The 222,286-nt window shown below is 46.6% G+C and overlaps 5 protein-coding genes and 2 long non-coding RNA genes across 26 annotated transcripts in view; 2 read left to right on the top strand and 5 right to left on the bottom strand.

Moving 5' to 3' along the window:
- Positions 1–12,132, bottom strand: part of Gm39238 — a 12,458-nt gene extending 326 nt beyond the window's left edge. Inside the window, exons 1-2 of the long non-coding RNA XR_879147.2 lie at positions 12,010–12,132; positions 5,632–5,763 (exon numbers count right to left, since the gene is read on the bottom strand). This is a non-coding gene — a long non-coding RNA (predicted gene, 39238). The remainder of the gene's footprint in view (positions 1–5,631; positions 5,764–12,009) is intronic.
- Positions 12,133–32,282: 20,150 nt separating this feature from the next.
- On the top strand, positions 32,283–117,700 carry Smpd3 (sphingomyelin phosphodiesterase 3, neutral). Of its 5 annotated transcripts, none has more exons than NM_021491.4 (9): positions 32,283–32,436; positions 82,029–82,115; positions 104,124–105,645; positions 110,309–110,384; positions 110,473–110,628; positions 112,573–112,662; positions 112,802–112,865; positions 114,481–114,643; positions 114,888–117,700. In NM_021491.4, exons 3-9 carry the CDS (start codon positions 104,329–104,331, stop codon positions 114,987–114,989), a joined length of 1,968 nt encoding a protein of 655 aa, NP_067466.1. In that variant the 5' UTR covers positions 32,283–32,436; positions 82,029–82,115; positions 104,124–104,328; the 3' UTR covers positions 114,990–117,700. The 5 variants fall into 5 exon arrangements, with proteins under 5 accessions (NP_067466.1, XP_030099562.1, XP_006531304.1 ...); XM_030243702.1 differs by lacking the exon at positions 32,283–32,436 and adding an exon at positions 89,288–89,353 and having other exon boundaries at positions 82,034–82,115; XM_011248462.1 differs by lacking the exons at positions 32,283–32,436; positions 82,029–82,115 and adding exons at positions 88,593–88,653; positions 89,288–89,353.
- On the bottom strand, positions 34,494–88,019 carry 4930506A18Rik (RIKEN cDNA 4930506A18 gene). Of its 2 annotated transcripts, NR_126090.1 has the most exons (4): positions 87,825–88,019; positions 47,392–47,422; positions 35,901–36,019; positions 34,494–35,176 (listed from the first exon to the last, which is right to left on the bottom strand). It is a non-coding gene; the product is annotated as an RIKEN cDNA 4930506A18 gene (long non-coding RNA). The 2 variants fall into 2 exon arrangements; NR_126091.1 differs by lacking the exon at positions 47,392–47,422.
- An 853-nt stretch (positions 117,701–118,553) lies between the features above and the next one.
- Positions 118,554–159,194, bottom strand: Prmt7 (protein arginine N-methyltransferase 7). Of its 2 annotated transcripts, NM_145404.1 has the most exons (18): positions 159,166–159,194; positions 157,677–157,872; positions 152,968–153,004; positions 150,179–150,328; positions 142,929–143,037; positions 135,288–135,400; positions 133,213–133,454; positions 132,846–133,026; positions 128,935–129,062; positions 128,002–128,137; positions 126,870–126,953; positions 126,399–126,446; positions 125,502–125,591; positions 123,024–123,185; positions 121,825–121,899; positions 119,780–119,940; positions 118,955–119,051; positions 118,554–118,769 (listed from the first exon to the last, which is right to left on the bottom strand). In NM_145404.1, the coding sequence occupies exons 2-18, from the start codon at positions 157,769–157,771 to the stop codon at positions 118,599–118,601; spliced, it is 2,079 nt and encodes a 692-aa protein (NP_663379.1). In that variant the 5' UTR covers positions 157,772–157,872; positions 159,166–159,194; the 3' UTR covers positions 118,554–118,598. The 2 variants fall into 2 exon arrangements, with proteins under 2 accessions (NP_663379.1, XP_006530891.1); XM_006530828.4 differs by lacking the exons at positions 132,846–133,026; positions 133,213–133,454; positions 135,288–135,400; ... (3 more) ...; positions 157,677–157,872; positions 159,166–159,194 and adding an exon at positions 132,291–132,798.
- Positions 159,195–159,314: 120 nt separating this feature from the next.
- Positions 159,315–169,810, top strand: Slc7a6os (solute carrier family 7, member 6 opposite strand). 2 transcript variants are annotated; one of them, NR_152744.1, is made up of 5 exons: positions 159,315–159,529; positions 159,617–159,883; positions 165,708–165,917; positions 167,889–168,017; positions 169,099–169,810. NR_152744.1 is itself a non-coding variant. In NM_001007567.2 (5 exons), the coding sequence occupies exons 1-5, from the start codon at positions 159,335–159,337 to the stop codon at positions 169,224–169,226; spliced, it is 921 nt and encodes a 306-aa protein (NP_001007568.1). In that variant the 5' UTR covers positions 159,315–159,334; the 3' UTR covers positions 169,227–169,810. The 2 variants fall into 2 exon arrangements, 1 of the variants encoding a protein (NP_001007568.1); NM_001007567.2 differs by having other exon boundaries at positions 167,897–168,017.
- A 1,723-nt stretch (positions 169,811–171,533) lies between these two features.
- On the bottom strand, positions 171,534–202,029 carry Slc7a6 (solute carrier family 7 (cationic amino acid transporter, y+ system), member 6). Of its 12 annotated transcripts, none has more exons than NM_001357382.1 (11): positions 201,294–201,394; positions 190,961–191,146; positions 190,588–190,761; positions 180,506–180,631; positions 177,765–177,909; positions 176,974–177,097; positions 176,652–176,755; positions 175,731–175,827; positions 174,737–174,886; positions 174,212–174,395; positions 171,534–173,704 (listed from the first exon to the last, which is right to left on the bottom strand). In NM_001357382.1, the coding sequence occupies exons 4-11, from the start codon at positions 180,528–180,530 to the stop codon at positions 173,610–173,612; spliced, it is 924 nt and encodes a 307-aa protein (NP_001344311.1). In that variant the 5' UTR covers positions 180,531–180,631; positions 190,588–190,761; positions 190,961–191,146; positions 201,294–201,394; the 3' UTR covers positions 171,534–173,609. The 12 variants fall into 12 exon arrangements, 10 of the variants coding, with proteins under 10 accessions (NP_001344311.1, XP_030099495.1, XP_017168357.1 ...); XM_030243635.1 differs by lacking the exon at positions 201,294–201,394 and adding exons at positions 200,409–200,488; positions 201,048–201,108 and having other exon boundaries at positions 190,588–191,146; XM_017312868.2 differs by lacking the exon at positions 201,294–201,394 and adding exons at positions 200,409–200,488; positions 200,581–201,078 and having other exon boundaries at positions 190,588–191,146.
- Positions 202,030–205,529: 3,500 nt separating this feature from the next.
- Positions 205,530–219,894, bottom strand: Pla2g15 (phospholipase A2, group XV). 2 transcript variants are annotated; one of them, NM_133792.3, is made up of 6 exons: positions 219,635–219,894; positions 215,224–215,380; positions 209,967–210,085; positions 209,569–209,667; positions 208,940–209,164; positions 205,530–207,423 (listed from the first exon to the last, which is right to left on the bottom strand). In NM_133792.3, exons 1-6 carry the CDS (start codon positions 219,759–219,761, stop codon positions 206,912–206,914), a joined length of 1,239 nt encoding a protein of 412 aa, NP_598553.1. In that variant the 5' UTR covers positions 219,762–219,894; the 3' UTR covers positions 205,530–206,911. The 2 variants fall into 2 exon arrangements, with proteins under 2 accessions (NP_598553.1, NP_001344248.1); NM_001357319.1 differs by having other exon boundaries at positions 208,940–209,039.
- Between the last annotated feature and the right edge of the window lie 2,392 nt (positions 219,895–222,286).

Below are 222,286 nucleotides of genomic sequence, written 5' to 3'. Positions count from 1 at the left end.
TAGTTCGTAGGGAGTGTGGGGGAGGGAGAAAAGAAGAAAGGAAGGAAGAAAAGGAAAAAAAATAATTCCAAGGAATTATAAGTAGTATTCTAAAAACTTGAATCTTATTTGGTGTGTGTCTGTGTGTGTGTGTGTGTCTATACAGGGAGAGAGAGAGAGAGAGAGAGAGAGAGAGAGAGAGAGAGAGAGAGAGAGAGAGAGAGAAAGAGAGAGAGACCATGAGAGACCATGAGAGACCATGAGAGAGCAATGGACCATGCTTCCAGCTCCGTGTGAGTTTAGAAACCTCCACCTCCATTCCCCAGTTCTGCAGCTGCCTCCTGACAAGGCCCCAGACTTGCCATGGCGCCTGTCTGAGTGTGGCCAGTCTTCTCTTCCCAACACCTCATGCTCTGAGCTGAGCTCCCTTCATGGTGGATTTCCTGACACTCAGCCTGTGGTGGAGATCACAAGTGGCGGTCTTCAGGTACCTCTCCCTCCATGGTCCCCCCAGCCTGCCGACCTTATCTTGAGTTTATTCCTCCTTGCCCTAATTCTGCCCATGTCTGTATTAACTTCACCCTCAAGCCTTTGTAACCAGGACCTCCCTGCCCCACCTCCAGTTCTTGTTGTCACCTGATTCTCCTAACCCCTCCTTTGAGGCCACGAAGGAGGCTTAATACCTCCTACCCATCCTTTCTGGAAGCCTACAGTGAACAGCTAACGCTAACACTATGCATTTGTTCAGTGCTGGCTGGATACAGGAGCATCGCTGTCTACATTCCAAACCTTCCCTTCATTTGCTCCTCCCGGCCACTTCATCCCGGGGTTATGATGAGGAAACTGAGGCTCTGAGAGATCAAATAACTTGCCCACGGTTCCCAGCTATGAAGCAGCAAAGCCAGGCCTACTTGTCTGACTCAGATGTCGTGTCTATAAGGCTGGCTTTCAAGGATGTTTATGAATTAGTCCCAAGCTGTTGTCAGCGCAAGCTCATCTATCTTCCTTGCAATCCCCGCCCCCCCGCCACACACACACACAGGCAATGCTGCCTGTTCATTGGCCTCTGAACACTGGCTGCATAGTCCCAACCTCATGCCTCAGCTCACACACACACTCTTCTCCTGAAACTCATTTCTCCAGTTCCTGCTCTCAGAAAGTTTCATCCAGAATGGCTTCTTACCATGAAGAATCCCCTTCCTTTAGCAATCAGCCCAGACTTGCTTTATTTTTGCATGTGGCTCGCCTGTCAACATTTCTAATAGGCAGCAAGTTCACTAACAGCTGAGACAATGCCCAGTTTATACTTGAGTCTCTTGGAAGTATCCCACATGGAGCCTGACATTCTTGCTTACAGAATTGTTTTTGTTTTGTCTTTTTTTTCAGTGTCGGGCATTGTACATGCTGGGCATGTGGACTATTTATGGCTGAGCTACATTCACAGTCAGTGCTTTTGTTTCTTTTTAAAGATATATTTATTTATTATATGTATGAGTGCTTTGCCTGCCTGTATATTATGTGCACCATGTGGATGCAGTGCCTGTAAAGGCCAGAAGAGGGCGCCAGATGCCCTGGAACTGGAGTTACATACAGGTAGTTGTGAAGGACCATTTAGGTGCTGGGAGCCGAACCTGGGTCTTCTGAAAAAGCAGCAAGTGCTCTTAACTGCTGAGCCATCTCTGCAGCTTTGTTTTAGAATTCTTATGTTCAAGAGGATGAGGAGAAGCTTCAGAGAGCAGGTTCCTTCCTGAGCAGGACAGCTTGGAGGGTGAGGCACATTCCCCTGGAGACTGGCATGTGCAGTATGGGCGGGTGCACCATGGAGACACCCCTGCCTCAGGCCATCCTGTGTGTGAAGCAATGGAGACGTTTCTGTGGGCAGGAGTATTCCAGGGTGGGGTAGGGACCTGCTCTGAGCCCTGGGCCTCTCTGGGTGCTTGCCTCTCTTACCTTTGAAGCTGAATGCCAGCTGTTATCCATCCCAGCCTCTGGCTCTGACCATGGCTTGCCTAACTGCACTCACCCTCACCCCTTTCCTTTCTAGGACTCAGAGGAAAACGACAGAGTGCAGTCTGCAAACTTGTCCACTTCCTAACAAAAGTCAACCTTGGGAAAAATCTGATGACTGAGACCCATTGGGACTTGGCAAGTGGATGATGTCCGTGCTGAACACAATGACACAATGGTATGAAGCAGGGATAGACCCTTCTCTGCTGAAGACACATGGGAAAGCTATGCAGAGGGGAATGCATGAGGCCCAAGGATCAGTTCTGGGCCACAGGGGAAGAGGTTCCACAAGACTGAGTTCCGGAGACAGGCTTGCCACATGTCAAAGTGGCCGTGTGGTCTAGAGTGCCAGGGCAGGAAACATGCCTGTTTCCTGGGTGACAGACAGTGGGACCCATGTTGGCTTTTCGCCTCCTTAGCAGAAGGCAAAAGATGGATGCTAAGTTGAGCAGTATGAGGACCAGATAAAGGGTGTGTTCGTCTTTAAATCGCTAGCTCAACCAGGCAGACAGAGGCCCAAGGAATAGCTGGTAACTTGGCCAGGCTGAGGAACATGGGCTGTGATGGGGATAATGAAGCTCTTTAGAAGGCCTGTAGTGGGTAGGGCTGGGGAAAGATATGTCAGACAGCCCCTCCTTGCCCTCGCCTCCCTCTTTCTCTTTCCCTCTCTCCCTTCCCTCCTTTGTTCCTTCTCCTCTATCCCTCCTCCCTTCTCTCCCCCCTTCCTTCTCTTCCTCCTTCCTACACAGCCTCAGTGCTGTGAACTGACCCCTCAGCCCTACAGGAGCACCTCCTTTCCGGACCCAACAAAAGGCAAAAGAAAACAAGCCCAGTCCTTCTAAAAGGGGGAGAGCCACCCTCTGCCGAATCCAATCCTTTGACTTACACTCACAGCCTTAAATACACGCTTTGAAGACTTATAGCCAAGACCTTAAACACAGTCTTTGAAGTCCCTTGTCCATTGAAGTTGCCTTTCTTTGAAACCATAAAAGAACGTGGGGCTTTTCTTGGGAGCAGGAAAATCCACCCCCCCCATGCAATTTGCAACATTTAAAAAGCAAGAACGGCTAGCCAGGGGAATGAGAGGTCTAAGCTCAGTCTGTTTTCGGTGGTGACAGCCAGGTGGTTGGCAGTGTAGCCCAGGGGTTAGGACACTCTCTAGAGGGTGGCCCTCTGTGGATGACTTGAACCAGGTCACCCAGTCTTGTGAAGCCTTCGTTTTCCTCACTCCTGAAGGGAAGAGATCAATCCCACCCTCTGAAGACTGCTTCCTTTCATGACTTATGGGTGTCCTTATGTGCCAACAAGGGTACCAGGCTAATTGATACCCAGTTGAGTTTTCTCTCCCAGTGAAGAGCCCCAGTTCCTCACTGCAAAAGATGGATGTCTAGGAACGCAATTTAGCACCGGAAATAAAAACTCAGACCTTGAGAGTGGGGGGCGCGGGGAGCTGAGGCCATAACACAGTTGGTCAGTTGCTTGTCTAGCACACTGGAACACATGGAATCAATCTCCAGGACCAGGTGTGGTGGCACTTACTATAATACTAGCATAAAGGAAGATGATAGCAAGGCAACTTCTCAGCTACAAATTGAGTTTGAAGCCAGCCTGGGCTACAGGAGGATCAGTCTAAAGGGGTTGGGGGAGAAAGAGAAAAAGAAAACTGGGATCACCTGAGAGAAATGCAGTTTGCTCCCACGCCCCACCCCCACCCCCACGCTCAATGTCACGAGATGCTCCAGAGGAGTCAGGAGTTGGGTGAGGATGAATCTTGGTCTTCTCAACGTTCTCGGGGATGCAGAGAAAAGTCAGATGGTGGATGAAGGAGCCATCTGAGATTAGAGTGGGTCATAGCTCCACAAAGAAGTGCAACTGGAAGTTTTTCGAGGGACAACACTGACTCAGAGCACCAGGAATTTTAAGATAACTGAACCGAATTTGTATGTATTTTGTGAAGAAATCCCCCCCCCCAATAAACTCAAAATGGATCATTGACTAAAATGACTGGATTGAAAGTTTGAGTTAGAAGAAGCCCTTGTAGTATTGGATTTGGCAGAGATTTCCTAAGCTGCACAGAAAAACATTAGATAGACTACATCAGTTCACTGATCTAAATAGCACCAAGATTTAAAACCCGAGCCAAGTTTGGTGGTGCAGGCCTTTAATCCCAGCACTCAGGAAAGATAGAGGTACGTTAGTCTTCATGAGTTCAAGACCGTTCTGGTCTACATAGCTAGTTCAAGACCATCCAGGGCTACAAAGTGAAACCCTGCCTACAGTTTAAAATTGGGCTGGTAAGATGGCTTATCGGGTCAGGGTACTTGCTGCCAATCCTGATGACCTGAGTTCAACCACTGAATCCTACCTACATGGAGAGAAAATTTACTTCTAAGTATTGTCCTTTGGCTTACCTATGCACAATGTGGCACACATGTCCACATACATACTCACTTGCCCAAACACAGGTACACACATAAAATTTAATGCTGTTATTTATTTATTTATTTATTTTTAAGAGAAGTTCTCACAATGTAGTTTAAAACTTACTATGTAGATCAAACTGTCCTTGAACTCACAGAGATCCACCTACATTTGTCTCTGAAGTGCTGGGATTAAAGTCAGCACCAAATAGGAAGGAAGCAATAGTCCTGGTCCCTTAGTGAAGACCAGTCGTTCCACAGCAATTCCAGGCAGATGTGGGTGTGGGGTCTGATGACACAGATTCCATCTGCTATTCTGTCTGTGAGTGAATTACTAATTCATCTTCAAGTGTGTGTGTGTGTGTACACGCCACGCGCACGCATATGTGTATACATATATATAGTGTAAGTGTGTGTATGTGTGTATGTGTGTGAGTGTGTGTGCAGTGTGTGTGTATAGTGTGTGTGATGTGTGTGTAAAACACAATCACAGAAACTATCCTACTAGTGGCTGAAGCAGGAGAATTATGAGTTTGAGTTCAGCCTGAATTATATACATCTTTAAGGCCAATTAAAGCTATATAGGGAGGGCCTGTCTCAGAAAATAATTGTGAAAATAAAACACCTCAATTACTGAAGACAAATAACTCAATTTGGAGATGTAAACTATTCAGAGAGTGTCACCAAAGAAGATATATAGATAGCACGGGAAAAGATGTTCAAGGTCATTAATCACAGAGGGTGGAGGGATGCAAACGAAAACCACAATGAGATATTATGATACCCACTTGCCTAAAATTAAAACCACTGAACACATCAAATGCTGATAAGGCCTTGGGGCAACTGGGACTCCCATAATCAGCCGTTGGAGTCGTAAAGTTGTTTAATCACGTTGGAAGACAGTTTGACAACTTCTTTAAAAGTTAAAGACAGACTTGTTACACAGGCAAGCCATCCCACCCCTGGGTGCTTACTAACAATATAAAAGCATATGTTCACATAAACACTTGTCTTTGGGCTCATGAGGCAGCTCAGTGGTGCTCACTGGCTTAGCATGAGACCCTGGTCCTCCCCAACCACCCCAACCAAACAAGACTATGTAAATAAGACTATGTCAAATAAGACTATGTAAATTCATAGTCTTAGCTGTTCTAGTCATAACCATCTCCAGACTAAAGACCACTCAAAGGCCCCTCAACATGTGAATAAATACGTTGGTGCGTACCTGCTAATGTACCTCGACTTTACCAATAAGAAGGGACAATGGGTGTGCGGGCTTTCAAATAATGCTGTGCTGTAGGATGAAGAGGACAGACAAAAGCCTGGGCGTGCCATGTGATTCCATTCGCAAACAACCCTAGAAAAGGGAAGGAAGTCGGGTGAGTGGCAGCAGATGAGCGCTAGGCTGGGTGTGAGGTGGGAGGGGCAGGAAGAAGGGGATTTCAAATGGACACAAGGGATTAAGGGAGAATGAAGTCAAGAGATGGGTGTAGTCATGGTCTTGACCATGTTTTACAAGGCAGACATATATGAAAGCTCATCAGATCACAGTCTTTAAGCATGTGCAATTTATTGAAGCTGTTTAAAAGGAGGTGGATGGGCCAGCTATCGTGAATCATGTCTATAATCCCAGTCCTTGGAAAGCTAAGGCAGGGGGATTGCTGTGAATCTGAGGCTAGATTGGGCTATCGTATGATTCTCTCTCTCTCTTCTCTCTCTTCTCTCTAGATAGATAGATAGATAGATAGATAGATAGATAGAGTGTATGTATGTGTGTGAGTGTGTGTGTGAGTGTGTGTATGTGTGTGAGTGTGTGAGTGTGTGTGTGAGTGTGTGTGTGTGTGGTGTGTGGTGTGTGGTGTGTGGTGTGTGGTGTGTGGTGTGTGGTGTGTGGTGTGTGGTGTGTGGTGTGTGGTGTGTGGTGTGTGGTGTGTGTGTGTGTAGTCTTGCTCCCTTAATGAAAACCAGTCACTCCCCAGCAGTTCCAGTCAGATGTAGGCGTGGGGTCTGATGACACAGCCTAAAGATTCCATCTTCTCTGCTATCTGTAGGTTTATTACTAACCCAGTTAAACCTTCTCAACTCCTGGAGGGCAGAGACTGGGTCTTCTGTATCAAGTCTGTCCTGCTGAGGAGGGTATCGGATAATGACAACGATGAAGTGGCACACTTCACAAGTGGCAGCAGCAGGGATGGTTATCACCAGGATCTTGGAGCGTCACCTAAACGTGGGCCAGTAACATCCCTATCATTCCTGTTTTGTTCATGGAATGTGAGTAACTCACTCTGGGAAGACTCCCAGCATAGCCGAGGAACTGGCTAAGGCAGAGCAAGATGCTGAGTCAGGTCAGCTCCTAGACGAACTGGATCACTGGGGCTCACTCTTCAGGTCTGGGCTGTCCCATAAGACAGTTCTTACATAATCTACAGCAAACTATGATATTCCGGAGCCAGGAAGTCAATGCTGTAGACGGGGTCCTCCTCTCTGACAGCTGAACCCAGATTCCAACCTTTCCCACAGTGACCTGATTAGTGTCTCTGTGACCTTGTGGTCAGACTTGTTCTGCAAGACATACATGAAGGCTGGCAACTGCAGGGACCCAGAGCTGAAGTTCTCTACCTTGGAGAAGCCAGGCTAACAAACCTAAAGCCAATACCTGTTACATTCAAGCTCCACGAGAGCCAGCCAGGGTGATGGGCACCCTGGGCTTATGTAAGTCAAAGTATAGATGAGACTAAGAATGCAGCCTTGTATCCTTTCAATAACCTATCCTCCTCTGCTTGGGAGTACTGACTTTGCTAGAGGAAAGCTTGATTCGAAAACCCAGCCTCAGAATAGAAATGAGTGTTAGGTTTACTGCTTCCACAACAAAAGAATTAGCCAGTTAGCTGTTGGTTAAATGTCCTAAGAGCACTCTCTCTCTCTCTTTCTCTCTCTCTCACTCTTCTCAGTCTCTCTCTCTATGTCTGTGAGAGAGAATAAGAGAGAGAGAGAGAAAAGGAGAGAAAAAAGATCAAGAAGAGACACAAACACACACGGGGTGGGGGGTTGTCTTGAAGGTCAGGCTGTCCTCAAACTCACAGAGATCTGCCTGCCTCTGTCTCCTATGTGTTGGGATTAAAGGTGTGCACCACTGAAGTGGTAGTAAATTAATCTGTAGCATATGCTCCTTACTACCCCCCCCAAATGTTTTGGATGTAGAAATGAAAGACACACACACACATACACACGAGAGAGAGAGAGAGAGAGAGAGAGAGAGAGAGAGAGAGCCTTGTCTTTTAATATGCCTTAAACATTTAATATGCCTTAAACAGTGCAATGACTGGGGACTTCCAAATCTCCCCGTGGCTAATTCTCCCCTCCAATATTCCTGAATTATTACTTACTAAAACCTATTCGCCATCCTGGCTGTCATGGACCCAGGCATATAGCCTTCGTGGGCTAAGACGCCCGACTCTTAGATCTTGGCAGTGTCTCTGTCTCTCTCTCCTACACTTTTCAGGCTGTGACCTTCTCCTCCTCAGCAAAGGCGATTCTCTTCTTCCCTTGTGTTCCTTGTCTGGGAACCTCAAAGTCCCACCTCTGTCTCCCTGCCCAGCTATTGGCCGCTGACAACTTCATTTACCAATTAGAACCAGATGGGGGCATGGCCCATAAGCATCTCATATGTAGACCTGTAAATTCTCGTGACTTTGGGAACTCAATTAACATCATATAAATAATAAACCAAAGCCACAACACACCACCATGCTCATCTCCAGGATGTCCTTTAAATACCATACTCCTTTCCTGGGCATCCACAGAATAATCTGGTTTTCAGATATCACCTGCAGGTAGGTGATCAGGCATGCCCGGGGAGAAGCAAGATGATCCTTCTAGCCAAGTTTCTCCTCTCTAAAGTTTTCTTGGGTTTTTTTGATTTCTGATTGTTTGTTATTTGTTTTATTTTTGTTTTTTTGGCTTTTGGCTTTTGGCTTTTTGCCCTCAGAATGTTTACCCCAACTTTGAGAAAGGCCTGGTTGCAGAGCATGGTGTAGGGTATGTGTGGCAGACTGCACTTCTCTACGTCATTGTCTGTACCCTGCTGGCTTCCAGGGACACCACAGGCCTTACTGTATCCCCACATTCCCAGGCATCTATGCTTTGAGTTCAGCTCTACACTAGTGGAAAATGCAAACCTTCTAGATACCTTTCCCAGGAGACCTCACCGAGTCAGGGAGCTTCCTTAGGGAGTTCTCCAGATGAACTGAAATGTTAACTATGTTCCTGGAATGACCATCACCCTGTGCTCAAGGCAAGACAGAATTAATTCTCCCCAGACCAAGAGCATGGACTGTTGCTCCAGAATGTGTGTCCCCACTACATTGTACTTGTATTTCATCAGCATGCCATCTCCCTAGGAGAACCGTTGGTGGCCACTGAGATAAATGAGGGTATGAACAAGCAAGGTAGGAAAGCCATCTGTAGAGTTGGAGAAGGATGGGGTGGGATCCAAAGAGAACTGATTGATCTAACTTCAGTTCTGTGCAAAACACCTGGTGATTGATGTTCCTCTTTTATGCACAGCTTTGTACCCTAGCAGTGGGGTGAAGGGTAATCCAAGACCAGAGGCTGCTTAGGAGGTGCATGTAGAAGAGTCCTGTGGTGGTTTGAATGCTTGGGCCAGGGAGTAGCTCTATTAGGAGGTGTAGCCTTGTTGGATTAGGTTGTTAGAGGAAGTGTGTCACTGTGGTGTGGGCTTTGAGACCCTTCTCCTAGCTGCCTGAAAACAGTCTGCTCCTGGCTCCCTTTGAATGAAGATGTAGAACTCTTGGCTCCTCCAGCACCATGCCTGTCTGGACACTGCCATGTTCCCACCTTGATGATAATGAACTGGACCTCTGAACCCATAAGCCAGTCTCAATTAAATGTTGTCCTTTATAAGAGTTGCCTTAGTCATGGTGTCTGTTCACAGCTGTAAAACCCTTAATTAAGACAGGTCCCAAGACCACCTGGCAGGCATGAGCTGGGGACAGGCTCGGCCCCAGATTAAAGAGACAAAGTTGTGGGAAAAGGCTTCCTGGAGACTGTAAAGGTTGATCTGGGAAGAACTGAGCATAGATAAAGTACACTTGAGACCCAGCATCTGAGAGACTGCAGGACATCATGACAGCTGCTAAGATAACTGGCAAAATTGTCATCTCTTTTAACCCACTGAACCCACTATTGTTGTCTTTTTCCTCCTCCTATATTTTATTTGTTTGTTTAATTAATTAGTTAATTAATTAAGTGTGGGTGTGTGTATGTGTACATGTGTGTGTTCAAGTGAGTGCATGCCACAGCATGTGTGAGGTCAGAGATCAAATAGTCAATGAGGGAGAGTTGATCCCCTCCTTCTACCAAGTAGGTCCTAACAATCAAATTTCAGTCACCAGACTTGGTGGCAAGCACCTTTGCCTACTGAGCCACCTCATCAGCTCCATCATTGGTGTTCATGGCTCAAGTTCCCTTTGGGCTCCTGAAGGGTCAGAACAAAGCACAGTTAGGTGAGAGAAGTGTCCCTGTGACCTAGACAGCTAGGACAGTGACTGATAACTGAAGGCTCTAAAGACAGAGGGCATTTGCTGACCTTGTAGTCAGAGCCAGATCTTCCTCGGGGCAGGACACTCCATGAACATGGCATTTCAGAAAAAAAAAAAAAAATTTTTTTTTTTTTTAGCTCCCACAGGCCACAAAGATGCAGTTACTAAATTTGCCCAGAGGGGCTTCCCCACAACTGTCCCCACCTATTCATCATGCCAAATCTGAAGCAAAACTGTGGTGAGACACGAAGCAAGCCCTTATTCATGGTTCCAAGAGCCCAAACTTCAAAGAGTTAACTCCATTTTGCAAACATATAATCAACTCCCAAGGAGAATGTGGCTTTGAGGTCTTAATTAAATGAAAAGGATGCTGAGATGCCTACAGCCACCAGTCCTACAAGTGTTATCTCTTGCTATCTGCAGCTGCATGGCACATGCTGACTGATGCAATTGACCATGAAAAGCCCCAATCCTGGGGCTGGACCGTGCCACAGTTTGCTGTGTAATTCTTGGAGGATGCTTGTCCCCTGGAATCAGGGTCCTGCTTAGTAAAATCTTCAGCACTTGTGCTTGTTGGGGACCATTCCTCTCCCCTGCCAGAGAAGCAATTCTTCCCCGAAGCTCTTTGGCTGGTATTCAGACAGAGAGCACTAAGAGCCCCCCTCCCCTTTTTTTTTTAACAACAACGAGTTCTCTCCCCATGGCCCAGATAAGCACTTAAAAGAACAGAGAAATTAGAGGCAAGCCATGCCAAAGAACACTCGGCTTCCTCCCTCCCCACAAGGATGTTTCCCTGCCGTTCTTCAAAAGAGATGTGTGGCCAGAGGGATCTATGGCTTCTGGACTCCATTGCCATGGTCAAGTAGCTACTCTACTTTAAGCCTCAGGTTTCCCATCATAAAATGACCATGATTGTGATATTAAACAGGAATGTGCGTTTGATGGGAGTCTCAAGCATGAACCCCACCAGTGAAACCATTGCCAGTCTCTCGAAAGACAAAGGAAGAACCTGCCTGTTGTACAACAATTCCCTCTGAGATTGAAGCAGGAACAGAAACACAACAAAAGAGCTTCACAAAGTCCCTGAAACTGATTGGATTCACTGAACTTATCCCTGCCAGAGTAACCAGTAAAAGCAAAGAATCCCATTCGGAAGAAGTACAGCTGAGCTGCGTAGACCATTCTGAGACCAGACCAGATGCCTAGGACCTTTGCAGAAACCAGCAAAGCTGCCTGGAAGGGGTGTAGACCAACTGGGGGACCCGGAAAGGACACTTTCCAGTCTGTTAAGCTGCCTGCTTGACACACAGGCAGGAACTCCAGGTTTCCCGCTTTGCGAGCTTTCTCCTGTGCTGAGGTGGCCTTTGGTGATGCAGCTGTTTTTCAGTCAGCTCTGCTCCTGTAACTCCTCACCCTCACCCATATTTCTTTAAGTAATCCCAATAAAACCCATTGGCTTACCAAACTGGACTTTGGTGGTATCTATTCTTTAGTCTGTTGTGGGTTATCTCACTGGGGGTGAGTATATGTATGTTGTGTCTCCCCAAATATGTGTGTTATGTCTCCCCAAGAAATGTTTTGTCACACAACACTGTCTCCCGAGCTAGCTGGGTGAAATGGGGTAATTGTGAAAATATGCAAACACACATGAGCACTTGCACCCATTTGCAGGGACGCACCACTCTTTCTGGCCTCACAGTATTTCTTACCGATTACTTAGGCTGGGGATTAGTTTTGGCAGCCATTGTACTGTTACTGCCGTTTATCCCATTGATTTCACTAGATCAGACAAGGATTAACCAGAGTTTGCGGGTTTGGTCTGTCATGGGAGTTTCTATACTTCGCCACTGTGTGGTTCATTATTATTGTTACAGTTGTTCCTATTATTATTGCTAGGCATTGAACCCAGAGCCTCAAACGCCAGGCAAGCACTCTGTCACTGGGCTAGATCCCCCACCCTGGAGCTAGTTTTAAGCATTATTTCCGTACCTGAAGCCTTAGTGACTATAACAGTAATGAACAAAATACACTGTCCCACTTACCAGAAATGAAGAGGGCCAGGAGAAGGATTAAGTTCCATGGCTGTGGCCATTGAGGGAGAAAGGGACTCATACAAATTCCAAATAGGCACAGACTTGATGGCTTGGGAATCTTTTTGCGGAAATCATGATCACCATGCTAATGAAACTCAACGCGCTCACAGAGAATCCAAGACTGAGAAGGAGAGAGAGCAGAAGGCATTGGATCTTAGGGGGTAGCAGGCAAGGTACCAGAGCACTGAGCCTGAGTCTAGATACCTTGGAGTCTTTACCTGGAAATAAATCCTTAGTATTTTATCTTTGTGTGTATTGTTTGTTTGTTTGTTTGTTGAGACAGAGTCTTACATAGCCCAGGCTGGTCTTCAACTCCTCACCTTCCTGCCTCTATCTCCTAAGTGGTAGGCTTAAGGGCATGTGCCCTTTGTGTTTTATGAGTAATGTCTGCTATTGGAACAACACAAAATGCAGCAGAGACTAGAGGTCTCTATTCATTTGTGTTCTTGCCTCTGGCCTCTTCTCCTCTTCTCTTACCCGCCTACAGCTACCACCGAGCAGCAAGGGCATCCACCTTGGTAGGGGGTCTAGACCTAGGCACAGAAAGTTTGGCCTTTGTGCCAAACTATGGGGTAGCCCACAGGCATTGTGTGGGTCTATAGCTCAGCTCCGAGTATTGAGGAAGTGTGATGTTGAATAGCAAACGTTAACTGCCTGTTGCAGGTGAAGGAGACTGGGGAAATGTTTCTCTTACTTTGTGAACTAGGCTACTCAATCTTTTAACTGGTGCTCAGTCTCACCAATTATGTGGCTGGTCCTTGCATCAGGCACTATGGAGGCGAGAGTCCCAGGACCAACAAAGCTGGAAAGAGCTTACTGTGGAGCATGGTGACATCACCCAGCTTGGCTGTAACAGGAAGCCTGAGATGGTGACAATCTCCTCAAACACCAGAGAGCATAGCAGCTTTTATCCAGCTACATAGGACATTTCTGCAGCATACAACAGCCTGACAGTAAAGAATTGGATGACTGGGTGTGTCTTCTGCTTATGTTGAGAGCATTGGGGACTATGGCACGTGCTTGTAAGAATATACATTGGGGCAGACAGTCATGGAACATGCCTTTAATCACAGCACTTAGGAAGCAGATGCAGGCAGATCTCTGAGTTCAAGACCAGCCTGGTCTATGTAGTGAGTTCCAGGATAGCTAGGGCTACATAGTGAGATCCTGTCTTGAAAAAAATAAAAGGGAGGGGTAAAGGGAGGGGAGAGGGGGAGGGGATGGGGAGAGGGAGAGGGAATGTACATTGGTACAGTCTTTGGAAAGCACACTTTATTAGTAAAGTCCAAGAGACACATAGGCTTAAAGGAATTCCTGCACATGTGCACAAGGAGACAGGATTAAGAGTAGTACCATGGACAACATTCCCAAATCAGGAGCCTTCTTTATAGAGCCTGGATATGGTGGTGTGTCCTTACAGTGAGCTCACACAGAGCAGCAAACACCAATGGATCATAGCTACATGTGGCCACAGGTAAGACACTGGAATAAAACATGGGGCAGGCATGTGGATGCACAGTCTTTATGAACCATGGTTCTATGGCATTCAGTTGTCTGAGTTCTTAAACAGGGAAGGAGTGAGCCACTGTTAAGAGTCCTCTCCACTCAATGCTCCAAGGGTCCCGATGCCTGGACTTCTCCAACTAGAAATGGATTCCTCTGAGCCAAGACCAGGGGCTGTTGGAAATCCAAGAGTTCTGATGGTTTCTGGTTCTGTAGTGAAGTCTTGGGCCCCACTGGTCATATTACACACCCCTCCCAGAAAAAAGTAGCTGAGAGGAAACTGATGGTCAGGAGGCTGAGTAGCAAAACCCCAGGCACACCGAAATGAGGGATGGACTATGTAGTGAGAAGACATAGGAGACCAGGAAAGCCAACGAAATGACAAGTTTTAAAGAATAGTTACTGAAAGTGGTTATGTACTAGGAGGTCAATCAAAACCACCAAAGAACAAACATCTGTCAATTAATAATTTGACAGTTAAGAAAATATTTTGTGGGGCTGGTGAGATGGCTCAGTGGGTAAGAGCATCCAACTGTTCTTCCGAAGGTCCAGAGTTCAAATCCCAGCAACCACATGGTGGCTCACAACCATCCGTAACGAGATCTGACTCCCTCTTCTGGAGTGTCTGAAGACAGCTACAGTATACTTACATATAATAAATAAATCTTTTTAAAAAAAAAGAAAATATTTTGTGGTTAGAGATGGAGTTCAGTCGTGGTAGATTATTTGTGCAGCTTGCTTAGAGTCCTGGATGGGTTCAGTTTCCAGTAGGGAAAGGAGGAAGGCATTATTGCCTGTGCTATAGCTGTAGCTTAGAGATAGAGTACTTGTTTAACTAGGTTCAACTCTCTGGGAGGAGGAGATGGAGAAGGGAGAGGTAGAGGTCATAGTTGGTGACCTTAGCAAAGGCAGTTTGGGCAGACTCATGGAAGGAAGTCTTGGTGGGAAGGAAAAAACACTGAAGACTTTGGAAGCACAGCACATGGGCTCATTTCAAGAAGTTGGTGAAGAGTGGGGTAAAAGCTCCAATAAGGGGTGGGGGGAATATGATTTTCTAGGATAGGGAAGAATTATGTTTATAGAGTGAAGGAAGGAACCAGGCATGGGGAAGGGATAGGACGGTCAGGGAACCAAATGGAAGGGTAACTTGCTGACTTGGATCCTAGAAGAGGCAGGAGAGTGTGGAAAATGGACCCCTGGAAAAGAGCGGGTCTTATAGATGCCAGGTGGAGCTAGGTGCCTATAATCCCAGCATTTGGGGGACTGGAGCAGGAGAATTAGAGATGAGGTACATTGTGGGACTTTCGTCACACAGGGCAGAAGTTTAGATCATTAGAAACAGGTGGGGAGAACAATTGAGCTTTGGATGAGCAGGAAACCCAGGATGGAATCAGAGTACTGAGGAAGGACTAGCAAAGAGCCCTTCCCACATTACTACCACTTTTTCTTTATCCCACGACAGCCCCGAACCTCTACAGAGAAAATGGAAGCAGGTTTATTTCAGGTTGGGGTAGGCTGAGAAGGTTCAGCCAGCCATGGAGCATCACAGACACTTAGAGCTGCTTTGCCAATGGTGGCTCTGAAATAGCCGGAGTTGGCAAACTAAAGGGGTCACTTCCAGTTTCTTTTATGAATGGAAGCCCGGAACTATGAACTATTGTAAGTCTCAAAGATAGTAAATAGGAAAGCCATCGGGATGGCTGGAGTTGACATTTTTTTCAGCATCACAACAGCCAGGGCATTCCACCTGGCTGAGTAACAAGCAGGGTCAAGTGATTTCTATGAGCACATGACCTCTGCCTCTCTCCCTTGTGTGTCTGTCCCATACACACAGAGGTAATAACAGGATGCGTTTCCCATCTTCATTCTCCACTGGACCACTGCGGTGCTTAAGAAGAGAAGTGTGCACGCTTCTGCGCGGTCTATTTCTGATCAACCTGGTGACATACTGAGAAGCTGACTGCACTGAAAACCAGCACACTCAGCCATTGTATTTCTGAATGAGGACCAAGTTTTTAAGCTGTGCAGCAGTGCCTACCCGTCACGGCAACTCCTAAGTATCTCTGGGCAAATTCGTCTGTTGTTCCGGGATGAGGTAGGTAGGGGTGTGTGTGTGTGTGTGTGTGTGTGTGTGTGTGTGTGTGTAGGTATACACGTGGAGGGCAAAGGATAATATTCAGGAGTCAGCTCTTCTTCCACTGTGGGTTCTAGGGATTGAACTCGGGCTGTCAGGCTTCTAGGCAGCAAGCCACTGAGCTATCTCACCAGCCCATAATTTTAAAGTCATTTTCAGCCTTTTCTCTCCCTGTCCCTGTTCCTCTCTCCTTGTCCCTGACGCCCACCCCCCACCTCACCCCCTGCCACTTCCCTCCCTTTCTTTCTAACAGGGTGGCCCAGTGTACTGGCTGGTTTTGTGTCAACTTGACACAGGCTGGAGTTATCACAGAGAAAGGAGCTTCAGGTGAGGAAATGCCTCCATGAGATCCAACTGTAAAGCATTTTCTCTATTAGTGATCAAGTGGGGAGGACCCCTTCTGGGTGGCGCCTTCACTGAGCTGGTAATCTTGGGTTCTGTAAGAAAGCAAGCTGAGCAAGCCAGGGGAAGCAAACCAGTAAGAAACATCCCTCCATGGCCTTTGCAATCATCTCCTGCTTCCTGACCTGCTTGAGTTCCAGTCCTGACTTCCTTTGGTGATGAACAGCAATGTGGAAGTGTAAGCTGAATAAACCCTTTCCTCACCAGCTTGTTTCTTGGTCATGTTTGTGCAGGAATAGAAACCCTGACTAGGACACCCAGGCTAGCCCTTAAATTCCATATGTAGCTGAAGAGGGCTCCTGATTATCCAACCTCTATACTGAGATTATATTATATTCCACCGCGCCTGGTAAACTCTATATGAAGGCCTTAAAGGCAACTCCCTATTTTACAGATTTACCTTTTTTTTTTCATACTGAGGTTTGAACTCTGAGTCTTAACGTATATTAAGCCACATATTCCTGAGCTATACCCTTAGCCCACGTAACTTCTTTAATGCAGAGAAACAGAAAGTTATAAATAAACATTATCATTAAATATTTAAGTATCTTGAACATTTTAGGAGCATAAATAGTGAAAAGCAGAAATAATTAGCTGAGGGTGTAACTCATTTGATAAAGTACCTGCTAGGATTCAATCCCCAGGATTCCCAGGAATGCATAAACTGGGCATGGTGAATCACATCTGTAATTCCAGTAATGGGAGTTTATGCAGAAAAAAATGTAAATGCACATAAGTGAAATGATAACTGAAGGATGTGCGTGCTTCCTCTTAGAGGGGCCACTGTTACTTGTCACCTAGGAGCACCACTTCAGAGGCACCTGTAAACCTGTAGTCGGTGAGTTTACACTAGACTTGCCTTTGTCCACCTCTTATAATTAATTGCCTTATGAAATTCAGCTCTCCAGGGTTCAAGGCCCATGGCTCGGTTGTGCCCCGTTCCCACTATACACATCCCTACTCTCTCTGTGCTCTAAGGAAAGAGTAGCAGAAGGCATTGAGGATGTTGTGTGGCTAACTTAAGGAGGAAGGAAAAGACATCATGGGCACCCCTGGGAAGGTTAAGTGACCCCTTCATTGAATAATCACGCCCACAACCGGTCTCAGACATCTGTGAATAATCTCGAGCCTTGTAATTTGTGCCTTTTTAGAGTTCCACAAAATTTAAAAGATTAAACAAGCTAAGAATGATGACATCTCTCTGACTGCTTGTTGTCCTAAAATAACATGGTATGGCTATTCATTCTTCATGGATCATCTGACCATACCCCGGCAGTAATGATGTGGGTGGCCGTCTGCTCCTGGGGTGTCTAAATAAAGAGCTAGGCAAAGCTACTCTGACCTGAGGGTCCTGAGGCCTGGAGAGAACAGATTCTGAAAAAAAAAAAAACCCACAACAAAACAAAACAAAACAAAACAATAATATGAAACAAAACTGCCTTCTATACAAGACCCTATCAGCAGTAAGGGAAGGATTACAGTATACCTTGCATAACTGTAGGTACAAATTTAGCTGCAAGGTCTTCTAGAAAAAAAAGGGGGGCTTCTAGAAAGTTCTTCAGAGGTTAAAGAGAGTAGAGGCTAGACATTCAAGGACTAGAATGGAGTATGCAAACTGCACATACTGCTTATGTGTGTCAACTTGACACAGGCTGGAGTTATCACAGAGAAAGGAGCTTCAGTTGGGGAAGTGCCTCCATGAGATCCAGCTGTGGGGCATTTTCTCAGTTGGTGATCAAGGGAGGAGGGCCCATTGTGGGTGGTGCCATCCCTGGGCTGGTAGTCTTGGGTTCTATAGGAAAGCAAGCTGAGCAAGCCAGGGGAAGCAAGCCAGTAAGTAACATCCCTCCATATCCTCTGCATCAGCTCCTGCTTCCGGACCTGCTTGAGTTCCAGTCCTGACTTCCTTTGGTGATGAACAGCAGTATGGAATTGTAAGCTGAATAAACCCTTTCCTCCCCAACTTGCTTCTTGGTCATGGTGTTTGTCCAGGAATAGAAACCCTGACTAAGACATTGCAGAACCACATGTTGAGCCTTCTCCTGTGTTCTGGGAGACAGGTTAGCACTGATGACAGGAAACACTGATAACATTGTAAGAGGTTGGCAGGAGCCATGAGTCTTCCAAAGAATTCACAAATGGGCAGAAAAGGATGAGACTGTGAACTGGCAGGACTGAGGGGAGAACAACGCCCACCTCTAGTCATCCCCTATTCCAGGAGACAAAGAAATCCATCACCTAAGAGATCTAGGGAATTTGAGGCCCAGTGAACCCCCCAGAAAGAGGCATTAAACAGCAGTAAAGAGATATCATTGTTAGGGCCAAAATCTCTCTTCAATAGGCAAATTAAACAAATGAGTTATAAGGAAAAGATCAAAATGAAATGTATTCAAAATGGCCACACAGGAAAGAGGAATAAAAAGGTCCAGTATGTGACCCAAGTCTATCTTCCTGGTCCTGACATGAGGTTCATGTCTAAATAGAGACAAAGAAACACGCATAAGCAATTCTAGTCAAAGTGTGGTTCTGCCCACCATTCACTCCTAGGTGTTTATCAGCTCCAAGTCTCTCCTATATGGTGGTCTAAGAAGCTGTCAGAAATGTGTCGAGTTCCTCCACTGGCTGGAGCCAGCTTTAAGCCTTTTCTTTTTTCCAGCACCAGATTCCTGGAAAAATTCCAATTTCACTTGTCTGATAACCAAAGGGACAGTCTAATCATCTCTTGGGATAGCTTCACTCCTGTCAAGAGGATTACAGGGAGAGAGGTCCAGCTTTGCCAGGTTGTGCGTTTGCTGGCACTTCTGTAATACAGTGTACTGTGGTGATGACAAGATCTGGTCCTCAGGGTAGGAGCTGGGCTCTGTTCCATTGCTGGCCCAATGGAGGTCTTTAGGAGGTCAAGCTGCTCGAGGGCTGACTCCATTATCCCAGGAGCCAGGGCTGAACCCAAGCAGGAGAGTTTCAGCCTTTATACCAGCTTCACTCAAGGGTTCAGACCCCTGGCATAGGCTCCAGGTTCCGTGCATGTGGCCACCTGCCTAAGATGGTGGCAAGTTCACTCGACTGCCACCAATGTTTGCCCTCTGCAGCTCCATCTTTCCCCACTGCTCATTTTTCTCAGGAATGAGAAATGTGTTTTATCTCTTAGACCCCCTAGAGAGGTTGCCTTCCTATGCCCATAGGCAGGACGTGTGATCTCTGCCCTTTTCTGCCCTGGCAGAGGAAGATGGAGGTGGGAAGTTTCTTTCATGACCCCAGGAGGCTACACTGCTTACTCAGAAAATTAGGAAACCCAGTCTCAGGCAACATGTCATGTGTGAAACAAGCAAAGCTTCAGGCATACCTGCATTCTGTCCTTCTCCAGACCTTAATAAAGTCACTCTGTGGCTTTGACTTTACAATTTACTTTTTAATTACATTTACTTTGTGTGTGTGTGTGCATGCATTGTGTGTGTGTGTGGCATTGTGTGTGCATAAAGGTCAATTCCTTTCTTCTACCACGTGGTACCAGGGATTGAACTCAAGTGATCAGTGGTGGCAAGCACCTTTACCCACAGAGCCATGTCACCAGTCCCTTGGATGTTCTTTTGTAAAATAAGTCTCATGGCAGCAGAATTATAAAGACCACACTGATGCCTTGTAGTCTAAAGAATGTTAGCTTCCTTATCTCCCAATCCAGTGAGCTCAGCATGCCCGTGGACCCAGGTCCCTTGCCATGACCCGATTAAGAACACCCTGGAAATGGGCAGGAATAACATTCATCCAACCAGCATTTGCACAAAATGTCTTATGCTGAGTACCCAGGAACACCAGTGTCACATGAAGACTTGGGGGGGGGGGGGGAGGGAATGCTTTCATGGTGAGAGATAACATGCCAACTGTGGTAACACACCTGGGTGGCAGAGGCAGGTGGGTCTCTGCACGTTAGGGGCTAGCTTAGTCTACAGAGTAAGTTCCTAGGTAGCCAGACCGTGAGCAGCACAGTGAGCAACCATTTCAAAGAGGAAAAAACAGGGACAAGGATGCAAACTTTGTACTAATTTGAAAGAAAAACATGACCTGTTTGGCCCATGCCTTGAGTTTCTCAGAGATCCCATCGAGGGGAGCTCAGGTCAGAAAATTACCTAATTTTCTGAGTTAGCAGTGTAGCCTCCTGGGGTCATGAAAGAAACTTCCCACCTCCATCTTCCTCTGCCAGGGCAAAAAGGGCAGAGATCACACGCCCTGCCTGTGGGCATAGGAAGGCAACCTCTCTGGGGGGTCTAAGAGATAAAATGCATCTCTCATCCAGGACTCTGCTACAGGGGAGCTGACACTGCTACAGAGGAGCTTACAGACGCTGATGCTCAAGGCCATGGCCTCAGGTCACATCACACGGATCCCCATCTTTTCCTACTGCAAGTCACGACCCCGTGAAATCATTTCGTAGCAGGAGAGGTGCATCATAAGGACAATGGAGAGCCCACGGTGGCCCCATGCCTGATGCTCTCACTCTCCCCAGAGCCCGGCTCGCACAGCCTGCGCCTTTCTAACTTGTGAGTCATCGTAGAGCACAATTGTTCAAGACTGTCACTTTGGATTCTCAGGAACAGGCACTCCCGTTTCTAGGAACACTCCATGAGGTTGGCTTTGTGTCAAACCTAGGATGTTCAGCCAGGCCCAAGTGATTTTTCTCACACCCATCCCTGTCTCTTGCCACTGCTGGGGTCACCCTGGAAGGTCAGATGCCTAGATATGACCTGGAGGCGACCCTCTCCCTTCACTTGGACTGTCTGTGTCCTGCTCAGATCCATAGGCCTGGGCTGGCACAGTTCTCACCGTGTACTTCCTGGAACTCTCTTAACTAATGTAATACATAAACAGAAAAACGGTGTTAGCGACTAAATGGTGGGAGTGTAGTGATTTTTATTTTTATTGCCTGTGTTTTGTCAGTGAAATATCATGAAAATGTATTACTTATGTACATGATATATTATTGTGATAGAAAAAAAAAAAAGGAAGGCCAACATTGCTTTCTCTTAGCTGCTTCCTGGCAATTTTGCATTCTGAATTTGAACTAAAATTTTATCTAATTGAAATAACTTTATTTATTTAATTTATTTTGAGATAGAGTCTGACCATATAGCTCATGAAATGTACCAAAGCTGGCCCTGAAATTATGATTTTTTTTCCTGCTCAACCTCCCAAGCACAGAGAGTATAGGAAGGTACCACCACAGTGACTTAAGTTAAATTTTTGTTTGTTTGTTTGTTTGATGTTTGCTTGTTTTTGGAAACAGGGTTTCTCTATATAGCCCTTGGCTGTCTGGAACTCACCCTGTACACCAAGGTTGTCTTGAACTCACAGAGATCCTCCTGTGTCTGCATCCTGAGTGCTAGGATTAAAGGCCTGCACCACTACTACCCTGCTTAAGTTCAAATTTTAAAGTAGAAAGACACAGGGACAGAAAGAACTAGAACAACAGTTCCTACATACTTAATGGAGCTGATATAAATAGTATTTATTCACTAGGCTTATTAAAGTTATCTTCTTATGAATCAAAATTATATAAACACAAAATAATTGGAAAACTGTTGGTGGAGTAAAAGAATACAGATTTTAAAGCTATGGACTTGGGAAGTCACACTTTCCCCCCAGGAAAAAAATACTGACCAGGGCAGTAATAGCAGATATAAAAATGTAGTCTTAACTTACCCAATGACGACTGTGATTTTCACCACGCTTTAGGCACAATTGTAAGAATGATAACAGTGGACAAATTTGCAAATGTTCCTGCCCTCGATAAGCCACATTACAGTCCGAAGATCAGAGACTCCTCATCCAGCAGCAGCAGGCATTCTCCACACAGTGCTGTTGCTGCTGCTGCTGCTGCTGCTGCCGCCGCACCTGCCATTTCTCCTCAGGAAGGAGAACTCTCCACCAGCCCCTTCTCAGGACGTCTGCGCATCTACGGTTTCTTGCCAGCATAAGACAGGGAGGTGACTGGTCCATCTGGGGTCAAAGTGACTAGAGAAGGTGTTTCTCCTTATGCTTTGTGACATAGACTGGTTCAGTCATGTTCAACCCTTTGACATTGCAATGAGATGCTATCACCTACAAAGCTCATGTTCAAGAGAGGTGCAATGGAGTTACGGAAGCAAAATGCAGTGCATTCCTTTCATGATTTTCTTTTCTTTACTTTTGAAATTATAATTTCAAGTTTTCTCCTTTCCCCTTCTTCTCTCCAAACCCTCCCATATCACACACACACACACACACACACACACACACACACACACACACACACACCCGCTCTCCTTCAAATCCATGGCTTCCTTTTTCACTAATTGCTAATGCATGCATATACATATATACGTATATATTCCTAAATATAATACATTCAGCCCATATAATGTTACCCTAATGTTTTAAGCAAACTCAGGCTTCTGTGTTATGCCTCATTCTTAGCTCTCCTTGGTCCCATGGAGCCACAGGTTAGATGTGCCTGAATTTTTCCAGAAAGAGAAATGGAAATGTCCTTGCCATGATGGAGGCACATCATCACAACTGAGCCAGAAGACTGGGAGCCCAGGACTGCCTCAGTGAGCTTCCAGGAGAAGCAGAAACGGGAACAGCATTGTCTTCGGGAGACAGATTTAGTTGCATGTAAAGGACATCTCTGGAGGCTGAGGCCCACTTGAGTCAGAAGTTCCAACCTGAGCCACATTGTAAGACCCCAACCCTGAAAGGGGGAGGTGTGTGTGTGTGTGGGGGGGGTTTCACTGCTCCTGCATTGTTAGCCTGGCTCTGCTGCTTCCTGATGAAGCCCATGATAGGAGAAGCAGAGTCAGAGTGTCGAGAGAGAAAAGAGCTTTCCCATCAAGAAGATGGGGATGTCCATCTTTTAAAAAAGGTCATCTTGGGCCAATGAGATAGCTCGGCATACCAAATCGCACGCCACACAAGCCTGAAAACTTGAGTTTGATACCCAGAAGCCCCAGTGAAAAGAAACCAACTCTTGGAAAAAAATTCTGACTTCCACACACATGCTGTGGCCCATGAACACATGGTCGCGCACACACAAGAAGATCTAAAAAAAATTAAATGGCACGGCTGGAGAGACGCCTCAACAGTTAGGAGCACTAACTGCTCTTCCAGAGGTCCTGAGTTCAATTCCCAGCAACCACATGTTGGCTCACAACCATCTGTAATGGGGTCTGGTGCCCTTTTCTGGAGTGTCTGAAAACAGCTACAGTGTACTCATATAAATAATAATAATAAAAAAATTAAATGGCCATCTTACAGGTTTTGGGTTGCATGGACTGCTGTTTTCCACAAGTCACCAAATATTCCGAGTTCTTGTAGATCTAAGGAAAATTTACTTTTCACAAAATCTCGAGCTGAGGATGTAGCTCAGAGGTTCATGAACCTCTGGGTGCATCCCCACCTAGCCCCAAAAGTGAAAAAGTTTTATGAATCATGTGTTGGTTTTTTTTTTTTTTTAGTTCCTTTTCCCAGGTACAGCTAGCTCTGCAGTCAATGCTTAAGATATGAAAGGTACCTTTCCCTTGGAGAATGAGGGACAGTAAGAGGTTGTGCTGCCCTGGAGGGCTAGGAGAGCTACAGAAAGACGGTTTTCCTCCAGAGGACAAGGGGAGGTAACATTTGCTGGAGAGCAGTTTTAAAGCTCAGTTCAAAACACAAGTGTGGGCGGGGACAGGGATGAACCTGGAGGAGCCAGGGCTTCAGGCCTACGGCCACATTCTAGCTCCTAAGGAAGTTGTCTCTGTCCCATGAGACAGAGTTAATTCCTCGAACACATGGAGGAGGTTCAGATGCCAAGCAACAGGAGTGACAAACGTCTACTCTTGCATCCAATTTCATCATTATACCAACACATGCCAGAAATGACTTCTATCTCTGTCCCTCTGTTTTGACACAATTGTGACCAGGAGCTGTTCTTCCATCAGGGCGAATGACTTGGGAAAACAAAGCCTTTCTCTCGGGTCTACAAAGACCAACTGCAGAAGTACTGGGGAAGAGGGACCAGAGTTGGCTGCGGGACACATGCAGAAGAGTGGGGACTGTCAGCTGATCAGACACTTCACATGAACCAGCTGAAGGATCTCCATTCAGCACTTCGCAGAAACAGACGTAAAAGGCAGATGTGCTGTGGGCCAGCCAAACTTTTCCAGCAGTTGGATATTCTAGCCTGACCATGTACTTGCAGAGATGGCTGGTTAAGGTGGGAGGTGCAAAACTAACCTACATAGCCTATAGGTTATCTACACATGATATATGCTGAATGTAGATCCTGCTCATTTGAAGGAGGAGCCAGGGCTACATGAGAGCCACAGGGGGCTGATGCCGGCTCAATACTTGTAGAGCTCGGAAGTCTCCATTAGCATGGACATGCAAGCAGAGGCTGTTAAAAATTTTAGTTGGTGTAAATGATTAATGCAATCTCTCCCTACTCTAAGACGCTTTGTGAAGCTTTTGTGGTGTGCCAAACAGCGGCCACGATCTTTAAGAACCCTCCAAGAAGTATCTGGGGAACTGAACTAACTGCTGACGAGAAATTTTAAAATGGGCATCGTGGGAATTAGGGAGATGGCTCAGTGGGCAAGCATGTGCAAGCATGAGGAACTAAGTCGGGATCCTTAGCACCCATGTAAACGCCAAGTATAGGGGTGCATGTTCCTAACTCCAGTGCATTAGGGTGGGGGTAGTTGATGGTGAAGGGCAGGCTCTCAGGCCAGCCAGTCTAGCTCTAACAGTGAAATCCAAGTACAGTGAGTGTCAGGAGTCCTAAGCCTGTTTCTCCGAAGCCTCAAGAGAGAGGAGAGGAGAGAGAGAGAGGGAGAGAGAGAGAGAGAGAGAAAGGGAGAGAGAGAGAGAGAAAAGACAAGCCTGCCTGCTAGGCATAGTCAAGGTAGATCACTGTCTATTGGCAAATTTTTCAGCCTGCAGATGCAGGGAAAGATAAGAGAAGGTGCCCTGGAGGCTCAAGGTTGAAGGATCTATTGATCTTGGTAGAAGGAATAGGGAGACTTTTGAATGGGAACAGATGTTTTCTGTGTATATTTCAGCAGATTTCTCTGTTAGCTTGTGGCTTTACTCCCCATGACACTGAGAGGTATAAAAAAGCTATGAAAAATAAACTCACTGCTGGCGTGGTATTGACCTGCAGCCCTCCTATATCTGTCTCTTGCGTATTCTTTCCCCCTTTCCTATCTTTAATTCTTGCCCTCCTCCTCCAGAGGAATGTTGCTGGTGCCAGTGAGAACTCCCGTCTCAACAAAAAGGAAGGTGGAGAGTGACAGAGGGAATCTCTGACACTTGTCTCTAGCCTCTGTGCACATGCACATGTATACACGAACCACACAAATGCACCAAATAGAAATGTGCATGCTTGTTGGATATAAATTGCATGCAAAGATAAAAAGGACTGTTTTATTCTGTGTATTATAGCAAAAGTATGAGATATGCATAATGTGGGCTAGAAGAGACAGCATTCATGCTGCTGTCTGGTTAAGTTGGTGCCACCTTAAAAAAACAACAACAAAAAACAAAAAACAAAAAACAAAAAAAAAACCCAACAGCACCAAAAAGCCCAGCCCGCCTTTAGCCCACCTTTAGTTCTTTGACTCAATGACTCTCTCTTTAGGTATTTTATTTGCCATGAAGAATGATTTGGGGGAAAGTCATGCTATGAGCTTGTAGGTGTTTATTAATAAAAATAAGTTATTAATAACATTATTGATAATAGAAAAAAAGTCTTAAGGCAGAAGTATAGGAAGATACAGATGATGAACCCTTAGGCCATCATTACAAATAATGTGTGTAAAAAAACTGTTCCTCAAGGCAGTCCTGCACTGTCCAGGGCACAAGGACATCTCTTTGAACACTTGTTGGATGCCTGAGTGAACACATAAACAACTCAAGTGAATTCAAGCAATGGGGAAAAAAATGCTTACATAACAAAATACCAGCACTAATACTAGGTGTAGCCATGATTCTCAGAATATGAAAGGCTGTAGATGAGTTTTAGATGTGGACTCTAATTTGGAAGAATTAAAAACAGATGCTAGTATCATGTATTAGGATACTGTATGGTATTCTTAGTCATGCAGTGTGTTTTGCCCAGCACCTATTACACACTTGGTACTGTTTTATATAGTACGTGCATCAGGGGGCAAGGGTAGATGAAGTGTGCTCATTCTAGTGGGTCACCAGAAGGTTAAGATTGGAGAAAAGACAGGATTACAAAATTATACATATAATACACACACACTCACATGGCACGGCACCTGTGGGCGCCTGCACACATGTAACATATGTGTAAAAACTATAAATCTTTAGCCATTTAAAAATAACGTTTAAAGAAGATTCTTCAAAGCAGCTAACTGAGCTCTCTCATTTCTGTAGACATTATAGGAACATGTTTCTCAATTCACATTCAGATGCACGTTTTATAGGCTGTATCAGGTCACATGACTTCAGACCGAGCTGCTGTTGGGGAAATCCTGAAGTTGGCTACTTCTTAGACTGCTCTTAGAAACCCCACACAAAGGACATCTGCAGCATCATCCCTCACAGATCAACATCACTGAAGGAGACCTGGTGGGAAGTTTGAATAGGCTGGCAAGATTATTTGAAAAACTAATAAAGTCCTTGTAGTCCCTCTCAAGGATGCAGAGAGAAAAATGGCTGCATTTCAAATTCGTGGCATTTCAAAGGCATGAATTAAGCTCTCAGCTCTGTATTTGGGGGTAAAAAATCAACATAAGTTCTCTAATTTATGTTCTAAACTGAGAAAACAAATCGTTGCTAAGAAATGAAATTCGAAAAAAAATTTAAATTTGTTTCTTAAACACATTTTCTAGTTCATATGCACATACTTAAATCTACAAACTACCCTGAAACGTAAATTATAGGAATCACTATCCCTGAACGTGGTTGATACAGCACCACCATGAAGCCTAGAACTGAATTTTCATCTGGCTAATTTTACTCCTAGGCGTTCTGCCTTTTAGGTGTGCCTAAAATGGCCTCGTGTGCAGATGATGTTGACACAATGGTTCTGTGAAATGTCTTAGAAAGCTCACTGCTTCTCTTTTCTCCACACTCCCAAATGTTAGATAAGAGGACTTCCTCTTACTGTCACTTGGACTCTCTGAGGCTCACATCAAAGGGATCTGCACTCCATCAACGCTCTTTGTTAGCATACGTTGTACAGTTAGGATTAGAGATATCCCCTCCAAAGCAATTCTCTTGACACAAGCTTGCAGTAACCAGGCAAACTTGGTTTTCGATCCCAGTCACTTCTGCCCACGCTAATCTCCCTGCTCTTCTTCCTGCCCAGAGCTACCCCACATTGGACCAACATCACAGGCTCTACTCATAACCACATCGGTGCCCCAGCTCACCAAAGACACCATTGCCCCATGTCCGCTCCATCCTGCTTTGCTTCCGCTAGTGACCTGCAGCTTCCACCTCTCTTTTTTTTCTCTAAATCTCTTGATTCTCTTTACTGTCTCAGAAAGTCAAGCTCTAGATCAGACTTGTTTATGCCTTTCCCAGCACTAGTGGAAGTTTGGAGAAAGGTCCTGTTTTCAGACATTCCCACATGCCTGTGATCTCCAAACTCTTTCTGCCTGGAAGCCTCTGGAGATCTTTTAGGTTCTCTTATCTTTTCCACAGCAGCTACCTTTAGTATTTTCTTCACTTCAGATTTTCCATTCTTCTCATCCTCCTCCCATGGGGCTCCTAGACTCCAGTATTGAAGCAGAAACAATGGCCAAGCTACCTACTACACAGGGCTACCTCCAGTTCCCCTCTCCTCCCCTCCCATGTGCTAGGAAAGTGTTTTTCTTCCGGCTTGCTAGGATGTACTGTCTCCTACCATGTGGTTCCCAGAGACTGAGCTCATATCAAGTTACTCTTTCCGAGGCCACCAGTGACCCTGTTGCTACACTGGGGATAGGGACAGTTCAGAGCTTGGCTTTGCTAATCCTGTGTGGCATCACCCCACTCCCAGCTTTGGCTTCTGTGGCCACAGCATTTTCTGATTTTCTCCAAATCTTTCTGTTCTCACCTTTCCATTTGGAATCTCCTTCCTCAGCTTGTTTTTTAGTTGTAGATAACCCACAAGGAATTTGGGCCTTCTCTTTGGCCTCCTCTAGTGAAGAATTCAGTTCATTTCCATAACTTGAATGATGACCTGACCTCTAATAAGTCGATAATTTATTATTCTATCTCACTAGATCTCATAAGTTACAGACCACCTCCTGAAGAGCTCACCTGGACATACCACATGCAACTCAAATTTACCTCCTTGGTTTTATTTATTTATTGGTTTTTTGAGACAGGGTTTCTCTGTATAGCCCTGGTTGTCCTGGAACTCACTCTGTAGATCAGGCTGGCCTCGAACTCAGAAATCAACCTGCCTCTGCCTCCCAAGTGCTGGGATTAAAGGCCTTCACCACCACTGCCCAGCTTGGTTTTATTTTTTAATTCATTTTGAATGACTTTATTTTATGAGCATTGTTTGGTGTTTTGCCTGCATGTCTGTCTGTATGAGGATGTCAGATCCCCTGGAACTGGAGTTACAGAGAGTTGTAAGCTGCCATGGGCTTAGAATTGAACCCTGGTTCTCTAGAAGAACAGCTAAAGTTCTTAATGGTTGAACCATCTCTCCACCACTATCCCTTATTTTTATTTATTCCTCTAGGTTTTCTGGAAAGGTTTTGTATAGCCTTGGCTGTCCTCAAACTAGCTCTATAGACCAGGCTGGCCTCAAACAGAGAGATCCATCGGCCTCTGCCTCCTAAGTACTAGGACTAAAGTCATGTGCCACCATTGCCTGTTGCCTTTTTATTTTTAAAGACTTACAAAAATTATTCATATTTATTTAGTTATGTGTAGGAATATTTTGCCTGCAAGTATAATTGTGTACCACATGCTTGCCTGGTGCCCAGGGAGGCCAGAAGAGGATGTTAGGCTGCCTGGAATTACTGCCTGGATGGTTTTGAGATACCAGGTTGGTACTGTAATACCAGGTCCTCTGCAAGAGCAACAAGTGTTCTTAACTACTGAGCCATCCCTCTAGCCCCCTCTGTTTTCCTCTGTAAGCAGGAGGAAACTAGCATGACATTCTTCTGGAATCTTCTACAACGCTAGCTGCTAGGCACCCGGAATTCCATTCCATTGGGAATTCTAAAATTGCCCCTAAAATGAGAAACTAAATCTACTGACCATTTTTTCATGTGTCGGGCACTATAACTCATCCAGGTCATCCTCTCAGCTCTGAGGTATCATCACCTCCATTTCTCGGATGAGAACACTGGGATGCAAGAGATTAAAGCTTAAATAACCTGAGCGAGTCATGCAAGTACGAAGAGAGGGGAGAGAGTCAAACCCTAATTGCCCTGGGTATCATCATCCCCTGTTTCCTCAGTCGAACGGATATCTGATGACAAGACAAAAAAACCCAAAAATCTAAAAGTAGAAAAGCGTTTGCTGAGTCCTAATGTGTGTGAAATGCTTCACACAAGGCAGCTTTATCTATCCCTTGCAACTCTTTCAAATAAGCAAACTATAAACCCCAGAAGGCAGTTTCTGTAAGCCAGCAAATGGGTTTGAATTTCCCCACCTGTACCCTTATTAGCTTCTTCCTAACACCAGTAAACAGCATTTTATAGCTGAAGAAACAGGTCCAGCCCAGGGTCACACATCTAATCAGAGATAAAAATCAGGATTAGGACCTGGCTTCTCGACTCTAGCAGATTTTATTTAAGTACCCACGGGGGTTCTGGGAGAATCCAGGAACCTTAACTTTTTTCCTGTTTGGTACCATTTCCTGAAAATTAGCATAACTTTTGTGGGAGGGGCAATACTCGGAGTCAGACAAAAGGCCGTGTACAGGTAGGTAGGTGCTCTGTCAATCTAATTTCCTGCCCTAGCGATACTTTCAAAGGGCTCAACTGACCTCCAAGGGCTTCACCTCCGGCTTTTGGTGGGTTTCTTCGCTAGGCTTCTGTGGATGTCCACTGTATGGCATAGTTCTGTTCTCCCAACAGCCTTTGCTCTCACTGTATCCACAGACTTGGATACTGAGCTTCAACACATCCCATTTCCCTGTGCTCCTGGCAGTAATGAGTAACTCATCCTTAGTAATGAGGCTGTGTCTATTAAGTCAGCCCCAGTGGCCTTCCTCCATGATTTAGCCAAGATCAAAGCCCCTCTGCGAGGCTTACTCGAGGTCCTGTTAGGGAAGAACTAACATTTTATTCATCCTCTGCCCTAGCCTTTGTTCTGTACCGGGATAGCAGGCTTCCTTTCTTTCAGGCTCTGTTTGGAATAGTAGTCTTTCCAGTTACTTCCTTTCCCAGTGTGAATCAACTATGCACATGAAGGCATTCTTTCCAGAATGGTTGTGTTTTCATACACCCTAAACTTCTAGGACGATGACAAACAAACTATGGATGGAATTAATGAGACATCTAGTCAGTATCAGAATCTTTCCTGGGGATTCAGGAGGAAAAAATGCTACCTAGCAAGGCAGGAAATCACTGTGGAGTCCTATGATGCTGAGCAGAAGGTTTAAAGGCCAGCCAGCATCTTATTTCATGACTGACAGGTGAGAGAAGATCTTCCCAGAAAGGGAGTGGGAGGCAGGCATTTAGACATAGAAAGTAGGGCCAACAGCTAAAATAGAGGAACTGGTGACATTTAGTGGGGGAATTGACAGGAATAGCAGGCACAAATATATTTCTCTAGAACCACAGTAGTAGAAAGACCCTGGGACATTCAGACAAAATCCCAACCAATCCTAAAAGTATGAATGGCATTTAAACTTTTTTTTTTCAACCAGTAGCATCCTTCTAGTGAACATCTTTAGGAGTGGGAAACACCTTAGAAAATAAACATTTTTTGAAGGTGTATGCTGAAATCAGATAAACCGCTGTTCATTTTCAATAACTATAGGTAAATCTCAGCATTTGTTGAGTGCCTCCTGTATGTCAGAGGTTGTAGACACGGAACTATAAATATGAATAATACAGGACTTGCCTCTGCTTTATAAGTTTAGTTTCATGAGGAAGCTGGGTGTGTAAACATGCAAATCAAATAGGGGAAGTAGAGGCTGACAGACACAGAAGATGTGCAACACTCGGCAGAACATCAAGGAAGTCGTCACACATCAAGGCAACATTTAAACTGGGGCTTAAAGGATGTTGAGGAGTTGGAGGACGGCATGATGGAGGGGATCAGAGGAAGAGAGAAAAATCAGTACTCAAGGCTTGCCAGTTTCCAAAGTTCAGAACGATGCAAACGAGAGTGGAGTCCAATTCTCAAGGGACTTTCCAGCTTTGCTGTGAAAAGTGGATTTGATCCCAGAGGCCCGAGGAAGCCTGTGAAAGGTTTTAGGCAGAAGCAGCTCACTCTACCAGAAAGTACTGAAGGAGAGACTGCAAAAATGTGGGGACAAGAAGGAAAGGTCCTAGTGGCGCAAGGAATGTGGCCAGAAGAAAAAAAACAAAAAAAAAAAAACAAAAAAACAAAACAAAACAAAAAAAACAAACAAACCTTCAGTGTCAGAATTAAGGAAAAAATATAAAAGTTCAGATTGAGGTGTGAAGGTCTCCTCCAGTATCCTTTATCTCTGGTGGGGAGGAACCAAAGCGTCTCGCTCTCGATTGGCTCCACCGAGTGTTGCAGCGAGGCCGTCTCGTTACCTTTCTTCCTAGACAGGGAAACTGAGGCCCAGGGTCCTCAAGTAGAAACAGAGAGAAAAAGATAACCGAATCCGTCTTCCAAGACGCTAACCACAGATCACATGTGGTCTTGCAAGGGTCCCAAGGCCTGCCCCACTTCCCCATCCCCCATTCCCCAAGGGGCTGAGTTTGCTATGGAAACAGTCCTCCCACCCTCCTCCGCGCCTAGGGCTCCTCAATGCACTCTGGGAAATGTAGTCCATTTGTTTACAAGCCCGCGGCACGAGCCCACTCCACAGCCCTAAGAGACTACATGTTCCAGCAGGCAGAGCAAACACTTGGGCGGTCTCTGGGGGCGAGGTCCCAACGGAGGGACCGGAACCTCCCAATAGGCAACCTCCTGGGCGGATCCTGCGTCTCCATTGGCCAGAGCAGCTCGCGGGAGGCGGGGTCAGCGGAATGAGGCGCGGAGCTGTTCGCCGCTCCAGGTGCTGAGTCCGAGGGAGGCTCCGGATGCCAGAGCCGCGGTCGCTGTAACCATCGCCGCCGCGAGAGCCGTCTCTAGGAAGCCCCGGTCGCGAGGAGCTGGGAGGCGCCGCGTGCGCTGCCCCGCACCGAGCGCCCTCCTGTGCGCCACCTGAGGTGGGTGCTAAGGACTTGCTTTTGTTTTATTGAGGAGAGGGGGGCCTGGGGAGTTGATGGGACGTGTCCTCGCCGCACTTAACACCATCTGTCCGTGGAGCTGGAGGGACTGACTGCGGGCCTCTTCGTGGCCCAGGGCCTGAGGTCGGAGCAACCTCGGCTGGGTTTTGTCGTATGGTGAAAGAGCTTCTTGAGTGTAAGGGATGAAGGGCTGGAAGACCCTCTCTGGTCTCTCGTAGGAGAGCGTGAAAAAGGCTTGGAGTCTCCCTTTTCCTGCGCCTAAAGTCAAGGCTGCTTGGGTTGTTGAGGATGGAGGGACTGTTCTGGGATGAGAGGTTTGGAGATAGAGGGACCCTTCCTTACAACACCCCAGCTCGAGGCTGCAAACAGGCTGCAAACAGGGATTGGGATGTGACTGATGAGACACCTCCCCTCCTCTTAGACTCTCCTAGGTTTCGAGTTGTTAGGGAGACCCTTCCCTTTGCCCTCCTTTACATCCAGGCTCTCCCCTTATGACTTGCTCACAGTTGGGTTCTTTGTGGGATATTTGTTTTTGGGAATGGAGAAAGTGAAGGGCTGCAGGACTCCTCCCCACCCTGCTCCAAGCACTGATGGATGCTTGGGTCTTCTGTGATGGAGCCGCACCTAAGGTCTGAATAGCCTGGGTGTGGGAGGTGGGTAGAAGTGAGAGTCTGAGGTACCCCTCCCTACCTGGATCTTATTTCCCAGGCCCTCTCCACCTAGATCCAGGTCCCAGGCAGTAGAGAGTGGAGATCATCTCTCTTGCTCCGCCACACCCCGGGAATTAGAGCTCCAGCACCACGGCTAAGAGTCTAGATGGGCACCTGAGGGAAAGGACCCAGTGGTCTCCCTCTCCAGCAACCCGCAGCTCCTCCGCGTTCGCGGATCCTGGAGGGATGCTCCGCTGCATGCCGAGCGCGCTCCAGATCTGGACGCCGAGATCTGGTACCCTGCGAGCAGGGGTTGCTCTCAGGTGCCCGGCTTTCGCGCTCTGCCCAGGCATCCACGGGAGGACAAAGCGGCGGTGGCGGCACTGGCAGGCGTGCAGGGCTGGACTGCGCGAGGGGCGCGGCTGAGGAAGGGGGGCTTCGGGCGCGGCACGGGTAGCTTCCACGGAAACGTGCTAGGAGAAGAGAGAGCGAGAGAGACAAAGCGCGCTCGCTCCTCGCGGGCCCGCGCGAGCCGGGATGGAAAATCCCGAGGGAGGAGGTGGCTGTGCTGTGCTGGGTCCTGTGCCATACACTCTTCTCTGTCCCCACCTTCCAACCCCACTGCCAGTCCTGCCCCAAGAATGCGATGGGATTGATGGTTACTAGAGGCAGGACTTGTGACCACGAGGACAGGGATGACCAGGGACTCTACCTTGCAGTTGAGGGGATCTGAAGAAGCATGCTGACTAAACCCATTCAACCTCATGCCCTATCAGCTATATTAGGACAAATTTGGTTTTGTGGCTAGATGTGATTTTTATTGATAGTGGTGTGTGGGGCAGAGCGTGAGTGAAAATGTGACTGGATGAATGTGTCTGTCCATGCTCCAGTATTCACGCGTGTGCCTTGCTGTGGTGAGGCTATGCATATGGCTGGGGGAGGGGTGGGAAGAAGGAGGAGGAAGAGGAACCAAGCTTAGATGTAGAAGGTAGCAAGACAGTTATCCTTTTAACTCTCAAGTCACAGTTGCTGACCTAAGGTTCAACTTCAGGATGAAGGCAGCTTTAAACTGCCTCGGGTCCAACCTGAAGGACTGGCTATATTCCAGTCAGTGAAACTTCACAAGAATGTGACACCCTCTTTAGCCCTTTGGGCACCCAAATCTGACCCTGAAATCTTTATCAGTCCTCATTCCCTGGAGCACCTTATCATGCTGTAGGGGGCTGCCCTAATGACCAAAACCTACCTTATCACAACCACTGGCTGCCAAGGAAGATTTGGGAAGTCTGTCAATAGAGGCTGGAAGGGGTATATGAGCAGAGCTGGTAGAGCTACAGGGATATTACCAGTAATTGGTCACAAATGGAGACTCAGAAACACCAGGTACAAGCCAGTAATGGTGGCCACAAGCCTATAATCCCGCACTTGAAAGGTTGAGGCAGGAGGATTGCCACGAGTTAGAGGTCAGCCTGAACTATATAATGAGACTCTGTCTTAATATTCCTAGAAGATGAATGCAGCCCTCTCAGCCTTATTAGTCCCAGCCACTGACCTAAGTTTCCCTACCACCATCGCTTTTACCACAAAGTTTTTTCAGGTCGCTTCAAGATTATCTCCTTCACATAAATTAAGGGGATAGATTATGGACTGTGAAAGAACCAGGCAGTGGAAACTCCAGTCAGCCAAGCCTACCTGATCCTTTTCCCTAAAGTGTCCACTGCCAGCATCCACAGTGACCTCTGCTGGAAGGAAGTCAAGCCAAAGCACAAATTGACAACCACTACTCCCCTGTAGGCTCGGAGCTGCTGTGGACATTGTTGAACCACACACCTTTCTGTTGGGGCGAATTTCCTGTCTACCTTTGGAGTAGGTGTCCTTGTTTTGTGTTTGGTTGCTTGTCTCATAGTGCTGAGGATGGAAAACAGGACTGGGATGCCTATTAAGGAAGCACTTTCCCACTGAGACACCTTCCTTCTGCAAGATGCCGCTCTTGTCTAGGCTTCTTTCAAACGGCACCGAGAAGTAAAACTGCTGCTGTCTTCAGTCGCATGGAAAAGTGGGTCTGAAGCCTACAGTTGAGAAAGGGCAGCAAAAACATTTATTAGGACATTGTCTCCAGTTGTGACCAATTACTCCTAATAGCCCTATAACTCTACCAGCTCTGCCTCTGATGATCAAGTTCAGGGAAGTTCTGTTACCTTTCTAGGCTCTCTCCCTTACCTTTCTTCACTCTTCCCTTCCTCTCACATTCCACTTTTCATCTCTGCCTCTTCCTCGTTATTAAAGCAGTCAGCAACATTTTCAGAACCAAGCCTCATCTTCCTCCCTGACATTGTGGCTTAGAACCTTCAGACATCTGGAATTACTAAACAAAAAGGTCCCTGAGGCCTGGCTCTTCCTAAGGACTGGAGTTGGGGAGATGGAAGAGACATGCTCAGTCCTAAGTGCCCACCTGGAGACATGTGTCTCTTCTGGAGTCGCTCTGAAAGGATCTCACACTGTCACAAAATTGTGAGAGCTCCTCAGAGGGAAGGAGGTATTTAAATACCTGGCATTGTTCTTACTTTGGCATCCATGTGATTTGCATCGAACTATGTGACTCAGTATCATAAAGTAAAAATAGGACTTAATTTCTTCCTCGCCTGTTCAGAAGGTGACTGCATATAGTGTGTTATGTTCTGCATCGGCGAGTGAAAAGCTAAATCACCTCATAAATTGAACCACCTGATTATCCCTATCAGAGAAGAGTGTTTAGCATCACCCAAGGCGATAACATTATTTTATCTTTCTTACCTGAATCTCTGTCTTGTGAAACATTTCCTCATGGTTACACGTTATTGCTTTTACTTAAGGTTAATCAAGAATGTTTAATCCAGTTGGGTAATGGTGACCCATGCCTTTAATTCCAGCACCTGGGAAGAAGAGGCAGGTGGATCTCTGTTTTGTTTTGTTTTTTAAGATTTATTTATTTATTATATGTAAATACACTGTAGCTGACTTCAGACACACCAGAAGAGGGCATCAGATCTCATTACGGATGGTTGTGAGCCACCATGTGGTTGCTGGGATTTGAACTCAGAACCTTTGGAAGAGCAGTCAGTGCTCTTACCCACTGAGCCATCTCACCAGCCCAGATCTGTTTTTTGAGGCCAACTTGGTCTACAGAGTGAATTCCAGACAGCCAGAGCTACACAACACAACAAAACAAACAAGAATACCCTTGTACAAGAAATTAAGTATCTGCAGATAACAGAAACATGTGAGTGGTGTTTTGTTCTTTGGGGGTTCAAGAAAATTCTTGAAACTCATAGGAAAGAAGTAAAGAACTCTAAGTTTGAAAATCTTGTGGGTAGAGTTACGGCTTGCTGAGAAGAGGCTCCTTAAAAATATGCAGGAGGTCGGGTAGGCTATGTTGAAGGACTGAGCATGAATGACAGTGTCAGTGTGCTCTCGCGTGGCGGCATTCATGGTGGGAGCATCTCTGCTTTAACACAGCCTTTCCTGGAAAACAGTGTGCCAGGTTGGGGTATCTCCTTCTCCAACTAGCAGCTCATGAGTAGCAGATTGGCTGAGCAGGGAAGGCTTGGATCTATCCAAGGTTCTGGAATACAGGCCTCTGCCTGCCAGCTGCAAAGAGGAAGGACTAGAACAGAGCGGAGGGCTGCAGCATCTTAGGGGATTTCCCTAATGTTGATCACAGAAGAGAATGGGAGAAAACAGAGATGTAAACGTTTTTGCTGCGTCGTTTTTTGAATAAGCCCATCAGCAATCCCTATTTAAAGAATTACAAGCTAATAATAAATTTTCTAAATCAGGCTGTTTGCATGCAAGAGTGCATTTAATCCTGACAGTCCTCTGAGGTAGGTGCTGGTGTTATTCCCACTTTCAAGATGAACGAAGCTTTAACAGCAAAGGGGCTTACCCGAGGTCATACAGAAAAGGCAGAGTTTAGGTTCTATTGGTTCTATTGAACTCCCAATCTATCCTTTTTCCTACTGCAGAAGCAAAAATTGAAGTATTAGACTGTCCTATGGAAAGATATCTCTAAATGTAGAGGAATGAAGTTAGGGATCTAACTAGCATTCAAACACAAGCCACAGAGTGCTTTCCAGTTCAGCAAGTATGTGGCCAATCGTTGTCTTATTCTGGTAAGGTTTGTTGCTTGAACCTGGTTACCAAAGAAGACAGGGTAATAACACAAGGTTTTCTTTCTAGGATGGAAAATTTTCACAGGAATTTAAGTCTGGTTAGCAATAAAGTGGATTTTTTTTTAAGAAAGAAAGGAGGGAAAAGGAGCATATTTGCTGGTTTTTTTTAAACACCAAGTGCATTCAGAGCTGAGGGATATTGTTAGGAGACTCCTTTCATCTATTCCCGTTCTCGGATTTTCACATCAAAGTTCTTAACACCTACATAAAACTTCTCACTGTTGTGGACCTCGCTCAGCCAGTCGTGGGGAAACACCATGTTCCTGTTCTCACACCATCACAGCCCATGCTCTGCCTTCATATGTGGCTGCAGGACTCCTGGAGATGGGCAGTTTGGAATGGTGAACTTCCTGCCACATGCTCTGGTTTTCTTAGGGTGACAGTCTCAACTGCCCCCATCTTTCTACACTCATAGGGCCTTGTGCCCAGGAACTCTCCATTTGGTAGCTATAGCATTAGATGTTTAAAGTGGGTAAAAAGGAATAGACTTGTCCTTTCTCTTCTCCCTAGGCTTTGAATTGCATATCACTCAGAAATAGCAGGCGTATTCTCTTAATAAAACGCTTTTCATCAAGCTAGGTCTCCATCCCATTTCTAAGTGATTCCTTTTCGCTACATGCTGGGGCTTTACAGAGCTCTGACATGAAATGTGGTTCCTGAGGGCATTTGGAGGCCACAGATTTGGCTTCCCATCTGGGTCTGCTCTGATTCATAGGACCACAGACAGATTTGATTGTTTTCTTATTTAGAATCTTAGTTCTCCCCAGCATCAGAACAGCATGTAATAAGGAGCCATTTGTGGACGTCTCTGGGCAGCCATGCCTAGGACTGAGCACCACCCTCTTTGCTAACAGGATCAGGAAACAGATTTAAATCCCAGGCATATCCTCTAAAAAGCATATACTATGAAGACTTTTATCCAATATAAAAAGGAAACAAATATAATTAATTCCTAAGACTATTATAATTATTCTGGTAATAACTCAAAGCTCCCTCAAAGGAAGACTAGGAATATAATCATTCTATGAATATGAATATTTCTCTGCCTGTAATGTACCAGGTACTTATCTGGGCTCATGGAACCCAACTCCCAACTTGGCACAAGTCCAGACATAAAGAAATATTGAGTGGATGCCGATGGTGACCTCCTCAAAAGAGTGTTGTGATAAGCAGGACTTTGTAAAGATGGGAAGTAAGCTTAAGTATCATAAACTATCCTGTTGCTTTATCATGAAGACAGAAGCTAAAGGAATTTGAAGGATTCTCTGACCACATCCCCTGGTTGGTGGCAAAGATGGGTCTTAAAACATACGTTTCCTGACACCTAATGCATATTTTTTCCATAGTATTAAACTACGGCTCTGTTATCCAAAGGGTATATTTCCATCAGCATAGCCATATTTGATCCAATTTTAAAGCAAAACCCAACTTTAAAGTTGAAACAGGAAAAAAAAAGATAGAAAATATACAAAGTCTGCTTTTATCTGTGTCACTCAATGGTAACTATTGGCTGGATACTGAACGGGTTGTGACCAGTTTGAAATATTTTGATATTTTCATATATTGAATTAAATAAAAGATACTATAAAAATCAATTCTATTTGACTTCTTTTTACATCTTCAAATGCAACTTTTAGAAGAGACAGCTCAACAATTAAGAGCACTTGTTGCTTTTTGCAGAGATCTCAGGTTTGATTCCCAGCACCCACATGATGGTTCATGACCACCTGTAACCCAATTTCAAGGGAGTCAACCATACATGTATGCAGGCCAAACATTAATACACATACATTAAAAGTAAGTAAATCTAAATTTTATTTTATGTATATGAGTACACTGCAGCTGTCTTCAGACACACCAGAAGAGGACATCAGATCCCATTACAGATAATTGTGAGCCACCATGTGGTTGCTTGAAATTGAACTCAGGACCTCTAGAAGAGCAATCAGTGCTCTAACACTCTGAGCCATCTCTCCAACACCCTAAGTTTTTAAAATTATAACTATATATTTGAGTGTTGGCATATAGCTCAGTCTGGGTTCAGTGCTTAGCACTGTAAAAATTTATATGTATCTATATATTTGTGTGTATACATGTGAATATAATTATGTATTATTTACATTCATTACTGTGCTATATTTGTACTGGATTAGTGCTATGCTAATTATGGGAGGGAAATTTTCCTTATAAATGAATATTTAGCAAAGTAATTTCTATAACCAATCGGGCTGACTTTGAATCCTGACTATCATTTCAGCTATGTGTCCTTAAACTTCTCTATGCTCATTTATAAAATTAAAGACTAACAGCCTGCCTCCTTGATTATGAATTAAATTACTTAGAACAGTAAGTTCTGGTCCACAGTTAACATTAACTAAATACTAAGACATATAGAATATTAAAAACCAGGAACAGCAGGAGAAAAGCAAGCAGGAGATTTTTTTCAGATAGATCAAACAAGATTTATTGGTCATTAGAACAAGATTGAGGACATTTGCAAGTATAACTCATGAGTTGCTGAGGTTTGGCCCTGTTTTCTGGTGGCTGATGATGCTGAGGAAAATTTTCAAGCACACAGTAAATAAACAGATTAGCTAACCACATTACGTGCGTGTCTTGACTTCGTTAATGAGTTGAGGAAGAGGATGATTAGGATGCCTGTACCAGATGACTCTAACTCTCCTGGTCTCGAGGGTTCCTCTGGGGAATAAGAGCCTTGTGCCGGCGGGGGGGGGGGGGGTGATTCCTGGACGGGAATCAAATACACCCAAGATCAAGGCTGTTCTGTTTTGCTCTTGGCCTTGGCAAGAGTCTTGATTCCTCTTCTGTAAAATGGAGATAGTTGCAGCTCTCTTGGAAGTTGTGCTGAGGAGAAAATTAGACAATATAAATGAAACCCCAGGTGCACAGAGGCACTCCACAGTGGTAGCTATTGCTGAGTGGGACTTCTGCTGTTCTTGATGGCAAACTCGTTGTTCTTAGAGCAGCTTCTACTCCGAATCTCCAGAGCCTTTGCAACAATTGCATTGCTTTATTCCCCATCCTTATTCTGTCTCTGAGAGGCCTGAGAAGACAGGCTCACCAGAGAATGTGTGCCAAAACATAGGATCTTGGTATCTTCGAACACACACTACCCAATTTTATGTTCTTTGGTCCAATGAGGTTTTTCTCTGAGATGATGAGGGAGAAGCAACAGGCAGGGAAAACAAAACAAACAAACAAACAAACAAACAAACGAACGAACAAAAACACTTGATTCCAGAGCTCCAGAACTAGGTCCTTTCGCCCTGGAGCAAGATACATCTCCATTCACTACTTGTTAATGTCCTTGACCATTTTGTCTTCTGAAAATTCACCTGGATCAAATAAATGACAAGTGATCCTGTTGTGGTGGCCCACACCTGTAAAACACAGAACTTGATACTTGAAGATGGCTATGAGTTCATCTACAGTGCTACATCTACTGTGAGCTGCCGTGTGAAACTATCTAAAAAAGAAAAAAAAAACAGAAAGAAACAAAGAAAGAGAGAGGGGGGATGGAGGAAGGGAGGGGAAAGAAAGAGAGAGAGAGAGGAAGGAAGGGAGGGAGGGAGGAAGACAGACATGGGGGTGTATTAGGGAAGGGGGGAAGGGAGGGAGGAAAGGAATGAATATATCTGAAAATTATGTTAAGAACGTTGGACTATAGAGGAAGTTTTCAGACTGGTCTCACAGAAAGTATGTGGATGTCAGAGTTCATAGGTTAGCATGTGATTGGTTGATTCAGGTAGAAGAACCCAGGGACAAGCTGTTCTGTGGTTCTGTTGGGAGTCTCTGACTTACAGGGACCAAATGATGCTGATGCTAAATTTAGCAGACAGCCAAGTCTTAAAAGGCATGTTTTCTGAATGAGAAGGAGAAGGGCCCACATACAAAGTAGACTAAGGAACAAAAACTGAAGTAACCACAAGGCTACATTAATGCAGGTTGGCTATAGCAGTAAAAAAGATGTGGATTCCATTACAGACTTCATCTTAAATCTAATTTTTATCACCAAATATGTGGCCTCATGCAAATTGCAAATGTATTTTAACTCTGTGTGTGTGTGTGTGTGTGTGTGTGTGTGTGTGTGTGTAAGAGAGAGAGAGAGAGAGAGAGGTAAGAGAGAGAGAATGTGTGCAGAGGTCAAAGGACCACCTTAGCTATCAGATGCTGTCCATCTTGGTTTTTAATATAGCTTCTCACATTGGCCTGGTACTTGCCTAGTAAGCTAGACTGACTAGCCATTGTTTTCACCCCAACCTGAGTTTTAACCTTTCTACCTCATTTTTCTCATCTAGTACAATAAAACAAAGTTTCCCTGCGCTACCATGGCAATTATGGCAACATATAAAAAAAATACTTTAGGATAATACTATCCCTCCTTTATCGAGATTTACAGTGGCTCAGGCATTGTGTGCAAAACAGCCATTATATCTGTATTTTAAGCTAAGGAAAGCAATGTTCATGGATTTTTAAGTAACTTGCCCAAGGTCATGCAGTCAGTAAGAGACATAACCAGGACCCCACCCAGACCATCACACTGCAAAACTTGCTCTTTTTTTTTTAAAGATATTTTTAATTTATTTTATGTGAATACACTGTCCCTCTCTTCAGATACACCAGAAGAGTGCATTGGATCCCATTACAGATGGCTGTGAGCCACCATGTGGTTGCTGGGAATTGAACTCATGACCTTTGGAAGAGCAGTCAGTGCTCCTAACCGCTGAGCTATCTCTCCAGCCCCAAAACGTGCTCTTAACCAGTGATCACGGCCTCTCTAGTTCAATGTCAGAGGAACCAAAAACTGTTTGAGGGAGGGAGAAATTCTTTGTGGTTAGTTTGTAGAGAGGTCTTTTGTTTGGTTATCATGGATTAGTGTCATAGGAAAGGCTGGGTTGGGGACAGAAAAGCTGTGATCAAATAGACAATAATAGGAATGCCAACCATGGGCTCCAGGGTCACTGGAGAGGAGATTCTATAGGAAATAAATGTTTGAGAAACTTGGAACATCTGTATGATGAGTGTTAGAGAACCATTGTGATTAATATTGTGAACATGACAGAAACTAGAAATTCCTAGGAGGCAAGCCTTGGATATACCTGTGAGGGACTGTTTAACTAGATTAGTTTAAAAGAAGGGGAAATACCCTCTTAACTACAGGACACACCATCCGTGGGCCAGGATCCTGAACTTGATAGAAAGGGAAAACGAGCTGAACATTATATTCCTTTCTCTCTGCTTCTTAACTCCTAATAGATGCATGTGCCCAACTACTGTAAGCTCCTGCAGCCATGGCTTCCTACATGATAGGCTGTACATTCAGCTTCAAGCCAAAATAGGCCCTTCCCTAATTGTTTTAATATATAAAACCTACTTTTAAGTACATTTTAAAATGTGGGGTGTGTGTGTGTGTGTGTGTGTGTGTGTGTGTGTGTGTGTGTGCATGTCCGTCCATCCGTCTGTCCTTCCAAGCTATAGCTGGCAAATGGAAATCAAAGGACAGCTTTTGAGAGTTGATCTTCCTCTGCTTTGTGGTGCCTGCAGACTACAATTACATTTTCAGGAGTCTTTACTCAGTGAACCATCTTGCAGACCCCTTTCTTAAGTTGTTTCTTGTTGGGTACTTTGTCACAGCAACAAGAAAAGTAGCTAGGGAAGAACCAAACATATCACTAGGCAAAGGAACATAACCACTGGCTTGGAGCATCCCACTGGATGTAATCATTCTGTGGCAGTTTTGAGTGCAGGAATCCAAGGCCAGAACTTGTGCAAGGTATAAGCAGATACATCCAACATTCCTTCCAGCGTTCTTCAATTGCCAAAGAATTCACATGGCCTCTTTCTTTCCTTTTTTCCCCATCTCTCTTTTTCTTCTTTTGAGACAGGGTCTCAGGTACATATCCAAGGCTGGCTCTGAACTCTTCATCCCACTTCCCAAATGCTAGGATTCCAGGCATATTCTACCAAATGCAGTTTATGCTACCTCATTTGGTCTTCACAAAAGCTCCAGGCAGGATAGGTGGTCTGCTGCAAGGGCTACTGGCTGTGTCATGTGGCAGGCAGCAGAGGCTGCCAAAAAGCACAGATGCCTCGAACAGCTGTGGTACCCAACCTCAAACATAAAGCTTAGGAGAGGCCTTCTCTGTGAGGCAGAAGGCAGAAGGTCTGTGTCCTGGACTGAGGCCTTTGCTTCCGCTCAAGAAGACAGGCAGTTTTGTCATTCGCTTCATGATTCCCCAGTGACATCTCCAAATGATTACCTCCCGGAGTGGTTGCTGTGAGGACCTAAGGCAAGGTCACTGCAAATCCCAGAGCCCTTTCTGAGTGAGTGCCCATCATCAGCAAACCCCTTCTGTGCAGAGAGCTTGTTTCACAAAAGGAGATTTTTCAGGACTTGCCATCTCAAATTTATTCTGCTCATTTTTCTGTAGGCAACAGGGTTGAAAACCAAATCTTATCCTCTTTTGGCTGGCTAGAAGAAAAATAAGACATGGTTGCAGTCACAATCTGCACCAGATTTCTCTCTTGCTGACTGTGCTTCTAATGGCAATGAAAAATAAAGGCAGGAAAGGAGAGGGAAGGGAAGGGAAGGGAAGGGAAGGGAAGGGAAGGGAAGGGAAGGGAAGGGAAGGGAAGGGATAGGAACATGACATGCAGATCTGTGGAGGATACATGAAGTGGAGTGGGGGAGCAGCTTCTGCAGCCATGAGGGAACCCCTGAGTCGAAGAGGAGTTTGATGTACAAGATGATAGACACTGAAAGAGATCATGGTGTCTCACTGTATTTTCTTTGATAAGTCATGCTAGGCTTCCAGACACCCTCTACATTACTAAAAGGCTAAATACAGGATGGGCGAGGCCACAAAGATTTTGCCAAGTTGTCCATTGACAGGACCACTAGCATTTACAAATGTTTCACTCATGAGAAATGACAAACACTGAATGATAGAACGTTATGTATGGGTCTGTCAGGGCATTGACTCCAGCAACGATGTCTACCAAGATACGCTGACCACCACGAGGTTGAATGACAACTTCTGATGAAGAAAATCAGACTGAGAAATCATCTGAATAGCAAAGGCATGGCATTTGCAATGGCTGGGCATTGGAAGGTTGGGTTTATAGTGACTTCATGGCTGCAACAGCAGCAGCCTTTTTCCTCTTCGTTCTGAAACCAAGGCTCTGATATGCTGAGTCTTAGAGGTTCCTATGATCAGCCTTGAGCATACAGACTGGCACACAGTAGATGCTCTCAGCAAATGTTCAGTTTACTCACATACCTGGTTCCTATTGTGTTTCTCTTCTAATGCCAGAAACAGAAGAAATAGAAATAAATGAGACAGTCTCTAGCTTTATGTGAGTTAGTCAATTCTTTTTTATTTTTTTGAGACATGTGCCTCATTGTATAGCCCTGGCTAGAACTTGCTATATAGAACAAGCCAGCATAGAACTCAAAGATGTCTACCTGCCTCTAAATCCTGAGTTCTGGGGAAAACCTGTGTACCCTGAAGACTCTTTGCCCTACAATTAAAGCATTTGTCGCAAGGGGCAGCACAAAACAAAGGAATCTGAGCAACCATAGTTTTCTAGTTTGGAAGCCTACAAAGTACATAATTTTAGTGGCTGGAGAGATGGTTCAACAGTTAAGAGCTCTGGCTGCTCTTCCAGGGAACCCAGATTCAATTCCCAGTGGCTCAAAGCCATCCATAGCTCTAGTTCCAGGGCATCTGATGCCATTTTCTGGCCTCTATGGACACCAGGCATGCACAGACAAACACAGGCAAAACATCTATACATATACAAATAAATAAATTTTTAAAAAAGAACATAATTTCCAAATAATTGATTTTTAAAAAGCATTATCATTATTTTAATTGACACATATACATATTTATGAGGTACAGTATGATAATTTGATACATGCTTATAATTTATAATAATCAAATAAAAGCAATTAGCATTCCCATTTAAAGAGGCTACATATTTAATAGGAACAAACCATGGTAATCTATTCATGAGTGCTTTTTTTTTTTTTAAGACAGTTTCTCAGTGTAGCCCTGGATGTCCTAAAACTCACTCTGTAGGCAAGGCTGCCTCAAATTTACAGAGATCTGCCTGCCTCTGACTACTGAGCTCTGGGATTAAAGACGTGCACCACCACCTCCTGGCTTAATTCACCAACTTTTTAAGAGCAAAATCCACTGTGTGGATGACTGTGTATGGAGCACAGCCCAACAGTTCTGCTCTTAGGTACTCAGTCCTGCAGCAGCAGACAGAGACAATTATACTGTGGCAAGATGAGAGATGAGCAGAAAGCAGAAAGTGGCAGCTAATTCTGCCGGGGGCAGGGGGGGTGGGGAACGCATATACACATACTCACGTGTTGGGTCTAGATATTAAAGCCTGCGTTAGTGAGTTCACACCAGCACATTGAAATACTTTGAGATAGGGTAAGACATTTGGGTGGACTTATTGAGTGACTTCGGATATCTCTTTAGACCTCAGTTTCCTAATCTGGTGTTCTAAGGGCTTGACAATGGTCATCCTGACCATGTAGGCTGGAGTATAATGAAACCTGGCTTTGTCCCAGCCCCCAAACTTCCTTGACTCCTGCTTGTCTAGACCCTGGTGATATTACCCCTTAATTTTGGCTAAAATATTCCAACGGATCCTAGACAAGATTCTGGTTCCAGAGACACTCAGTATTATGAGACATTGACTTGTAGGGTCTAGTGGAAGCACATCCACTCTCCTGGGGTGCTATTTGACTTTGTCATCCCTGTCAGAAAGTCACACTGGCCTACTACAGCACCAACTACCCATGGGCTATCCTCTCTTCTCACCAGCAGATCTTGGGCATGTTGCCTGTCTCTGAGAACATTCTTGGGAAAAACTTGGCCCAGTCAAACAAGATCAATAATGACAGGTCAGTCCCAAGCCCTGCTGCTCAGGGTCCCTAGAAGTCAGAGCTGCCTCATTTGTATTTCCTCTAAAGACCTTCTAGGGCACAAAGCAGGTTGTTCTAACTCAGCTAGCCTGCTTGCTTTTGTAGACCTCAGCCCTCCTTGTCTGTAGGTGCGGCAGTGGCCTCCCCACAATCAACACTGTGATAGGGAATACAAAAGAGCAACCATTTGAATAAATTAAACAGTGCCAGTGTTGAAATTAAAACAAACCACTTAAGGCTGGCAGTTGCACTAGAGAGTTTTAATATACGTACATCAGAGAGTACTACCTTGCAAAGACAAAAGACAAATGGAAATACCAGAAAATCTCTCACTGAAATTCCATTTACAAGTCATTAAGAGGACTTTAAAAAATAATTTATGTGCCCAGGAAATGCCATACCTGACACTGATATGTCCTGCATTGCCTATCTAGGATAAAGCCATCAGGTCCCCTACATAACCTCCCTCTGATCCTCTGGCCTGGGACCCTCTTCCTGACAGAGCTCATCTCTGTCAGCTGAGGTCAGAACTACTTGGGCTACTTTTTCCACTCCAGGGCCAGAAGAGCCCGCAGGAAGGGCTCCCACACACAAGGTGCTAAAGGACACTTTCTGCCTTGCCAGTGCCCACTGTTAAGATGCATAGACCCTCTGGAGAAGGTTTGGTGTCCCACATCTCTCAAGAAGCAATGAGGGTACTGGAAGTGACCTGTTCTATCCTGCCCCAGACACACAACTCCTTCCTGGAGTTGGTAAACAAAACTCAGCATCAAGCCTTTAGGACCTTTCTGTCCAGATAAGAAGGCAGACTGAAATAAGTCGAGCTGCTTAGAAACTGAACAGAGACAAATTAAAACACTCATTGGAGGCAACAGAAGGCAGAATCAGTGGAGTGAAAAACAAGATGTCTCCCTTCCACATCACTGCTGAAAAGAAAAGAAGAAATCACCAGCTATGGCTCAAAAGTCACGAAAGAAAGGAAATGCAGGAAACACAAAGCACGCTGTCAGGGAGCCATGCAGAGCGGTTACAACAATCAGTATAAGTATTTGACACTTCCACGGCGGAAGACAAAGGTCCCTATATTAAATTAACACAAGAGACTCACCTGAAGTCAAACGGCTGCGGGGTAGGCAGAGCTATAGCAAGTAAATGCAAACAAAAGAAAAGCGTGAGTGGCTGGATCAGACAAAGCACAATTTAAGGCAATACGCAACGTCAAGCAGGATAAAAGGGTAATTTCATATTCATAGAAGCAATTGTGAAGGCATTGCTGTTCTGAACATTTGTACACTCAGTACCTTAACATCAAAATATGTGAGGCAAAAATCTGTCACAAGAAATACAAGAAGCTGGCCAACAGACAGTTGTGGGTATAAATTTACATACTACTCTGAGAGTCTGACATCAAGTAGCCAAAACATACATGAAAATAGAAAGCAGTGGTATAATTAAGAGTGAATTAAAAGGTGGTACAGAGTTTGATGTGGTAGGAATGATGTTTGCCATGTTTCAAGAGATTGATGCTTGTAATCTGAAGGTTAAATTTAGTGCACATTTTTACATAGAGTGTAATTATAACTGCATTTAAAAACCCTAAACCACTAAAGAGCCCCTGAAAGAAAATATACCAAAATTAACATCTGGTGTGTTTGGAAGATTAGAATTGAGATATTTATATCTTCCCACATTTTCTTTCAGTGTTCCTTAATGATCACACAACATTCTCTGACTTTAAAAATTAACTAAAAAGAATATACAAAAATGGAAGAAAACTTACTCTCATAGCATAAGGTTATAATTTTCAATATTTAAGGGAGTATATTCATGGAAGATTTGGTAAAATGTAACAAACAGGGTATCAGATAGAAGTCTGGGCAGGCTAATATTCCTAACAGTCTAGGCAGGAGCAGGCCCTCTGAGGTCACTCTCTGTTTGGAATGCTGTTTCCTTTGCCCTGAATGCTTCATTTCCCCAACTTTGTTCTTAGGCCTCCCAGCATAGCTTTGGCACCCTGCACCCTGCACCCTGCACAGTAGTAGCTCAAGTATCACCCGTCTAAGGTAAGACATGTCTATGCTCCAGATGACCTCACCTATCCTTGTACAGGGATGTAGCGTCTCTCTCTATACTAAAGAATCCTGATTTCATTACAGCCCCAACCTCATCACAGAACTTGACAGGTGTATTACACATCAGCCCGTAGACTGAACAATACCGGCAGGTGGTCAGGGTTGGACATGCCTGCAGACAGGCCTCCTTGAGAACCTGATGGTGAGGAAAGGGGAAGGACTGCGTGTGAGACAGGGATGCCCCCGTGGGTGGTGATGAGAACATTTAGGCATTCCCAGTCAGATGGAAAAGAAAGTTCCCACGAATGAATCAGAATAAATCATCGCCCACTCTGTGCCATCCAAAAATGAAACCTATGGCTCTCTCTCTCTAACTCGCATGATTATATGAACTAGGTTATTGAAGTAATCAAGAAAAGCAGCAGAGCTAAATTTTAAATGCTGCCCCCAGTCCTGGGAGAGACTCTGCCGACCATACTCATCCAGCTGACAGTTCAAAAGATCGACTGCCTCACCGCTGAGATTCCATGGCCTGTGGTTTCTGGTCTGGCCTCCTGACTTTCCAGGGCAGAACACTAAGTCTGTAAATACTCTAAGGGTTTTTTCATCTACCGGTAAAATGAGAGAGGATTTAGTCCAACTGATGCGGCATGTTAATTCAAAGGCTTTTATAACTAAAAGGTCCAGTCCCTCTTGAAAAGGCAAAAATAAACTTTACTAATGCTAAACATATAGTCTTATGAATTTCAGCGCAAAGTACATACTCTTATTGGAACGCAAATTATTTTGAGAGCTTTCTAAAATTATCATATATAATTTCTCTTTCCTAGGTCTGGATTATTATCCAGTTAAGCATTTTATTTTGAAAGACAAAACGTTCATGAGACCACTTTATGGGAAAATGGTTTCATGAAATCCTATACAGCTATCTGGTTTCAGGGAAGAGATGTTGCTAAGAAACCTCTAGCAAGTAGCTTGACTTTTCTAATTCACAGCCTCCTCCTTAAACATGGAGAAAACAGTACCAACCATAAAAGACTCAACACAAAAGTCAGATTTCTCAGTAAAGTGCCCGCTACCGTGGCTGTCTTGCTGCAGGAGCTCAGTAAACAGTGGGTATTATTCTTACATCAAGCAGTGGTTTCTGGTCTCCCCACCCTAGCCTCTCTCTGTATGTGATGATTGAGAATCTGTGTGGAGAAAGGTCCAGGTTTTATACAAAGCCCCGCCAGGGCAGCTCCAAGTCCCTCCCCTCTCAGGAAGCATCCAAAAGACACTGATTTTGATTATGATCAATGTAGCTGTAGGAAAAATCCCAAGAATCTGCTTATTAATTTTAATTAAATTACTCTCAAACTTTATTGCTTTATCATCAGTAACAAATAAATGTCTAATGTCTAAAAGATAAGCCCCAATTACCCAAGAGCCTATTTTCATTAAAAAACAAAAAACAGGTCTGCAATAACTTCCCTGGGAATCAGCAGGCCTGTCCATCCCTGCATTAGGTGAGACCTGGGGCCTGCCTCCTTGCCACAGGGCAGCCATTCAAGGGACGGAGTACTACGGACACATTTCTTACTTACTCCCTCAAACCCATCTTCTCACTGGTGCAGTGCTTTGCTTTTGGCTGACAGTTAGTGAATGTTCTATGAATAAATGCTCCCTCCCTGGATTGGGATTGGCAAATGTGCATTATGAGCCAAAATCGGGTCAGATGGCCTGGCTTCCAACAATAATGTGCACAGAAGGCAAATGATTAAATAATGCATGTCTATCCACTCGACACGGCATTCTGCAGTCACTGGAAATGATGCTTTCCAAGACTCAAAGGCCGAGTGGAGACACAGCTAACATTAATTGAGTAAATAGACCATAAAGAGTGTCCTGGTATAGCCATTACACACATGAAGCAAACTGAAGGGGAAGGCCAAACAGTTTGCACTATGAGAAGGATGTGGGTTCTGTAGGACATATTTCCAAACTCTCTTCTGCATTGTTTTTACAGTAATATAAGAACGGGGTGGGGGAACAAAACTGAAGGTTAGCTTAGGGCTTCCTCATAGGCACATGCCCAAATTCAAAGTCCGGAACTCAGAATGAAGGCTGAGGAGCGAGATGGGGGAAGCCCATTCAGGAATAAAATAGCTGCCATGCTCAGTTTTGGTGTCTGAATTAATCCTCCTCTTAATTTCTTGACACCTATGAAATTGATTCTCACCACAGAATCACAACCCGTGCACTGCCCCAGCACTGCCATCAATAAAAAGCGTGAGTAGGAAGCAGAGAAAACCATCTGCACCAAATATTCACAGAGAGGAACCACACTAGCTTTTATGGGAATTTATGTATTACCCCTGAAAAATGTTCCTACGAATTATTAGAGATGAAGAGAAATTACGATTAGCATGGGGGTGGGGTCTTAATGCCTTCAATGAATGGTACTATATACCAGAGTTCTCTGGTACTGAATACCAGTAATTTATGAAAGCTAAAGGGTCATTTGGCTTCTGGTTCTGAAGATGGTGAGGTTCAAGATCAGCTGGTCACATCTGGTGAAGTCCTTGCTTGGGGCACTCTCTGCAGAGTCCCAGGGCAGCATAAGCTATCATACGGCAGGATGGACAATTCTAGTTTAGGCTGTTTCTCTTCTTAGAAAGCCATAGTCTGTTGGATTAGGGCCCCACCCTTATGGCCTCATTTAATCTTAATTGTCTCCCAAAGGTTTGTCTCATTTAGATCAAGTTTCCACCCTTCACACTGGGGGTTACATTTCAAATGAGTGTTGGTGGAGGTGTTCAAACCGCAGCAGAGAGTGAATATTGGTAGCAGAGAGTGGGAAAGGACGGACAGCTTCTGCAGCTGTCAGATCAAAGCTGACCTTGGGCATGCTGCCTCCTCTACACTTGTGGCTAGATGTCCAGCCCCACTTTAAGTTCCCTTCCTTGTTAGATATCTAAATTGACTTCTCTCTCCTAAGACAAAACCCACTTGGTCCCAGAAGAAGAAAAGAATAGGGGTCTCACAGACACTCACTGTTAGCAAGGATGGCTAAGACTGGCCAGCATCAGTCCTGTATCACACTGCCCCATTTCTTCCTAGCTGGGCTACACCTGATGGTGCTACTCCCCCAGGTCCATAAGACAAGTCTGTATACCCATTGCTTGTACCCACACCCTTAGTAAGATCAGAAACTGCCGTGTTTCTGGATCAGTGCAGCAATCTTGGAGGCCTAGTGCTCTTGAGTCTCCCCAGATCCTTCTCTGGAAATGCAGCCCAGCACTGAGGTTTCTAAGTCATGATGGAGGCTTATGGAAACATTGCTAAAGGAAAGAAAACTAAGCAGCCTCCTGAAGCCCTGGCTAGTTCCTTGTCTGGAAGTACTGATCATATAGTATCTAACAAGAGGCAAGATGGAAGTGGATCCCACTGAGCCCAGCAAGAAAGCCGACAGGCCCAGTCACCAACAGTCAAACTCCAGGGTTTCTACTTCCACCTCTGTGTATCTGGTAGGCTAGGGTCGACTTTAGATCCATAGCCCTGCAGTTATTTAGACCCGGAGCAAGTGTACCCTGCCTTTTACACAGAGCATAACCACCAGAGCTGTTAACCCCGTATGATAGCCAAGTCGGATAATGTCACTGAGACTCCTCCTGTCATAGCCAGCCTGGCCTGCTTTGACCATAGTTAGTTAACACTGTCCACTCAGATTTTTTTTCCCCCAATGGTAAAGATTGAGCACAGGGTCTTGATCTCTGCCACTAAGCTACAAGAAACCCCTGCCCTCTGCTGGGACTTTTTGATGTTACTGTAGTTGTTCTCAGACTCTAGAAACTGATAGGTCATATAACCTTTTCTGGGCTCTGGATAACACTGATGTGTCATGGTTATCTGTCTCCAGGCCAGAGACCAGTTGTGACCCTTTTAGCTCCCAGTGCAGATCCAGGCACAGGTAGAAGAAGCTTTTATAACGTGGAGACTTCCTTTTGTAAAAACAATCAAGCTCACTCTATTTCCTCCACAATCAGGCACCAAAAAGCAGGGGTTAGATGTCACTTCCCAGCATGACCTCTTGGAAAGCCCTTTGCTCTCTGTGACTGTGTTTGCTACCTCCTGACCTTTAAAGGATAATCCCTGCTCCCCTTTGAAAGTTCAAGCAACAAGTCCTTTCTGGAGCTAGCTAGCCAGACCCTCTTGCTATTGCACCTGCTCCCTGCAGAGCTGCAGGGACCGGAGAGGGAAATGTATTCAATCCCCAAACCAGAGTGCCAGTGGCTACTTGAAGCGGCCTGCAATGCTGTTGCTATACTGGAAGTGTTGCCTCTGACAGACCCATCAAGCACCAGCCCAAGTCTTTCTGATCACACACAGTTTATTGCCTGCTGCCTCCTAGTGCTTTTTTTTTTTCCCATGGCCAAATCTTCCTGGGCAATGAATGCTCAAAGAAGCAAAAGGGCCTTCAAGCTGGAAAATCTTGGGCCGTTAACTGCTTTAAGCGGAGTCAAGTGAGTTTGTCTCCACAGTGATGTTTATTTTCTTGCTCTTGGGATGAGACACAGGCTACTCAGATGCTCCAAAGCAAACAAAGAAATGGCATGTGGTGAGGCGGACACCAGCACAGGGGAAACTGGGAACCTGGCAGAGGGACTGGAAGTGATTCCCTCTGGGGCCTTGAGTTCCCTCCTTGAAAGCTTTGTCTTTCCATTGTATTTTTGGGCCTTGAGCCTGGGGAAAACAGGGATCCTCAAATGAACCCACTTTATACCCGCTCCCACTTTCTAAGCCCTCCTTCTCCATTCTGTCCTGCCCACACCTCTCTTTCCTTTCTCTGATTTAATGTCTCAGCTCCCACAGTGTATCAACACCCCCAGCCCCAGTCATTTTCAATTCCCCATCCAATCTTGGTTTTGAAGTGTGGTTGCTGAGTGAACCAAAAATTCCTCAGCCTCCTCATCTGTAAAGTGGGAATAGTTGTGTCAACATGTGGGCTGATGGCAGGACAAAATAAAAACATTTGAAGTATTTGACAGAGATAAGCAACCTCTCAACAAGGTTATTACTGCTGTTTCTGTTATTAATGAACTCCAGCAGCCTTGGTTGACGTTGAGTCCGTATGGATGATTTAAACGTGTGCACATGGTCAGGATGGAGAGCAAGCACGCTGACGGAAATGGCAATGAGGAAGTAGCGGTGTCCCTCGGCCTCTTGGGGATATTTCTATTCTGAGCGCTTCTGTCTCTCATCATATTGATTTTAAATCAATTGTTAAGAGCTTTTCATTGTTTCACGGCTTTTTGAAGCATGTCTCTTCCAAACATTCAGCAGTTGCCACTGGCAACTTCCGGCAATGAGTTCCTGGTATAGGGGCCAGGTTGTAGGGATGAGTTACTAGACCAAACAGGGATCGGCTTCAGGCTGCCCTGGGGAGACTCTCGGAAACTTCTAGGCATAGTTGTCAGCATGACCTGGGTCAGACAGCATGCCACTTTTTCTTTTTGTCCAGTCTTTATAATAACATAGCCCATGGGGTTGTCAAAGATCAAACAGGGTTATCAAATCAATATTCACTTCCCTGGTGCTATACTCATGTCTGACATCCGTGTAGCCTGGCTAGATGCTGGGCAAATGTTCTGATCCATGGGAAGGTTCTATTTTGAACTGAGCTATGCCTTTGCAAACATCAAACAGGATCATTACTGCAACAGTTAAGAGGATCTACCAAGCCTCTATTATATTATTACATTTGTTCTGTCTTAAATTTATTTTTCTTGAGGAAAATATGGCCCGCAATCAACATCAGAGATTCCTGCTAGTTAACTCCACCCACTCAGCACCCCCAAGCACCTTCACATTGACAGGCTGTGGTAGAAGCTGGAAGTGCATGTGTTTGACTGACTTCCCTACAGCAGAGGACAAGGGAGAGACTGGCAAGCCCAGGTCCTCTGTCTTCTGGATTGTGTTCCTCTACTTCTCTGACAGTGGAAACACTTCTTCTCCGTGTTACCACCACCTAGTTCTAACCTGGTCTGGCTCACCCATATACCTACTAGTGTCCTACCCTGCGGTTCACTCCTCTTCATTTCCCTGTCATACTATCAGCACTCTGAAAAGCTAACCCTGAGACTTGTCATAGCCTGACATCTTCCCATCAATTCCTCCAGCACACTTTGGCCACTTTCAGGCTCCAGAGCTGCCTGATAGACCTCCAGGAGTAGCTTCATTTTTACCACTTCCATTTTACTTCTTCCATGCTCAGGGAACCTGGGCGGTACAAGAATGTCACGTTCAGAAAACACCTGCCAGTAGGTAAACAATGAGTTGGTCCAAGGTTCCTTGACTAAGTCAGAAGCAGAGATCTAAGGTATAAGAATAAGGCCCCAAGGGGGAAAGGCCAAACCGTATCTACAGAAGCCCCAGTAAAGTTTTCAGCCTTGTGGAACAGTCACAGGATGGGGTGAACAGATGATTTTTGAAATCTCTTTTATGCCACAAAAGATGAGAGAAGGAGAACAGAAAACCTGAATCAAAGGCTTGGCCCTCGTGCTAACTTGAACCAACCACTTTACCTTGATAAGCCTGTTTCATCAGCAATAAATTGAGGAGCAGTACCTGATCATGAGTTGTGAACGTTGCTGAGCTAAGAACTTTAAACACCACAGTAAAGCTCTCTATCAATGATTCTAACTAAAATCCTAGACAGTGGGGTAGAGTTATGCACAAGGGACAGTGGTGAAGAAGTTAGTCCCCACAGCCCCGAAATGGGGGTTTCTCTGTGCATAGCCTTCACTGTCCTGGGACTAACTAACTCATCTATCTATCTATCTATCTATCTATCTATCTATCTATCTATCTATCTATCTATCTCTGCCTGCTTCTGCCTCCTGAGTGCAGGGATTAAAGCTGGACACCACTACCACCTGGCTGAAGTTAGTTCTTTTCAAGGAGACTTTTTAAGCTGAAAGGGATCACTAAAGACCTTTGCTTTAACTTTCCCATCAATGGGGAAACCACTGCTGAACAGCCAGATGCCAGTGACACCTGGGAAGTCAGAAGCTTGCCCAGCGCTCCCTGGAGGTCAAAGAGAAGAGGGTGTGTGTGTGCATGTATAGGATACAGTAGCAGTTCTCTCAGATCTGTGGCCAAGGAGAAGCAAGTCTCTTCCTTTCTTCTCAAACCTTCAGCATTAGCAGACCTTAAGGGACTCCTGAGCAAGAGATGAGCTTCCTCTCTACTGGTTCTCCCCCTGGCCAGTGCCTGGAACAGCTGGGCCCTATGTTTCTTTGAACAGCTAATGCATTTTCTTGTCTTCTTTTTCTCCTGCACACTTTTTCAGCTCCTGACTTTCAGAGGTCTATCCCCTAATCTGGCTGTTAGCACCTGGCCCAACATATGTGGCTTCCATGGTTCTGGGGAAAGGGAGCGATCAATTCTGGTTCTGGAAGAATTAAAATAAACCTCCTTTCTAGCATAAATCAATTCCTCCTTGGGCTGAGAATTTCGCTGGGATTAAATGATGTTGGGAAGCTTTTCATCTTACCATTGCAGAGGCTGGAAACCTTGTCTTTGTTTATTTAATTTTTACAGGGTCTCATGTATTTAAAACCCAGGCTGGTCTCAAATTGGATTCTCAACAAGAATGACCTTGAATTTCTAATCCTCCTGCCTCCATCTCCTGAATGCTGAGATTATAACCGTGTATCACTGCCAAGGTTTTTTTGTTTTTGTTTTGATGTTTGTTTTAAGACAAGGTCTCGTGTAATATAACTCTGGCTGTCCTGGAACTTGCTATCTAGAACAGGCTGTTCTTGAACTCACAGAGATCACCTGGCTCTGCTTCCTAGAGCAGATTGGATCTGCCTGGTGGTCAGAAAATAAAAAGCTCTATTGGATTACCTCCAGATAATCACCAAGTCCTGCAGATCTCCTCTCTAAATTAAAATCCCTTCTCTCTGCTTCATTGCCACAGCTCAGTTGGAAGCTCATTTCTGCTTCCCAGTCTCACTGTCAGTCCCCACTGCCTCTGCCTTTCCAGCCTTCATCCCACGTGTGTGGGATGTGTCCTATCATGCTAAAGCACACCTGGAACCATAACCTCTGTCCCCTTTGGGACTGTCTACATCCTGAGATAGAGGGTTAAGTGCTTTATTCTGAGTTAAGAATTCAGAGCCACATTAAGTAAGCAGAAGATGAGAGAGGGCGGATCTAAGGATGAGGGAAGAATGGGGGCAGGTGCAGATAGTGTTCCAGGGATGGGATGACACCAGTGACCCCTGTGAATGGATGCATTTGGCCTAAACATGCTAATGGGCACAGGCCTGGCACTATGTCAGCCCCCAAAGTGCAATTGGGCCAGCACTGGGCACCAGTTAGGTGTTGGCACAGTTGTAACTCAGATAGGAAATGGCTTCTGAAAACTGGTTACTGTACGAGTGAAAGACAGGAAGTAAGTCTACTCTGCAAATGATCATGGCCAGGAATGGAAATGCCAACTGGATCTGACAGGTCAGAAAGCCATGGTTTGCTGGGGGAGTGATTTGCTCTCTTTTTGCACCCGCCGAAGACTTATAGAGTAAGCCTCGGGCTACCACCTAACTGAGTCACCACCACAAAGCTTAATTAATGCCTGCAAAGCACTTTGAGGTCTTGACTGAGAGGTTTCACATGAACACAGAAAATCCTTATTAATCACTGTGGCAGCACCAAGTCAGGGTGTACTAGGGGCGAGCTGCCTCCATGCTCAGAACAATGAATGGTTAAACTGTGATTTGGAAGGACAGTTCTGATCAGCTGGCTGGAGAGCAGCTTAGCTCAGAGGAGGCAGGCCCTTCTGGAAGCCACTTAACTCACCTGGTCCTTATCGGCCATGCATTAGGTAGACCTTCCATCCCCGCTGTGCATGGGTAGTGGAGGGACTGTTAGGTAGTCGTGAGGCCTTTCCAGGTAGGCCAAGTGGACAAGCATACAGACTCAGCAGCAGGCTCAGTATATCTTAAGGCACGTCCCTCCTGAGCCCAGTTTCCCCATCTTGAGAGGAAAGTGACAGTAGGCACCTATTCCTGGGCTGGGTTATGAGATTAAAATGACGTTCAGATGAAATGGCCTTGATGCCTGTGTTATCCTTGCATTGCTGTGACCAAAATAACACAGCATAATTGAAGGAAATAATTATTTATTTGGGCTCATGGCTTTAGAGGGTTCCCTAAATTGGTTGGCTCCATGTGCTTAGGTAGAACTCCTCAGTGGCAGGAATAAGGTTTGGGGGGGCGGGGTCCTCCACTTCATGGCCCAAGCACAGAACTGAAGACCGGGTATCACCTTCTGAGACAGGCCACCAGAACCTATTTTCTCCAACCAACACCTACCTCCTAAAGGTTCTAGAGCCTCCCAAGACAGTGCCACCAGTTTGGAACCAGATATTCAACACATAAAGCCTGTGGGGGAGTATTTCATATTCAGATCATAATGTAACAGCGCGTGAGATATCCGAGTAACACAAATGCTAGCAGTAGTAATGATATCAGCAGTAAGAACAATTACAGAAATAACATCAATGTCAAGCATAACAATAATAATAGCAATAGCAGGTATATACACTGACCTGAGTCAAATAGTTTTCTAACTATATTCCAATACTTAGCTACTTTTAGATTTATTTTTGCTTTTAATTATGCCCCTGTGTGTTTGTCTTGTGGGTATGTGCCTATGAGTGCAGTTCCCTGCAAAGGCCAGAAGAGGGAGTCAGAGCCCTTAGAACTGGAGTTACAGGTTGTTTTGAAACCTGACATAGGTGTTGGGAACCAAACTTGGATCCTCTGCAAAAACTATAGGTGCTTTATTGCTTCCAGTCTCCTTTTCTGTCCACTCTCTGCTGCCTTTATTAGTACTGTCACCCATTTTAACAATCATGCTTCGTTACAATTGCCATTATCACGGCCTTCATTACATGAAATAAAGATACTGGGCTTAGGGTCAGGGATGGAGAAGGGCCTAAAAGTTTCTCACTCATCAAAATTATGGTGGTTTCAAGGAAACTGTAGGTAACTAGAGAAAAGCTACCAGTAGATGTGGAAAGATAAGGGGCTGGAGAGATGGCTCAGTGGTTAAGAGCACTGACTGCTCTTCCAAAAGTCCTGAGTTCAATTCCCAGCAACCACATGGTGGCTCACAATCATCTGTAATGGGATCTGATGCCCTCTTCTGGTGTGTCTGAAGACAGCAACAGTGTACTCACATACATAAAATAAATAAATAATAAATATATTTTTAAAAGATAAGAAAAGATATTGAGATGTGGTACCATCACGTCCCTCCCCTCTACTTATGCTTAAGAGGGACAGTACCCCCACATCTGGGAGACAAGGAGTTACCTGTTAACCTAGCTACTCAGACATTTCTCAGTTTCCTGAACTGGATGATTCCCCACAAAACAAGGCCTGAGGCCCAACCCAAATTTTCAGTCTGATCCCTGTCTCTATCTGTATCCCAAAGCTTCAACTAGTATCTGCATCAGGACACTAATTCAAGAGATGTCAACCTTGAGTCACCCCTTATCTCATTGGTAGCCATAAAAGATCTGATTAGTTTCGTCCAACACCTACCTGACCCATTCTATCCTAAACTACCCCCAGAGGAGTTAGGGAGGTTAGGCAGAACAAAGTGACCCAGACACATACTTTTTTTTATCCCCCCAACCACATACCAGTTCTTTGTTTCTCTCACCTATACAGAGGCCCCAGAGGTCTCAGACTTGCGCACATGCTACCCCCTCTCCATGATGTTCAGGTACCTCTACTTCATCCTGCCTTTGACCTCATCTTCAACATTCTGCACTCCCACCATTCTTCTCTCTACACAAGAAAGGTGCAATCAGCAAACTCATTCTAGACCCAACATTGGGCTGGTTCTCTGCTCTGGACCCAGCCCTCAAAAGACAAAGAAGCTAGGCATGGCAGCACACATCAGCAGTCTCAGTGCTTAGGAGGCTGGTGGGGAGATGAAAGTTCAAGGCCAGCTTGCACTACACATTAAATCCCTATCTCAAGCAAGCAAGCAAGCAAATAAAAGGGAATCCAGTTTTAAACCCATCTTTGTATAAATTAAAGACTATGGTTCAGTCTTATCTGAGACACAAGTGGAGAGAGCCAGAAGCAGATTGACTTTCAAAATAAACAGAAGAAAACCCCTCTGGAACCACCTGCCCTTTGAAATAGCCTTCCCAAGCTGCTACTATGGTTCTGAGATGGCTCATGAGGTAATGTGTAGCAGGCACATGGGCTGCTGTTGTAGACTATAAAATGCATGAAACTCGCAGTTGCCTATAGGGGAATGTGATCTCCTGTTGTTCTATGCCTTCTCTGCTTGCCTTATGGGTAGCATGTCTCTATCAAAAAAGTGAGTCTCTCACCCTAGGAAAGATCTCAGCTTTAAAAAATTTAGCGCAATGCTTTTTATATCAGTGGGTTATATTTAAAGCATTCAAAGGCCTAGATTTGCATCGACTGCATTTGACTTAGTCAAATTATTCACCATCCATCTCTCATGTACAACCCTCTTCTCAGTCTATGAAAGCTCCGATTACATAGAGTTTAGGTTTCTTCCAGGCAAATTGATCATCAATTTCTTAGACCTCATCCTACCAAGTATCTTGGACTAGTACAAGTGTCTGGCTCCCCTATTGGTATTTTGAACGTGTCCAAGCTCAAATCATGGCCAGCAAGCATTACCAGTGGCTTTTTTCTGCTGCAGTGTCTGAACATCTTTCTCATAAGAGAAAGTGAAAGCAAACAGGCCATGAAAGTGTCTTAGCTGACTGGGAGCACAAGAGAGGAAGAAGGGAGAGCATCCTACCTGGTAGGGCAGACTCTTGAGAACACGACTTATAAACAATTGTGAATGCCTACCATTTGTTGATTACTTGATACGTTCAAAATTATATTGAACTTCAAAACAATCCCATGGACGGACACACACACACACACCAGGCTGAATCAACTGATCTGGAGTAGCTGTGTCTTGACAGATGTCCCTAACTCTTGCCAAGCAAACATGTCTGTCTGACAACACACGACTGTATGTGTTTGTTTATACCTTACTTTGTTCCACATGGCATTTGGGGTAAAGAGGGAGATGTGAGACACAGCAAGACACAAAAAGACAAAATGAGGAAGACAAGCTAAAGACACTTCGAAGATGCCAGGATCTTTCTTCTGCCAGCGACAGGTCTCTGACTGGGCCCCAAGCTTTCTGCAGCCATGTTGTGGGGGCAAGGGGCAACAGGGATCTCCTCCCATTGTTGGTATTTGCAGCATAAACATAAAACAAAATGGACCAAAGACTTTAAAAGCACCAATTTTCCTAATTTCAGGTCCCCAAAACAAATGCACCCCAAGTGGCACCCTTGGGAGGCTTTAACCTAAAAGCACAGAGCAGAAGAATTAAAGGGGCCTTTGTTCTCCTGGCTCCCATCAGCAGCCCCATCACGGCTTAGCCAAGGTAGCTCTGGAGGATGTAGAGGACTAGGAGGATGTGTAGTTTAGCCTCTCTCAGCTGAGCCATGCAGCTGTCCAGATCTGGATCTCTTGAGCCTGCACAGCTTTGTAGTGAGTTCAAGGAAATGAAAGTGGGATTGGATTGGGCAGAGGCATAAGAAATGATCCCAAATTGGTTGCAGTAGAAATCTCAATGGTTCTTTAGGGAGTGTGGTAGCTGAAATGGCTCTTTAGAACTGTCCCAAAGACAGCCCAAGGGGCCTGGCCTTGTATTCCCTCCCCATCTGCCTGTCATTTGTCACCAACCACCCTTGAATAGGGGCTTAACCTTAATCAAGCCGGGGAGGGGGACACAGCTGTGAGATATTGCCAGTGGGCTTTGGGTGCAGCATTCATGACCATTGCCCAACAATCAGAAGACAACAATCAGAAGACAACAATCAGAAGACAACAATCAGAAGGCAACAATCAGAAGGCAACAATCAGAAGGCAACAATCAGAAGGCAACAATCAGAAGGCAACAATCAGAAGGCAACAATCAGAAGGCAACAATCAGAAGACAACAATCAGAAGACAACAATCAGAAGACAACTTTCTAGCATAGAGCTCACTGAGGCTTATGTACCCTCTAGCACCAGGCGTTCCACTTAGACTGGCCATACAGGACAGAGGGCCTCTGCTCTCAAGCCCTAAGGCTGTTCCTCTTATCACAGATAACAATAACCTCAGCCTGTTAAACCTAATACACACACATACACACACACACACACACACACACACACACACACACACACTCCTGAATAAAAGCTCCAGAGAGCACCTAGCTTTAGCAGTATTACTACTTCCTGGTGTACGAGCCAAAGTAAACAGTTTGCTCAGCACACAAGGACAAGGCAGCATCGGCACAGTTGGGTGGTGCTGTTAACAGGAAATCTGCAGGTTAGACGATGATAACAGCCTTAAACTTGGACTTTGTAAAGTTTGCCAGAGAAGGGGGTCAGGAGGGACTCAGGGTGAAGCCAGCTGGAGTGACCTGTGGAGGGGAGGGTGGGGAAGTGTGGGCCTGACATATTTGAGGGTTGGAGGTCCCGGGGAAGCAGAGACATAAAGGGGCCTCTGGGATAACCTGCAGGAGACTGCAGGCTCTCCTGCTCCATCAGCAGTGCAAGGCTCCAGCTGCCACCTGAACCAGCTCTGCAGCTTTGCAGATGGTGTGTCCAAGGGTGGGCTTCCCGAAGGTTTCCAGATCTGTCTGTGGACACTAGCCTAAGGCTTACAATTGTCCCTGCTGGGTCTGTTTAAAGTTAGGTAACCTGAAAAGTGTAACCATGACCGCTGTATTTATATTATTCCAAGTTTGACTTTTAAGAAATATATCAGGTGCTTATGTTAAACATCGCCGTGAGGTTCCTCTTTACTGTCCCTTATATCTTTATATCCCTTATATCTTTATATCCCTTATATTCTTTAAATGAAGGCACATGAGGTATAGAGCAGAGGAGAGGGGCTGGCTCTGAGCCAGGCTTCCTGACCACTTTCATTCCTGGGAGTTCTCCTTGGTACATCCTGTCCACAGGAAGCAGCTGGCTCCTTGGTGACCATGCCTGATCACCAAGCACAGTGGCCACAGCAACCTGTAACTTTCCTTCCTGAAAGTTTGGTGTCTATGGCCCACAGAAAGCAGAACCAACAGCTCTGTTCAAAGCCTTTCGGTTCTGCCTGGCTTGACTTGCCGCCCTGGCCACACAGATGTTGTCAGTTTGAATCTGCTGTAATGAACTCTGTAAATAGCTTCCCTAATGGATAATCAATCATTTCAGAGATTTAATACTGAATCAGGCTGCTGGACACATGTGGGGGCAAAGCTGTTTGTATCTGATCCAAACAAACCTCCCTTCCTCTTTTACTTCGCAAAGCAAAACATGTCATATTAAATACCTAATGATCTACGACAGGTCTCCCATGACCTAAAAAGAAAAGCTAAAGACACAGACCATCCAAGACAATACAAATTACATGTAATTTGTGCATCTCTTGAAATTAGGTTCTTCATTTAAAGAATATAAAGGATAGTAAGGTAGACTCTCAATTTGCCATTTAACAGAAACATCTACTATATTTCTTAAAAGTCAAACTTGGAATAATATAAATACAGCGGTCATGGTTACACTTTTCAGGTTACCTAACTTTAAACAGACCCAGCAGGGACAATTGTAAGCCTTAGGCTAGTGTCCACAGACAGATCTGGAAACCCTCTGGAAGCCCACCCTTGGACACACCATCTGCAAAGCTGCAGAGCTGGTTCAGGTGGCAGCTGGAGCCTTGCACTGCTGATGGAGCAGGAGAGCCTGCAGTCTCCTGCAGGTTATCCCAGCAGCCAGCCCAGCCTCAAAGGCCTCTGTGCCCCACCCCCACCACACACACCAGCTGCCCAAACCCTGCTGACTCCCATCTCAGTATCCCTAACTCCACGTTCTCCCAGTCACATGTCTGCCCACTCCACAGGCTTATTCTGCCTTAAAGTCTAGTGTCAGTGATTCCAGCAGCCTCTTACTAGCCCTCTATGGTCTTACTCCGAGTGTCCCCTGCTGAGTGCATCTACTCTCTGGCCTTCTGTTATCTGTTATTGGCCATTCTTCAATCTCTGGCTTCCCCCAGTACATATCATTTCTGCTGTTTCTACATGGGTGTGGGTGTAAATTAGAAAAGGAAGGCCAACTCCCACCTGTCATTCTTCCTAGGAAACCATGCTGCCAGACCCAGCCTTAGAGCTGACTCCATCTTTCTAATGTCTAGTGGATTGGGCCAGTATGGTAGAGCTGGCCAGTACCACAGAGTGAGGCTAACACAGAACAGGGATAAAACCTTGATTTGATAAGGTGGAGGAGATACCGCCATTTCTTATCTTCCCAAAGACACTCTTAAAGATTTTTTCTCCAAGTTCTTAACTGTTTTCAAAATACTCTATCTCCAACTCACCACTTGCTCGGCTTCCCAAAAGCTGTGAAATTGCCAAGTGCCCTTTTAAAATGTCTCTGTGATGTGGATCTCACAGTTACTTGTTTATCTTCCAATGGCAGGGACTTCACAGGTCACCCAAGTACACACACTGGCAGAGCTCTATCTGAGTCTGGGAACATAGTCAGGTGGCCAGGTGGGGAAGGAGGCCAGAACAGGACTCCTGTCTTCCTGGGCCTCTCCCAGTGCCCTTCTTAGCATTTCAGCCAACCCAGGACCCATCTGCCTACAGGTTAGTGTCAGGTGGAAAGTCCCAGGTTGGACAGCAGAGTTCTAAAGAACACCTGGGAAGAATATACCCATTTATCAAACAAGGGAACTGAGGCTCGAAAGTGAAGAAGTTGCCTAGGCTTTTATACTTGGTGTGTAGCAGCTGGTAAGATTTCTGATCCAGGCCTCCCTCTCAGTACAGCCTACACGTTCTACTCATTGAAAAGAACTTACTTTCTGTCCTTATACCTGAATTTAACACCCATGGGGAGAAAGTACAGAGAAGATTATCACCAGCTGCTTCCAAAGGGGGATTAAATCCTTTTTTGGATTCCTCCTAATGTGCAGCCGTGTTCTGTAACTAGCCTAGAATTCTCCGAGTCCACTTAGCTTTTTATAGTTTGACCTTTGCACAGGAAAAAAAAAAACTCAATGATTTCCCACTATTATGAATAAATGGAAATGGATATGTTTTTTTCTGAATGATTAAAGAGTGAAAATCAGAGCCTACCACCATCCAAGTCCTCTGGAAATAATTTCTCTGGAAAGATAAGGTTCCCAAAGCTACCTTGCAGGTGGATCAAATCCTTACAACAGAGCTCTGGCACACCATTTGTTTATTTTCCATTCTTGCCATGGAGAAGAGGGTAGCTTCATCCTGGGTACGGAGGCAAAAAGCAGGACTTTTGACCCTCTGACCCTCAAAATGGCCCAAACCTTGGGTGTCAGACCAAGTACATTGTCCCCAAAGTATGCTAATGGGACACTGACAGCATCACCAGTGTCCTTCAGAGCACCACTCAAGCACAGGTGCATGGGTCTAGCAAAGCCTGCGTCACCAGCTGTCAAAGCAGGGCACAGGAGCGCACACTCACTGTCCCAACTAAATGGTAGACTGAGGCAGGAAGATTTCTTAATCCCAGAAGTTCAGGGCCAACCTAGACAGCACAGTAAGTAAGGCTCTGCTTCAACATACACAAATCAGTGCATAATAAAGCAAGCTTCCCCCCTATCCATTCACAAAGGCCTTGGGGAAAGCCAAGGGTGGGCAAGAGCAGCATCGGCATCACACGCAGAGATGCTCTCCGATAGCTCCCTACCTCCTCCTCTGAAACCAGACTGTTATGAAATCGAGGAGTTTAAGATAATGGTTCTGTAGCTGGTGCTTAATAAAGGTATTCCCATCTTTTCAAATACCTAACCTTTAAAACATATGCCATGCGCTACCGTGCTTCTTAAGCAACTGAGCTGGAATGTTATTTTATAATGTCTTATTGACACCAGAATCCTTACTACAAAAATGTGAGAATCACAGACTCTGGGGTCTAATCTCACTGTGACCTTGCCCACGAGATTTGCAGAGCCATTTGCTTTGTGGCTTTTCTTTTGGGTTTGCGGGTTGTTTTGTGTTTTGTCTTGTTTTGTCTTGTTTAATGGAAACCAGGGAAAAAGTTGTATCATAGCCGCTGCGTATTAACTCATGCAGGCAGAGTGCACAAGACCACTCTTTACAAACCAGCCTGTGGGAATTAGCGGTGCTGTGGCAGCCAACTTAGAGCTGGAGGATGCTTTCAGATTACTCCTTCCTAGTCTCACAGAGCTGTTCGGGGAGCTACACGTGGCTGGGTGTCTGTGGGATTTCCTCATCCCGACCTTTGCTATGTTTGGTGATATGAGACTGGGTCATCTGTGGGACACCAGGACTGCTGGCTGACTTTGGGTTTCCTCCCTGCCACTCAAGGATCATAGCTGGCAATCAGGAATGGCACTGTAGACTGGTGCTGGTTATTGGACAGTGGGGACTCTCAGCTAACAGGCTGATACTGAAGAGCCTTGACAGTCCTCACCACCCACTCATTTCTCCTAATCTGTGCTCTATGCCTTTTCCTCCTTATTCTTTTCCCAGGGAAGAGCCAGGCTCACCCTAATCTGCCGAGCCCAGAGCCTCTGCCTCCATGGCCTCCTGTCCTGTATTCTTTTCAGCATGTCTCTGTCCTGTCATTCCCTGGTTCTAATTTCAGGCCCTTCCATAAGCTCCATCTTGGTTAGTTTATCTTTTCAGCAACACCAGCCCCCCCCAGGCCATGCATCTCCTAGTGCATTCCTCTCTGACATCCTGCCTCAGCTCTCTAGATCCAGGCCCACATTTCCAGGCGATTGTTGTCTTCTCAAACTCAGTGTGTCACAAGCTCAGTATATCACACACCTTTCCACTGCCCTCCCAACTATCCCAGCCCAGTCTCTCCTCTGTCCCAATGATCTGATTGTTCCTTCAACTGAGGCCTCCTCCTAGCCCTCAGCACTTTTGATAGCCAACCAACTGTCTTAGGATCCCCAGAGTACCATAGCTACTTCCTCTTGGTGCCACCAGAGCAAGTCAGGAGCTTTATTTGTGGGAATAAAATATGATGATAAATATAAGGCTTGCGCCAGGCGTTGGTGGCACACGCCTGTAATCCCAGCACTTGGGAGGCAGAGGCAAGTAGATTTCTGAGTTCAAGGCCAGCCTGGTCTACAAAGTGAGTTCCAGGACAGCCAGGGCTATACAGAGAAACCCTGTCTCGAAAAAAAATTATATATATATGGCTTGCTTTAGGGACCTGGCTCGACAGAATGCTCAACACACTGGCTGTTGGTCCCTCACTGCTTGTGCCTCTCATGTTTGATTATTGTCGCCATTATTTGCTCCTGCTCAGGTTCAAGTCCTGTGTCTTCATCAACACTAGTTTGGTCCTTTTCTTTCCCTGACCTTCTCCAATCTTTCCCTTTTCCTCTATCATGCTTGTGAGGTCCTACCCTTCAAGTGTACAGGGAGACAGCTAGGAACAAGTCAGCACTGTCTCTGAGCCTTCCTTCCCCTCTGCCTTTTCAAGGCACTTGTAAGCCTGGGCTTAGCTACCTGAACAGAGCCATGATAGGTCTTTTTTTTTTAATATTATTTATTTAATGTATATGAGTACACTGTAGCTATCTTCAGACACACCAGAAGAGGGCATCAGATCCCATTACAGATGGTTGTGAGCCACCATGTCATTGCTGGGACTTCAGGACCTCTGGAAGAACGGTCACCACTCTTAACCTCTGAGCCATCTCTCCAGCCCATGATAGGTCTTTTGTAGTCCAAGTACATCACATCCTACTTACTAGGCACTTCATAACTGCCTGGCTCCTACTGACAAGGTCCAGTAAGTCCCTACTAAGGTAAAACTGCTGTTTATTGTATTGTGGATACTATTTCTGCCTCTAGTTTGTAAGACGTCATTATTCAATATTAATTGAGTCCTGACTATACCCAATATAACCATTATTCAATATTAATTGAGTCCAGGCCCATACCCAAGACATGATAGGAGTGATCTTCTTCCCTCGCTGGAGCTCTCAAGCTTTGGGAGACAGACATAGTTGAATTCTTTAGGTGCACTGAGTCTAACAGACCTGTGCTGTCTGCACAGCCTCTACCTTAGGGTAGACCAGATGCTTTGAATGCTGAGACCCAGGTCAGTGGCTTTGTGTCAATCACCATCCCAAGTGATTCAGTCATTCGGCAATAAACTGATTAATCTAAAGCTGCCCATGTCCACTCAGATAGTAAATGTGTCTATCTTCACTATGGCTTTTTCTGCCACTACAAAAAAATTTCAAAATCAGTCTTTTCTAAAAAAAACTTTTGGGGCTGGTGAGATGGCTCAGTGGGTAAGAGCACCTGACTGCTCTTCCAAAGGTCTGAAGTTCAAATCCCAGCAACCACATGGTGGCTCACAACCATCTGTAACAAGATCTGACGCCCTCTTCTGGAGTGTCTGAAGACAGCTACAGTGTGCTTACATATAATAAATAAATAAATCTTAAAAAAAAAAACTTTTTAGATCTTTCCTCCAACTTCCCTCAAGTTACTGCTGCCTCATTTTTTTTTATAAATTCACAAATAAACTGATATTCTTGAACTAACACATATTGTCCATGTTAGTCTCTGGAGCTTTGTAATTGGTTATGTTTCTCTTTTTGCTTTGAGTTCCATGAATCTCAAGGATAAATTTAGAACTTCTTAAGACTGGCATTGTGGGGCTGGAGTTCTAGCTGCGTGTAGAGCACTTGCCTAGCTGCATAAGGCCCTAGTCAGGTTTTAGTTGTTGTTGTTGTTGTTGTTGTTGTTGTTATTGTTTTCAATGGCCATTAGGCCTGTTGTGGTAGCACATGCCTTTAATCTCAGCACTCAGAAGGAAGAGGCAGTAGGTCTCTTTAAGTTTGATGCCACCCTGGTTTAGATATCGAGTTCTGGGACAATTGGGGCCATGTAGACCTTTTCTTAAAAAAAAAAAAAAAAAAAAAAAAAAGCCATGCTGTTTAGAAACTTCTATCTCCTTTCCCTTCAGAGAGTACTTCTAGCTTAATACTCTCACTGCCACATCTCTTGTTACACGCTTCTACTAATCCAGCTTTGAGGAAGGGAAGAGAATAAATGAAGTCTCTTTAAAGACTCCAAGTAATCTTTTAAAAGAGATTATTGATCACGTAAATTATCCTTTTCCAAAGAAGATTACTTTAATTTATGGGCACGAGCAGGCTTGCTGCCCTTCTGTGATGTTGTCTCTCTCAGACATGAGTTTTGTAAATTGATGAGGACAGCTCTTGTTGCCAATGTTGGGTTTTCCCTAAATGCCCTTAGGCAATCTATAGAGAAATCAATGCACATCGCCAAGCTACATTTATGGTTAAGCAATAATTATAATGTGCCCAGATGGAGGCCTCAAATGTTTGCCTCAAGCAAGATGCTAGTCCCCTTTAATATTCTCCTGGTCAAGCTCCTGCCCTATTTCTGCTCTCCACTTCTGTCTGGGTAGTAATCTAAAGACATTAATGTAGAAACAGCCTGAAACACCCATCCAATTTTAGAAGATTCCCCCAGCAAGCATTAAGTCTGCAGCCTCCACACCCTACCCCCAGTGCCTTGGGGATTTGCTGAGAGCAACTTTCATTCCTACCAGCTGATTGTGTTCAGCAAATGTTTGTAAATGTCCATGGCCGTGTCTCTCCTCCACACTACAGTGAGCTTCCGCCCCCTGAAACTGTGTTTTCAGAGTCTTTTGTGTCTCCTAATGGTGCCTGGAACATTTTGCACATGATAAGGAACTCAAATAAAATGAACAATAAGCGTCACAACCAGCTTGAGCTTTTTACAGGGCTCTCCGTGAAAACCCTGAAACACATCAATGTCTGATAAAGGCAGACATCTGTAGATGCCAGTGGCAGATGCCCAATTATGCTGAGCCTGGCACGTGGCCGGCAGTTAGCTGGAACTCCACAACATTGCTCAGCTTTGCTGCCTGCTGCTGCTGCTGCTGCTGCTGCTGCTGCTGCTGCTGCTGCTGCAGGCACTGGTCCTCCTTTCCCAAGACACAACCCTGCCCCAGACAGTACTGGGAACCACTGTTTATTCACCCATCGGGCTCCCAGTGGTCATCTGAGGATGAGGAAGGCTAACTAAGCTTATTTTCTTCTTCACTTTTTCATTTCAAACCAAGATACTTTCTATAAGAAAGTATTAATTATAGCAGACACCATCAAATGCACCAGGCGATAACTAAATGTTCAGGGGTTGACATGTGTATTGTTTCAAGTAGCTTCATGATTTATTATCTAATTTAGATAAATGGCAAATAGTGATATTATAATAGCCTCTTTTTATTCTAGTTTATGCCTCATTGTCTCTGGGTATAGAATAAGAAATGAATCATCCAACAGGCCCCATGGGAAGATCATTAAGAGCATGGGCTCTGCCTGGTGGTGGGGGCGCACGCCTTTAATCCCAGCACTTGGGGGTTAGAGGCAGGCCCATATCTGAGTTTGAGGCCAGCCTGGTCTATAGAGCAAGTTCCAGGACAGCCAGGGATACACAGAGAAACCCTGTCTGGAAGAAAACAAAACAAAACAAAACAAAACAAACAAAACAAACTAACTGAAAAATTGTAGGCTCTTAGTGTCAGACCATCGAGGGTTCAAGCCCATGACAAAAGCTGCCAATACTAAGAGATCAGAGAACAAGAAAGTGTGGAAAGGGTGTGAGCACGATTGAAGTACACTGCATGCACGTGTAAAACTGTCATGAGACAAACCCTTTATTTTCTACTAATAATATAAAATGAAATCTTTTTTTTTTTTTTTAAGGTAGGGCTGGAGAAATGTCAGCAGTTAAGAACACTGGCTGCTCACCTAGAGAACCCATGTTCAATTCCTAACACCCACACGGCAACTCACAACTTTCAATAGCTTCAGTCCTAGGGGATCTGATGCCCTCTTCTGGCTTCTGTAGGCACTGCACACACACACACATAGTGCACAGATACACATGCAGGCAAACACCCATATACATACAAAATAAAAAAGGGGGCAGGGAGAGGAGTCCAGTATTAAACGGCTTCCTACAGTGACAAGGCTGAGGCTTAGGGAGCTCTCTATTTGACACTAACTGGCATGAAAAACGTGTTCCACCTGTGTAAGGTGTCACTCCAGGGGCCAGGCCCCTCTGAGTGAAAAACATATATCCCCAGCACCCTCCATACCTGGTAGTGAGACGGTGGTAAAGAGAGGGTTTGATGGCTCCCGAACCCTTTCTTCAGCATTGTCACATGAATGAAGACAGGCAGAGAGAAGAGGCTAGGGCAGGAAACTGCCATTTCTCAGGTCAGTGCTGGTCTGCAACTTGCAGCCATTGTGTGCAGTGTCTACTCCACGCCAGGCTGTTCTAGATGTCTCACACACAGCAGTGAGAGGCCAGCACCTGCGACCTGTCCTGTAGTTCAGCTGGCTTCTCTCCAGGGCCCACGGCATGGTAACTTTCATTTCTGACAGAGAAAAGGGGTTTGGGGGCCACAAATATCATGCTAAGAATTCACATTTTCATCTGTGTTTAGTGAATTCATGGTGGCCTCCCAGCCAGGTGTGTGTGTGTGTGTGTGTGTGTGTGTGTGCATCTCTCTGAAGGAGGCCAGCAGAGCCAAGTGAACTGAGTAATCCAGGCAGATGAGGAGATGCAACATAGTCAGTCTCAAATCTCAGGGCCGAGGGTGATGTCAGCTTTCTTCAAAACAGCTGCTTGGAAAAGAAACTCTGCCAAGAATAGACCTCTATTAGCAGACCCCAGAAGACAAATTCTACAAGCCAAACAGTCCTAAAGTCAATCCAGTCAGCAGAAGAGAAAATTCCCACTGGGGAATTAGCAAATGACTAGATTGAAGCCAGATTCTGTCAGATTCCCATTGGGCAAGTCTGACCACCATACAACTGAGGTTTCAGAGAGCAAACTCAGGACATCTTCTTGAGTTTCCAAGATTGAGGTCCTTCCCAGTGTTCTGAGTCACTGCAGTGGGTCAGTTGGGTCCCAGTATCTTTTCCTTTCTGGTTTGTATAGAAGTCTTTATGACAGCATACTCCCAGATATGGCATTGCTCCTGACTTGAGTACTGAGCTGGGCTGCAAACAGTAGCCTGGAGGGGGTTGGAGTCAGTACTTCAATGGCAGGCAGTCTTAGCACAGAAGGACCTCAAACATGTCCTTTCAGTCTTGCTTCTAAAGGGTGCTTGCCAGAAACTCCTGGTATCCCAACCCATGAACACCCACTTTTGCAATTGCTAGGATGCAGCCTGCAAGGATTCCAGGAGAAAAGAACAACAAATCCAGGGACAATTCTAGACTCCATTTCCGCTGCAGCCTTGCCAGAGCCTGGCTGTTTCCTGCAAAACAGTGCACGGGCTTTGCGACAGCTCCTCTCCTGACAGACTTGACACATGCCCCATTCCTGTACGCAGTCCTCCTCTAGTCTCAGGCGCCAGTAAGAAGTAAGTGCTGGAACATGACAATGGGGAGCTGCTCCCATCTGTTACAAGAAGACCATCAGAGCCATCTTCAGGGACCTGGTTTGGGAAGGAGTCAGGGTAAAATCATTGTGCAAACAATCAAACCTCAGCAATTCCATCTTAATTCGCTTCCCTTATAACTTTTGTTCTCTATAAAGGATTAGGCTAAGAGAGAATTTAATCATAGCAAATCCACTTCCAAAATAGTTACAGATCCCAAGACTAGGAAGAGTGACTAGAGGGAAGACTGAAACCTCCCAGAGTGCAGAGACTCCTGTTGGTCCGTAATCATCAAATTGCCCCTCCAGACCCTGAGAGTAGCCTGCTTCTGGGGCTGGGACATGTTCTTCAGCGTTGTCATACACAAATGAACACAGAGGGAGAGGTCGAGACCAGGGCAGGCTGCTGCTCTTCATGGGCAATCCGTTCTGACCAGCAATTAATTTGTATCCTCTGCTCCAAGCCAGGCAAAGTTCTGGAAGGCAGGTATCCAGCAACAAACAAAACAGAAATAGCCTGGTTTTACATTCCGGTGAAAAAAGAAAGAGAACAGAAAGATGTAGGATGTGTTACGTGGTGATGTTGGGGAAGGAAACTGAAGCAGGGAAGGGATCAGAGGATGACCTGAGGGTCACTGGGTACACAGGGTGGTCCAGGGATCCTAAGGAGACAACAGGAGAAGCAACCTGAATAACCTGAATAAGGGAGTTGGGCTGAAGGATCATCAGTGGGGCCATGTGCAGAATGCCTGTCACTCCAAGGCCTCTGGAAGGTCCCCAGCAGTGAAGTGAGGTCCCAGATAGCAGGGCCTCTGAGAGTGAGATGTGTGGACCAGGCAGGGAAAGAGGGCATTACATGGATATCCAAGGGTATAATAATACAACAAAAGCAGGGTGTTGGGGCTGAAGGGTGCCTAGGGCTCTGTGTACTGCATCCTGACAGCATCTGCAAACTCATTGTATAAACTCCGGAGACAGACTAGCTCATCATTACAGAAACACTGCCTCTCCAGCAAGCCAGCAGAGCACATCTCAGTCCCCAAGAGTCATTCTATCTCTTCTCAGCATCTTCCTGGAAGCCTCCTACCTCAGCAGACCCTTTCCCAGGGGAACAATATTACACTTGGGGTTTACTCTCCTGACTGAGATGCAACATCCAATCAGGAAAAGCTCTGACCAGCTGACACCTCAGATACTCAGTTCCACCACAGACCGTGCCATGTAACCCATCACTGCCAATGCAACCACTGACGCCCGGCTCCTTCCATCACCAGAGTAAATGGATCCTCTCACTCTAATGGGTCTGCTTGGTAGGACTGCTCCAGCTGATTCCAAAGGGAAAATTCCAGCTGTACTATAATTCTGGCCTGGAGCTTGTTCCTTGATTATGCCCAATGAACATTCCTCAGAACCAATTCCAGGCTAGTAGCCCTTTGCACTTAAAGGTAGTCTGAGGGGCTGGCGAGATGGCTCTGCGGGTAAGAGCACCGACTGCTCTTCCAAAAGTCCTGACTTCAAATTCCAGCAACCACGTGGTGGCTCACAACCATCCATAATGAGATCTGACACCCTCTTCTGGTATGACTGAAGTCAGCTACAAAAAGTGTACTTATGTATAATAAATAAACCTTTAAAGGTAGCCTGAGGATATATATATATATATATATATATATATATATATATATACTCCCCCCATTTTACAGGAGTTACAAAATAAAACCTGAAAAGGTAGGATGCCTAGCATTCAGGGTTCAAGAGTGAAGGCAGAGCTTTAAAGGCATGATGGAACTGGGAACCTGTTATAGAAATTGGACCTTATCAGCTGGATGTGGTGGCACACACCTTTGATCCCAGCACCCAGGAGTCAGAGAAAGGCAAATCTCTGTGAGTTCAAGGCCATGGCCAACTTGATCTACATCCATCACAGCTAGAGCTACATAATAAGTGTGTGTGTGTGTGTGTGTGTGTGTGAGAGAGAGAGAGAGAGAGAGAGAGAGAGATTAGACCTTATCAATCATATGCATAATTGAGGAAACAAATCTGAAAGGGAGACATGGCAGATTAGAAGAGATCAATATCCAACCCTGTGGGGTGAAAGAGAGTCACAGCCTCCAGGGAGGTCTCTAGAAGACTGTGTGTCCCAATAGGGGATGCTGTGGGGAGGGGTCCATGAAACCTTGTTGCTCTCTCTGTGCTCCACCTGTGAATGAATTATCAGGGAAGTGTCTGGTGTGGACCTGGGCTTGCTGTGGGTCAGCTGGGACAGCAATCAGGAAGGAGACTAGGGATAAATTGGAACCTGCACAGGTCCTAGCCCTTTGGTGATTTGCCCTGCTGAAATGCTAAAGGTTTGGGGGAAGTAATTATATGGTTCTAGATAATCTAAAAAAGTATCTGGCTTAGCAACCTTGCCTCTAAAACTTCCAGGCAGTACCAAGATGGGCTCTCCTTTGTCCCATGATCTCTGCTGTATCCTATACTCCAGTCAACTTCTATTCCACTTACCAATGCCATCGCCCCAAATCAAGCTCCACGTGTCTGCCTCTCTGTTGGATATTGCCACTGGTGTTTAGTACAAACTGAACTAACCAACAAAGACATTGATATGCAGTCACCACTGATCACTGGCTTCTGAGAACACTATCCAGACACTCAGAGCAAATTAGTCAGCTACAAGCTTAAGAGTCAGAGTCGCCTACCCTTTAGGCAGTAGACACCTCTACCAGCCACTGTGACATCTCAGGTGGACTGGTCAGAAACAGGTGATACTCAGATAATCTGTAGACAGTACCCAGAATCTGAAGCATGACAATTCAGAATTCCGGTCTCAGTTCTGACACCCACTGACCTGGGTGCCCCAGCCAAGACTGAGTTTCTGTGTCACTCCATGCAATACAGGAAGGTTGCAAGGATGCAATACAGGAAGGTTGCGAGGATCACAGCTTCTGTCTCTTCAGTAGCTAGTGCTGTCAACAGCACAGAATGGGCCCACTGAATATAATCAATGGGAAACAGAAGAGGTGAGGGTCACTGGACAAGGGCCTAAGACAGGCCTCTCCAACTTGTTCTGTTCTGCCTATCACACCTATCCTAGAATCCTATCCCCCTTCCTCTTCCCTATTCCCCTTCCACACTAATCTCAGAGATGGACTACTTTTCTGACCTTCCATCCTGGTACAGATGCCACCTGTGATGGCAGCCAGGGCTGGACAGTTTCTAAGGCTCAGTTATGGGTCCCATTTCTTCATCTACCTGGCACTACTATGAAGGTAGGAGACAGGGAAGAAGGCACAAAGGTTCAGTCCTAGTGTAAAAGCAAGAGATTCATAGGAGTGGACAAGTAGCTCGGTCAATAAAGTGCTTGCTTCACACAGCTGAGAACCTGAGCTCAGCTCCCCACAGCTCACCTAGAAAGTATGACAGCATAATCTGTAATCTCAATGCTGAGAAAGAAGCAATAGATCCTCAAGGCCAGCTAGCTTAACCAAATCAGTGCGTTTGGTTCTGGTTCAGTGAGAGACCCTGCCTCAAAAATTAAAGTGCAATACAGAAGGACAGCCAACACCAACCTATGGCCTCCAGTTGCACCCAAACATGCACATATACCCTCCCACGCCTTTAAAAAAGTAACAGATCCAGTCACAATCATCTAATAGTCTGATCATCATTTGACCTCCATGACACCCCTATCTCATGACAAGTTAGAAGACTCTCACATTCAGAGCTGACCAGAAGTTTCTGTGTCCACGTGCTCAGTATTGTACGTACGCGTGTAGGAGGTACTAGAATGACCTGCCCCATAGGTCGGCTGATCGTTTAGGTTCAGGTTCTAGGAAGTTGCTTTGTTTCAGTTTTATGAGGGGTTGTTTGCGAGGTCTCCCTCTGGAGCCCAGGCTGGACTGAAATTCACTGTGTAGCTCAGGATAGCCTTGAATTCAACCATGGTTGTTCTGCCTCAGACTCCTGAGAACTAAGATTATAGGCAGGAGACACTGTGCCTGTCTAGGTTCAGTTTTGAGCAGAACATCAAATCCAGACATCTAAATACCTTTGTCATGGTTTGTAAGATATGCCCATGACAGGATGAGGCTGCAGATATACACATAGTTATATAAAAGATGCTCCCACGTGGTACTCTGAACCTGTGGACTCATATACCTGTAGCTTATGGTACTAAAAGATCATTTCCACTCAAGTCTTAGAAAGCTGTCAAAAATGCAAGCTTAGTCTTCTTGTCTGAATCCAGTCCTTCCTCCACAGCTGCCTAGCCACAGAACGGCTTCTGTACCTTGATGAATGCTACTTAGAGTCACCATATTGAATTAGGAGCCCATTCTATCTGATTTACCCTGTAACGAGGTTAGGTCCATTTCCTGGGATGTAGCAGAAAGGCCTCATGGTCATCAAGCTCATGCATAATCATCTTTTAAAATTACAGCCCAAATCAGTCACACTGACAAGGGCCTTCAACCAAAAGGGACACCCCAACAGAGCTGCTCCTTCCCCAGGATTCTGTCACCGTTGATCCGTACTGTAAGAGACTTTAGAGACTATCAGAAGCGGGATATAGACCTAGGAGAGTCTGGCTTAAGAGTCAGATGGATTCAGATTCAAATCCCAGTTCTTCCATTATGATTGTGAACACCATATTTGATCCCTCTGGCCTTTCAGGTTCTCCGTCTACAAAATGATAGTAGCTGTCCTGCCGTGGTGTTGATGAGGAGGTCGGTGACCTTCACACCAATGCCCAAGGAGCAGGAGACTAGGGTAGAAGGAAGAGGCACAGGCTAATTTGGCATTATCCCTGAGATGATACAGGGCTTCAGGTTCACCCTGATGTCACCAGTGTGCTCCTGTATTTGTAACGAGGAGCCCCTCCCTGAAGTGGCTAACTGGCCTTGAATCATCCAGAGAGAATGGCCAGTCAGGAGAAAAACCAGTATGTACCCACCCTACATTACACGTGCTGCCTGGGAAGGGAGTGGGCTGAAAGGCCTTTCCACGCAGATGCATGTGAGAAGGTAGATACATCCTTTCCTTGGTTCCATGGGCCAAGGAATGCCTTGAATTCTACTCGCTCCCATCCCAGTCGCCAGATGTGCTGCAGGGCGTGCCTAGCAACCAGTGTTACTCATTCCAGCTGTAGGCCCTGCGCCTTCATTCACAAGCAGAGCCAAGTGGTGACTGCTACAAAGATGTGCTGTGTGTGGAACACGAGGCAGAAGGGCAAGGAGACTCAAATGTGACCCCTTCTGCCTCTCCTATCCTCACTTCTACTTTAAAGCTAGATGAGGAGCCAAGCAGCAGAAGAAGTCAGCCGGTTTCATCTGGGGAGGTGTGGCCTCACGCTTCAGCTGGCCAGGCCTGCTTTGAATCCTGAAGTGACCCTCCAATGCCTTTACCTGAGGGACACGTCTCCCGCTTTGGCATTTGAATTCAAGCCTGAAAACGCAGAGAAGCAGGCAGTGGTTTGGACAGAGGAGGCCCAGGGTTTGCTTTCCTTGTCCGGAGCCAACTACAGACTCAAGTTTCTCAAACGTTTGAATCAACAGAGAGACCGTTTACCAATATCTTAAAAAAGAAATGTAAATTAGAGGTTGGTGAACCCCCAGTGTTCCTGACCACAGATGTCAAAGGCTTCCTTGACTGGGAGGGACAAAATGAAAAGCAACCACAGACACCATTGCCACGGCACGCTCGGCCACAAATACCACTTGACAGGCGCTCCCCACTGAGACTCATAAAAGATTCTGTGGCTAATGGAATGGCATTTCACATATGGCTACGTCTTTTTATTCCTAGGTAGTTTTCTTTCCCAACTTGGGAATATGAGGATCCTATTTTAAGAACGATAATTACTGTCCAATTTTAATGTAACTAACATGAACAAAAACACAACTCTGAACTGAAACAAAAGCAATTTGTGAGGTAATTTTGTATTCACTTCCCACAGGATGGCCTGAGAACACAGGTCTGGTACATTTATTTCTGGTCAAGAGAAGTGAAGAGCCCAGTGTTTGGGTGGTTTCTGGAGAAGGAGGCCAAGGCTAGCCACAACTGCCTCAGAGATGCCAGCCCAGGCCACCTCAGGCCAGGCTCCCCACCTCCTCCAGGCTCAAAGAGGTAGTGTGGAGAGGCAAAAATAGAGTAAGGGATTCAGCCACAGCTTTGACACATGGTTCTCTCATCCCAAGGACTGCCACGCAGGGCCCTCCTTTTCAGCTATTCTAAGTAGAAAAGAAAAAAAAAAGAGAGAGAGAACTAAATAAGAACAGTGCTACATTCTAGCCACCTTCCCTGAGATGGTCCCTGTCTCCCAGTGCCCTTTTCTTTTCTCTTCTTTTCTTTTCTTTTTTTGTTTTTCGAGACAGGGTTTCTCTGTATAGCCCTGGCTGTCCTGGTACTCACTTTGTAGACCAGGCTGGCCTCGAACTCAGAAATCTGCCTGCCTCTGCCTCCCAAGTGCTGGGATTAAAGGTGTGCGCCACCACGCCCGGCCCCAATGCCCTTTTTGGCTCTTCCTTTCATACCAAACCAAAAAATGGATGATCCCCAAGGTCCTGTCCTTGAACACTCCCTACCCCCCTCTTTTTCCTACCTGCTGGACCTGAGACTAGGTATCCATATCAACGGCTTTAGCAGACATCTAAATGATACATCTCTGACCCTGAGGAGCACAGCACTCTTGGACCATCTCTTCTCCCACAAGGCCCTCACATTCCAGAAGCAGATGGTACACCTCCCTGTGGAGGGGTGTGCTTGAGGCAAGGCATTACTCTCTGTAGTCATTGTCCCTACCGCCTAACCTGTCTGTAGGTGGGTGGGATTATTTGACCTAAGAGTGTGGGCCCAGCCCTACCACAGCCTGGATAGGGCCTCTGCTCAAAAGTGTGTTGGGCTGAAATTAAAGTGAGGATGCTCTAGCTAAACAGGTGCCAATTCTAAGCTGAGGAAGGGATCTTGGGAAGACACAGATGGCTCTGAGAACAAGTAGATAACTGGCAAAGAATGAGCCGGGAGAGGCGAGTGGGTATAGGGCATGGATCGTGCTGAGATGGTGAGAGTGGTTTGACTGGCAGTGTGCTTAGCAGGGAATGGAAAGGTCAAACTGGCTTGTACAGGCAGAGGTGGGGAACAGAAGGCAAGGCTGACATACCTGGTAAATCATGTGGGGCTTAACCAGGATATCCTCTCCTATCCCATTGTCTACAGCAACAGCTCTACCTGATTGATACATTCTGAGGTACCCCCTCCTCCAGCATTTTTGGTCAGACACCTAAAACGGCAGACAAACCTATTCTCACACACTCAGCCGCTAAGAACAAATGACAGCAGCATCTACCCCAGATCCCTCTCAGACAGACCAAAGTGGCAAGAAGGAAGGGAAGGTAGCTTCCAGCAAGTCTTCCCACTGCTCTGGGACGTTTCTCCCTTGCTTGTGATCGCCCTGTATCTGTTTACCATTCCAAGTCATCAGGATAGGGCCTCAGAAAAGTTTTATCCATGAAGTCTAGGTTGTGCTAATCACAGATAGCTATGTGACTCTGGGCAAGCTACTTGGCTTTCTACTCAACTCTGACTCTTCAGTTTCTTCTCTGAGGATAGGGACAAAAGTCCCCAGCCACTCCAAGTTCTGAAGCAAGAAAATACACATGCAATGTTCTTAGGGCAATTCCTGGTGCATGGTACGTTCCTCCAAAATATTCTTGATGAGGATGGAAGAGGACGCCAGCAGGCTGCCAGTGCCAGCACCACCCACGTGAGTTCACACAAGACCTCTAGCCTTCAAGGCTTCACTTTTGGAAGTCTTTCTTGCTGACAAGCAGCCTAATTGATGCATTAGTTCAAAGAGTCAAGAGCAGTCGCTCATGGCTCCCACTGTGCTGCTGGTATGTACAGAGGGAATTGAACCTCTGGTGACTGACATGCCTGCCTGGCTAGAAATCATTTTATTTCTTCCACTAAGGTTCCCCAAGTCTTTCTCAGGAACTGAGCCCTGCGGGGCTTGGTTCTCATGCTCTTGTCTCCAGTTAAAAGCTAGAGAGATGGCTCAGTGGTTAAAGCACTTGCTGCTCTTGCAGAGGACCCAAAGGTCCAGTTCTCAGGTTCCACATGGCAGCTCACAACCATCTGTAACTCCAGCTCCAAGAGATCCAACACCTTTTCTGGCCTCTGTGGGCAGCAGGCACACATGCGGTGCACAGACATACTCTAGGCAAACATTCATACACATAAAAGAAAGCTTAAAAAAAAAAACAGCTTGAAGATGCAAGTCTGAGGAGGGGTTGGCAGCTTCAAACTTAAGTTTTGGAGGATGGGTGCTGCTGCGGGGAGCACTGCTAGGAGCTCTGAAGCATTCAGTAATTAGGATGCCACATGATACTTGCCTCTCAAATATGCTTGGTTTATTCACAAACACTCCTTACAATCCCATGCTATTAGACAGGTTACGGTAATCTCATGCAAACAGGTATCCAGTGACTGGGGACAGGTTGGTAGGCCAGAAACTGCGGCAGGGTTCCACTCGGGAATCTTCTGCAGTGAAAATGCTTGGGGAGCTTGCAAGCTCTACCTGCATCTGCCATGAACTCCTTCAAGCTGGGGGGATGGCGCGGTTGCTGTGGAGAGTGTCAGCCAGCAGCTAGTGCTCATGGGCAAGCACGTGTGAACTCAGCAACAGTGCTGGAAACAGTTGTCAAAGCCAGAGTCTCATAGCAACCAGTCTCAAAGTCCCTTGCTGATGTATATCTGCACATCAGCATACACACACACACACACACACACACACACACACACACACACACGTGTAGAGTGGTATAATCCTAGAGGCCATCTCCAAAGTTCCGGTGTTTGTACTATTCCAGTGTGTGTTCCTTTTTTACTACTGGAGCAAAGCCACCTCCAGGTTAGTTCATTAGCATATCAAAGCCTGCCTTAGGCTTGGCTCACACCTAAGCTACTTTGTGGCTACCTCCTATCTTGCAGTCCTTACATTATTTTTTTCCAAGTCACACAAAATGGTTTTCAAGTTACAGGAAATGGTTGCACTTATGTTCCTAACAGGTGCCAAGTGGGCCACCCAGGAAGGTGTTCCAGACATAAGGGACAGCATAGATACAAACATGGTGTCATGAAGAGCATGATATATTTCTAGGAAAGAGGCAGGCTAGAGCCTGGTCCACACAAGTGGGAAGAAAGGAGGGGTAGAAATGATGATGAACTCCAAGTAGGGCCTGTCAGGAGAGGAGTTGTCCAATGGGTGCAAGGGCAGAAGGACCCCCTCCCAAATCATGTGGGGATGTGGAGGGATGGCAGGGGCCAGATAAAGGCTCAGTAGTGGCAGACCAGCATGTGTGCACACAAGAAGTAAGGGGCCTTGAAAGGGTGACAGACAGTTAAGGAAGGGTAGAGAGTAGGACTGCATTCCTTCTAGGCTCCCTGCCAACAACCAGGTAGGCCTGGTCGGCTATAAAAGGGACTGTTTGGCCCCTCCTCGCTCTCTCTGGCCCTTCTCTTTCTGATTCTTTTCTTTCCCTGATCCCTCTCTCCCTCTCTCCCCTTCCCCTCCCCCCTCCACGTGTTCCTGACTGGCCTCTCCTCTCTCCTCCTCCTCCTCCTCCTCCTCCTCCTCCTCCTCCTCCTCCTCCTCCTCATCTTTCTCTGTCTCTAAATAAACTCTATTCTACAGTATACCCATTGGATGGCTGGTATCTCTGGGGGAAGGGATATCTCAGCAAGGGCCTGCTAAGGCACCCCTCCTACCTCACCACGGTGCTCTACAAAAACATATCCTGGTCTTTTTTTTTTTTTTTTTTTTTTTGGTTTTTCTAGACAGTGTTTCTCTGTATAGCTCTGGCTGTCCTGGAACTCACTTTGTAGACCAGGCTGGACTCAAACTCAGAAATCCGCCTGCCTCTGTCTCCCAAGTGCTGGGATTAAAGGCGTGCGCCACCACTGCCCGGCAGTTTCTGATTTTTAATCTGAACAAAAATAAATGAGTAGGTGAGATATTTTCTTTTCCTTCCTCAAACAGAAAAGACAAATTACCTGTCCATGGTCTATCCAGTATATGAATCTCTAGACTTTGTTTCCTTTGTGTTTAAAACAGAAAAGAAAAGAAGAGAAGAGAAGAGAAGAGAAGAGAAGAGAAGAGAAGAGAAGAGAAGAGAAGAGAAAAAAACACAACAGTTAAAAGGTATGTTAGCTATTGATTGAGAGAGCCAGGCCTAAACTCACCTGTCCTGACTGGCCTGCCATTTAGGGGCTTGGGCTAGACCATGACACAACAGGTCTTTACCTGCAGAACTGAGCTGGAGGGCACATTCTAACCTCTGGGATAATGACATTTTGATAAGGTTTTTTAAAAAACGATTTCACTTTGCAAGACAAACAGCTAATAAAATAGATTCTTTTTTGGTAACCACCCATACAGCAATCAATCTGTCACTTGAAAACCTGGCTCCCAAGAAGTGTGAAATGAGGCCATGCTGGAGTTCTTTGGGAACAGAGGGCCAGAGAGACCTTCCTCTCAAGCAGACTCCATTTGCCCTCCAAACAGAGAGAGCTCAGACTCAGAAAACAGGGAGCACAACTAGTCAGTTGCTCACCCAGTGTGGACTTTGGAAGGATGCTGGGGGTTGGGCAGGGTGGGGGAGGGGAGCAGTGCTCTCTACAGTCAACCTGCCAACTCTTCCTCTTGTGTCTCACCCTTTTCTATCCCATCCCCATTGAGTAACAACAAAAAATGCATTTCCCTCTCAGGGTTGATGGAGTGAGTCACACCCCAGGGGCCTCTTCTGTGTTACAGCCATTCAAGCAGGAACTTAAAACAAAGGGTCATTTCAAACGCACCAGAGAAAGATCAATACGACAAGCCTTAGTCATAAGATATATCACCTCTGCGTCCACCTGAGGCCACCTAACTCCCTCATTCTGTCTGTTTCTAACTCTGCCTGGATGCCCCTAGAGTTTTTCTGCCTTTATTAGGGGAAGTTTTGGAAAAGGAAGGCAAAGGAAATGAAAGGGAGAAAGAAAAAGGAAAAGTGTGCTATTACACAGAGAGCATGGCTGAAATCCTTCCCACTCTTTTTAGGAACAAGATAGAATAAATTATTTAGCTAGAAAGCAAGACAAACAGCTAATAAAATAGAAGTCTCTGGATGTTACTGCCCTAAACTTGGAAGAAAGTCAGATTGCTACAAATGCAATAAGCAGCAGCATCTGTACACAATAGGCAGGCCCTCGATAAATATCAATTAATTTAGCTTCTAAGAGATGCAATCTGAGCCAGGTGGGGTGGCTTACACCTGTAAGGCAGGAAGACTGCCTCAGATTTAAGGCCAACCTGAGCTAGAGATAGACTGTCTCAACAAACAAACCCTCACATGACCAAAAACACAGATTCTCAAAGATCTGAGGGAACAAATAGAAAGAACTTGGTAACAACTTAAAAAAAAAATGAAAAAATGGGAAAAAAAAAAAAAAGACCAAGCACAAAGATGAACAGATCAAAAAGACAATGGCTGTGATCCCGATGTGGAAACATAGAGGAACTGAGAACACCTGGAAGGAGTGATTGACAGAAAACTGAGACAACAGAACAAAGGAGTCAGGGGTGCTGGGGTGAAGACACACATCAAACCCAAAACGTAAAAAACAGGAGCTGAACTGAGCATAGAGGGAGGCCCCAGGCATGCAGCCTTCAGCAAGGGGAAGGGGCAGCCAGGGAGGGGAGTCACCAACACGGCTCCACCAGAGAGCTAAAGACCGTCCACGGTGCCTTTCAAGCGTAACTGAGGAGAAGGGATGAACATTTTTGAGCTAAAATATTGACTTGTAAATTATCCATTAAGTTGGAATGAAGGAAGATAAGGTTTTTTTTTTGAAACTGGGTAAAGTCACAAGAGAGCTTACACCCCAGATAATGAAGGGGCTCAGGGCTCAGGGGACAGGGTGAGTCTAACATGTGGGTGTTAACTCAGTTAGGATCCCGGAACAAGCTCAGATCTGTAGACTAGGAAGAAGATAGTCATGTAGAGGGACCAGAATGGATTAGTACACAGTGAAGGTTTTTAAAGCCAAGGTTGGTGTCTGCCTTTATAAAAGTGTAGAGGACAAAAGCTATCTTATGTAATAAGAATTAGAATTAGAATGAGCCAAGTAAAGAAGGAAGAATAAATGATCTGACAAAATGTTGTCACTCCAAAGACTTCATCTATACTCGAATAATTCCCAATTTCTGTTCCAGCCAGGACCGCAGCTGAGTCTTATTGTCACCTGGCACACACATAAATGCTGTGCAATGCTTATTCAACCCCTGGGTGGGGAGCGACTGTAACAGTAATTGCCTGAAGTGGGAAGCTTCAGAATGTCTTCCTAGCTACCCAGCTGGGTGCCCCTTAGTCCCACCCGTTGGAATCAGTCTGCTTCTCTTGCCATGAAGGCACCACAGAGTGGGTGGCTTAAACAAATGGCGTTTACTTTCTCAGACTCCTGAGATCAAGGTCTGGCAGATTCCAGTGAGGACTTTCTTCCTAGCTTACAGACAGCTGCCTTCTCTGTGAGTCTCCACAAGCCTTCATTGGTTGTGAATATTTGGCAGTATCTCTTAAACACTAATCTTGCTAGGTAGTGGCACATACCTTTAATCCCAAAACTTGGGAGACAAAGGCAGGTGGATCTCTGTGATGCCAGCCTGGTCTACAGAGAGTTCCAGGAGAGCCAGGGCTCCACAATGAAAAATGCTGTTTCAAAAACAAAAACAATTGTCGGGCGGTGGTGGCACATGCCTTTAATCCCAGCACTTGGGAGGCAGAGGCAGAGGCAGAGGCAGAGGCAGAGGCAGAGGCAGAGGCAGAGGCAGAGGCAGAGGCAGAGGCAGAGGCAGAGGCAGAGGCAGAGGCAGAGGCAGAGGCAGAGGCAGAGGCAGAGGCAGAGGCAGAGGCAGAGGCAGAGGCAGAGGCAGGTGGATTTCTGAGTTCAAGGCCAGCCTGGTCTACAGAGTGAGTTCTAGGACAGCCAGGGCTACATAGAGAGACCCTGTCTCGAAAAACTAAAAACCAAAAACCAAAAAAAAAAGGAAGAAAGGAAGAAAGGGAGGGAGGGGGAGAGAGGAGGAGGAGGAGGAAGAGAGAGAGAGAGAGAGAGAGAGAGAGAGAGAGAAGAAACACTAATCTGATCAGGGCCCTACCTTTATGACCTCATTTAACTGTAATTACTTCAGTTACAGTCACACTGGAGAGCTAAGACTTAAACCTATATACTTAGGGAGAGGGACACACCTGGTCTTAGATGTCCCCCATATATGTGACCACTCTTTGTTCTGTTGTCCCCGGCTTCCGCTCCCACAATGGCCTTCCTGCCCACATTACCCCCTACAGTCGATGTGGAATTCTTTCCAAAACAGACAAGAGACCACTGGATAGCTATCAAGCTTTTCTGTTCAGCCCTGGCTATCTTGGAACTTGACTAATACCTCAGGCTGGTCTTGAACTCTGAGACCCACCTGCCTCTGACTCCCAAAGTGCTGGGATTAATAACATGCTCCACCATGGTCTGTTTTTTCTAGCAAGCATTTCTAATATCATATCAACTCTTTGCATTCTCCCAACAACCCTGCAAAGTGACAGAAACCCAAGGATGTCCCAGAGAGGCTAAGTGATGGCCCAGTGTTACTCAGCATCCCGATTTGAACCCAAACTGAGCTCTGAAATACATGTTCTTTCAGTGGAGGCCATACAAGCCCCTGAAAGGGCTCTAGTCCCACACACCAGGATAATGAAGGTGAGCAGATAAGTTTGTGTATAATGTAACCCCAGCTTCTCCCTCCTCAGTACCATGGCAAAGCTGATTTGTTTTCCTGATTTCATTAAAAAACCCAGGACCGCCAGGCAGTGGTGGCACATGCCTTTAATCCAAGCACTTGGGAGGCAGAGGCAGGAGGATTTCTGAGTTCAAGGCCAGCCTGGTCTACAGAGTGAGTTCCAGGGCAGCCAGGGCTACACAGAGAAACCCTGTCTCGAAAAAAACCAAAAAAAAAAAAAAAAAGAAAAGAAAAAAAAAGAAAAGAAAAAAAGAAACCCAGGACCTCTGAGTTGCTACTTCTTTGGAAATGACAAGTTAACAAGTTAATCTTTTCTTTTCTTTCTTATTTTCTTTTTTTGGTTTTGGTTTTTCGAGACAGGGTTTCTCTGTGTGGCCCTGGCTGTCCTGGAACTCACTCTGTAGACCAGGCTGGCCTCGAACTCAGAAATATGCCTGCCTCTGCCTCCCAAGTGCTGGGATTAAAGGTGTGCACCACCACTGCCCAGAAGTTAGTATTTTCTAATTCAAATTTTTCCTATCAAGGAAGACTTTGTATGTGTGACTTCAAGTATTTATTAACAAATTTACTTGTACTTTTAAGGGTAGAAATTTTACCAGCATAAAATAATAAATGAACTATTGCTTTGTCATAATTTCCTGCTAGCTGATGGTCTAGCCTCCATTCACTGCAGTAGGGGTACTGCCTCAACTCACCAGAAGACCAAATTGAATCAACCAAGTGAACACTCAGTTCCCCACAGAGTTCTCCAGACACTGCTGAGGCGTGAAGGGGGTGTTCCACTCCAGCATTTTTCTAGCAGTTGCTCTGGGCACTTCTGCACACTCAGCCCCCACAGCCTCAACCAAATACACACACGGGCTGCCAGTGCTTGCCCTTCTCCTTGCCCTGGTGCTGAGGGCATTATTTCTATAGACGTGAAGTTAGAGTTACCTTTGTTTCAGAAAAGTATAAGCTGTCGCTTGGGAGAGGGTATCCTGCCTGAGCTGCCGGTGATTCTAGGGAATAGCCCATTCAACTCCAGTTGGTTTTGTCATCCGGGAGAGGCAGAAGCATCCAGGAACCTGACCGCACTTGGAGCCTCCAGGGACCGTAGTCTCACTTGGAGCTACAAATCCAACAAGGGTCACCTCAGGTACCGGTCTGTGGTCTGAGCAGGCGCATGTCTGGACCACTGCTGGCTCCTCGGCCCCTGCTTTGCTGTGCTGGGTAAATGGCCCTCTTTTCATGCGCCCCCCCCCCCCCCCAGCTACCGCTGCCTATTTAAGCTAGGGGCCCTGACTCCCAGCCAGACACAGCCAGCTTCCAGAACCAGGAGAGCAGAGCAGCCTGCGCCACTCACCCAGGGATGAAAGGTCCTTCTGTTTCACCACTTCCAACTGATGCCATTTCCTTCCAACTGGTGTGTACTAAATGATGTCGCTGACGGGGGTTGGGGCAAGAACTGATTCTGCCCCTACCTGGGAGTATGCTGGGATATAGTTGGCAGAGGAAGGCTCTGATTGAATTGTTCCCATTTCTATTACTTGACTTGATACGACCCTATTTTCAAAGAGGAAGAAAGGGTGTAGTTTGTGAATGGGCAGGGGAGAGCACATTTCAAAACAAGGTCTGGCTCAGAATATCAATTATCTCATAGAATTTTCTCTTTGAAAAGGGGGCCTATAAATGTCAAGGTTACCAAGATTTCATTTCCCTTCAGAAACCCCTTCCTAGAACCAGCTCTTGTCATTTAGTTCTACTTGGAAAATACATGCAGGGAATTTTGGGACCGAAGGAGCTATGCAGTTGTCGGGTGACAATTTGGTAAACTGTAGGACGGCAAAGACTACCTGACGGACAGTACTGAGAGACTGGAGTGAGTACCTCCCACCGTGGCTAGCTTGAGTTTCAGAGATTGTTCAGGTCACCACTCTGGTTAGCTCATCTCCTTTCAGGTCCTGACTGCCTTGACGTCTTGGGAAGGATGGCCCAAAGGGAGTAGAGGCTGAGAGTCACACAGGCTTCTGTGGGTCGGGTGGAGCCTGGCTCCTATAAGATCACTTACAGAGGAATGCTAGCCCGTGTTCTTGAATCACCCACCTGTCAAGGGTAAAAAGGCAGGATTCCAAGGCTAGGGATCAGGGTCTCCTCCAAGAGGCCGGGTCAGCAAGATAACTTCTCAGTTTCCACTGGGCTGAAGTCCTGAGGATAGGGTTGGGGCAGGATCTTTTCTCTGATAGAAAAGGCCAGGGTACTAGGCCTTTTGGAACTAGGGCCTCTGGAGAATCCAGAGTCGCTTTGAATAGAACCTAGAACTATGGGCTTCTTTCTTCCCACCCTGTTCTGGAATAGACAAGTTCCTTTGATGTTAGTCATGGGGAGCCAAGACCCTGCATCATCCCTCAATGTTCCAGGGGAGGGGTGTTGGAGGCTCAAAGGTTAAGAGACTTGCTCAAGACCTTCCCCAGCTGGACAGATAGCTGGAGAAGAAGCAGGTTTTCTCTGGAGCTTATATCTTACCCAGGGGGAGCTAAACTATAAGACATTCCTACCAGTGCTTCCAAGAAAAGATGAATTCAGTCTCAGATGTCAGATTCATTCAATAACAGGGGTCTCTAAGAAATGTGGGAACCCTTCTCAGGTTGTGTGGATGATACAGGGGCTTAAGACCGAGCAGAACAGTGGAGGTGAAGGAGGAAGACAAGAGGAGAGCTGCTCTTGCTATGTTGGGTACAGGATGAGCTTGATAGACCACGATCAAGGCATAGGTGGTGACAGCCAAGGACTGGCCAGTGATTCGGGGGTGTGGCTCTCACATGAGGCCTGGGCAGAGCTGGAGGGCCAGGAGCCAGACCTATAAAAGAGAGAGGACACCTTCCCTAGGGCATAGGGCCACGGTCCCTGGGCTGGGAAAGCTGAGGTGGTATAGGTAAGCTGTAGCATTATGTCCTAAGGCCTCCACTCCCTGAATACCCTCCCAATTGTACCTCGGAGGCCGTGTACCCACTCAGCCTTCCTTCCTTCTGCTGGTATGTCCACCTTTCTCTCCTAACGGCTACAAATCCCTCTGGTTCTTCCTCACAACTCTTCTTTCTTCCTGAACTCCAGCCAAGGAGTTGACCACCAACCCTTTCCTGATCAAGTTTGGCCTCGGCACTCTCCTGCTTCCCCACCCCTCTATACCTGGGAGGCAGAGATTACACAAAGCTGCCAGAGAGGGTCCTGATTGTTATGGCTTCACCTACCAGAGCAACTCCCGGCCCACGGCAGGACTCTGCATTTGCTTCTCTGCTGCACCCCTTTTTAACCTGCACACTAAGGGCTTGCCTGGGTGCAGCAGCCCATGTGGAAGGGTCATCCATCTCACTTGGAGCCCTTCCCACCTGTCAATCTTCCTCACTTTCTGTTGCCTAAACCCCGCCCTCATCCCCTCTGGCTGCACTTCTGTTAGGATACTCACACCCAAGTCCAGTGAGGGTGTGGCAGCACCTCCTGTGAGGTCTTTGTACCCTGCTCGCCTGTGTGGCCGTCTTGTTCCAGTCACCGGCTCATCACCCTTTCAGGTCCTGATTGCTTGGACCTCCTGTCTCCAGAGGCAAGGACACAAGGCCCAAGAGGCCCCTCCTCAGGTAAGACAGACTTCTGGAGCTTCAGGAAGTGGGCTCTAGAACATGCCTCCAGGGTACCTGGCTTGCTTTGTGTTACTGCTCTTTCTTTCTAGTTTTGGGTTGTAGGTAAGGGTCTCAGTATGTAGCCTAGACTGACCTGGAGCTTACAGAGACCACACCTGGCAATGGGCTATGAGCTAATAAAATATTATAAAAATATATGTTATAAAAATTATATAAAGAGGTGCTAGGTGAAATCAGTTAAAATTTTCTGTTCCCTTAAAAGGTTTGAAGTTCTGGGGTAAGAGTCTATGCAGGGCTTGCCCTCCTGTGGAGGGCAGGGACAGTCAGTCTGAAGGGGGAGTGGCTGCACTCCCGGGCCTGCGGAGAAAGTGTGAAGAAAAGCACTTGAGGGGAGAGTGACAAGTATCCTGAACAATGTAACCAGATATCACTGTGCACCAAACTACTAAATAACAACGTTTTTTACTCTCAAACCCAGAATTGGTAAGGGTATTGTGACATAATCCGTCTCAAAGATCAGTGAACTGACACTGGTAGAAAACAGTTTGGCAATATTTATCAGAAGCTTTGAAGGTGACTCATTCTCCTGAATTCCTACCAGAGAGAGAATCAAACCACTGAGCTCTCAGAATCCAGGAATGAAAGTGGACACTAGGGACACAAAGTGATCCCCAGAGTCAAGAACCTCGGGCCAAGAGACAGGCAGCAAGACCCCTGTAAGAACCCTTCCCAACTACTGACAGAGTGTTTTCTGGGCTGCCAAGGTCACCAGGCCAGGAGCAAGGAGATTTAGGGTCCCAGGTAGTGGTGATTGTATGAAAAAATGTTAAGAGGACCTGATAAAGCCAGGATCCATAGGAAGGGAGAAAGCTCACTGGAGACTGCATCAGGGGCCCCGTCATTGATGGGCAGAACCTTTGGGAGAATAAAACAAGGCAGGGATCCTATCCTGTGCACACAGGGAGGGCAGGGCAGACAGGTTAGGGACAATGGTATTCTTCCCCGGGACTCAGGCTGATGTAAGGTCACCGGCACTGAGTGGGTCTGAAGATGTTTGCTTATCATTTATACTCGGCCTTTGTGAGAGAGGCAGAGAGAAGGGAAACGGGTCAAATGATTCAGCTGCTGCCTCTCAGGAAGTGCCATTCATGTCCCTGAATCAGTTTCCTCATCTGTACAGTGGGGTCAGCTGCACCCATTTAGTGTCTGAGGTACTGACTTAGTGATAAGAACACATTCTCCAAAGGCGTTGGACAACTAACTATTCACACGGCCCCAAAAGGCAGATCCATTATTTCTGCTTTCTCTGCTCATTTCCAGTCTCCTTCAGGTCTTTACCATGTCCTGGTTCTTGGCTGTGCCCCATCTCAACATACAGAGAGAAAGGAAGGGAAGGGGAGGAAGTCTGAGCTCCCGAGTGACTGCAGGTGTCTCTGAGGAGCTGAAGCCATTCTGGCCGTGGTTCAAGGGTCAGGGTGCACAGGGTTGCCCCTGTCAGGCAGGTAGCAGGCTTCCTGTTACGTCCCGACCAGCCACACAATTAGGGGCAGATGATGTCTGTGGGCAGGAGTGGGGCATTGACCTCGCTCCTCATCGGTCCTCAGAGTTAGAAAACAGTGCCTTCTTCCTCTGAGAGGAGTGGAATATCACTCCTTGGTCCTCAGGTCTTAAGAAACAACCTACCAGACCCCACTTGCTTAAAGTATGGGATGTGTTGACATAGCTTGAGCCTCCAGTCAGAAAAGAAGGAAAGAAAGGAAGCCAGAAAGTGGGGGCTAGGAGGGAATTCAGTAAGGGCACTCGTTTGCTCAATTTTTCTGCTCTTTGCCCCTGGTCCTGTGTCACCATACATCTTGCCCTTCTCTTGCTCTCAAGACTGCTCCATCCCAGAGTCCTTTGGTCAAATCTGTGTGATGGGGGCTGGTCACCTTTCTGGTGTACAGACTGCAAAGCTGCATAAAACCAAGAAACTGCCAAGACAGATGTTTGCTTTAGGCAGATCAAAGGTCCACAGTGATCTTGGGAGCCATAGGTGGGGACTGGCTGAGACTTGACAGAGAGAGGACACCACTGTGCTCCGGAGGCTGACCTCTGCTGGAGCCACATCCTTCTGCACAGATGAGGGCTGAGGCAACCATACCTGCAAAGGCATCATGGGAAACTGCTCAGGTCTGAGCTCCTGGGGCTCCAGAAGCAGGAAACACAGAAGTCAGGCTGCTGGGCAGAGCCTGCTTTCCCCTAAGTAGATGGAGCATCAGCAGGAGCCGCTGAAGGCTTAAGAGGAAGCAGTGTGGTCTACTGTGTCATTCAGAAAGATCCCAGCAGTGAGCAGGCGAGCCAGAGGAAGGGGCGAGGTGCTGGAAAGTCAGGGGAGGCTGCTGTGGTCTGTGGCAGGAGAGGACCAGGCGGCTGGGCATGCCTGTGGCAATCCAGCTCCAGAGCCCCAGAAGCAGAGCTGCGGGCTTCTGAGAGGAGGCGGGATATGGAAGAGGATGATGGCTCGGTGACGCCTTGAGAGACCGCGCTGGTGTTAGGAAAACAAGAGGAAAAATGAACCTGAAGGGAAACTGTCAGTCAACTACATGGGGTCAAAGGTCATGAAGCACCTATGCTGGTTGTCCCATGAGGAGTCACCTGAGGGGTTTGAAGAGAGACAGGGGAAAGTTGGGCATTAAGAGTCAGGGCAACATCACAGAGCTCTCAAGAGGGACAGTTGTGAGAGCAGGGAGAGGGCAAGAAGCACAGTGACAAGGGACCAGGGGCAGAAAAGAAGGAAACAGAAATCAAGGAGCCGAAAGGAAAGCCTTAGAGTCTAGTCCTCTCTTCCTCTCTCCTGCCTTTCCTTTTCCTACCTGAGCAAGGTCTTGAACATGCTAAGCAATCAATCACTGGGCCACGTCTCCAGCCCCTGGATCTAATTTTTACTGCTGTTTGTGTGAAACAAGTTCCCATCACTATGTAGCTGAGGCTAGCTAGTTTTAACTTTCCTGCCTCAGCCTCCCGAGCGCTGAGATTGTGTGTATCACTACACGCAGTCTCCTGGGATTATTTCTTAAAGCGATTCTGACCAAAACCGCATGAACTGGGTTTTCATTAGTGCTGACGTCTTTACGGAGATTTTCTTTTGAAAACTTAACAGCAAGTCCACCCAGATACACTGCCCCCACTTCTTCTGTATGAATGGGAGTGCAGCCTCAAGCTGGGCTGTTCACTCCCAGCCAGCTAGAGGGCAGCTTCCGGATAGCACCAGCACACTGTGAATGGTTATGTAGGTTAGCCTAAGCTACATGCCGGTGTACTATCTTTAAACTAAACAAACCAGGGCTCGAGGAGCTGCCTCGGCAGTTAGGAGCATTGGTTCCTCTGCCAAAGGATCTGGGTTCACTTCCCAGCACCCCGCATGGCAGCTCGCAACGATCTGTAACTTCAGTTCCAGAGAGCCAACGCCTCTTCTGGCCTCCAAGGCATCAGACATATATACTGCATACAGACCTACATGTAGGCAGGACACCCACACACATAAAATAAAAAGTAAAAACAAGGCAAACAAACCACTCAGGGGGACTCAGTGGGTACAGAAGCACGCTCTCCTGCCCACAGTCCAGAGCCAATCTTCCTGTGTCTGTGTCCTTCTTGCCTGTAAGCAGTCACTGTGGTCACTAAGGGAGTGGCCTTGGGAGGCAGGAGTGGCTCTTGTGTGGCTCCATCTCTCTTGTGTCCACACTCAGTTCTCGATCTCTCTGCTCTACCTGCCTCTCCCTTGCTCACCGTTTGCCCTGCCCAGTCAATATGCAGCACCCTTCCATCCCCACACCCTCTGGAGGACACCTGCACCTTCCATACGTGCATGGTCACCAGCATTTCTCACCAAACACCTGCAGAAACCATATCTGACTCTGCTTCCCAAGTTCCTTGTTTAACTTCTCTGCCTTGACCCTGTCTGCTGTCCAACACTACTACCCCATAGTATCTGGCCACACCCAACCTCTTGGCTCTGGCCCCAAGCATGAAGCATAGGCTCTTGGCTCTGTCTCAACATGGGTCCACCTGTGAGGACCTGATCCTGCTGCTTCCTGCTTGTCTTCTGTAGGCCCTGCCGGCCCCTAGATCAACCTCTTATAGAGGTTTCTATCCATTCACATGGATTTTCTTCTCTGTGTTTATGGATTTCTTGTCTACTGACGTCAAACTCTTTCTCCCTGAGCAGAAAAATCTCCATTAAAAATGAAAAGCCTAAGGCTCAAGAGTCCCAGTGCCTCATGGTCCCAGAGGATCTGGGCACAAAGCAGGAGTGAACAGTGAAGGGATGAGTGAGCAGTGGGCCTCCTCCTAGCCTGGCGTCTGAGCAGAGAGACATTGCTATCATCACTGAAATGGGGATGAAGAAAGTGGAGTCCAGAGGTAGATCTGGATGTAGTCCTAGAAACCAAAGCCTGTCACTCATTAAGGCTGCGTTCTGGAGTCAAGCAGGGAGACCGATTATACAGAAAACCTTGCCTTCCTCTGCTGATCAAAATGGGATGGTCAGTGCTGTGGTTATCATCAGAGGCTGTCTGGGGCTGTGGATATAGCTTGAAGGTAGAGTGCTGGTCTGACAGGCATGAAGGCCTGTGTTCAATCCCTACAATCATAAGGAACCGACTGTGGTGGCTCATGCCTGAAATCCCAATATCTAAGAGGTTCAAGTAGGAAGAGCAAAAGTTCAAGGTCATCCTTGGCCACATAGTAAGGTCAAAGTCAGACCAGGATGTAGGAAACCCTATCTAGAAATCAAAGATGCTTTATGAGTCCAGTTATATAGTGGTAATCTGGGGCCCTGGCTGATGGAGTAGCTATAATCTCAAACCCCACAGGTCCATGTGGCAGAAGGAGAGAACTCTATGGAAGTTCTGACACCTGCTGTTAAGTGAACTGTCTCACAAGGGGACTAGGAAATGCAACCTTGAAGAGACGTCTGGACAAAGGGAAAAGTTTGCCCAGACTTTTACCAAAGTAAAGCACGCCCAATCCTTTCAGAAGTCACTGCTGTGTAGAAATGTATTTCATCCACACTAGCAATCTATGTACATAGGAACTGCTGCAGCCAGAGCCAAGACTCCTGCACGCTCTATCAGAACTACTCAGCAAGAGGCAAAAGTATTGTGAGCTGGAGGCCAGCCTGGGCTACATAATAATATTTTAGAACATCAAATCATAGTCACAGACAGGGCAATGGTGGCACACGCCTTTAATCTCAGCACTAAGAAGGCAGAGGTAGGCAGATCTCTGTGAATTTGAGGCCAGCCTGGTCTACAAAATGAGTTCCAGGATAGCCAGGGCTACAGTGAAACCCTGTCTCAAAAAAAAAACCAAAGCAAAACCGAAAGCCTCAGTCTCAAAAAACAAGCAGGACTAGGGTACTGGCTCAGTGTTTTAAATGACCGCTGTGCTAGTATGAGACCTAAACTTGGAGTTGTATTAGTGTGGCTGTCGCTGGGGTGGAGCACCATGACCAGAAGCAATTTGGGGAGGGGAGGGTTTCTTAGGCCTTCATATCCTGAGTCACAGTCCACTGAGGGAGGCCAAGGCAAGAATTCAACCAGGGTTGTCTGGTGGGGGCCTTCCTGGGACATTTAAGGCATGAACTGATGCAGAAGCAATGGAGTGTTGCTTACTGGCTTGCTCCTCATGGCTTGCTCAGCCTGCTTTCTTACAGAATCCAGAACCATCAATTCAGGGGTGTCACAACTCATGATGGGCTAGGCTCTTTCCCCATCAATTGCATCAATTAAGAAAATGCTCTGCAGTCTTGCCTATGACCTGATCTTTTTTTAAAAAATTATTTATTTACTTATTTTATGCATATGAGTGCACTGTAGCTGTCTTCAGACACACCAGAAGAGGACACTGGATCCCATTACAGATGGTTGTGAACCACCATGTGGTTGCTGGGAATTGAACTCAGGACCTCTGGAAGAGCAGTCACTGCTCTTAACCGCTGAGTCATCTCTTCAGCCCCCTATGGCCGGATCTTATGGAAGCATTTTCTCAGTTAGGGTTCCCTCTTCTCAGATGCTTCTAGTTTGTGTCAAGTTGACATAAAACTAGCTAGTATACCATGTAAAACCAGGTGTGGCAGCACACATCTGTAACTCCAGTGCTGGGAGACAGAGACAAGCAGGTCTGAGGGCTCACCAGCCAGCCAGCCTGGCCAGAACTGCGAACTCCAGGTTCCATGACTTTATCTCAAAAAAAAAAAAAAAAAAAAATGACTAAGGAAGAAATGATATCAATCTCTGGCCTCCATACCTACAGTGATGGGCAAGCACACCCACACAGGTGAGAAAGTGCTTGCGTGCGTGTGTGTGCGCACACACACACACAAACACATACACACACACACACACCACAAACACATATACATTCACACACACAAACATGTATATATAAAACAATACACAAACAAACAAAAAAATGAAGTACAGAGCTCAATAGCCAAAGCAGGTATAGACAGAGTCACTGCCAGCGTGAGTTGACCAGTTGACCAGCTGACATAGTTGAAACCCAGAGTCCCTAGAGACTCTTGATGTTGAGGATGGGAAAAATGGCAGTACTTATGATGAGCACAGGAGAACCACAGGAGCCATGAGCTCCTCTGTGTTTTGATGTGGGCAGATGACTGGCTTGCAGTTGTACGAGACTCCAGCAGCCCTCACCTCCCTTGCAGGTGAATAGACTGGGACACTGAGCAGCCTCGCACATGGGCCCTATGCAAGTGGCTCTTGGTTATTCTGTGCATCCTCTCTCTCTCTCTCTCTCTTTTTTTTTTTCAAGACAGGGTTTTTCTGTATAGTCCTGGCTGGCCTCGAACTCAGAAATCTGCCTGCCCCTGCTTCCCAAGTACTGGGATTAAAGGCGTGTGCCACCACCGCCCAGCCCTGTGCATCCTCTCTTAAGGGGAGGGAATATGGTCGGTTCTCTTGGAGTCAAGGGCTTCTATACTGGTATATGCAGAAGTCTCTTTGTATAACAGTGGCCAGCGGTCAGAAGTCTTTGAAAGGGTCCGAGACAAAAATCCTTTGACCCTCAGCAGAGAGTGACACCTAGGCTCAGCTGCCCAGGGCTGTACTGTAGGAAGATTGCTGTGTGCTGTCTAACTGATTTAATTTGCTTGCTGGTTAATCGCTGCATACCTTCTCTGGGACACAGTTTGTTAAATGTTTTTTGGCACAGAAAAATCTGGGCTGGATATGGAATGATTCTTCAGGAGGATGTCAGCAAGTCTCCTCCTCCTCCAGAAAACATGTTGCTGTTTCTTCAGAGGCAAAGAATAGTCTTTGGCTTATTTAGCTCTCAAACCATTGGTGACAGCCTTTGTGTCAGAGATCAGGAACTCTGCTGAGAGCAAGGCCTCAGCGACAGGTTCTGAGAGATTTGGGGCTACTCTTGTCACTGTGCCTGAAGAGAGACTCCTGGTACAGGTAGGGCATGTTGGTATGTCCTTGGCAGTTGCTCAGCTAGGTAGCTCCTCTCACACACTGGGTTCCCCAGATCTCACTGAAGACAATACCATGGCCTGCTAGGGAGTTCCAAGAGCCTCTACTGGGACTGTTCTTAAGTCTGGATTCAGACCCATGCTCCAGCATGCAGCAGCTCAGAACTCTAGAGGACATAGGCTCAGGCCTAGCTACATGCTCAGCTATTTACTCCTGAATCAGGTCTGCTCCAATTCTGCCCATTGAGGCCTAGTGGGGGAAGGCCTGTGAGCTGGGTGGTCTCAGAGCCCATCCTCATCACAGAGAAAGCCTTCACCCCAAGTCTCCTCTGCTATCCTGGTCTCAGCCTTCACAAGGGTACAGGACTGGTACAAGTCCCATGGCTTCTGCTTCAGTCAACTTTCTGCAGTGGGTCTGGTGTAGGAAGGTTCTTACCCCTTATCTCAGGATCCTTGGGATGAGTGGAGGCTCAGGCAAAGACCTAGGATCCAGCTCCATCCCAGCTTCCCCAGCAGTGTCCTCTGTAGTCATCAGTGGAAAATTCAGGGATGGTAAGCAGTGAAGACTGAGTGGCCAGGCTGGCTGAGCACCCTGCACCCTCCACAGAGCTAGCCTGAGATTTGCTTTCCAAGCACACACTAGTTGGCATCATCTGGCCTCTCTGAATTCTGCCATGGAAATGTCCAGGCTGGCTGGTGGAAAGAACACCTCAGAGCCGCTCCCATCCCACTCCTGTGCTCAGAAGCCACATCGTGAATTAACAGCTCCCATGGAAAGTTTCTTTTTTAAAAATTTATGGACCCTTGGCCTGCACTTGGCTTCTACAGAAGCCAATGGCTCTGGCTTATACAAGCAGCTCAGAAGAGACAGCTCTAGTACAGTTCTGACAGAAGGCAAGCCTGCCCATCTCCCACAGTGTCATTTAAGAGAGCAGGTATCCCTCTGTAAGGCCAGTCCTCACCATGAGATAACTTTGAAGCTTCTGGGTGTATCTTGAGCCTTTCTTCTTTTCTTTTCTTCTTGTTTTGTTTTGTGCTCAGAACTAAACTCGGGGCTTTAAAGATGCTAAGCAGGCACTGCAGCCCAGCTCTCTAAGGCGAGGGAAACAAAGCTTTGGTAGCGCTAGTGATAGCACAGAAGCAAGGCAGGCTCTGCACTAAGTGCTGAAAGTGCTTGCCATCGCCAACGAGCCCAGTGGTTCTCAAGTCAAGATCCCTTGGTGTTGGGGGCATGGGGGGAGTGTCAAATGTCCCTTTCACGGGGTCACATAGCAGACATCCTACATATCAAGATTACATTATGACTCATAACAGCAAAATTAGAGTTCTGAAGTAGCAATGAAAATAAGTTATGGCTAGGGGTTGCCACAATATGAGGAACTGTATTAGAGAGTCACGATGTTAGAGAGGTTGGAGAACTGCTGAACTAGCCCAAGGAATTTTCATCCCCATATACCAAAGGAAACTAAGACCCAGGGCACCCCTCAATCACCTTGTCTGACATCCACCATAGTTTCAGAGCTTGTGACCACAAGCTCTGTCTGCCCAGAATGTTAGCTGGCTGCAAGAGATGCCTTGAGGCACGCAGACCTGCAGGGCCCCTTGACTCAAGAGGACAGCTCTACTCTGCCCCATGCACAGCTAGGGGCAGCAGGGGAATTATGCACATCTGAGAAAAACTCAGCTTTAGGAAGATCACATACCTGGTGTACATAGATAAAACAAAGCATCTTTAGTGAGTGACAGAAACAGTCAAAGCGACGGGAGGAAAGTCAGGGGGATTTGCTGACTAGTGAGTTATTATTAGAAAGTCTGCAGGCTGTGTGGCTTCAGGCGGAGAGATTAGAGCTCAAGTGTGTTACGAAGACCTGGCCTCTCCATTCTAGCCTTAAGGCCTGTTTTCCTCTGGGCTGGATTCATTCTCAGAGAAGGCTCTAGAAGCTGCAGGCTTTCAGGGTGGTCATCCATCTCAGAGAAAATGTAGACTTATTTCCTAAGGGGTCTGTTAGGAGTTCCAGAGAACACTTGGAATTGTCAGGGATGTCAGGGGACTATGGTGCCTCTTGGTGTGGCTTGCTATTATATCCCCTTGGAGTACATAAGGGGCAGGGTGGTGTGTCTGCCCCTGCCAGAGAGGTGAAGGCAGGAGGATGGAGGCAGAGCTGGTGCTTTAGATTAAGAAGTGTGATAGGAATTACCTGCATCCGAGGGAGCCACTGCTGCAGCCTGTGTGTTTATGCTAGACCCCAAACATCAGTTCTATTTGGGTTATAGCATTTCCAACCCCTCCCCCAACTCAGAAAAGCATCTGTCTCTCATCAGTCTTTCTGTCCTCCTAGCAATGAGCTGACTCCAAGTTTCAGCAGCTCAGAGCTCACGTTGCCATGCCAACTTCTCCACGGCAGCATCTAGGCAGAATGGGCTGGCCTGATCTCACAGCCGCTGGTGAATGCAGGCACATTCGGGTAATTGGATTGAAGCGAACCTGGGGCTTGGTCCAGCTCCTGTTTAGACTCAAAGACTTGTAGGATGTTTTGCTCCAAGACCCTAAGCTTATAGTGAGAAAGAGAGGGCTCAGCAGGCCTGAGGTCAGAAGACACAGTAGTAAAAGAGGAATAAACCCCAGGCAATGCCAAATGGAGCAGTTACAGCCCTCCAAAGTTCAAAGACGCCCCAAGAGATGGCATCGCTTCCACACAGGGTCAGGACTTGCTTTGCCCAGAACTGACCTGGCTTTCACACCTTCCCACTGCAAGAGAAATGCAGATTAACAGTCAGCATCCACACGGGCCCCTTGACGCTCCGGTATAAGGTGTGTTCTGTGCATCAGCGTGCCGACCAGGTCCACTCTGCACAGTTGGCAGTTGTGTGGCCTGGTTATCTGATACTCACTGGGAACATTCCTGCCTCCCACAGTGTGCCCGGGCAGGGCTCTTTCTTAGGATTCCCTTCGCTGGTGAGGGGAGATCAGCTTCTGGGCCCACATGGAACTATTTCGGGTAGACCCTGGTTTAACTCCAGCATCTGAGCAGCCATGGTGCCCTTCCGGGAACACGCTCTAGTCACACAGGTTGCTAGCTAGGAATTAAGCGTCTTCAGTGCTGACAGGTTCATCTGTAGGAGTGGCTGAACTTACTTGCCTTCGATGCCCCGGGCTACCCAGAAATGCTTGGGACTACGGTCTTCAGATCCTGCAGAGGATCCGCCCTCCCTTCCCTCTCCCATGTGGACTGAGGGTTTTCTGGGCTCTCAGCCATTCCTAGACCAAGTTCTTCCTCTTCTTGCATCTGTCTGTGACCCACAAGCTCTCTGCCCCCTCTGTCTTCACTGCCAAAGAGAGGACAAGTTAGTGAAGACTTTGGCTTTGGCCCAGACAGTGGGAGTGGCACCTGTGAAGACCCCAAGGCACTCTGATTCAGTCAGGGTCCCTGCAAGTCCTGTGGGTGGGCTCAGGTCATCCCCTTAACAATGTAGAAGATACAAACTGGGGAGAGGAGGTGAGGCACACTGGGTGGCTTCAGGAAATGGAGGGAAGGAAGCAGGAATTGCCAGGCCATCAGCCAGGTCTCTCTAGTCCTCATGGTAGCCCTAGAGGTAGGCACTGCTACCTCATTTAATGGTCAGTGCCATGGTGTGACTTAGGTTAGCCTGACTCCTGGGCTGTGTGCAAGACTAAGAAACTCAGGGGAAAGGAGGAAGCCTGGTCTCTACATCTAGGCCAGAGAAGCTGGCTCCCAGGGGTGCTGCCTTGGGGCACCATAACCCCAGTCATAACCCCACAGCTCGTAATGAAGAGGTTGGGGATCCTGCTAGAAGCCCTGAGGGCTGAAAGCCTGAGAGTATTCAGCTCAGCTATATGGTATGGAGGGAAAGAGACGTGGCTTCTAGTAACCCTGGAAACAACCTATTAGGATTTCCAAAGGGAACCAACCTAAGGGTGACTTCCCTCCTTAGCCTAAACCCTGAATGATCCACCTAATCTAAGAGTTTGAGGTGCAGAAGCTCAGCATACATGGCCTTGGAGGAGCCTGCTGCCCCCTCAAGGATGTCCATGACAGGCCTTCCTTACAGAGCTACCAGATCAAGGACATGGACTAGAGAAGAGGGACTGATGGGGACAATGGAGCCCTGTGTCCAAAGCCAGAACCTGTGCCTGTCACAGACACATGCCTGACCCCACCTAGACAGTACACACAGAAAAAGGGAGATAAGCAGGGTGTGGCTGAGCACCTGCCTGGACTGTGCCAGCCTGGGACAGCCACGTCCTTCCACAGCCACTCCTTTGAACACTTGAAACCCCTGGGAAGTTGCCAGCCTCTCGTGTTTAACAGCAGTGCTCTTCTTTCATGAGGAAAGTGTAGATCAGTCTAATTAATGTGTGCTGTTTGTTTACCCTCCTTTCATTTCCCTGAGACAGAATAATTATCTAGAGCTTTAGAAACAGCCTCGTCCATGGCAGTCCCTTCTGTGTCTGTTGTAGCACAGCTTCCGGGTGTAGACAGCGGAACCAGTGCAGGGCAGAACAGGTGGCAGCACCCAGAAGGGTCCTCCTCCCTTCAGGGCACTGCAGAAGAGGCCCAGGGTAGCTGGATCTGGGGTGGCAGCATGGAGGACCAAGGGACTCAAGGCTGTCTCATTTTAGAGCATCACTGTGGTATTGCTACTCCCATGAGCTCCTGGAACTGCCACACCAGCTCCTCCCCTTCACCAACCCTGCAAATGGAGACCAAAAACATGTCCGTGCCCAGCCGGGACTGGCAGAAATCAGTCTATCACTACAGACGAGAGGATTTTGCCTAAGGGTTTCTGGGCTTGAAACAAGAGTGGAGGGAGCAAGGGGCAGCTGAAAATGGATTCTCTCACCTTGTACCCTAAAGCTCTGTCTCAGGAGATAGTTGATCCCAACCCAGTATTAGGGTTGAGCCACACAGTGGGTCAGAATGGGTCATTTTTCTCAGGAAGCTTTGATGAAACAGAGCCTGACTCACAGGGGTGCTTTAGCGACCTCGTGAACACTGCAGAGGCTCTTGGGGGTGCTAACAGACCTCCTCTCTGATCCTCTGTCCATATGTCATCTGTGCGGCCCACGTTACTGCCCACAGGTCAAACCTGACCCTCACTATGGGGAGACTGACTTCTCATGCGTGGGTGCTCACATCGGTCTGTTCACTCCTTAACTGGGTTGTTTCTGCATGTGTTACTTCTATTCCCAGTCAGAGCAGCCAACAACCAGGGCTTAGCCTCAGACAGACTCAGTCTTCGTGGATCTTATTCAGGAGGGAATCCTAGAGACAGCTCTAGCTCGAGACCAAGTGATGGCCTGGTGTGGGGAAGGGCTGTGGTCACATAATGCCTTGGACAGGTCCCCTGAAGAGAACGCTCAGCTGAGTCCTGAAGGGTACAGAGGGGATAACAGGGGTGCAGAATATTGGTGCAGGCTCTTGGGCCGCTGGCAACTGTGTAGAAATCCCTGTGTCACAGGAGTCCTGGCAGGAGGAGGGGGAAATGGCTGCCTCCTTTCTGGCACCAGCATCATGCTAGACCTCTGTTCATTTATCCTATCTCCGAGGCACCTGCCACTTTTGCCTCGCCCTGGGACCCTTGTGTAGCCCCTTCCCTCTCGGAGCCCCTCATCTGCTGGGTAGGTAGGCACATCCCAAAGCACATGAGACACAGCGGCAGGGCGCTGTTCTGTGGCACAAGCGCCCACCGCGAACCTGCCTGAGCCACCCGGGCAAGGAGGTGATGAAGTCTCCCCTAGAAAGCTCATGTCTAAGCTGAGCTGTGGAGATGCTGAGGAAGAAGCAAGGCTGTGGGAGATCCTCAGAGTGAGGTCCTTGTACCACTGTCAGAGTGAGTAGGAGGAGAACATAGCCAGGTGATTGACAGGCTGCAGAGACGGAGGGCCAGCTGAGGAGGTAGGTGGCCCTCCAGTCACTGTGTGGAGAAGGTTGATGAATTGCAACAGTGTCCTCAGCTCATCCTGAGATGTTTTCCAGGGACAGATGAGACATGAGTATAAAGGCTATCTAGGTTTCTAGCTCCAGTGACAGAGGTCTTGGGAGGGAGGAGAGAATGCAGGACCAGGATGCATGATGAGAGTCTGGGTCCAGACCTGCTGAGGTGTCAGGGGCAGAAGTGGTATGGAACATAATGAATTCACCTGGCTGGCCTCAGAACCAAAATGCAGATCAAGCATCCAGGATGTTCACCTCAAGAGCATCGTGGGTCCTTGGAGGCCGGATAAACACAAGGCACAGTCAATATACCTGTCAGCCTATATTATAGGTGTTATACAGAGCTGCTCTCAAAACTGCTGTGACTCAGTACAGCCTGGGGTAGGGACCAAGGATGAATGTATTTAGGTGTCTGCTGGCTTTGCCTGAAGGGGCATCTTGGACCACAAGCTGGAGAGTTCATAAAACTTTGGCCCAAGCCAGGCGTGGTGGCGCACACCTTTAATCCCAGCACTTGGGAGGCAGAGGCAGGCGGATTTCTGATTTCGAGGCCAGCCTGGTCTCCAAAGTGAGTTCTAGGACAGCCAGGGCTATACAGAGAAACCCTGTCTTGAAAAACAAACAAAAGAAAACAAAACAAATCAAAACCAAAAACCCACTTTGGCCCACACAACCCCAAGAACCTTCTCCAAGTGTCTAGGGGATACCAGCGTCCCTATAACTGGATAAATGTTCAGCAGGTCAAATAATCTGTAGCTGGGTCCCCACTGGGGTTCTCCAGGGCACTGTGGCCGAGAGCACAGAGCTTCGTCTGTTGCTCAGGAAGCCACACCATGGCCAGAGCAGGCTGCACGCGGATGAGGCTTCCTTGTTGTTCTGCCCAGCCTGCCACAGTGCCCTCTGCCCTCTAACTCTTGCCCCCCTTTGTCTTTCCTGGTCTAGTTGGCACTAGATAAAAGGTGAACAATCATGTTTGCAGCTCCTCTAACTAAGGCCACTGCCTGCCCACTTTAAACACATCCCTGGCTCCCAAAGGGTTTCCACTTGCTTCTAGCCAGTGTCAGTCCAGGCACACCCTCAGATCCTAACGCACCCCTTTGCACCCCGTAAGGATGTGCCCTTCTGAAAAATGGGCCATTTTTTAAGTTACAGAACCAAGACAGCCAGTTAGGGACAGTCAAATATTAATCGTTTATTCCAAGAAAACAAAACTATATAGGCAGATGGAGTGTGCTGGGGCATTCTTCTGGCCCCAATACACTCCATGTGGAGCTGATCCCCTGGGTTTTGGAACAGCCTAATTCAGTAAAGGACTCCTTCACTCTCTCTTCTACAGGTTTTCAGCAGACTCCGGTGTCCCAGCATGGCCCCTTGAAGCGAACCATGACTGTCTGTGGGACACTCGCCACTGATCATCCAGAGTCACATCTCACCAGGAGGTGACCTCTCCTCCATCCTCCACCTGCCCCCTGCCTGGGACAGTGCTGCGGCTGCCACGGACACCATGTAGTAGAGCCGGCTGCGGCGCCCAGTGAGCTGCAATGGTTTTGTACACGACCCCCTTTCCTAATAGCTGTCTGTCTGCCCTCCACGCCGTGTCCTGGGCCCTCATCTTCCCATGTTACTGGCTGGTGGACCGGCTGTTGGCCTCTTTCATACCCACCACCTATGAGAAGCGCCAGAGGGCAGATGACCCCTGCTGCCTGCAGCTGTTCTGCACGGTCCTCTTCACGCCAGTCTACCTGGCTCTGCTTGTGGCTGCACTGCCCTTTGCCTTTCTCGGGTTCATCTTCTGGTCTCCACTGCAGTCTGCCCGCCGGCCCTACTCCTACTCCCGGCTAGAAGACAAGAACCCAGCTGGTGGGGCAGCCCTGCTTAGTGAATGGAAGGGCACGGGGGCAGGCAAAAGCTTTTGCTTCGCCACGGCCAATGTCTGCCTCCTCCCCGACTCACTCGCGAGGCTCAATAATGTGTTCAACACTCAAGCTCGGGCCAAAGAGATTGGGCAGAGAATCCGCAATGGGGCCGCCAGGCCTCAGATCAAGATCTACATCGATTCTCCCACCAACACCTCCATCAGTGCAGCCAGCTTCAGCAGCCTGGTGTCGCCACAGGGTGGTGATGGATCCAGAGCTGTTCCTGGGAGCATTAAGAGGACAGCCTCTGTGGAATACAAGGGGGATGGTGGGCGTCACCCCAGCGACGAGGCTGCCAACGGCCCAGCCTCTGGAGAACAGGCTGACGGAAGCCTTGAGGACAGCTGCATTGTGCGAATTGGTGGCGAGGAAGGAGGTCGGCCACAAGAAGCTGATGACCCTGCTGCCGGGAGCCAAGCCAGGAATGGGGCTGGTGGGACCCCAAAGGGCCAGACACCCAACCACAATCAGCGAGATGGGGATTCTGGGAGCCTGGGCAGCCCCTCAGCCTCCAGGGAGTCCTTGGTGAAGGCACGGGCTGGGCAAGACAGTGGTGGCAGCGGAGAGCCAGGGGCTAACAGCAAGCTGCTGTATAAGACCTCTGTGGTGAAGAAGGCAGCAGCCCGCAGGAGGCGCCACCCTGATGAAGCCTTTGACCACGAGGTCTCAGCCTTCTTCCCGGCCAATCTGGACTTCCTGTGCCTGCAGGAGGTGTTTGACAAGCGTGCGGCTGCTAAGTTGAAAGAGCAGCTACACGGCTACTTCGAGTACATCCTGTATGATGTTGGGGTCTACGGTTGTCATGGTTGCTGCAATTTCAAATGTCTCAACAGCGGTCTCTTCTTCGCCAGCCGCTACCCTGTCATGGACGTGGCCTATCACTGTTACCCCAATGGGTGCAGCTTCGATGCCCTGGCCTCTAAGGGAGCTCTGTTTCTCAAGGTAGGCAACCTCAGCTCCGCCTGAGGGCTACACACTACTGTCCCTTAGCCACACGAAAAAGCAGGCCACAGCTCCTGCCAACCCTTATTCCCTGGGAATCCTCACTCGCTTGATGGGATGAATTAGGGGCCAGACAAAGCCTTTCATGGAACTGAACTCAGGGCCCCCAGCCCTACCACACGGGCTCAGGCTCAGCGGTCTGGGCCAGTATCTCAGATCTGAGTCATTTCTACTCATCTGTAGAGTGGGAGCGACCTGTGCTGAGGCCCAGATAGGAGTAAGAGTTTCTTGTCCTGAATAATGGTGACCACGGTGGTGGTGGTGGTGGTGGTGGTAACTGTGGTGGAAGAGGAGACAAGCCAAAGGGCAGAGCCCAGAGCAGACCAGAGTGCAGGCCAGCATATGGGCTCTTAGATCTCCAGGCCAAAGACCACACCCACCCACTGAGGCTTCAATGGCCAGGACAGTCCCCACTTCTGGGTGTCAGCAGCTGCCATGCCAGGCTCTCTGCCCACCAGCCCCTGGCTTCACTTCATAGTCCCTAATTAAAGTGAACCGTAATTATTTCTGCTAATTCGGATGCAGTTGGAGGAGGTTTTAGACCATGGTAATTTGGTCATTACACATTATCTTCCACACAGCCTGAAATACTGTGTCGACTTTTTGTTCTCTATCTAAAAGCCACCGTTAAGTGAATCTAGAGCTTTCTGAAGCATCATTTGGCGGTCTGATGCAGATGGGGCTCTCTGCCCCAGGGGCAGCAGCTCTTCTGCTGGGGAGACTTGCCTGAGGGGCTGCTTGGTAGGGGACCCTGACTATGGCCCAGGACAGGTCTCTCTCATTCTCAGCTCCAGTCTGTGCAGGAAAATGCTGGATCAGTGGCTGATGGGATAAGTGTTCACTGGCTCTACTGAGCCTGCTAGAACGAAGGCACACACTCAGATGTCTCACCCTGGGCTGCCCGAGGCCTCTTGCATGACTGTACCAGAGTTAGGGTTCCCAGCTCGCCAGCCACAGAGATGCAGGTTGTCTGACACACAGTTCAGCCTTCCTGTTCTGACATAGGGTTCATTTGTGTTGTATTTGAAGATGTGTTTCTGTCTTGGTACCCAGCATGGCCTTCTGGGAAGGGAGGGGATATGTCATCAAGTTCAGAGTGGAAAGATATGTCCTCTCACCCCTGGCGATACAGATGGTTGTGAGCCTGGCAATGTCCAGAGACTACTGCATTGCAGAACAATCCACATGGCCCCTCCTCTCCTTCCTCCTCCATCCGGTACCCTCAAACAGTTTAACTTCTTGGGCTGGCTTCTCCTCTGTGGCTCTGTCATTATTCTTTTTTTCTCTCTTTACCTCGTGGGTTTCAAATTAGTTGGCAGATATGTTGATCCATGCCATTCCGAACCTTTTTAAAGCTGGCTAGTATGGTTTTCATATCAAACTTGATTTGCAACATCTTTTAACACCATGATGGGGCTAACACGTTTTTGAATAGCTGAAGGTTGGGATAAGCATGCAACCAGCTCTCTTTACTTCTCAGGGTCCCTTATTATCAACCCTGCCCCCCCCACCCCCCCAAGGGAATGTGGCGCTACAGACTCCGTTTCTGGATGATTCTTGACATCTTACTCCCGAGGCAAGCTCAGTATCTGCCCTGCTGTCCTCACCCTGGCTCTTCTACACTGAAGCCTGAAGAAGTCATTCTGGCTGCGTGCACCTTGTGCCTGCCCGGCCATCCCAGATTTTTCATTTTACTTTCCAATGCCTCTGCTTCCCACTTGCCCGTCTTAGCCCTGTACTCCTCTGCACTTGCCCACTGTGAACGTGGCTGACCTCTTCCAGTGAGGCCTCCTCCTAAGTCTGACTCCTCTTACCCCCTTCAGTTTCTTCCATTTCCCACAGCCCATGCTCCACCCTTCCTGGGTCACCCAGAGGGGCCCCCACATCCCCTGCTCTGCCGCTCTTAGTCTTGTCAAGCACAAGCCAGTCCTCACTTTGTGGGAGGTGCTTGACTCTGTGCTCGGGTATGTTTCAGGCACTTGTCTGGCTAGATGCTGCCTTTGGGAGTAGAGCTGGGCCCTGCTGGGTGAGACTGTTCTTCCACAGAAGAGGGTCAGGCCCATCTGGAGAGGAGCCAGGGACTCTGGGAGGATGCAGCCAGCAGTTCGTCCCTTCCTCTACCACGGCCCTCACTGGGTCACATTCTCCCAGTTTATTTCACCGAGCCCTTGAAAACCTGGACATCCCCATGAAGGAAGGGCTGGCTTCCCTTTGGCCTCCACTCTGCACAGCTAATTCTGAGCACCTTTTTAATCAACGTTCTGTGCCGTCAGAACTAAAGGGCAGAGCCTCTCGGTGTGACTTTGTGTTTTTGTAAGAGAAACACACACATGACTGTACAGGTCCTGGGGACACTATGTTTGGAATCCCTGAGTCCCAGCAAATAATAAACTGGATACTACAGAGATCACACACCTGTTACGAGGGAGGCAGGTACGAGGGAGGCAGGATATGTGAGAGGCAGCTATGGCCTTGCTGCCATGGCGTCTTCATCCCAGGTGGATTCTTCTCTGCTGCAGGGCCAGCAGCGATGCCTTTGTCCTGTCCTTTGTCAGCACAGGGCAAGTGATACTAAGGGAAAGTCTGACAAACGGGTGGCTGATCTTGACAAAGACACCAGCAGCCCAGAAAGCAGCAAAGAGCAGCATCCGGAGGCTAACAGGTCTAATGTGTGCCCGTCTGAGTGCTGTGAGCCTTAATGTGCCCATCCATGAAATGGCACACACTAAATATATAAGAAGTGCTAAGCTTAAGTGTCCATGGCTGAAGAATACAATGGAAGAAAGCTTAGCTACTGCCTCAGCAACACATGGGGCCGTGTCATGTTCTGCTTTGAGTACCGCATTCTCAAACGTGCTTTTATACATCAGTTGTCCATAACTTTACAGGACTGATTCCCAGAGCTGTTGTGAGATGGCTGCACTATGGGGCTGGTATATGGGCAAGAACTAAACATGTGAGTTAGAAACAACCTAAGTTCAGCAAGAGAGCCTGTTATCAAATATCCAGACATTCACCCATCGGCCTGGAGGAAGACTGGCGTGCAATGCATGCTGGGGAGGAACGTGGAGTTGGAGAAATCCAGGGGGCAGAGCTGAGAGAGGCAGATAGGAAGAAGACCCACTCAATCTCAGCAGCAGCAGCAGCAGCAGCAGCAGCAGCAGCAGCAGCAGCAGCAGCAGCAGCAGCAGCAGCAGAAGGCTGACTGAGAGCCACCATTGTGTTTGTCCTTTGCCACTGAGAATGAAGCTTGGCTTCTGTGGTCCACCTCCCTGGGAAGTGCCTGGGTCTGAGGCTTCATCAACACAGGAAATCCAATTGGAATGGATTAATGAAGTCTGGGGAGGGCAGCTGGTGCTCACATAGAAATATAAATTATTGATATAGATTCTGAGGACAGGTGCCCACAACGGTCCGTGAGGAGTAGCCTCCAGCAGCTAGTGAGAAGGGGCCCTGAGGGAGGCCTCGGTGGTGTTTTCTTCCCTCTGGGCTACAGCACTGACAAGTGCTCATTCTTGTGCTGGGTTACACACATGGGGGCGCAGCTGCATTGTCTTTGGGACATACAATTAAAATCCCTATTTCTATGAAGCCAGAATTAGATAGAGATGGCCTGCCTAAGTCACCTGCTTGCTGAGCCAGGCCCAACCAATGTAACTCTGCCCTAGTAAAGAAGGGGTCAGGTTTGGAGAAGTGGAGGCAGGAAGGTGCTACTGTGGAAGCAGAAGGGTCCAGCCCATGTCAGGGGCCCAGAACGAGGGGACACAGGCCAGAACTCTGGCCTAAGACAGAGAGACTGCAGAAGACCCTGTCCCATAGAATTCATGAAGCGACGAACCATACAGCCAGATGGGGCTTAAAGACAAGCTAGCAGGAGGCTGTCCAAGGCTCCTCCAGTGGGTTGTGGCTTTGAATTCAAACTGGAGGGGCAATAGGAGGTCAGGTTGAGAGTGTGGTCAGAAAAGGAAGGAGAGAGTCACTGAGAGTAGACGGCTCCATGGTTGAGAGCATAGACTGCTCCATCATAAGAACCAGAGTTAGAAACCCCAGCATCCACATTAGGCAACTCCAATTTTGGCTTCTGCTGAAAACTGAGGGGAGGGAGGGTGCACACTGATGATAATGATAACTATTAAAAAGACTGAAGGTTAGATTGGGCATGATGGTACATACCTGTGATCCTTACACATGAGAACCAGAGGCAGGAGGATTGCTGTTAAGTTTGAGGTCATCCTGATTTATGTAACAGTTTCCAGGCCAGCCAGGGCTACATACCAAGATTCCATCTCAAAACAAAAAACCTGAAAGTCATTGTAGGTGGATGTCCAGTCACCTGGATAAATCCTTGCACAAATTGCTGACAACCACGTCATACCACAGTCTGATGTTTTCTTCACGTATCTGCCTCTATAACCAGCCAGACTCTTCTAGAAGCAGAGCCTGCCCTGTCTCCACCTGGGCACTAGCCAGGGTCCAGCCAGGAGTCTGGCAGAGCAGGATGGGGACAGCTTGAGCAAATGGCTTTGGGGGTTGCCAGGGTCCCTTTGCACTCACAGCAACAATGGCTGGCTAACAGCGGTACTGACACCCTGCCTTCCCCCAGGTGCAGGTGGGAAGCACACCTCAGGACCAAAGAATTGTTGGGTACATCGCCTGCACACACCTGCATGCCCCACCAGGTAGGCCACAGCCTGGAGATTTCTGGGTATGGGTTCAATACCTGGGACCTGGTCAAGCTTCATAGTCTGGTCTCTGTCCTGTCTCCAGAGGACAGTGCCGTCCGGTGTGAGCAGCTGGACCTGCTTCAGGACTGGCTGGCTGATTTCCGAAAATCTACCTCCTCGACCAGCACAGCCAACCCCGAGGAGCTGGTGGTGTTTGACGTCATCTGTGGAGATTTGAACTTTGATAACTGCTCTTCTGGTGAGGCTGCACTCTTTCCCTCTCAGATCTGAAGCTCTAAGCAGAACGTAGGCTCCAGGCAGTCACAGACTACAGTTAGGTGGCTTGAAGAACTTCTAGTCCTCATGTGTTATATGTGGGAAATTTAGTAAGACTGATGTGTCTGTCCCACACTGAAGTACTAGCATGGGGACAGCACATACATTGCCAAAGAAGCAGGGGCCTCTGGCTGGAAACAAAGGGATACCCCCCAAAATGGACCCTCCCAATTGGAAGAGAGATTCTTCCAATAATACTGGCTTAAACTGGGCCAGGAAAAAAGAGCACTGGCTGCTCTTGCAGAGGACCCAGGTTCAATATCCATTACATGGTGACTCACAACTGTCTGTAACTTCAGTTTCAGGGGAGCCAATGTCATCTTTTGGCCTCTGTAGACACAGTGGCACACAGACATACATGCAGGCAAAACAGCCATACACATGAAATAAAATGGATAAAAAATATTTAGCAGGCAAAAGCACTGACCTGATGACCTGCACAAAAATTGTCCTGTGACCTCCCATGTTTGTGCTCGCTCTCTCTCTCTCTCACATGAACATACTCATACATATTTTAAATACAAAAAGCTATTGGCTTAAACTATTGGGCTATGCTAGGTATGGTGGCCCATTGCCTGAATTCTCAGTACGCACGCAGGAGGCAGAGGCAGTAGGACTGCCTGGTCTACATAATGATTTCTAGGCTAGCTAGGGTTACATGAGTCCTTGTTTCAAGATATAAACAGGGGCTGGAGAGATGGCTCGGAGGTTAAGAACACTGGCTGTTCTTCCAGAGACCCTGAGTTCAATTCCCAGCAGCCACATGGTAGCTCACAACCATCTGTAGTGAGATCCGATGCCCTCTTCTGGTGTGTCTGAAGACAGGATACTCATATACATAAAACAAACAAATAAATAAATAATCTTAAAAAAAAAAAAGAAAGAAACAGCAGTGAAACCTTTTAGGATAGAAAAAAATCAATCTATGAAGTTTTAAACAACTGGTTGAAATCTGTTCTTACAAAGGCCTCCTTTGAGGTAGGAGCAGCTTTGAGCCTTCTGTGGTCTGGTTGCCTCATGGTTCTGACTCTAGCAGGAGCCACAGCTGCCCAAGGAGCCTATGGCTAGGGTGGAACTTGGAGCCTGTGAGTTCAGGCCTCATCCTTAGAGCAGGCAAACTCAAGGTCTCACCTGGAATCCAGGATGGCGCCCTCATCTGGCAGCAGCAGGAAAAAACAGTCAGAACCTTTCATGGCCAGGGAGGCATCCATCAATAACAGTGCCAACTCCAGGATGGGCAAGGAGAATACAGTACCCACCATGGAACACACAGTCACCAACACAGAATGACTTTCCTCTGTGGGACACTAAGGCTGTCACACCCAACACAGAAACTCCTGCCCCAGCACAGGTCTCTGTGTTTTGGTCATGACAACTCTTGGCATAACACATATAGCAAGAGGCTTTCGGAGGGGCTCCTGCTAGGACTCCTAAGCCTTCCTTCTAGCTGGGGGTCAGGGTGTGTGTCAGAAAGACTTTACTGGTGCAGTGACTTGCCAGGACTCGTGGTTCTCTGAGCCATGTGGTAGTCACTCCTCCCCAAGATCCAGGCATCCATATCTTAAAGAGAGCTGGAGTCCTGGCTGCAGCACTATCCAGCCCCACAAACAATTTGCCATGGAATGTGGGGAGGTTTGGAGGACAGAGATCAGAGTGTTGGGGCACATCCTGGGATACAGAAAAGCAGTGAGAGATGAACCACAATGCCACAATGCCAACTATGGGACCAACGAGAGAACCACAAACCCCGAGTGCTTACTTAAGAGTCAGGAAACTAGTGGCATACGGTAGGAGTAAGTGGCAGGAACCGGGCGACAGCAGGTGCCTCGGGTCACTCAGCATCACTCTCTCCATTCCTCCCACACAGATGACAAACTGGAGCAGCAGCACTCGCTCTTTACTCGCTACAAAGACCCCTGCCGCCTTGGGCCCGGGGAGGAGAAGCCTTGGGCCATTGGTAAGCAGGGGGCTGGGCTATCATGGGCTTCCCAAGATCCCCAGGAAGGGGACAGATCCCAGGCAACTGAAGTTCGAGGAGGCTGCCCTCGAGGCTGGCTAGACCTGCTTCAGTCACCATTTTCTTCCTTTGTTCCCAGGCACCCTGCTGGACACAAACGGTCTCTATGATGAGGATGTGTGTACCCCGGACAACCTTCAAAAGTAAGTGCTCACACTGCTGAAGGATGCCAGGGACCCCTGATCCTAACCGGCTCCTGGGTCTTAATGAGGAATCAAGCAAGCCCTTACTGGATTATAGAGAGATGGGGGACTGGGCAGGTTCCAGGAAGGCCAATTCACTCAAGCCACTAAGGGCTTCTGTGTGTCTCCTGGCTGGACCCTGGCTTACACAGGAGAGAGAAGAGCTAAGTGGAGCTGTCATCACCCTCATAATCTAGACATTTCAGAGGCTTAGAGAGTCTGGGAGGGACAGGTCCTAAAGCAGCAGTCAGGATCTAGACTCACATGGAAAAAAGGCTTTTGTTGAATATAGCTCATACAGGAGAAGAAGCGAGAATTTCCAGGATCAAGTCGAGGGCCAAGCCCTAGAGAGCTTTTGGGTAAGGGGTCTGTGGAGAAGGGAGCCCCGTGACCTCTACCCACCTACTAGGCAGATAAACGCACGTGGAGAGCATACATGATGTCTTGAAAGACGGGTCTACCTGACCAGCTCCATCCTAGAACCCAGTGAGGCTTCCTTAAAGGATCCAGTGGAAAGAAAGGCCAATAGCAGAATGGATTTATAATTCACAGCCTGATAATGTACAGAGCCACCACCATGGCTCCTTGCAGCTAATTTGAGCCAATTAATTACATTATAGACTAAATTTGAAACATCATCCTATGCTGAGAAAATTATCTTTTCATGAGATGATGATTAAAAAATGACTATTAGTAACTCTCAGATCATTGATGCTGGAATTAATCATCAAAGCAAAAGACAGTAATGGATTATATCTCTGAGCCGTTAACAATGCTCTAAATGTCATTAGTATATTTATCTTAAGGCTGATAAAAACCTGTAGAAAACCGTGTTTACCAGCCTGGTCTCTCCAGGCACTTAAATCTATCTAGTGTTAACCACCTGGAGGCCTGGGCAGTGTCTCCCATGCCAGCTCCCGGCCTAACCTGCTCTTGGTAATGGGCCTACAGGGCTCCTCTGCTCTCCCGGGGCTGCTTGGGTTCTCAGGGAAAAGGCTACAAGGAACTGTGTTAGGCATGCAGATACCCCATGCGTTTCCAGGCTCTGAGCACATTCCCCCAAACCAGGGGTCATAGTAAAAACTCATTTTACAAAGGAAAGAGCACTCAGAAGTTTGGGGACAAGATGATGGTGACTGCTTCTTAAGGACACACTGGTAAAATAGCTGAGACCTCCAATGGAGTCCTTTCCTGGTCCTGGTAGCCCCTGCCAATCTTACATAGTCTTGGGGGCTTCCAGAAAATGCCTGAGGTTTCAGACAAGGTGCTTTTGGCTCAAAGAGAAGAAGAGGTTGAGAGACGAGCGTTCCTAACATGAGCACAAGCCAGGAATGTTGCGACCGGTATCCAGAGTACAGAAGGGGATGGGGAAACTGGCTAGCCTGAGGTGGAGCAACCTGAGATGGATAGTGGAAGGCCTCTTCCCACTGCTAGGCCCTCTGTGGAGCCAAAATACAGGCAGGTCTAAACCCAGAGGTTTGCTCTCCCCTTCTTCTCCCTCTTACGTTATGGAGAGTTTGGCTCCATAGGTCAGGGCTGGCACAGAACTTTAGCTTGTTTCCCTTCTGCCTAACAGGGTGTTGGAGAGCGAGGAAGGCCGCAGGGAGTATCTGGCCTTCCCCACCAGCAAGAGCCCAGGTGCTGGGCAGAAGGGCCGGAAGGATCTGCTGAAGGGCAATGGCCGCCGCATCGACTACATGCTGCACGCCGAGGAGGGGCTGTGCCCTGACTGGAAGGCTGTGAGTGTGAGGCTGGGCCCGCAGCCATGTATAGTACTCTGAACCCATCCCCTGGTCCCTGCTCCTTTAAAATGAAATCCATCATTCCCACAGCCTGAAATCCTCTGAACAACCCTAGCCCACTTGGCCCTCCATCTGGAGCCTCCCACCTCGGGCTGTCAATCCCTGCCCCCGGCACTCCCCTTCACAGAGCACTTCTCTTTGGAGCTAATAAGAATGTTTCCACCTCTTTCCCCCAACCCAGGAGGTAGAAGAATTCAGTTTTATCACCCAGCTGTCCGGCCTGACCGACCACCTCCCCGTGGCCATGCGGCTGATGGTGTCTGCAGGGGAAGAGGAGGCATAGACCAGCCATGCCACGGTCTCGAGCAGTAGGGCCTCTGCCGGCCCTTCAAGCCACAGCCCGTGCCTGGGCTGTGTGCCCTCCATTGAGCACCCAGTGCTGGGGGAAGGAGGGCAGGGGACAGGGAAGGACGAGCCCATCAATCCCCTGCAAGCCTGGGAACCAGGCTGCTCTGTGCCTCTGGGCCAACTCTGCGGACAGAGGACTTGGGCCAGCCTGGGAGCCCCCGGCTGCCTGACCAGTGCCATTCTTTCAGTCACGATTTTCTACAGAAATACACAGCACAACCTAGTTTGTAACCCAAGGGTTAGTACGAGGACCGGGTTTCTGTACTCTTTGTATCTCTTCTCAAGCTTTGTCCAGGGTTCATTACTTGTGTCTGCTGCCAATGTTGTCTCGCATGCCTGCACCCTCGCATGCCCACTGCCCGCATGCCATGTGCCACACTGTAGCACCCACACCCCTTGCTCGGGCCTCAAAGGCCAAACTCAAAACACAAAAAACACAATCAGAACCAGCCAAAGAAGCACTTCCTGGGCACAGCTGCCAGCTCTCCCCCCTCCAGCCTGGTGGGGAGTGATTGACGGCTGTCATTACCTGCCAGCCCAGGGCTCTTCCCAGGGTCTTGCATTCAAGGGCGATTACATTTTAAGAAGAAAACAGAAAAAAATGTTACACACAAAATCACCCTTCCCTTAGGGTCTGTAAGTCACTGGGTAGGGCTGTGCTCTTTCCCAGCCCCCACAGCAGGGTCCAGCTGGCTCTGGCCACCCCAGCAGCTCCTATAGGAGACTCATACCAGCTCTGGGGCCCTAACAGGAAATCCAAGAGGGCATCACTTTTGTACACGAAGGGGACCCAGAATATAAGGGGGTGGGGGTTCTGATTTTGAAACTGACAGGTTCGTAGCTCCTTCTCTCCTACCCAACATGTCCTCTTCTGTGGGGCCCTTTGGGTTAGCCTCTTCCTGAGGACTTCCCTCATCCATGTATGGCTGAGCTCAGGAACCACTTGCCTGCCCCCAAGTCAGGCTGCGCCTCTGGCCTCCCAGGCCCACCCTTCCACAATGGCTACCCTGGATAAAGTGGCAGGAAACCAAGATAGAATGGCTTCTTTACCACTGCAAGCTCAGGTGGCCAGCCAACAGCCACTGCTTGTCTAGAGCAGGGCTGACTCCAGACAGCATCCAGAAGCCACTCTTGCCAACGTGTGACTAGAGCCAGTCCCAAGCTCAGCACAGTAAGGCTGCTAGAAGCCCACTGCTCTCCACCTGGTCCTGCTCAGGTGCCCAAGAGCACTGATCCTGCCGACCTCCCTTCAGAGAACGGAGGCTGATCCCTGACCACACAGGAAGGGACGACGTCTGCCTCAGGCTGCTCAGCTACTGATTTGAGGGACTATTTGGGTATTCCCAACGGTCTCTTCAGAGTGCTCTGGTCTTGTATCTGGCCTGGCGATGATGGAGGGAGCATCAGGCCCCTGTGGTTGGGACCTCTAAAATGTTGGTGCCCTGAAGCTGTGCCTTGTCACCCACCAAGTAGCAAGAGGGATCCAGAGGGGCACACATTTGTCAGACGCCAGGCTGTGCTGAGCAGTGACCTTCAGAGTATGGGCAGTTTAGTATTAGGGCATGGATAGCTGGAGACACTGGTCTCTTAACCTCTTGGCCTAGAGAACCCTGCCCATGCTCCAGTGTCCAGAGCTAGGACAGCCTTGCTGGGTTCTCTGCTGTGCCCCTCTTCTGCCAGGGCCTGGCCTCCCAGGAATCTGGGAAGCCCTCATGGAGTAAAAGGCCCCTAACTCCTGGAAACAACCAGGATCCTATCCATTCAAGGTACCATGGGGCAGGTCCAATCTTCAAACCAATGGCACTGTGCACAAGGAGAGTAGAGGAGGCCGAGGCCACCGTCAGGGTCCCTAAACCTGGGTTAGGGTAAAATGTTTGGAGTAAGAGCCGCATCCTTCTCTCCTTCCCAACTCCCAGGGCAGCCTTAGGCAAGGTGTACTGCCCTGTGCCTCTGTTATCACAAGGTCACCTCTACACGGTCCGGTTCTTGAATCCAGAGGAGGGACAGCCTGCCTGCCTTCAGGTCCCCTACACATCTCAGCACTGAGGCCATGCCCGTCTGCCACACACTCCGCTGTGGTTTGCCTGTAGACTCAGGGTTCCTGTACTGCCAGGCCTTTCTATTTCAACTTTTAAAACAGAAGAGGCGTTGCTAGGATCCCAGACTCTCTGACATCTAAGGCCGACACAGGGATCACCTGACTCCTAACCGGCTCTGCCTGCCCAGGACCTCTCAAGGGAAGCATAGCGAAGTGTACTAGCTTAGCAAGGACCATTCAATTCATCTTTATTTGTCCAACACCACCTGGAGTTTTAAGTATGAATATTAACCTTGATGCTTTTTAACTATTGTATTAACTTGCTCAGATTTAGAAATACTGTTTTAAAAGACAAAGAAGAAACTTTTTTAATTTCTGTATTTTTTTTCTGTATTGTATCCTATGGGACACTAGGGGTTTTATATGGTAAGACACCCAAGGTTTTGGTAAAACATTATCAAGTATATATCCAGACAATTCTTCCCTAGAAGAAAAAACAATCTCTATGCCTGATTTAAAAAAAAAGTCGAAAAGAGGTGGATTTTCCCTTTATGGTGCTGAAAGGAAGACGGAGACTGAGGAGAAAATAAACCCGTGAGGAGGCTCAAGCTCGGCGTCTTGTTCTAGCCTTATTTTCAGGACAAACTGGGGAGAGCCTGCTGACTTCCAGAGCTGATCCCAGCCTAGGGACTTTGGGAAATGACTGAGCGCACAGCCCAGGTCTGCCACCTTGGTTCTACTACTCGGTCCCTCCCGGATTGTTTCAGAACTGAGTGGTCATTAGCAAGTGCATGCATGGGTGGGCAGAGGTGGGACAAGGCTGTGGCCGACTGGGAATCTGCACTTTCTGCTTCAGCAAGATTAGGCCATCAGAGCAGGGGCCGTCCGTCCATCAGACAGACAGAGAGACAGGAGGCGGCTACTCTCCTAGTTTTCTTCCCAGTGCTGTCCCACAGGAACTGCTGGATGACGGCCTTGTGAACCACAGCCTGGCATTTGGGTCTCAGGGCTTAGCAATCCACCTGCTAGTGTGCACTGAGGACACAAGACCCAAATGTTTACGAATGTGGCTTGGTAAAGCTGCTTGGGGTATCATAGTCCTCTCAAACCAGACCCTAACAGGGTCACGACGCCCCAGGGAACTCCCTGGGAGGCCATTTTCCCTGGGAGACCTGGAACTTCCTTGAAAGCAGATAGGCCAGGTAGGTCCAGCTAAGCTGGCAGTCCTGCATTGGTCCTAATGAAAGCTGCCCCTCAGTTCTCCAGGCAGAACAGGAAGCAGTACTGCCTCAGGGCTTTCTAGATCCTCAGTGTCACAAACTGTTCTCCCTGCTAATTCACAACTCTTCAGTCACTCGCCAGCCTATGCTGCCTGCCACACCTGATGCTGTGCAGATGTCAAGTAGGTGCACACAAGGAGGTAAGTTCCTCGGCCTTGCTTCCCCATTGAGCCACAAGCCATTCAGAGTCTGCAGCCTGCTGGCCATTTTATTTCTCAATAAGAGATCAGCTCAAGGTGTCTGCAAGCCTAAACTCCATGGTGATGTCTCCAGTGAGGGGGTGAAACTCCACAACATAGCTGACTGACCGAGGGCCATTCAGAGGCACTCTGAGATCCAGCGTGGTGCTGAGGAAGTACACAGCTTGCTTGCAGTGGGGGTTCCAGCAGCAGTCCCCCTGCATGAAGAGCAGCAAAGGATGAGGAGGGTCCTGGCACCCAGGCCACCTTCCCAGCGCATACAGTGCCAAATAACCTGGACCACCCGGGAGCGCTCTGCCCCGCAGAGGGACACTCAGAGCACAAGGGCTACAAGTAGCTCTAGGGTAGACACACACTCTAGGCTTCGTGCCCATGGGCCTACCTTGTCTTCTGCAGGGTTTATGAGGCCAGTGCTGATCGTGCTGTCTGGAGTGAGCTGATACTCCATCCACAGGACAGCCCCATGGCTCTTCCCGGGTCTGGGAGGGAATACAGAGCCAAGCAGTCAGCAGCCATGGAGGAGTCCAGCAGCACCCTTTCTGCTTTTCTGAAACCTCAACCTGTGCCATCTCTCCCAGTCAGGAGTATATTTATTATTCCTTACTCACGTAGGTAAAGGCTAGACACAACAGAGAGCCAGCGCAGCCGAGCTCTCAAGCCCACAGTCCTTACAGTCTGAGCACAGAGACCTCTGGGTACAGCTGCGCCCAGGGGCGGACAATGAAGATTCCCTGGACATTGACATCTGCCCTGCCCTTGCTGCCTGTCCCTGGTGCAGAAGAGCTCTGACATATGGCTCCCGTAGGTAGGAGGCAGCACCCTATCTACTGTGAAGGGAGCTGGAGCTGCGTGGGGTCTCCCACACCTTGCAGCAAGTAGCCTCACCAATACTGACCTGCTTTAACTCCTAAGGGAATTCAGGAAAATGGGCCAGTGGGTAACCATAGTAACCAAACTCCTATTTGCAGTTTGGCTCAGGGTCTGCAGGTAGAAGGTGAGCAAGGCTCACCCCAGTTCTCCTTCACCCACACGTGCCCAGAGGCTGTGGGACCCATCCCCCACACCCCCAACGCAAAAGAAGGACAGGACTGAAGCATACGTCCTGGCCCAGGAGTTAAGAGTCTCCAGGCTGTTTGTCCTTCACAATTGTGTGGCTGCTAAGCCCCCTACAGTCTTCACCCCACAACTCCCAGCAGCTCCCACTCACCTTGTCAGCTCCATTGTGCCCTTGGATTGCATAGGCTGTTGGGGGATGGGCTGCTGGAAATCAAAAGTCAGGATCTCTTGAGGCTTGGAGAGGCTTCTGCAGGGGTATTCCCACAGTGGGTGTGGCTCTGCCTCTCTGCTCTCTCGGAAATCCAGGGAGTGCTAGAGGAGAAGAGAACACGGGGTCTGTAGAGACGAACTGCAGCCAGCCAGGGACACCCTTGTCTCTGTGGCCCAATCCTCCTAGGCACCTGCAGTCATGTGGAGCAGCATGTTGTCACTGGGCTCCTGGTCACAAGAGCCAATTTCTCCCTTCCATGTTCATCCATCAGAAAGCCACTTTGCCTCTCCAAACCTCAGCTTCCTTTTCAAACAGGAATGACAATGCCTACTCTTGACCAAATGTCTTTGTTTCGGGAGAAAAAACCAGGCAGGCACTCACCTCTCTCTGGCACTGCCCACTACAAGATAGCACCCAACAGGGCCTCAGAAGCTCAGGGAGAGGAATGTGTGAACAAAGCCAGTGGCTGGGAAAAGCACAAGGACCTCTATGAGAAGAGGCCGTGTGGGCAGAGGCAGGATGGGGACATTGCCTGGATGAAGTGAGACCAGGCAGGAGACTCAGCTAGAGTAGGGAACCCACTGTAGAAAAGGCAAGATACAAAGGGGTGGGGGAGGTAGGAGGCCAGGCCAGAGAGGCTGACAGGGCTGGAGCTCCCTGCAACCTGGGGGGGAAGCGCTGAGAGGAGAGGCACAGCGGCAGGGGGATGCCAGAGCAGAAGGGCTGCAGCCTGGGAAAGCACTAAGTCAGCCCCTGACGGCGCCCAGCAGAGATGTCTACCTCTGGAGACATCCCTTCTTCGCCCTCATCCTTGTCCTCCTTCTTTTTTTGTGACAGGATCTCTTTACACAGCTCTGATTGTCTTGGAACTCACTATGTTCACCAGGCTGGCCTTGAACTCTTGGAGATCCCCCTGCCTCTGTCTCCCACTGGTTTAATGACAGGGCCACCGTGCCTTGCAGCCATCTTCCTCAAGCTTTATTTTTAATAGTTTAAATTATGTGTGTGTAGCCAGGCGTGGTGGCGTACACCTTTAATCCCAGCACTTGGGAGGCAGAGGCAGGCAGATTTCTGAGTTTGAGGCCAGCCTGGTCTACAGAGTGAGTTCCAGGACAGGCAAAGCTACACAGAAAAACCCTGTCTCGGAAAAATAAATAAATAAATAAATAAATAAATAAATAAATAAATAAATAAATTATGTGTATGTGTGTGGGGTGCATGCCTCTGTATGTGGAGGGGGAGCGCACCCCTCTGTGTGTGTGAGGGGGTACACATGCCTCTGTGTGTGTTTTTCTCACATTCAATCCAGATGCTGGAGCATGGGACTGGTATCATGCAATGGTTCTCAGTTAGTGCTCATAGTGGGTCAAACAAAATGGCAACGCTGGCCTCATCATCTAAAGCAGACACTCTCTCTCTGTACCATTCGCGCTGCCCACACTAGGCCCTGCTAGAGTTCTGTGTCTGTGTGAAAGGTTGGGCAGGATGTATGAGCTGAATGTCAGAGCTGTATGCCTGCCCACTGTTTTCAGCGACAGCAGACACTGAACCTCAGAGCACACGGATGTTGCGCAGGTACACTATCACCAAGCTATATTCTGGGTCCCCTGCACCCTCTATTACACGGACTCTGGGTGTTGTTGTTTATGTGTGTTTTGTCTACATGTATGTCTGTTAACCATTTGCACACCTGATACCCATGGAGAGCAGAAGAGGATATCACACTCCCTGGAGCTAGAGTTACAGATGATTGTGAGCCACCATATGGGCGCTGGGAATCTAATGGAGGTCTTCTGGAAGAGCAGCCAGAGCTCCTAACTATTGAGCTATCTCTCCAGCCCTTTAAGGGTTTTTTGTTTGTTTTATTTTTTAATTATTTTTTTTAGATTTGAGGCAATCTTGCTGAGTATCCTAGGCTGAACTATTAATCATCTCATCTCAGCTCCAAGTGGAACAACACGCAGCAGGTTAGACAGCCTGCTCACCTTGATCATATCATCCATGATGTGCACATCAAAACCTTCGCAGTCACCGCAAGGACTCCGGATCCGCCACAGGTCCTGTGGAGGAAGAACAGTCCTGAGTTACACACCTGGGCCACAAAAATGGCTGCATGAACATGGGTCAGGAGAGATGCTGGCCAGGGTGACACAGATCTTTAATCTCAGTGCTGGGGAGGCAAAGGTAGGTGGATCTCTGTGAATTTGAGGCTACACAGAGAGTTACAGGCCAGAACTGACTCACAACAAACCAACAGGCAGACCCAGAGGCATAGCTCGCTGCTCTTCTACACCAGACACAGCCCCGTCCCCCCGCCCCTCCCCCCAAGGAAAAAGCCACAAAGACACCGAAGAGCTAGAGTGGCCTGTGTAACAGACTGGTCTAAGAATATGTAAACTGACATGACACTAAGTCTCCTCCTAAGGAAACAATTACTTAGAACTCCTAGACTGAGGATGCTGTAGGCAGCTCTCAGGGACCTGGGGGCCTGTGAACACAGCATGAAAGGAGAGAAGGCCCCCAGCACACTCTGGACAGTTCATCTCCTGCCTTAGCCAGGTTAGAATAAGCACACTTTTCTACAGCCACTCTTCAGTCACGAGAGCCAAGACCCGTATGGAAATTCCATTGGGTAAATAACAGAAAAATGCCCAGAAATTAAGAGATGGAAGCATGAGGCTACAGATAGAGCCATTCTCTTACAAGAATATCAAATGTGATTCACTCTCCATTTCAGGTACAAAGCACTTCAAAATCCTTTTAATAAAAAAATGCCTTTCCCAAAATGACTTGGTGACTACTGTGCTTCTGCTTTGATGAGAGAATTAAAATGAAGCTTTTCAATTCCTTCTTGCATAAAAAAAGAGAAGTCCCCTTCTCGGAACGCTCTAACAGCCGCGGCCTCCATTCTCCTAAGAGCACGGCGAGCTGCACAGTCAGAGCGTGCCTCCTGAAACACTTAATTTATGTCTTTAATTATTCTGATAAGCCACAATTGTAAAATGACAACACACAGTCATTTCCATTTCATATGTCAAATTACTGCTTTTTAAAAGTGCAGCCACTGATGCAGAAAAGAAAAGTGTCGTCGGCAGGGCCCAAGCTGCTCCCTCTGCACTCAAGGACTCTCGGGCACACAGCCTCCCCACCCTGTTGCTTTTCCATAGAGTCCTGGGTCACTTACCCTGAACTCCACAATCACGGCATGCAGTGAGGCAGCCTGAGGCATCACCACAGCTCCAGGTGCTAGGTGCTGGTCCACAGAGGTACGGACATACCAGAAGTACAGGTTGTGCCATGGCAGCAGGCTGGTGGTGAAAAAGGGTTCACCCAGGAGGAGGGAGACCTGGCAACAGGACAGGAAAAACCAAGTGTCAGGAGTGAAGCTAACACGTGAGGGGCACTCGGCAATTTCACGGGAGCATGTAACAGTCCGTCTCTCCGTCCATTCATTCACTCATTCATTTACTCATTCATTCCCTCAGTTAACAAATGAGCATGCTCCTGAGGACACAGAGGACAGCAGAACAGAGGAAGGACACAAACAGGGGAGGGGGCAGTCGTCACTGGAAAGAAGCCGCGGTTAGTGCATGCAGGCGCTTCAGAGAGGGCTTCCTGAAGGAATTCTGCCAATCCACAAACGACTGTTTCACCCCAGTGTATCCATACCAGATGAACAACATGTCATTGTCAATGAACCCAAGCAGATGTGGACACTGGCAGCAAGGTCCCTGGCAGACGGCATTTCCATCACCATTTGTGAAATAAGCAAACAGATTTATGTCTAAGAGTCAGAAGTCAGACCGAAGGGCAGAGACCAAGCAAGGGTGTGAGTGAGAGCAAGGCCCTCTAGACCTAAGTCAGGAGAGGATGTGGGCAGGCCAGCAAGAGGAGTCCAGACCAGCCAGGATCCAAATAGCTAAGGAGGCCCAACTTGCCCTGAAGGCAAGAGGCCTTCCTAAAAGCTTTAGCCAGGGATTCAAAAGATAGAGCATGTACTTTAAAAGATCCTTCTAAGGACCATGAGGTATACAGGCAGAACACTGCAAGTAGAAAGGTGACTGGCGACACTCCAAGGGAACGTTACAGCACTCAGGCTGTGTGGGTCGGGAAAGCCCAGGCAGGGTCTGAGACTCTCCATGGCCTCAGTGAACGGGAAGCAGAGGACGGGCAATGGACACAGCACAAGTCAGACCAGGGTTCACCCTGAAACTACAATGTATATGGAGCCTTGAATATGTTAAATGTAAGAAGTCAGTTACAAAGGGCCATGTAGTATATGATTTCAAATATATTATTCATCTAGAATAGGCAAACCCCCAGAGACAGAGAGTAAACTAGTGGCGGCCTAGAGTGTGGGAACACATGAGTGTGGCCACCAATAGAAAAAGAGTATCTTTGAGGGTCATAAAAATGCCCTCAAGCTGACCTGGTGATAGCCGCATACTTCACAGTTACCTCACTTGGCCATACACTTTAAATGAGTGACTTGTATGCTGTATGGATAAATCCCAGCTGTCATTTTATAAAAAGCATGAGGGGAAATAGGCAAGAGGCTTACACACATCATCAACTGAGACTTACACACAGCTGACAAGAACATGAAAAGATGCTCACGATTACTGGCTATCAAGAAGAAACAAAGTCAAAGCACAACGACAGCGAGTGTGTTCCCACTCAAAAGGAGAGGACACACAAGGAATCCTCGCACACTTGCTGGACAACAGTGCAGCAGTCGTTGCTTCTTTTCTTTATAATGTTCTTTTCTTTATGTGCATTGGTGTTTTGTCTGCGTGTATGTCTGTGTAAATGTCAGAAATGCAACTGGAGTTACAGACAGCTGTGAGCCACCATGTGGGTGCTAGGGATGGAACCCAGGTCCTCTGGAAGAGCAGCAGCCAGTGCTCTCATCTCCCCAGCCCTCAGTGGCTTCTTAAGAAGTTACACACCCATCACTGGAAAGAGAGGCCCATTGGACACGCAAACTTTATATGCCCCAGTACAGGGGAACGCCAGGGCCAAAAAGGGGGAGTGGGTGGGTAGGGGAGTGGGGGTGGGTGGGTATGGGGGACTTTTGGTATAGCATTGGAAATGTAAATGAGCTAAATACCTAATAAAAAATGGAAAAAAAAAAAAAAAAAAAGAAGTTACACACAACTAGCCATGGTGACACAGGCCTTTAATCCCAGAACTCGGGAGGCAGAAGTAGGAAGATCTCAGTGGGATGAGGTCAGCCTAGTTTAAAGAACAACCCTGTCTCAAAACACACAAGAGCCTGCAGGGAGCTGGAGTTTAGTAAGCCCAGGGTTCCTTCCTGACGAGCAGTTCTGGGGTGGGGGCGGGGTGAAAAGGCTGAGCAGGAAGAACCCCTGAAGGACTTTCTGTGAAGGGGAAAGGGAGAGGCAGACCTCTGTGTTCCCTAACCCCCACAGACCATTCTGCTCTCTGTGAGAGGCACAGGAGCCCAGGTCTATGCTCACTGGGCTTTATACAAACTCTCACCCACTCTCATAGTGTTGAAGGTGAGGTCTTGCCTGGCCAAGCTACATGAGAGACATCACACAGCATTTAGCCAAGGCAGCAGGGTGGGACTTAGGCCACCTTTGTGCTACTCTGACCCCACTCAAGCAGCCCCAGTCCAACATGAAGTCCCATTCCTTACCTTCTTGCCCTCCAGGTCTGCAGCTGTCAGCAACTCAGGCCGTTTATTGATGACACTGATTTTATCTTCCAAGTGGTTAACCTTGAAGATCTTTGAAAGACAGAATGTAACTGTTTACACTCATACATTGTTTTGGACCAGGGGAAAACAACTGCTGGGCAGAAGGTATATGCAGCTCTATGGTGGAGTGCTTGCCCAGTGTGCCAACGGCCTGGTTCAATCTGCAGCATCATAAAAAGCTAGAAACTAACACCTCTCAAAGTTACCATGTCTGCTGAGTTCTGACCAAATGGCTCTGAGATACCACTTTATCAGCTGAGGAAACATCTCTTTGGGGATCTCCTACAGACCAGGAAAAAGGTCATGAGCAAATGGCATCTCATCAGGCAGGACCTATATTGGTCTTGCAGTTTTGGTAGAGTAGGTCACTCCCAGGAACAAATCACTCAATTCTATTTACACAGAGATGTTAGCTTCTTAGTCTTATGTGAACTGAGAAAAGACTAAACTTCTTCAACTACAAGAACTAAAGGCAGAGCATAAACGTTTGCTTCTGACTGGATGCCAGAAGCCTGGCATGGTGGTGCACAACTTTAATCTCAGCACTTGGGAGGCAGAGACAGGCACACCTCTGTGAGCTTAGGCCAGCCTGCTTTACACAGTGAGTTACAACCCAGCCAAAGCAGTTAAGACCCAAGTTAGTGAGACCCTACCTCAAAAGCAAGCAAACAAAAATCCTACGTCTGCCCCAAAGCCAAAAGGCCTGCTCTGAGTTACAGCCATGAAGCAGGACTGGCTGTCTTCCAGCTCCTGGTTGCCATGCAAAGTCACCCATCCCAGACTTGGGAGGACAGGTCCAACAGGCCCCGCATGAATCTTGTAACAATTGTCACTTACCCTTTTCATCAGTCTATAGGAAGCTACTGAACTCTCAACTGTAAACACCTGAAGAGAACACAGGACATGGAGTTACAGAGGGTAGACACTCAAGAGGAAAGCCTTGTCAAGAGCATACTGAAACAACGGCCTGGCCTTGCTCCCTCCCTGGGACACAGCTACACTGGATATTCACTCTAGAAGGTGGCTAACGCAGAATCCTATGCTGCAGCTACGTAGCCATTATTTGTTCCTGACCATATATGGAAACAATAAACATCCTCAGCAACCAAGCCAAGCCCCCCATACCCACAAAAGCTGCATCTGCTTTGGTCCCAGATGGGATCATGCCTGGACCACACCATGCCCTAACTCAAGAGCCAACCTTTAAAAAAGTGAACAACAACAAACCGGAAAAGAAAAATAAGTAGAAGACTGAAAAGAGAAGAAGGGCCCTCAGAAAGCCAACAGGAAGGCCCGGCCCAGTGGTACCTGCTCCGCTCCGAGGTGATGGGCCAGCATGGAGAGGAGACTGCCATCACTCACACAAAGGCAGACGCTACCTGGCAGCAGCACCTGCAGGAAGGGGCAGATGAGCACAGGCTCCTCAGGCCTCAGAGCCGCCTGACAAGCTAACGGACGTGCTTCCCTCCCCAGTTCCACCCACAGGCTTTTTTTTTTTTTTGAGCTTTATTTTATGTGTATGGGTGTTTTGCCTTCATGTGGGTTTGTAGCCGCTGCAGGTTGTGAGTACAAGGAGTCAGATCCGGGTCCTTGGGAAGAGAGGCAAGTGCCCACAACCACCTTTGAGCCTCTCTCCAGGCCCAACAGATTTCTGAATACATCAGCTCTCATCTCCTCTTCCTCATAGCCAAGCTCAATTTTTTGACACCCCCACCCCCACCCCATCCCACCTGCCTCCTCAGCACACACGATAACCCGCTGTAGCCCTTACTCCTCACTTTCCCACGGGGGCCTGCTCTAGGAAACACCCTCCACAACCCAGTCAGAAGGCCCAGCTAAGACCTGCTACACTAGCAGGAAGGTGCCTTCTAGTCCATGGTGACAAATTTCTTCCCCATCTGGCCCATTTACCCTTCCTTCAAGGGGCTCCCTAAAAGTAGGGGTGCCTTTATGGGTCACAGATCCACTGGAGAAGGATTTATGCTTGGAGTCTTCTCTCCCCACAAAATGCATGCATGTGCAGATATATTTCTGTATACAACTCCAAGGGGTCCCGGAGACTCCTCCTCAACTCCACCCGGGCTGAAGCCTCGGTCAGAGAGCTCCACGGTCAGATTACATATTAGGGGATTTCAGAAAGGTGCAACAGATAAAAACAGAAGAGGCATAGCTGAAGGTGGGGCTGTGATCCCAGAGGAAAAGGCTTCCAGCAGAGCAGGTTTGGACGGGAAAGGCTCTCAGGGGAGCACTACGGGAAGACAGAACACCCGGCAGACCTCACAGAGCAGAGAACAAGGAGAATTCAGGACAAGCTCTCAGGCTCTTAGTGTCTGCTCCAGATGGAGCCAGGTGGAGATAGTCCAGCAACAAGGAGACAAAACAAAATGTCAACACACCATAAGCAGAGCAGTGAGACCCCCACACACAGAGAGACACTTACAGTCCTCAGGGCCTGGGCATAGTGATCAGTTCTGTCCTGATCATTGATTTCTCCAAACCGAGGCCGGTTCCAGAGCAAGTGAGCCTGACAGTCACACACAGGTCGCACTTGGTAGGCGCTGTCGTTCTCATCAGGGCTGAGCAGGGAGATGAAAAGCCAAACATAAGTGATAAATACTCCACACTGGAGGGGCTGGAGAGATGGCTCAGCAGTTAAGAGCACTGACTGCTCTTCCAGAGGTCCTAAGTTCAATTCCCAGCAACCATCATTCCCAACAACGTGGTGACTCACAACCATCTATAATGGGATCTGATGCCCTCTTCCAATGCATCTGAAGACAGCTACAATATACTCATACACATAAAATAAATAAATAAATCTTAAAAAAAAAAATTCCAAACTGGAAACCAGAGATCACGAGGACACAGCACAGGGAATAACACCAGAACTCAGCCTAGACCCTGGGAGATACATGCACAGGTCTCTCCGAGACCCTAGGTGAGTCTGGACACCAGCACAGTACAGGTTACAGAGCCCTGTGAGTCTTTATTTTTCTAGATTTGTTTTGAATAGATCTTATCAATCTATAGCAGTTTCTACACAAACACAAACACACTGATATACCCTGCCACAGACTTTTGCTTTGTAAATATTTTTTATTTTGTGTGTGGGGCTGGGGAGTACCGTAACACAACTGTAGAAGTCAGAGGACAACTTTTGGAACAGCTTCTCCTCCGGCACTATGGATTCTGGGGATTCAGATTTGGCTACAAGCCCCTTCACCCACAGGACCATCTTACCGGCCCTTACTTATTTCATTTTGTTCTGCTATAAATCTGCCCATTCAAATCTCTGCAAGGTCTGTCCATAGACAGTTTACATCAATGCAGTCTCTGAGAGCTAGTCCTCCACCCCAACAACAAGCAGGCATACCTGGTTCTCTGAAGGCTGTACCACACACAGTAGTCATCATGGTGGGCTACCAGGCACCGGGGTGAGCCCTGCACAACAGGCTCCTCCTGCGGCAGGAAGTACACACACTGCATCCAGTGGTCCCGCCACTGAAATGAGGAGCAGAGAGCCAGCTTTCACCAAGCTGTGACAGCAATGCTTCCAACCCAGCAGCCCAGAGCCAACTATCAGCTGCACAGAGACATGGCACAGACTCTAAGTGCCTACTACGGCCCTAAAGAGTAAGAAAAAAAAATCTAATCAGAGAAGCCAGTGTCCCAAAAGCTTTCTGGAAACTTCCTGACTTTAGAATACATCACTGAGGGCAGTGGTCTTCTGAGGTAACTTTAGAAGGGACAAGTGCAGTTTCTGCTCTCCTCACAGAGCAGCACTGTCTTAGCTACGGTCACTACTGCTGTAATGAAACACCATGGTCAAGAGCAGGTTGGGAAGGAAAGGGTTTATTTGATGGATGCTTCCACACTCTGATAATCATTGAAGGAAATCAAGAGGCGCTCAAGCAGGGCAGTAACCTGAAGGCAGGAGCTGAGGCGGAAGTCATGGAAGAGTGCTGCTTACTGGCTTGCTCATCATGGCTTGCTCAGGTCTGCTTTCTTACAGAGCCCAGGACTGCCAGCCCAGGGGTTATACAATGGCTAGGCCCTACATCAATCACTCATTAAGAAATTTCCCTGCAGCTGGATCTTATGGAGGCATTTTACTAACGCTAGCCTGTGTCAAGTTGACATACACTAGCTAGCACAAGAGCCAACGCTCTTACCTTCACCTGCTGGACTGGGAGTCATATTTCATTGGAAGGAAAAATTCTCTGGCTCACAACCAAAGCTGACCTAGTTGCCAAGGGGAAACCTTGTTTTAAGCCCTCTTGGGAGATATGGAAGGCTTTAAAACACAGGAAGGTCAAATATAATACATAGTATCTAACTGGATCCTAGACTAGGAAAACAAAAGCTAACACTTAAGGACAATTAAGGAAATCTCTTTCCTTTCTTTTTCTTTTTTTGGTTTTCCGAGACAGGGTTTCTCTGTGTAGCTCTGGCTGTCCTGGAACTCACTCTGTAGACCAGGCTGGCCTCCAACTCAGAAATCCACCTGCCTCTGCCTCTGCCTCCCGAGTGCTGGGATTAAAGGTGTGTGCCACCACACCCGGCTAGAAATTTCTATTTTGAACCATATTAGATGTTGTGGAATAGTATACTGTTAATTTTCTTAGGTGTTATGATAGTATTTTGCTTATGAGGAAAGTTTAGTTCTTGTAAGTATCAAAGAGTCAAGTTGTCAGATATTTGTAATTTACTATCAAATGACTGAGCAGAAACAGAGTGCAGTGAGGAAAGGAAGCAGAGACACAGCAAATGTGGAGAATAGTAACAATTATTAATTAAGCTGAAGATCAGTGTCCTTCTCACTTACTCTGCTATTCTACAATTGATCCAAACAACAATTAGGAAAATAGGGGCTGGGGAAGATGGCTTAATTGGTAAAGAGATTGCTGCAAAGGCGTGAGGGCCTGAGTTTGAATCCCCAGCACCGATGTAAGCTAAGCAGGCGGGTGTCTACAACCTGGGATGTGGGAGAGGGCAGAGGCATCACTGAGTGGGCAGGCAGCCAGCAGAGTCAAATAATCTATGAGTTTCAGGTTCAGTAAGAGATCATGTTTAAAAAATGAAGATGGGCTGGGCAGTGGTGGTGCACACCTTTAATCCCAGCACTTGGGAGGCAGAGGCAGAGGCAGAGGCAGAGGCAGAGGCAGGTGGATTTCTGAGTGGGAGGTCAGCCAGGTCTACAGAGTGAGTTCCAGGACAGCCAGGGCTACACAGAGAAACCCTGTCTCGAAAAAACCAAAAACCAAAACCAAAAAACAACAAAAACAAAAAACAAAAAGAAGACAGAAGGTGACTGCCCTCTAGCCTCCACACATCCATGCAGAGGCCCACCCACAGGGACATATGCACACACTAACAGTACTAACAAGTACATAGCTCATACATATACCACACTGTTTCACACATACCCAAAAGTTTAAAACAACTCAGTTTTTATAGTTTATTCCTTTGAATTAAATGGAGTCTTTAAGAGAAGTAAAATATTCTACATTATGAAACATGATTTACAGAGATTCTGACTGGACATTTAAAAACCCAGAGCAGCCAGATGGTGGTGGCGCACGCCTTTAATCCCAGTATTCAGGAGACGGAGGTAGGTGGATCTCTGTGAGTTTAAGAACAGCCTGGTCTACATAGTGAGTTCCAGGACAGCCAGGGCTACAGAGAAACTTTCTGGAAAAAAACAAAAAACAATCAACAAAACAAAACCCAGAGCATCAAATGTTAGGCAATGATTCTATCACCACCACACCTGACCGGTATATTCTTATAACCTATAATATATGTCTTGGTTTTTAGATTAAATAAGGTGTTAGCGTTTGAAAAAATTAGAAAGAATAAACTATCCTAAAAGTCTGTGCCTGAGTTAGATGTGTAGCACAAACCTGTGACCCCAGCCCTGAGGAAGCTGGGAAGGTGGACCATGAACTTGGGCCAGCCTGGGCTACCTTGTGAGATCAGGCCAGCTTGTTATATAGCAAGATCTTGTCTCACACAAGAAAGTAAAATTTAAAAAAGACATCTGGCTCAACTCTAATGGGGTGACCACCTGCTCATTGTTATTTCTAGAAACTAAGGAAACTAGGTCTTGTCAGACTCCAGTGGCAGAGATGCAAATGACGACAAGGCTTGTTGCACTTGCCTGAGACATAGCTCATCCACTTGTTCCTGGATTTATCAAAAAGGCAGGTATCTAAGATGTCTATTCAAATATAAAGGCTAACAGAGGACAAAGAGCTTAGGTTCGCTCCGGTTTGTTATTTCTCCCTATACTGTATGAATTGAACCCTGAGTGACCCAGGGTTCCCTAACACCTCCCTCCCCCTCCTACACACCCTATACCAGGAGGCTGTGAACTCTGCACCTGTGCCCTGAGAGCTGCCTGTCTACTGACAGACACAGCGTGAGAGACACAGGTCCTTAAAGGTGGCCTTTCTGATATCCTTTTCCTACAAAATTAAGGATACGATGATTATCTTGCAAGTGCATCACTCTGTACATAAGCAAAAGTACCCAGGGCCCTAACATCTGTCACTTCCATCCAAGTTGGACTGTGTCACCAAACTTTCTGATTTTTATTTACTAATAGGTAAAATATAGTATTTCATTTGAGTTCATTTATGTTGTTTTATTGCATAGCAGTTTAAAGGTGAAAATTTACATGTTGACTAGTATTTCCATTTTCTAGTTCATATTCCTCGGCTCATTTACCCTGAGCTGGAGAAGGTGGATTCTGAATCAGAGGCAGTGAGGTTGTAGTTCTCCACTCCCAGTTGACTGAGCCCCCTGGACCACAGCAGAAGGTGAGGAGGTGTGCAACTATGCCAGGACAAGGAGAATGAAGGAACTAATTCACTAAGACTTTGTTGCTCACTGCGGCCACTGGTGTCAGCCATCCAGAGAGGAGAGGTCGACCTTACGACACACTGGCAGGCTGTGCTGATTTTATTTCTTATCATTTTTCTTTGTAGTAATTGAGAGATGCAAATATCTCAGTATGTTCAGACTCATCTTGGAGAGCAGGCCACCGTTTTTCATCACTGCTACATAGTCAGCTGTGCTCACTATGTAGCGCAGGGAATCGCGCATGCTATGAAAGTGCTCGATCACTGAGTACATTCCCGGTCCCTAGTCCTTGCATGTGTGCATGTCTGTCTTCCCAAAAGACAATTTCTTCTTTGCCTTTGACTGATACAGTGATCTAGGGGTAAAAAGAAACAAAAGTTCCCTGACTTACATGGAATGTGCTCAGCTCCTGCCTCTTACCTGAAGCTCCTGCGGATCTGTCTGTGCCCAAAAGGGTGCCATGGTGCACTTGATCTTGCCCTCAGGGTCCATTTCAATGTCCCACCAGGACAGAACCACCTGTGCTTGGCCAGACGCCAAAGGTACAAACTGCCTGCTATGGCACGCTGCCGAGCTGCTGACTTGCTTGCTGAAGTCCACGCTGTGGAAGAATATTTGGGAACTTAAGCATAATTTAACTCACACACACTCCTCTGTTAAGCTTCCACAGAGACCTGCCCAACAATGGTACTGATGTGGAAAGGACTCAGCTAGGTTTCTGTTCCATAAAAGAAGACATCCGATCAAATGTCTCAAAGAACAGCCACCCAGGGAGGGTCTGCAGTACCTGAACATTGGCAGCACATCACTGAGGACAGTGAAGTCAGCAGGCGACACCTGGTTCAGCTGAATGTCACAGACTGAAGGCGCACCAGGACACCTCTCCAATTCTGAGGGGGGGACGATGACCTGCTCGCCTAGACTCGTCCGGACACGGACGGGAAACAGCTTGTTCCAGGACCACATCCTTCGGGACTCCACCAGCTGGGCATAGACAGTTGCCCTGTGTGGCACTGCCTCGCAGTCTTCCTAGGTTTACAGCACAACACCAACAACACAGCAGTAAGTCAGGTGCCTCCTCACCAGCGCCTCACGCGTGTCCAAAGTTTCCACAGTTGCCTGACTTAGTAACTCTAACACCTTCCCTGCCAGGAGAGTAAACTGCTTTCTGCCCTACTTCTTGAAAGAAAAGCAAGCACACCATGCCTAAAATGATCATTATTTTTAAAGACAACATCTTGTCGTGTTATGTAGTCTAGACTAACCACCTACTTACAGTCTTTGTGCCTCAGCTCTGAGTACTAAAAGGACTTAAGGTGAGTTCCTAGTTACCTAGAACTGTTAAATGTTGTGAGAATTTTGGTTTCTTAAAAAAAACAAAAACAAAAACGAAAATAGGACTGTGCTTTCCTTTCAATCCCAGGTGTGGGTACTATGATCTAGTAGAGGCGAGATTTTACCAGCTGCGGAGAGTTTCTGTGATTGTGTGGTAATTTGAATTTTGGGAACTTTTCATAAGGTATATAAATGCTATGGGGCCTCAAAAGGCAGGGTGGGTGGGTTGTTGATCAGTTTCTTAAGCAGCCATACACAAAAAAAGAAACAACAAAAAGAAGAAATTAGGTATCTTGATGATAAAGATCAAACTTGCCCCAGGGAACTCGAGGGCCCTATCAGCAGAAAGCAGTCTAACCGCACCTGCTTTCCCACCCTGCCTTTACTCAGGGATCTCTTTACCCTTTTTCCTCTCTCATCTAGTGTTGAGGAGTTGAAAGGGCAGGGAAGGGGAGAAGAACCCCAGAACATTAGACAGAAGCCTTCCTGGATGTGAACACAATGAGCAGCCAGCTGCCCACTCGGGCCTGCTGGGTTTGTCCAGCACACATGCGCATTCTACTTGGGGGACATGAAAGTCTTCCTGCCCCCAAACACTAGGGAACCAGGAATATTAAACACACTGGGGCCGGGCGGCGGTGGCGCACGCCTTTAATCCCAGCACTCGGGAGGCAGAGGCAGGCGGATTTCTGAGTTCGAGGCCAGCCTGGTCTACAAAGTGAGTTCCAGGACAGCCAGGGCTATACAGAGAAACCCTGTCTAGAGAAAATACACACACACACACACACACACACTGGGGCCTCTGCTTAATGGAGGAAATAAAATACCTGTTTTCCCACCAAGAGGTCTGGAAGTGGACACTGACAATGACTTGATGACCTTCTGTCTCTGTGGAGGCAGACTTCACCTAGATCCCCCACAAAGTTTATCCCAGACTCTCCCTCCCTAGGCCTTTATCTTTAACCGGACGCATCCGTAGGGGAGATGTCACATGCATTTCAGACTGCTGACTTCTACACTATCAGTCAGGGACGACACTAGATTCTAGGCCTTTTAGCCCTGGACCCCACCCTCATCCGCACATGAGTTTCTATGCAGTCACATCTTATGCTTTATTGTACACCTAGAATTGGAACAATTACCAGGAAACCTAGAACGGGGATGATTGTTGGGGGTGGGGGGGGCTGACAATGAAGCACCTGGCATTAGACTCCCCGAAGTCTGATCTAGGGTGACAAAGTCAATTGGACACCTGCAGAGTCCCCCTCACCTCCTTGGCTGTGGTTCTAACTCCCTGCCTAATAGTCCTATATCATTCTGCATGCATCTCCAGGCCCTGGAAACCCAGCCGGGAAGGGGAGTCTTCACAGCTGGGAGTTATAAGCAGAAGTTTCCCCAGCTCAGCACTGCCGCCTGAGTGGACGCCTGCCAGGAACTCAAGGGAGGCCCGGGGCGTATGGAGATTCTGAAGGGCTGTGTATGATGGCTGCAATCCCAACCCTCCCAGGGAGGGCTCTGAGCCACTACCTGGACAAGATGCTTGTGTGCATGCTCATAAGAGGGCAGCGCTCCCTCCCCAATCAGCTCTGTGTCAAACAGCTCCGTGATCAGAATGTTAGCACGACACGGCAAGTCACCATCTGAAAACGAGAGAACAGAGTCAGAAACTCGCAACAGACTAGGAAAGATATTTATGACAAATACATCAAAGAGACACATCGAAAGTCGGAGCTGGAGAAATGACTCAGGGGTGAGAGCATGTGCTGCTCTTGCAGAAGACCCAAGTTCCATCCCTAGCACACGCATCTAGCAGCTCAGAACCCATTCTATCCAGCTCCAGATCTGATGCCCTCTTCGGGGCTCTGCCCACAACTGCACTCACATGTTCAGGAATCATGCGCGCTCACACACACACACACACTTTAAAATAAATCTTAAAGAAAAATAAAAAAGTTCAGGCCATTGAGAGCAGATACTCATGCTGAAGTATCTGGAAATATATCTGTAACTCACTTTCCAGTGGTTAAAAACCATTGACACGGTAACAACAGAGTCAGGAATGAGTCCTCTCTGCACTGCTCTTTCTGGCTTTATCACCAAGAGCCTGCTTGCACTTCTTTCAACTCTCTGGTATTTCTAAGAATGGGGGAAAGGATGGAACTTCTTAGAGCCTGGCATTTATCAAATGAGTGTAAATGTATGAGGGGCGATGTAAAGGAGCCTGGAAAAATGGCAGCTGCACCAGGTGTGTCCTAATTCATCACAGGAATGCAATGGATAGTTGAACAACTGTTACCACACAGACTCAGGGTAACCCATCTCTGAGGTACAGGTTCCAAACTTAGATGCTAATTTTAAAGCCTCAGAACAGGCTCCTGGGGGGATCACATTTGGAATTAGAAGGTAAGTAATAAAGTACCAAAGGCCGATGCCTAATCCTAACATTCAGTAGCCACACATAGTGAGGCCAGCCAGGGCTGCAGAGCAGACCCTTTCTCAGAAAACAAAAAGCAACGAAAGTGAGAAAGAAGAACCAAAATTAGGAGACATAACTGGGTACTGGAAAAAAGAAAACAAACTTAAAAAACCCAGAACGCAGAAGTAGCACCACTGTGGCAGCTAAAGAGGAAAACAGAGGAAGACTTCTAACTTGCCAATGAGGACCCTCTTGTGCAGGTTGCAGCAGTACACACCTATAGTCCCATCACCTCGGAGGCAGAAGCAGGAGGCCTGTATGTTTGAGGACAGCCTGGGCTACATAGCAAGACTCTCGGTAAAACAAAAAACAAAACAAAAACCTCAGCAAGCCACCTCTTAAGATGGGGGACTTGAAGCCAGGTGTAGTGGTGCACACCTTTAATCCCAGCACTCCAGAGGCAGAGGTAGGTGGATCTCTCTGAGTTCCAGGCCAACCAGGGCTACATAGAAAAACTCTTTGAGAGGAAGAAGAAGAGGGAGGGTGAAAGAGAGAGAAGAACTGTTAAAGCTGTCATTGGGGTGTGCTGACATTTTCAGAGGTTTAGTCCACTATCGTCATGGTGGCAGGGAGCATGACCACGGGTGTGGTGTTGGACCTGGAGCTAAGAGCTACATCATGATCAGCAAGCAGAGGGTGCCTAAGCTTGGAACCCCCACACTTCCTCCAACAAAGCCACACCTCTTAATCCTTCTAAACAGTGTCACTCCCCGCTGACTAAGCCTTCAAACATATGAGCCTATCTATGAGGGCCACTACACTCTAACCGCTGAAGGGGCACAATGGACAAGTTGTGTGATTCCAACAGGATGCAGAAGAAACTCCAATTTGGTGCCAACCTGGGTTACAAAGTAAGGCCTTGCAAAAGAAAGGAAGGAAAGAGGAAGGAAGGTAGGTTGGTTGGTTTGCAGGTTGAGTGAGAATGTCTCCTATACGCTTAGATGTCTGAATACTTGGTCCCCACTTGGTGGTGCTGTTTGGGTAGCTGTAGGAGGTATGGCCTTGCTGGAAGAATTATGCTACTGGGAGTGACCTTTGAGGTTCAAAGCCAGGAGCCACTCTCGGTTTTGCTGTCTGCCTCTTGCTTCCTGTTCAAAATGTAAGCTCTCGAGCTTGCTGCTCCAGCCAACAAGCCTGACTACTGCCAAGTGAACTCATGCTGATGGTGAGGGGCTATTATCCTTCAGGATCTGTAAGTCCCAAACACCCTTTCCTTCTGAAGCTGCCTTGGTCATGATGTCTCATCACAGCAACAGAAAGCTAACATGTATAAAAGATGATAAAAAGTATCGGCAATAAGAAATATGACTAATTTTGGTGTACATATACAACAGCACACTGCTTAGCAACAAATAATGCTGAGAAACAAAGACCAAGAAGTAGACATGCTAACACAGATGGGGAAAGTTCTCCGGCCTCAAGCTTTCACAAAGAACCACACACAAGCAACTGAGGAAAGCTTGGGATGGGTTGGTGGGTAGGGGTGACAATCTTCAGAAGGGAAGACATACCAGTCAGTCCTGAAAACATACATACAAGTAATGTCATATAGACTGAGCAGGCTATATTTATATATTTAGGAAAAGTGTGTGTGTAAAATAAATAGATAAAATGGGGGAAATGAATTTGAAAAAGAACAAAGAAGTATATAGGAAAATGATGAAGAAGAGGGGGAAATGATGTACTTATAACCTAAAAAATAATTAAAACAAACAAACAAACAAACAAAACGGCTGGAGAAAACTGTTAGGTGCCAGGCCAATCTGAGTACTAGCAATCTTAAAAGAAAATAGGTGTGCAAAGGACAGTGTTGTGCAGTCATTTAAAGATAATCTTTACATAGTGCTAGAGAGATGGCTCAGCAGTTATTAAGAGCACTGACTGCTCTTCCAGAGGTCCTGAGTTCAATTCCCAGCAACCACATGGTGGCTCACAACCATCTGTAATGAGATCTCATGCCTTCTTCTGATGTGTATGAAGACAGATACCCCATACTCATAAAATAAATCTTATTTTAAAAAATTTTAAAAAGATGGCCTTCACAAAAAGCAGTGAGATCACAGGAAGTGGTGCTGAAGGCGCCTCCAGGAACAGAAGAGACTTCAGCAGCTGTGACATGCAGTGAGAAGTTTAGTTTCTTTAAAAACACAGAAATGTTACGTGAATATGTTTTTGCCTTAACCCCAGGTTGGGATATGGGGCTGCTTCCGATTGTGATTGTCTGCAGCAGCTGACTCTGATTTGGAATTCTGGGGACTCTTGGGAGGTATAAAAATGCCTGACAGGGCTGCTGCTACTGCTCCAGCTGTTGTTGCGGGCAAAGAGACTACAAGAAATCGGATATCCTGACTTCGAAGACCAAACTTGTCCCAAGGAACCTGATGCCCCAGTCAGTAGTCTAAGGAGACCGATGACCCCTTTCCCCTCTAACCTTCTTTCTCTTCTACCTAGTGTTGGGAGATTTTAAGGGAGTGGAGGGGAGAAGGAAGGTAGGAAAAAGAACACAATAAAGTAGTCAAAAGTTCTGCTACAGTGGCTTGCTTCTGCTACTGCCTTAACCTAGACAGGAAGTAAACGGAATTAGGTAAGCAATGGAGAAGGTGAGCAAAAACCATGAGGCTGTGAGAGATTAGCTAGGAGTCTAAGAAGTTCAGTGTAGGTGTGCACCAGGTGAGTAAAATGGCAAGAGATGAGAGGAGACAGCAGATGGTGTTTAAACGTTAGATGTCACGGATGGGGACCTCAAAGAATTCTGAGAAAAGGTAGCATGACCAGTCAGTATGAACAATGGTGTACTATTCTAATAGCCTGTGTGAGATATTGGAGGCATAGTGGAGATGAGGAGAGGCGTGGTCAGTGGGAAACACACTCAGGAAGTAAAATGAATCATCAAAGACGATGGCTTGGGTGATTAGATTCTAAGTACCTGTGTGTGAGCAGTAAAGTAACAAGTTCCACTCTGGATATATGACTTCTCTTTCTAGATGCCATTATATGTACCTTTTCCAAAGGTATTCTGAGATCTTTTTTTTTTTTTTTTTTGGTATATATGTATCAGGTTATACTTTCTGCCAAAACTATAACAATTTCTGACCTGAAGATAAGGTTCTAACACCTTCATTAAGAAAACTGGGCCAGCTGGGCATGGAGGTGCAATTCTTTAATCCCAGCACTTGGAAGGCAGAGGCAAACAGCTATCTGGTTGTTCGAGGCCAGCCTGGTCTACATAGCAACTTCCAGGACAGCCAGAGCTACATAGAGAGATGCTGTCTCCAAAGAGAAAAAAGAAAAAGGAGGGGAGGGGAGGGAAGGAGAGAAGAGAAAAAAGAAAATTGGCCCTAGGGACTGACTGGAGAGATGGGTCAATGGATAAAAACACTGGCTGCTTTTCTAGGGGAACGAGGTTCAATTCCAAGCACCCACACATGGTTAACAACTGTCTCTAACTCCAGTTCCAGGGGATAAGGCGCCCTTTTCTGACTTCTTCAGACAATGTACTCACATGGTGCACAGAAATACATGTAAGTGCACACATGTATTTTTTTTTAATGTATTTGAAAGAAAGAGAGAGAGGGAGAAAACTTTAGATGCCCTAAGAATAGTAAGCTGAGCCGGGTGGTGGTGGTGCACGCCTTTAACCCCAGCACTTGGGAGACAGAGGCAGGTGGATTTCTGAGTTCGAGGCCAGCCTGGTCTACAAAGTGAGTTCCAGGACAGCCAGGGCTACACAGAGAAACCCTGTCTCAAAAAAAAAAAAAACCAAAAAAAAAAAAAGAATAGTAAGCTGTTCCTTCTAAGAAATGGCAGCAGTCTGGGGCAGATGGCTCAGTGGGTGTCATGAACCTAAAGTCCCCTGGAGAGAAAGGCCCTCAGTGAGGAGTTGCTTCCATCAGACTCACCTGCATGCATTGTCTCCAGTGTTGATTAATATGAAAGGGCCCAGCCCTCTGTGGGCCTGGACTGTATGAGAAAGGTAGCTGAATGTGAGCCTGGAAACAAACCAGCCATCAGCTTCCCGCCACCGCCACCGTTTCCGCTTCGAGTTCCTGCCTAGGCTTCCGTCAATGGTGGAATGGACATAAGTGTGGAGAGTTAACTTTGACTGACTTCTTTTTTTTTTTTTGTTTTTCGAGACAGGGCTTCTCTGTGTAGCCCTGGCTGTCCTGGAACTCACTCTGTAGACCAGGATGGCCTTGAACTCAGAAATCCACCTGCCTCTGCCTCTGCCTCCACCAGGTCAGGCTTGACTGACCTCTTACTTGTGATTAATTATGAATGAGTCTGCTGACATCTGCCTTTGTTGTTAATTAAGACATTTAAGATGGGTGTTATTACCTGACAAGTTCCTCTGCTTACACACATTTTCTAGAGAGACTGTCCTAGCCTTAGTCAAACATAGATACTGAGTACCATAAACTTGGCAAGAATTTATAGTCACTGTTTATATTCCTGGAATTGACTATGGTTTGTGTGGCTCGCCTTTAAAAGACACTGAGAGCACACACTTGCTTCCCGGCATGGTCCTCCCAGCAGCCTGCCTGTCTCTTGCATCTTCCTTCTGCCTGTCCTACAATCATCCTCACTCCCCAGTCGTGGTTTCTAATTGACTGACCAGCAGGCTCCGGCAAATAAGGCAAGTAAAACCCCTTCCTTCCCATTTGCTTTGTTCATGGTGTTTATCACAGCAAAAGGAAAGCAAGCTAGACAGTGAGTAAAAGCCCTTGCTGTGAAAGCAAGAAGACCTGAGTTCAAATCCCTATGGCCGTGTAAAGCTAGCATGTCCTTCCAGCATCAGGAAGACAGAGACAGGAATCACAGGTGCTCATTAGACAACCAGTCCAGCTGAAAGAGCAAGCAAGGTCCAGTGAGAGAGCATTTCAAAAGATAGGGTGGCGGGCGGCCAGGCATGGTGGTCCTCACTCCCCTGTAGTCCCAGTACTCTGGAAGCAGAAGCAGTGTATCTGTGAGTTCAAAGATGGCCTTGGTTAGAGAGCGAACTCCAGTCAGCAGAGCTACTTAAGTAGGTCATATCTCAATTTATTTATTTATTTTATTTTATAAAAAAGTTGGAGACCAATGCAAGAAGACATCTGAAGTTCCTCTCTGGTCTCTGAATATACACACGAGTGCACCTGCGCGTATACACACACACACACCTCGCTTATACACACCATACTATACACACCATACTCAGACACTGGGGAAAGGAGAAAAAAAGGTGAGAATTTACTAAGCTTTACTATAGATTTAAGGAGTGTTGAGAGAGACAGACAGAGTGACGTTTCAGAAGAGAACAGCACATACAATAGACTCACGTGAGGGGCTTGCTTCTCAGTGGTGGCTTGACTGTGACTTTGTTCAGCCAGGCATAGTGTGCAACCTTTAACCCCAGCACTGACCATTCAGAACTGTGTGGGTCTCTGTGAGTTTGAGACCAGCCATCATCTACAATTATGAGTTCCAGACCAGTCAAGGCTACATAGTGAGACCTTGTCTCAAAAAACAATCATTCAAACACATGAATCTACGGGGGCCATATCTATTCAAATATCACAATACCAGGCTCTATACTATATTCTTAAGTAAATATATTCGTTGAAGTATCCTTGTCATATTAATTTACACTGAGATAATGGGTCCAGCGTGGCAGCACATGTAATCCCAGCACTCAAGACCTTCAAAAGAATTTTCATAGTCAGGAATTTATTTGAGGAAGCCTAAACTGAACACATACCACACACACACACACACACACACACACACACACACACCACAGAAACTTTTTAATTAGTTGAACTTACTGATTTCATTTTTGTGTGTTTTGCCTGCATGTATGTCTGCACAACGTGTGTATGCTTTGTGCCCACTAATGTCAGAAGGCATGCAATACCCTGGTACCAGAGTTATGGATGGTTGTGAGCTACCATGTGGTGCTAAGAATTGAGCCTAAGTCCTCTAAAGGAGCAAACAGTGCTCTTGAACCCTGAACCCTCTCTCCAGCTCTACATTTGGGTTGGTTTTTAAAAAGATCTTCTACATAGTCCAAGCTGACTTGAAACCCAGGATCTTCCTCCTGCCTCAGCTTCCAAAATGGTTGAGCTTACCCATCCCTAGCTTCAATTACTTGTATTTTAGGGTCTTACCATAATCACAGCCGGGGCCTTATGCAACCAAGCCACTGTTCCACTGGCTACATCCCTACTCCCAGAGTAATTGTTTTTTTAATGAGAAAAACAAAACAAAACAAAATCAGGTGTGATAATACACATGCCTACAGTTCTCAGGAGGACCAAGGCCAACCTCAACTACAGAGCAAACTCAAGGCTAGCCTGTACTGTATTAGATCCTGATGGTCTTGACAAAGTGAACTTAAAATAAAATACTGACTTTAAATAGATCCTTCAATCCTAAAACACTGCATCTTGAGAGCTGGCAATGGCCATGAAGACCACAGCCTGTCCCGGGACTTCCCCACACAGCTTGGCTATGCTCGACAGCTTTCAAGGAACATGTGGAATTTTCTAAGTTTCAAACTCCTGACTACAAAGACTTTTCTTGCTACCTCAAGTTTCACAAAAGTTGGGCTACCCAAGAATTCCAACATGCTTAAAGCAAAAGCAGCTTTCTTGTGTGTGGCTGACTTCTGCTGTTCACACAGAGCTTCCCACACAGGAGCTCCGGCGGGCGCTCACCTGGTCCGACTGTCACCTCAGTGGAGTGCTTGTTAATGACTTTAATCTTATCACTGAAGCCATTCCTCTCCACAATCTTCACAGCAGCCTCAGCCATAGGCTTAAAAACCTATACATCGGAAAAAGGAGCAGGAGAAGACAGGGAGGGAAAATGAGCAACGTGCTACTTAAAACCAAAACCTTACAACAAGCTAGCAAGATAGTATCTGACTCTGGTCTCATAATTTGATGCTAAAAGTGTTTTATTCTCCAAATGGGTCATGAAAATGACCACAAAAGGATGAAGTCCAACCAGCTACTGTGTCTGCTATCCCAGAATTCAAGAGGGTAAGGCAGGAAAATTATGATGAGTTAGAGACAAGCCTGAGCTACAGAGTGAAACTGACTCAATACTTTCCACCTGAACAAAAAGATAAAAGTTCAAATCCCATTTCATGCCAGCTACGTGGAAAGGAAGGGATCTTGCACTACCTAGTAAGGGCAGTAGGTGTCGCTGCCATGGTAAAGACAGTAAGAACAGAGCCCTCCGACAAACCTAGGGATGCATGCTTTGTGTTAGTGTGTTATGTTCAGAATTGAGCCAGTCCCAAAGCACGGCCTGTATTCCCTATGGCACGTGGGACCCTCTACAACGTAAACCCCTTTACTCTCCCAGCCGCACCGTTTTGTAACCCACATGATCCTCTCCAGCAAGTCTGAACTTTCCTTCCTCATCTGCCAAATCGAATCCTACTGGAGGCTGGGAATGGTGAACCATGCCTGTAATCTCAGCACTTGGGAAGTGTAGGTAGGAGGAGTAGGAGTTCAAGGCCAGCCTAGCTACATAGTAAGTTTGAGGCCAGGCTGGGCTACATAAGACCCTAGTGTGTAAAGCAAACATACAAACACAACCCACAGGGAAGCACCAAGCTTTTCCTCCAGAAGTCATGAGCCCCTGAGCCCTTCTCTAGCCCCTAAATCCTGACTTTTGAACCTGCCTCGTCTGGATCTCACAGCTCTAACCATAAAAACACAGAAACTCCCAGAAATACAAAGTAGAAACAAATAACAGGATATTTTCTTTTTCTTTCTAAATTGTTTTCTGTATTTTCTACCATGAAAATTATTTTGTTTTTTCTTTCTTTCTTTTTTAAATATTTATTTATTTAATGTATATATGAGCATCCTATGTCTGACACACCAGAAGAGTGTATCAGATCCCATTACAGATGGTTGTGAGCCACCATGTGGTTGCTGGGAATTGAACTCAGGACCTCTTGGAAGAGCAGTCAGTGCTCCTAACTGCTGAGCCATCGCTCCAGCCCCGATTTTGGTTTTTCTACTACTGAAAAAAGTTGTGTGTGTATCTGTGTGTATGTATATATTTATATTTATATGTGTGTGTGTGAAGACTGTATGTACTCAGCTGGGGGGAAACAATCATTTCTAAAATGTAGTTTTTTCCACACGTGGTCTCTGGCCTCTAACCCTGTTCTCAATCACTTCGTCTGAGCCTCTAAAATGGTCACAAGCTCAGCATCTTCCTCCTCCTGCTGCTGCCCTTCCCTAAACCTCAGTCACCACAGCCTCTCCTCAGCCCTGCTCAAGACCTCATGGGGTTGGAAAGACAGTGCACCTCAAGTGTGTGGCACTATTTTGGGGTTTTTTTTTTTTTTTTTTTTTTTTGGTTTTGGTGTTTTTGTTTGTTTGTTTGGTTGGTTGGTTGGTTTTTTGAGACAGGGTTTCTCTGTATAGCCCTGGCTGTCCTGGAACTCACTCTGTAGACCAGGCTGGCCTCGAACTCAGAAATCCTCCTGCCTCTGCCTCCCGAGTGCTGGGATTAAAGGTGGGCGTGGTACTAATTTTGATTGTCACTTGGCACAATACAGCGTTGCTTGAGAAGGGCATGTCTGCATTAGACTGGCCTGTGAACAGGCCTGTGAGGGATTTTTCTTAATTGGGTGAACAGATCCACCCTGAATCCTGACCATGGACTAGGTCCAGGACTGAATGGAAGAGAAAGCCAGCTGAGCACAAGCCTGCTGCATGTATCACTCGTTACTTTCTGCTCTTGGCTGGGAATACAAATCAACTAGCTGCTCAAATTCCTGACACCCTGACCTCTCCCCAGTGATAAACCATAACCTGGAACTGTGAACAAGGAACCCCTTAGCCCCTAAATTGCTTGTCAAAACCGGAGATGGAGCTATGGCAGCGGTGCAGTGTGAGGAGTGGGTATCAGAATCCACCATCCATGTAAACCCGGCATGGGTGGAACAGTCCCTCTGCAATCCCAGACCACAGGAGCCTGGCCCAAAGGAACAAGACACTCAGTTTAAACGAGCTGGATTGGCTAGTTCTGAGTCCAAGCAGCCCTACATCAGCATATAAGGTGGAGACGGGCTGAGGAAGACACCAATGTCAGCCTCTGGCCTCCACATACACGCACACAAACAGGCAAACCCAAACATACCATCCTCTCACCCTAACTATGAACAGACACGAACAATGAAGAGGACTTCCCCACACCTACTATTCCCTCCCTCAAAACAGGGGCATTGGTGCAGTATGGGAACTGACCTGCTTTAAAGTGATGACCCATCTGGCTTGAGGGGAACTAAATCCCTTTGTCAATTATTTTGGCCAATTATAGATGCAAGGAGAGATTTGCCGGAAATGTCTATGAAAAGCCTGCTGCTTTTAAAAGAGAAGCTAAGTCCTGTCTGCATCCCCAGAGGCTCTTCAGCTGTTCTCCCACAGCCAGCAGAGCTCTAAGCCTTCGAAGGACGGTGGTCCAGCAACACAGCACAGTAAGATTCATACAGACCGAAGATGGCTCACAAGTACTTACTGCATTACAGGAAACCAGAAGTCGGTTCCCAGGACCCACATTAGTCAGCTTAGAAGCATGTATAACTCGACCTGATGCCTTCCCTCCCTTTTGTCTGAGGTCACCGACATGGGTATATGCACATACGCATGCATGCATGCATACACACACACACACACACACACACACACACACACACACACACACATGTTCGCGCACACAGGCATATATAAATAAAACAAACTCTTAAAAAAAATTAGGGGCTGATGAGATACCTCAGTGCTTAAAAGTACACACTGCTCTTCCAGAGACCCATGCTTACACACTAGATTCGAGGATTTAATGCCTCCTTCTGGCCTCCATGGGCACCTATACTCATATGCCTCCCCCCAATTAATCAAAAACAAAATCTTAAAAAATTATTTTATTTTAAAGGTCATTAATAAAGTGGGCAGTAGTAGTACACACCTTTAATCCTACCACTCAGGAAGTAGAGGCAGGCAGATCTCTTAAATTCGAAGCCAGCCTGGTATACAGAGTGAGTTCCAGAATAGCCAAGGATAACAGACAGCCAAGGAAATAGAGAAACCCTATCTCCAAAAACAAACAAACAAACAAAGCTCATAAATGATTTCCTATTGCCAACTCAACAACTGTTAGTCTTTACCCAGCCAAACCTTTTTTTTTTTTCCTTTAAGATTTGGGGTTTTGTTTTGTTTTTGTTGTTGCTGTTGTTGGGTTTTTATTTTTGTTTTTGGGCTTTTGTTTTGTTTTGTGTGGTTTTTATTTATTTATTTTATGTATAAGTTCTCTACTGCATGTATACCTGCATGCCAGAAGGCAACAGATGCCTTAACTGGTCATGAACCACCACTGTAGGTGCTGGGAATTGAACTCAGAACCTCTGGAAGAGCAGCCAGTGCTCTTAACCACTAAGCCATCTCTCTAGCCCCTCAGCCAAACTTTTATACCTACTTATACTATCTAACATATTAGCAACATATAGCTAGTTAAAATGGAATAAAATAAACAACTCATTCCTTGAGTACTTGGTAGCTGTGGTGATTTGACTAAAAATGGCTACCATAAGTTCATATATTAGAATGCTTAATTACCTGAGAGTAACATCATTTGAAAGGATTAGGTGTGGCCTTGTTGGAGGAAGTGGATCATGATAGGTAGGCTTTGAGGTTTTAAAAGTCTACTCCAGGTCCAGTCTCTCAGACTGCCGAATTAGGCTGTAGCTCTTAGCTACTTCTCCAGCACCACACCCACCTGCCACCATCCTCTGTGACATGATGATACTGTAAGCAGGTCCACAGTTAAATGCTTCCTTTTGTAAGAGTTGCCTTAGTCATGGTGTTTCTTCACAACAACAGTGTCTGAACTACAACCATATGTCACTGGGGCCCACTGTATCAAACACCACCACTGGGCTGGTGAGATGGCTCAGTGGGTAAGAGCACCCGACTGCTCTTCTGAAGGTCCGGAGTTCAAATCCCAGCAACCACATGGTGGCTCACAACCATCTGTAACAAGATCTGACACCCTCTTCTGGAGTGTCTGAAGACAGCTACAGTATACTTACATATAATAAATAAATAAATCTAAAAAAAAAAACAAACAAACAAACACCACCACTGACAGTCTTCTCCTAGCTATACCTGGTGAGCACTACCTCCTTTCCAAGGTTTCCATGATCTGCTCTGTTGACTTCTACAGTACTCTACCTTCTGGGGTCATTTCCTGTCTGAACTTGACTTCACTGGCCACATGTTTCCAAGTTTAGCTCTTTCCCCTTCCCTCCTCAAGCAATCTCACTGCTAACTTTATGCTGGTGAGTACCAAGTCCACCTGTATACAGCCTTTTGTGTGCTTAGGGACAGAACCAGAGTCCTGCCTGCACTCCTAGCTCCTATTTGTTTATTTGCCTTTTTCGCTGAAGATCAAGCTCCTTGCATGCTAGCAGGTATCATGCTAATGAGCTACCTCCCCAAAGCTTCTTTTGCTTATTGACTGTAGGACTTAAGTCCTTAACAATTCTGAGTCCTAGCTCCTTCTTTTGTAACAAGGATAACAAAATTTACTTTGAAGCTATCAAGGGGATCATTCTAAAACGTAACTTCTTTGTATCTGCGTGACACCTTGGCAATGCTTTGGTTTTGGTTGGTGTCATCTGCTTACTTTGGATTCTTCAAGTACAACGTCACATAGCCCAGGGTGGCCTCACTCCTGACTCATCCTGCTTCTCTCTCCCAAGTACTAACATCTAAACTAACTAACATCAAGACTAACAGTGTAAACATCATTATTTCATTTCTTTATGGCTGTGTAAAATTCCACTGTGTGTATGTAGACGCTTTTTCCTTATCTAGCATCTACTTATATACATCTAGGCTGATTCTATTTTCTGTCTATTAAAAATAATGTAGTATTATCCTTTTTTTAAAATTTTTTTCTTATGAAATCCAAGACAAGTACAGACTGCACCCTGAGAAAGCCTCGGGGCTACACTGAAATCTACAGAGTATAGTCTCTGGCTGTCTAATACAGACTTTATACTAGCTTAAATCCATATCTGAGCAATCTTCTCTGATAGATACCTCACAACAGTTTTTAACTGCTAAGCTGTATCTCCAGCCCCTAAACACTTTTTTTTTATTTATTTAAAATAGCTTTACTCATTTCATTTAAGTTTGTTCATTTTTTGGGACAGGATTTATTTAGTCTTTTCTATCCTGGAACTCCATATGTAGACCAGGCTGGCTTCAAATTTACAGAGATCATTCAGCCTGTGGCTCCTAAGTGTTAGCTGGGATTGAATGTGTGTGCCACCACAACTAGCCTACTCATTTTGTTTCTGTTTTTTGCATATATATATACACACACATACATATATATACATACATACATATATATGTGTGTGTGTGTGTGCGCGCACATAATATGCATGCTTGGTGCCTGTGGAGGTCAAAGAGAGCACTGGATCCCCTGAACCAAAACTTAGGGATAGCTGTGAACCACCATCTGAGGCCTGAAAATTGAACCCAAGTCCTCTGAAGGAATAAATGCTCTTAACTTCTGAGCCATCTATCCAGTCACCAATAGACGACCGTTCCTATCCCAGGCTAAGTAGATCTCAAACCAGGTTTAGCTGCACATGCTTTTATATTTTGTGTATGGGTGTGTGTGTGTGTGTGTGTGTGTGTTACATACATGTGAGTGCCAGGACACTATAACCCAAAGATGTTTTATCCCCCGGAGCTGGAGCTGTGAGCTGTCAGCCATGTGTGCTAGCTCTCTACAGGAGCAGTACGAGCTCTTAACCATGAGCTATCTATCTCTTCAGCCTATGCCCATCTTTCAAAGATAAAGTGGGGTGTGGTGGCACACACCTTCAATCCCAACACTGAGGTTGGGGCCAGAAGCAGGTCGAGGTCTGTGAGCTTGAGGTCAGACTGGTGTATACACTGGGTTCCAGGACAACCAAGACTATGTAGAGAACTTGTCTCAAAAAACTAACTAACTAAATGTTATGTTTATTACTGTGTGGTGTGTGATGGTGTGTGATGGTGTGTGATGGTGTGTGATGGTGTGTGTGGTGTGTGATGGTGTGTGATGGTGTGTGATGGTGTGTGTGGTGTGTGATGGTGTGTGATGGTGTGTGATGGTGTGTGATGGTGTGTGATGGTGTGTGATGGTGTGTGTGTGTGTGTGTATAAACGAGTGCGCAGGTGCCACAGAGTGCATGTGGAGGTCAGAGGACAACCTTGGGATGCTATTCTCCTTTTTCATTGTGAGACCCAGGGATCAAACCTGGGTTATCAGGTTTTCAGGACGAGCCTTACCTCTCTAACCACTGATCTACCTATGACACCATCCCAATACTTTGAGATTAGGGCCACACTGTAGGGATGACAGGGTGGACAGCTAGAAGAAGCCTAAGTAGAATACACTCTACTATTGACCTCAGGATTTTATGGGACCCAAAATTTTTATATTATTCATTTACCACATCTCCTGTTATAGTGTATACTATTTACATTTTCATAAGAATAAGATGATTAATATTTTATTAAAGAAATAAATTAAACTGATGTTATTTTAAGAGTGTCTGTGGTAGCTCAGAGTGGGAAAGATCTGTCAGAGGCCCAGAATGACCCTGAAGCCTGATTTCCCACTGAGCCATCTTTCCAGTCCACATAACTATTTTTTAAAGTTCCTCCGGGATCTTCACACAGCTAAGTCTGAGAAACACTGTTTCAGAGCAAAAATGTAAAAAAGAAAAAAGAAACCAAACTCCTGGAGAAAGGAACCCATCTGGCTCATCTCTGTGTGGGGAGGTTGGTCATGTGCTCGGCATGTGTTTGCCAACAGACCAGGAAACCTCAAGGACCTAAAGGCCTTTCCTTGAAAGGCAGATGACACGAACACAGCTTACCTCGATAGCATAGCAGAAGTCAGCCCCTGCAGTAACTGCCATCATTGACAAGAGGCCTGTGCCAGTGCCAATGTCAAGAACCAAGGCCTTCTGTCCTCTGTCTTTCACCCTGCTCACAGCTGCCCGGATACCCTGGTAGTATTTTATATTCTACGAAAAAGGAAAAATATCTGTCATGTCACACGTCATCATAAGTAAGTGAAAAGGTGCTATACACAGGTGGGCCCTATGTCCTGTGTAGCCTCTAGATGTCAGCACTTGCCAGCTAAGCTAGATTAGACTCCAAGATCACTGAGTCAGCCTCCTGCCCTGTATTAAGTGATTCTCTCTTTGCCCTATCTGCTATTTCTGTTTAGGAATGCTGGAGAAACTATAAACCATTGTCCTTTTTAACTGTTAGGTATAGGATACAGGGAAATTAAGAGGGTGAATGGCAGGTAGGAGAAGGGACAAAGTATGTCCTTCCTGTAGGAATGCAGTTCTGATCCTTTTAGAAATGGCAGCTGGTTCCAGGCCCTCTTCTCCCAGTAACCCAACAAACAGCCTTCTAGTGCCTCAGAACAGCACCAAAACCTAAGGACTGATTCATCTGAAAGGCGTAAGCACGGGCCCACAGATAGCACCTCCCCAGGGCCCACAGACAGCACCTCCCCAACCCCCCAGCCCCCCCCTCAACTTCTGGAAATCCTAAACATCTGCATCTGTCAGTCCCAGATCAGAACTTCCTACATGAACAACTAAGTTGGTTATGTGCTCACTGAAAACTCGACTAAACCTGGGTCCTCTGGAGTGCTCTTAACTATTGAGCCACCTCTGCAGCCCCAATAAACAATTTTAAAAATAGTTTTCACATATATTTACTTACTTATTTGTTTCTACTTATTTGTGTGGGGTGGAGAATATATGTGCACACATTAGCCCTTATGTGTACATCACAAGACAAATTGTAGGAGTCAGTTCCCTCCCCGACCACGGAGGTTCGGGGGACAGAACTGACGTTGTCAGGTTTGAGGCAAGCAGCCTTACCTGATAAGCCATCCTGCCAACCCACTTATAAAAAGGGCTTTTGGTTTGGGGTTGGGTTTTTGTTGTTGCTGCTGTTGGCTGAGTGTTTCTAAGTTTAAACACTACATGTTGATTTCTTTTTTTTTTTTTTTTTCTAATGCTGGGTATCACTCAGGGCCTCATGTATGCTAGACAAGTACTCTACTAAGATATATACCAGTCTCTAAAATAACAAATGTTGATAAATGTGAAGAAACTAGAAACCTCATACATCAGTAATGAAAACGTAAGATGACACATCCACCCTAAAAAAGGTTCCAATAATTCTTAAAGTGTCAAGCATACACTTACTAGGGGCTAGAACCATAGCTCATCAGTTAAGAGCTCTTGTCACCTTTGATGAGACCTGATTCAATTGTGAGTGTTCACATGGCAGCTCACAGACTGACTTTTGGGCTGTCATGTACCCCAATGCAAGTTGAGCAACAATTTGCAGTCGGAAGACCAATATATTCAATGAGACTTCAGGCTCACAAAAAAGGGAGAGCTCTATTTCTGGCTTGGCTGACTGTACAGAATGTCATGTGGCCAACTTCCTTCTAAAGTAAGAAGACCTTCTTTATGTGGATTCCACTAAAATCAGAAAATTTCAAACACAATATTACAATAAAAAGATGAGCATGCCACGTTACTTGTCTAGTCAAAAACCAAGACTGCTTTTTCCCAGTTAGCTCAGCAAACACACTCAGATTAGCAGGTCCTTTAGTATAGTCTATATACTAAGGTGCTCAAGAATGTCCTTTTAAGACTAGAGATATGGCCTAGCAGTTAAGAGTGCTTGCTGATCCCACACTGGGCAGTTACAACACACACACCTCCAGCCCCAGAGATACAACACCCTCTTCTGTCCTCCAAAATCACCTGCACATAATATATATCCGCACAGACAACATACACACTAATAAAAATAAAATAAAAGTGCTAGGGTTGGTGGGGCATGAGTTTAATTCAGCATCCAAGAGGCAGAGGCAGATGTATATGAATTCAAAGCCAACCTACTTTGTACAGCGAGTTCCAGGCCAGCCAATGCTGTACAATGAGACTGTCTAAAAACAAATGAAAACTAAGAATCTTGACTATAGCATAGAGAACTGTAGGAGGCTTCCTTTACCCAGCCATTGGAACACTGAGAAAGGCTTAGCTGCAAGGGTCTTTGCTGAGTGAGCCATCTTGCTCCTTCACTGTGGATGCGCTGTGACTGTGCACTGAACGCCCTCCTGGAGCCCATGCTCGCTTCACCATCACCTCCTTACTGTGAACCTTTTTCCCTTAAGTAGCTTTTATCAGAGTATTTTATCATGACAGGAAAAGTAACTAAGATATTATCATCTTAGGCAGGGGGAAAGAGAGAAGGTGGGAAGAGGGAGAGAGGTGGACATTCTTGAGCACCTTAGTGTATAGACTATACTAAAGGACCTGCTAATCTGAGTATGTTTGCTGAGCTAACTGAGAAAAAGGCAGAAGGATGCAGCATCCTGAAAGACGTCCTAACTGTTCTACATCTCTTAGCATCACTGAACAGCCTGACTCCTGCAGGAGCTTCTGACCTTATAATCAAGATTCCAAATACCACAGCAAGACGATGGTTTCCATCAGTCATGATGGTACACAGCTTTAATGCCAGCACTCGGGAGGCAGGGAAAGGCGGCATCTCTGAACTGGAGGCCAGCATGGCCCACCAGGGCTATACAGTGAGAGCCTGTCTCACCGTTTACTTTACTTACTCTGTCTTTGTCATGTAGCATGTCGGCATAGGATGACCTTAAAAGATAAGAGAGAGAGAGACAGGGAGTCAGAAACCTTTGCTAATAAAGACATGCATGAGCACACCCCAGCTATAAACGCTGACCTCAATTGGATGGAATAAGTGTGTCACCCATTTTTACATATTTTAATAGCTTGGTATGATGGCTCAAGCCTGTAATCTCATGCATTTCAAGACATTTGAAATTGGTTCAAGCTGAGGAAAGAGAATAAGTTTAAGGCCAGTATAGATTAAACACCAAAAAAGTCTCAAAAAAAATCTTTTTAAAAAACTAGGCATTTTAAATATCACTCACCTTTATTCCTGGGACATGGAAGACAGAAGCAGGTGGATCTCTATAAGTTTGAGACCAACATGGTCTACATAGTGAGACTTTTATTTATTTGGGACAGGGAAAATATTCACTATGGCATATGTATAATGGTCCAAACACAATTTTGTGGAAGTTGGTGCTCTCCTTCTACCAAGCCTTAAGGCTTGGCAGCAAGCGCCTGTACTCACTGAGCCATCCTGTCAGCCCCCAAATTTTATTTAGTATGGCTGGTTACTGTCATTGCAAAAAAGCACCTTAGAGCAGATGTTCTTCTCAGACCCCAGAGATGAAATCTGTGTCTATTTACCTATGTGTGTGCATCTGGCAGTCAAAAGACATATACAGGAGTCAGTTTCTTTCCTTTCACATTACATGGGCCCTTGGAATCAAACTCATGTTGTCAGTATTGGTGGCAAACACCTTTACCCTACTGGCCTACTTCACTAGCCCACCACAGATAACACGTAATAGTCACCTATAACCACGAACATCCTGAACTCATCAACCCTAATGCGTGACTTAACATGGAATAATACATGTATACCTTAGAACAACCCCATACATCCATACCAGAGAGGAACTGGGAAAAGGTATGTATGTGTGAGGTCACCATGCTCAGAAGTTCACATCACTTCAAGGGAAACAGTGTGTAAAGGGAGGGAAGTCTCACCCATCTCCTCTATTTCCCTCTGAATCACCTTACACTTCTTCCTCTGCTTATTTTCTCTCCCCCCCCCCCAAACTTAGGAGGGGGTTAGCACTCAGTGAGAGAGTCCTTACCTGCCTAGCAACCTGTAAACGAGGGGGAGGGAGGGTATAAACCTTAGATCCTCACTTCAGTCTCTATACTGGTTAGGTTTTTTGGTCTGTCTTGTTTTTGAGACAGGGTCTCAACTACCTAGCCCCAGCTGACCTGGAACTTGATACCTGATACTTGTTCAAACACCAGGTTGTCCTTGAACACAGGAGAAGTCACCTGTCTCTGCCTCCCAAGTGCTGAGATTAAAGATATATGCTACCTACCACCAGCTTGGGCTGCTTAGTTTTAACCATCAACTAGATACAACCTAGAAACACCTGAAAAGGAAGTCAGTCTGACCTAGGCATTATCTAGGTTATGTTGGTCTGTGGGTAGTCTGTAGGGCAGGTCTTGCCACAATTAGAATCACCTGAGTAGCCACACCTGAAGAATTTTCCTGATTTCCTTGGATGAGGTGACAAAATGCACCCTCAGTGTGGGTGGCACCTTCTGGTAGCAGCCAGATGAAAAAGGGTGTTTCAGAAGGAAGTAACTACTGGTCTTTGAGGGTGGGTGTCTAGAAAGTTAGTCGTCCCAGAACAGCTGTCACTCACTGGGGAGGCTATGACCAGTTACTTAGTTCACAAGGTGGGGTGCCTCAGGAGTTCCCCCGTCTGACACCTGAAGCCCAGTCACTTCTTGGAGAGTGGTTGGTTCCTGTTCCCACTTGAAGGCTTGGAAACACTGGTTCTGCTGTTAGAGAAAGCAGCAGCAGCAACAGAGCACACCGACTCACTGGCAAGAGGACCAGCCAAGCAAAGGCACTAGTTTCTGAAACACCCTCTCACCTCACCCAAGGCAATCAGGGAAAATCTTTAGGTGCAGCTATTCAGGTGATTCTAACTGTGACGTGTTAACACTAAACAACGGTAATAAACACACAGTCACCTCATTGGCACCTAACAGTCTACAGCTAGTTTTCATCAGTTTCCAGTTTATCCTTTCAGTGTTGCTTCTTGCAAAAATAAGCAACACGTTTCACTTGCTTTTTTCATGTGACATACTGTGAAGATCACTCCACCAGTGGAGAATGAAATGAAAATAAAGAACGTTTCTGTTTTCCCAGCTGCACTGCATTCCCCTGGATAGATACACCATTGTTTGCCTAACAATGTTGATGGACATATATGTTATTTTCAATGTCTTGGTGTTTCTCAATGAAAATAAAACCAACCAAGCTAAGAATAAAGAATAGAGAAAAATGCATTTATTTGGTGCTAATCAGGATCGCAACCTAAAAGCCTGGCGTGATGGTGCACACCTTTAATCCCAGCACTTGGGAGGCCGAGGCAGGCGGATTTCTGAGTTCGAGGCCAGCCTGATCTACAAAGTAAGTTCCAGGACAGCCAGGGCTATACAGAGAAACCCTGTCTCAAAAACAAAACAAAACAACAACAACAAAAAGGGATTGTAACCTAAGATAAACTCACACTGTTGAAACCATGCTCCCTACCCATTTTGTATGTTGTGTGAACATTCATGTATGTGTAGGTGCACAAGTATGTGATTGTAAAAAGTATAGGAAAATCGCCAGTCATCCTCTCAAATGCTATCATTTCCTTTGAGTCTGGGCCTCTTGCTGGCCTAGAGCTCACCAATGGGACTAGACTGGCTGACCAGCAAGCCCGCTTCCCCAGTGCTGAGATTACAAGCAGGTGTCATACCACACACACTTTTTGTTTTGTTTTCCTTTGGTTTTGGAGACAGGGTTTCTCTGTGTAGCCCTGGCTGTCTTGGAATTCACTCTGTAGTTAGCCTCAAACTCTTAAGATCTCCTGCCTCTGACTCTCAAGTGCTGAGATTAAAGACGTGAACTACCACCACTTGGCTTAAAATGCGTGGTCCAGGTGGCCTGGAACTCTTGATGCTTCTGCCTCCACCCACTTTAGCTACTCCTACCAGCTTTTGACACCACAACTGGCTTGTTCTGTTTTGAATGAGATTCCAGGGGTTAGAGTGATGACTCAGCAGTTAAACAGTACTTGCTGCTCTTGCACAGGACCTGGGTTTGATTCCCAGCACACAAATGGTGGTTTACAAGCATCTGTAATTCTGGTTCCGGGAAATCTGATGACCTCTTCTGGCCTTGGTGGACATCAGGCACATACATACATACATACACATCTACACACATATCAATACATTTAAGGAATGTGGGTCATGCAGGATGTGGTGTCACAAGCCTTTAATCCAGGACTGGGTAAGCTGAACAAAGTGGCTCCCTCAGGTCAAGGCCAGTCTGGTCAACATTGTGTATCTCGTGACAGCCAGTGCTAAAGAGACTCCATCTCAAAAAAACAAAACAAAACAAAACAAAATGCAGGGCATTCTAAAAACCGAACTAAGGACCTATAACCCCTTTACCAACTGAGCTGTGCCCCCATCTGCCCTACCTACTTTTTAAAAAAGATTTTAGGTGCTAGAGATGGCTCAGCAGTTAAGAGGATTGGCTGCACTTCCAGAGGATCAGGGTTTGATTCTGAGCACCAACACTGTGGCTCACAACTGTCTAACTCTACTAGCCGGAGGTTCTGACACCTTCTTCTGTCTCAAAAAAAAAAAAAAGCCAATAATAGATGAAATCTCAAAAAATATTTTAGATTTTTTTCTTTTTTCTCTCTCTTTTTTTTTTTCCGAGACAGGGTTTCTCTGTGTAGCCCTGGCTGTCCTGGAACTCACTCTGTAGACCAGCCTGGCCCTGAACTCAGAAATCCTCCTGCCTCTGCCTTCCAACTGCTGGAATTAAAGGCATGTGTCACCATTGCCTGGCAAAATAGTTTCTTTTTAATCATACGTGTATGAGAATGCCCAGAGTGCGGATGGAGCGAGTTGCGCTGCCCACTGTGTAAATGTGTAGAACCATCCATCTCTCCAGTCCACTCCCCAAAGGAGCTCCCCCACGTCACACCTGCCCACTGCTGTTGCTGATGGGCATCAGCATTCAGGGCTTCTGAGCAGCCCGACCCTTTCCTGCGTTCCTCCCTTCCCTGAGCTTCTCTTTTCTTTCCATCCTAACTTTCCTGTTGGCTCTCCTCAGTCTCCTCGGCTGATCCTCTTACGCTCCATCTCCATCTCCATCTCCTCTCTCACTGGGATGCAGCAACTTCTCTCAACCTCACCTTTACCGAGCTCCGCCCGCAAACTCTGTGTCTCCACAACTCGTGCTTCTGTCGACCTCTAGCATCACAGGAAGTGTCCAAACCTTAACACCTCCTCCTCTCGGGTGGGCATCCCATCCACCCGGTCATCTCGCCGGGAGGAATCTTGGTGCTTCTTGAACTTTCCCCTCTTGCTGCATTCAGTGGGTTACCAAACTCCTTCCTGCTCCTCCAAGCTGCTCTGCCTCTCTCACCTCCACTGCTTGCTTCTACGTTAGGACAGAGGACTCCCTGTCCTCTCTCCAACCCACTTCCCACACTGCTCTCAGCAGGTGCTCTCTTCTCCTAACAGAGACCTCAACTGCTCAGAAAAACAATCTCCACAATCTTCTTCAAACCTAAATTGACATGGAGGAGCCCTGCACCCCTGCAGCCAGCTGAGCAGCAGCCCTGGGTACCTGGCAATCTCCTGGTGGTAATCATAGTGTTCATCCTCCTCCAGCCACTCCAGGGATCCCGTGGTAGGATTGGCACGGCCACAGAAGACCTTCATGGTGCCAACTGGCTCCTCAGTGTTTGCACAGAAACGTGAGGCTTGTTAATTTACTTCTTAGGAAGATATCTTGATATCAGAAACCTAATCAATTATAATGCCTAGGATGGAGAGAAAGGACAAGAAAACAAAGAGAAAAAAAAAATAAAGAAACAGACAAAAATGTCAAAGTTACTTACAATTCTTTATTAATGATAACATCGACCTTCAATCTCAGGTCTGGAAGGCAGAGACAGGCAGATCTCTGTGTAAGTTCAAAGTCAACATGGTCTTCATAGTAAGTTCTAGGCCAGCAAGAACTACATAGTGACAGCCCATCTCAAAAGAAAATTAACCAGTATTTTGATATTTCTGACAAGAGTAATTTTCATTTTTTATATAGGATATACCATCAAAAACTATAATAAAAGCCAGTTGTGGTAGCTCATGTCTAAAATCTCAGCACGTAGGAAACTGAGGCAGAAGGATCTAAAGTTTGATGCCATCCTGGGCAATGCTGTGAGACCTTGTCATAAAACAAGAACAAAACAGAACAACGTGTCGTTGCATGTCTTTGATTCTAGCACTAGAAAAGCAGAGGCAGGACCATCTCTATGAGTTCCATGCCTGTCAGGGCTGCACAATGAGATTCCTGTCTGAAGAAAAATTTGGGGGTGAGGGGGGGCCTACAGTAAATATATAGGGCTGTTTGGAAGTTTCGCCACTTTTCAGAAATTCCTACATAATTAAAAAGGCCCCACAAGTCCATCGGGGTCCAGCCTTCAAGTGAAGGCAAGTGAGAAGGCAGGGTAAGCCGAGCAATGAGCTAACATTATACAGTAAAAGCGCAGAAGTGGTTATTCCGCAACAGATTAAGGACACTTGCTTATCTGTGATGTCGCTAGGGTTTCACTAAGAACACACTTAAAAATGCACTGAGGGCCACTCCAGTGTTTTAATCAAAAGCATGTCCACCTCGGGCACACAAACGTCTGGCGCTTCTCCGGGTGAGTGTCGTGAACTGAATGGTTCCCAAACTGCTCAGAATACGAACTGAGAAAGCCATCCCGAAGCAAAACCGCCCGAACGGTCCCGGGACCGAACCGTTCCCGGCTGGGTTAGGGGCGCTGCATACAACTGAGGTCCCGCCCGGTGTGAGTGACTGGGGCGAGGCTTCTGACACAAGTCCTGCGCCCGGCGACAGTCTGAGAAAGGACAGTCACCCACGCGGACCGCTGCGGCAGACCTGCTCAGGGTGCTTGAACCACTCCACGTGGACTCTGGAGCAGCCCGGAAGATAAGTACACCGGAAACCCAAATATCCCCAACGCCAGAGCCCTAAAAATGAGGCCGGAAGACCGACTGCACCCAGGCCCAGCCACGGCCCAACCTCCCCAGCAAGCCCAACAGCTCACCCGCTGTGGGAAGCGATCCACTCGCCGCCACTCCCGCGGCCATTTTGCCTCTCCCACTGTGGGTGGGGCGTCGAGGCGTAGCGTGACGTTCCGTGAGGCCCCGCCCGCTGAACTGGATGGACATCCCGTCGCGCCCCGCGCCTTCCCACAGTACTCCGCGATCGCCGCTATGGAGGCCGGCAGGACTGCGGTGTTGCGCGTGAAGCGGAAGCGCAACGCGGAGCCCGCCGAGGCGCTCGTGCTGGCCTGTAAACGCCCCCGGAGCAGCGAGGTCGAGTCGGCGGCTCGGGAGACGCCAGAGGGCCAGGAGGCGGCGGCGGCGGAGAGAAATGTCTTCCAGTTGGTTGCCACCGTGCGATCCCAGGTATGAGAAGGGTGAATGGACTCTTTGTGGGAGCGATCTTTGAACGCTGCCCGTGTCGCAGTCATCTCTTTTCCCGACGCCCCTCAGGAGGAGCCAATCCAGCAGCTTGTGCGGGCTGCCTTGCGCCCGTCCCGGAGCAGCCAGCTGCGTATCCGCCGCGATCTTCGTGCCTCGGTGCGCGAGGTCCGTAAAGAGGGCCGCTACAGGGTGGTCTCCAGCCACCGATCCTCGGGAACCTCGAACAGTTTGGAGCCTCAGTGTGGGTCAGAAGCTGTCGGGGATGCGGGCTTCCAGTTGTTGGACCTGGTCCACGAGGAGGAAAACCCAGAGGCTGCTGCCACCGACTGCCGCAAAGTGAGTACTGTATATGTCTGCTCTGCTCCCAAAGGCAGTAATGAAGAGCATACACACTGTAAGCTTAAGAATGGATGATCCATCTCTAAGAGTTGACCTCATTTTACCTGATTTCTGTTGTTGTTTTTGTTCTGTTGAGATAGTTTTGCTGTGTAGCTCTGGTTGACATAGTACGGGCTATGGAGCCCAAGCAGACCTCTGACACACAGCAGTTCTGCCTCCGTCGCTCCAGTGCTGGGATTATAAGTAAGCATGTGCAACCCACGCCCCTTAGGATTGGTTTTCTTTCTTTCTCTTTTGCTTGTGTCGTAATACACACCTTCCCTCCCAGCATTTGGGAGGCAGTACCATGTGGATCTCTGAGTTCCAGCCCAAAAAGGACTACATAGTGAGACCTTGTCTCCAAAAAAAAAAAAAACAAAAAGCAAAAAACAAAAACTTTGTGTGTGATTGATCAGGCCTTTAATACTCAAGAGGCATGGATCAATAGATCTCTTCTTTCAAGGCCAGGCAGAGCTACACAGTGAGAACGTGTATCAAAATAAATAAACAGAATTGATGTAGGCCTTTTGAAAGTGGATTTGGCTATTTAAAAGATATACAGTATTTAGAGATGATGTTAAACTGTCATTGCTACGAAAAATGAGGTAAATATGGAAGGAGTTTTAGCTCACAATTTTGGAGGTTTTGGTGCAGTGTATGGTCAGACTACTAACAATTTGCCTCCAACCTCCCTGAAGACGGGGCTCTAGCATTTATATATACCCTCTGAGAAGTTCCCAGAATTCCAAATGTCACAGAAACTATCTACAGCTGACAAAAACCACTTCTGCTAGGGCATGAGGCAAATCATAGTCAGCTGCTTTAGACAGCTCAAAGCAGCCCCACATCCCCACACCTGGGATTAAAACAAAAAAAAAAATAAACTGTTTCTGTGTTCTTTAAAGAAACCAAAATTCCAGACTTGTCACTACAAAGGGAACTTGCGGCAAGTGTTCTTCCTCTGAGCTAGATTCCTAATGTGGTATTTTCCTTTTCTTAATCTTCACAAATACTATGAATTAGATACTTTTATCGCCATTTTGTTTTTTTTTTCAGAAAGTTTTTATTAGCAAGCATTGGCTATTCAAAGTAATAGTTTTTATTAGATTTTGTATGTCTATACTCACTCCTGTTGAACCTTTAAAAAAAAAAGCCTTATTTATTTTATGTATGTAAGTACACTGTAGCTGTACAGATGGAGCTCACTCTGTAGACCAGGCTGGCCTCAAAGTCAGAAATCCGCCTGCCTCTGCCTCCTGAGTGCTGGGATTAAAGGCGGCTGTCTCTACCTTTTCTAATGGGAAAACCAGAGCCTTCATGTGGTTGTTGGGAATTGAATTTTAGGACTTCTGATCACTCAACCCTGCTCACTCCATTCAGCCCACTTGCTTCGGTCAGCCCAGCTCCGGCCCAAAGATTTATTTATTATTATACATAAGTACACTGTAGCTGTCTTCAGATGGGCCAGAAGAGGGCATCAGATCTCATTACAGGTAATTGTGAGCCACCATGTGGTTGCTGGGATTTGAACTTAGGACCTTCAAGAAGAGCAGTCAGTGCTCTTACCCACTGAGCCATTTCGCTTGCCCCCCTGTTGAAACTTTCTTAATGAACCCTGATTCTTTTTCTTTTATTGCTATGCTCTTTGAGTGTGTGTGTTCCCATTAATTTACTTGAGGTTGCTTATAGAAGTATGGGTGAGGAGGCTTTAGCTGTGTTACCTGGCATTTATTTCTATGCCTGTATTTGGTTTTTTTTTTTTGTTGTTGTTATGCCTGATTTTTTTTTTTTCTTGAGACTATGTAGACCAGGCTGGCGTTGAACTCAACAGAGATCTGCCTGCTGCCTAAAGTACTGAGATTAAAAGCTTGCACCAGGGGGGCTGGTGAGATGGCTCAGCAGGTAAGAGCACCCGATTGTTCTTCCAAAGGTCCTGAGTTCAAATCCCAGCAACCACATGGTGGCTCACAACCATCCGTAATGAGATCTGACTCCCTCTTCTGGTGTGTCTGAAGACAGCTACAGTGTACTTACATATAATAAATAAATAAATCTTAAAAAAAAAAAAAAAAAAAAAAAGCTTGCACCAGGCCGGGCGGTGGTGGCGCACGCCTTTAATCCCAGCACTTGGGAGGCAGAGGCAGGCAGATTTCTGAGTTCGAGGCCAGCCTGGTCTACAGAGTGAGTTCCAGGACAGCCAGGGCTACACAGAGAAACCCTGTCTCGAAAAAAACAAACAAACAAAATAAAACCCAAAGAGTAATAGCTCTGAACCTTCCTAATGCTGTGACCCTTAAACACAGTTCCTCTTATGGTGATGCTCAGCCATGAATTATTTTGCTACTTCATAACTGGAATTTTGCTACTGTTATGAATAATAATGTAAATATCTGATATGCAGGATAATGATATGCAACACCCCTCCCCCCAAAGGGGTTACAACCAATGGGGTTGAGAACAGCTAGTGTAGAGATAAAACAGCTGTGAAAGAAAGAAGGCAAGGTAAAGCTGTGGGCTCTGCATTCCATAGGTTACAGGCAACTAAGCTTTACATTATTGTGTGGAAACAGATCTAGGATGGCGGGTACCAAGCATGAATTTTGTTTTTCTAGGAAAGATAATTTGAACCTGTAGTCAGTGGACTACAGCAAAGTTCTTCCCTTCCCTTGGTCGATTGACGTGCAGCCCTCAGATGGTGTTAAGTGTTGGTGCTTTTCAGAGTTGTCTACATTTTAACTGGAATGACGGTGGTAAAGTTGGGTTAAGGGCTTGTTTTCTCCAAGGTTATCACCATTTTCAAATGCAGAGATGAAATATTGTGGATACCGCTAATGATTAGTTCAAGAACTAGGAATGCATGGGGCTCTAGACACGGCTCAGCAGTTTACTTAAAGCAGTTTCATCATGAAGATTTCCCAGCACCCACATAAGGCACCTTAAAACTGCTTGTTACTCCACTCCAAATGGAGTTATCAACACCTTTGATAACACTGAAGATTAACAATGGAAGGTGGTCTATATAACTGAAAATATTAAAAATTTTTCTGAGGGCTGGCAGGATTATTCAGCAGGTACAGGTAAAGCCTGAATTCAGTTCCCAGGACTCCCATGTGCACCATGCCATGCAAATCATGTAGAACTATTATTCTAGTTTCCTTTCCCATTAGAAAAGGTAGAGACAGCTGCCTTTAATCCCAGCACTCAGGAGGCAGAGGCAGGCGGATTTCTGACTTCGAGGCCAGCCTGGTCTACAGAGTGAGTTCCAGGATAGCCAGGGCTACACAGAGAAACCCTGTCTCGAAAAACCAAAAAAAAAAAAAAAGAAAGAAAAGAAAAGTTAGAAACTCGAAGCAGAGATTATGGAAACTGCTTCCTTTGTTGTAGTGTTTTGAGATAGGGTCTCTCTATGTGGCTCTGGCTGTCCTGGAATTCACTTATGTAGACCAGGCTGGCCTTAAACTCCCAAGAGATCTGACTGCCTCTGCTACTTGAGTGCTGGGATTAAAGGCCCTACTGAAAAATGCCTCCAAGCTTATGTTTAGTGACTTTTGCAGCCTTAGAGCACTTGCTCAGGAAATGGTACAGACCTGTCTACTCAATCCCTATTGATTCTCTTCACTGGTGACTCTAGGCTATGTCAAGTTGACAGTTACAGCTAACTAGGACACAAACAATTATAACTTGTTTTTCTACAAAGTATAGTGACTCAATGCCTATAATCTCAGCACTAAGGAAACTGAGGTAAGATGTCCATGAGTTTGAGGCAAGTCTGGCCTACATACATAGTCCAAGCTAGTAACAAAAGTTATAAGAACAATGTCTGTTCGTGAAAAAACCCAGTAAGGGCTGGTGAGATGGCTCAGTGGGTTAGAGCACCCGACTGCTCTTCCGAAGATCCAGAGTTCAAATCCCAGCAACCACATGGTGGCTCACAACCATCCGTAACAAGATCTGACCCCCTCTTCTGAGTGTCTGGGGACAGCTACAGTGTACTTACATATAATAAATAAATAAATAAATAAATCTTTAAAAAAAAAAGAAAAAAGAAAAAACCCAGTAAAAGTAGACTAGGAGTTTAAGGATCAGTGATAAAGCTTTTTGTGTAGTTTGCGTAAGCCCTCAGTTCAAATCTTAGAACTGGAGACAGAGAGAGAAAAAAAAAATCACTCCATTTACCTACAATCCAAAAGTAGACTGAAGCTGGTTAATTTACTATGAATATAAAATTGATTGGAACTTTGTTAGTATTAAAAACTTAATGGCTATTTTATTTACTAGACTAGAGAGTTTGCTTACAGATTAAAAGCACCAAGTTCTTTTTGCAGACGACCTGAGTTCAATTCCCAGCACTCACTTAGCAGCTCACAACCACATACAACTCAGGTCCCAGGGAACCTAGCACTTTCTTCTGACCTCCAAGGGCAACAAATACACATGATGTGTATCCATACATATAGGCAAAACACTCCTATACATTAAGCAAAAGGAAATGCCCCTTGATTTGTATGTGACAGTATCGATCTCGCTCTGTGTGCCTTAGTCATGGAACATTCCTACTTTGTGTGGTTGTTGGTTGCAGCTATGTAGCTTTCTGTGATGAACCTGAGAGCGGCCATCTGTAGCATTTCTCTGCAGTGCCATACTCACCTGTGCTACCAGAGTGCCTACAGAAGCTGGAGAACATCTAACCTGCACCAGTTCTTTTCTGGAACCTTTGTTTTCAAGCTCTTCTTTCTAGCAGAGAGATTATAGATGAGTCTTTTTATTATTATTATTATTATTATTATGTGGAATATTGGTCAGTCATGTTGAGCCAGATGACACATTCTAACAGGTTTTACCAGGAAACCTATATGGGCATACGGATCCCATAGGAAGAACATCACAGTAAAGAGAAGACCTGTAGAAGCAGGTAGAAGGAAACGAGTGTGTGAGGATAAGAATCTTGAATACTGTCTGCAATCCTAGTATTTAGGTAGAAGCAGAGGAAAATCTGGGAGTTCAAAACCTGCCTGGTCAGCCGGGGGTGGTGGCGCACGCCTTTAATCCCAGCACTCGGGTGGCAGAGGCAGGCAGATTTCTGACTTCGAGGCCAGCCTGGTCTACAGAGTGAGTTCCAGGACAGCCAGGACTATACAGAGAAACCCTGTCTTTAAAAAAAAGAAAAAGAAAAAACCTGCCTGGTCAATACAACAAGTTCCTGGCCAGCCAGGACTACATAGAGTAAAACTGTCTCAGAACAAAAAAATAAACTGTCTTGAATAGGGCATAAAAAAAATTACAGGCTGGCGAGATGGCTCAGTGGTTAATAGTACTGACTGCTCTTCCGAAGATCATAAGTGCAAATCCCAGCAACCACGTGGTGGCTCACAACCATCCGTAATGAGGTCTGACACTCCCTCTTCTGGTGTGTCTGGTGACAGCTACAGTGTACTTACATATAATAATAAATAAATCTTTAAAAAAAACAAAAAACAGGGCTAGTGAGATGGCTCAGCTGGTTGGTAGGAGCATTGACTGCTCTTCTGAAGGTCCTGAGTTCAAATCCCAGCAACCACATGGTGGCTCACAGCCACCCATAATGAGATTTGATGCCCTCTTCTGGCGCGTCTGAAGATAGCTATAGTGTACTTATATATAATAATAAATTAAAAAAAAAAAGAATTCCATAAGGTGATGGGAATTTAAAGACAAAAACAGGCCTTCATTTACCCAATCCTTAGAATCCTTATAAAGAGTCCTCATTTGAGTTTTAATCTCTTATCATCTGGTTTCTTTGTAGACATCTGATCCAGATGTGATCCTCTGCAATTCTGTAGAGTTGATCCGTGAGAGGCTGACTGTATCCGAGGATGGATCCCAAGTAAACCACCAGGAGGACCCAAAGCACAATGACGACTATGTATATGACATTTACTATATGGAGATGGCCCCTCCAGGGTGGATTGAGAACATCATGTCCGTGCAGCCCTACAGCCAGGAATGGGAGCTGGTAAGGAGGTCCAAGAGGAGAAGGGTGAATAGGGTACTTCTGACTTCCTGGACTCCACTCCTTTTGTTTTTAAATTTTAAAATCAATTTTATTTAGTGTGTATGCATGGTGCATGTGTGGAAGCCAGGACAATTTGTTTGTACCACGTGGACTCCTGGGATACAATTTAGGTCATCAGGTTTGGTGGCAAGCACCTTCATCCACTAAATCATCTTACTATGCCTTTTTTTTTTTTTTTCCTTTGGCAGGGGTGGGGGAAGTGGGGAGGGAGAGGCAGGGAATGGGATCTCATACAGTCCATTTAGTGTCTTCCTTGATGTAGGGTCTCTCACTGAAACTAGAGCTTGCCAATCCCAACTAATCTAACGACAGCTTACCCCAGGGATTCCTGTCTCTACCTCCCATTTGCTGGGATCTCAGGCAGGCTACCCAGTCCACCCAGCTTTTACATGGGTTCTGGATATCCAAAAAGTGGTGCTTAAGCTTGTTCAGCCCCTTTCTAAATTTTTTTAAAGATTTGTTCATTTATATTTATGTATATGAGTACACTGTAGCTGTACAGATGGTTGTGAGCCTTCATGTGGTTGCTGGGAGTTCAACTCCGGGCCTCTGCTCATTCCGGCCCTAAATTGATTGATGTAGCAGGACGAGGATGAGGACGAGGATGCTGTCACCATCTTTAGACATACCAGAAGAGGGCGTCAGATCTCATTTCAGGTGGTTATAAACCACCATGTGGTTGCTGGAATTTGAACTCAGGACCTTCGGAAAAGCAGTCAGTGCTCTTACCTGCTGAGCCATCTCTCCAGACTCCCTTTTTATTTTTATGAAAGGATTTCACAATGTAGTCCAGGCAGGCCTTGTACTTAGCATGTTGCCCAAGCTTTTAATTTGTGGCAATCTGAATTGCCTCAGCTTCCCCAGTAGTGGGATTACAAGCATCCCACCTGGATGTTTATCTTCTCTTGATAAACATTGTTCTAGTTCTTGGTTTTCCTTGGAAGGAAAATTCTGTTTTAAATTCTTTGTAGAAACCCTGGTTTAATACAGCAATATGTTGGACTACTTACACTGAAAGTTTTGTTTACAACCTTGAGACAATAAAACCAGACATGAGTAAGAGCAAAAAGCTGTATGGATGTTTGCCTACATGAATATCTGCACGTCATATGCATGCTGGTACCAAAAGAGGCCAGAAGAGTGTTAGTTACATCTTCTGGCAGTGTAGTTTACAGATTATAATTGTAAGACAATACATGTTAGGAATTGACCTCTTAAAACATTAGGTGCTCTAACCACTGAGCACCTAAGGACGAACACATTCTAAATTTTAAGAAGAGCTGGCATACACTTTTAATTCTAGCACTTAAGAAGCAGAGGTAGGTGGGTCTCTGTGAGACCATCCTGATCTACACATAGCAAGCTCCCTGCCAACCAGGACTACATAGTAAGTCCCTATGGGGGGGGGGGGGAGGCATCTTGATTCCATTTTCTAAAAACGTTGAGCTTCCTTTTTCCAGTTTATGTGTATGTATGTGTGAGACTGTATCTGTCTGCCTGAGTGGGTGTGCATGTGGCTACCTTCAGAGTCCACTATTACTAGTGCGGATAGGCACCATCTTAGACCACTATGTGGTGTCTACTCCTTTCCTCTACCACTTACCCTGAAGTTTTTGGTCCTAACCTTTAGCATTACTCAAGTTGTAAAATCCCTCTCCCACCTGGCCATCCATGAATGCTGCTCTACAGTCATTCCCCTCTGCTGGCACTGGGATGTGGTATCTGTAGCTAGACTCCTGGTTGGACCTGGGCCTAAGATTACCTAGTCTCTAGTAAAGCAGTCAGACAAACTCTTCCTTGTCTACCTTTTCACGTGGTGCCTTTAGTTGAATCTCCCCGAGATGGTATTGCCAATAGCATCCCATAAGGAGCATGACTCAGGTCTGGACTTAAACTCATGTTTATGTTGAGATGTTCAGGTAAATGATGATGAGCAGTCAGAAGATATTTATGAAGATGAAGATGATGAAAACAGTGAAAATAACTGGCGGAATGAGTACCCGGATGAAGAAAGCAGTGATAGAGATGAAGATTCCAGAGGTGGGTAGCAACCCAGATGGAGTGGGATTGATAGGAGTCAAGATTGAGGTTGAAGGTATAATTAATTGATGTGGTATGCTTGCATATGGCTGGCTTTCCCTCTCTTTCTAGGGGAACTGCTGGGGAAAGTATTAACTGGGTTGAGGAGATGGTTCAGTGGCAAGAGCACTGGCTGTTCTTACAAAAGATGTGGGTTCTATTTCTAGAACTGACATGGCAACACCCCCATCCTTAATTCCATTCAATTTGAGGGAACCTGACTCCCTCTTCAGACCTCTATGGGTACCAGGTATGCACATACATACATTCAGGAAAAACACTAACACGTTTAAAAAATAAAATTGAGAGGCAGAGGGAGATAGATGGGTATCTCAGCTCAAGGACAGCCTGGTCTAAGAGGAGAGTTCCAGAACACCCAGGGATACACAAAGAAACCCTTTCTCAAAAACCAAACAAACAAAAGGTATTAATGTACCACAGCAAGTCTTGCAACATGAGTTGCTATAATCCTCTGTAAAAGGAAAACCAATTCCTATAAGTTGTCATCTTACCATTATACATAACACACACACACAAATAAATTTAATTTTAAAAAAAGATAAAGTATTTACATGGCTCAAGTAGGACATCCCTGTCATCCCAGCACTCCCATGGCTGAAGTGGCAGAGCAGTGAGCTCTAGACAGATCTTGAAACAATACGGGAAGGAGAGGATTTTTAAAAAAAAGAAAAAAGGTGGGGCTCAGCAGTTAGGAACACTGACTGCTTTTCCAGAGGTCCTGAGTTCAATTCCTAGCAACCACATGGTGGCTCACAACCATCTGTAATGGGATCCAATGCCCTCCTCTGGTGTGTCTGAAGACAGTGACAGTGTATAGTGTACTTACCTAAAAGAAATTTAAAAAAAAAAAAAAAAAAAAAAGCCTCTAACCCCTGATCATTTGGCTGCTAAGCCTGATAACCCAAGTTTGATTCTCCTAATACCCACATAACGGGAGAACTGACTCTAAGTTCTTTATCGTAAATTTTCTTTATGAGCAAGTATTTTATAATGGAAAATACAATCTTTTATCTCCCTGAAGGCTCTGATGAATACAACAGCCTCAGCGAGGAGGAAAGAAGCTGCGAGCGACTGATGTGGAGCAAATACCCTTTGGATGTACAAAAGGAGTTTGACTATGACAGCCCCCATGGTCTGGATTCAGATTGATGGTTTGCTGGTATTTGTGAGATTCTTCCATGGGCCTTTAAGGCTCTGACTACAGAGTCATCATCTTAGGATTCCTAACTGAACATGTGGAAAGAAAAGCCTTTACCCCAGCACAGTGAGGACTTCCTTGTAAGTGATAAGTGACGCCAAACACGCTGGGTCATGTCTGTAATTCCAGCATTGGAGAGTTTGGGAGCCAAGAAGAGCACTGAGAATACAAGGCCAGCCTTTAGACTAAACAGCCTGGGCATTCTATTTTTAAAAAGTGATCTTACACTCTGGAAAATAAAATGATGTAAAACCTCCATCCCTGGTGGTTTTTCTGTCATTTTACTTATATGCTCAGGGCTAAAGAAGCTGGTGGGAGGAGGGAGAGCCCGCTCCCAGTGATGGAGATGATCTCTGCAAGGACAACAGTGACTCCCCCGCCTCAGGGCGGTCATGTCTTTCCCCCCCCCCCCCCCCCGCCCCCTTTAGACTCTGATAATGGTTATAAAGACTGCTATCACCTTTGGCAGTGGTACCAAGGAACAGTATGTATGAATGTGATGATCTTTAATAAAAACTTAACTTTTTACACAGAAGCAAGCAGTTCTTTTTTAGATCTGATTATTTTAGGTGTTTTCCTCATAGAAAAAGGAGAGGTTGGTGAACTACATGTTTCAAAATTAACTTTAAACATTATGGGCCATGTCAACTGTTTATAGCACTCACCCAAGGCATTACATACATCACCCTTGTTATATGGTTCTAGGGCTGCCAAAAACCACCATGTGTCCAAGTCCCTTACATAAGATGACACGGTATGTCTACAAAGTCTATGCCTCTTCAGATTATAAAAATCTAATGTAAACACTAAATTATTATACCACAACTCTTTGGAGAATGAGAGTAAATCTTTCCATATTTAGAATAGGCACATTGCCCCAAAATGTAGATTAGTAAATGCAGGGCCCGTACATGGAAGGCCAACTGTCATCAATAGGACACTGTCACCAGAACTCAGCATCTCAGCTGCCTTAGCCCTAGATGTAGTATTGTCCAATAAAACTTCCCACAGCATGTTCTGTGTATCCACGGTACACCTGTGTGGCTTCTGAGCACTTGAAATATGATTAGGGCAACTGAGAAACTTCAACGGTTTTTGTTTGGGGAGGGGATGATACAGTCTCTGTGTAGATGAGGCTGCCTCAGAAGGGATCCACCTACCTCTGCCTCCCTAGTGCTGGAATTAAAGGCATGAGCCACCACAACCAGCATTTGTGGGGGAGGGAGTTAAATGTAAGTTGCAATCTTGTCTTAATCTTCCAAGTGCTAGTGTAATGCACGGACACTTATCAAACTGGCTAGATTTTAGTTACATGTGACTAGTTACTGTAGCAGACACTAGGTGTAGGGAAGTAACAGGCAACATTCAATTCAGCAAATACCCTCTTCCTGTGACAGATCCATGGGAAAGTAACTCAGATGCCTTCTTCCAAGTACTTACAAGTTCATACGCTTCTACACATCCTTTCACTTACCTAAGTAGAAGTTATTAAACTTGTCAAAGTGATCTAATTTGTATATCCAAGTGGTTATTGGAACTAATCAAACCAATCAACAAAAACTATCTCGGTTACTCTGAGTATCAACAATTCAGTGTTTTGAGCAAAAGGCAGCAATGTGGTATCTAACACTAGTCATCTTGATCTGTAGGCATATAAGCAGGAGTAAAATTCTATTTACCACTACAGTGTGCTCACTGTTATGCTAACGCTGACATTAAAGAGCCAACAACTTCACAGGCTGTACCTACTACAAGAGGGGAACAATGTACCACTATAAATGGGATTAGCACACTGGGAGGTGGATTCAAAGAGACAAAAGACCTGATGGGAAGAATTCCACTATCAAGCTTGAATGCTGTACAAGTCTGGTTTCTTTCCCACAGAAAAGGTTCCTGGGGGAAGCTGTGTTCAGCTTAGAAAGAAAAAAAATGCTATCAGTCAAGTGACGATGAGAACATGGCTCACTAAGGAAGTAATAGAGCACCTTCAGTGTGAGGTCCCTGCTTTTAGAAACCACTGGAGGGCAGCAGACTCCTGAGATAAGCTGGTTAAGGGCCAAAGACCACTAAAACCAGGGTCATAACTTGCTTTGCTCTAGCAGAGCCTTGGAATGGATACCAGCTTAGCTCAGATATGAATCATGCTTGTATGGCTTAGGCAAGTCAGTCTTTACACAAAGCTCCTTATCAGACAGGATTCCCAACCCATGACAGTAGGAATGTCACTCTCTCAGAGATGCATGTCCAGAACCAATGGCAACTGTGATTAGACTCCCCTAAGTCTTTATTGAGCAAGCATATATCTAAGGTTACTCCTGTGAGTCTAGAGCCAGTTTGGTACTGGGAGACTGCCACATAGTTACTATCTGTATTGTTCACAAATTCTAAAACTTGAAATGTCCTTGAAGGATGCCAAGACAGCATAGCAGGTTCTTCTGTGTCCAAGGTGGCAATGTCTAAGGGCATCAAAAGAGTTCTACAATCTTGTGTAGACACACTGCTCACAGAGATTCACGCCTATTGCTTTGGCTTTAACTGGCAGCCTAGTCCGATCACCAGAATTAGTTTCTACCGTTTACCAGGAGCGAGGCTGGGGTGGAAGCTGTTTTCTCCCACAGTCTTCATCGATCTTCATAGGGAGAAGACAGATGCACAAGTACCAAGCATTTTCTGAGACTTCAATCTCACCTGCCCAGCCCTTGGACAAGAGAAGGCAAGCGGGTATACTGTCCCATGACCCAAGCATGTAAACAAAGCTTGGTGCTTTCAGAAAATTAGTGACCACTTCCAGCAGAGTGGGCTTTTGTGAGTCCATACATAGCCAATCTTGCACAGGCTCTTAAAGATAACAAACTATTTGACTTGAATCCAGGAGTCCAGTGACAACTGATAAATCAGGTTATCTACCTGAATTTTGCATAACACCTTATGTAGAACATTCCAGGCCTCTTGCAGTTCATACCAAAAATCCAAAGATTTATTTTATGTCAAGTAGAACAAAGATCTACAGTCTTAATAAAACAAAGGATTGTCCTTCAAAATAGCAGTATTATGACTCATGAAGTTGCTCATCTGTCCTTGCTGGATCTGAGCCAGATGATAATAACATGTGACTTATCTGTATATTAAAGTATAACAGGTATATTGTGAGACAAGATCTTGTCTGATCTTTCCAGAGTGGCTACCTGGAAATTATGTAGCCTAAATTAGCCTCAAATTCAAACTCCTTATGCCTCACCATACCAAGTTCAGATTACAGATGTGTGCAACCAGGCCAGCTAAGATAAAAACACAATTCACTTATTGCATCCTATAGAGAAATGATCACTAATGGTTTGTTACAACTGGTATCCTGGATTAAATATCAATAAATAATGACATACAGGAGTTGAAATTTGGTGACAGTTGTGGCTTGTCCAGGTAGTAGAGACGCTCCACTCAGCTGGAGTAGTGAGGTTTTTCTCTCAGCCCTTGTTTCAAGGGCTCCACAGCACCATGGATTCAGCTAGGAAGGGCACAATCAAGTGGCCCAGTCGAATTCCTTGAAAAGCCAGAAGCTCACCTCCTTGCCTGAGAATCCTGACCATACTGCTAATGTGACCTAAGCAAAGTCAGACAGGCAGCCCCTCCTCAAGGAGAGGGACACTCTATACACAATAAGATCCCAAAGACACAGCAACATTCGGATCCACGAGTTAGAGGACTTTCATGCCTAGATCCTCAACAGTCTGCTTCCCATTAAGCTCACTGTCTGCTTGAGCCTGAAGTTCCGGGGAGGGAGGGAGTGTTGTTCCTCTTGTGGAATTCAGGAAGGAGGCACACATTGATCCCATGTCAGTTACACAGCACCTTGCTGTTCATGCCACCCAACAAACAAAAAGGGGAACACAACGCTCTCCTCAAGGAAGAATTTTGAGCCATAGGAAGAAATGGTAGCATTTCAGACCTCTAAAAATCAAGTAGCTGGACTTGGTCAGAGGGTCAGAGGAAAACTTCCCATGAAGGAGCCCCACTGTAGACTCCTGGTTTAAACTACAAAGAGCTGTGAATCAAGAGCCAGAGCTGTCAGTCTAATATTCCTTCAGGGCTGCATCTACTCATCAGAAGTAAAACTAAATCAATGCCCTGCCCAACCTCCCCTCCCACTGAAGTCCCCATCTTCAGGCTGGCCTAATTGGTATCTTCCCATAGCTTACCAATGAGAGAGCATTGGCCCTGAGCCCCCTTACAGAATGTGGGCCAAGAGGCTCCTTTAATTCAGAAGGTTTAGGGAACTGGTCTTTGGTGGCTGCGACCACAGCCTTTTGGGCTTCAGGGAATGTCATCTCTGGCTTCTAGTCAGTTTTCCTCTCAACATTTTTCTCTTCAGTTACATCTAGCTCAGTCAAGACGCAAAAGCAAAGCTTCTGGGTGACTCTGGTGACAGTAGCTGTATGAAGATAAGAAGCACAGGACTTAGCAAACACACTCGCTGCAGTTACGATCTCAATAGCAGAAGGCTGAAAGAATATCTGTGATGCCTTCCCACCTATCCCTTAGCCACACAAAGCCTGGTCTTGTCCCTTACAACCAGCAAGCCTCTCCACTCCACACCCAGCCTTCTCTTCCCAGAGGTGGTACACGCCTGGAATCCTAGCACTCCTGCCTGGTTAAAGGCAGGAGGATGAGGAGTCTCGGGTCATCCTCAGCTACATAGTGAGGTCAAGATTAGCCTGAGTTACACAAAACCCTCTCTCAAAAAATACAACAAACCCAAGAACACTGGAAAAAACAGACAGTGCTTTAGCCCTAGAGTAGAACACAAAAAAGTGTGATGGGAAACCAGGTCTTATCCTTTTGCCATAAGGAAGGAGAAGAGTTGGTAGCCTCTGTGTAGCCCTCAACATAAGCACTCAGCCTCCAACAGTGGGGCAAATGGGAGCAAAGAGACACTCACCCAGCACATTCCTAATAAAGAGTGGTCTCCGGGACTCTGGCAGGTATACACCCAAGAAGTAGACAGGGACCCCAGAGAGGGCAATCCCAATGCCAATGAGGGAATTGATGGTGTCACTGAAGAGGGGTACGGCCACCAGAAACAAGGAGCAGACGCAGAACACGATGGGAAAAAAGAGGCTCAGCTGAAATAGAAGAGTGAGATTTAGTAGGGTGGGATGATGGAACACAGCTCAATCAAAAGGCACCTTAAGAGGAGGACCCGGGGCTGGAGAGATGGCTCTTCCAGAGGACTCAAGTTCAATTCCCACCACCCACAGCAGCTCATCTGCCATCCTTGCACAGACATGCAGGCAGAACACCAATACACATAAAAATAAATAAATCTTTAAAAGAGAAGAGGACCCCTCCCTCCTGCTAGTATGTATGCATGAAATGTGCGTGTTAAGCTCTCCTTGGCCACATGGTTAGTTCCAAGGAAGAAGAAGAAAGAGGAGGAGGAGGAGGGAGAGGAGGGGGTGCTGACCTTGAGAGGTCGAGGCCAGTCAGGCTCTTTCCAGCGAAGGTAGAGCTGTCCAACAACAGACAAGCCCACGAAGAACCAGTAGCTGAAGCTGAAGTAGTTGATGAGCAGGAAGACGTCCTTCACCACGAGGTAGATAAGTGTCATGGTGCACTGTGGAGGGACAGAGAGGTGGGGAAGAGGAACGAGGATCATTCCTTCCAGCCACACCAGGAGACGCCACATCCAGCAGTCTGTCAGAGCTGAAATAGCTTTACCAGATTAGCTCTGGTTTTCAGTGGCTCAGTAACCTTCAAGGCAACATCTCCGGCTCTGCCTATAGTTAGTGCTCCCGCTTGTTGCAAGCACTGTGCTTAACAAGGTAGGATTCTGTTTCCTTTCTGATGGCTGACAGGGAGGCCCTCAACATACCAACCACAATGGGAGTTACACTGTTGACTTAGAGTTCGTTAGGCCTGAAGCCCAGCTACCTGGCATACACATGGGGGAACTGCCTCCGGAACCATCACAGTGGCCTGGAGCTTTTGAAAGGGAGATGAGCAAAATGGATCCATACTCACTCTTGAGAGAGGGGTAACTACTTGTCTTCTTATATGAAAGAATCCTAGTAGATAGGGTTTCAGAAACGAGCTTTCTAAGACAAGCTAAGACCTGCTTAAACTAAAAAATAGATAATTTACCCACCTGTCTTTTCACCCTCATGTATCAACACAGGATTTAAAAAAAGAAAAAAAAAAGGCCTTCAGGGAAGCTGAGGCAAGAGGGTCTATGCTCAAGACTAACTTATACTACATACTAACTTGTTACGTAAGAAGCCCTTGTCTTGGGGCAGAGGAAAATGAATAAATAGTGCCTAAGAATGGGACAGGTAGAATGTCTGCCTGCCTTATAACACTAGAGAAAAGATAACTAACTATGCTTACAAGCCTAAAGTACAGTGTAAATTAGGAATCCTGCACAAACCTGCCCAAGCCCACACTCTCCTTGCAGAGCTTACATTGAACAGTAACGCAGGCACGGGTGTAAAGCGCTCAATATGGATCATGGACAGAAGGTTCGGGAGGTGGCCCTCACGAGAGCCCACGAAAAACAACCTGTGAGGGAATGAAATTCGTCAGCAGCCTCTTATCTAATCACACTCCTCAGACAAACTAAGCTCAGAGCCCCCCCCCCCACCTCCCCAAAACAGAAGACACCGTCACAGGCTCCACTTACACCCAGCCCCATTACTCATGCTACCCACAAATGTCTTTAACTATTAACACCTCACCACTTCCCAGGAATGCTCTCCCACCATTACCCATTAACCACTCCAAGCCCTCAGCAATGAAATCACTAGCTTCTACCAATGCTCTGAACTTCTGAACCAGATCCTCCCCTAATCCCACCAGGGATGCTGTGCTGTGTTCCCACCACCTAGTGACATCCCCATCCCACCAGGGATGCTGTGCTGTGTTCCCACCACCTAGTGACATCCCCATCCTACCAGGGATGCTGTGCTGTGTTCCCACCACCTAGTGACATCCCCATCCCACCAGGGATGCTGTGCTGTGTTCCCATCACCTAGTGACATCCCCATCCCACCAGGGATGCTGTGCTGTGTTCCCACCACCTAGTGACATCCCCATCCCACCAGGGATGCCCTTATTCTGCCACCAACAGCTACCACAATGGCCTTTTCTTTTTTAATTTAAAGAGACACAAGGTCTCCTTGTGTAGGTCTGGCAGGACTCAAACTTGGGACCTTCCTGTTTCTGCTGGGATTGCATAGCCCTTCTTTGAAATGCCACTGTGGGGTTGCAGAGATAGAACAGCAACTAAGAGAAGCACTACTCTCTTACCCCTGAACTAGAGTTACAGATGGTGGTGAGTAGCCATGTGGGTGCTAAGAACAGTCTAGTATCAGAAACCAAAGTACCTTGATGAAGCAAAGATGGATGCATTTAGGCCCCCGAAGCAGGACAGAGCAACAGCAATGGGGATGGTCCAACTGAACATGCCGAATGTCTGGTCAGCAAATGTCTGAAGGCAAAGCAAAGGAGGGAAACAACACAGGAGAGCTTTGCTACCCTCCTCTTATCTATGATCTCTGAACAAAGGCAGTCCTCGATAAAATGCCTACCCTCTGCCCTATCTAGACCCACGACGAACACTGCAGAGCTAGATTAGCTGCAGAAAAAGATTACACCATTTGGGAACAGGGGCAAATGAGGACAGCCCTCCTCCCCCAAGAGACTCACCACAGCCACAGCGTCACTCTTATGGACATCCTGAATGTTCAGCACTGTGTAATAGGCCACGTTGGTCAGGATGTAGATGAGTGTCACAATTGGCATAGAAATCCCAATGGCCAAGGGCAAATTCCTGTCAGGACAAGTGAAATAAGACTACCTAGAACCAAGCTCTGCTGAGAATCAAAAGCCATCCAGCACCCCCTGGAATTTTCCTAACATTTAACAGTTCACTGGCTGCCAGCTCTCTGAGATGAGCTCCTCTTCTCTGTATGCCTCAGGGCGGGTAAGCTTCCCATGTTCCTGGGCATTTTCCACTGAGAAAGAAGAGCACTTTCCCTGAGAAGGGACTCACGATGAGTTTATCCAATCTCATTAGGTCCAATGAGCCACATGTGGCTTTCTAACCTTCTTGCATCTGTGATCTCAGGATAAATGCAAGGAGCAACATCCTCTAGAAGCTAGAGGTTAGTCTGGTGATCTGGTAGGCCAGAGACAGTCTCAGCACCACAGGGCTAAAGCCTGCCACCTCAGCCCTAGCTGGGTCTGCTGCTGCCCACTAAAGACCTCTCCTCTTTAGTGGACCCTGGATGCTCTCCAATGGAACATGAGGGTGAGAGCCAGGGCTTTCCCACATTCACTCACTCCCATCCTAGCCCCCAACCCCTCCTAACTGGAGAAGGGGAGCAGGGAGAGGATGAGGGGAGGGGAGGTCGAGGGAGGAGCTATGGGAACAGGGCAACTGCGCCCACCATCAGCAGGAGTTCCAGCCAAGTTGGAGAGTGTGATCTCGCCTTTACCTTTCTGGGTTTTTGATTTCTTCTGTTACAAAATTAAGGGTGTCCCAACCTGAGTAAGAGAAGAGGGCAGAGTACAGGGCAAGAGAGAGGTCTCCCACATTCCACGAGGAACCTTTAAAGGCGTCCTGAAAGTGCTCAGTGTGTCCTGTGGGGCAAAGACGGGTGGGAGACCAGGCAAAAGAGAAGGGAGATAGAAGGAATGTGAAGAACAGAAAGAATACAGAGGGAGAATTAAAAAGATGAAACAAAAGGAGAAAAAAGAAGAGAGACAAAAAACAGGGCAGGGGAAGAAAAAAAAACATTATTTAATACGAAAGGAGCAATAACCAAAACCTCCCCACATTCACTGCCCCATCTAAAACTAGGTAATCAAGAAAGCAAAAGCAGCCCGGCTGCACTCTGAAGGGACACTTCTTCCAGGGCCCTAAGGAATGTCCATTTCCCAGAGGTGACCTCAGCTCTTCTTCCTATTTTGATGTCACTGGTCATTTCACACAGAGGAGTAATTTCCACTCACAATCAGACCCAGCACAAAGTCTGGGCTCAGATCACTGTATGATTTAGACATGTGGTTCTATCAGTCTATTTGCAGTGGGTGCGGTGTGGCTGTCTGGGGCCGGAAATCTAGGGCTACAGAGTAAGCCAGGTCTTATCTCATAGTGAGCCAACCCCACCCTTCAGAGCAACAAACCAAGACAGAGTGATTCGTCACCTTTCCTGGGGGCCTCTGGGGACCGCAAATAGAAAACCTACCTAGCTTCTCAAGACAGACAAGCAGACAGCATGGAGTTTTGAACAGGAGTCGGCCTCCTAAAGGGCTTGTCATCACCCCCTGAAGAAAGCCTAGACTTAGAGTAGAAAGAAGGCTCGGTGGCCAACCCCTTGGAACTCCAGGGAGATCTGACACCCTCTTCTGGCCTCAGGACCCACACACATGTGGCATATTCACACGAACAATATATATATATATATTAATTTTTACATATATATGTGTGTGTGTGTGTGTGTGTGTGTGTGTGTGTGTGTGTGTGTGTAATAGAAAGGTTACACCCAGAACTCAATGTGGCAAAAAGGTGTAGGTGTGCAGCAAGAGCTTCCATGGGGTCTCAGTGGTTCTCTAAGGCACACATTGCAGAGAAGGATTACTCAGTAGCCCAATTTTACTATAAGATGCTCCTGAGACTCCAGTGACATCTAGATGCCTAGCTGTAGTCACTTGCCCAAAGCTGTGTTTTTATGAAGTGTATTAGGCAATTCTTAGGCAGGAACTTTATGCACTAGTACCAAGTGACTACAGCCAGGCATCCAGATGTCCTTGGAGTATCAGGTCCTTAGGACCAAACACACATAAGAATCTTTTAATTTTTGATTCAAACTAACAGGTCTGAGATGAAGGCTCAGCTCCCTAGGTGACTGTAAATACTGCCATGTTTAGGGGCTGGTAACAGAACACTGGCTGTTAAATGAGCAAGATGCCCTTTGTCAAAGGCTTTAGGATAGCCTGGAAAGCCCACCAGTGTCTCTGATCAGTCTGCTCTGATCCCAGAATGAAAACCTTTCAAGAGCCAATAAGTAGCTGGATATGGTGGTACATGTCTTTAATCACAGCTACTGGACAACATGCTAAATTACAGGCCAGCCCAAAATATAGTTCAAGACATTATCTTTAAAAAAGTTTTTAAAAATTTTAAATTAAAAGGACTAGGGATGTGGCTGAGTGGTAGAGTCTAATATAGCACACATAAAATTCTGGTTCCATCCTCAGCAAAAGTTAAAAAGAAAAGAAAAGAAAAAAAAAGGGGGGGGGGCTGGTGAGATGGCTCAGTGGGTAAGTGCACCCGACTGCTCTTCGACTGCTCTTCCGAAGGTCCGAAGTTCAAATCCCAGCAACCACGTGGTGGCTCACAACCACCCGTAATGAGATCTGATGCCCTCTTCTGGTGCGTCTGAAGACAGCTACAGCGTACTTACATATAATAAATAAATAAATAAATAAATAAATCTTTAAAAAACAAAAAAAGAAAAAAAGTGGGGCAGTAGTAGTTGCACACCTTTCTTTAATCCCAGCACTTGGGAGGCAAAGGCAGGCAGATTTCTGAGTTCGAGGCCAGCCTGGTCTACAAAGTGAGTTACAGGACAGCCAGGGCTATACAGAGAAACCCTGTCTCGAAAAAACAAAAAAAAAAAAAAAAAAAAAAAAAGAAATGCCAACATAGGAAAGACAATGTCCATTTTACAACATTCTGACACTTTTTTAGAGCTGACTTTTTTTGGGAGATTCCTCAATATAATGTTTAACACAAGTCCAGATAAACAATAAATACTGTAAAACGACCATGCACCCCTTCCCTACTGCCCATCTCCAGGACAGTCAGGTGTCCACTCACCGCTTGGTGACTACAGACTACAACCGGGAGGCAGTAATCTACAGTCCTGGATGACTACTGTGAGTGACCCAAGTTTCAAGAATTCCCAGGAGCTTTCCTGGCTTTCTGCAATGCTCTGTATTTCCACAGAAGCCCTAAGGAGAACCTGACATTTAACACATCCAGTTAGTTGGCCAAGCTACCCTGGCTGACAAATCCCAGGAACAGATTCATAACCATCTCTCATGTTCCCTGACAACACTCTAGAATGTACTATAAACGTGCTGAAAGATGAAGCTGAGTCCCCACATCCTCCTCAGGAAGCCAGAGACCTCAGAAGATAGTGACCCTTCTTCCCACCTCAGCCCCTCTTACCCTGACACAGTTTAACAAGGCCCATGATAATGATGGCAATGAGTGCCAGGACCTTGGCATACGTGAATGTGTCTTGTACTCGTGTGCCCCACTTGACGTAGGCACAGTTCACAAATGTCAGCAGACCTAGAAGGGAAAGGAAAACCATAGTATTACTGGCAGGCTTAGGCTGAGCACACAAGACCCAGACTCTCTATGGAAAGGATTCTTCTGCCCTTCCTGGCTGAGTTAGAGGAACAACTGAACAACGAGATGTGGAACGCAGGAAGAGCACACAGGCCAACCCATAACGTATGAATACCCTACACTGCATCCTAAGCTACTAGGGCATGTATGAACAGATACATGCTCTAAACTGCCAGAACAATTTCTGGAAATGTTCCCTAGCAACAAGAATGGCTGGTTAGTCTCACTTCACCCACTCTTCCCCAACCATTCTCCCAAGGTGCCAAATGAGAGGCACGAGACCTGTCCCTAGTCACAGACAGTAGGGACAAAAAGGATCCATCAACAAATGAAGTAAATTTGAATTCTGATAACCAATCACCTAAAGTTGTGTGTGTGTTTGTTATACACTTGACAATTTCCCAGGCATCCTTGAATCCTTGATTACTAATTCTCACAACCCCCCAAATACAGATGTCTGTTCCCCATCTTATACATGAAGAAACTCAGGCTGAGAGAGACTATCACTCCCAAGCTTTCATCCCCAAGTGCTTATGATCTCCCCACCCCTATGCCAATGTAAACCAGCTAATTCTCATCAGATCCCATAGAGAATGAGCCTTCCTCAGAGCTTCTTAGACCCATGCCAGCCCTACAGCCTCTGAGATGCACACTCATGCATCTCAATAACATCTGAGCCCTGTAGATTACTGATGGCTGTGAACTGCTAGCTGATTAAAGCTTAACCGACAGCCAGGCGTCATGGCGCACGCCTTTAATCCCAGCCCTCAGGAGGCAGAGGCAGGTGGATTTCTGAGTTCGAGGCCAGCCTGGTCTACAAAGTGAGTTCCAGGACAGCTAGGGCTACACAGAGAAACCCTGCCTCAAAAAAAACAAAAACAAAACAAAACAAAAAAACAAAAAACAAAGCTTAACCCACAAAGAGAACGCTGTTCCTACAAAATAAGAAAAGCTTTGATCTAGGGGAGAACATAAGAGCAATTATCCAAGGGCTTCTATAGCAACAAGGTACATCAGTGACACCTCTAAGTACTGTCCCTACCCTTCAAAAAACAAAACAAAACAAACAAACAAAACCTTAATATACACCTTGCAGTGTTGTGAGTGCAAACAGTCCCCATAAGGCTCAGATATTTGAATGCTTAGTCACCAGGGAGTGGAGACGTTCGAGGATTAGAAGGATTGAGAGGTGTGGCCTTGATGGAGAAACTGTGTCACTGCGGGTAGGCTTGAGATTTCAAAAGCTTCTGCTACTACTCCAGCACCACGAGTGCCACCATGCTCCTGTCATGCCCCTGCTATGATGATAATGGACTAACCCTCTGAAACTGTATGCAAGCCCCCACCTAAATGCTGTCTTTTATAAACTCTTGGGGCCCATTCTCTCAGCCATGTGCTCGCACTCCCACCTACTACTCCTTTAGGTGGACTCTCCCTTATCTATGCCAGATACACATACAAAGAGTTTTAGCCTCTTCTTATCACAGCCATTACTGACATCTACTTCCAACGCCTAGCTTAGCCCCTACTCCTTCTAAAAACCTTCCCCAAATAAACTGGGCACTCCAAACCTATGTTTCTTCTCCCCTTCACATTCTCACTTCACAATACAGTTTAGCATCTGTCTCAGGGTTTTACTGCTGTGAACAGACACCATGACCAATGCAAGTCTTATAAAAGACAACATTTAATTGGGGCTGGCTTACAGGTTCAGAGACTCAGTCCATTATCATCAAGGCAGAAGCATGGCAGCATCCTGGCAGGCATGGTGCAGGAGGAGCTGAGAATTCTACATTTTCATCTAAAAGCTGCTAGCAGAATCTTGACTTCCAAGCAGCTATGGTGAGGGTTTTATAGCCCACACCCACAGTGGCACACCTGCTCCAACACCTTCTAATAGTTTCACTCCCTGGGCCGAGCATATCGAAACCATCACAGTATCAAATGCTACAGTCCTGGGAACATCTAATTCCAGGAGGTCTCTCCCTCAGTTATCTCAAAGTCTTGTTTCTGAAAGACCACAAACTCTCAAGAGGAAGCAATAGTTTATAACATGTGTAAAGCTCCAGCAAAGAGGGGAGCTGATGAGCCCCGGTTGGAAGCAAGGTAGTAATGGCTTTCAGGAAACAGCCAGTTCCCTGGGACAGTTCTCAGAAAGGTGGACCGTTCTCCACTCAAAAGAATAGTGTTCCAGGGCCAGCTTTGAAGATTACCACATGTGATAGAACAACCTCCGTGTGTTTCAAGAGCCTCACTTAATATGTTGTCAAGTAGGGCTGGAAGTTGGCTCAGCAGTTAAGAGCACTGGCTGCTCTTCCAGAGGACAGGGTTCAATTCCCAGCACATAAAGGGTAACTCACAACCATCTGTAACTCTAGTTCCAGGAGAACTGGTGTCCTTTTACCTCCATGGTAACCAGACATACATATGCTAGCAAACACTCATACACATAAGAAAAACATATTTAAAAATATGCTTCCAAATAATACAGGTACTCACCAGTCAGTCATATAAGGGGGTGCAGGGAGTTTGAGAGACACATAATGAAACAATTCTATGGGGTTGGATTACAATGGTTAAGGAAGTTGGTGGGAAAGGGGTACAGCAAAGGAATGTGTGCTGCTGAAAAAAATCTTCACAGGAATCAACTGCTGATCAAAGTTCTCTCTGGCTAAGCCTGGATACATACTCAGCTAACATACATAGTTAACAACCAGCAGTAAACAACAACCACCAACATAATACAGTAAGCACATTTTGAGGTACTTGTCCATCTCTCTGTTAGGACTTGCTCTCTTTCCCCTGAGACTTGCTCAAGCCAAACAATGGATCCAATCTGGACTTATAAATTACCTTTCCCAGAATACCAAGAGAGTGAGTCTGTCTACTAGCAACAAGGAACGCTTAGAGTCTAGAACTACACGAAGTCAAAACCCACAGAAGCCCTGGTTAACAGCAGAACAGAAACTGCCAGCAGAGAAAGAAAGCAAGACCACAGAAGAAGCAGAAGAAAGAAGGCATGAACTTGTAGGGGGGAAAGACCAAAATACAAAGAAATGCACAGAAATGGAGAGAAAAGACAGAGACGGGAGACAAAAGTAAGGTAGAAACAGAGAAAAGGGGGCAAGAGAGAAAGACCAAAAACTGACATCATAGAAGAGACACAAAAGCCTAGCTGGGTTCCCTGAGCATGTGTCCTGCCCTCAGCCCACGAGCAAGCAGGCACTAGTCTCAGGCTTGCTCCTCTCTCCCTCCCTCTACTCTTATACAGACTCCCTCCAGACATGGTCATTTCTACACACAAGTAAACAGAGTTTGCAGTGGAGCCAATGACTGTATAAAAAGATGCGGGAAGGCATGCCTCAGAAAGTGCCAGCAGGGCCTATTCCGAAGGCCAGCTGGAGAGGCACCAAAGGCACCTGGTCAGAAGACTGACTGAGAGAAAGATTAAAGAGCTGGAGAGGAAGCGAGCCTTTCTCTATGGCATGTTCTCTTGCGTTTTGATTCACCAAGCATATGATTTTTTCTCAACACAAGGAGTTAATGAGCCACAGCACACTTGCCAGAGAGAGCTGACCTGTAGGATGAAGTGAGTCAAATGCCTAGGGCACACAATCTAAGAAACACTCCCTCTCAGGGAATCAAGCAAAAGAATCGCAGAGAGTATATCCTCAGAGCTGGCCCCAGGCACCTAACTTGCCTCACACTCTCAATCTTGCCAAAGAACACAGTCTACCAAGTAGAAGCCAAATCCCTTGACTGCTTGCCTGCTTCTAATTAGCAAACAAGATTTCGCCACAGACCCACACGCCATGTGCTTCCAAGATCACCCAGCCCCATCCAGCTTACCAGACTGAGCCTGGAGGCCAGGTGCTACAACTCAAACCTCGACTCCTTCCCTCTTCTGATTCTATTTCCATGCTAGACAAGCCAACGTCAATGAGCATGGACCTATACAACAGTCTCCAAGGCTCTCTGAGAGCTTAGTTTTAGTTAGTCCTGGTGGTTCTAGGGACTGAACACAACATGTTCTGCATGCTATCCCGATAGTCTACCACTGAGCCTAGCCTAACCCTTCTGGGAAGTTGTTACAAATTCCCCAAAGTCACTCTGTAGCAGACTGTCACCTTCCAGTATTTTCCCTCCTTTCTCCTCAATAGAAACTTTAGCTGAAGTCATGGCTAAATGATGTCCCAGAATTCCTCACAGGTAGATTACCTACTTATATTTTCCCTAAGGACATGAACAGATGTTTCAGGCTGGGCCTTAGGAAGCATCTCTGAAGCAAAGCATGCCTTCCTTTGTCCTTCTAGTAAGCTACATGCAAACCATTGGAGCTTAAGGAGCCTCTCTAGGCCATGGCAGGGTGTTCAATGTCACTCCTAGCCTCTACCCAACAGATAAGAGTAGTACTGCTTCCTAGTACTAGCATCCCAAAAATGTCTCCATACTGCCAAATGCCACCTTTGTGCCAAACTAAAGTCCCACTGAGAACCACTACTCTAGGATAAGAAGTAAGACACCCTGAAATTCTACAACCACCAACAATTGCTTAGATTTTCCTGCTAAATGTAACCTGAGAATGGAGTAGGGAGAGGAGTGGGAGGACAGTGGCAGAAGCAACAGTCCTGTTAGGGGTCAAGAAAGCAGTACAGCTGGGAAGGCTAGAGATGCTCTGGTAGGGTTTGCTGCCCTTCCAGAGGACATGAATTTGGTTCTCTTACAACTTCCGCTATCACCAGCTCCAAGAGATGCAATGTCCTCTTCTGGTTTCTGCGGGCACTGGCTTACATGTGGCATACACTCACATACAACACACACACAGACACACACACAAAAAAAAAGCAAACAATTTACAAAAGATAAAAAAGCAATTACACAGCAGAGAACAGCAGTTCACATCTTTAATCCAAGCAATAAGGAAACAGAGGCAGGCGGATCTCTGAGAGGTTCAGGCCACCTTGATCTACATAATGAATTCCAGGCCACTCTGTCTCAAAAAAACTTTTTAAACAAAACAAAACAAACAAAAAAAAAGCAACAAAAATGGGAAAGGCAGCGAAGCCTGGATATACAGTTCAAGGAAGCAGAAGCCTACAGTCGACTGGGAACCACACACGACATTTAACAGAAGCGATAGCTGTTCAAACACAGCTGAGTGTTGAGGGACAGGAATTGGGGTTCAAATTGCGAGAACTCTTGATTCCTCAAGAAAATTGCATATTCTAATTCTGTCTGTTTGTTTTAGAGACATGATCATGCTTTGTAGCTCAGGCTGGCTCAGTCCTCACTTTCTAGCCCAGAGCAGCCTTTTTTGACTCACAGCAGTGAGTCTTCCTGCCTCATCTTTCCAAATATTGAGATTACAGGAATATGTTACCACACCAGTACTCAGTAGACTGAGACAGACGTGGAGTATTTAGCAAGTTCCAGGCTACTATGATCTACAGAGAAGGAAGGAAGGGAGCAAGGGAGGAAAAGAGGGACCGAGGGAGAGAGGGAGAGAGGGAGAGAGAGAACTGTGCAATTGTGCAGGCCTAACAAGTCTGAGGGCCAATCCAGCCTACATATGGGTCTCATAGCCTATGCCCCATGACTAAGCATATGGAAGCTTTCTGGGTCCTATATTCTAAAACAAAACTTGGTCTTAAAGCTCAGCATAAGTGGCACATGCTTTCGATCCCCACACTTGAGAGACAAAAGGAAATCAGATCTCTTTGAGTTCAAGGCTCACTGGTCTATATGTTACACAGTGAGACCCTGACTGAAAAAAAATTTAATGCTTATTTTTAATTATCCGTATGTATGTGTCTGCAAGTAGGTTATGTGCACTTGAGTGTGGGTAAATGTGGAGCCAGAGGCACTGACTACCCCTGGGGCTGTACTTATTGGCAGAAGTAAGCCACCTGATATAAGGGCTTAGAACTGAACTCAAGTCTTCTGGAAGAACAAACAGTAAGCAGTAAAGAGCTCTTATTGTTGTTAGAGACAGAGTTTTCTATGTAGCCTGGCTGTTCTGGAACTTGCTCTGCAGACCAGACTGGCTCTGAACTCAGAGACCTCCCAAGTGCTGGGATTAAAGGTATGTACCACCACCCTATCCTGGTCAGTAAGTGTTCTTAATGACTGAGCCATCTCTCCAGCCTCTGGCTAGAAAATCAAATCTTTGTGCAATTTCCCAGTCAAGGTATACTCCTCTAATATCTCAGTCTCCACCAACAAGGTGGACCTTTTGACAAGGTGGACCTTTCTATGTCTTAATTTCAAAATGTCACTTCCTACCTATCAAAACCTCAGGCAGGACTCAGTGGGGAGCCTTCATTTTTTCACCTCAGAATGCATGTCTCCATAGATCATGTTGCTCTTAATGTCACTCCTACCCAAATGGCCTCCCTTCTACCATATCTAAGCTCTGTTTAAAGTCTGAGCTTACTCCCTAATCTCCAAAAAAGGAAATAAACTGAATCCCAAAGCCTCATTGGTTAGAATGCAACATGGTTTTATTTGATAACTTAACCTTACTTCTGACAAGTTCCTGCCCTCAGATCTGAATTTTGGAAATGCTTGTGCCTCTGAGAAAGGAGGCTCAGAATTGCAAAACCTAAGAAATCTGAGTAAAATACACTAGGAGTCAAAGAGAACCAGAAACCCCATGGCTACATTGCTAGGAGGTGATGCCAATACTTCGATCAAAAGATAAATTCTTGGTATGAGGATGGGCTTTCTGTACCCAAGAAAACATGAGAAGAATCCTAAGGGGGTGGGAGGGTCAGCAAATGAAAATAATCTTCCATGTGTCAGAAACTAGAGGGGCTGCAGAGACAGCTCCGCAGTTAAGAGCACTTGCTGCTCTTGCAGGAGTCAGGTGAGATTCCCAGCGCACACACGGCAGGCAGCTCACAGCCAACTGTGAGTCTAGTTCCAGGGGATCTAGCATCCTTTCCTGGCCTCTGAGGGCACCAGGTACACATGTTACGGTATGGTACAGACATATATTCTGGCAAAACACGCATCTACATAAAATTAAAAAAATAAATAAATCTTAAAACAAAAACATGGTCAGAAGAGATGCTCAGTGGGGTTAAGAGCAATGGCTGCTCTCCCAGAGGACCCGGCACTTACACGGCGGCTCACAACCATCAAAACTGCAGTTCCAGTGCACCTAATGTTTTTGTCTGTCTGAGGGCACTAGGCACACACGTGGTACATAGACAGACACGCAGGCAAAATGCCCATACACATGAATACATTTACAAAAAATGGACCCAAATCATATATACTATTCCCCTTGGACTTGGCTGCTCTCTGAATCACACTACTGCTGTCAAACCAATGCACAGACACTGTCAGATGCTCACATAGGAACACAAATGCATAAAGCCTTGAACAATTCTATAGTTGGTCATACCCATTCCCACATACACAAGAATTTCCCTTGTGAAACTCAATGCCAAGAAATGTGCAGGTGCTCTAAAATGACCTGTACATGTTATCTTTACTGTGTGTATGTTTGTGAGTGCTCTCACTCATGGAGGTCAGAGCACACCTGTGGGGGTAGGTGTTCTCTTTCCACCACTCGATCCTACGGATCAATTCAAGTTGTCAACCTTGGCAGTTAAGTGCCTTTACCTACTGAGATACTCACCAGGTCATTTGTTTAAGACATGGTTTCTCTCACAAAGCAGCCCTGACTGGTCTGGTACTTGATATGAAACACAAGTTGGCCTTAGCACCCCTTTTTGCCTCTGCTTCCCAAGTAATGGGATTATAGGTGTAAGTCTGCAGGCTCAATGCATAAAACTACTGTCCTGTTTTTTATTTTGGTTTGGTTTGCTTTTCAAGATAGGGTTTCTTTCTTTCTTCTTTCTTTCTTTCTTTCTTTCTTTCTTCTTTCTTTCTTTCTTTCTTTCTTTCTTTTTTTAATTAGATATTTTCTTTATTTACATTTCAAATGTTATACCCTTTCTTGGTTTCCCCTCCGAAAATCCCTTATCCCCTCCCCACTCCCCCTGCTCCCCAACCCACCCATTCCCAATTCCTGGGCCTGGCATTCCCCTATTTTAGGACATAGAACCTTCACAGGACCTCTCCTCCCACTGATGACTGATTGGGCCATCCTCTGCTACATATGCAGCTAGAGCCATGAGTCCCACCATGTTTTTTGGTTTTTTTTTTGTTTTTTTTGTTTTTTTTTTTTTTTTGACTGGTGGTTTAGTCCCAGGGAGCTCTGGGGGTAGTGGTTAGTTCATATTGTTGTTCCTCCTATGGGGCTACAAAACCCTTCAGCTCCCTGGGTACTATCTCTAGCTCCTTCATTGGGGACCCTGTGCTCCATCCAATGGATAACTGTGAGCATCCACTTCTGTATTTGCCAGGTACTGGCAGAGCCTCTCAGGAGACAGCTATATTCAAGACAGAATTTCACTGTGTAGTCCTAACTGTTCTAAAACTCACTCTATAAAGCAAGCTAGTCTTAAACTCAGAGATCCACCTGCCTCTGCCTCCCAAGTGCACCACCACCCAGCTTATTTTATTTTTTGTTTATCTGATTGCTTTGAGATAGGATCTACACTATGTAGCCCTAGCTAGCCTGGAACTCACTATGTAAAATAGGCTACACTTAACTCACAGATATATGACTGAGTCTGCTTCCAAAGAACTGGGACTAAAACTGTGCACCACTACACCTTCCTAAATTCAGTCTCTAAAGATCTCAGCAAGGCCAGAAACTGTGGTGAAACCCCATTAGACAGAGAGACAAGGAAAAAAAGGACATCTAGCCCAGTCCCACCTTGCTTCTTCCTCTTCCCAGGAGTACCTATTTCCTCTGTCTCAAGGAATATAAAGAGGTTACCTCTATTGTTTGCTCTTAACAAAGTCCTTAAAGCCAGGAGGCAAATTACACTATAATCGTTTTTTGCTAACTCCAAGGTATTATTGATCTATTTTTAAAATTGTCAATAAACTATATTTACAACCAAAGTTTTTGCAAGTGGAGATTAAAGGAAAAAAAGAACAGAATATGATTAAGTACCTCTGGAAGCACAGTGCTAAGAAAAACACAAGATTAGGTGCTAGCCAAATCCCTAGCTCTACAAGGCTGGCTAAGTTCATAGCAATTTTCTCTCGTTTCCATGATTTCACACTAAATGTCCTTTACTCTGCCCATAAAATAAAAGAAAATGGACAGAGATCCCCTGGGATAGCTCATGCTTGGCTGTAGAAAACACAAGCCGCCTTCCTCTCAGTGACAGCGGGCAGAGCTTGTTTACAAAGTCAGTGTAAGGAAATCTGAAACACCAACGGGAAAAGGCCATTTGGTGTGGTGCCTGCTGCTTACAACAGGCCACAAAAAGCAGCAGTGACAGGAAAGAGGGACCCCCATCATCCGGAGAAGCCTAGTTTCTCACTGATGCCTTTAAACTAGTTTCTAATGAAAAGCTGGGAGCACAAGGACTTCACTGTGACACACTAAATATCCTTGCTCTGACTTGCTTTCTGAGATAAGGTACAAATAGTACCTTATGTTGACATCATTCAAAATACCTTGCTGGCCCTCCAAGAGGGTAAACAAAAAATCACTTCATAACACAAATTCAAGACGTGTACCAACCTGCCTTATAGAGTAGGGAACAGAAATATGGGCCAGCTAAGAATAAGAGGAACCTAAGGCCCCAAAAGCCATGAGCAGACTCAAACTCCTCTCACTCCCATCATTTCTGTTTATTTATCTCTCAAAATCAAGTAAGTGATGAAATTATTTTTTATATTATTATTTTTTGCCTCACACCTTCCCTCCTCCCCAAAGAGAAAAATAAAACACTCAGGTATCAGGCACCCAGGCAAATGATATATAGCACCCCACACCTCCACACATGCCCCCCGCCCATACTTACATACGCAGGCAGCAGCGAGGAGACGGCAGGCCACATATGGAGGATCACAGGTGGGGAAGGAGGGCTTGATGATATAGTTGGCAAAGGTGATGGCGATGATGGCCTGACTGGTGGGCTCAACAATTAGAAGTGAGACCCACAGACGGATAAAGGCAATGAAGCCCCCGAAGGCCTCTAGAATATAAGCATAGCTAGCCCCTGATTTGGTGATGGTGGTCCCCAGTTCTGCATAGCAAAGGGCACCCACGACAGAGAAGAGCCCACCAATGGCCCACACTATAAGTGACAACCCATAGGAAGCAGTGTACTTGAGGACACCCTTCGGTGAGACAAAGATCCCTGAGCCAATCATGTTGCCCACCACCAGGCTGACCCCGTTCAGCAAGGAGATCTCCTTCTTCAGCTGCATCGTTTCTGGAGACCCTTGAGATGGTGAGCCGGCATCTTCTTTTACAGTGTGCTGGTTGGCTTTGGGGAGAAGATGGTAGGTGGGTGTGGGGCTCCCAAGCTCCTGTGCTTCCATGGTAAATGGTTCCTGTACACCTGTGCTTAGTATGGCCTGGCAAAGAAAAAAAGTATGTCAAGTCTAGGGCAGGAGACAGACGTACGTCCCTGCCCACCTCCTGCTTAGGTAGAGCGTGCAACACATACAACAGGATTGTCCCAGTGTCAATCGTAAGACACTGGGAACTGAAGGCAGGCGTATCCAACGCTCCTAAGTAAGTAAGACAATGTAAGCACTCAGCTCTAACCTAACGATAACTTCCAGCAAGGGATCTTCTGTCTTACTGAGCAAAGAGGCCAGCAAAATTGTATTTGTCCACAGTAGATTCTCCCTAGTTTTACTCAGTTCTATTTGCTTGATTGTTTGAAACAAAGTCTGCCTATGTAGCCCAGGCTATCCTGGAACTCACTGTTAAGAGCAAACTGATCTGGAACTCAAGTGCTAGAAGAATTAAAGCTGTTAAAGCTCACAAAGTTGTCCTTCAGAGAACACCACAGTACCTACTTAGAGCAGACGTATAGCACTCACAAGCCTGAAAGACCAGTGAGACCACAGTGAAAGACTAGAAAGATCATTCCAGGAAATCCTGCCACTTAGCTCTTTGTAAACAGTGATTTCTACTGTTTAAATTAATTCTACCGGAATTCAGGCACATGGGGAAAACTCTGAAGTTACATGGAAAGAAGGTTTAAGAAAATGCAGAGAAGACTGTTTTATCACTAATATGATTTGATGTGCTGGCACACACCTTTAATTCCAGCATCAGGGAGGCAGAGGAAGGCAGATCTCTGAGTTTAAAGCCAGCCTCATCTACAGAGAGAAGAGAGTTCCTGGACAGCCAAGACAATGCAGAGAAACCCTGTCTCAGAGAGAGAGAGAGAGAGAGAGAGAGAGAGAGAGAAAAGAAAAAGAAAAAAGTATGACATTGTTGCAGAGATCTTCATGAAAACATACCCACATATACAACACCCACCTTATCCCATATATTACTGCTTGCTGATTCAATAACTTTCTTTTCTCAAGTATTCAAAAGAGCTTACAAGGTTATAAGAAAGAAGGGAAAGGGGACAGGCAGGAGCACCCTAACTTGGGGCTGACCGGCCACTGGCTTTATGTGCTTTTCTCTTCTGCATACTCCTCACTACAACCTGAGGCTACAAAGCAATTCTCCCAAATCCCCAGTCTTGTCACCTAACAAAAGCCATAGCGTCCTCTTAGTTACAGAGCCAGCATTGGAAAACATCTTGAGAAGATGGTATGTGTGTGCACACAAACATACTCACTCTCTTTGGGTCAGAGTGGACCAAACCAAAAGAAAGTGGATTCTACATTACCTTATCTAAGAAGGCTCTGTCAAAAGATAAGCAAATCTCCTGACTCCACCCAGACTACCCTTCTCCCTTCCTCAATTCCTGTGCTGCTCATAAATCAGACTCACTGAACCTACCTAACCTTTAGGAAGAGGAATGTGGTGGGTTATAAATTACCACCTAGGAGTCAGTCCTTCAAGGTCACAGGGATAACTTCTAGAGGTAAGAATGTAATCTACTCTAGTCATCAAAGATGTAAAGCCATGCAGGCTGGCACACACCCGTAATTCCAGCACTCAGAGGCTGAAGCAAGATCTCAGGTTCAATCAGTGTGAACTACATTGTAAGACCCTGTCATTTTTTGAAAAACCGGGGGTGGGGTGTGACTGGAGGACAGAAGTGCAAAGATAAAAGAAAATGTCTATATCAGATGCCGCAGAGCAAAGGAACCAAGGTCAGTTCTCAGGGGAGTGAAAAGCTCTTAGGGGAAAATCATATCTTACCCCACACAAAACCTTTGTCTTAATTGTCCCAATCCCCTTCCAAGAGTCTGGACCTGGGCTCAAATTAAAAAGCTTGTCTGGGACATGAGAAATTTCTTGAAATACAGAAAACCCCACCTACCTCTACTTTAATAAGACTAGACTTATTAAAGTCTAGAAAGCACTGCTCATTCTTGGCACTAAGCTATGCAGGTTTCCCTATGCAGGCATGTGGAAGCATATTTGTTTCACATGTCTGTCAAGTGAGTCCAGGTTTCCATGGGAACAAATCCAGTAACTAGCGAGGAGTGGACACTCATATAAGAGTGAAGTACACAGAGACCTGCAGGGTACCTTTTCTACCTAACTCAATACACAGGCAGGCAGAAAACCCTGGCCCTAGAGATCACTCCAATCCATCAAAACTTAGTTGAGACTGTTATTGGGTATTCTTCTTGTAAATGAACAACATGGCACTGGTGCATCTGACAAGGCCCTCAGTGGCTTGTTCTGCAAGGGTGTGCTGCGCTCAGTCACAGCCCTAGAAGACCTCTTGCCTAGAATCTCAGAATCAGCACCTGAATGAGGGACAGGCAGTTTATGAAGGACTCCTCTCTCCTTCAGCCAAGGAGAAAGTCCTTTTCTACATTCAAATACCAAACACAATTATCAGGATGAACCTGTCCTTGGTCAAAGTAATTAAAACCCCTATCTTTATTAACCCAAGAGCAAAATTGTGTAATAACTACAGTAAACTCCTGAGGACATATTGCTAAATTCCAGGCTTGCTTGGCCACAAAATTCCTTACCTTTCTTCTAAATCTAACCCCCACCTCACATTCCTTTAGAAAACCTGAGAAGCACCTCACTCTCTAGGGTTGTCTGTACAGACTCAACAATAAGCAAAATCAGTATGGGTGTGGATCATGTCCTCAGAATAAGACAATGTCTTATAATTTGTACACCATCTCAAAAACCAAAAGGAAGAACAGTAACAACAACAAAAAATTGTGCCTGAGGAGGGGACATGAAATTCTAGTCAAAACCACTGAGAAGCATAACCTCTGTGCCAGGCAGAATAACCCAGAAAGATCCATTCCACAGACACAAGGAAACTGAGGCTGATCCAAAACAAAGAGACCCTCCCTGCTCCCCGCTAGAAGTTTGCGTATAGCAGACTATACACTGGGAAGGGCTGAAGCTGAGAGCAGAGCATAAACTTTGAGAAAAAGTCTTCCCCATAGCAAAGCAAACCAAGCACAAGCACAGGAAAAACCAGGAGAACTGAAGGCAACAACAAAACCCCAACACAATTCTATATAATCAGCTCACACTCTTCTACCAACAACCTCACAAAAGGGTCATACCCATTTCTCAGAGTAAAAATTATATACCTCAATTTTCTTCTGTCCTACAAACTATGGCAATCACTAACTAACAAATTATAAGTTGAAGAAGGAGAAGGAAAAGAAGAAGACGACAACGAAGAAGAAGAACAACAACCACCACCACCACCCACTCTCTAGAGGCAAGTAATCAACGTCTCCAGACTTAGAGGACTCAGATATTAGAAACATCAAGCAGACTGTTTAAAATAAATATAATGGAGAGCCAGATGCAATCAGTGGCCTGTAGTCTCAATAAGCAAAATAAAACAACCACTATCAAATGGTCTTAAGTGGGGGAAAAAAAACTATTTTAAACTTATTTAGAATATAAATGAAGTCTGAAGAAAAAACTGCAAAAATGCACTGTAGATTTGTAGTATAAAGAAAAAATTTTTTAGCAATACTATCATAAAAAAATAGAAGGGAAAAAATTGGGAAAATACTGTTATAAGGTTCTTACATTATAGTGAAGGGATATATAATTTAAGGGTAGACTGTGATTAAAGACTCATGACACTTTATAAATAAAGTACAGCTCAGTGGTAGAGAACTTGCCAACTGTATAATTATGGCTGTATTCCCTGGAGGCCAGTAAAAGATTTACACTGTAAAATTAGGGCAACAATTAAAAAATATTAAAGAAGAGGTATAACTAATACGCCAACAGTAGAGAGCTGGTGTAATGACACCTGTCTATACACAAGGTTGACCTCACCCTTGCCTCTATAGGATTCCTGAGTGCTAAGACTACAGGTGTATATCAAGTCTATATGAAATAGTAGATTTTAATTCAGCTAAAGATACTATTAATACGGGGCTGACGAGATGGTTCAGCGAGTAAGATCACTGACTGCTCTTCCGAAGGTCCTGAGTTCAAATTCCAGCAACCACATGGTGGCTCACAACCACCCAAAGTGAGATCTGACAGCCTCTTCTAGTGCATCTGAAGACAGCTACCATGTACTTATGTATAATAAATAAACATTTGGGCAGGAGCAAGAAGAGACTGAGTGAGCAGAATTGACCAGAACAAGCAGCGGGGCCAACTGGAGCGAGCAGGGACTCACATAAATAAATAAATAAATAGATAGATAGATAGATAGATAGATAGATAGATAGATAGATAAATAAAATTTTAAAAGAAATTTTAAAAATCTTAAAAAAAAAAGATACCATTAATAATGTTAGACTGGCTACAAAGCAAATCCCAATATGCAATCTATAGGAAATCACTCTAACTATAAAGACATAAATAAGTTACTGAGAAAAGGAGAAAAATTAAAATTAAAAAAAAAAAAACTCAAACACAGGCTAAAGAGATGGCTCAGTGGTTAAAAGCACCGACTACTCTTCTGAAGGTCCTGAGTTCAAATCCCAGCAACCACATGGTGGCTCACAACCATCCTTAATGAGATCTGACACCCTCTTCTGGAATATTTGAAGACAGCTATGATGTACTTATATAAGTAAATAATTCTTTTTAAAAAAATGTTTTAAAAAAAAAAAAAACCAGGGGCTGGTGAGATGGCTCAGAGGTTAAGAGCACTGACTGCTATTCCCGAGGTCCTGAGTTCAAATCCCAGCAACCACATGGTGGCTCACAACCACCCGTAAAGAGATCTGACACCCTCTTCTGGTGTGTCTGAAGACAGCTATAGTATACTTACATACACTAATAAATAAAACTTAAAAAAAAAAGAAAGAAAAAGCTGGGCATGGTGGCGCACGCCTTTAATCCAGCACTTGGGAGGCAGAGACAGATGGATTTCTGAGGCCAGCCTGGTCTACAGAGTGAGTTCCAAGACAGCCAGGGCTATATACAGAAAACCCTGTCTCAAAAAACCAAAAAAAAAAAAAAACCAAAAGGATCAAAGTCATTTACCCTCAACTACATATCGGATGCAAAGCCAGCCAAGGTTACATGAGAATCCAGCCTAGGCTAAAGTGTGTTTCAAAAACAGAAAGAAAATAAATATAAATCAAAAGGAAGTTGGGAGTCCAGCATGGCGGTACATACCTATAACGGGAAGAAGAAATGAAGGTGGAAGGATAACAAACTAAAGTGTACTCTTAACTACATGGAGAGACCATGTCTCAAAAGAGGTCAGAAAAGTGGCTCAGCAGGTAAATGGCATTTGCATAGTCTGATGATCTAAGTTCAATTCCCAGAACCCAGGAGAAAAGCCAGATGTACATCTGTAATCTCAGCACTGCAACAGGGCCAGATAGGAGACCGAGATAGAAAAAGCAGAAGCAAGCTGGTAGCCAGATAGCCTAGAGAACAGCAACAATCAACATGACAAATTTGTCTCAACAAGTTGGAAGATGAGGACCAACTCCCAAATGTTCTCCTCTGACCTCCACATTCCACGGTTCTAAAGTGCCCACACTCACATACACATACAAAAATAAAAGAATTTTAAAAGCAAATATAAATTAAACAAAACAAAAAGATGCTTTTGTTAAAAAGCTGTTTAAAAAATATACACACAGGTCGGGTGCATGCCTTTAATCCCAGCACTTGGGAGGGAGAAGCAGGTGGATCTCTGTGTGTTCTAGGCCACATATATGTAGATCTTATGGGATTGGAGAGATGGCTCAGCAGCTAAGAGCACTGGCTGATCGTTAAAGGACCAGGGTTCAAGTCTCAGCACCCCAATTCACAACTGTCTGTAATTCTAGTTCCAGGGTATCTGATACCCTCACATAGATACCATGGAGGCAGAACACAGTAAACACTATTTTTGTTTTGTTTTTCCAGACAGGGTTTTCAGGGTTTTTCTGTGTAGCTCTGGCAGTCTTGGAACTCACTCTGTAGACCAGGCTGGCCTCGAACTCAGAATCCGCCTGCCTCTGTCTCCCAAGTGCTGGAATTAAAGGCGTGCGCCACCACTGCCTGGCTAACATAAACACAATTTAAAAACCCAACCCACATCTCTCCCTGTGTGTGTGTGTGTGTGTGTGTGTGTGTGTGTGTGTGTGTTGGGGGTGGGGGGGTCCTCTTGAGACAATGTCTCCCTCTGAATCAGAAGCCAAGCTGTACTAGAACTGTCTTTAGACCAGTATAAACAGACATTCTGTCATGTACTTGTTTGTCAGGTAAAAGCTAATGAAGGAAGATATTGAGGAGGAAGTTCCTATGACTACAGTAATGATTTAAATTGCATTTAATCAGTCCTACAGTATACACAGACCCAAAAACAGATACCCAAGTATGTGAAAGGCATTGTCTATCCCATCCCCACAGAGATCTGAGACTCTAAAACAATGGGATGACAATTGCTGGCTTAAGTGACTCATTTTAAGCCACTATCAAGTCTGGTATTAGAAGTGAGTTATCAGAAATCCTACCAAATCTCCTTTGTTGACTGCCTTCAATTGTATTCAATAGTTAAAATACATCAGTATAAAACAATCATACATAGTTACTAGTCTCAGTCTCTAACATGCTGGTATCTCTAAAGCAACACCAAAAAAAAAAAAAAAAAAAATTCCATGAATCATTCACTGTACCCCCACAAAAGATCCTTTCTTGAAATAACAATGTTACACTCTACTTGTAAAGACACATCTCAGGGCTGAGAGTGAGAATCAACGGGTGGAGGGTAGAGTGCATAGTTAGCCAGGATGAGGCTTGAGATGCGGGTTCAATCCCCTGCACCGAAAAGAAGAGGGGAGGGGGAGGAAGAAGAGGAGGAGGAGGAACAGTAGCAGCAGCAGCAGCAGCAGCACCAGTTTCTTGCAGGATTTCATTCTATTTTCCAGCAGCTCTTGCAGCAGGTTGTAAATGAGATCCCAGATCCCTGCTATTTCTTCATAAAAATTTAATAAGGAAAACTACCATATTCAATTTTTAAAGAAAAAAGTAACTCAATATAAAAATGCAATTACAAAGAAAGGTGTCAATATATTTATTGTAGCTTTTTTCTTTTCTTTTCTGGTATTTTTTTTTAAACTGGATATTTTCTTTATTTCCATTTAAATTGTTTTCCCCTTTCTAGATCTCCCCTTCGGAAATCCCCTACCTATCCTATCCGCCCTCCCCTGTAGCTTTTTTTTTTTTTTTAAGTTAAAAAAATTGTCTTTCTTTTTATGGAGACTATCAGCTAACTTAGATATAATTTACTTCCAGTCACAGTGGATAAGATATTCTTATTTCAACAGTATGTGCTAAACAGTCTTTTCTAGGGCTCCGGTTTTCCGCTTGTTTTGTTTCTTTTTCTTGAGACAGGATCTCTCAGTTGCAGCTCAGGCTAACCTGGGATTCATTACATAGCCCAGGGGGCCTTGAACTCTCTAACTCTCAGCCTCCTAAGTAATGATTAGACATCATATCTTAAATTATAAGTCACCAGAAATTACTCTTTAGAAAACATAAAATAGGGGGCTGGTGAGATGGCTCAGTGGGTAAGAGCACCCGATTGCTCTTCCGAAGGTCCAGAGTTCAAATCCCAGCAACCACATGGTGGCTCATAACCATCCGTAACAAGATCTGACTCCCTCTTCTGGTGTGTCTGAAGACAGCTATAGTGTACTTACATATAATAATAAATAAATCTTTAAAAAAAAAAAAAAAAAAAAGAAAACATAAAATAGAAAACAAAATTGTGGCTCAGGCCTATAATCCCAGCACTTGGGATGCTAAAAGTCGTCCTCAGTTACAGAGTCTGAGGCCAGCCTGGGCTACATGAAACTCTATCTTGAAAAAAAATTAAAAATATAAATGCATAATTTATTTACTAATAACATGTGTTATGTTTCATAACACTATGATTTTTAAGCCCTTTTACTAGCATCATTGTTACAAAGTATGCAAATTCTACAGATTCCAGCCAGGCAGTGGTGGCACACGCCTTTAATCCCAGCACTCAGGAGGCAGAGGCAGGAGGATTTCTGAGTTCAAGGCCAGCCTGGTCTACAGAGTGAGTTCCAGGACAGCCAGGGTTATAGAGAGAAACCCGGGTCTCAGAAAAACCAACCAAACAAACAAACCCTACAGATTCCTTTTTATAAATCATTAAAACAAAACAAAAAAAAAAAAGCAAATAAAGAACAGAGTGGTAATAGTCACCTGTCCAAACTAAATAAAAATTCACATTTTTTTAAAGTTGTTTGATCACAAATGGGTCGGGTACCAAAGAGAAAATTATTCCTTACTTCAAGGAATTACTTCTCTGTTTTGGCCATTCAATCTCTACAACAAAGAATAAATTCTTAGCTACTTATCAAAAAAATATTAACTTATAGAAAGCATTAGGATACTATTTCCTCTTGTAAGGAGGCAGAGGCAGGAAGATCTCTGAGTTCAAGGTCAGCATGGTGAGTTCCAGGACAGCCAGGGCTACACAGAGAAACCCTGATTCTAAGAGCATCATTTACACAACTTTTATAGAACATCTCCACACTCTAGAATTTCCTCTACCAAGAAACTTAGCAGACCAGCCACATAAATGAAACATGCTTTTGGTTTAAAAAAAAGGGGGGGGGGGCAGGGACAGGCTGATCTCTGAGTTCAAGGCCATCCTTGTCTACAGAGAAGAGTCCAGCCAGGGCTAAACACAGAAGCCCTGTCTCCAGTGGGGAAGGGTATGGAGAGGGGATCAGGCTTATGGTTTCCATCTTTGTCTCTCTTTTTCTCTTTGGTTCGAGGTGCTAGAAATGAAACCCACTTGCATGGCAAGTACTGCCTTCTCTCTCCACCAGGGTGGTGATTTTTCCACACATTTGCCAGGAAAGAAAAATCAAATATAACTCAAGTAAACAGCCTAAGACCCATGTCGGGAAGCAAAAGCTATCTGTATGAAATCACAATGGAACTTGAACAAAATAGGAAGCCTGGGTAGATTCCTCAAGGACCTCACCAGGTAAAGAAGTAAAAATGACCCCAGGAAGCAGTTGCAGACTTTAAAATCTGCTCCCCCTAAGTCTTTAAATCCGAGATCGATTGGCTCTCAGATATAAGGAGCCAAACAGCTGAGCATATATAGCCTGTTAGATGAGCTGCCCAAAACTGAGAGGGGTCGTTCTCCCCGCCCCCCAATAACAGCGGAGATTGCATTCTCTCCAACACATAACCCAGTGATCTCGATTGGTTCCCCAAGACTTGTTAAATTAGGTGTTTTCTATTTATACTGACCCATTACACAACGCGGTGACCAGCCTTTTGGCTTGGTGTGCAGAGTAACAGAAATTTTCCGAACATTTCCCAAATATTTCCTGATAATTGTGACATGAGATGGTCCAATGAGACGACAAAATACAGGAGACACTCAAAAGAGTAAGAGCACCGTGTTCCCAAACGCCAATACCTCAGCACTCTAAAAGTCCCAACCGGAGTCAGAGGTTTCAACAGCCCCCAAGAAGCTGCATTCCTGCATTCACACACCCGCCCTGCTGTCTCTGCCCTCCTCACACACAACGGCTTCTTCCTCCTCCTCCTCCTCCTCCTCCTCCGCCACCTCTCAGTGCTCCAGGGAGGTTCACCCAGGCTCGCACGGTCACGGACTGCGAAGGGCTCAGTCCTTCAGCCTTCACGCCCGCTTCTCTCACACTCAAACCTCCTTCACCGTCTCCGTCTCTCTCAGGGTCGCACACACTCCAGAGCCACCCTCACGCCCACGGTTTTCCTCCTCGCACTCTGGGTTTTTCCGTCTACACACACACACAAACAAACACACACACACACACACACACACACACACACGGCCCCTTACACTCACCATCTCACAGTTTTTCACAAACAGTCCCCCTTACACTCGGGATCTTGCACACTCACAAAGCCACCCTCGGGGTCTCTCTCCCCACACACGCGCCCGCGCGCGCGCCTGCGTCTTCCTCACACGGCGGTCCACTCCAGGGATCCACGCTCCCGGCGTCCTCTTCTCAGCCGCCGCGTCTCTCCCGCGCCCTCCGCCCCACGCGGTTTCCGGCCCCGCATCCAGCACGCGGCCACGGAGGCCACGCAAGAGTGTTCGGCCGCACACCAGAACGACCCCGAGCCGAACCGGAGCCAGCCCCTCACCTCCTCGGCCTCGCCAGCTACCTCCTCGTGGCCCGGAGCTTCCAGGATGCTCGGTCGCGCCGTCGCCCCGGCGGCCGCTCAAGCCCCGCCCACGCCACGTCACTCGCACCGGATCGCGACAGCGCGCGCCGCCAGGGGACCCGGCTCGGAGCGGGGGCCCCAGGCGGCGTTGCTTCCGGGCACTGGAGCACGCCGGGGCCCTGGGCGATCCGCGTACCGTTACGGAGCAGCCTCCAGCAGGCCGCGCCCGGACTCTCCCCGCGGGCTGTGACTGGGGTGCGGTCACCCTCACCTGGGATGGACACTCCCCGGCTCCCCACGCAGTCACTTGAAGCCTCTGGGGCTCCACGTGAGGATGCTGCTGCTTGGAGCTCTAACGGGCCCACACACACCTTCTCCTCCTTGGCCTTTGGGGACTGCACGCCCAGTGGGACCCCAGACAGTTGACACAAAGAGCTCTGGACCGCCTCCCTATCTAGATAACTGCCTCCCTTCAGCCCGGGAACCCAGGAAGAAATACACTCCCGGGACCGGTGCTCTGACACTCAGTTCAGACTCCATTAGACCCAGGAAGGCTGCCACTTCTGGCTCTCTTCGCTTTGTCCTGGTCTCCCCCGACCCTGCTGACACCCCTCTTGGGGATGCTGGGACATCCTGACCTTTTCTTCTCCCGTTGGTTGCTCCTCTATCTCCTTTTAGGTTATCTTTTTCCTCTAGTGGCGCTGGCGTTCATTCTAAGACTTCCTGCCTTTTATATTCCACCGGACCTTCTAACAACTGACCAGTCTGGCAGGGATAAATATAGTCTAACGAGACAGTTGTGCTTTTCTCGTAGGCTATCAGACTTTAAAAACAAAACAAAACAAAAAAAAAAAAAAAAAAACAAAAAACAAGAACAAAAAACCCAAGAAATCAGTATTTCCTCCAGGAATAGCCTGCTAGGAGATCAAGTGGACGAAACATCTAAAGGAGGAACATATCTCCTGGCTAAATATTTACAACTTGTCAGATACCTTGAAAGAAACAGACTTGGGAGTTTGTTTGCAAGGGACCCCATTCTTTCTGCATTTCTCGCTTAAGATTTAAACCTTATTGAGAGATAAGTAGTGTGCCGGGCAATAGTGCCCATACCTTTAATCTCAGCATTCAGGAGGCAGTGGGAAGTCACTCTATGTGAATTCGAGGCCATCCTGGTCTACAAATCGAGTCCAGGACAGCCAGGGTTCTGTTACACTTAAACTTTGGAAAAACCAAATAATTAACTAAACCTCTCCTAAAGTGCTCTCCTTCCTCCTTCCTGATGAATGAAAAAAACAGGGACATGATCACTCCTAGGTATGGTTGAAGAGAAGGTTTTTTGTTTTTTGTTTTTTGAGACAGGGTTTCTCTGTATAGCCCTGGCTGTCCTGGAACTCACTCTGTAGACCAGGCTGGCCTCAGACTCAGAAATCCACCTGCCTCTGCCTCCCAAGTGCTAGAATTAAAGGCATTGCACCACCACTGCCCGGCGAAGAGAAGGTTTTTATTGTAGCTATTAGGGAGAGCACAGCCAGAGGCATTTGGAAGAATCCAGCCTGAACATAGCCAACAGGATAGACCAGGCCATGAGAGGTGACAGGGTGGGGGAAAGCAGGAAAAGAGAGAGAGAGAGAGAGAGAGAGAGAGAGAGAGAGAGAGAGAGAGAGCAAGCAAATGAATGAAGAGAGGTGGCAAGGACCAAGAGGCCATGAGAAGAACCAAGAGAACACTTAGCCAAAATGTCAGAGAGTATACAGGAAAGAGAAGCTGGTGAGAAATACTAATTCTTTTTTTTTTTTCTTTTGGTTTTTCTAGACAGGGTTTCTCTGTATAGCTCTGGCTGTCCTAGAACTCACTTTGTAGACCAGGCTGGCCTCGAACTCAGAAATCTGCCTGCCTCTGCTTCCTGAGTGCTGGGATTAAAGGCTTGCGCCACCACACCTGGCTCGAGAAATACTAATACAATTTCTTGATTGGGTAGTAACAGAGCCTGGCCTCGTCCACTTTAACATGTTAATAGGAACCACACAGCCTTTGGTCCCAGGTTTCTTAGGAAGTTAACAACCTATAGGCGTAGGATGCAGTCCTTGAGGACCCCTTGTTGGTGCTGCCCCTTTTGGGTTCTCGTCTTCGAAACCTTGATCAGTCTCTGACGCAGCTCAAAGGGGCCCTGAGTTCAGGCTCCAGCTCCAAAGAAGGAGCATGGCAGGAATCCAACAGATCTGAGGATGAGGGAGGCTCCCCAGCACAAGCCAGCAGCCAGACTCTGATTCCCTAGCAAGAGGAAGGGTAGTACGGGGGGTGAGGGGTGGGGAGCAGGATATGAGACCACCAATACTTCTTTGATGTAAGCTCCCTACCCCACCTGAGAAACGCCATTACCAAGAGATCCACAATGAGTCAGGCAGTGACTATTAGAATTTGGGGAGGGGAAACTGCTGTAGGTATTGCAGCCTGGGCAGCAGCTGGACACCCTTACATCCTTACACACCTTCTGGAAGAATAAGTGAGCCTGCATAGATTTAGGTCAGTTGAGCCTGACCCTTCACTTATGGAATCAGTCCCTCCAGCATCGCCTCTCCATTCAATAAGAGCCACCCATTTGTCCTTGCAATAGCTATATATAGAAATCTGGCTTCCAGTGATTGCTGTCTCCCATCCACATAGGGAATCTGCTGAGCCCAAAGCTGGTACAAGACACCAGACCAGGGACCTGAGGCTTTCCAACATCAGCATTCTTGGTCAATGGGCACGCCCTGCAGGATAGATCTATCAATCAGATAAGGAAGCTGAGGCTCAGGGAAGTCAAAAGGCCACCCAAGCAAACGGGCTGACACTGGCAGAATACCTTCTCTGCAGCTATGAAAATGAGGTACCCGTAGGGCTCAAAAAGAGCTGGCCTGGGGAAGGGGTGTGTGGGAGACAGGGCTCAGCAGTTAAGGGCACTGCCTGCTCTACCCAAGGACCTGGGTTCGATCCTCAGCACCCATATGTCAACTCATGGCTGTATCCTGTTCCCGGTGATCTGATACCCTCGCAGTTAAACTGCCAATGGACATAAAAAGATTTGGAATGAATGAGTAGCTGCCTGCAAGGTCATCACGAAAGATGGCATGGTGGGTAGGTAAGGGCCAAGCTGGATAGGACCTGCAAATGATTTTTCATATTATCAATCTTTCACTTGGACCGGTGCCACCGCAGGGCTTGTGTGTCCACACCTCATGCCCCTTCTTGACCACCCCTTCCTTCCATGCATTACACTTGGTACAGTGAGTCTTAGATCGCCCTCTAGTGGCCCCCTGAGTATAGCAACACCTGGAATCTAGTCTGGCCAACTCAATGGAAACTGGTAGGTTTTCTACACCACAAAGTTCAAGCTGAGGCCCAATTCCTCTGCATGCTTCCCTATTTCAGACATCCCCTTTATCTATCTCCATGTGCTCCTATGTCTTAGTCATCATCTCTACTCATCCCTCCCTAAGCTAGTCTCTCCCTCCTGCTAGAATCCTTGAGAACATGGAAGCTCACAGGAGACTATGAACCTCTGTCTTCCACTCCTGGGTTTTCAGGGCTGGCGATAGTTTCCCAGTATCAGAAGCAAAGGCCTTCTGGTGAAACTGTAGCAGGCCTGTTTCTGATCTCTTCGTATGGCTTCCTAGTCAGACTCAGAAGGCAGGCAGGCAAGATGCTGAATCTGGAAAAGGTGACCTCCTAAAATGAACTTTAAATTCAAAGTGTAGAGGGCAAAAGGCCTGGTGCATACAGACAAGCACTGGAGAAGCTAGGCATTACACTGCTGACTGGGGAGAAGCAGGATGAAGACAGGAGCCCAACTCCAAGAGACACAATTTTGGGTCTGTTTCTTTTTTTTGGGGGGGGGGGCGGGCAGGGTTTTCAAGACAGGGTTTCTCTGTATAGCTCTGGCTGTCCTGGAACTCATTTTGTAGATCAGGCTGGCCTCGAACTCAGAAATCCACCTGCCTCTGCCTCCCGAGTGCTGGGATTAAAGGCGTGCACCACCATGCCTGGCTTCTGGGTCTGTTTCTTGGTCCCAGTGGAGAAATCAATTCTATCGATTCCAGAGAAGAGGACAAAAGGGTAAAGCGAAGGCGGAGGGGTAATGCTGAGGCCCCAGTAAAGTTACAGACCAAGCGCCCACCTCTACAGCACCTTCAGACACCATGGTTCCCTCCTCTCGTGCTCAGAGCAGGACAAGGCACCTTACAACATCCAGAATACTTTTATTGCCAAAATCGAGGTACAGTTTGCTCAGGGCCCCAAGTGGGGGGGTCCCAACACTCAGGTGAGGGACAGATGATAGGAATGTGCTTAACAAGGGAAGTCCAGCATCAGAAACGATATGGGAAGGCAGTGTGGTCCAGCTTCTAAGTGGTTTTGAGACCCCAACTTAAAAGCTGTACCCAAGCCCATAGTCAGGTACACTGTCCCTAAGGCAGTCCCAGATTCCCCATCCCTGCTGTCACACAGAGACCATGTGGCATCCCTGGGGCAAACAAACAATCCCCCCCCACCCCCAAGCTGGGACTCTAAGTTCCTAGCTCTCTTAGGAGCCTTTTCAAAGCTCTGGACTGTTTTCCTGCAAACCAAAACCCATTCAGCTGCCTGGTGGTAGTGTTGGGCAGGAACTCTACCACCTCTCAACCCTGTGCCAGCCCAAGTGGATAGTAGAAATACCCCACAGCGGGGTGCACCATGATGGTAGAGTTCTCAAGAAGGTGACTCATGGGAAGCTCTAAGCAACCGTGGCTGTTCCCTTGAGCTCACTTTCTTTCTAGGAACCTTCAAAGAAGCCCCATCCCCTCCCCTTAAACTACAGGTCCCAGAACCAACAGAGCCAGCTTCAGTACCGGGACCTCCGTCACAAGCTGGGACATCAGGAATCTTAGGACATGGCCCCCAAGAATTGAGAGGTCCTCTGCTGTCCAGTCCAGAACTAGGATGCTGCTAAATGAGAGGTAGGAGCAGACTGTAAAGAACCCAGCCTGGAGGGATCACGGAGACAATACGAGCAACTGGCCTGCCTGCAGGGGCTTACCCGACTGCCTCCAGGAGACCCCACACTCAGAATGTCCACCAGCGAGGTCACAGGGAAGCCAGCAGCTCTAGCCACCTGTGGCCAGTGTAGTGGGCAACCTGAGGCCAGTGCGTGGGAAGGTCACCCGGGGATCTCTGTGGAATCTTTCATGGCAGGACATCAGCTCAGTAACTAACATCCCTCAAAAGGGAAGGTTAGGGCCCAGTGAGCTAGAGTAGAAAGACCAGAGAGCTAAGAGGATTGCACGGTCCAAGTTAGGGACTGGGGTGAGGGGCCAAACAAGCCAGCCTCCAGAGCCAGCGTGAGGTCACAATTCAGCAGCAGCAGCAGCAGCAGTCTCCTTCAAATGTCCACACTCACTTCTTCCTTCTTCATGGCCATTCTACAGAAGAAAGGTTGAGAAATAGCATTCCTCCGAGGCAGATGCCTCCTGGGACTTGAATGATGGTCACAAACTCTGCCAAGCTTGTAGACCGTGAAAGAGTCAGAGGCCAAGAAAAGCTCCGTGGTCCAGCCATCCAGCAGCCCTGCCTGGCGGAGGACATCAAGGTTCCAGAAGCACACGTTTCAGATAAGCCAAGGTGGTGGCATTGGCTAGCATCTCAATGTGCTCGCTTCCCGGCAGCTCCTGCAATGATACTCTGTGCTCTTGGCGGCTCTGCCAGGCTTGGCACTGCAGGACGCTCTCCAGGTTCACCGTGCCGTCACCATCGCCGAAGCAGATTTTGGGGTCCCGATCAGGAAAGCTCTCGTAGTAGAAAGAGTTTGGCGTGGGAACACCAGTGCCATACAAGCAGTGCAGCTCCACCCCGGGTGGCGTCATGGCTTCAACCAGCCCTTCTGTGTCCTGCCGCATGAACCAGCCATCTTCGAAACCGATGTCCCGGAAGAACCGGTGATAGTCCCGGAGCGTGTAGTTAGTCGTGGGTGTGTATACAAATACCTTTTCATGTGACCAAGTGTGGTTGTATGGCAGTAGCCAGCTGGTAGAGACGGCAGATCGCTGCTGTTCCCGGATCTTCAGTGGCCCAATGACGGGAATGCGATTGTTGTCTCCTGGAAGGACAAAGCTACATCAGCCTGCGCTCAGGAAGGAGGTTCACCAACCCAACCAATGGCTCAGTGAATACTTCACAATCTTAGACCATTAGTTACCATCATAGTCCTATCCACGCACCACAGATTTCCTTTTCCTTTCTTTCTGTACGTGGAAAACATACATCCCTTTGTATTTTCTCACCAGAGATTCAGAGAGCCTCCCCCCTCAAATTGTTTACTATGTCTACTCATCTGTGAAGGACACCCTCAGCTAAGTATATATCAACCACCCTGCCTGTGGGCACAAGTTTTGTCTTCGGTGAAGCTGCAAGTCAATAGGCCAGCTGTTTTGGTTTCTGGTTGTTTGTTCCATCATGCTGCACGACTGCATGCCTTCCATGGGCCCAGGAGGCCAGGCTTGCTGCAAGGAAGGCAATAGGGTGGAGAGCAACCACTAGAGTCAGCTCTTCCCATGACCCAATGAGACTTTCAGTGGCTCAGGCAACTCAGACAGGGGCTACTCATGGTGCAAGTATTATCACCGCCCATTATCCAACACTGTCTCAAAGCAGGGTTGAATTTGTGGCTGACCCTGGGGCCTCAGCTTTGCCTGCTACCACTAGAATCCTTGGGAAAAGGGAAACTCCTAGGAGTGCATGGATTTCCATCTCTTCCACCCCCGGATTTAGAGCTGAAAGTTTCCGACATCTGAGGCAAAGATTTAAGGGGGCTTCACAGGGAAGCTTTGAGACGGCCAATGCCTGAATCCTTATCATGTCTCCTTGTCACATTCTGAAGGTGCCATCATTTCTTCCTGTGAGCCCAGGAATGACAAAGCATACTGGCTGTGATGACTCCTCCCCGCATCTAAACACCTGAGTCACTGGGCCATGACGTTACTGTCCTCTCCACTCAGGATCACTGGGCGAGATTATGAACCTGACCCGATCATTACGATGATCAGATGAGCGAGCCGGTCAGGCAGTACCAGTGATGGCAGAGAGATAGTCTAGGGATTCTCAGGATGGTCCTGGTTCACAGTCCCCAAGTGAGGGGTTCCCCAGGGCTACCACCCAGTCATGGTGGAGAAGGGTAGGGTAGCTAGCTTCTTTCTGCACCAGGAGGCCCTGCCTCACGGCTGCAGATAGTGGGTCCTACAGTCACAAAAACACAAGTCAGTTTGAGAAGGCCCAAGAGAAGAGACACAGCAGCATCACCACCTACTGCCTCCCTGAACGGCCCACAGAGGCAGGTGAAGCTCATACACGGGATTTGTGGAGTTGGTTCGCTCCGTCCTCCTTTATACCGGTTCTGGGGATTGAACTCAAGCTCTTGGGCTTGCACAGCAAGCTCCTTTATTCCTGAGCCATCTTACTGCTCCCCCTCCCCAGAGATGGATATTTAAAACAGAAGCCTTCTTTCTGTTAGTCTAGGATGGAGAGACATGAAGGATGCCGGCAGAATAACGAGACCACCGACGACAGGAGACGGCACTCTGGCAACTGGCATGCACGAGGGGCCCAGGAGGTCTTACCTGAGGCCAGGACACGCAGCGTCTTGGCCACGCCCCCCCAGGGCGCCCCCAGTGAGACGAAGGCATGGATATATTTGTCCTTCCAGACTTGTGGCTGCCGCTGCAGAAAGTAGAGCATGTACACGTTGCCCATGCTGTGGGCGACCAGCACCACGGGGCCCCCATACATCTGGTACATCTCCTCGATCATCTCTCGCAGGGCCAAGAAGTAGGGCCCGTTTTCATCTGCAGGCCAGAGCCAAGCAGGGGTCAGGCAGGAAGTGTCCTGGGACCTGAATCGCTAACCAATCGACAGAGCGGACCCAGGACTAGGGGGTGCAAAGGGTACTGGAAACTAAGTAGGAGCAGACTAGTTTCCCCAAAGGTTCATAGAGGGCAAAGTGACCCTTCCAACCACCGCCCCTCGGACTTAGCCTCTGCCCCTGCCAAGACTCAGAGGTCCAGAAATCCTAGAATGACAGGGAAAGACAAAGCAAGACTTGATCAGAGCTGTGGAAGTGCCAGATGCACAGGAAGCCAGAGACTCAGATGTAGAAAGAGCCCAAGGACTATCAGTGGCCAAGACTACCTTATTCCTGCCTCCCAGTCCCTAGGGAATGGAACAGGGTGGGGGTGGGGTGACTTCTTACTTGGGGCTCGCCGCCAATCATAGGGAGCACCTCGAACGTCTTCACCCCGTGTGTAGCCCCAGCCCACAAGGCTCTCCACCATAGTGTAGAAATAGGAACCTAAGGGCAGAATGCTTAGAATTATATAAAATATAACCAGTGTTAGCTACCTGCACCACACCCAGAGACAGTGAACCTAAGGGCAGAATGCTTAGAATTATATAAAATATAACCAGTGTTAGCTACCTGCACCACACCCAGAGACAGTGACGTCTGTCTCCCTGAAGGAGTGGAAAAGGAACCTGTGTCTACTAATCAAAGAAAGCTCGCAGGCTACCCCTTCAAAGCAACGTAGTAGGCCCACAGAGCCTGGAGGCCCCAGCCACATACCCTGGAGGTCTTGAGCAAGAGCTACATACCCACATTCCTCTTGCTGGGGTCTAGGAATTCCATAGAAAATGTTTCCCCAAAGCCAGGGACACGCACGTCCACACCATCGGGAAACTGGGTGGCCCGAGATGTTCTGTTGTAAACCAGCCTGTCAGGAGAAGACAGTGAGTTAGGAGCTCACTGGTACCGCTGAGCTCAGTCTGTCTCAATACTGCCCTGTGACCTTAGCCACACTCCAGCCTCATGTGCAGATTTGGTCTGAGGTCTAAAGGAGATTTGAAAAAAAACAAAAAACAAAGCAGGCTTATAAAACACAGATCGATGCCATTCATGGACTTGGGAAGTAGAGTTGGGAAGATCAGGCAGTTAAGGATATCCTTTAAGCCAGGGGCAGTGAGTGGTGGCTCACACCTTTAATCTCAACACTTGGGAGGTAGAGGCAGGTGAATTTCTGAGTTAGAGGCCAACCTGGTCTATAAAGTGAGTTCCAGGACAGTCAGGGCTACACAGAGAAACCTTGTCTCTGTGGGGGGGTGGGGGGAGAAGATATTCTTTAAGGATTTACATATAAGTTTGAGGCTATAGGAGACCTTGTCTCAAACAAGCAAACAAAACCCCCAACAGTACAGAGGATCAGAATAACAAAATCCAAACCCCATGAAGCCTTACTCCAGAGACTAAGGGGGTGAGGGTGGGGAGCCCTGAAGCAAATTCTCTTCCCCAGGTGTCCCCTCACCCAGACTGAGCTACACAGCCACAGATTTAGCAGCTCCTAACTCAAGATTTTATCATTGCATAGCTTCTGTGGTTGCCATAAAAAAAAAAAAACAACCAAACTTCCTCAGGCCAGGTGTAGGCAAGGCCAGGAGAAGTACTAGGAGACACCAGAGGTAAACATGCCCACGAAAAGCTGAGTGCATTAGTGGTCCTGAATCCTACCATCATTAAAGATCAACTACCAAGAGGCCCGGAGAAGAGGGCTCAGTGGTTAAGAGCACTTGATGCTGTTTCCGAGGCCCCAGAGTTGCAGCCCCATTACCCACGTGGTGGTTCACACCATCTATAACTCCAGTTCTAGAGGATTCTTCCACCTCTTTTGGCTTCCACAGGCACTGTACACACCTGGCACACAAGCATACAGGAAGGCAGAAAATCCATACGTATTAAATGGTAGTGCACGCTTTTAATCCCAGCACTCAGGAGGCATAGGCAGGTGGATCTCTGTGAGTTCAAGGCCAGCCTGGTATAATACAGAACAAGTTCCAGGACAGCCACGGCTACACAGAGAAACCATATCTAAAAAAACAAACAATCCCAGCACTTGGGAGGTAGAGGCAGGCAGATTTCTGAGTTCGAGGCCAGCCTGGTCTACAAAGTGAGTTCCAGGACAGCCAAGGCTATACAGAGAAACCCCTTTTGTCTCGGAAAAACAAAAACAAAACAAAAAAAAACAAATCAAACAAACAAACAAACAAACAAAACTCAGCTATAACCCCTAACATTGATCACATGATAGGGCTGGAGGCCACTCTCAGTAGATACCAGCTAAGTACAGAAAATGGCTGTAAGACACCAAGGCAGTTTTGTGCAAGATGAATATCGAAACAGGTCAGAGGAGCAATGAAGACAAAAGACTCCGGCCAGCATCGGTTATCGTCGGCCTGTGCCTCCACTGGCAGCACCTGAGGCCACGAGTCTCCACGACAGAAATAGCAATGTAGATCAACAGCCCAGGAATAGCTGCAACCACACACCAAAAACAGTCAACAAAGAGGGCGGCACAGACAACCGTCTGGACTAGGTGCCCAGAGGATCAGCTAGCAGGTTTCTGGGAAAAGCTTTTAATTGATGAAGCTCTAATCAGCTCAAACATTTGCCAGCCAGCACCAATTACTCAAATTGAAGAACGATTTGGCTTGGCTATTAAGAGCACTTGTTGCTTTTGCAGAGGACCCAGGTTCAATTCCCAGCACCCATACAGTGGCTCACAACCAACTGTAACTCCCTCCTAGTCCTAGGGGATCTGATATCCTCTTCTGACTTTCTCTGGCACCCAGCACATGTGGTACACTTACATAGACGCAAGCAACACTCATACACATAAAATTATAAAATAAATCTAGAAACAAACAACAAACAAATAGATACATAGTCTCTGCCTTTAAAGATTTCTCTCTGCAAGGGGAACCTTAGAATACCACACCCAGGAGGCAGAGGCAGAGGCAGAGGCAAACTCTTGAGTTTTAGGCCAGCCTGGTCCACAGAACAGTTCTAGGATGGCCAAAGAAATCCTGTCTTGGGCTGGTGAGATGGCTCAGTGAGTAAGAGCACCCGACTGCTCTTCCGAAGGTCCAGAGTTCAAATCCCAGCAACCACATGGTGGCTCACAACCATCTGTAACAAGATCTGACTCCCTCTTCTGGAGTGTCTGAAGACAGCTACAGTGTGCTTACATAAAAAAAAAAAACAAAAAAACAAAAAAACAAAAAAAAAAACAAAAGAAATCCTGTCTTGAAAAACAAAAACAAGCAAGCAGATGAAAAAGAAAGAATAATACAATTTTTGAGTCTGAATTCTGATGCTGTGATTTATCATGTGAATGAAAGGGCTGTAGCCAATTTTATAAATTCTTTGCGCTTCCATCTTTCCTTATCAATAAAGTCAGTTTGCTTTATTGTGGTTTTAAGGCTCAAATTCAGAGCTTTACTTATGTGATTATCACTCAAGTGACTTATCACTGAGCCACACCCCCACTTCCTCCTTTAAAGCAAGTTTAATGACAATGCCATTTCCAGAGAGTTAGAAAGTTCATTACTGAGTAGACAAATCTAGAGTGTAGGTCACTCACTCAGGTGTACACTTGAGGCAATCAAGATACTCACCCACAGGAGACAGAGCTGATAAAGCACACCCTAATCCCAGCATTCAAGAGGCAGAGCCAGGATTGTCAGTTCCAGTCTGGGCTACACGAGGAATTAAAGGCCAACCTGAGCTACATGGTAAGAGCCCTGTCTCAAATACCTTTTTAAAAGTTTACAGAGACAGGTAGATTTCTGAGTTCGAGGCCAGCCTGGTCTACAAAGTGAGTTCCAGGACAGCCAGGGCTACACAGAGAAACCCTGTCTAGAAAACCAAAAAAAAAATAAATAAATAAAAATAAAATAAAAAATTTTTAAAAAGTTTAATTGTATGAGTATGAATTTTTGCCTGCATGCATACACAGGCACCACATGCGTGCCTGATACCTACAGAGGTCAAGACAGACCATTAGATCCCTTGGAACTGCTGTCATGACAGTTATGAGCCACCGAGTAACTGATGGGGCTCAAATCCTCTGCAAGAGAAGCAGGTGATCTACTGGGCCACCTTACTAACCCCTTTTGGTTGTTTTGTCAGTCTTTGCTGCTATGACAAGATTTCACGCCGGGCAGTGGTGATGCTCCCTTTTAATCCCAGCACTTGGGAGGCAGAGGCAGGCGGATCTCTGAGTTCCAGGCCAGCCTGGTCTACAAAGTGAGTTCCAGGACAGCCAGGGCTAAACAGAGAAACCCTGTCTTGAAAAACCAAAAAGAAAAAAAAAAATCCATTTGGGCTGGAGAGATGGCTCAGTGGTTAAGAGCACTGACTGCTCTTTCAGAGGTCCTGAGTTCAAATCCCAGCAACCACATGGTGGCTCACAACCATCTGTAATGGGATCTGATGCCATCTTCTGGTCTGTCTGAAGACAGCGACAGTGTACCCACATACATGAAATAAATAAATAAATCTTTTTAAAAAAGAAGTCATTTGTATTTGTCTGGCAGATAATGGCACAAGCCTTTAATCTCAGCACTCAGAAGGTAGAAGCAGGCAGATCTCTATGAGTTTGAGGCCAGCCTTGTCTATAGAGTGACTTCCAGGACGGCCAGGGCTACATGAAGCAAACCTGTCTCTGAAACCAAAACCAAACAAACAAACAAAAACCAAAAAGACCACTAAAACCTCTGCCATCCAATTAAAATGTTTACTTCTCAGCCCTCATAACTTAACCTGCTGAACACCGCTGATCGGCTGGCACGTAAAAGGAGTCACTCCACCTGTCAGTGTTTGTTTTGGGTCTTGGGACAAGGTCTTGCTACTTAAGTCTGGCTTGTACTCATTCTGTAACCCAAGCAGGCCTCAAATTGGTGGCAATCCTCCTGCCTCAGCATCTCTCCTGAATGCTGGGATTATAGACAAACCACCACACCCACATTGTTTCTAGTTTATAAACATATTTATGGTTAATAACTGATCAGGTTTAGATTGATCATATATATACATGTTTCTTAAAAGCAAGATGACGATGATGGGTAAAGTAAGAATGGAGTTTTTGATCCACCACACTCTGTTGGCAATAAAATTCACTTTATAACAGAAATATATATATCCTATATGGAATTTAGTAAAACCCAGTTCCTTGGCAACACAATTTTGTAAGGGTGAGTTACCAGCAAAGGCGGTTTTTTGGCTTTGTTTTGATTTTTTTTTTGAGATTTTTATATATTTTATTTTCTGTGTATGAGCGTTTGTGTGTACAGTTCCCAGAGAAGTCAAGAGGGCAACAGATTCCCCGGGACTGAAGTCACAAAGAGTTGTGAGCTACCCTGTGGGTGCCAAGAACCAACCTAGGGCAATACTGCTCAGTCTGGTTTGCAACCACTGTGGGGGTTGCATGTCAGATATCCTGCATATTAGCTACTTACCATGATTCATAACAGTAGTAAAATTACAGTTATGGCCAGGTGTGGTGGCACACGCCTTTAATCCCAGCACTCGGGACGCAGAGGCAGGCGAATTTCTGAGTTTGAAGCCAGCCTGGTCTACAAAGTGAGTTCCAGGACAGCCAGGGCTACACAGAGAAACCCTGTCTTGAAAAACCAAAAAAAAAAAAAAAAAAAAAAAAAAAAAGCAGCCAGAGAGGCAGGCTTAGCCAGGACCCAGGCAAAGGAGGAAGGGGAACCACACAGAGTCTGTGAATAGGGGTTAGGCAAAAGAATAAAACAAACAAAACCTGAGCTTAAAACCTGATAGTTGAACTGGAAGAAGGAGAACTGGAACTAGCAGGAAGAAAAAGAAATTCATGCTTCTGAGAGTGTAAGCTAGTGCTGACCAGACCAGACCAGACCAGACCAGATCAAGGGCAGGAGAGCCTAGGAGAGAGAGATATCATTTTTCCATCTATTGAGGAATGAGGACAAGGACTCTGAAGGCCTCTCTAGGCCCCTAGGATGAGCGATCCATCATCTTGTGTGCACCAGCCCTCACCTGATATTGTCAATCCAGCAGTCAATGATAACAGGCAGAAGCAGTTCCAGATTCAGCCAGAGTGTGAAGTAGCTGTCCGTCTTCTTGGAGCAAAGGTAGTGTACAACCTTTGGCTTATCCAGCTTTGCTTCCAACTGGTTACCCAAATCACCAGGCACTGCAGGAGAAAAAGACAGGCATGGCCCCAGGCCCCAGCAGGCTGGAGACCCCCAAGCCTCTTGCAGTCTGCAAAAGAGCCACCCAGAGTGATGAATACCATGGCACATCTTTGCAATCCCACTCTCAAGTTGAAGTACAACGCCAGGGTTGGGAAAATCAGAAAAGGCCAGGACACCACCTTCACAAAGAAAAGCCCCTACTATCGGGGGACCGCAGTGGATACCTGTAAATCCAGTAATTGGGAGGCTGAGGCAGGAGGATCAAGTTCGTGCTAACTCAACCCGGGCTACACAATGGGATCCTATTTCCAAACAAAAACAAGAGCCACATTAATGGGAAAGAAGCTACCAGCAGATAGTGGAGGCTTAAAGAGAGGCCTGGCATGTTTGGGGGTGGGAGTTTGGGGTGGGGGGATGTATTGTTATGGGATGAAAATAACTTCTCCACGATCTCGAATGGAACTTCCTCGTTGGCCATTCAGAAGGGAATTAAAAAACCAAAGTTACTTCCCTGAGAGAGGCTGTGGATCCCTCTGAGACCTCAGCTACTGATGGTTTCTAGGGTTAATGGACCCAGATCATCTCTGTGTAGTCCTGGCTGTCCTGGAACTCACTCTGTAGACCAGGCTAGCCTCAAACTCAGAAATCCGCCTGCCTCTGTCTTCCAAGTGCTGGGATCAAAGGTGTGTGCCACCACCGCCCGGCTTCCAGATCATACTCTTAACTAGAAGAGATTTTGAGGCTCATGGGAGTTTTTCAGAACCTCCAGAATTTGGCCAGTGCTATGGCCCTGATATTAGATATGTACCACCCTCTCCAGGCTTAAACCAGGAAAAAAGGTAAGCAAGGTCTTCTCTACCCCCAGGCAGTGGGACACAAGATAGAGTGGTAAACCAAGAATTAAACCCAGAGGCAGTACTCTTCTATTTAGTTTTAGCTTTTGTCTGAGACAGGGTCTTGCTGACATCCAAAGCCTGCTTCTCCAACCTGCCAAATTCTGGGATTGCAAGCTCATCAGTAGGAGCCCTGATAAAAAACACAAATGAGAGACATCTGTAATGGTTCCAGCAGACCTACCAAGATGTGTAGGCCTTGCTAAAGGCCAGGAAAGTTGCAGAGGGTAGGTCCTGTGGAAAGCCTTAAGGCAGTGCAGAGGTGTGCTGGTGATGGTTAATCTGCAGTAACAAGCCACAGCAGGCATGGGGCGAGGGGGTGTGACCAAGTTCCAAGCATGACTGGATACCACTCCTGTCAATCTCTTTGAGCCACTCAAACCCTAGGGCCCTGATAACACCCAAGCTTACACCCATCCCTTCAACTCCCAGCATTTAAAGCCTGTTACCTTACAGGTCACCACCTACATCCACAGGCTGTACAACTTTACAAGGACAACCTCCCCTCCCCGTCTTTTTTTTTTAAAAGGTTTCTCTGTGTAGCCCTGGCTGTCCTGGAACTCAGATCTGCCTATCTCTGCCTCCTGCGTGATAAGATCAAAGGGGTGTGGTACCAACGCCCGAGGGGGTAAAAAAAAAAAACCCTTTTTGAGACCCACAGTCACTATAAAGAGCCCCTTGACTTTTCTCAACAGTGTCTTTGAACCCAGCATAGCACATGTCCTTGCCTAAGCAGTTATCCCAGTGTCTTCAGAGTGTTGTGGGAAGACACGTGCCTTCCACTCCCTTCATGATGTGGGTGCTGATGCAGGAAATTCCCACCATGGGAGCTTCGACATGACATACCTATGAGCAGGGCATGACGACTGGTCAATGTCTCCATGCACTGACGAGGAAATGGGTGAAAGAGGAAGCCACCAGTTACCCCTCTTCCTGGTCAGGCTGGGAGGCCTCTAAAAATAGCAATGGCCCCTTCCTGAGATACTTGGTGGTTGAGACATAGACAAGAACCAGACACAAAACTTTTACTTCAAATAACCCTGGGAAGAGTCCTCTTTACTTTCATACACATTATCAAATTATGTTTAGTCTACATGTATGTGCAGGGGTAAGACGAGAGCACAACACAGCACATGTGCAGAGGCTGGAGGACAACTTTCCAGAATTGGTTTCTTCTGGGGATAGAACTCGGGTCTTCAGGCTTGGTGGCAATCCCCTTCGTCCACTGAACCATCTTGCAGGCCCTCTTTGTTCATTTAACAGATAAGAAGACTGAGGCTGAGAGGGATGCAAACTGTTTGCCTAAGATCCCACCCCCCTGTTCCAAGATCAGTTTTCTGCTACCTCTCCCACTAACTCAGGACCCTGCAGCACTTTTTGTGCCTAGAAAAAGCTCTCTCTGGCCGGGCGGTGATGGCTCACGCCTTTAATCCCAGGACTTGGGAGGCAGAGGCAGGAGAATTTCTGAGTTCGAGGCCAGCCTGGTCTACAGAGTGAGCTCCAGGACAGTCAGGACTATACAGAGAAACCCTGTCTCGGAAAAACAAAAACAAAACAAAACAAGAAAAAGCTCTCTCTGGCAGCAGCCCTGGTCCTTGAAAAGATGCACAAGGATACAGGAGCTCAGATTCTTTCAGAGTCTAAGGCTTCTCAGCTATGATTTAGGATAACCAAAGTCTGCATAGATTAATTGGCAGTTAGTGCCCATCTGTCCAAGCGATACTATGCTGCAAATAAGCCAGGTGTGATGGTGCACTCCTTTAATCCTAGTGCTAGGGAGGGAGAAGCAGACAGATCTCTGTGAGTTCAAGACCAGCCTGATCTACAGCAAGAAGACAAGGCTACAAAGACTCTGCCTCAAGTAGGAAACGCGTATGTGGTCAGAGAATACACACATCTCAATGTCATGGGCCTTATTCTTAGATCTTCTTACATTCACACGTGACTTCTTCACACTGGTCCTCAGGGTTAAAGTCCAGATGACCAAGTCACAAGTTCTACACCACCCATATCTCCTGCCTTCCCCCAGTTCCATGCTGACCAGCCTGGAGCAATCTTCCAAGCCACCTTACTTCCTGCATATTCCAGGAAGGCTTCCCCAGCGCTCCCACACCTCTCTCTCTCACCTCTCAGGATGACCTCTCTGAGAGGCACTATTACTACCATCCAGGAAGCTTGAGAGAGGCAGGTCCAGCTGTATACAAATCTCAAAGGGAACCTAGGCTCAGAATCCCCCATCCCCTTCGCTGACCTAGAATGACATTGCTTTTCAAGAGAGGGTTTCTCAGCTAGGCATGGTGGCATACACCCTTGATCTTAGTACTTGGGAGGGAGAGGCAGGTGGGTATCTGAGTTCAAGGCCAGCCTGGTCTACAGAGTGCGTTCCAGGACAGCCAGGGTTACACAGAAAAACCCTGTCTAAGACAAGACAAAAAGAAAAAAGGGAAGAAAGAGCACAGGAATTTATGCTCCAGCAGAAAGAAAATATATATATATATACACACACACACACATATACATACATAAACATATATATAGCGTACGTTTCAGCATGTCTCTGTTCTCAGGAGTCCTGGCCAGCGAAACACCAGTTCAAAACGACTTCCATTGGCTGAATGGGGCATCTAAGACTCCTAGAGATTTTAGCCTGGCCTATTACCACATAGAAACATTGTTATTTCTGTTCCGCTGCCAAGTCTAAGACAGAAGAGCAAGTGGGCAGGGAATGTCACCTGGCCTCAGTACAGCCTAGAGTAATTAGGTCTGGAAGCGGAGAGTGGAGGCATGCTCTCAGACTCCCGGACTCCCTCAACGCCAGTTCAAGACTGTTGTCCCAACCCCATTCCTCTCTCCTCCCTTCCCTTAGCCACCCTGTTTCCCTTAGGCCATCTCCTCGAAAGTCAATACCATCCATTCCATAAGCTGAGAGCAGAGAAATGCTTTTGGGGGCCAGCGTGGATAGAACTTGCTACCACTCATTCCCTGTGAAATAGAGAGGGTAGGAGGTAATGACCGATTCTGAGACTGCCTAGGAACCCGCTGAAGTAGGGTTGAATTGCCTCAGTCTTTCCAGCTAAGAAATGGGGGCATGGCGAGGCAAGGTTTGGAGCTGTTGCAGTTAGGTGGAGTGGAAAGCCAGACATTATCTATTCCCTTTACTCTCACGTTTCAGAGGGCTCCAGACCACACCCATGCCCGGTATGGCGGGAGGTGGGCTAACCGAACTGACCCAGGTTAGAAACCAAATGCTCTGGGTTTCGTGCTTAAAGCAGATGCACAACAGAGCAGTTGGCCCACCAGACCCTGGCTGCACTGGATCCTGCAGGATCCACCCACCACCACCCTGAACACGAGTCTCACCCAGCACCACCGGGGGGTGACGTTGGGCCGGGAGCGTCAGGTCTGCCAGCATCATTAGTAGAAACAGAGGTAACAGGAGGCCACTCCGGAGCTGGGTCTCGCGACAGGTGCAGAGATGGCGATCCATGGCGTGAGACTGTGGTCGCAGGTCCAAGGGGCTGCTTTAGAGATTAGGGATCGTGCCTAGGCCCGGGCCGCAGCTCAGCTAGTTAACCCCACCGCTCGCAGATACCAGTCAATTAAGACCCGCCTCTTGCTAAGGCTCTACCAATTGCAACTCTCCGCCACGAGCGTCCCTCCCACCGGAGCTCACCACCCGCCCATGCCCACCTCCGGGACTTTGCTGCGCGCCGAACGCATCGATCGACCAACCGATGGGAGCCGCTTATCATCCCAGCTGTCGCCCTGCTCCTACACAGCCCCATCTCACCTCACCGTGAACCCAACACAGAACAATTCTCAAAGTCCACTCAAGTAGTTCTCATTCCTAATTCCTAGCCTTCCCACAGCACAAGGACCAAAAACATGCCCTTCATTTGCTATGGGTGAATGGTCTCTAAACAAAAAAAGAGGAAGTTAGTGTTTTGGAACTCGGGTGACCAGCAGCTGTCCAGGACCTTTATACGGCCTTTACACTGGCATCCCCAGGGGCATCTAGGTTTGGCCGCCCACGTCCAGAAAACTTTTACTGTCTGCCTTGCCGGTAGAAATGCATGTTAGAACCCAAGAAGCAGGTCTGGGAGAAGAAGCTAAAACAGCCTTTCTTTCTTTTCTTTTTTCTTTCTTTTTCTCTCTTTCTTTCTTTCTTTCTTTCTTTCTTTCTTTCTTTCTTTCTTTCTTTCTTTCTTTCTTTCTTTCTTTCTTTCTTTCTTTCTTTCTTCCTTCCTTCCTTCCTTCCTTCCTTCCTTCCTTTCTTTCTTTCTTTCTTTCTTTCTTTCTTTCTTTCTTTCTTTCTGTTTTGTTTTTCGAGACAGGGTTTCTCTGTGCAGTCCTGGCTGTCCTGGAACTCACTTTGTAGACCAGGCTGGCCTTGAACTCAGAAATCCGCCTGCCTCTGCCTCCCAAGTGCTGGGATTAAAGGCTTGCGGCACTACGGCCCAGAGATCAGCCTGTTTCAAACGGTCTGTCACTCTGTAAGTGCAGCACACGAATAGAGTTGGGAGTGGTTTGGATCTGAAAGTCTGAACCATTTCTCTGTAGGATTCCCCTGCAAAGAACAGGGCTCGAGAGCTCATGTTGGCACTTTAGCCCCTGTCCGCGCAAGCCTGAGGACTCAGGAAGGGCATAAGACTGACTGGAGCGAGGAGCTGGGGCCCAGACGGTAGTAGGCAAAAGGCTCAACACCCAGTAATATGCCAACACTCTGGGGGTGAACTGACCAGTGCTTCTGAGAAATAACCCTCTACATACTTCCTTCTGAAGGCCAACTGTGCTTCTGGGACACTGCTTGGTCCCAAGACTTCTGCTCCACCCCCCACCTCTTCCTTCCCTCTTCTTGGTAAACAGCTGACCCCACGTTAATGCCAACAATTCTAGTTTTTATAGCAAAATAGGAAGTTATTTATTTATTAAATTGTATTTTGGTTTTTTGAGACAGGAGGATTTCTCTCGGCCGTTCTGGGTATCCTGGTACTCACCAAGCTGGGCCCCAACCTTACAGAGATCCCCCTGCCTCTGCCTCCCTAGAGCTGGCATTAAAGGTGTGTGCCATCACCTCACAGCTTAGAAAGTTTTGTTTTGTTTTGTTTTTAAACGATCTATTTGTTTTATTTAGATGTATGAGTATTTCTGCCTACATGTATGTGTATCACATACATGCCTGGTGCCTGCAGAAGTCAGAAAGAGGACTTCAGTCTAATGTAATAGAGTTACAGACAGTTGTGAGGCACCATATAGGTACTGGGAATCAAACTGTAGGCCTCTGGAAGAGCAACAAGTGCTCATAACTACAGAGCCATCTCTCTAGCCCCAGAGAACAGGGCATTTTAAAGCCCACTAACCAATACATTAGGCCCCACTGCCTCCTACTTTAATCTCTTGCATCTGTAAGAGGTTGCTACAGACTGGTCTGGTGAAGGCCAGTACAGAGTCATCGAGACACTCTGCCAAGACTAGGAACAGTCAGAAGTCCAGAGCCAAGAGGGGGTGGGGAGGTGCTAGAAGGCTTGGACAACCTTGGGCATTGGCCAGTATGAACATCTTGGCTAAACTATCATCCTCAGATGACCACAGTCCCAGAAGACCACAGACTTCAGAAGAGTGGCACTGCTTTCAACTCTTTCAACTGGGATTTACTGATGCACCACCTCCCCAAGCACCCAAGCTATTAGGAGTCAGGATTGCTACGGGAATGGCTAACCGTGACCTTTGCTGGCACTGTGGACAAAATCGGGAGTTGAGCTCCCTCCCTCTTTTTAAAGACAAAGGTTTACTACATGGCCCAATGTCTTGGCTGGTTTTCTGTCAACTTGGCAAAAAAAAAAAAAAAAAAAAAAAGAGAGGGAACTTCAGTTCAAAAAAGCCTCCAGAGGATCAGAATGTGAGCAGTTAAGCCTGTAGGAGATTTTCTTAGTGATCATGGGAAGGTCCAGCCCACTGTGGGTGGTGCCATCCCTGGGCTGATGGTCCTGTGTTCTCTAAGAAAACAGGCTG

The sequence above is a fragment of the Mus musculus genome, chromosome 8 (assembly GCF_000001635.26).
Source record: "Mus musculus strain C57BL/6J chromosome 8, GRCm38.p6 C57BL/6J".
Taxonomy (NCBI): domain Eukaryota; kingdom Metazoa; phylum Chordata; class Mammalia; order Rodentia; family Muridae; genus Mus; species Mus musculus.
This window is presented reverse-complemented; position numbering and strand designations above follow the sequence as displayed.

Coding starts and splice junctions, on each gene's coding strand:
- Smpd3 (NM_021491.4), top strand. CDS start 104,329: ATGGTTTTGTACACGACCCCCTTTCCTAATAGCTGTCTGTCTGCCCTC. Junction 105,646..110,308: donor AGGGAGCTCTGTTTCTCAAG/GTAGGCAACCTC, acceptor GCCTTCCCCCAG/GTGCAGGTGGGAAGCACACC. Junction 114,644..114,887: donor TGTGCCCTGACTGGAAGGCT/GTGAGTGTGAGG, acceptor CCCCCAACCCAG/GAGGTAGAAGAATTCAGTTT.
- Prmt7 (NM_145404.1), bottom strand. CDS start 157,771: ATGAAGGTCTTCTGTGGCCGTGCCAATCCTACCACGGGATCCCTGGAG. Junction 133,455..135,287: donor CACACAAGCATCTTGTCCAG/GTAGTGGCTCAG, acceptor CTGTAAACCTAG/GAAGACTGCGAGGCAGTGCC. Junction 119,052..119,779: donor GGCACAATGGAGCTGACAAG/GTGAGTGGGAGC, acceptor ATTCCCTCCCAG/ACCCGGGAAGAGCCATGGGG.
- Slc7a6os (NM_001007567.2), top strand. CDS start 159,335: ATGGAGGCCGGCAGGACTGCGGTGTTGCGCGTGAAGCGGAAGCGCAAC. Junction 159,530..159,616: donor TTGCCACCGTGCGATCCCAG/GTATGAGAAGGG, acceptor GACGCCCCTCAG/GAGGAGCCAATCCAGCAGCT. Junction 159,884..165,707: donor CTGCCACCGACTGCCGCAAA/GTGAGTACTGTA, acceptor GTTTCTTTGTAG/ACATCTGATCCAGATGTGAT.
- Slc7a6 (XM_006531135.4), bottom strand. Junction 174,396..174,736: donor ACTGGCCTCGACCTCTCAAG/GTCAGCACCCCC, acceptor CTTCTATTTCAG/CTGAGCCTCTTTTTTCCCAT. Junction 173,705..174,211: donor CTTTATTAGGAATGTGCTGG/GTGAGTGTCTCT, acceptor ATCTTCATACAG/CTACTGTCACCAGAGTCACC.
- Pla2g15 (NM_133792.3), bottom strand. CDS start 219,761: ATGGATCGCCATCTCTGCACCTGTCGCGAGACCCAGCTCCGGAGTGGC. Junction 209,165..209,568: donor TGATTGGCGGCGAGCCCCAA/GTAAGAAGTCAC, acceptor TCTGGCCTGCAG/ATGAAAACGGGCCCTACTTC. Junction 207,424..208,939: donor GCTGCGTGTCCTGGCCTCAG/GTAAGACCTCCT, acceptor TTGTCCTTCCAG/GAGACAACAATCGCATTCCC.